At 39.2% G+C, this 243,056-nt stretch overlaps 11 protein-coding genes across 19 annotated transcripts; 7 read left to right on the forward strand and 4 right to left on the reverse strand.

The window, feature by feature from the left end:
* The first annotated feature begins 635 nt into the window (after positions 1–635).
* smpx (small muscle protein X-linked) lies at positions 636–12,286 on the forward strand. Of its 5 annotated transcripts, none has more exons than XM_044035831.1 (5): positions 636–697; positions 5,541–5,600; positions 8,831–8,917; positions 10,095–10,271; positions 11,832–12,286. In XM_044035831.1, the coding sequence occupies exons 2-4, from the start codon at positions 5,565–5,567 to the stop codon at positions 10,248–10,250; spliced, it is 279 nt and encodes a 92-aa protein (XP_043891766.1). In that variant the 5' UTR covers positions 636–697; positions 5,541–5,564; the 3' UTR covers positions 10,251–10,271; positions 11,832–12,286. The 5 variants fall into 5 exon arrangements, with proteins under 5 accessions (XP_043891766.1, XP_043891758.1, XP_043891731.1 ...); XM_044035823.1 differs by lacking the exon at positions 636–697 and adding an exon at positions 925–948; XM_044035796.1 differs by lacking the exon at positions 636–697 and adding an exon at positions 2,003–2,196.
* On the reverse strand, positions 8,687–77,713 carry cnksr2a (connector enhancer of kinase suppressor of Ras 2a). Of its 2 annotated transcripts, none has more exons than XM_044035769.1 (24): positions 77,579–77,713; positions 63,786–63,949; positions 61,758–61,960; positions 54,746–54,833; positions 52,757–52,798; positions 49,610–49,729; positions 48,488–48,547; positions 48,117–48,185; positions 46,868–47,014; positions 44,978–45,090; positions 44,672–44,826; positions 42,172–42,261; positions 41,115–41,329; positions 37,705–37,756; positions 34,459–34,634; positions 32,883–32,956; positions 32,727–32,798; positions 31,948–32,015; positions 31,675–31,772; positions 30,409–30,627; positions 29,451–29,592; positions 28,947–29,171; positions 27,994–28,181; positions 8,687–8,879 (listed from the first exon to the last, which is right to left on the reverse strand). In XM_044035769.1, exons 1-24 carry the CDS (start codon positions 77,640–77,642, stop codon positions 8,832–8,834), a joined length of 2,892 nt encoding a protein of 963 aa, XP_043891704.1. In that variant the 5' UTR covers positions 77,643–77,713; the 3' UTR covers positions 8,687–8,831. The 2 variants fall into 2 exon arrangements, with proteins under 2 accessions (XP_043891704.1, XP_043891696.1); XM_044035761.1 differs by lacking the exon at positions 8,687–8,879 and adding an exon at positions 19,716–23,757.
* Positions 16,317–19,431, forward strand: LOC122775691 (kelch-like protein 34). The gene has a single exon (XM_044035781.1). It carries the CDS (start codon positions 16,653–16,655, stop codon positions 18,453–18,455), a length of 1,803 nt encoding a protein of 600 aa, XP_043891716.1. The 5' UTR covers positions 16,317–16,652; the 3' UTR covers positions 18,456–19,431.
* Positions 77,714–83,358: 5,645 nt separating the features above from the next.
* On the forward strand, positions 83,359–89,373 carry LOC122786423 (toll-like receptor 13). The gene is made up of 3 exons (XM_044052754.1): positions 83,359–86,012; positions 86,861–86,978; positions 88,320–89,373. The coding sequence occupies exons 1-3, from the start codon at positions 83,486–83,488 to the stop codon at positions 88,552–88,554; spliced, it is 2,880 nt and encodes a 959-aa protein (XP_043908689.1). The 5' UTR covers positions 83,359–83,485; the 3' UTR covers positions 88,555–89,373.
* Positions 89,374–90,112: 739 nt separating this feature from the next.
* On the forward strand, positions 90,113–94,257 carry tlr22 (toll-like receptor 22). Of its 2 annotated transcripts, none has more exons than XM_044019390.1 (4): positions 90,113–90,276; positions 90,382–92,948; positions 93,606–93,723; positions 93,822–93,908. In XM_044019390.1, exons 2-4 carry the CDS (start codon positions 90,431–90,433, stop codon positions 93,832–93,834), a joined length of 2,649 nt encoding a protein of 882 aa, XP_043875325.1. In that variant the 5' UTR covers positions 90,113–90,276; positions 90,382–90,430; the 3' UTR covers positions 93,835–93,908. The 2 variants fall into 2 exon arrangements, with proteins under 2 accessions (XP_043875325.1, XP_043875251.1); XM_044019316.1 differs by having other exon boundaries at positions 90,114–90,276; positions 93,800–94,257.
* Positions 94,258–94,749: 492 nt separating this feature from the next.
* ccl20b (chemokine (C-C motif) ligand 20b) lies at positions 94,750–97,435 on the reverse strand. The gene is made up of 4 exons (XM_044019501.1): positions 97,289–97,435; positions 96,433–96,532; positions 94,988–95,062; positions 94,750–94,867 (listed from the first exon to the last, which is right to left on the reverse strand). Exons 1-4 carry the CDS (start codon positions 97,383–97,385, stop codon positions 94,816–94,818), a joined length of 324 nt encoding a protein of 107 aa, XP_043875436.1. The 5' UTR covers positions 97,386–97,435; the 3' UTR covers positions 94,750–94,815.
* Positions 97,436–106,525: 9,090 nt separating this feature from the next.
* On the reverse strand, positions 106,526–128,379 carry map3k15 (mitogen-activated protein kinase kinase kinase 15). Of its 2 annotated transcripts, XM_044043242.1 has the most exons (30): positions 127,635–128,379; positions 126,086–126,225; positions 125,382–125,405; positions 124,468–124,545; positions 122,827–123,020; positions 122,317–122,485; positions 122,126–122,232; positions 121,718–121,888; positions 121,469–121,581; positions 121,231–121,390; positions 120,524–120,674; positions 120,320–120,427; positions 119,705–119,754; positions 119,334–119,429; positions 119,099–119,186; positions 118,718–118,851; positions 118,488–118,615; positions 118,164–118,294; positions 117,693–117,798; positions 116,020–116,177; positions 114,838–115,021; positions 114,577–114,754; positions 112,905–113,079; positions 112,136–112,321; positions 111,668–111,773; positions 110,932–111,178; positions 109,723–109,835; positions 109,537–109,643; positions 108,624–108,700; positions 106,526–107,779 (listed from the first exon to the last, which is right to left on the reverse strand). In XM_044043242.1, exons 1-30 carry the CDS (start codon positions 127,945–127,947, stop codon positions 107,686–107,688), a joined length of 4,086 nt encoding a protein of 1,361 aa, XP_043899177.1. In that variant the 5' UTR covers positions 127,948–128,379; the 3' UTR covers positions 106,526–107,685. The 2 variants fall into 2 exon arrangements, with proteins under 2 accessions (XP_043899177.1, XP_043899168.1); XM_044043233.1 differs by lacking the exon at positions 124,468–124,545.
* Positions 128,380–129,457: 1,078 nt separating this feature from the next.
* On the reverse strand, positions 129,458–160,508 carry sh3kbp1 (SH3-domain kinase binding protein 1). Its single transcript, XM_044043267.1, has 19 exons — positions 160,309–160,508; positions 153,877–154,034; positions 146,769–146,886; positions 145,642–145,748; positions 144,538–144,682; positions 144,049–144,131; positions 143,785–143,874; positions 137,465–137,534; positions 136,251–136,345; positions 135,980–136,075; positions 135,811–135,862; positions 135,647–135,718; positions 133,773–133,911; positions 133,606–133,676; positions 133,376–133,482; positions 132,670–132,807; positions 132,124–132,335; positions 131,971–132,034; positions 129,458–131,600 (listed from the first exon to the last, which is right to left on the reverse strand). The coding sequence occupies exons 1-19, from the start codon at positions 160,310–160,312 to the stop codon at positions 131,562–131,564; spliced, it is 1,860 nt and encodes a 619-aa protein (XP_043899202.1). The 5' UTR covers positions 160,313–160,508; the 3' UTR covers positions 129,458–131,561.
* A 4,133-nt stretch (positions 160,509–164,641) lies between these two features.
* tfr1b (transferrin receptor 1b) lies at positions 164,642–175,608 on the forward strand. The gene is made up of 19 exons (XM_044043255.1): positions 164,642–164,736; positions 167,630–167,684; positions 167,766–167,988; positions 168,582–168,789; positions 169,770–169,907; positions 170,145–170,229; positions 171,389–171,511; positions 171,599–171,694; positions 172,015–172,154; positions 172,239–172,408; positions 172,503–172,622; positions 173,028–173,113; positions 173,384–173,447; positions 173,699–173,766; positions 173,872–173,939; positions 174,196–174,286; positions 174,483–174,710; positions 174,791–174,940; positions 175,018–175,608. Exons 2-19 carry the CDS (start codon positions 167,652–167,654, stop codon positions 175,228–175,230), a joined length of 2,304 nt encoding a protein of 767 aa, XP_043899190.1. The 5' UTR covers positions 164,642–164,736; positions 167,630–167,651; the 3' UTR covers positions 175,231–175,608.
* Positions 175,609–178,558: 2,950 nt separating this feature from the next.
* Positions 178,559–199,283, forward strand: tnk2a (tyrosine kinase, non-receptor, 2a). Of its 2 annotated transcripts, none has more exons than XM_044042583.1 (22): positions 178,559–178,802; positions 180,605–180,703; positions 183,571–184,170; positions 185,267–185,429; positions 185,532–185,602; positions 185,728–185,946; positions 186,746–186,895; positions 186,973–187,068; positions 187,379–187,560; positions 187,640–187,766; positions 189,126–189,272; positions 189,828–189,922; positions 191,160–191,354; positions 192,242–192,333; positions 193,204–193,248; positions 193,332–193,576; positions 194,200–194,403; positions 195,291–195,916; positions 197,304–197,451; positions 197,750–197,845; positions 198,307–198,434; positions 198,603–199,283. In XM_044042583.1, the coding sequence occupies exons 3-22, from the start codon at positions 184,048–184,050 to the stop codon at positions 198,607–198,609; spliced, it is 3,159 nt and encodes a 1,052-aa protein (XP_043898518.1). In that variant the 5' UTR covers positions 178,559–178,802; positions 180,605–180,703; positions 183,571–184,047; the 3' UTR covers positions 198,610–199,283. The 2 variants fall into 2 exon arrangements, with proteins under 2 accessions (XP_043898518.1, XP_043898526.1); XM_044042591.1 differs by having other exon boundaries at positions 183,845–184,170.
* A 17,996-nt stretch (positions 199,284–217,279) lies between these two features.
* tmtopsb (teleost multiple tissue opsin b) lies at positions 217,280–236,548 on the forward strand. The gene is made up of 4 exons (XM_044045606.1): positions 217,280–217,912; positions 225,546–225,874; positions 229,151–229,378; positions 235,529–236,548. Exons 1-4 carry the CDS (start codon positions 217,516–217,518, stop codon positions 235,820–235,822), a joined length of 1,248 nt encoding a protein of 415 aa, XP_043901541.1. The 5' UTR covers positions 217,280–217,515; the 3' UTR covers positions 235,823–236,548.
* The last annotated feature ends 6,508 nt before the right edge of the window (positions 236,549–243,056 follow it).

The raw sequence follows: 243,056 nt of genomic DNA on the forward strand, positions 1-243,056 counted from the left end.
AGTCCATTCGCAGTTGCCTGGCAGTATTTATGAATGTTGACTTTTCATGGCCCCAAAATGTGGAATTTGGACATTTCTGAGATTTGGACGTTTGGACATTTGGACAGCCCCACATGCTCCAGAATTCTACCAGATGTGGACTCAAGCATGTTTCAGCCCATTTGGAGTTGCCTGGCAGTAAATGTGGAATTTGGAAATTGGACATTGGACATTTGGACAGTCCCACATGCCCCAGCATTCTACCAGATGTGGACTCTAGCATGTTTCAGTCCATTTGGAGTTGCCTGGCAGTATTTAGACTATTCAGCATAATGTCTACTTTTGTAAACCCTAACCCCCCCCCTTCCCCATCAGATTTGGCATTACATGTTGGCAAATTGTAATAAAAATTAGGTTTTGGGTAAAAAGATTTGGTGTTTTTTTTTTTTGGTGTAACTTTTAACTTTGTAGCACAGCATTTTTAAATCAATTTCCTCCTGTAGTTCCAAAAAAGGTTAGGGACATGACCCTGTGTGTGTGAGTGTGTGTGTGTGTTTGCGTGTGTGCATGTTGTATTTGCATGACTCGAAACATAAAACAAGCTCTCATTTTACTACCTCGCATTTTCATCTCCACGGCTGAGACTGAAGAGCATCACTGTTCTCTGGTGCCGCCGTTAAACTTCATCTGAGGGAAAAGCTGAGTGACATATTCAAAGGTAGGTGGACACACACACACACACACACATACACAGTGAGACAGACAGAGAGACAGGGACTTAAAAACTCATTCTGTCTCTGAGACGCCGGGTCAGGTTCCAATCAGGGAGGAGTTTCCCTCGTCTTTCCGAGCCAATCAGGCCTGAGCGGAAACAGGTCAGGTAGCCGAAGAGGACCTCAGAGAGAGAGAGAGAGAGAGAGAGAGCTGAGGCAGGACAGAGTCACCACACACACACACACACACCAGGAGGTAAGACAACACACACACACAAACACACACACATACCTTTAACCCTGCGAGATCACAGCATGCTGTCACATGAGTGTATGAATGCAGACATGGCAGGTACTTGTGTGTGATGTGTGTGTGTATGAGTGAGTGAGTGTGTGTGAGTGAGTGAGTGTCACAGCAGAAATAGGACAGTGCCATTTTAGTCACTAACATTAGAAGCAGTGTTTTTAAGGACCGAGGTGTCGGAATGTGATGAAGACGAGAGTCAGAAAATGGACAAACTATGTCCTTTTTAAACGTGTATAATTATGATAAAAGCCGACAAATGTTATGTATGAGTCTATGGATGAAGTTTGGCTGTCGTCGTCACATTTTATGAATAAAATATAAGCAGGTGTGTCATCTTAGCTTAAAAGTTTGGTTTTAATTTTTCAATTTATTTCCCCTCAACAGTGCATTTTATTTTAATTTTAGAAATGAAAAATCAACAGATTACATGTAGTTCTTGTTACTAGACATTTGTGAATATTATATATGTATCCTTTTAGTTTGTGTGCTACATTTAAAATTATTTAATTGAACAAAACTTTACCATGATGTTTAAATTATGGGCCATAGTTGTCTTTTCTAAAATACTTTAATAAAGCGTTTGGTGTGTTGCTGTTTGAAGTTTGGTCCTGGTAGTTTAGTTTTGCTCTTGTCCCAACAATTATTAAGGTGTTTGAAATAGAAACTGAATATTTAATGCATGAACGCTTTAAAATAAACCAGGGCTCGTTACTTTAAACATACTAAATAAACAAGGTTTTATATTATTCTTATGTGTCATTCATACGTTTGTGTGTGTGTGCTTCATTGGAATTAATTAAAATTATTATTATTATTACTTATATCATATGAAAACATAGCAAAGAACCAAAAACAAATTTAAATTATGGAAATCCAAATATACTGTGCCATTGTTTGGCTATGTTTTGGTTTGTCCGTGTGTGTGTGTTTAAAAGTGTGTGTGTACATAGATAGAAAGCAGGTCCCTTCTGTGTATCACTCATCTATTTATAGTGAGAACAAATCCCAGATATGAGAGGAATCCTTCTACCACTTATGAGGCGACTAGAGAGAGAGGGAGGGAGGGAGAGAGAGAGAGAGAGAGCGAGAGAGAGGAAGGAAAAAGTGAAAGAATCCGATGGAGAGAAGGGAAAGAACGAGTGTGTGAGACACAGAAAGCTGAACCGAAGTGAGAAAAGTTTCTTCACAAGCCAAAGAGTAGGTAACAGGTACGTTACATCTGCTGTGAGTATGGTTGTGAGTGTGTGTGTGTGTGTTACTTTCACAAATTTTTGACCTAACTTTTTGTTTTGTGCCATAAGTCTGGCTGGCACACGCAAAATGGCCACCTCTGTAAAGTAAAAGGCATTACCTACAGTAAAGTACATATAAAAGGTTTGACCCTTAGAAAACGGAGCATTTAGGCTGCTTTTTTCCATTACTATGTTCAAACATATACATATATACACAGAGGCTATAAGAATGTGCAATATAGAGTCTTATATCCCTTTTTCAGCACAACCTATAGGCAATCCAATGAGAATATTATAATTTTTTTCCATTTTCACCAACTATAGAAACACAAAAAGTACTAAAAAATGTAATTTGTGTAATTTAGAAAAACGTCACAGTTCAAAAATTAAATAATCTGTGCCACGTGAGCACTAATGGTTAATCTAAAGGCTACAAACTCAAACGATTTTTTTTTACTTTGCAGTGATTACACATTGTTACGAATACACTTTTATTGGTCTAAATATTACACACTGGACCTTTAAAGAGGTTCCCAAGAAATGTGTAGTTAGCATTTATGGGGGCAAATCTCAATGGGGGTACTTGGACTTACTACAGGGGGTACATGAGAACTAGAACTATCAATTCTATCAAACCTATCATTCAACACAGAGTGTAGGAATCTTTGAGGGACAGTGAAAAGGGTTTCTCTAGTTATTTCTCAGTGTTTCTGGTGGAAAGGGCGCCCCCGCTTCTCCAGTCTGGGCCACTAAGAAGTCAGTTATGGGCCACATGTGGTCCACGGGCCGCCATTTGAACAGACTGGTGTTAGGCCGCAGATCCCATGGCGTTTAAATTAAGCATTTTTTCAAAATCTGGTCTGTCTGGCTTTAGACACGTGGCCACCCTAGGCTGAGGTGAACAAGCGATTCATTTAGCTTCTGCAGCCAAAGTTGAGTCAAAATCAGAAGAAGCTCTGGTCATTTCAATCACGATATGCAAATATTCCGTCCCCAGATACGACGCCAATCAAATCACATGTTTGCATCTAAGCCGTCACAGAAAAAACAACTAGCTCTCAGACGTCGTGGCCGCTCCTTCTGCTGTTTTCTTCTGTGCCACAGAGTTCACCACATCGCTAACACTTTAGCACTGTTAGCAACTCTTGCTAACTGCTTCACGTTTTAACACCTCTCCACCAACACAAGTTGCTAGGCCTGCTAAAGCTGACAGAGTTAAAACTACACGTTATTATCAAATCAAGTTACAGGACTTTGAGGTTTACTTAGCTTAGCGTTCGGACACTTTCTTCCCTGACTGTCACAAGTTGGGTTTCCGTTACACCCCTGGAAATGTCGCTTTTATTTCGCAAAAAAAAACAATGGGAAGACAACTGTTTTTCCCAGTTTTAATCCTGTTTTTCCCCATTTATCATCATCTAAATATGTCTCTTCTCCTCAAACATTAGTCTTTTTGCATCCAACAATAACGCAAAGTTAAATTTCTTTGCATTACAAATACAGTATAGAGTTATTTACTCTTGCTCATGTACATGCTTTTGCCATTTTGCTTTTTTAACTATGCAGTCTTGTTGATATTACACTCTTGTCCATGGTCACACACACACACACACACACACACACGCACTCGTCAGTGAGTTTTTCTGTGTGTGAGCGTGAACACATTGTACAATAGGAGAGAAAGTGAAAGGGCTTGACAGGCTTTGTAGAACCTCATCAGCATCAGAGAGAGCAGCTGCTACTCGCAGCAAACATAAATACCGTCTCAATGTGGGTCCAGGCTGTGTGTATGTTGTCGCACAAACAACACCGTGGCAACCGTGTGTTTCAGCCTCTGTAGCGCGGCCTCACTCACACCAAAGTGTCTCTGCTCTTCATTGCTCCTGAAAGATAAGTAGGACACGGAAACTTCTGCGCCAGAGAGCCACTTGGGTATACTGGAGGTGTTGATTCATGAAAAATGGGATAGAGAGGACGTAAAAAAGAATGAGTAGAAGAAAAGAGGCTGAAGTTTGAATGCACACATCGTTAGTGAAATATTAAACCTGCCGGCACGTACATTTACATGCACAGTTTAATCCAGCTAAGGCCGTAGTCCGACTAAGACGCGTCCGAGTTTTCATGTGGGGGAGAAAATCGATATATTGACATGTGCACTTGTGACTCCTCATGTCATGTCTTGTCATGGCTCTGTATGATTTCCAGCAGAGGACATTTTGGTGCATGCACATAACGCCAAGTCCAACTCCAGTCTGACTAAGCGTACACATGCTGGAGTAATCAGACTATGAATCGCATTATCCAGGTACCGATCAGCTCAACCTTGAGACGTCTAAAAGCTTAAAGTTGTCCAGATGATCACAACACACCCCTGTTGTGTTCACACAAAGCGTGTGAAGTTAACTGGAGGCTCTAAAATATTCGTAGGTAAGGTTGTTTCTCATCATCTTTTGGTCCTGCAATGGATCAAAGAACTGTCCCAATATTTGTCCAACAAAAAGTACGACCCTCAAAGAGGTAAGCTGTAATAATAATAATAAAGGACTGGTGTTTAGTATCTTCTATAACACTTAAATTAATAATGATGCTGCAACAGTGGAGTTAATGTGGTGAAGGTTTTTGGTTGACGCTGACCTTTGTCTGTACATCATTCATCTATGCAAAGAGTCTCTCTCTCTCTCTGAACACGAGCCCCTGTTGGACTTTTTATTTTGTCGTTCCCCCTCCGTCTCAGTCTGTCTCTCATGAATGATTCAGAGATCACGTCCTCTTACCTGATTCTGTCTGTAAGGGTCGCTAAGCAACGGAAATGCTATCCCAGGCCTTTAAAACCAGAGAACCAGAGTCCCGGTGACCCCCAAAGTCATGTCCTCAAAAGAACATGAGTTTGACTTCGATCCATTTGGATGGACTAACTTATTCCTGACATTAAGAACGTTGGAGAAAACCCACGCACACAAGGGGCAAACCTGGGTATTTTTGCTGCAAGGCACCACGGCTAACCACTACTCCATGGTGTGTCCCCCCTCAGAACAGCACGCAGTCATCACCTTATCGCCAAAATTGTCGAAAGGCAGGCAACATAAAACAGTGGTGTCCTGGGAATTCTTTTGAATATCTAATCCTAAACCTAGTTCTAACACTAAATCCTGGTCTTAATCCTGAAAGAGACCTTTGAAGGATCAGCCAACATGTCCTCACTGTCCAAAAACACCCAAGCGTCCTATGGTTTATATGTGTTTTTGTTTATTTGTCCTCACAAAGACAGAAAACACACAGCTGAATGTCTGTAATCTCTGTTTCCCTCAGGTCAGTGGATTTACTCTGGGGATTATGTCCAAACCTTCGTCCAACGTCAAGGCCCTTCAGGTAAAAGACTTTCACCTGCACAGACAATTATATATTAACGTATGACATAAATAATTGAGAGAGTGTGTGTGTGTTACTAACTCTAAGGGGTAAAGAAAATATATAAACTATTCACATGTCACATCTCATGGTGAGACAACAGGTTGTAACACATGTAGGACTCTCTAAGTCAGTCTCTACGGTGGCCTTCACATACCAGAAAGGATGCCATTCTTCTTCCATTACGTCGTTGGCTTCCAGTTTGAAATGCGAAACATTTGCTCCGTTTGGTTTGTCCGTTAAGGCGTCGCATGACAGATGCTTCTGTAAAGGATGGATCTGGAACACTCTTGGTTTCACTCTTCACTAGATGCCAGGAAATCCTACAAATTGGTGCTTTAAAGTTATTAAAATTTCAGTGGGATGGTTTGGGATTATGCACTCAAAATATATCGTAAACAGGAGCTCATCATATGTTGTCAGTGAAAGAATAAATATTCCAACTTGAAACAAAAATGAAATAATAATAAAAATGACAATAACTGGTACAAATTGACATGTTTTTATGTTGGTACGGTAAACACGCAAAGACGAGTTTGTTCATGTATGAAGCCAGTTACAGGGCACTTCCGGTTTTAAAAGACCTACTTCCTGTGTGCAGGTCTTGACACACACACATGCTCAGGGCGGGCCCCTGGTCTCTAATCACTCGATGTACGGCCAAGTGAGAGGGCACTTCCTGTTTCGTGGTGAAATAGAAGCTAAATTCAAAATGGCTGACTTCCTGTTGGGTCAAGTTTATGCCCATAGACGTGTTCGGGGTCATTTTCGCCAGATCTGACGTCTGTGCTACGTTTCAAGACGTCTGTGCTATGTTTTTATGCATGTTAACCCCCTCAAAAGGTTAAACAGGAAGACTACATGTGAAACAAATGTTTCCGACATTAAATAATTTATTGGCAAAGGCAAAAACACAGAGAGCTGTGACTGTGCAGATACAGTATCAAGGCATCGTTAGTGCAGAGCTGTAGCGAGGCGAAGGGATGCAGAGTCGTCTGTGTTTCTGTTGTCATGGCTTCCTGTGTGTTTCTTCTTCTTCGCTCTTCTTCGTCTTCTTATTGTGCTCATTTTCATGTCTAACCATGGGACAGGCATCAGGACATCAGGACATCAGGACAGGCTTTAAATACCAGCACAGTACAAACATAGGGCTCTTATCGTCCAAACAGGGAACAGCAGAATAGACATCATCATAAAAAGATCAATTCATTAATGAATTAATAAATGTCAACAAAATAACAAAACAAAAAGATGTTTAAAAAAGCAAACTGAAATCACCACAGTGATTCCCAAACATTGGTGCAGGTACCTACAGATGGGTCGCAGGAGATTTTTTTGGGGTCTTTATCAAATCAGAGTAAAACGGGTGAAACTTGGGTGACATTAAAAAGTAAAATATGGAGTTCCACTTAGGATCAAACTTAGGTCCTATTCTTTTTAAAAAATGTACATGCTGGGGTTGTCACCAATGGGCACAGCATTGATTTGGGTCAGTGGTTCCCAGACACTGGGGCTGGGATCCACAGATGGGTTGCAGGCGATTTTTTGGGGGTCCCAAAAAACCTTCAAAATTATGTATTTTAAGTTGCTGCAGACTCTTTTTGAACTTTAAACATACACTAACTAGAGTTAAATGGAAATAAAATGAAAATAAAGAGTCTGGAATAAGAATAACAAGTCTCACTAAGTGTAAAAACGTGCACAAGCAGCAGGAGAATGGTTCTCTAACAAACTGGAACAATTAAAATCTTACTTAAAAACTTAAAAACTGACTTTTTGTTTTTTTCAGCCTCTATGATCATTGGACTATTTGTTTCACTCAGTGGTGACAAAAAAAAAACCCCAAAAGGAGCAATAAAATAAACTTCAACATAGTTTTCCTTTAATGTTCCAGAGCCTGAGATGTTGTTATTGTCATTTGTTAAGAGTGAGTGTGATAATTGATGTTTGTCTAAAGATCAGAAGTCATTTGTCCTTTCTTTGTGATCATTTAGGATCAATTTGTGGCTGTTTTTATGTCTCTATGTAGCTCTTTTATCATCACTCTTTGGTCATTTAAGGTATCCACGGTTACTTTGCATCGTTTTTGTTAGTTTTTTGCATCTTTGTTTGCTTGCTCTGTGTCTCAGCGTGGTCATTTGACTGACTTTCACATAAGAAATGTTAACTATCACCATGCCGTGACCCACCCGTCGTCCTCGGGGCGCCGGGTCGGCGTGTTCATCGCTGCGCGCTAAAGCATGAAAGACAGTAAAAACCAATCCCAGCCAAAAGCGACGTCACAATAACACAAAGCAAACATGCTGTGAAATGAGGTCCACATGTCGTCCATAAAATGTCCCTTTAAATGTTATACTGTAGTTTTTTTGTAATTTCAGAGGGAAAAATAAATAAAACTCTTTCATAATAATAATAATATCCATCATCGTCAGTGTCACGCATCTATATGTACAGCTGTACAATATGAGCATATATACAATACATTACAGTACAATACAATACAAAAAAGACAGCATGTTAGAGGACGCAGCAGGAGAACATCAAGGTAGCAGGCATTTGTGTGTGTGTGTGTGCAGGTTTTACTCATGTTGTGGGGACCGGAATATGACAACACGCTCACGTTATGGGGACTTGTCTTCTTACATTTCTTACATAACATATATTATGACATTTTAAGGTGAAGACCTGTTGTTTGGTTAGGGTTTGGCCAAATCTACCTTTAAGTAAAGACATTTTGAGACTGGTCCTCATAACTTTAAGGTGCTTTTTGAGGATTAAGACTTTTAGTTTTAAGGTTAGAACTGGGGTGTAGTATTAGGGTCAAGTTAAGGGTAAGGGTTAGGACATCTATTAGCGATAATTAAAGGGCCACTTCACACAAAGAAATTACTTTTTTTTTTTTTTATTTACTAATTTCCAGAGATAAATGTGATATTTGATCATAAAAAACAGTGGATCTGAGACACATGTGTCATTCCCACAACAAAAGAGGATGTTGGAATTGTAAATAAATAAATTAAAATTGACAGAAAGTTGACGTCAAAGTCACTTCCTTCAAAGAAAATAAAAGCCCTACACTGCTCTTTACTGTAAAGTTTCATGAGTAAAAAATGGTCAAATTTGGTCATAAGGAGAGAGAGAGAACACTGTGTGTGTTTGAGTCATGAAAAATCCGTCTCCATGTCTCTCAGGCTAATTTGAATATCCCGATGGGAGCTCTGCGTCCAGGGGCGGGACATCCTGTCAAGAGGAGAGAGGAGACAGTGGACACAGAGGAGGTAAGACCAAACAAACACAAACACAAACATACAGGTAAGAGAAAGTATTTAGTATCTGTAAATCCTCCTTTATCTGTTGTTGGTAAAGGTCCATTGTGTAAGAATTAGTGCCATCTAATGGTGGGACTGCAGACTGTAACAAACCCTTCCTTTGCCTAAGTGAGTCAGGGAATTATGGGAAAGGATGTCATTACATGGTAAATTCCCGTGGGACACAACAATGCCTTATATGGACATCATTTTATACTGCTACCATTTTTTTGGCAATAATTGTGAAAATAAAATATAAAATAAAATAAACCATTTTTCTTCTATGTTCATAAAAACGAGGCAAGTGAACCTGGAACGGTGACGTATTTCGAAATTTCACAAATTTTTCACAGATTTTAAACATTTTGAGTACTTTCTGCTCAGGTATATGTTTATATAGTTCAAAAAATCATCAGACTGCATATAGGTTGTGCTGGAAAAAGGATATAAAAGACACTCTATATTGCACATTCTTATAGCCTTTGTATGTTACTGTACATTTAAACATAGCAATGGAAAAAAGTAGGCTAAATACTCTGAGTTCTAAGGGTTAAATTAGTGACACGCATTGTTTTATCATGGTTCGTATGTTCGGGCTTCCATAGCAACATGGTGACTTCCGTAAAACAAGATACTTCCCTGAAGTACGTAAACATTTTTACAACCACACAATTTTTACCAATAAACTCAATAATTAAATGGCACACACTCGACCATTAAGTGGCAGTAATTGAATTTCTTTAACGACATATTTAGAGAATATAAACCTTGACTCAGGTCAGTGAGTCGAGTCAAGAGTTCAGAGTAAACATAGTGAAGCAGTGTTTAGCTGTAACAACCACATTCTATTTTTCAAAAGTTTCAAAACTTTTTCTTTTTGCTCTATTTTAGTTTCGTTCTCTGTTATATTTTATGTCATAACTGGGTTTTGTGTGTGTTTTAATACTTTAAAGTAAAGCACATTGAGTTGATTCTTCAGTGAGTCAGAGATGGAAACGTTCCACACAAATACACACAAAAAGGTTTTCAATCCGACAGCAAATGCTGTGAGGACGGTGAGTTCAAGGACCATGAAGCGATTTCCTGAAATGCATTTTGTCGTCTTATTGTATATGTTTTTGTTTGTTTGTTGTTCCTCCTCCCAAAGGCTCAGTCACCACCAGAGCAGCAGCCGAGCGCTGAAGCTCAGACACCCGAAGAGAAGAAGCCGTTGCCGGGCGCTGTGAAGCTCCCCGGCCCCGTTGTCAACCTCTCAGAGCTGCAGAATGTCAAGAGTGAACTACGATGGGTCACCAAGGATTAACGTGTAAATATGTACATAAATGTGAGATAACAATAATATTTCTTGCCTGTTTTTCATATCCTGTTTTTACTTGTTTGTGTGCAGCAGTGTTGGTTTTGCAGTTGTGGTCATGGTTCACCACATGGGGGCAGTGTGGGCTGCTCAGCTTTTTTGTTTTGGGTCAAATAGAGTGTATGTTCATGTCTGTGTGTGGGCAGGAGGGGGTGAGTCAGGCCCTATATTTAAACTGGAGTGTGTGTGTCAGAGTGTATGAAAGTGTGTACTTGTATTTGTTACCTCTTTTGGACATTTTCTGGCATAAACAGAACCAGTAGTCAGTCCTCATGGAATGGAGACCAAAAACCTGGTCCTAATGAGTCAGAACCTCATCTTTTTGGAACTGGTTAAGTTCTAAGATTTGAATTGTGGTGAGGTTAAGGTTAGGGTTAGGCATTAACTCGTTGTGTCCTGTGCTGTGAGTTTGTCAGTGGGACACAGAAACCACAATATCCAAACCATGTGGCTGTGCTGTGTTGGAGATAAATGAGAGGAAAATTAGAATAAATATTACTTTCTTTTACAGACAGAGCCTCTCTAGAAGATATATATATATATATATATAGAGAGAGAGAGAGAGAGATGTCACTTGTTCTCCAAAATACAAATAGCAAAGGAAAAGTTATCTCTTAGGAAGCAGGAAAAAAAACAAGGTTATTTACAAAGATGATTTAGCACAAGCCCAAAAAGCATGATTGTGTTTCTGTTTGTGCAAAATCAAAACAACAGTATAGTTTGAAAATTGTGTATATTTACATCATTTTCTGAGTTAGCTAGAGTTTGGAAATGAGCTGATTAGCCTACATGTGTATAGCAAAGCTATATGTTTTAGCTAAAGCAGTGTTTTGGAAATTAATGCAACATGCGTGTAGAGTATGCTCATGTTTTAGCTAAAATACGTATTTTTTGAAAATTTTGCCAGAAAACTTAAATTTTGAAGACAAATCCAGTTAATCTGTCTTTGTCTTTTAAGCTGAAAGTGAGAATAGCAACACTGAGCTAAAGCTTTTTATTTAGCATGGTAATATTTTATGAGTGGCAAAGTGGTTAAAACTTGCGCCTCACAGAGGGAAGTTTCTGTGCAGAGTTTATACTTCTTCTGTTTTCAGATATTTGCTGAAGTAAAGGAGTGATGATTGAGCCGGATGTGAGAACGCAGCGTTTAAACTTAATGATGCAGACAATTACAATGACAGTGATGTAAATGGCACAGTCCAAATCCAAATCCCCGAACCCAATTGTACGGGCATTTCACTTTTGACGTCATATCTGGAAAGTAAAGTTTGGGCAAAACCAAAGCTGTTTAATCAAAGGACATTTCCATTTTTGAAGTCTTAGAGGTGCTTCCGTGACTAAAAAACAGACTCTTTGAAATGGAAATAAGCTGAATATTTAATATCAAAGCTCAGAAAGAAACTGAAATGGAAGTTTAAAAAAAAGGGGGGGGGGAATCAGATAATGAATCAGCTACATCTCCTGCTGCTTCTTTGGGGTCAACAGCTCTTAAAAACCACTCTTTATCCGTCTTTTTTTCCCCTCCCGCAGGATCCCATGACACAGAGGGAAGAAAGATAATCTTCACACTCACAGACTTGCCCACTGCTACAGACGGCTACAAACAGCTTTCTGCAAAGCCACTATCTGCAGAAAACATTTGCCTTCTACGACCACCAGAAGGAGGCATGGCATCCATGAACTGTTTGACACACACTAAGAAAGTGTTAGCTGATCCCGTTTATCCACATGTAGAATCGTAAATCATACAAAATAGCCGTGCTGTAAAGATGAATCACTCCTCTGTACCTGTGACGTTTGAGTTGTTTTGCGTTGAATGGATATTCTGTGCTTTTTTTTAATTATAATTATTATTTTATTTCAAGTCCAGATCACTTGACATTGTGATTTCCTCATGTATCTCTTTTTCATATGCTGTCAAAAGTGGATTGACTACTTTGATTGATATTATGCTCTCTATTAAAGCTGGAGTGCAGGAACGTTTACATATTACTGTCTGTTGCATTAAAGCTCTTGCCAAAACAAACAAACAAAAAAAAGCTCACACAATACAGATTGCTACTCTATATACAGAGTTTTAAATCTGTATATAATCTGCTGACCATGGCTACAGCTCTGCATTGTGCATTTATTGGCCAATAGTGGCTGGTTTGTTAGAGCTGTGGTGGTAAATTGGTAGGTTTTGTTAATTTAGAAATGGTCTTTATGTAATTACTCACACTGCCAGAGGGGGGAGACAAATGTTCTGCACTCCAGGTTTTAACTATTCCTTATCTTGCTCTGAGTTGTGCTACTTTTCAGGGTAAAATTATTTTGTTGGTTAAATGGAAACTACTAAAATAAATCAAAATGGTTCTAAAAAAAGAAAAGAAAAAAAGACCAAGTCCAAATTGAGGTTTCATTTTTAGAATAATAGTAAATCCCTTTTTGTCTTGTTTAGGATAATGCCCAGGGCATTTGGACATTATTATCTAGAGAATAGAGGAATTATAATCATGATCTTCTGAAGGTGCAAGGCCAACAGAATACATAGTCCAAAAAGCAGGTAGAGCCCAAACATTAACACTTACTCCATTTCCACAAAAACCTTTAAAAAATGTTTTATGATGATTGATTTCATTTGAACTTGGTATTCTCTTAGACCTCTCAGATAGTGCTGTCAAGCGATTACAAAATTAAGGGATTAATTAATTAGGATCTGTAATTAATCGATCTAATTAATCTCTTTTTTAATCTCACCTAAAAATTGCTGAGAAAAGCCTTTAACTTGATGTATTTTCATTTAAATTAATTAATTATTACAGCAGATCAAAAGATTGATATATAACAAAAAGTGGCTTTATAAAGTAATTTATTGTTTTAACAAACTTGAACAGATGCAGCAATTTAAGTTCCGATGTGTTCTTTTGTCAAACAAATAATTAGAAAATACAAATAAAAACACCAGGTCCATTATTGTATACAAACATTCCAAGCCTAGTAGCCTGTCCACTAGTTCCACCTCACTTGTAATAACTTGTACAAGTAGAAGTGGAACTAGTCGACAGTCTAGTTCAGATTAAAAAACATAACGCACTAAATATGACTGTAATTGATTAATCGCAATTAACACGATAATTCCTCTCAGAATTCCTCCATCATCTCACACATGCCCTAAAAGTCTTTTGAGGAAATTCAGTAAGTCTGCCGACTCTCTGTATTTCTTCTTGGACACTTTCCAGAGTTTGATATTAACAAACGAGCGTCGCAGCGGGAGACCGCCTGTGTGAGACACCTTCACGATGGCAGGAGGATCCACGTGAGGAGGTCGTGCCTGACCTGAGCATGCAGGAGACTAAGACACAGTATTCGGACATTAAACTATGGGCCTGGCAGGAGAGAATCTCTGGAGAGTGTTGTACACATTACAGCTCCTCCGGCCAATCTGTCAAATCTGTATTTCTGGACTTAAGTGCAAGATGTGTTGACCACTTGACCCCCAGACTAAAATATCTCAAGAACTATTGACAGGAATTTGACATTTCATTTGTACCAGCATTTGTGGTCTTGTGTGGATAGAATCTAATGACCGTGGTTAATCCCCAACCTCTGTTATATTTTTGCCCTTTTTTGTGGGTCATAACACCCTCTAGTACCACTGTAAGTGCACAATAATAGGTTTGGAGTGAAACTACTGGATGGAAGTTATTGTGTGAGGGAAATGATACGTATGGACTTCATAAACGCGCCTGGTTCTGGTCCTTGAGCATTTATTTAGACATCATAACGAATGAAAACGTGATAATCCTCCTGATATTTTAGTTTACGCCCAGTTTAGCAGTAATTAGGAAATGTCAACATGCTAAAATAAACTAAGCTAAGCATTGAGAGCATTGGCAGGCATTGAAGTTGCTCGTCACTGCTATGTTGGCATGCTAAAATTAGCTAACAGTGCAGCAGGGTCACAGGCAGCTGGTTGGCAACATGGTTTTAGTCCTTTCATCTTGCTCCCTTGTCATTTCTCAAAGAAGATAAATCATCTTGCCGGTGCAGTTGACAGCTCGGCTAACAAAGACGTCCAAAGAGAGGTGACAGTACGTGACGGTAACTCTTTTAAGACGACATGAGTCAATGTTTTGGGGGGTTTTTTTGCCCTCGAAGAGACTTTCTTCTTGACTGTGGTTGTCAGGAGATTGACAGTTAAAGAACAAAAGGGATTTCAAATAACCTTCATTTTAAATCAAGATATGTTTCCATATATGTTGATGTGTTTCCATTTACTTTTGTGAAGTGAATACCGGGAGCTAGTTCACCGAGGTAAGTAGTACTGTAGGTGGCAGAACATTACATTCCGTGTCACCACAATGTTGTGGTTTTCTCAACAGTCCACGATGTTTTTCGCCTCTTTCCTGCTTTTTTTCTAGTAAAGTTAATTGCGACATTTCAGTCACACTGTTTCCATTCACATTTACTTTTAATTGCCAAGTCAACATTTCCACCTACCTCAAGTGTTATAACTATTATATATATTAGTAGGGCCCGAGTCATGAATGGCTCGAATTTGTGCAATCCTTCAGTGTATGATTATTTTCATTATTATATCTGTGGTTTTGCGGTCATTCATGAGGGGGTTAACGTGCATAAAAACTCTGGCGAGAATGCGATGTTGGCAGGACTCTCGAAATTGAATCTGTGATATCTGCAAACATTCCACCGTGAGATATAATATTGAATTGTGATGGAACTTGTGATTTACATACTGTGCATAATGGGTATTACAGGGTTTAGGTCTCACTCTGGGGGCATTTATGTGCACGGAGTCGCTGTGATTCTAAAATAAACTTCCAAATCCATCTGTTTTAGGGAAGAATGCAACATTAAAAGCACACATAGAGCCCAGATTACCCCACCACTGCCACCATTACTGCTCATATCCATCATCACATCACATGCTCCTCTGTACACTACGCAGTACGCACACTAGACAAACGCACACCGAGCAGCTGTAGCTATGTTTAGCCCCCCGACCAGGTCACGGCAGAATATTCCGCCGAGAGAGAGATGGAGACACTGCTGGTGTTTTAACAACCACTTGAGAGGGATTTGACACTGTGTGGGGGAAAGATTAAAAACACTTTGCAGTCTCTCTTTCGCGAGTGGCCTCGGTGTTGTGTTTTGAACAAATGTGACCCTCCTTCAATTACACACACACACAAACACACAAGAATACACAGTCACATCATCTGTGAGTGTGAGCCAGCATCTATTCAGAGAAGGTGATCACACAACTCGCAGCAAAATGTACTTTGAAGAGGATAATAACATGTAAATCCAGGTTACATGAATATCAGTGCAAAAGCTTACATGTGCAATTCCGCACCCTGTTTGGGTTATTCGATTTTTATTACACATTTCGTATGTTTTATGTTTATAATGGATTTATTATTTTTTTACTACCTGTACTGCTGTGGCATTGTTACTAATACAGTAAGTGAATCTGTGTATATCTTCTGGAATGATACAAATCAAAAACAAGGTTAAATGCCTTTTGAAAGGGCATGGCACGCTGTGATACCGATCGCAATGTGTGACTTTTGACGCTTGTAAAATCTTTGACAACACTGGCAAAACCTCTTTGATATGTCCGTCTCGCCGAGTCCCTAAAGCTGTGTTTCTATTTTTGTCTCATATGGTGCAGATAGGGACCGTAGTGACCTGGAATCCTGGTCCCGGGCTGCAGCAGCTGTATTTACTGATGCGCTCATCCACCGAGATAGACACTAAAGCTCTTTTAAAAAGCTTGTGTGAGAGTGTGTATGCTTGATAGCTTGCTGGGATGTTGGGTGCATGTGTTTGGGCGATACTCCCTCCTGGAGTCAGTGGAAAGGGCAGCAGACAAACACGATTCCGACAGAGCTGGGGTATCACAGAAAGAGACAGGAGACTTTTAGGATGAACCACGCCGAGGGGCCAAAGCGGGGGGGAAGAAAAAAGGGGTCAGAGGATTGGCAGTTGTTAACCTTCCTATCACGGTGTCACATGATCACAGCTGCAGACAGAGCGGGACAAAAACACAGACGGACAGAGCTTGACTATGGACATGCACGTCTCTCTCCTCCACCAAGGTCTCCTTCCTTCTCTCTTTGTTTCCCGTTTCTTACTCTTGACATATTTTGATCATGCTAATCTCCAACGATTCTGTTTTCAGTCAAGCTGCTTCTTTGGCTTCTCTGGTGCCGTCTGCCTTTTTAATGTCACATCTTCTTACCTTCCAACATTTCCCGTTCGTTGCTACTTCCCTCCACATTCCTGACTAAGCTCTTTATTTGACTTGTTTTTTTGTTTTTTTCACCTCCTTACCTCGTCTCTTGGATGGATAGCTACTCCTTCCTCTACAGTTCCTCCCACAGAACCGTACTTCTCTCCGGCTTCCAGCGCCTGCGCTCTGAGAGGAAGATGTGTGATGTCGTCCTGGAGGCTAGGGGTGTTTCCTTCCCTTGTCATCGCGCCCTTTTGGCCAGCTCCAGCGAGTATTTTTGGGCTCTGTTTGGAGAGACTACTGCTGAGAGATTAGCGGGTTCCATTAGTCTCCCAGCGCTAACGCCCCTGGGTTTAGACGCCATTCTTGATTTCCTGTACTCGGGCTGGATCAACGTGTCATTCTCCAATATTCATGCTGTTCTGGAAGCAGCCAGGTACCTGCAAATTGAGACAGCCGTGTCGATATGTGAGCGCTTTATGATTGATGGTTTAAATGCTGACAACTGCTGTTGCTATGCTAACCTGGCTGAACACCATGCACTATCAAATGCACTTGAGGCTGCCAACCAAACCATTGCTATGGAGATGGGGACATTGCTTCAGGAGAGCAAGGATGACCTCCTTAATCTGAATGTCCAATCACTGATGGCGGTGCTTGACGCCGACGAGATACCTGGCGTCAAGGAGGTGGAGCTCCTGAAGCTGGCTTTGGATTGGCTGGATGAGAATGGACCCCTCCCTCTGTTACAATCAAATCTTCTTCTGAGTCGCCTGCGCTTTGGACTGGTCTGCACTTCTGATCTCACCAACCTCCACCACAAAGCCATGGCCACACCGTTAATCAGGAGTCAGGTGACCCGAGCTCTGGAGTACCACAGGGTTGGTTCAGCTCAGCCAATCAGGCAGAGCAAGCAGTCAACGCTACGGGCATCGGTGAACCGTGTGCTGCTCGTGGGTGGAGGTTCCAGCGTTGATTGTCCCGAAGAGCAGATGTTGGTGTTTGATCCAAGGTACAAGAAGTTTTCGTTACTGGACTCCTGTCTCCCGCTGCGACTGAGGAACCACTGTGTGTGCTCAGTGGGAGGTTTCCTCTTTGTGATTGGGGGGGAGGAAGTGAAAGAAGGAGATGAGGACGGCATTAAGTCTGTCACTTCATCTGCGTCCAATCAGGTGTGGCGGTACGATCCTCGCTTCAACTGCTGGGAGCATGTGGAGTCCATGCTGGAGATGCGGGCCCAGTTCAGCTGCTGTGTTGTAGACAATGTAATTTATGCAATCGGGGGGCGACACACACGACAGGACGCCGAGACGCAAACCTCGGTGGCATCTGTTGAGTTTTATGACATGACCATTGGAGCCTGGAGGAGAGGAGCGACAATGCCTCACCCTCTTTATGGCCATGCATCAACTGTGCTTGACAGCAGTATCTATGTGTCAGGTGGTCTCCCCGGCAACCAGGCTACTGCCCCTGGCGGTAACCACGGCGATACCCAGGAAGAAAACCGGGAGAGCAGCAGAGAGGTCCAATGCTGGGACCTCAAAGGTCGAGTCTGGGAAAAGAGGGCATCCATGTCGATTGCCAGGTTCAGCCACCGACTGGCAACTGCCCATGGCTACATCTACGCCCTTTTGGGTATGTACGAGCCTTTCTGCGATATAGAACGATACGATCCGCAGTCAGACCACTGGACGCGCCTCCGACCACTTCTCATTGGCACCTTCAACTATGGGATGGTTCCAATGCCCTCAGGGAACCTGCTGGTGTTTGGAGGAAGAAGGTGGAGCGACGGACAGGAGCTGGTCATGAGGACCGTGTTGGAGTACGACAAACAGAAAGATCACTGGAGAGAGATCTGTAAACTGCCCAGACCTCTCACAGGGACTGAGTGCACACTGCTCCCGCTGCCAGACTGAAGTGCACAGAGTGTTAAAGAAACACTTAATGAGTTATTTGATATAGTGTGAAATTCCTTTACTTAAGTGTGGTAATGAGAAGAGAGCACATGTTTGAATAATGATGTGACATTGTTGAAATTACTCAAAAGTTCAACACAAAGAACTAAAACGATTGGGTTTCAGGCAAGAAAGGAAAGAATAAAATCAAATATAATCAAAAGAAAAGTCTGTTTGGGAATAAAATTGGGTTGTCTGGGTTGAAATTTGTACCATGACCATAATATTTAATTTCCAACTGACTACATTTCAAGCTCTTTCTAATCCAGTCTCATATAGAAGAGAAAAAAAGAAATTTCAAAGGGTGAATTTAATGCAAAGCCAAGAAAACGTCTTCCACAGCCAAGACGACGAACGTGGAGGGGGAGGATGTCTTTGAAGTGAAGAACAACAGCAAAGCGAAACTGAATATTTCATACACGTTGTATCAAAACAGTCCTGTGCATGTGACATTCCTGTTCATTTATGAATAATTTAAGATTTCCTATGAGATAGTTATATAGAAATAGAAGGAAACCAAAGGTTTATCCAGGAAATCATACGCATGATCTGAGTTCAGTATCTGTGGATGTTTGCACTCGAGTACATTCTGTACGAAACTGCATCTGCTGTCATTTATTTTTGGGTCCTTTCTATATTTGAGGGTAAACTTTAAAAAGTATTGTAATGATTTTCTTTGAGAAATACATTTGTTTGTGTGCGATAAAAATGTACACAAAAATAAAATGCTTTCGAAATAAGGTTATAGGACTATTAGCGTCAAAAATGTCAATAACAGTTTTACAAAAATTTGACATAATTTGTAATAACCATGAAGTAATGAGTGGGTGAAATGAATTGTGATCGATTGAAAGACATGATGATAAAGCACTGTAAAGTTGTTGTTTTTTTTAATTATACATTGATTCACTAAGTAATAAAACTGGATAGTGTGTGATTCATTTTCTCGGTTTCTCTGGAGTCGATATGTCTGATTGTTAACAAAACCAATAAGTACAATAAAGACATTGGGTTTTGAGGTTACTCTCACATTTGAGAACATAAAAAATCTACATTTTGACAAAATTATCTTTGACTATTGATTTTTGGCGTCTTTTTCTGCTTTGCAATCATATCTAATTGTCCAAATATTGTTTTTACTGTAATCAAAGCTGTCATCCCGTCCAAATAACCCCGAAAAAAACACCTTAATTCAAATGACCAAACTTTATTGATCCACCCTCTTCTTCTTCAGACAGTAAACGCAGATAGATCACATAAAATAAATACTGGTTGTTTTTTAAGCATAATTTATAGCTTTAATAACATTAAACAATCTTTATTACTCATTGAGTCTCTTCAGAAAAAAACTGATTGAATTATCACCCAATACATTGAATTAATATTCTACAAAGAGAGAGAGAGAGATCTATACTGTATCTAGAGATTTCAAATACAAATAAACAGAAAAAAATATTGCCTTGATCTACAGCAAAGACAAGTAACTACAAATCAACCACAGGCAGCAGCAGAGAGAGAACATTCAAACTGTGTTAGTGTGCTTTTGTCTGTTCATGATTGCTTTTTAATAGTTATGTGCAGCGTCTTGTGCAGCAGCATACAAATAAACAAACTGATATATGTTTTCATTAGATCTGTATTGCAGTTCCTATGGAAACCTGTCGTTATATTATCTATGTTGCATGCAGGACAGGAAAAGTCCACCCATGAAAACCTGTACACTGTTATCGTCAATATATAATCCATGAAAACCCTCTTCATGAAAGCATCTATTTTTTCCAGGTGGCTTTTCCATGATGACCAGATCAGCTTGACCACCTCTCTTATAGTTTTGGTTGCCATGGTGACAGGAGGCTCAGGTGTTGTGGTTAGGATGATGTTGCCCATTAAAGCCACAGAAGATGAAAGTGGGAGAAAAACTAAACCGAAATGGAGCCTGAGGCAAAGTGCAGGGACCTAGCTTCTCCTTTCTAGGTGATGTCTTGTGTGAATCTCATCTTTTAAATTGAGATTGAGGTTTGGATTTTATCACAGCAGGAAGTCCTAATCAGCACATTTACATTAAATTATTCTTAGTCCAGTTAAAACTAGACTTTAAAAATACACGTAAACCTGTTAAGTCTGACTGAAATTGTACCAAAGTTGGACTAATACACCCAGATAATGCAATAGAAATCTGTGTGTGTGCTGCAGTTGCCAATCCAAATGACAGAAGACGCCAGTACACAGAAGAAAAAGACAACAGCAACAGAAACATGGCTATATTTAGGCGGGTACATGTTTTGGAGACCGGTTTTATGCTCTGTCAGCTAAGTACTCTGCTATTTTTAGATTATTAGATGGTAAGAATACCATAACTCTACCATAATGAGCTGAAAATAAGCAGCTTTTCCCCTGGATTTTTCCCCTGGATTTCTTGCTAGTGCTTGTAATTAAAAAATATGGTGCTTTGGAGAGATTTCCCGCAAAATTTACCCACAATCTTAATGTTCATGATCCTCAAGGTCACATAAATGATAGTTTAAAAGATAGCACTTTTGTTAAAATATATGTCAAATAGCACTCTATATTCCAACTAGCTATTACTGGAGTGAGCTGGGAAACTTTCCTAATATTGGCAAAACATTTTGTCCAATCAGGATCCAAAACTCCACAAAGAGGCTTTCCTTCGAAGGAAGTTAGCTAAAACTTGGCCGTTTCTCAATATGCATGTACTTCTCTGTACTTGCGTTCGCCTGCTTTATCAAGTATGCATCGGGTGGTGACTTCAGCGTACTTGGGGAGAGTCCTGTATCCAAGAATGCATTTCTTTTTTGAAATTCAAAAATGTGGTTTGTTATCAGCACTCGGTGGCGGTAATGAAGCTTAAGCGATTGGTGCCATCTGAAATTCAAACAGCAGAGCAAGTTAGAATGCTACTGTTCCAATTGCAATGATCGTACTTGTGTACTCCTGTACTTGGCGGGTACAGTCATATGCAAGTACATCCTTGCTTACTTGGGTACTGAGAAACAGTCCCTGTCACTGTTGCACTGGCTAAAAAATAGGAGTTGATGGCAGAATAATGGAGAATTGCTTCATCATGGTAGCAGTATCATGGGACATGATGTGAATCACCCGACAATTCTGACCCTGAATGGAGCGCTAGGTCTCACTTGGAGTTCTCATTAACCTGCTGACTGTGTTTGGATGACAAACAGAGCTGCTCTGGCTGGTTCTGTGATAAGCAGCAGGTGAACCAAGCATATTTTGCCACAAACTAACTTCACCTTATCCTTTGAGCTTGAGCCAACAGTGGTAGCAAACCCTTGCCGGCCACTCTCTCTTCACAGTTTGTCATTTAAAAAAACAAACAATTTAAGTGATTTAAATACAATGTAAATCACGCTTCGCTTGACCTGGCGTGTGCTTTTGTTTGCTGACAAGCTTCCCAACTGCCAATTTAACTCATTTGCATGGTGAGATCGGATCACAATGCAGGCACAATTGAGATAATGAACTGTGAACTGTGCTTTTTGACGGGATTTCCTGCCACACACACGGCACTTGCAAAGCAAAGCAATGGTTCCACAAAGCAGTTTGGCAACACATGAATCATTCAAAGCCATCATCGGGTATCATTCTGTACCACATCATGGGCTCCTAAATGCAATATTGGCAGTTGTTAAATGTTCTTAGGGTGGATTGTTCCTTTAACCTTACTCCAGTGTTCAGTTTTCCTTAAGCAAGGATATTTCAGATAGTTTTCCAACCTTATTACCTAAAAATCTTGCAATATTGTACACATGAGCGTCTTTACTCATGCGTCGGGATACACAACCCCCCGCATAATCCACAATCCCCCACATAATCCACACCTTTCAGAGTGTTTTTAAACTTAGCTGTGAGTAAGATGTCTCTATTTTGGTACTTTGAGTGGAAATGTCATGATGATTTGTGGTTTTTGTGCTCACATACAGTAGGAAGGCCTGCGTGAACCCAGCTGAGTGTGCCAAATATTGGATTTTGCTCTTGCGGATGCATCTGGCAAGGAACGCCGTTTTTGGCCAACTTCAGAATCTCCTAAAAAAAAAAGGGAACCACTTGCAAACTCCTGGCACACTAGAGGTGGGCCTAACACGACGATGACGACCAAGAAACGACGTCTAGCAGCTGTTGTATACATGGCTGCCATCAAAAAGAGCAGCTGTCTTTCGATTCGGCTGTTGTTGTCAACGTTGCTATGATTCAAAATAGGTCTTGCAAGTGTTTCAACAATAGTCCGTTTAAATGTTATTGATCGTGGACATTTGAATCTGTGAATATCTTTCTAACTTTACTTAACTCACAACTTTCAGGTCTAGTAACTTCAATGAATGAACAAATGATACACGGACTGACAACACCCTTTCCAGACTCATATGAGATTGAGATGCTTTAGCCAGGCTACCACATAGGACAAGATAAAACACATTGGTACATACATTAGTCGGCCAACACTGAAATAAGGGAAGGTTTAAGGGAACACTGGAGAAAGGTTAAATGGGTCCTTGTTGAGTGTGCATGCTCCAGGTCCAGCCCAGCAGTAATACATATTTCAACCAATACCATCATAAATAAAAGTCTCTAAAACAAAAACAAAACAATGCTAATTGTTAATCTGCAGTAACACTCACTGTACAGAAAATATCATCATATATACATCAAGTATAAGGCTCGAGAGGACGCGACAAGACACTGTGCAGTCTGTAGAAACATGGCATGACAAACGGGTGAAAATGGCAGCTCGCGGAGACACGTCAGGTTCAACTCTTCTGTCAATCCCTTTAATCCATGTAGAGTAAGGTAAAGAGTGTAAAAAGCAAACACTTAATGCTTTAAGAGTCGTTGTGAACCGCCCTCTTGTCAGAATGTGACCCGAGGCGTCCACACATAGAAAGCCGCCGTATTGCACTCGAACGTCTCGGCCCGCTGAAAGTCATAGGTATAAGAATCAACTCGTCCTCACATTCAGTCACTGACGCAAGAAAGACCTCGGCTTATCGTAAACCATGGCAATGGGTGTCTCTCTGTGATTTACGTGTCAGACATGGGTCTCGATGTAGGAGTGCGTGTGAGAGAGCGAGGGGGTCAGTGGCGGGCCCGGCTCGGACTCGGCGGCGGAGTTCTGAGGCTCCTGCGAGAACAGCTCCTGATAGGCTCGCTTCCACTCCTGGAACTCAGCCGACGACAGCTGGGGATTGGCCAACAGCCTGTCAATCAGCGCTAGCTCCCCCTCCCTGTCCTATGGGGATGCAGAAACACAGGAGGGGCAGGAGGAGGCGGGGAGGGTTGGCAGGGGGAGGGAGGAGGTTTGGCAGGGAGGGGATGGTGTCACTTTTTATGTTAATTAATTGATTAATTTGTTTTCTTAACTACTAACAGAGACACAAGAAAAGCACAAGACACACATGGTGAGGGCGATACACCGAGTTCAGTGAGATTTTACATCAGAGTCACAGACACAAAAATCTTGATTATTTGTTCAATTTTTCTCAAGTTAATGGCAAAAATAAGTGAATAATTAATCTGTAAGTGTTTTAATACAAAAGGTAAAGTACACCCTCACCAAAACTGACAAACTTACAATTTTCAACTTAAATGAAATTATTTCTTCCTAATCAAATCATAAGGTTTTGCATTAAATTGACCTGAATTCAACTGGCATATCTAAATGTTTATTATCATTTGTAGATGCCGAAATGCTGCAATAAAACACCGTATAATCTGGGATACTGTTTTATCTCTTGTAACTGCACTCCTAATGTCTCAATTTGTTCTGGTTTATGGCTTTAATACGTCTTTTTTTAAATCATTACCATGTGATTAGATTTTATCTTGACTACAAGAGAATGAAATGTTGATTTCACATCTGAAACAATGGTATATATTATTTTATATATAATAAAGTCAGCTAATTATTGTCACACGAAGCATTTCGGGTTAAAACGTGTTATAATATTGTCAATAATGTATTAATCTATTTCTTAAAGCAGATTAATATTTAATTCTTTCCTGTCAATGTCACATAGTTATTGGATCAATTGTCTGCGACAGAGAAACTGCAGATTTGGAGACACTTCTCCACTTGTTGTTTTCGACTGCAGCCCATTGTTTTAGTTCAGATTTGATGCATGAAGAAGAATACGCAGGTGGGTTTTTTGTTTCCACAGCAACCAGTGGAGATAAATCACCTGTTTGCCTAAAAAAAAAAAAATAAAGCAATGAACCTTTAAACACGTCACCCTGACATATTTTTATGTTTTGTGCTTTAAATTTCTAGAATATTTTATCCTTTTTCCATGCATATTATTAAAAATGTATGCTAAGTTTATGACATTTTTGAGTGTTCTCAATTTTTTTCATATATTTTCTATTTTTAGTCAATTGTAAACAACACTAACTAAAATACTCACACTAACACACCAACTGACAAAAATGTTGCAATTACAGGTAAACACAATGTGTCATTTGTTTAAGGCTCAATTCATCCTGACAGTCAAGGCACAGCCTGAGACGCTGAAGCCCTCGACCTCATCAACCATCAGTCACAATGTACTGATTATATATTAATTATATATCAAAACTAACCCTAATCCTATCATATTATAGTGATTACATGTAAAATAATTACATCAAATCAAGCATAAAGTAGATGTATTTTATGACCTGTGTAATCATCCGTTTCTGATGTATAAAATTCATTCATATATTAGTATTGTGGAGTACAAATGTCCTCATTGAAACCATACAAAATCACTATTTTAACACTAATGGCAAGGGTTAAAACTTTTTTTAAATGAATTAATGTTTGATATATGATGATAATGTATAATATCTGATAAAAAATCATTTATACAATTTGTATTGCTTCATTTTTTCTATGAGCACATTTTGGTGCTCTAGGTGTGTTAACACAAGTATTTTATGAAATGAATAATGCATATGAACAAATGTTTCTGCTAATCTTTCACATTTTAAACCAGGCTGCAATAATCAAAGCAAACATAATTTGTTTGCATGAAGTACATTGAAAATAAATAATTTACTGAGTTTTTATAGGCAACAAAATGAAGGCGCATCATGACGAAAACTTGACAATTTATGTATGGCAAGGACTGATGCTGGTTTAAAACAATAAAAATAATAATAATTAAAAAAATATATACAGTTTTTATACCTTAATTTTTATGAACACATTTTGATGCTCTAGGTGTGTTAATGTAACTTTCTTGAAGGCTTGACTTTGTTGTCTGCAGTGTGGCCTCACGATGTGATTTAATCAAAAATCTAATTGAAACTCAGTGTATTCCTCGGTGCAAGAAACGCCAGACAAGGAACAAACACTGAAGCTCCTCCACCAAACTTGTACCAACAGAGACGAGGAAACCAAAGCCACAGATCCTTCCAGAAAGAGAGACGACAAAGAACACACCGACTACCACCCCACGCCCTCGACAGAAACCTTCCCCGTCCACGTCCGCAGAGGAAGAGGAGATGGCGACAACAGAGATACAAACTCCAGAGAGCAACGAGAGAGAAACGACAGCCACAGCCTGAGAACATACTGTAACCACACAGCTCGTACAGCACAAAGCCACAGATGGCTGCGTGACAAAGCTCCATAGAAAAACGACTCACAACAACAAAAACCAAGGAGACAGACCAAAGACAGATGACACCACTACGACTAACAAAACAGAGACATTCTCCAGCATCTGCGTGTGTGTGTGTGTGAGTGTGTGTGCATACAGTACGTGATGTTCAGATTATGAACAGTGACTCACACCAAGCTCCATAAAGTGGGAATGCGTCATTCAAGGTGAGCCCTCGTACACAGTGAAATGAAGGCGTGAAGGTTCATGAACACGAGTATATATATGACACGACACACGCTGGAATATGTGAAAGGTTCAGTGTCAGACATCAGAATCGGCTGCATTTGTACTTGTGTGTTGCAAATGAGTGACTTTTCGGGGCCCATTTTAAATGAAATAAAAGGTACAGTAGGCAGGAGGTTTTTGGCATTATTGTTCAATTATTACAGAATATTCTGTAAAAGAGAGAGGGTGATAATTATGCACCAAAGGACAGAGTGGAGCAGACAGTCAGACAATCAATGGAAATTAAAGAGCTGTCAACGTTGGCAGAGAATTATAGAGATGTAAAAGTTTAAGCTAAGGCCTCAGTGACGTAACAACATGGACGCCAACGTCTGTAAAACTCAGAGAACATGGAGAGTCATCTAGAGAAAATGTTAGTAATTTAATAAACTCCACAATCGACTTTCTTTTCAGGCAATACTTGCGACTGCAGCTTTAAGGCGGATACACTGCTGCAGTGCGAGTACATGCTGTGCTGTACCATGAAGGTAAAGGTAAACCTGTGCTCTCTCAGCCTACAGTGTTTGAGTCATAAAAGAGATGCCCCGGGTCGTTTCGCTTTGCACAGACAAAATGTTACATTCAAAGTATTTGTGTCAAGACTCAACCTTGGGTTTGGACACAAAGACGGATAATTAAAAAGCCACAACTCGCAAATGGAGTTGCAAATGACTTGGAACTCGCTGCAAGTCAACCCTCCAACAAAAGCCCAATAGGCGAGGATTGGTGAATGAAATCGACTTTCACTTTCTCGTTCTCAGGGTTGAACAAGAAAAATGTATAAAACCTTGTAGGAAATGGATGATGTACTCTCGCGCCAGCCATTGAAGACGTTGGCCTAGAAACGTGTAAACGTGTACTGCAATTTGAAAACTGTAACACCCATGATGACCACATGTCTGTCGTTAAATGTTTAAACAATATTAATAACACAATCGCTTCTCATAGTTAGGGGAAATTCTGCAGATTTTGTTTTTGTTTAAAATCTCCTGCGACCCACGTGTGGGTCCTGACCCAGTCTTTGAGAGCCTTTTTTGTTACGTTTGAGTGTCTGTTGTATGTTTTTGTGTGCATATTTATATACCTGTGGCATGTCATGTCTATATTAGGTATAAAGTGTCTTAATGTGAGAATGACAGAGACCATGAGTCCATCTTCAGTGTCCTTTGTGCTCCTCTCTGCTCTATCATCACTGTCGGTTGAAGAAGTCGTGCAGGAACGCAAGTAACACGAAATTGTGAGACGAGTGCAACGCAATTACCGCCAGTTTCCAGCTCTTTACAGAGTATTTCAAAAACATTGCTTTTCACGGGCAATCAGGCCATCAAGACCCTACTTTTCTCTTTGGCCTTCACTTCAGGATAAAAATAACCAACCCGGGCACTTCCATCTAGTTTTCACCATTTTACTATTGTATAATGTCACTATTATACTTCTATTTTTATGGATTTTGTGTTTTACACCTTTTATGTTGCTGTGCTTTTCAATCGGTAAAGCACTCTGGTCAACCATGGGGTGGACGTTCCGATCTATTCAGAGCGATATTACGACCACAACGTCGCGGTAAATATCGCTTAAGAGTGTGTGAGTGAACCAACCTTTAGGGTGGAGGTCAGAATGCGGAGGCGGTGCAGGCGGTCGTTGAGTTGAGGGTCGGCGGCCCGTCGGAGGAACGACTGCCTGAACTCCGTCTGACCTTTGGCCTCCGACGCGCGGCCCAAGGGGCATACGCCGCCCTGCTCGCAGGCGCGGAACAAGTCGCCGAGGGACGCTCCTTCACTGCCACCTTCAACACAGTCATTCATACATTCATTCACATACAGTAAGTGTGAATTCTAAGGTTAATTCTTTGTTATATCGCAGAGTGACCACATGAGGACAGCAGCACACATGCCAACACTGAGGATAATGATTTTAGACACACAGAAATGTCTAATGATGGTAAAATCCTGTTCTGTTTTTCCTGCCCCAGGGATGTCCTCTCTCCTCTCCTCTCCTCTCTCCTCACTTTATTTATTTATTTAATAATGTTTCGCTTGACTGACTTGACACACTTTTTTCTATTTATAAACTTTTTTCTGCTTCGACTTAGACTTAATCACCCGATGACATGAATTCATCTTGTTTATAATTCCAGCCGGTCACTTCCGTGCACTGCCACGGCTCACCATGGCAACCAGCGTGCCCCCTTGTCTCATTAGCCTCATTAGCTCAGTGTATGACTGGAGTGTGTGAGTATGTGTGTGTCAGTCTACTAATTCCTACGATTGTGATGACGATTTAAATGTAAATGCGTGTGCTTGCCTGAGAGCGTTTTTCATTTCTGGAACATGTACTGACGTCAACGTCTTCACCTTAAAATATCCTTCTCCTTTTTTTTCTCCATCTCAAGAGGCTGTCACTCAGGGAGAGACACTCACTGCTTTCACCTGACATCCCACACACCCACACACATATGTAACACAACAAAGGAATTATCTGTGTGTGTGTGTGCTTTCTGCTCTTGTACGCGCTCAGGTTTTTTTTCCTCCGTGATTCTGAGTGAACTCACCGTTGCGTGTTTGGTGCTCCTCTTTCGCAGGGGGTGTGAGGAGTGTGTGGAGGTTGCTGTCTCTTGGCAGCGTGAAGCTGCGGGGTTTCCCTCCCTGGGTTGCCATAGGAATCAGCCTCTGCATCGCCATAGGCAACGGGACATTCCTTTGTGCGGGGAGAGTGTACACGGCTCCGGCCATCATACTCCCACCGCCGGGACCAGGTTCAACAAAGACTGCGTCCTCTGGAACAATGGAGACATTATATTATTCAATGTGTTGTTTATTTTCTATGACTACAGAAGAGAATTAACATTACATGAACAGATACATTATGCCAATAAGTAATGACAATTAAAACCAAGAAATCTACCAATATCTATCAGTAACAACCACTTGAAGCCCTCTATGTTAAAAATATATACTGTATACATTTTTTTAAAAATTCATTTTATTGGACGATTAAAAATCCTGATAAACACCAGGTTATATTCATGAAGCTTCTGGGTCAAACAGGACATTACCTAACGGTCCAGTTTGTAAATAGTGCAGCCCGGCCTCAGTCAGCGGCGTCTCAATCAGGTCCTGCCAAGAACGTCTCTGAGAGGACGAAGAGCGGCCTGGGGACCCTGTCTCACTGCTGCCCCCAGCAGGACTGGAACGATACTGCAGGAAACAATATGGTTTACTTACTACTTCTAGTACTACTGCTACTACAACTACAACCAATTATAATAATGTTTATTATAATAATAGCGATAACAAAATAGTAACTGAAATATTCATTACACACCACAACAGTGTTGGAATAACAATAGCAAGCAAGCAAGGCTAAAACAACCCTAGGACACACTACATGCTAGCAGCTAGCAATAGAGCTAAAATGATGCTGGGACTAACTACATGCTAACAGCTAGCAAGAGAGTTAATATGACTATAGGACTAACTGCATGCTAACAGCTGTTAATGGTGCTAGAATGAACCTAGGACAAACTATGTGCTACAGCTAGGGATCGATCTAAAATGACATTGGGAAAAAGTATATGCAAAACAGTTAGCAAAAGAGCTACTCTGAGATAAAACTAACACAGATAAAGGAGCAAAAATGACCATAGGAGTAGCTAGACACTGGGACAAACTGCATGCTAACTGTGACGTGGCATTTGTAAATTGCCTGAAGCGAAAAAATAACATCAACATTTTGCCACATTTAGCGTCAATGAATGTTAAAAAAAAGTGTAAAAAATTGTTCATCCAAATGTAAATGTTAAATATAAATGTACTGGGGGAAACTCAATATTTAACAAATATGTAAATTCACACAGTTGGTAACTGGAAGCACCAGAATAAAAGCCTGAGATTGTTTTGCTACATTTCTATGTCAGACAAAGCAATGCTTACATAATCTTCTTATCACCAGTGTAAACATTTTATTTACTGGATTAAAAACTACTTTTAATGAACGGAAACCTTGTGACGCACCTCTATAGCATCACATCTGTACTGCACGTCGCTGCTGCTGCTGCCCCCTGGTTTCCTCCCACTGTGTGTGGTGCCTCCCCCGAGAGGACCCGGGTGGTACTGCGGCTCAGCGGACACTGCGGGTGGCTCCCCGCACAGGAAGTCCTCCTGGGAAGAGCGTGAGCGAGACGTCTCCGTGGAAGACAGCCGAGTGGTCCGTCCTTCCAAGTAGGCACTCATCTGACAAAGAGGGGGGAAAACAGTGGGCACATGATCAACTGATGACCTGTAATTGGTCTTAAAGGAGTGGACGAGTGTGTGTTTGAGGAAAAGACAAAACACCAAAGTAGGTTCTACAATGACCTCGAGTCCTGCTGTAATGACTGTTATTGTTTCACTTCCTCCTAAATTGAGAAAATGCCCCCTAAGAAAAGACACTAAATGTAGAACAGCCAGTTCTGGGGCCAATTTTAGCATCAATTACAGCAAATGTCGCCCTTACCACTCCCCGTGGACTTAATTGGCAATAATTTTAGCTGATAAAATGGACCATGACGAAGAAATTGAGCTAGATTTCTTCTGTCTGAGCACAGTACGTGCTTTATGCGAGCATCAACGCTTGAAAGGGTCCAGTACTGTCCAGTACACACATCCAGAACTTCTTAATTGTACTATTTTGAGTACCATCTTTTATTTCTTTGTTAAACAAGAGGGGTATCTAATGTTTAATTCGATTGTACTGACTTCTCGCCACATTTTGTGTCCTGGAGGAGCAACAGGACACTACATAAATTGGGACTGTGAGCTTGGAATTTAAATCATTGTTGGTTGTGATCGACTTTTTTGTTCGTCTTGGGCTGTAACATCTTCTCAACGAGTTTGGGAAATATGGTGGAACTAAATTTTGGCTGGGTTTTCACCTTAGGGGGCGCCATAGAGCCCTTGAGCAACGCACTGGTATCAAGCATTCATGCTCGGGCCCTAATAAAAACTAGCAAAGCTGCTCTGAAAACAAATTAAAACTAAACTTAATGAAAATTAAATGCAAAATCCTAAACTGTTAATAACAACCTTGGTCGTCACTAACAGGGGAGCTCCACGCTAATAGGAGACATCCAATGATAACAATAATAAAAAGCACATTTAAGGTAATATATTTTTAAAATTCCTTAAATGAAACATTTCTATTCTATTTTTATTATGTAAAAATAACAAGAAACAGAAGTCCACTGTTAGTTGACGTCGAAAAACAGTGTATGTAAACGTGTGTGTGAGTGTGTGACTCACTGATGGAGGCCGTGGGTAGGTATCGTATGGAGGTGGGGGGCTGTCCTGTTTGGGGCTGGAGGTGGTGTCATCCTCATGTTCGCTCTCGCTCCAGTAATCTGGGAGAAAAAAAGACAACACATACATTCATACTGTCAGAAACACGACCACATCATTCACGTATCCTAAAATAAATAAGGAGGCACAAAGTAAATGCACTGCAGTAATGACAGCACGGATACAGTGAGAGTACATATGTACAGCAGTATATATAGCATAGTATATATGCCTCACCCTGCTCCTGGCGCATCCGCTCGCGCTCAGCATAGCCCACGGCGGCCATGTTGAGTCGACTCAGCCATCTAAGGGAGTTCAGACATTTACATTTGTGAAATGTAAATTTTCTAATGAAAACTAATAAATAAATAGATAAAATTGAGATATTGTGACTGAAACTGCATTATATTGACAGTGCATTGAGGCAAAATGCATTCATTTATTGAAATTATGATTATTTAATTCAATCAATTGACTCCTTTCTTTTAAATGACCATACATTGTATACTTCATATTAGAAAAGTACAATTAATTAATTAAGTCAACAGTATTTGAGTAGAATTCTGATGTATTATTCTACTAGGGCTTGAAAATAACTAAAAATGACCACACTAAAAGTGTTATAAACCAGATTTGTGAAGTTTTTCTTCTAGAGCTGAAACAATTACTCAATTACTAAATTAATCGTCAACTATGTTGATAATCGATCGATTAATAGGTTTGAAGCTTTTTTCATGATTGTTTCTGCTGCTTAAATGTGATTATATATATATATGTATATATATATGTATATATACATATATGTATATATGTGTATATATATATATATATATATATATATATATATATATATATATAGTATATTTACACAAACTGGCCTCCTGTTTTACTATCAAATCATATTTATTTTTGCGGCTGCTCTGGGAAAATGGTACACAAAAATGTGCTCTGGTTGCTACACACAGCTGGGAGTTTTTATCTCTCACTGTCCTTGTTTAGAAAAAAACAAGCTTCACCTGTTCATGTCGTCCACTCCATCTGCTGCAAAGTAGAAACTCTTGACCTTGGGGTGACACGCTTTGAAAGCACTAGAGAAAAACATGGGAGGGTTATTTTTTTTATTTTTGCTGCTGGGAAAACATTCATACATGAGGGTATTTTTTGGTGCTTACTACTTCTTGCGACATTCATTGGCCCGGTCGATCTTGAACTCTGGCAGACTGACAAATCCCTCCGCCTTCTCGTCCTGGACAGTAATGAGGGGAAATTAAGGGAAAAGACAAAAAATAAATAAAAAAGCTACAGGGAAATTAAGGGTGAAAGATGTTGATTCTGATTAGCATATAAATAAGGGGTAATCCTTGTGACATCTTTGTACTCACGACCTCCCTATTTTCTGTCAGGGTCCAAATTCAAACAAGGTCTCAGCTTTTCCACAAAAATATGATTTTCCAATCTTCAGAAAGCAACAACTTAAATTGGCCATCAGCAGAAGGATTGGCTTTTAAGGCAAAAATAAGAATACAATTTTGCCAATTAAAATCTAATAAAAGAGCATAAAACATCTTTTTGCAGTTTTCCTGGAACAAGAAACGAAGCCTTTTGTAATGTGTTCTTTAATTTCTGGCATAAATCAACAAGAAAAGGAATAATAACGCAGAAATGTGTATTATCTTAACTGGCCACTGGGGGGTCGACTCCACTCGTTTTAATGTAAGTTTCTTTGGGACGATTATCCGACTTTTGCCTCAATTTTAAATCTCAGTGATATCACTGTCATGAGGAGTTTCAGATCTTCAATAAAACTATGGTCCCATTTAGTGTCAAACACTGGCTTGGGACCCACAGATGGGCCATGGGAGAATTTTGTCCCCAAACTTGAAGTTAAGATTTAGGTTTATATGTTTTCAAATGCTCTTGTCAACCACCTTGCTTTTTGCCCACAGCCCCATCTATTCATCCAGATATGGTTTAAAAAATTCCCCAAGATACGACACTGGACAAAGGGCTAAATTCGGCAGTTCAGCAACCGATTCACTATATGCACGAGGTGTAAAATGTAGGCCAGCTGCTTAACTTTAACGTTCGCTTAGTTGTTGCCAAGGGGAAACTTGGGCCGTTTCTCAATACCCAAGTATGCAAGGGTGTACTTGGGTACTTATGTATGATACATGGCTTTCCCCAAGTACGCTCAAATCACCACCTGATGTATACTTGGTAAAAAAGGGGCGAAGTGAGGACACTCCCGGGTATGAGAACTGTACTCGCTGCTCGCATACATGTGAATTGGAACAGTACTTGGATTGAGGCTGATGCCGTTTTGCAAGTACATGAGTATATAAGCACAGAGAAGTATACTGAGAAAAGGCCTTGGACTTTTTTTAAAGGTAACATTAGCAATTAAAACTTCCGCAAATGATGGTAAGCATTGACATTAGCTTTTAGGAGTTGTTTCAGTAGTTCAGCCCTGAGGGATTCAATTTGAATTTCAGCATCTTAGGGGAATCGCTCTGAATTGCTCTGACCACAGCCTCCCCTAAACTTTATAATTCCTCAATAAATACTCTTGGTAACTTCAACTGTAAAGCCTTGAAGTGACATTGTCATCTTTTGACGCGTCACTTGATGTTGCGTGTGGCCATGACACTTGATTCTAAAGTGTAAATGACATACTTCAAGCCATCCACGGTTGATCTGACCACCAAAGGTGCACGTTAACGGCCCGCGAAACGAGGCCTTCAGACTCACCTCCTCGTTGATGTACCAGTACAGGCAGTTGTCCTTCAGGACAAACCAGTACTTCTTCCACTTCTGCGAAAAGTAACCCTTCGCGTCCCTCTTCCTCCACAGCCAGCCCTCGCAGTCTCCCCTGCCGAGCGCCTTGCAGGACACACGCCTCCGACTCAGCGAGGCCAGACCTCGCCCTGCAACGACACAGAGCGGAGGTTATAAATCAGAAAAACACAGAGAGGAGAGCAGAGCATTAGAGCCACTCGTAACAGCTCAATTTAAGCCCTTCTGTCGTGGTGGGTGTAAATAAAAACACCCCTAATGTTCCAGTAAATCTTGGGTGAGAGTTGTGTGACAGAACTCCGCTGCACTGCAGCAAGAGCAAGGTAAAAATGAGATTTTTCCTCTGGGCACAAAAGCCCTGCATCATATTTTTTGTCTTCCTCCTTGCTCATTAGAGATTACTGAGAATACTTGGCTCCCAGTTGAGGACCACAGAGAAACTTTATTTGTGCTGTATCAGAAAAAAGGAAAAAAAAAAACCTTGAACGATAGGGGGAGAGGAAATTCAATATTCCACTTACTTCTCTGGCTATGGAAAGTGCAGTGTAGAGTAAAGAAAAATAACCTCCTTCCACAGTGTAAGACACAACGTTACAGCTCAAACATGCAAAAGAGTCTCTGCAGATAGTGCACCACAAACGGTGATAACTCAAATGTTTGTGCAGCAGCTCCCTCCCAGACAATAAACTGATACTATCACCAATTTGAGCTTATGGCTTCGGGGTGGGGGAGCAAACAGGTAATATTTCATCACCTGTTTGAGAAAGTGTTTAAAGAGTCGATGAATCTTTGATGCCGCCGTTAAAAACTTTGGTTTGCCCGCGGTAAACAAACGAGCTGTGTGCAGATGGAGCTAAAGCTTTCAGCGTTTCTCACGACGAGCAGATGGCGAAACGAGCGAAAGAAACTAATCACATCCAACATGTTTTCGGTGAAGAGGCAAAGAAATTAGGTTGGAAAAGGGAAAAAAAAAAACAAGGCGAGGAGAAGGGGAATATGTTAAGAAGTAGGTCATTATTAGGGTTTTAAAAAATGGGACAACACAGAAATGTGTTTTGTCTCAGTAATAAGGCCCTGGAAATGCCGAGTCATGGCATTCACCAGACACTATCGGTGAAATGAGCATGATGTGTGATGATAATTTGGCTTCTCTGCACAACACGGGGGGGGGGGAGGAGAGATGTTTTGTCCAAGACAACAAGATGATTTTTTTCCTGAGACGAGTCGGATAAATAATAGCGGCGGCGGGATAAACTCGCAGCAGCTGCAGATTGGTACGGAGGGGGGAAGCTTTAAATTAGCATTTTTCACCAGGTGAAATTAATAAGAATAAAAGGCTGAGTGCTTCTATATACTGTGTAATTTATTTATGTTAACAAAAGTACAAAATATCTGCTGGTTCCAGCTTCTGAAATTGTGCTTATTTCTGTTGAACAGGTAAATGAACATGTTTGGGAGGTGGACAGAAAATTATGATGAGCACTTTGTGAGTCATTTAACACATTGACTAATAATGACTATATTCATTATTTTCCCCCTAATACTGATGATAAATTCTCAATACATATCCAGACTTTTTGAAAGATCAAGGGACTGAATAGGATTAATATCGATCTATAAATGCAAGGAACATCTGTCTGTGTGTTAAACATAGGATTCAAACTTGGCAGGTGCCGTACTCAGGACACCAGTGTGTGTGCAGAGGTGACTTTGACGCAGTTTGGATGAGAAATGCAAGAGATGTTGATTTAAAAATAAACAAAAACAAAAGAAAATAGGAACATATTGAATGGGTGCTGCACTAGTTGGTAAAAGTCTTTATAATGCATTGCTGTGCACTGATACTAGTCATTAACAGATCACAAAAATGCGATAAAAAATGCAAATCTGTACCGACAAACGAAAACACTGGCAATTTCAAAGCAATGGGGTTTGTTAAAAGATTTATTTAGTGAAGGAATAATAGATATTAGTGTATTTGGGTCAATTATTTAATGGAAATTCATCTGGAAATCATCAACTCTGTCACAAATATGGTTCAATTATTATAATTAGCGGGCCTGTTTAGCAATAGAAATCGAGTACTCCAGTAGTAAGGAGTACTTTGAGAAAATGTCCTACATCAAAATGTGCGGTTTAATCGGGAATGGTGTGCTAAGACGTTTCTAAGCATTTCGAGTAACCATGGTGATAAAAATCACAAAACACATTTCGACATACACACAAATGGAAAACGGACGAAAAAAGACTATTTTAACTCAGCCCATTTTGGAGCCTCACAGTGTTGTCATACTTTAACGTAGAGACGTGGTTGAAACTTTGAACGGGTCACAAGACTTAAGACTTTTCTCACCCAAATCAAAGTTTTGATACATATTATGGTTTTTAAACAAATGCAGTTTAAGTTCAGTTCAGATTTTATAATGAGTGTGTATTGCGCCCGTTAGAGTGGCACACTCTAGCTGAGGTTCATGAAAATAATCACAAAAATCTCCTGCCCACAATTTCCAACCTACACAGACAATGTTTACATAAAAACATTGCTATGGTTGTTGTCTAACCCTGTGTGTTGTTTTCACTTTCACATGACCTGAGGTTTTTCTTAAAATCACCTAAAAGCGCAGAGTTCTGGTCAAATCTCCCATTGACTCCCATGTTAAAACTCAGATTTGAAGTGTTTCTGGTTTTTTTAAAGTGAAGAAGAGGGTGATTTTAAAACTATAGTTTCTCTGTCAATTGACACCCATATTTCACAAATTTAAACGTGGGCGATCCGGAAAGCCTCCATTTTTTATCTTGATCATTAACCGTTCTTGAAACAGAACAACTTTAAAACACACTTGCTTTCTCTGTTTTTCACTGGTTTTGGACAGTTAGAAAAATGCTACTTTGACTAAAGGTTTATTTCACCCAAATGTTACTCCACTGATTACTCCCTAACCAACTGAAGTCCTGCAACACTGGCACCAAGAAGCAGGCACTATCAAAGTTTCTGCTGCAGAATTTTCTAGTTATAATTGCAGTTTTGTTTTTCAGGAGGCAGCAGCTGCTGTTCTGCTACTTTCACACAGTGTCCTGTAGTTGTTCGTCGCCAAGAGAGTGAAAATGTGAGTGACCACAGCTGGTGAGCAACAGGCCGTGGAGGCCAAAATTTCTAGCTACCGCTGAACCGAACATGTGGCTAGTTTGTTTCCAGCTTACCTTTATTCTTCTTTCTGGTCTTGGACTGCAGAGAGGACGACTGCTGGTATGTCTAAAAAAAGAGAGGATGGAGAGAAGAGAGAAGGAGGAAAATGGAGAGAGAGCAGGCTGTCAGGATGAATCAGTGGCATTTGCTTTTGCTGCAAAGAATCCTGGGATATAAAAGATGACAGATCTCGGGAGAGGGAGCGAAAGGCACAAACTCTGTCTCTCATTATCTCCTCCTCCCGCGTATCAGTGGACGGAAACATCGACCTCGTTGGACGACTGTAGCGTCTCTCCTCACACCTCTAAACATAGACCAGAGGGACAGGAGGACAGAGGGAGAGGGGGCGTTAGTGGCACACAGCCACATCCAGGTGATGGAGGAAAGGTGAGGGAAATAAAAGTCCTAAAGCCTTCGAGATTAAAGGGCAAATGACTTCTCTCTACAGTGCGGTGCCATCGAGTCAAAACCTGACGTGTTCTTTATTTATTTACACTTCAGCGACATTAAAAATATGTCAAATGTTTCATTAGCCGATCCCATCTCTGGTGCACACGTGGATGTCTCCTCACTCATCACTGCTTCACTTTGATATGAAAGAAAACTTAAAAACATAGGATTCAAAGGCAGGTTTGGAAGCATCATGCAGGAGAAGTTTACGGCCACAGTATGGTAAATGGTTTCCTGGAAACTTTCATCATAATTTGCTTAAATTGAGCTGTGTATGCAACTTAGTGTTAATTATAATGACAAAGACTTTAAGGGACATTAATAGATTGTTGTTTTCTACGTAGATCAGCTTATTGATCAGTTTCATTTACCATAAAGTCGCATATTTTGTCAAAGACGTGTGTTTTTCAGCGGCAGTGAGGGCGATAAACAAACACAAACAAACTCCAACTATTTTCTCATTTTCTCTCATCCAATTATGCATTATTTTTAGTTTTTAGCAGTAAAATTACACACATGGATAACATATGAAGGATCAAAAACAGAATGGTATTTTAGTAATTCATAGATTCAGAATTGTTAATTTATAAAACATAGATTATAGAAGTTTCCAGGAAATGTTGTACATTTTTAATAAATGTTAATAATAAAGGCATTTTAAATACAGTGAGGCCAAGACCTTATAACTGAATGTCAACTGAATGTCAACCAATACCTTTCTGAAGTTATTGATCAATAATTCCATAGTAGCCTTTCAGTGCGAATGTATATCTATTGTGTTCCATCGATGTGTTCACTCTGCACACGTGAAACATGCGTGAGACACTTCTACATTTGAGTTTTTGGCGTCATGCCTGTTTCTTCCACACATGACGCACGCACTTCTGAGCAAGAAATAGACCGAGAAAAAGATCCGCTGACGATGATGTTGACATTATACCAGCGTGACTACGTACAACTGACACTTCTCACTGTGCTTTTAGCGTCTAGGATGAATCTGAACAAGTGATAAAAAAGCAACGCAGTCCTGACAGTTGGACATAATGAACACAATAAAAATGTGTTAGTATCTGGCAGAGAGAGAGAGATCGCCTACTGCAGCTTTAATCCCCACAGACATCATGAACGTGATTATGGAAAGCGTTTCATGTCTGCGGCTTCAGATGTGACACTTCTGTCTTCACCTCACGTTTCTCCCTCTCCTCCCTCGTTTTGACAGCATCCCGTCTTTTTAAGACTTGACCTCCATCGACAGGTCACGCAGGGGGGGCAGAAGACATGCTTTGATGGCACTACATTTACACATGTCGGAGGCCTGGACCGGGGCCAATCACAGCCCCACGCTCAGCATGACCGATGATATGGGCCCGCCCACACCCGCTGACACGCCATCTGCCATCGCAGCAAGGCAAACACACATACACACACACACACACACAGGCAAGCAAACATGTTTCATTTGCAAAGAGATGCTGTCAAGATGTATAAGGTCACTGTCGGCCACAGTGACGGTGCGGAGCGCAGAGCGGCGAGCTCAGACGGACAGGCCGGGCGGACACGTGTCATGGAAGTGACAGGAGGGTAATAACAAGTCGACACTGGCTCACATCGCACGTCACAGCAGCGACATTTCATCGGGACTAAAAAAGCTCAAACATGACGTCTCGGTGGTCCCGACTGTAATATTCAGTCTGGAAACAAATTAGAAAAGGGTTTTGCTCCGAGGAGGAGACCGAGGAGACGTCAGGGGACTTTTTCCTTTTAATTTTGATCTACAGGAAGTTTTCAATGTCATTTCTACTCATACAGATTTCTGTTATCTCGAGAATAACAGAATAATCATCCTGTTATCCAACCCAATCCAAATGTATTTCTATAGCACATTTAAACCAAAGTGCTGTACATTGCACAAATATGTACATGAAACAAACAGGATATGAAATGATCTAAACTAAAAGTAAACATAAACAACAAAACAATTAAAAACGTAATATAAAACCAATAAAACACAGAAACAAAGTCAATAAACAATAAAAATAAAGGTTGATAATGTAGCTAATGACGTTGCTAACTTGATGATGTTTTTGCTATACTTATATATATATATATACACATATACTATACTGTATTATGTATATGTATATGTATATGTATATATATACATATACATATACATACACACACATATATATATATATATATATACATACATACATGTACATAAAATTGCCAGCTCTTAAACATGGTCAGGGAACACCAAGGAGAAGAAGTGGGTTTTTAGTCGAGATTTAAAAACAGGCAAGTTTATCTCGACCTAAGCATCGCAAAAAGAGATCTTTCAGCAGACCTCAGTGATCACAACGGTGAAATATCACGGAACAACAGCCTCTTGTCTCGTGATAAGATAAATGAATGTTGTTATACCGAGATAACAAGGCTTGTTTCCCCTGTGATGACGAGATCATTTATCTGGTTATCTCCCTGATAAGGTGTATCACTGAAGTGCGATTGTCTTGTAAAGCTTTGACCTGAATAGTCGTCCTCTTAACTGATTTGCATCAACTGGAGAATCTAGAACCTGAGCCCAGAGGGTTTAGAGAAAAACTCAGGAATAAGTATCAGACTCAGTCACATCAATTGTGAAATGATAATTGCAAGTTGTTTTAGTGAAACATAAGAGTAAAATAGTGTGAATTGCAATGCTCTAAACATTTAAAGCAGAACTATGTGGGACTTCTAATCTAATTTAGCAGCTTCAGAGTCATAGTGATTAGATTAGTGGAAAATCAACCTCGGAAGAGGACTTCTGCTTTAATAAATAAATGTAGAATGACTAAAAATAAGTAATAATAGATGTGTTTCTTTGTAGAACCACAAGAGTAAACAAAAAAGAGCTGATGATTGTGAGTCTGAAATGGTATTGTAATAAATGCTGCATAGTGACCTTTAAAGGACAAAGAAAAACTTGAATTACGTGATAGATGGAGGCCGGGTCTCTGGGCGGAGAATCCCTCTGGTTGTTCTGCAGGACGTAGTGGGAGGGGCTTTGGCTGTGGTGGCTCCGCCTCTTGGCACGCTTGGCCGTGTCGTTGGATCGTTTACCTGGACGAGCCGTGTGGGAGGAGTAGTCGTCCGATGGGTTCCTCTCGTCGCCAGCGGGCATTGGCACGTAATGCATGAGCGTCGCTTCTGTGACAAAAAGTTAAAGATATCGCAAATACATCAAATTCAACTTCAATAAACCTGTTCAAAAAATCTCTTTACCACTGGTGCTAACTTGTGTCGCAGTTGATGATGTAGCTAATGACATTGCTAGCTTATGAGGTAAATGAATGTGCATCACAGCCGATAACTTGTGTTGTCACCTAGAATTCAGTGCGTATCAGATATCGTAGCACCTGCATGCATACTTGCTAACTTTATTAGATCCATGTCGCACAGTTTGATTTATTATGATCTTAGAAAATCACTAAAATCCATCTTTTTTAAATGAACTTTTTTCCAGAGACAAGGAGAAAACCCAGGTTTCTCTAACTCTCTCTCTCTCTCTCTCTCCCTCAACCCTCCTGTCGTCCCCTGGTTGCTAGGCAGCGGCCAGAGGAGAGTGAGACACCGAGGAGCTGCTGTCAGCGTTGCCATGGCAACTGTGTGAGTGATTCAGGTGGAGGTCAGTGGGAATAGTTATTTCTTTATCTTATTTTTTTCTTGTTGTCGTTTGTTTCTCTCTCTCCTATCTCATTTCCTCCTCTACCTCCACTTGCCTCTCTTCCCATCACATCTGTTCATTTCTTGTCTTTCATTTCATTCATTAGTCCACCTTTCTTCACTCTCAAGTCCCCACTTATTTAATTTCTCTGTGATTGGCGTCACAGGGAGAGAGTAAAAGAAAATAGAGAGAGAGAGGGAGAGAGATGGAGGCGAAACTGATGTCCTCACACATTGATGTGGTCGTAATGCAGAGAGATGGGGACGTTTAACACACACACACACACACACACACGTGCACGCACACCCACACACAAAACACTCACCTCTGCGACTATCTCTGTTAAGCTTGGCTGGGTCTTCATAGTCGCCCACCCAGTTGCACTCCACAGGCATAGAGATGGGCCTCAGCCTGCCTACACACACACACACACACACACGACTCGAAATTTAATATGTAAATTAATGTAAATGTATGAAATCGTCAGAGACACAGAACCTGAAGCCGATGAATCTTGAACACGACGTAAAAAAGAAATCTGTTTCATATTCCACGCGCAACAGGTTCTCATTTTACACACGAGCAGTTCATTTGCTCATATCACATTTATGTTTCCATCCGTGTCTGTTCATTGGTTTGTTTGTTAACAGGATTTTTCTAAAAAAAACAGCAACAAAATAAGACAACAACACTCATTACAACAAAAAGCCGCCTTGGTAGAAGGTTGAGGAGCTGGAGTCTGGGGAAAACACTTAATCCTTTGCTTCCCTTGCAGAATAAATCCAAAAATATTTTCTTCCCCAGTGTCCCCACTTTCACACATTGCAATGTTTCATTATTTTTCTTTCATGGAAAAGAAGCACAAATCTTCTTGGTTTTAAAGTGAGCTGATATTCATGACTGTGTACTTTCATAAGAATAAAACTGTCTCAGACTGTTTGGCCTTGGCAGATTAATGTGCTTGACTGAGTCGCTTTTATTCCTGCATGTTTTCTGCCAGAGTTTTTAAATGTTTTCATTGTCTTATTGTTTTCTGTTGTTTAAGTATTTTCATTTTCAGGACGATACAGGTCTCATTTTGTATGATATTTAGGAGTTTTTACTCCACCAATGAGATTATGTTGTCTGTCTGTTTGTTTATTTGCAGGATTATGCAAAAACACTTGGTGGGAGTGTGGAGTTTATGGGCTTAAGTGGATCTAATTAAGAGATAAAAGAGGATACAGGATTTTTTCCCCATGAATTTCTCAAGACATAATGCAAAGCATCTAACTTTTAAAAGAAACAACTAACCATCATCTAAGTAGAAGGGTAAACTTTGGTGTAGATTCGTACAATAATCCAGATTTGGGTAGTGTTTTTACTGCCTGCTGTTTTCAAAGATCAGAGCAGTCACTCGTAAAATAATCACTGGGCATCTTCTATTTCCTATGGTGGCCCTGAAGTGCAAATCACCAACACAAATAGGAAAACACAACATTATCTAAAACACACCAGCTTTAACTAAAACAACTACGTTAATTGAAACAACAACATTAACTAAAACAAAACAGTATTAGCATTAAAAAAAAAACCTCAAAACCAAAAAACACAACTACATTAAATAAAGCACATCTACATTAACTCAAATACAACTACAGTAACTATAACATAACTACATGAACTAAAACACAACTACAGTAACTATAACATAACTACATTAACTCAAACACAACTGCATTAGCATAAAAAACACCCCAAAAGCAGAAAACACAACTACATGAACTAAAACATAACTACAGTAACTAAAACATAACTACATTAACTCAAACACAACTGCATTAGCATAAAAAACTACAAACTAAAACACAACTACATAAGCATTAGCATAAAAAACACCCCAAAAGCAGAAAACACAACTACATGAACTAAAACATAACTACAGTAACTAAAACATAACTACATTAACTCAAACACAACTGCATTAGCATAAAAAACACCCCCAAAAGCAGAAAACACAACTACATTAACTAAAGCACATCAACATTAACTAAAACACAACTACATTAACTCAAACACAACTATAGTAACTATAACATAACTACATTAACTAAAACACAACTACAGTAACTATAACATAACTACAGTAACTCAAACACAACTGCATTAGCATAAAAAAACACCCCCAAAACCAAAAAAACACAACTACATTAACTCAAACACAACAGAATAAACTGCAACACAATCGCTTGTTACCTGGCGTTTGCTGCACGATTGCGGGTGGTTATATACGCTTGTTGCCCTCACATCACTCTGCCTCACTCATCTCTCAGCCCACTTCTTGGCATTTTTCTTTATCAGGCATTGGGCAGATTTAGGTTCAGAAGAGACAGTTTAGGTCCCCTTTAATGTACTCAATCACTAGTTTCAGCTCTTCTTCCATAGAACGTGATGTCAGTTTTGTGTAATCTTGTTCCTTTTTGAAGGACAATAAAACACAGCATTACATGAGTGATTGACAGCTTCTGTTGTCCGACTTGAGACTTGAGGGAAAACTTGGCACCAGTTAAAAATGCAAACCTCAAGGTTCATCAGGAAGTTTACGTTTCGTTTATGAAACATAGTGGACATAATTTACCAGCGTGGTTGTTGATTTATTTCGATTTACCCGGTACAAGGTGAAGTTGGAGTGTCCAGTCACCCTTGGTGGTGTCCTTGAGTTTTTATTTATGATGTAAAAGTCCTTCATCACTTTCCGGCAGCGCTGACACTTTGATTCCCACACTCATCATCATCATCATCATCACGTCTTTACTGCGGCAGAACGAGTCAGAACCAGGACGTACCATATGTGGGCGTGGTGCAGTACACAGGCTCCTCCTCCTCTCGCCGGCGAGACTCCTGGTCCAGGAAGGAGTTTGGTGACTCAGAGCGCTTAGCGAGGCTGACGCCGCCATGGTTACGAGGTGCCTCGCTCACAGACAAGGCTCCCGTCTCATCTCTATGGCAACAGCAGAGGCGGATTTACCAGGGAAAAAAAACAAGATTTACATGAAAGTCAGAGCTTATCTCTGCTGTCACCTGTTCCACCTGCTGCTTGTTTGCTTGTTTGTTTGTCTGTTTCTCTTTACATTGACGCACAGATACGGTACCTGGGGGTGTATGGTTCGGCAGGAGGAGGGGGGATGTACAGGTCCTGGAGGGCGGAGCTTTTGGTGGGTGTGCCTGAGGGTGTTGCCGAACTGCTGCTTGGACTTCTGGTCGGCTGTAGAGAGCAAAGAGATGTCAAATATTGTCTTGATATCTAGTATTTGAACTTTCTCATAATTTCAATTCAAGTTTCCCTGGTTAGCATTTATTACCAATGTATTGACATTTAAAGGTCCAGTGCGTGATATTTAGTGGGGGTTTATTGGCAGAAATTCAATATACTATCCAATAGTGTCTTTGTATATGTGTATAATAACTTTAAAATGGATATTTGGCTTTCGTAGCCTTTTACAAAGAAAACAAAAGTGAAAATGTAAAAATGTTTTTCAATAAATACTAAAAAAAAACAAATTGATATTTAGCCAATTTTCAAAGTAAAAAAACATTTGCAGCAAAAACAAGGTTTAAAATTAGTTTACAAACCCACAAATGGATCTGTAAATGCAAAGAATGTGTGATTGTTTATGGTACAACTGTCCAACAGTTCACTTGACAGGCTTCAAATTTGGCAAACAGTCTGAGTCATGTTTTCCTCCGATGCTAAGCTCCTGCACATCAGTGGGTTTTGGTCCAGATAAAAATTTAAAGAAAAAAATAATTAAGTAAGACTATCAAACCTAATACATAACTAATCCCGTCAACCGACACTGAGAAATATAAACACACACTCTATCTATGAAAAAAGACTAAATGATGAATCAGGAACCATTTTCATAATTATCAGAGACATTTTTGACCTTGCTTCCTATGAAATAGCCTCATTAGTTTTATTAGCCTCATTAGACTCGACTCACAGAGACAGTGTTGCATTTTTTGCCTTTCACAAAACAAGAAACACAAGGGAAATACTGCAGTTTCCGTCTCCGTGCTCTCGGAGGTGGGGGAAAAGCAGTTTAACTTATATATATTTAAACCAAATGTGTTCATCATCCAGATGTCTATTTACATTTCCGATAGATCCAGTTGTGGCACTAAAGCTCTAGGACAAGTTCATTCAAAACCCATTGGTGCGAAATTGCCAAAATTGTACAAAAAGTGAACATTCAGTCCCGACCTACTGAACGCTTTCTTCCTCCACCACTTGAGCCCTCGCTCAGCTCTCAGCCCAGTTCGTAGGCATGTTTTTTTTATCAGGCATTGGTCGGATTTAGGTTCAGAAGAGACGGTTAAGTTAAATAAACTCAATCACTAGTTTCTGCTCTTGAAAGTGGGTAAAAGTAGCTTAACTTGTATATTTAAACCAAATAATCCTGATTTCTTTTTACATTTTTGATAAATCCAATTGTGTGTGGAGGGTTTTTCAAGCACTTTTCATTCCTGGAAATACTGACAATTAAGGGGTTTGTATAATCGGAGGATTAACAGTTAACAAGCTGTCTGAACCATCTGACTGCTCGTGTTTGTGGTGGCGGCGGCAGCAGCAGCAGCAGATCACATCGATTACTCTCGTCACAACAGCCCGGTCCTGCTGATGAATCTGCGATTTGTGTGTGTCGAAAAACTGTTTTCTTCTGCGTGTGCCCCCGATTGTGTAGATGATCAGTGTTAATGAGGGACGCACAATTCATAATTCGGCAGGAGCACGAGGGGAAACGTGGGAGGAGGTTGTCATCGCTGTTCCCTCTCCCATTCATTTCAGTGGGTTTCAGCTGGCAAACAAAACCACGCCGAGCCACAGCTCCCTGACCTAATTACACACTTTGGTTGCAGTGGAGACGGCGGAAGGAAGAAGAAGAGGAGAGAGAGAGAGAAGCGACGGCCGCGGGGGGATTTATGTGGGCCAGAGTGGCGCTTTAATAAAGTCTATAAAAGGTAAGAGAGTCGCTTCCCACCTGCAGAGCCAGGGGTTTCCAGCGCATGTTCTTCAGCAGCGCCGGGGCGGAGCTGAGCGTGCTCTGCGGACGCTTCTTCAGGGTCAGCGACACGACGCCTTTATCGGCCCTCAGCGAGCCGACCAGGTTGCGTAACTGCCAGCCCACCTGCAGGACGGCAGGAGACAAATATCGTGTGCATTATGGACAACAAAACGACGGAGATCAGTGTTGAAATTCCTCCACATCGTGATTGGATCTCGCTTGTTGAGCCTTTCTGTGCAAAAAAAAAAAGAAACAAGTGGGTGTGGAGGTGGTGAAGTCTATCTATAGAGCTTTCATGTGATGTAACCTCCCCTCGTTTTTTTTTGGGAAAACAAAACGCTCCTTATCATATACTCTTCATTTTTAGCCACTATTTGCACAGTGCTGTGCCAGCGCTCCGTGTTTGTAGGTGGTTTGCGAGCAAAAACAAACTGTAAACAAGAACAAAAACAGCTCCTGTGAGTTTTTCTCTCTGCATCATCGTGGGAAGATCACTTTTCCCCTCATTAGGAGCGAGAAACTCTCCACTGAGCCGAGATCTGATCACGATGCAAGAGGAGGTGCAGGGAGGGAGAGAGAGAGTGGGAGGATCTGATTACACGAAAACTGAATCACAAGCTGCAAAACATTTTCACCTCGTAAAGTCAGGGCAATAAACACAATCTGCAAGACATACTGTGTTTAAACAAGGATTCAACACACAAGGGCCAACTCCACAACCAAAAACATTCAAGTTTAAGCAAAGGCAGAACAATAAATCAAATATTTTGTAGTGTTTATGACTATAACTATGCTTAATTTTGACAATGGCAGCCTTAAATTTGAAGGAAAACTAGTGCTGTATTTCACACCAAGGGCTTACTTTATATGTATAAAAACACAAAAAACATATTTAAATCATTCAAATTTAAATCAAAAATGCCTTTAAAACACTAATATTCTGATGCTTTTATGACTTTTACTTAGTTATTATGATAAAAGTATTGAGAAAAACAAATACAAAGGTTCTCTAATGTCCTATTAATATAACTTGTTTCCTATTTCGACACAAAAACAACACCAAGTCTGTGAATAAACACTTGTATAGTGGTTAAAAACATTTGTTTTGACCACGTAAAAATTACTGCTAAATAAAATTTAGAACAAAAACAAAGGTGAAAAAAATCACAAAAATTTTGTAAAAATATACTTATATACTATATATACTACTACACTAAAAACTCACCACAGTCTGATGATTGACTTGAATGACTTCATCTCCCGCATGGATTTTCTTACATCGGTCAGCTGGAGACTACAGAGACAGAGAAAGAAGTCAACCGTGTATTGATCTGATCTTATTGATCCCTGCATACAAGAGTGTAGACGTCTCACAACAAACTGTACTCAAATAAGCTGTAATATGACAAAGGGAACGCCTCTCTACAGAACCTGATATGCCCTTATGGATCTACTAGACGTCAGTTTTGCAGATATTTCGGGCGACGTTTTTTGTCGGGTCAGTTTATTTATGTCCCACACTCAGCAGAGCTAAGTGCTTTGGCTGTATATTTTGCAGGTAAATGCATGAAAAAAATGAGAAAGTGAGACTCTCACCCCTTCAGTTGTCCCTGTAATCACATGGAGGCCGTCGTAGGTCGACTTGATGTACATTCCCTGACGGACAGAAAGAAAAGAACAGAGTAAAAGCAATTAATTAAAGAGTTTCTGCTCTTCACACATTATAAATACTATCGAAAATAGTGTCTGAGAACAAGCCACTGAGACTTTCAAGGTGTGTCTAAAAATATGTAATATATATAATATGTAATGTAGAGAAAGAGGGAGACAGAGCTCTGCGTTTGTGTACAGTTTGTCCTTAAACTGACACCAAAAACGATGAAAATGACGCCTCTGGTTTAAATGTTTGTGAGGGTGAGTGTGTGTTTGGCTCGTGTCCAGCGTCCCAGAGCACAAAAGTAATGAATTTTAAATGATATGAAACCGAATTTTTGGAAAACTAAAATTGTAAGCACAATGCAATATTATCATGATATTTAAGTCACAATATGATACGATATTATCAAGATATTTAAGTCACTATAGAGTATTTACAAAATCATATATTGTGATTGTGAATAAATTGCCACCCTGATCTGTTTCCAACTGTCAAAAAAAGGAGAAAAACAGAGAAAGCAGCCTGTTTTAAAGTTGTTGTATTTCAAGAACGGTTGAAGCTACAGATTAAAATTGGATCGTGCGCGTCAGGAGGCTTTCAGGAGCTCCCACATTTAAATTTGTGAAAGACAGGTGTGAATTGACCGAGAAACGATAGTTTTAAAATCATCCTCGTCTTCATTTTTTTTTTTTTTATAAAAAACTCCAGAGCTGAGTTTTAACATGGGATCAATGGGAGGTTTGACCAGAACGCTCTGTGCTTTTGGGAGATTTTAAGAAAAACTGCAAGTAATGAGAATGAAAACAACACACAGGGTTAGACAACAACCATAGCAACGTTTTTTATGTAAAAATAAAATGTGTAGTTTGGAAAATTGTGTGCAGGAAAGGTTTGTTTAGAGAAGCTCCAAAGTGGGCTGGGTTGTGATCTTTTTTTTTTGACCGTTACACATTCGTGTGTATGTGGAAATTCTATCGCAGCTTTGTGTGACTTTTGTCGCTAAGCAGGTACTCTAATTAAAAATGATTCACAATAGCAAAAAGTGCAGACAGAGTCATTACCAGGCCTTCAGAGGTTTTGATGTTGGTGAGGTGAACCAACTCGAGGTGGGCCGACTGGGAAACCAGTGGGTCCGACGACACGCACACAATGTGCTCGCACACCTCCGACAGAGTCTTACACTGCAGAGAGGACAACACAAAGATGCTTTTATTAAAACACAACCATGAAAACAGTAACAAAAAGACGGTAACAAAGTTAGCAGCCATTTTGACAGGTCAGCAGGAAAATCACAGGTGTAAAAAAGTCATATTAGTGACCGCTATGGTCCACTTATATACTATATATATATCTATTAATATATCAACATTAATAGCCTGTTTTCTTCCTGCTGAAACATACCAAAATGGCTGCCGTGCATTACTGCTGTCGACTGTAGCATTTTAAAAAGGTCAGTTCGTTCAAATTAACAAACGAGAACAAGGGTCGTCGCTGTACTTGTAACTCGTCATGCAGATCATTTTACTTATTATGAGGCGACTGTTATCAGTGATTGTGCCTCTAATTCAAGTTCTGTAAAAAAACTTAAATTAATATAGCTTTGTCAAAATAAAGGGGATGACAGCCCTATTTATTTATATTATTCTGTAATAGACGCAACTAACGCACTATAGAAAAACAGATTCAAACAGGACTTTCATTTTGACAGGGAATCCAGGAGTGTGATATTCATTAACGTGCTTTGTCACTCAGATTCAAAGGTCATTTTACCGTTGACACGTTCGCTTGTCGTTGCAGTGGAGGCACAGGTGGAACTAATAACTGATTCGATGGCTCCCTTCCAGCAATTACTGCCAGCCATTGCGGTAATTAGTGATGTTATTAGCAACACCTGTGTTTCTCGAGTCCAAAAATGTCTGTAGCTGTGAAAAAGGTCAATTAAGCGTCGGCACTCGCGGGGCTATTTCTCTGATAAAATGTCATTTCATTTCCATCGACTTTAACGACATTGGGATGGAAATTAAAATCTCAGGAGGTGAACATTAAAAAAAAAAAAAATGGACAAATTAGACCAAAACTATTTGCACTGCTATCAATCATTTATGTAAGTGGTTCTCAATCTTTTCATACTACCACCTGAGAAAATATTGAGCTCTCGACATGACACCATTATCGTAAAGTAGAACAGTATTATTGGAAGCTCGCATACCACAGTTTGAGAACCGTATGATATAATTTAAACTGTAATTACTGTAAAGCCTGGTCAACTGAAGTTTAATGAAGGGCAAATTAATCATCAACTTTATTAATCATCAATTATTAGCTTTTTGAGTTTTGTGGGGGAGGGGGCGTTCAGCTTCTTAAATGTAAGTATATACAGTATTCACATACAGCTTCTTGTATATAAATATTTCCTGGTTTCTTTGCTCCATTGGACAAATAAATAATTAAAACTGAATTATTTTTGGGTTTATGGACAAAACAAGACATCCCTCTCTAGTTACACGTAAATACACCTGGCTATCAATGCTAATAACATCAATTTAGCGGGGGCTAAATTGCTAGTTTGGGCAATTTAGGATATTATGGTTAATTCCAGTGGGAAGTAGAAAACCATGAGTGACATCACCTTTGATTTGATTGTTTTTCCAGTTGAGACACAATTTACGTATCTCAAGCTAGCTATACACGACTCAAACACAACATCCTATGCGGCATTTTGTAAAGATAAAGAGCGTAACAACATGTCCGCGGCTAACAGTAGGACTGACTCAGTGGGAGACAAATAAGATAGAAGTGCAATTTACAGTAAATTAATTACAATAGAAGAGGGTTTTTACTATTGACTTGAGTGGAAGCCATCTTGGAAAGTTAGCATAGGCTAGCATAAAAACTGGAAATGGAAGGAAACAACTAGCACTGCTCTGTCCATAAAAACAGCTCTAAATGCTCAGCAACTGTAATAAATGTTATGAAAATGGTTTAATCTATAAACAATCGCAAATGCAAACACAAAAGCTTGTGGATTTACGGTTGTGGAGTCACTGAACTTTAGCTTTGACGAAGAGAACAGCTAGCTTGACAGTGTGCTCTGCTAAATGTCCAGCATTCAAAAAATGTCACTTCATAAGTTTTCAATTATCCATATTTGCAGCCAGTTGTGAGGAAAAAGACTGTAAATACTTGATGTTCCCGATCCTAGCAGCTGATTGAATTAATAAACTATTTAAATCATTTTCAAAATGATTCATTTGAGACTCAAACTGCAACAAAGGAACAAGGCGAATCTTTGTTGTGATTGATGTGGTGTTTGTCGTTTTATGGCACTTTTATTGTAAATTGCCTTTTCTAATGTTTTATTTTATTGTTTGTTTGTTTTTTTTACAGTTTGCTGTATTTCATTGTTGAACTGTAGGCATTAATGCAGTTTAAAGGCTAATAAGTGGACAGGTACAGCAACATAGCATGGCACTGGTTAATGCTACAAAGATGTTCCTGTGCACATACAAATTATACATTAGACATTATATATTAGACATAATTACATTTAGAGGTGTGTGCATTTTGTATTGATGATTTGAATCGGCAAAGTAACTTGTATATATACAATCATATTGACTGCATGTACTCTATACATATATTTTGAAATGTAACTGTTCTTTTTGACTCAATCTGCCTTAATATTCGTTATATCACCATTTTGATTGTGACAAAATTTTTTACTATTTTAGTAAAATAACCCAAAAACCTAATTATATTCACATTATTTTTGAAATACTTTACATGATGACTAATAGCAGACAACTTTCATTCATATACTTATAAGGTCACGTGTTGTGTGCTTGTACACAGTAACTTCACAACATTATTTACTCATCCATCTAGCACTTCCAATGTTTGTAACACTGTTATTGTTTTACGACAGTTACCATCTGCAATGTTGCATTATTAACTCTTCTCTTCCCTTCATTTTCCTTTTTTCCGCTTCCAGTCTTTATACTAAGCTATGCTAATCGCCCTCCTGGCTGTAGACAATAAATGATCCTATTAAAATGCAACTTCAAGCACCAATGATATTTATAAAAAAAAAAAGGCAACAGCCAGAGCTGGAGTTTCTGTGTGTTTCTGTGAGATCTGGGAAGAAAGGATGATGCCCATCAACACAGAGCAAAAAATAAGCAACATCTGGTTGAGGAAGCAGGACTCACCACATGAAGGATTTTGTTCTCAGTCTCAAACACCGTACAGTCCTGAGGGACGAGAAGAATTTAATGTAGCGCGAGCAGAACATCCTGTCTCACACACACACACACACACACACACACACACACACACACACTACCTTCACACTCCACACAGATAGGAACACACCCACTCAAACAAACACTTTCTATCTTTTTATTTATACTCACATCAGCCTGTCAAGAGGATGTAAATAGCGAAATCTTATACAAGGATGCAGCGAGGAGTCTGAGGCTGCTTCATGTCTCACACACCACACACTCTCACACCTTCTTGTACAGCAGTCTAAGCAAGTGAGAACACTCTGAGACATAATGTATTCCCAAGTCCCTTAACCATCACAGCTAAACACCTAACCCTAAGACTGGGGCGATAAATCAATTTTATCGATTTATTCGCATCTGTAGAGGATTCGTTTTAAATGAAAATTGTTTTTTCTCTTTAAATTCTTCTGCGGTCGCTTCCCTTCGGCTCCTGGAAGACGGGACGATGTTTGAAGGCAGAGGAGAAGTTTGCTGAAAAGTTTGCCTGACTTTCAAAAATAGATTAAATCCTAACGTTAAGGCCATATCGGCCAGCCCTACCTAACCCTTATCTGAGTGGCTCTCCAACTTTTTACATCAAGTACCACCTGAGAGAATATTGCGCACTTGAAGTAACACCCTTATCATTAAAACGTTAAAATACAGTGGTGTGAAAAGGCAGAGGCAGATTTATTCCTAATAAGATAATTTTCTCTCTCATCATACTCCTCTGCCTCACATATACTTCACACACTGGTGTAGTGAAATTAAATTAAGATGGTGGGAGAGATAAGGTGACTCTAATTATTATTACAATTTTGCCATTTGTTTCATTTTCTACACACTAAAAAAGGTCAAAATTCCTCAGCTCCACTCTGTACCACCAGAGGAAGCTCGCGTACCAAAGTTTGAGAACCACGGCTGTATGAAATTGTAGTTTCCTCAGTTTCACTGTAAAACTTTAAAAGTGCATTTATCGAGGTGAAGTTTGACTCTCATGCACTTTTTTACACTGCATTTACTGAGGTACTCCAAGATAAAACATGAAGTATCTGTGTGTACTTTTATTCAAGTACCACCAGTAGAGGCTGGTGTACCACAGTTTGAGAACCACGGCCTTAACCTGAACCCAATTCCAAATCCCAAATCTATCCCTAGTGCTAACAAACCCATAAACACACACACAAACACATACACATAGGGTTGCAAACAGGGTCCCTGGGAACATTTCCAGTAATTTTCCAGAAACTTTCCATGGAAACTTTAGTTTTGGAAATATATCTGTGTGCCTGAGTTGTGGGATCAGAAAAGTAGCTTTAGTAGTATAAATCATCTGTGATGTCATGTGATGGAGGAGGAGTATATCATATCTATAACTGTATTTACATCAAATCTAAATCTTTAAGCCAAAGATTATGCTACAATATATATATGTATATATATATATATATATATATATATATATATATATATATATATATATATATATATATATATATATATATATATTTTTTTTTACAACCAACTATATTTATTCCCAACCTTTAAATTTGAAAATTTCCAGTTTTCCATAAATTCCCATGGAAAGTTTCCAAATTCCTAGCATTTTACAACCCTACTACACACTACACACAAACATGTTTTTATATCTTAGTGAGGACCTGACGTAGAAATATTGCATTCTCTATTCCCTTTACCTTATCCTTAACCATCACAACTAAGTGCCTAACCCTTACCCTTATCTTAACCCTAGCATAAACCCAATTCCAACCCTAGCGCTAAAACCAGGTCTTAACCTTGAAAAAGGCTAAAAAAATGTCCTCACAAAGACGTAAATACAGGTACACACACAAACCGACGCACTGCTTCCCACTTGAACTGGAGGAGAATAAGAGCCGTCAACCATCAGAACACACACACACACAAACACACCTGCTGTACAATGGTGGTGAGCTCCAGGCAGAGCTGAATGACATTATTCCGTGTTACGGAGTAGTCTGCCACTGCAGCAAACGGAGACCTGGGAGGAGAAGATAACACAGCAGTGAGTCTCACAGTTTTTCTGCTGCATTACATAATAAGCACAGAGGAGACGGACAGGAGCATTGTTAGACAGAGAGAGGAGAGGAGAGAGGCAGACGCACAACAGACACACAACCTGACATTATGTGAATATGTTTGTGAATCATTTTCTGGCAGTGGATGCCATTCAAACCCGTTTAATCTCAGTTTTACAGTATTATGTAATATTCACGCACTGTGATTGTATGACACTGCTTTTAAAATGAGTTAGTTGTACATTTTGTCTTGTTTTCCTCTGTTAAACTGAAATTTGTTCTCAAAATATCTTCTGACTTCAAATGTTCATGTGTGGTAAATCAGACCGCTGCGTATAATTGACCCGCTCATCAATTATTAAATTCAACCAAATATTAGCCGTTTTCTCAAGTATAACATTGATTTGCCTCACAATAATAAATGTTAAGCGTTACTTTATAAGCTTTTAATGAACTTTTTTGTCGCTACAATATTTAAAATATTGACAATGTATCTTGTTAATCACTTTTATTGTGATAATGGTCAGTAAATCAATGTAAAAACAGCCATGATTAGCTACTTAATCAATGGGGTAATTGTCAGAAATATAATTAGGACTGATAATTCACAAGCTTGTGGTTCATAACATTTCAAATTTTCAAACTTTGTAAACCAAGTATATTTGTTATTTGAAGCGTCGCCTTGAATTTGAGGACACAGAGTCACGTTTTTCCCTCCAACGTGTTATAAACTAATTAATCACAAAATCGTCTGCAGATTTATGAATAATTAAAATTACCATTAGTTGTGATCCTGGGTCCATTAATTGTCTGGTCTATACATGTTTCATTTATAATTAGAAACTACAATGAAAGGCCTGCTGCACATGAGCCTCAATGTGCATTCAACCTCATTAATTACGGTAATTAATCAAAGTGATTAATGAAACAAGCGTGGTTTACGTTGTTTTTGTTTACAGTGTGGTCAAACCACAGATCTATCATGTGGAAAAAACTGTTGTTTAATCATCAGTGGTCAGAGCTGTGGTGTTAGCAAGAATATAAAGACTTGTGTGTACTTTTTAGTAAGTAAGTAAATTTTCAAAATTTGCAATTCTGTGTCGGTTATCGTATCACTCAAGGAAGGACGGCGGTGTATCACCAAATTTTGACCCACCCCTACATACTGTACAAGCTATCGTGACCCACATCATAAAATAAATCAAATGTGTGCATCAGTTTACAAGAGATGTTTGGTAAATGAATTACAACTTATCTAAAAATTTAAATATTCCCAAACCAGTGATTGGGAATCACTACTGTAAATATCCAGAATGAACATTAATGCTGCAAAATAAGAGAAATAAAAATACTGCTGTGAAAATCTAAAAACCTTAGCAGGATATGTTCAGCAGGGACCCTGGAGAAAACCCTACCATCGTTATGTCCCTTATCTAAGTGGACACTCACGGACAGGAGAGGACACAGCTCCAGCAGACAGATGAATGAAGCCGCATTAGTGGAAGAGGTAAATAGGCCACCTTGTTGTGACTGCACCAATTTATACACTTTGCACTCACAACTTATCATCTAAATTCAGGTTTTACTGAACCAAAATAAACAAACGACACCCAGTTTAGACCTGGATGTTCTTTTTAAAACCAAAAATAAACTGCACGAGGAGGTTTATTGGACCATTTCTTTTTTGTATTTACTAGGCACAGTTTCCACTGCAGATGTGGTGTCCGTTTCCCTGCTTAAGGAGAAAATCATAATGTGTATAAATGGGACCCTGGGCGTATTCTAACATAATAGACTCTTCAGGTGTGAACTAGCGTGTTCACAATAAGGAATACACGGCAGCTAATATGTCGCTAATGACTGGACAAATACACACAAAGCTGCATTTGCAATGCAAATTAAAGCAGTACTGATAAATCCGTGCAGTAAAGTCATTATTGCTGCACAATTTCAAGCTTAACGACTTAACGTACATTAGGGTAAGAAAAACAATAGCAATGCATAAACATACACATATGCACCATTACTCCTCTGCTCCAGTGCAGGGAAGATCCAGTTTAGAATATGGCAACAGCCTCCAGTGTGTGATTTGTGTGTGTGTGTGTGTGTGTGTGATTTGGGTCATCAGTATTGAGGCTGAGTGCTATATATATGCAGGACCTGAGGCGACACAGACTGTTTTCTCACCATTTGGCCACAAAACCCTTAAACAATGCTCAGAAAAACACTTCGCTTATGAACGAAGAACCAGCTCAAAGACTGGGATGTGACTTTAACAACACAGAAAGCAACACAAAGTCTGACAGAGAAAAGATAATTATTTTGAAATATATGTATGTATATGTATATATATATATATATATATATATATATATATATATATATATATATGTATATGTATAAATATATATATATATATATATATATATATATATATATACACACACGCAAATCGTTTAATTATTCCGCAAGTCTGAAGGTTTGGTTTCCAATAGAGCAAAAGATTCTGTAATTCTCTAATAATGTTGTCCTGGGTTTAGTATAGTAAAGCACAGCACAGTACAGTCAATTATCGTACATTGGTTTGGTCTAGTACAATACAACATAGTTTAGTGTCATCTAGTACAGTAGCCTACAGTCTGGTCTAGTAATAGTAATAATAGGTCTGATAGAGTGCTAACACCCAGACTGAAATGGGGGGAGGGGAAAACCGAAGATTTGTCAACGGAGGATGGAGAAGTAGCTGATTTTTGAAAGTGGAAATTTGTGGTGCCAATAAGGAGAAGTTCAATTTTACCACTGTTAAGTTTAAGGAAGTTGATGGAGAACCAGTATCTGGTTTCCTGCAGACAGTCGGAGAGAGGGGGGTGGGTGGTAGAGCTGGGTGTCATCCACGTAGCAGTGGAACTGTATATAGAATTTTACGGGAAAATATTGGCCGAGAGGGAGGAGGTAGATAATAAAGAGAGGAAGTCCTCAAACAGAGCCTTGGGGGACGCCGGAAGACAGAGGAGATGGGTGGGATGTGAATGTTTTTAATTGAGTTTTCTACCGACTAAAATCCTGCTGTAAAAAGTAGACTGAGATTAGAATGTACCCGTCCAACTCCTCCACATCATGCGATATAAAAAGAAAATTTCAAAAAAATGAGTTCATGACTTAAACAAGACAAAAGAAGGACCTGACGAGCAGTGACGCACACAACTGACAATTTTAAATCCTCCATACCAAAATATCACCACTTACGTTTTGAGTGACTCCTCTCTGGGTTCTATCAATTCAGTACATGCCACGTAATCATATCCACCATATGCTATTAATTCATGGGCAGGTGCTGTCAAATGTGAGATGAATTGGACTTTTCATCATCACCACCACCACCACCACAGAGAAAAGGAGAAAAGTATATTCTCACGGGGGAAACAGAATCAGTGTGGTATGAGCAGGAGATGAAAGTTTAAATACGCTCTGTGCTCATTTTCCTTTGTTGTAAATCTGTTAAAGAGAGAATTATCTTTCATTTATCAGTACAATACAATGCATATTCTGGTCCGACGTGCATGGAAAGTGTGACCTTTTCACCCCATTGTTAGAGTCTATAATGGAATCAGCACGTCTCCCACTGTGCAGCTCTTATTTCGACGTATTCATGTTCAGCTTATTTAACTCAATCATTTGTTATTACCGAGCTGATTAAATCAACTGTTCGGTGACCTTCTTGTTTGAAATAAAGCCATGCTGGGATAACGTTTACAATCAGCTCCACACAAGGATTTTAAAAACATGGGAGACCACAGACGTGTTTTAATCCTGAGAAAGCACAGATGAGACGATCCAGTCCAGACCAGACCAGGAACACAGACTTTTAATCAAACTATTTCAAGGAGGAGACTCCAGGGATTTGGGATCTCACAGAAACTTGCGTGATTTAAGGTGACAGTTAATTCAGCTGTTGTGTGTGTGCAATGTTTTGTGTAGAGAAACATTCAAAAAAACTGTGGATGAAGTCATGGCTGAGAAGACTGAATCTACTCATCTTCTACAAGTAACAATTCTAACACATTGGCCTCAAATCGGAAGACACCCACGATTGTCGGAGGGACCAAATCAGGACTGAAATCTGGCCAATTGTCCTCTAGTGTGCAGTCTAGACGGGCATTAGGAACAGAGTCTCCCAATGGACAGTTTGTCTTCTGCCATTATTAACGACCTTTCCGTTGATTCTATTACTCAAGGAGACCTCAAAGAGATCTTCCCTAGCAACAGCGTTTTAATGAACGGAAATCATTTGAAGACTAATTGTATTTGTAAAGTTTCTAAAAGTGTGAAGTTCTTATTTGCATTTATAAAAACAAGCCCATGGGAGTTCATATTTCTATTATGTTACTGTTACCCACACGCTAACTGACTATTAAGCCTGTGGTATACTTTTACGGACCCTGGTATACTCTTGCATCATGGTCCTGTAGTATCCCACTTCACCATTGGGTGGCAGTACTAGTCTCCTGTGGCGGTAACAAAGAAGAAGAAGGAGAGAACGATGCTACAGCTCCCTTGGAGGCCTCAAAGGCCCGCCGGGCAGGGGGGTCCGGGGTGTCAGCCTCTTCGTGGGTCGCCAGGTTGAGGCTTGGATGACTATCCTTGGCAACTACTTCTTCTGTTGTCGAAATGGTTATTCTGGTTAGTGAGCGAGGCTTATACTGAGGCAGAAGTTCAGTTTGTGCATTTACTGTCCACAAGCACCCAACGCCAAAATCTGGGCAGCACACGCAGCCTACGCATTGCACGTTGGGTCCACATGCGCTGTGCACGTAAGTATACCAGGGCACGTGGTACACCTGTGCTTTTGAGTGGTAAGGAGGGGTTCGAACACCAAGCGTGTGATGTTCAAAACATTTTAAAGGTGACATGGAATGCTTGTATCACACATATATGTTAGTTATGGAGGTCTACTTACATATATTAACTTGTTTTCATGATTAAAAACCTCCTAGTCGCTGCAAACGAGCCGATCAAAATATCTCCTCACTGACACTCTCGTCAGCCGCGCTGTTTCAGACCAAAACCACACCCCCAGAACGTGGACTGTGTTGTGATTGGCCAGCCAACGAGAGCTTTCCCACTGTCCTGTGATTGGCCAGGTACCTGGAAGTGACGTAATTGGTAGGCCAGCTCTCAGATACGCAGCTCCCCCTCTGGCACGGTGGATGCTCTGCATCTCAGCAGCTACAACGAGAGTAGTTCTTCTTCTGCGGTTGAATGTACACAACCGGATGTGCCCGGACTAGTGCCCGCACCAGGAGGCGCTACGGTGGTGAGAGGAGTGGTGAGGTATACTGATGACGACATCAACCTACGGAAGTACTGATCCGCTTGGCAGAGCCCAGGAAAACAATACAACACTATTTTCTCAGCAGGGGCTGAACTGTTTGTTCTGAAACTTTAGGGTTTCATAAACGAGGTAATGACGCAGATACACACACAAACACAGCGTTAATTGGAGCTTCCGGTCTATGTCGCCTTTGATTGGCGTAAGCATGAGTTCACAAGTCCCATTCAAAGTCCGGGATACATCTCCCTGGTGGTTTGCTGCGACTGAGGCAGGGTCGCAATTGGGCCGTCAGACAACCATCGTGGTGGTGGTGTGTACAGCGCTTTAAGGTACATGACATTCAAGATTTAAAAAACAGAAAACCTGGAAAACAAGAATGCAGAGAGAACATGGAGTGGCAGATCTGTTCAGTCTCTCCCTCCTTCAATGTCGCTTTGCCATTTACAGTTGCATCACCGTGTTCATTTGCATAAATGTGTGCGTAGATGCAAGTGCGTGGGAGTTTTTCTGAGGTTGCTGACATGTCTCTATCCGCTTAAACGTGCGCAAGTGAGCATGTGTGTGTAAAAGGCTCGAGGACAGATGTGGGTGCCTGGCATTTGACGAACCGATGCCGGAGACCTTTAGTTTCTGTATCTGATCCGCCCGTCGAGAACAGGAGATTGTGTCGAGTCATGAATAAATGAAGTGACATAGAGAAAGACAGAAAGAGAGAGAGTGACAGGAATGAAACATGGTGTGAAAAAGCTCATGACATTATCCCCTTTGAAAAAAAACAAACAAACATATTTCTCTGAAATTGTCAACAACCAAGTGTCTGCAGGGGAGCGCAGGAGTGTTTATGTCCTGCAGCTTTCAGCTTCAATAGTAAACATTGGGGAAACAGAGTGGAGTAGCTCACGTCTTACAACTGCTGGATCAAAGACTCCATCTTCACAGGGAACATTTATGACTCCACTTAATCCAGATTATTACAGCAAATTACAGTTATTTGAATTTGTTTATTTCTTGTGATTATTTGGTAACCGGCACAAAATATACAACGTGCGTTATGAAAACTTATTATTTACTACTTTTATCAAATCAACAAATTCAATCAACCTTTTTCTTTTATTTGCAAAGTTTTCTTGTTTGTGCATTTCTCGGTCTCACTCTTAGTCTCGCAGGATCTTTTTGCAGGTTTAATTTCTTTTTAATTTTTGTGCTTTAGGGCAGTTTGGTGTCAGTAAACAACCAAAGAGCTTGTTTATACCCTACAGTACAGACTGTATTACTGTTGAAAGTGTTGTGGGTTTTTCACCGTTAAATGACAACAATCTGATGCAACACATTTACTCCATTGACAAAAAACCCCAGCAAAGTCAGAATTCTAATATTAAAGTCAGAATACTGAGATTAAAGAAAATCATAATTCTGAGATTAAAGTCAGAATTCTGGGGGAAAAAAAATCATAATTCTGATATTAAATAAAAAAAAAATTATTTACATGTGGCCCTTCAGTAGTTTTGTTTAATCTCTACGTGGATATAAATCTGACAGAGTTTGGACACATTACCTGTCCAGCCAGGCGAGCAGGCTCTTGGCCGCGGTGATGAGGTCGACCACAGAGGTCAGCAGGTCGTTGGGTAACCGCCGTGAGGACCTGCTCTCTGATTGGCTGCTTCGGCGGCGGCCGGAAATGAAGTTCTGCAGGTTTTTGGCCGAGGCGCCGAGTTTGTGAGCCAGAGTCCGGACGCTCTCCGTCTCCAGACCCGAGTTCTGAGCACACACAAAGAAACAGATACAAATGAGAAACTATTATTCAGGGTTTTTTGAAGACGTCTGGTGCATGTTATATATTTTATAATAAAAAGTCTGACACAACATCCTGAAGGTACTTTAGGACATTTCAGGAAAATAAATATTGTAACTTTTACACTCTGATATTCATGAGAAAGCTGTGGTTGGGATTCATTTGGCAGATTTTGGTTCTTTTGCCTGAAGTCTAATTCCATTTTCTTTGGTCCATTATTACTTATTTATATACTTTTTTTTCGCATTATTGTTCAATCCAAAAGCTGTTAAAGTTTATATTTTTGATGACCTGTTTCATGTATTTGATATTTGGATCATGAAGTATTTTTATTTAAAATCTTCAAGTGCACTTCTAAGAATGGATTTCAATAAATGATCATTTGAGTCAAGTAATTTTAAGATTCAAGATTTGTTTATTTGTCACACGGAAAATATTAAATTGGCCCACAAAACATATTTGTAGCCCAACTTTAAACGTCTTTTCTGACTGTAAATAAATGTATATAAATGTCTCACAGTGAGACTCCTTAAACTACTTTTTGCCTGATATAAACGAACTGATATTTTTCAACCAATTAATTGTGCTTTTTTGTGGGGAAGGAAAAATCATCTCGTGTCTCTGGAGGGTAGTTTTGTAAATGATGAACCTACTTTCTATAACACTGTTAAAATGACTTTGTCATTGTGCTCAATATCAAATATGTATTTGTATATGAAGACCTCATTTAGCCTAATTTGCATTTTTATAAAAAAAAAACAACTAGCGTACAGGGTGAGATTATTTACTTTATCAAAATGTTCAATAAAGCTCGTAATTTCCTTATCAAGCACAGAATGTTTTAACCATATGGAAAAGTATGAATAATCAACTCAATTAAATTTGACAAAACATCAACATCATTGTCCCCAGAGGAGCAGTTTGAGGACTCGTAGAGCTTCATAAACTGAATTAAAAAAGTTAAGATAAAAACAAAAACGCAATATGTTACGAGCATTTTATATTTAAATTTATTTTAGTTTGAACAAAACTGAATTAAATGAATGGTTGGAGCAGCACAGATTGCCTCAGGTCATTTGTGTGTTTTTTTTTCAGTTTTTCAACTTTACAAGTCAATGCACAATGACAGCTAGGCCGAGCGGTGCAAATATTTTCATTATCAATAAAAACTGTCAGTTATTTTCTCAATTAGTTTGGTCAATAATGTCAATTAGTGTTTCTCAAACCTAGAAATGATGATGTTCTCAAATGTCATGTTTGGTCTATAAACTGAAAATGTTTCAGTTTTAATGATTTCTTCGTTCTATGGGGCAAAGAAACCAGAAAATATTCACTCTTAAGAAGCTGAAAAGCCTGAAAATGATTAATTGTTGCAGCCCTAATATAAAGGACTTACTATTTGAAATACCTATGGTTATCATATGAATGTTATCCACTGGACCATAAACAACCTTTGGAATGAGACTCAACAATCTACTTTGTCGAAAAAATCCTGTCGACTACAGCTTTAAAATGAATAGGTGAATTATTTCCAGCACTTTTCCAGCACAAGTTTACTTTTGCAAATATCTATGATGTATGCTTCTTCCTCCTCTTCTTCTTATTTGGTGGTTTGAAAGGTATTTAATGTGACAAACTATAAAACTTTGGGAGTATTTTTCACATTATTTGGACACCACCACCACCTGCAATCTATTACACTCGCAGCACTCAAGCAGAATGGGACACATTAAAAAAAGAAAAAAGGTTAATGAGACTGCAGCTCTGCAGCAAAACAACACAAACACTCACCAGAGCACAGAGCAAGTCCACAGCCTCCAGAATGAGCTCCTGGTGTCCGATGCGAGAGACGCCCAGCTCCTCCAGCTCGGCGTGGCTGATCCTCAGCAGCCTCTCCCCACACACACCTCCACGCTCAAACACACACACATACTGCTGCAAGCAGTCGTCCAGACCTGCAGTAAACACACACATTATCAAGGTTACTCATGTCGCAATAACAGAAATGAGATTCAGGCGACAAACTGGCAAACAGAGGAGAGGAAAAACAAGTTGTATTGAACTAACGCTAGTGTAAATATTAGGGGTGTGAATGGCAGGGTTCCTCGCGATACAATACATGGTCCACGATACCAACAATATCACGATACAACGATTCTGTGATAATCAACGTATTGCAAGACAATCATATAACGACAGATCACAATATCTGTCTACCTGAAGAAAACAAAACGCTAACGTTAAAAGTGCAGGATTTCTCTATTATTCACAACATAGAGAAAAAAGTGAATAAAGTAGCTTTCTCCACCGTTATACCGCTGTAAACTGTGTAATTTCCACCAAAGTTTCCCCTCATTCACTTGAGCAGCGCCACCATGAGGAGACATGAAGTAGCGACACTGGGCGAGTGAAACTGGCAGGGACTATACCGGATTATACCGGCCTTTAAATCTTAGATTTTTATACCTGGAAAAAAAACAGGATTTTGCAAACGTTAGCAAACTAATGAGCTAATAACTACAACTCAGAAGAGTTGAAATTAGCATGCTAGTGTTCCACATACAGTGTGGAAGAACATAGAACATAGAAAGGGCGATAAATGGAGGGGAAAAAACAACTGACGCATGCTAATATTCCACGCACAACAGAGGAACATGTTGAACATGTTTCATTGAGCTAACTTAAGTGTAGGTAAATACAGTAAACTTCAAACATTCAGCTGCACCCCATACTATAATCCTCCTTTAAATCTTGTGTTTTTATAACGGAAACTAAGGGGGGACTTAGCAGACGTTAGCAAGATATTCTAGTAAAAGAGTTGAAATGATTATGCTAGCACTAGCATGCTGAAGAGGAATATTAGTGTTGCACACAGCATCACAACAAAAACTCTGAGGTAGTTTTCAAACATAAATTTCTTTCTCTCAAAATAAAGAGATACACTGAACGCGGCATGATATTCTAATTCAAACACTTTTTACTCACGTGCAGGAAACAAAACAGCAGCTATTTTGACTTGTGTTTGGTCAGGAAAAACAGGTGTTACTCATCAAATTAACAACGGCCAACTTTCATTTAAATATTTACACCTGTGATTTTTCCTGGGCCTGTCGAATTATTATCTGTGTTTTATTTTAGAGACTTTTATTTATATCTTACAATTTAAATTTTGTTCTTTCACATTCTATATTTACATTTTTGTCATATATAATAAATATCATTTTATAATAAAATTTGATTCAATTGTAAATGGATATGCCTCAATTATGTTTCTATTTCCTTTTACATTTGAAAATACCTTAGGTAAAAATCAATTGAATGTACGACTGCAGCACGTACAATGACGAATCTTTATGTTCTCTCACCTCGCTCTCCCAATTCCTCCTTGCCATAAGGGATTATTGTGGGATGCTGTTGTGCTGTGACCACACTGAAGTGTCGATGGTGCTTGTAATCAGATTATAATCACGTCTGTTTTCATGAGAGAACAAATGAGGATGATGGAAATTACCGTCCTGTGGACATGGAGGTGACTTTCGATCACCACAGAGTCACAGACCATTCGCCTGCAGGTCAATAACAAAAAATTACAGGTTTCCAGAAGATTCATTTTCAGCCACACTCTCACTTCTCCACAATCTGCCTGTATTGCACTGTACGACACATTTCTAAAGATTGTAAGACAACCGCTTTGTGCCGCTGGTTCCACTTCGTCTGAGATAATACGACAGCTGCCGCGTCACGTTCCACAGCCATTTCGGCTCATTTCACACACTTCCGAACCCAACAGGAGCATACATTCTGAGACACCCAAAGGTATTTTAGGGCATTTATAGTTCTCGCTTCTAAATGAACAGGAACAAAACAGAGAAGACCAAATGATGAGAGTTTAGAGAAGAGAAAGAAAAAGAATCTACAGAAACTTGCCTCTGTCACGGTGATAAATGATGATATCATTCGCAATCACCCAAAAATCTACTAAACGAGCAGTTAACTTGGTTAGTTACTACTGTGAAGTGTGAAGCACAGACTATTGATTTTTCATTTTCTGGCCACTTCCAAATAGGTATAATCTAAAGAACATAATTCAGACATCCATTGTTTTTTGTACATTATGAAAAGTCTGAATTAGAGTGTTATGGTGCTTTTTTTTGGTCATTATACACTTCTAGCATGACTCGACTCTACTCGGCTTGCTCCATCCACTAAAATATGACTATATTTAGTCTCAGATGACAAAAATGTGACTATATTTAGTCTCAGACGACTAAAATATGACTATATTTAGTCTCAGATGACTAGAATGTGACTAGAATTGGTCTCAAATGACTAAAATGTGACTATATTTATCCTCAGAGGACTTAAACATGACTATATTTAGTCTCAGAGGACTAAAATGTGACTATATTTATCCTCAGAGGACTAAAATATGACTATATTTAGTCTCAGATGACTAAAATGACTAGATTTAGTCTCAGATGACTAAAATGTGACTATATTTAATCTCAGAGAACTAAAATATGACTATATTTAGTCAGGTTTGACTAAATGTTTTTTTGTGGTAAGACTAGAACTGTCAAAATTAATACTGCTTGTTCAGCAGTTTGACAGGATACTCGTCTCACATAGTGCGGCTTTAATTAGCCGTAGAAACTCGCTTTTCATCAACCCTTTGCAGTTCCTGCTTCTTTTCCTGGAAAAACAAGCACTCGTACGTTCTCCTGACCCACGGCGGCGGCTTCTGTGCACCCGGGACCTAAACCTCCCCCATATAAAAGTGGGGGTTTTATTATAGTTGTAGAAACAAAGTGGTCTCAGGCGAGCACTGTTGTCAAGCCAAAACGACCCAAAACAAAACTCTGGAACAAAGGAGGTAATGGATGCAGAACCAGGTACGACTTTACACTCTGTTTGATTGTGTAACGTGTGTGTTTTTGCGAGCATGTGTGGGACGACTGTTGTGTGTGTTTGTCTGGCATCAGCGGGGTTTGCTGAGTCAAAGGAAAAGTAGATCAAGACAGAGCAGCTGAGCTGCAGCCCCTGGCTCCCAAAACAATGAATGTATCCAGCTTCTAACCTCTTAACAAACAGCCAAGTGGCAAACACACACCTCACAACACACACACACACACACACACACACACACACACAGCACTGAGGAATGAGCATTGATTTCCCCTGCTCACAGTCCCTGCTTTATAATACACTCATCTATCATAACCCCTCTATCAGGATACCAGGATATGAAACAAGCACAGAAAGAGAAGGAGGAGAAAATCAAAAAACTTCATAAGCCAGCTGCGAAATTGCATGCAAACGATTTCACTCGCACACATTCCGTCTCCCGCCAGCGACGTGCAAACTGCATTTGTCAGATTCTCGGGGGAGCCGCCCTCCCACCGTCTGAGGTTTCTCACTGAGGCACATTTCCAAAGAAAAATGCCACATGTTGAGTTCAGGGCTTATTTTCATCATAGATTCATCTTGTTTCGTCCATAAGATGATGAAGAAAATGTTGATCAGTGTTGATGTCAAAACCTGGAAACCTGGATGATGTTTGTCAAATGTCTTGTTTTGTCCACAAACACAAAACTATTCAGTTTTCATGATTTCTTTGTTCTATGAAGCAAAGAAACCAGAAAAATAATGACATTTAACCCTATTTTTGGGGGTCCCTGCTCGAAAATAACACGCCCAAACCAAATAGAGTGTGAATTATCTTGGTATCAAAATTAAGATTACACGTGTGAGAGTAAATGCAGGATTTTTCCCCCTCGCCTACAAAAAACATTGCATTTTAAAGTAAATATAACCTTTAAAAATATGCAGTAGGAGCTTAAAAACTCAAGGAAGTCACGTAACAACTTGTGGAAATTACGTGGCGTTCTCCAATTTGGCACAGTTTGGCACTTTCCATGTGATGTTCGGAAGATTTTTTTTTTTTTTTCCCAAATATACATACACAGCTCAACTAAAAGGTCAGGAAATTTCTGCAAATTTGTTAGTATGTATGACTCAATACAATATTGGTCAAAATCAGTGAATCGGATATGGGACAGATAAAGATGTAAAATCCAATAAGAATCCCATTTATATATCATGTTTCACTGTATACTAGGGATGTCCCTATCCGATATTGATATTGGATATCGGTCCGATATCAGCCAACTGCTACTGCTATTTCAGAGGATAAACATTTTTCTTTCATCTCTGAAATCAGAGGCTACGAAGCCGCACAGCGAGCGCGAGTTAGCCATTAGCACCATGCTAGCTCATCCTGAGGCGAGCTGCTAAAACAACATTATTTCATAAACCAGCGCCACCTGTCGACTTTCAACAGCCTCCGTTTGTCAATTACACCCCAAAAACCAGCCATGCCAAGAGCTTTGTGTGTTTTAAATGTGTCCTGAAGCTCCACACACGGAGCTAAGTACGTCCACGGGGCTGGTCCCCGGGTTCTGGGTTTACCTGCGGGACGAGTCACTCACCCTGGGTGGGTTGGGCTAATCCAAAATAGTGAAAACAAGGGGGGTGTTCACTGAAGACACACTGTTACCTGTGAAACACGGGTGCTCTGAAAATACCTCCATAAGCACTTGGTACTTTGAAATTATCCAGAGACTGTATGAAATTAACATGGCAAAAAATCCAATATTCTTATGTTGAAGGTTAAAATTGATGTAACCCATTGGTTAATAATAAATGGGTCAGTTTTTCCTCATACCTACTGTTGCTGACTATTGTTCTCTGTTTAAGTAATATCACTTGATCAAGCCTATGCTAACACTCCACACTACAAAATAAGTTATTAAAGTATGTATGATTCGTGCTGATATCGTATCGGATCAATATGGGTATCGACCAATACTAAAGGCTGCAATAACGGTATCGTAGCGGAAGTGAAAAAGTTGTATCGGGACATCCCTACCCGCCACTTCATATCAGGTTATTATGGTTACTGACCCATGACAGATAGATCTTAGACATTTGGACATAAGATTAAATATTTAATATTAAGTGTAACATTTAATATTAATCTATTTAATACATACAATACATACAAACAATGTTAACAACTATTGGTGTAAATGTGGAAAAAGTTAGACTTTTTCAAACATTGTTTGAAGCTAAACGTGGCCAAAAATGTGCTCATGTTATTTTCAACTCCAGACACTTTTACAAGCGGCTTCTCATCATAATAATAATAGTGGCAGATTTTTTTCTAATAGACGGATGAAGCTGATTAAAACAATGTTGGCTCTCACACGGTGAAGTGTTACTACTGCAGAGGGAAGCAGAGGAGGAGGACGAGGGAGGGAGAGAGAGAGAGGGAGAGAGAGAGAGACGTGCACTGAGCTGCTAAAGTTCACTGATTATCAGCATCGCTTATCACTGAGACAGAGAGAGACAGAGAGAGAGGGAGAGCGTTAATGCTCTGAAAGGCCTGAAGACTGAGGAGTCAAATCACAAGTGACATGAGCGACACACACACAAACACAGTAGAATGATGGCGGACACAAAAGATTTAGTCAATGGCTGCAGTCAGTGGTTTCCAGCCTTCTTCACCTTAAAAGCCCTGATAAAAAAAATAATAAAATCAGACATGACAATGACATCATCCTCTATTACCATGGTTCTCAAACTGTGGTGCATGTACCACCAGTGGTGGTAAAATCCAGAAATACTGTACTGTGAATATCTACTGTATATACCAATGTATGTCAATCAGACTGCACCTAACTCAGGGTACTATTACAGGCTTTGGTCGTCTCCCGCCTTGACTACTGCAACACCCTGCTAACAGACCTCGCGACCTGTACTCTGAAACCACTACAGATGGTCCAGAACGCGGTGGCGCACCTGGTCTTCAATCAGCCTTAAATGGCAAATGTCACCCCTCTGTTCACTGAGCTTGACTGACTACCCTACACATGGCTACCCGCATCAAATTCAAATCACTGATGCTAGCCTACAAAGTGCTTCATGGTTCTTCTCCCACCTACTTAAACGCTCTCCTAAAGGCCTATGTTACCCCTTGACTACTCCGTTCATCAAAGGATTGGCTGGTGGCGCCAACACCCAGCACCAAACAATGGTGGATTCCTGGGTGGTGGCCAAATGGCGGCTAAATTCAAAATGTCGAACCTCCTGTTGGGTCATGTATGACGTTTAATGGCGATTGGTCACTGTATGGCATAAGTCATAGGGAACTTCCTGTTTTGTGGCGAATGGTCGATTTGCGATTCGCCTAATGCTCAAAAAATCGCCAAAATGGAACGCACAAATTGAAAATGGCCGACTTCCTGTTCAGTTGAGGCCATGGTTCTGATGGACGTCTTTGTTCGTCTTGGGGTATAACATCGTCCCACCAAGTTTCAGAAAATTAAATGGGTTCAGGCAAGACTTTTTATGCACGTTAACCCCCTGATTTACTTCTTTTATGTTGTTTCAGGCATTCATTGGACACCAATTTATTAGTTTTGACCATTTTTTGGGGGGGATTTACCAATTACTTTTATGTAAGTTTCAACCATTTTACAATTAGGCCAACTACATTTATCTACAGTGACATTTTCAAATAATTAAAAAGTTAAAAGTTTAAACTGTTAACGATCCCTACTTACCATAGGGTTAACGTTAGTTAGGGTTACAATTCCTTCTTGGTAGGCTCATTAATTAATGATATAAATCAAATAGTTTATTGATTACTTTTGATTTTTTTCAACCATTTATCAATCCTTACCTTAATCTAATAGTTTGAACAATATATTAATTTATTTTATGTAGTTTGGTCACAAATGTATTAGTTTTGACGATTTTTTTGGGGTGAAATTCTTAGGATTGGTTTCAACCATTTATTGATACGACTTTACAGTAATATTTTCATTATTGTATGAATTAGTTTTGTGCCATTTCATCCACTGGGTAAAGCAAAGACTTGTATTCAAACATTCCCAACACTTGCTGAGGTGTTACAGTAACTCAATTTGTGTTTTGGTTTTTTGGCTGTTAATGTTTTAGTTATTATTTCTAGTTGTTGTAACCCACATGTCCAATTCATTTGTTCATTCAGCCGATAAATACGTGAAAATGCACATTTTTGCCATTAAAACAGAATATGACTGTATAGCTTTACAGTAGATGTGAGTATGTGAGAGGGTTCATGTGTTTGACTGGTTCAGAAAAAAGCTGTGATTCATTGCTGACTCATGCATTTAACTCCCACAGAGGCACACTTTTCATAACAGCGGGCAATCCAAACTCCCACAAACACTCACTCACTCTCACTCACTCACTCACAAACACACAGATCTAATAAATTCTGTGGCGACTTCTGAGATGTTTAGAGCGTCCTATAAAAGATCTGGCCCTCTCCGTCGCGTTATGTGTCATCTGTTCCAAACAATCTGAAGCCGTGGTGACAATAAAAAGTCAGGCGATCTTTCGCCGTGTCCCTGGGATTTGTTAATGCCGGATGTTGGAGGCCTGACAGCAATTAGACGTGTGTTTTATGAGGAGAAGGCAGAGGGTTGCCAGTTTGAGCCCTGACTTTTGTGGTCTGGGACAAAAACACTACCCTCTCTATTGTTTTTTTATTTTCCCCTCTCTTCCAGTTCAATCATCTCCTGAAAATGATGTTCCCACACAACTAATTTGCTAAATTCTAAATTACAAATCAGGAGGGACATATTTTTTCTGAAATGACGTGAAAATAAGGAAACCATTTCCTGTTTATGAATGTGGTTATGTTTCATCAAATGTCCTCTTGTGAACTAGTGCTAATGTTTGCTAAGCGTCTGCTAAATGACATGTAATGTAATGTTATGTAATGTTTGCATCAAAATGAAATAAGAAAAACATAATCTGGGAGAAAACGTGGGCCAATTTCTATGATAATATGCACTAGATTGAGTGAGATGTGAGAAAGAAATTAAGTGAGAAAAATATAAAATGCGGGAGTATCACGCATGAAAAGTAGGAGGTAGTTTGTGGTTGGTTAAATAAACTGTTTTTAATCTGTAAAATGGGTTTTAAGCAATAATTGGTAAAATTAAGGATGGTTTATTGGCAGTAATATCTATAATCTTAAACTCGTCAAAATATTAACATTATAGATGTTGAAAAAAAACAGAAAACGACGTGTTTTAATTCTTTTAAAAAAACTCAAAATATCAAAATAGTTTTTAAATTCAGTAATCGATAATTACTTTTGAACTATTGACTACCTTTTAGCTAAATGCTAATACTTTTTTAATTACTTTTACATAAGTTTCCATTCCATAAATAAATGGTTTCAACCATTAATTGATACACATTTACAGTAATGTTTCATGAATTTATTAACAGTGAGCCAACAGTTTATGCCATTTATCCATTGGGTTTAGAAAAAAAAAAGGACTACAAAGTGTGTACATCCTTTCTGGTACGCAAAGGCCACCGTCGTTGTTTGTAAATGGAGGGGTGAAAGGAGGACTGTATCTACTTCTTTTACACAAGGCTTTAAAATATGCAGCAGATGGCTTCATCATGCTTAAAAAGCAAAAACGTTGGGTGTCAGACAATGATGGATAGTCGACACAAAGACACAGTATTGTTACGCTACAGCTCCAAATGTTGGCATTGTCTGTTTCGGGGTGACGTGCGTGTTCCACGCTGCTGAAATAAATGTCACCAGGAAAATTGCATAGATCTGTCTCCATTAGGGAAGACTCTACCAAACTCCTTGAGTGTGCAGGTAGTTCATAGCTCAATATGACATGAATAGATGGCTTTAGACAAAAAAAGAAGTAAAATAAAAATGACAGCTACAACATATAAATGTCCTGATCAGAACGTACAGATGAGCCGACACACACAGAGAGGCACGACTCTCCTGTAAGTAAGGCCGCTGCAATTAGTCAACATAATTGATGACATTATATTTTTTAAAAACAAATGTGACACATTGTTATTATTTCTATTGAACTAATGAATGAATAAAAGCGTGTTTACTGCATGTTCATGTGAAACTGAAGTGGACTACAGGAAGTGCCTCCATTGTCTGTCCTGATTACATTCACCGATGAAAGAAAGTACTGAATGACATCTATGGAAGCCCGTTTTTGCCACTGGAAAAGTAAGAAATAAGTCATAATTATGAGATCTTAAGTCAAAATTATGAAATAGTAAGTCATAATTTTGAGATAGTTGTTCATAAGAAAGTCATAGTTGTGAGATAGTAAGGGAAGAATTAGAATTGAGAGCTAGGCATGAGTAAGTCATAATTATGAGATAGTCATAAGTCATTATTTATGAGATAGACTGTCATAATTTTATATTTCTACTTTTCAAGTGTCAAAAACAGCTAAGCTGATGTAGCACCAAACCAAACTATGCTACTCCAGCAGCTAAGCTAATAAGTGCTAACAATAACCAGGCATTTCACTTTGATTTAAATGTACAACTAACCTGAGGCACACAGCTAACACTTAAGCGACAGCTTTCGCATACTCAATGTCCCATAATTCATCACTCAACTACCCCGTCTCCTTAAAGGGACAGGCAATAAAAACTTACTTATGCAGGAAAAAGATGTGTCTGTAAATCAAAAAACACACAGAAAGAACTCAGAAAGATTGGGGGGCCACAAGTTTAAAATCCCTGTTTGGGGGTTGGAGTATATTAATAATGTCAATACACTATCTGTGACTGTTTGATTTTCAATTATAGTAGTGGTGAAATACCAAACATTATCATTATATTTACCGTAATATCTATATCTATATATAAAAAATATACATATACACTGTATACATAAATACATACATCTATATGATGTACAATATATGATAACATTTTGCCTGTGTTACCAGTGTCAACAGAAGAATTCCCACCACTCCCACGTACAGTAACGTCTCATGTTACTATTGAAGTGAAGCCACTCCCTTATTGTTGGAGTCTCAGTCGTGCCAGTCTGACACGGTCGCCATGTCAACAATGGTCAGACCTTGTGGCCCCTGGACGTCTGCGGTGTATGTCATCTGTATATGTTATGATACACACACACACACACACACACACACACAGTATCAAAATACAGTATATCATGTTTCCCTCTCTGTCGCCACTGACACACCCCTGAGACCCAGAGTGAACCCAATACCACACTCAGGCACGCCACGAGTCTGTGTCTGTGTCTGCCTGTGTGCGTGTGTGTGCGTAATTGTCCGAGGGCCCGGGCGATGCCTTCTGTTCAGAGCGGGCATGTGTGTGTGTCTGTCAGCTGTTCGGCACAGACGGTCTGAGATGCACAACTCACCATCCACCCACACACTACACACACACACACACACACACACAAGAGCACATATAAACACATGGCATATGCACATGACCAACAAATAACCAATCCAGCATTTGGGGTCTGAGTAAATGACCCACAAATTCATGTAAACAACTATTTGTCATCGTTTATCAAAGCACACGAGTCAGTATAGAATTCTTGACGTGGTGAATATAAATTAATGCTCACATTATTTTACATTATCTTAATTTAACATGTGGCTGTTTGATGGACGAAAGGACGAATCACACAGTAGAGCAATGATGCATCTTGGCACTCGTTTATCACCGACTCTGAGGGGCGCTGTCAAAAGGTCAAACAGTCAAATTTCACTCATTCATTCATTCATTCATTTTCTACAGCTTTGTCATTCACATGAAGGTCACAGAGAGCAGCAATCTCAGCACCACACAAAAGGGCAAAAGGCAGCTGAAAAACCCACGAACATCGAAACTCCACACAAAAAGGTCCTCAGTCGAACCGGATTTCGAACTGTGACCTTCTTGCTGTGAGGCAACAATGCTAACCACTTAACCACCCTTAAAAAAGTCAACATTTAAAAAACAACTTTGTATAACAGGTGGACGTGCTGGCTGAGTAAGAATATACTGAACAGCCACCAGGGGGCGACAACACTGGTCTCTTTTAATGGAAGTCTATGTGAAAATGGAGTTCATGAGGACTTACTGGACTCAATCACTAGTTTCAGCTCTTCTTGAGTAGATTTAGAGGCAGATTCTTCAGGTTTTTCTCTATGAATAGAAACTTGTGCAGCCAGGTAAATATCACCCCCATGTGAAATTTCACAAAACTTGGTGGGAACTTAAAACAGCCCAAGACGAACAAAACCACGGTCTCACCGCAACAGGAAGTTGGCCATTTTGAATTTTGTTGTCCACCATTTGCACGCTTCTTAAGCTCATACCTCAGGGAATTTGGGTCTTTTTCCATATGATTCACAAAAATAACCCCAAAACAATATGCTATATCTTTAATATGACATAAAAATATGGCAAATAAAATGTATCATTATACTGTAGACACTTATGTCAAGCAGGAATAAAACTGGGGACAGTCTCTGTGGACAAGTCTTTGTGGACAAGTCGGGTCCAAAAAAAGGGAAAGACTTTAAAGGTCACATCAACAGCCAAGTGTGAAAGCGACGACAGATGACTGTAAAGAAGAGGAAAAAACCAGAATTACAGACCCTGACGTGTGTGAGGAGCGAGTGACAGCTGATGTGAGAACTCAGCGTGCCAAAGTGTTTCCATCAAAATTCGAATGAGCCTCAAAAGTCGCTGATTCTTTGACACATAAACTAACATAAAAGTACAAACATTTACAGCAGGAAAAATAGGTTAAATCAACGTTATGGCCTCCATTTCCCAAGAAATAAAGACCTTTTTTCCTTTTTTTTTTACAAACACCGTTTAGCTTTGGAGAGAATGAAAGTTTTTTAAGACAACGCCCAAAGTTTTAGGTGTTTTAGCACCTTTATTATGCACCGCTAACAAAAGCAAGAATTACAGCCTCTGTGTGTGTGTGTGTAGACAGTCACTCCTCGGTGACCTTCACAAAGCTGCCATTTCTGCCAACTGGACATAGAGTATATTAATTGTTAAATGGAAGTCGCAGTATCGACGTGGCAGCAGAAACTAGGGCTGTTAATTCAAACTAAATGAGTCCAGATGATAAATCTCCTGAATGGGCTGCTCTTTCCTGTGCGACAGGTCTATTTGGCATGTGTTTTCACGGGGGAAAGTCTGGAGATATTAGTGTACGATCATGTTAGGGACACAAAGCAAAACAAAAAGAAACTGTAACAAGCTAATTATAAAAAATAATAAACAATAAATACCAAACTAAAGCTGCCAAAGATATGCTTATTTATACTATTCTTCTATCCCATGTATTTTTCTTTTCTTTAACTATCACAATCGTTTTTTATTCTTCTTTTTGCTGTTGTTGTTTTTTGGTTTGAAAATCTGTCTCAGCTCACCAATGCCAAACTTTAAATCACTTATAAAAGACCTGACATTCCAGAACGTGCGTGTTAAACTCAGACATTTATCAAGGACTTCTCTAAAAATCTCTTATTTAAAGAGGGGGGGGGGGAATCACTCAGTTCAGTGACTCAGTGAGTCCAAAGGAGTCTGCGCTCTGGTTAAGCTGGAAGAACTGAACAATTTGGTGAACAAATCTTAGTGAAAAGAATTGTTGTTCCCATCACTACTGTGTTTGATTGGACGTCAATGGAGGAAATTATATTTCTACTACTTCGCAGCGGATCTATAACGTCAATAAAGATTTTCCTTGCTAGTTTTTAGGGTCTTCTCCTGTGATAAATCATGGTCCCATTTAAAGGGAAATAGAGTAAAGTATGGCACATATAAATATATACAGTATATATACACAGTACATATAGTTCAAAATACACAGCATTAGCAGTAACTGTGTTGTCCAGCAGAGGACACTGAGGGTATAGCTTGGTCTTAGATCCACTATGAATGCCTTCATGGCACATCGCAAAAAACATTTAATATCTATACATAAATATATATGTTATCTTGTTTTGCTGTGACATTTTAAGTACATTAAATGTACGTTACAATGCATACAATTACAGAAAGCGAGACAGAATAGGAAAGAAAAGTTATCATAAAGCAAACAACAGCAAATGCAAACACAAGAGAAAAGGTACGACCGTGACATCATCTTTTCCCAATAAGATTATGAAACCCCAACACGATTATAGGCCTGCAACAATTATTAATCGATTACTAAATTAATCAACAACCATTCCTATGTTCTCTGATTTTTTTTTTCAGCTTCTTAAATGTGAATATTTTCTTGTTTCTTTGCTCTAGAGAACAAAAAAAAGCAAACTGAATCATGTTTGGTTTGTGGACAAAAACATCATCATTGACACTTTTTGAACATTTTCTGGTATTTGTTTAAAAAAGAAATGTCTACCAAACCACGCCCCCACCACCACCACAAACCCCACTTCTCTGTACGGCCCTGCACTGAACAGCAGTGAAGTTTGGCTGCTGTTTCTTCTGTCACTCACACATTACATCATCACCCACTGATCATCAGGTGCTTGGACAATGATGATGACGCGAGCCCACACACACACACGCGCGCGCGCGCGCCTACGCAGCATCTCCACCATCTCAACCTCTGTCTCCTCATTAATGTCACGTTCACTCAGGTGTGTGTGTGTGAATGTGTGTGTGCGCGCGTGCGCGTGCGTCCATACCTTTCATCCAGTCCACCACCTGGCTCGTGCTCCATTTGCTCACCGGCTCCATCACCAGCGCCATCGAGGAAACTTTGCGCCGACTCTCCGTTGCGCGCAAGCGGCGAACACACACAAACACACTCACACCTCCTCCCTCCCTCCCTCCCTCCTCCTCCCCTCTGCAGCCAGGTGATTTTTTTTTTTTTTTTTTTTTATCTTATGACACTATCCCGGTCCGGTTCTGGTGCCGCGCCAGGCTCAGTCCGGTGACGCGTGGCGTTAACGCAGCGCAGCGTAGCGCTCAGTGCGGGACAGCAACGGAATCCGGTACATTCCCCAGCTCGATGCGCTCTGACATGTGTCGCCTCTCTCTCTCTCCCTCCTTCCTGTAGAGGAGTGTGTGTGTGTGTGTGTATGAGAGAGAGAGAGAGTGTGAGTGTGTGTGTGAGGAGTGTGTGTAGGTGTGTGCGCAGCCGTGTCCGTTACCGACAGCAGCAGTGAGTGTAGGACACTGTAGATAAGTCACACCGGACTGCATCTCTCTCTCTCTCTCTCTCTCTCTCTCTATCTGGATTTGATTAAACCGTGCACGCGCTCTGTGGGTGGCTCCACGCACAGTGGACAGTGTGTGTGCGTGTGTGGAGGAGATAGAAATCAGGCAAATATGAAAGGATGATGTGAAACAGATACATGTGTGACTGTCACTGTGATGAATGGATGCTACTGTTGTTGTTGTCGTTCTCGAAACTTCAAATGGTTTTTTAGACATTTTGAATTATGAATCGAATTCAACTTCTGGGGACATGAAAACATGTCGCACCAACACTTTCTGATATGTGTGAGGGAACACACGCTCACACACCTGCTCCACAATACAGCAGTGGTTAGCAATAGGTGGCCCGTGGGCCAAAAATTGGCCTGCCAGCATCAGTATCTGGCCCAGTATCGTAACCTTAACTAATTTAAACCATAAAAGGACCAAAAATGTCCTGTGACTAAGAAAAAATTTCAATATCATTTAACAATTTTAAATGAAGGAAAAACAAAAAGAACACCAGATTTTGCATGTTCAATTTGAACAATATAAAACATATTTTGTGGAGTTTTTGCCTCAATGCTGCTGTTGTCATGGAGACAAACAGGTTTGGGGAGTAAATGTCAAACATAAAATAACTACTTGCATATGTTAGGCTCAAAGAAGAAGCAGGAATTTATAACCAATTTTTCAAAGCACAGACTAGGCCAGGGGCCTGAAACCTGTGGCTCTTCAGCGCAGTGGCTCCCTGTAGCTTCGAAAAAAAAAAAATCCATTATGTTTATTTTTTTTTCCTGAACAGTTTAGATTAATTTTTGAGTAAATTTAAGTAAAAAAAGTAAATTTAATCTGGAGCCGCAAAACTATAAATATAACTTGAACTTAAATATAAGCGAATTATAGTTTGTTGCATTTATGAAATTTAAGAACTTCATAAAAGAAAACTGTTTGACATGAAAAATTACTGCTTTAACTGCTTTGACTGCTTTTATCTGTTAAAAGGGTTTAGTGGCAGAATTTGAATCTGCTACCGTTATCTTAAATTTATAATTATTTGGTTTTGACAGACGTAGATTAAGCTTTTATCAAATGTACTGTATAAAGGGCAAGGGCTTTGTTTCTATGGCAACACAAACTAAGAGCATGCGTTTTGTGTTTTGAAACATCCTTTTTGGTCTATAAAGGCCACCATATTTGTTGTAATCTGCAGTCTCACCATTAGATGTCACTAATTTTTACACACTGGACGTGCAAAATGAACACAAATTAATGGCCCTCGTCCAAAATGTCAAAAAACACCTTTCTTGGGCAGATGTTTATACATGGTGAGGTCTCGCCAATATGAATAAACAGGAGGCCAGAAACTAACGACCAGGCTCTGAAAAGACAGACAACATCAGCAGGTGTGCGCAGGGAAGAAAAAGTGGCAAATGTCGACGGACTGAAGAGCTGCAGTCGTGCGGATCATGACAGAAAATCTTTATCGCGGCAAAGCAAAACACTCTCTTTGATGCAGAGCAAGTCAAGCATTCTCTCCAAGATGTAACACGTTTCCTCATCAATTATCAAGAGACAACGTCGTGATCAGAACCTGCACAAATTACAGCTGGGACTTAAGGTGCTTCAGAGTAATCTGCATTATTTCATGTTATATTTAAAATGAGCTGAAGCACAGTGGACTACATATGGAATGTATTTCAAATGAATGCGTTTGATGTGAGAGAGAATGTTGTACATTTTACTCCATCTCAATTATCCGAGTGGTCACAGCCACTTATTTGCACATATTTAATTCAAATCTTTATACACAATTAATTAAAGCTAAAAGCTATTTGTTCACTTATCAATTACTCAAAAAGATGAATGATTATAGTCGCTTTTCATGCACAGTTCACAGTAACAGCTTCTCTTTTGCTCTTGATTATATAAATTAGTTTTACATAATTCACTTAAATTACATTTTTTATATATTTAATGTTGATTGTGACTGTAATACTTTGAGCTCCCTATAAGTGAACAAAACAATAATGAATATGAAACTAACTATAAAGTCTAACTATAAAGTCAAATTTGATTGAGTATAAATGTTTCTGTTTATTTTTTGTATATTTTTAAGTCCTGTTACCATCTGGAAGAATTTCCCATTTTTGGGAACAACGGGATCTGGCTAACTTTTTAGCTTACTAGCTAGCTAGCTAACAATTTAACTATCAAGCTAACTAGGTAGCGAGCTAACCTGTTCTCTTTGGTTTTACTTAACTTAAGCCATATATCAAGCTAACATTTAGTTGACTATCGAGCTTACTATATAGCTAGCTAGCTGTCTATCTGGCTATCTATGTAGCTAGCTTCTAGCTAACTAGGTAGTGAGCTAACCGGTTCTCTTTGTTACACCGTCCCGCGCTTGTAATGGAGTATATGGTTTCACTTAACTGAAGCCATCTATCAAGCTATCTATTGTCTGATGATCTGGCTAACTATCCAGCTAGCCATCTATCTGGCTAACTATGAAGTAATCTATAGCTCTTTGTTTAACCGTCGAACACTTTTAATGGAGTGTGTGGTGTACTTTGAAGTGTTTTGGCTTTTTTTAACATTCCTTTTTGCTTAAGTATCCTAATAAGAGACTAGGACATGCTAACGTGCCTTTGAGTAACACACTAAATGTTGAGTTTCCTCACTTAATCATTAAACAAACACCACAAAAACAATCTTCACATCAATCAAAGACAACATGTTTTGATATGAAGTGTACACTTACAACATGTGTATTTAACTAAAGTGTATTTGAACAGGATCTCAGACTCGAGTGCACTACTGCGATGCGTTCACTAATTGCTGATGTGTTCACTGGAGTGCTTTTTACCACGACATGTGAGTACATTAGAGTGGCGGAATTAAAGTGACATACGGTGAGTGAATAATTGATATTTGGTGAAATAAAGTATTTAAATATAATTTCGTTGAAATATCAATGACATATTTTCTCATATACAATTCAACTTTGTGTTTTTCAGATATACTTAGGAAGAAGAATTTAAAAAATGGACAATTAAAAAAGCAGTTTTTTTTGTAATTTAGCCTCAGAAAACACATTAATCCTCCACTTTTTCACATCCCCATCACTGCATTATAATTAACTTCATTACTAGGACTCATTATTACACTAACATGGCGTAATATATGCTTTATTATCATTATCACCTTTATTACCGGCTGTAATTCTTAGATCAGTGAATGAGGCTCACGAATACATTTTTTTACATAATGAAAAGTATGATTAGAACATTGTTCATTTTAATCAAATCATCAAGTATTTATTGTGTTTTGCTAGTGCGGGAGTATGAGAGAGGAGAATATACTAAATCAGCTGTGAGGAAATAAGAGACTAAAATGTACTGGAGATCAAATCAGATCTGTTTTTCTCTTGATTTGATTCACTGCTGCATCATCTCCTCTGTAGGTGGATGTACACACATATATATATACACACACATACATACATACACACATTTATATACACATATATACACACACATATGTATATATATATATATATATATATATATATATATATATATATATATACACACACACACACACACACACACACACATATACTGTATACATATATATACACAGTATAGAGGCTGTAACATAAGAGATTCCTTTCCCAACTGAGACCTCTGCTGGTGAAAGTGAAGTTTCTGATTCTGTTTTGCTGTAAACTACTTCTAACCAGAGACTGGGACTCACAGACATTTAAATACATGTATTTCTCTTCCTTGTCAACACAGCTGAGGTGATAGGATATGGACTGAATATTAAATATGAATGTAAGCAATATTTTTTTCTAATAATAATACATTTGGTTCTATTGATCACATCATTATATACATTAGAATATATACATATGTATATAAGCTTGTTTAGTGTTTTAATTACAGTTGTCCATATGTAACTATTTACTTCAATCTACTTTATTCTATTTCTGTCTGGGTTTTTTTATCTATATTATATTATTTAAATGAAATCCTTAATTTGCTTGTGGATTCACATGGGATTCTACTAAGCAAGCGCACCCTTGAAAGGATTTTAAGCAAGAAGCAACTTGTGGTGTTTAAAAGTACAGCGAGAAGAAAGTACTTTTGTATTGTGTTGTCACTGATGTTCACAGGGTGCTGTAACCTGTTCATGCCTATAGGGGGCGCTTACAGACCACACGGGGCTCTTGAGGGAAATGTAGAAGAAGCTGAGTCTGTTGTTGGCAGTGTTTTTTTTACCTGCAGCCTGTTAATAAAGAAGCTAATGTTGCTAGCCTGGTTTTTCAGTCGTTTTTCACCCGAGTAACTTTTCCACACAGTCTGTGGACACACCACAATTTTGACTTTTTATCTCATATTTATGACTTAGCTATCTCATAATTCTGACTTTTTATCTCATAATTTCGACTTTTTATCTCATAATTATGATTTAGCTATCTCATAATTTTGATTTAGTATCTCATAATTTTTTTCATCAGGTGGCGGAAATGGGCTTCCATAGATTAGAGAGATTAGACAGATACAAAAAAATAGATTAGAGGGTTTAGAGAGATGAGATAGATTAGAGGCTTTAGCTAAATTCATTCATTCATATCATAGATAAAGTATATATATATTAGATAGATATATGAGATTAGATGGATAAGGTAGATTAGATAGATAAAATATAGTACAATTCACATGAAAAAGACACAGACATGTAGGCGAGCAGAGCTGTGAATTGAAACTACAAACTTCCAGTTCAAAGACAACTTGCTTGTAGCTCACAAGCCGCAGGTTTGAGAACTCTTTTTCTGGCTATTTCTGTTTTGTTTTTATTTATTTTTTCTGTGAACGCAGCAGAGGAGGGAAGTGTTGGTTTTCCTGTGGACAGATGGTGTTTCATAACACTTTATTGGACTTTGAAAAGGAAGTGGACAAATCAACAACTTCCCGTTTTAAGACGAGACAAAGTGAGACCACAAGCAAATGAACTAAAAGAACATGATGATGATGACGATGATGATGATGATGATGATGATGTGAAATCATGACACAGAAAAACCAAAAGATAGTAATTATTATTATTGTATACTAAATCATACAGTTACTGCATGGTTTATCTCACTGGACGGTCAGAGACTTGAGTAAAATGCTGTCTTTTAACAAACCACACCCTGTTATTAAATTTCACTTCCTATCTATGAAATTTAAAAAAACAAAAAGAGAAGACAGAGACAGAGCCACAGCATGAAGACTCTCATGAGCGCTTCATCGTAGAGATAGTTTCACTCTTTTTTAACAAGGACCGTGGAACTATAATCAGCTCTTTCTGTGGTATTTCCTGACTGCTTGGACATTAACAAAATGAGTCCTGGACTGGAAAAGGATGGAACAACAAACACAGGAGGAGAAAAATGTTGGAGACTCATCAGTGTTTTCTGCTGCCTGCTGAGTATCAACTCTTTGCCTCATCCCGTTACAGGATACGCGATGAAGACCTGCAAAATCAGTTACAACTTCGCCATATGTGTCAAGATGAAACTCGAGACGATTCCTCAAGATATTCCACCAACAGTGGAAGGTTTGGACTTGAGTGCAAATCGACTTTCAATCGTCCAGTTCTTAGATTTCAGAAACCTTACACTCCTCACATGGTTGGATCTCAAACACAACAAGATTGCGCTGATCCAAAAGGGTGCCTTTGCCAATCTGACTTTCCTAAAGAAGTTAAACCTCAACCAAAATAATCTTGTTGAGCTCACAGAGGATCTCTTCAATGGTCTGAACAATCTCACTGAGCTCAGAATTGCCAGTAATCTCATCAAAACCGTGGCTTCCTCGGCATTTACGTCGATGAAAAGCTTGACTTTTTTGGACATTTCTTACAACAAACTGCGGGACGTCGTAGGAGTTCATTTAGTATTACAGAACCTGCCACATCTACGCGTGCTGTACGTTAAAAATAACAATTTAACCAGTTTTCACTCGTGGGAGCTGAGCAACAGAACGCTGGAGCTCGAATCACTCGACTTGTCGCAGAATTCGATTGCTGATTTTCGGATCACCGCGGACATTTTTCCAAATCTCACCTGGTTTAATATCGGCGGCGCTCAGAGAAAGCAGCAGATGATATGGGACGTGCACGCCGAGACTGTCTTTAGTCAAGTCTCTACTCTCGATATCAGTGGGCTTCAAATGGCTTTTGCTGACATGAAATTATTATTCGGCATAGTGAACGCTTCTCTCACCTCTCTGAGGATGAATGCTATGAAAAACGATCTCAGAGCGCTGATCAATGTGTCCTGCACCGTCCCGACAATGTCCACACTGCAGCTGCGCCACAACAAACTCAGATCTGTCACCGCGGACTTGATCAAGTTGTGCATTAATTTAGCCGAGTTAGATTTAGCAGAGAATGAGATCCAAATCATTGGTGACAACGCTTTCGGATCGACGCACAACTTGAGAACCTTGAGCCTCAGCCAAAACAGGCTTTTATCCGTTCCCACTGCCATCAGGGATCTAAGTCTCGTAGAGTTGGATCTCAGCTCGAATGACATTTCCAAACTTGGATGTGAAGATTTTGTCAATCAGACGAGGATGCAACGGCTCAAACTGTACGCTAATTCAATATCAGCTCTAAAAGAATGCGTTTTTAAGGATTTAGTACGACTTCAAATTTTAAAGTTGCAGAGCAACCACATGACCCGTTTAAACGGTGCTTTCGGAAATCACTTGCCAGATCTCAGACAGCTGCTTTTACATGGAAATGAACTCACGTCATTCAAACGCGGTGAATTCAGCGGCCTGCGGTCGCTCCAGAACTTGTCTCTGCACCATAACAAACTAGAGACATTCGAAAATGGATGTTTTCTGGGTCTGACCAATCTCATCGAGTTGCTTTTACAGAACAATAATATCAAAGAAGGGGAGATAAACAAAGGTTGTTTCAACGACATGACAAATTTAAAACGACTGGATTTGAGAGAAAATCACATTAAATATGACTCTAGCGCCGCTTTGCCTCATGCGCCATTTTCTCAACTGTCCCGTCTGGAAATGTTAGCCATTCCTGCACAACACAGCAGGGGAAAGTCGCAACTGCCTTGCAACTTCCTGCAGGGTCTGACAAAGCTGTTGAGCTTCAGCGTGAGGAATAGTCAACTCCTATCTCTAGATAAAGACACGTTCATTTACACGCCACAGCTGCAAGAGCTCGACATCAGCTCCAACGATCTCAGCGATCTCTCTCCAGATTTGTTTGTCCCGATTCAGAAGCTGAAAACACTCTATATTTCCAGAACGAGCCTGGGTTCACTGTTTTTTCTCACAGAGGCCAAACTCACCCAGCTGGAGTTCCTGCAGGCGAGGAAGAATCAATATTCAGTTATCAGCGAGGAAATAATTAAGTCCCTTCCGGCTCTTGTTTATGTGGATTTCCAGGGGAACAGCTTCACCTGCAACTGTGATAACGCCTGGTTCATCAAGTGGGCGAAAGACACCAACAAAACACAAGTTTTTGACGGTTATAACTTTAAGTGCAACTACCCCGTGCAACTCAGAGGCATGAAACTTTTTGACCTGGACATCCAGCAATGCTCAGTGGACACCGAATTCATCCTCTTTGTTTCCACCACGTGTACAATCCTCCTGTTTATGGCGGTGTCCTTCGTCTACCACTTCCTGAGGGACCACCTCGTCTACATGTACTACCTCTTCCTGTCTAAGATCTTTGACCAAAGGCACAAAAATAAGCAAGTGCGCAGTCAGTATGACGCCTTCATCTCCTACAACAACCACGACGAACCCTGGGTCGTCAGAGAGCTGCTGCCCAAATTGGAGGGAGAACAGGGCTGGAGATTCTGTCTGCACCATCGAGACTTTGAACCGGGTAAGGAAGGGCTTTACACCTGCAACTCCTGGCTAAATGTAATCTATCAAGTACACCTATTTAACTGCTTCTTGGACCAAATATCTAATTATGAAATCACATGGCTGTGACTCACTGTAATTTAGAGATGTAGAAGTGGTAAAGACGACCTGCTGGAGATCAAACTGAGCGTGGCATGGTTGTTACATTACATGTCATTTAGCAGACGCTTTTATCCAAAGCGACTTACAATGGAATCAAGTACAATTAGCCAGGGGTGGAATCGAACTTGCGACCATGATGTCTTTGGTACACAAGGTAGGGTCTTAACCACTGAGCCACTCCACCCTTGTTGGCAGAAGAGCTGTGTGTCTGACACACAACCGTCTCTAGAGTTTACAAAAAATGACCCCGGACAGACTGGTTTGAAATTACAGCGAGGCAACAGCAACTCCACTGATGAATTAAAAAGCACTTGTTTGTGTTTGTGACAAAATGTCAGAAAATGTTGAGAAATGTCCATCAGCGTTTCCCCAAACCTGAAAATAATGATGTTCTCAAATGTCTTATTTGGTCAAAGGATTTTGTTTGTCATATATGGAGCAAACGAAAGAGAAAACGTTAACATTTGAGAGGCTGAAAACTCAGAGAACCCTCAATTGGCATTTTTGTCCAATATACATGAAAAAAAACACTCTTCCGAATCTGTCTGTTTGCAATCTCATCTATGCTTTGATGCGCTACGATTCTCATTTTTATACTTTAATTTCTATCCCAGGAGGTGTCATGTTCTCTGGCAGACAATTAAAAAGGGACCTCATGAGGCGACTGCTTTGCTTTTTATAACATTTCACTGTTGTTATCCTCAGGTAAACCCATCATAGAAAACATCGCGGACGCCATTTATGGAAGCAGGAAAACCATCTGTGTGATCAGTCGCAGGTACCTGAAGAGTGAGTGGTGCTCCAAGGAGATCCAGCTGGCCAGGTAACACATCAGACCAAAACCTGTATGTGTGATACAATAAGCCGTATCGTCATTATTGATACAGATATGTGTGCTCACCAAAACCTAAAGCATAAACAGCTTGGTAAACACTCACCAGTAATATCAAATAAACGATGGTCTATTGGAGCAGCAACATGAATTTTGGATTCAAGCAAAAAAACAAAATAGTCCACAAGGAACATGAACCTGGACTTCCTGGTTAGCTCACGTCAGCCTGGTTTAAGCAGGTGGGAGGGGCCGATTTAAAAAGGGAAGGAGGGAAAGTCTGGGGACATCTGGTGGATGTGTGGGGAAATGCAATAAAGGGGAAACTTCCACAGAAACCGTAGGAGTCTGAGGAAAAGATTTTTATATTTAAATTCTTGGAAGGCAGGGTGAGTTAAGGTATTCAAAATAATAATAATAATGCTACAAACAAATTTAGATCGAATGATCTAGTACAGTCAGAAAGATTTGTGTCAATATTTTCAAACAACACTTTATGAATTGAGCAAACAAAAATGAACCACAAAATCAAAATGCACAGATTGCAAATAAAATATTGATTTAATCATTCAAAAAATATTTTATTTGCAAAGATTGAAATCATTGCTCTTTTGCGTTTGCGCTCCCTCACTTTACTCCGTAGCCAATCAGCGGGCAGCTTCCTAAGGCCCCGCCCATGATCAGAATCGCAATCGCAAAAGAGTAGTAGCAAACAAAATTCCGATCATTGCAAACAAAAAAAATGCATTTCCAATCAAATAATATACAATATTTTTGAATGATTAAATCAATATTTTATTTGCAATTCATTAAGTGTTGTTTGTGTATAGAAAATATTGACACAAATATTATAATTCCAAGTACCAGAGGAAGATTGTACCAGTTTGAGAACCACGGCTTTGGGGGGGCGAAAAAAAAATTAACTACACAAAGAAAAATTCCACTGTGAAGTCCGTTTTAGCGACTAAATCAGACAAGAACATTATGAATTCATGTTTAAATGTCAACATAATGTTGCTTGTTACTAAAATTGTTGCGTTAGTAAAAGTTGAGAAAACACACTTTTGCGGCAGTTGCTAGTTGGCAATGCAAGCTTGTGAATATTGCTAAGGAATGAAGATAAGATAAACTTTTTCAATATGTCTACTATTACAAATAATTAACGTAGCACCCTAGCTAGCTAAAAAGCTTTCATGACTTTAGTCTTGTAAAAGACTTAAATCATGAAGGATATTGTAGAATGAATATTGTTAGATTATAGTCCTGAACACCAAGGCAAATACACTTGAAAGTCCCATCCTAAAGTTCTCCTCCATCTTTGTGTCTCGCTGCTAGCTTCCGCCTGTTCCACGAGCAGAAGGACGTGCTGATCCTGGTCTTCCTGGAGGAGATCCCCGCCTCGGAACTGTCTCCATACTACAATATAAGGAAGCTGCTGAAGAAGCAGACCTATCTGAGCTGGCCTCGAGCCGCAGAGCACCCCAAGCTCTTCTGGGAGAAACTGGGGAAAGCTCTGAAGCCCAAAGACGAGGACAAATTCGACCTCAACGTAATGGAGAGACGGTATTAAAAAAAAACCAACAGAAATATTTTCACTGTGGACTTTAATTTTGTTCTAAAAATTTTTACATTTAACATACTATGGTGTTGCTCAATGTCATGAACATTATCAAACAATAGTGGAGGGAAGTGAGAACTAACAATCCACTGTCCAGTGTCTACCCAACGTCCTTTCACTCTGCTCAAGGTTGGACAGAGCAAAGGTCATGGTTATCGAGTTAGAGTTAGTGGAAGAGGAAGTGGGATTAGCCTGTAAATTGTGAAAACAGATGAGTCACTTGATTCAAGCTGTTGCACTGATGTTAGCTCGTGGTTGGTTGTTAGGTTAGCACTAGCATTAGTCCCAGGCGAGTGATGAAAGCAAACGCAACTGTGAACATAAACCTATTACTGTTATTAGCAACTCTGTACAGTGAGAAAAAAGCTAACGCTACACAGACAAGTGTAGCAATTCTATATCATACGGTGGATGCTATCACAATATTGCCAAAATAAAGCAGTGGTGAAAAAGCTAAAAACAACAAATACATTTGAGCAACAAGTAAACATAAATCATCTCATTTGTCTCAGATTGTCAATACATGATATATATGTTGTAAATATAAAAACATTTAATTTAGTATATTCACCAAAGGGTTTGACAAATTGCTGGTTAAAGATATTGGCAGTTTTTTTTTGTCTGTATGTTTCAAACATTCAATCAATAATGTACTCAAATAATTATTGCTTCACATAAATCATACACAAATATATGATTAGAAAATGTACAATTAAGAACAGCGAGAAAGTGTCACTGTGCTACTGAATATTAAAAGTTGTTTATGCGATAGATTTTGACTTGGTTTTATCTGTTTTATTATTTTTATGGTTTTATTTGTGTTTTTATACTTTCTACAGTATTTTATTGTTTTATTGTTTGTCTTTAGGTCTATTAGGTCTTATTTTTAGGTTCCGAGCACACAAGGTGTAAAGGTGCCCATTACTCATGGATTTTTGAGACCACATCAGACCTGGTGAATATTTACATGTGGTTTGGTGAATTTGCATCAAAAATTGTAGGTGGGAGGGGCTATAAACTTACCCCAAAACTACTATCAGGTCATCTGGTGTCGAGTTTAACGTACATAAACTTGGTAAACACGTTCATTTTATATTATATTTGTTTTATTTATCTCTAAAGTACAGCACTTTGCTTTTGCTGTTGTTGCTGTTAAAGTGCGTTATAAATAAAGGTGGATTGGATTGGCAATTGGATGCTAATCAGTGTCTACAAGAAAGGCAGTAAAAGGTTAAAGTCCCTTTCCATACATTTGCACTCTAGTTGCTCAGGTTTCTGAAGGAAGTGAGCAAAAAACTCAACTCCTTGTGAAACAGAAGGGATTTTAATGACCTACTTTGTTTCTCCTCCACAAAGTGTATTGATGTATGTAAATAAGTAGAAATAACAGAAAAAGATGCATAGTCAATTCAGATGTATGAAAACAGAAGAAGAATAGAAGACGAATCTTGTAACAAAAACAACAAAGCGTAAACAGTGAAAACCAACACCACCCACCCTACAACTTCCCCCTAAAAGAGAAAGGACACGACAGGCAGCAGAAACAGCAAGACACTCATCGTGTCCTCTGGACTGCAGATGGACAGACGTCGTTTCCCGTCTTTATGAACAACAATAAAACAAGATTGAAAGTTTAAATTCATCAGAGCTTGATTTTCTCTTCCTTGCGCCACAGTAAGTACCTTTTTGTATATGTGAAATTTAAAAATAAATAGTGACTTTAACCAGATCATTGATGTACATTGTCCTTATGGCCTTTCCGTTTTGTTGAATTTTCAGCACTTTTTTCTTCCTCTATTCAACAACTGGGTGAAGGAAGAACAACAAAATGGGTCCTGCAGTGAAAGAGAGTGAAACAAAAGGAAGAGGAAAATCTTGTCTTATCTTGATTTACTGCCTGCTCAGTATCTGTCGTTTGTTTTCTCCCGTGACAGGATTTGCATTAAAAACTTGCCTGATGAGTTGTGACGTTGCCATTTGTGTCAAAATGAAACTCAGGGCTGTTCCTCGAGACATTCCCCCAGCCGTGAGAGGCTTCAACTTGTCTTCAAACAGGATTCCAAAAATTCAAGTCTCAGATTTTGTTAATCTACCCGTTCTGACACAGTTGGACCTCAATTTCAATGAGATTTCAGTGATAGAAAAGGGTGCATTTGTCAAACTGACTTCCCTCAAAACGCTAATACTGAGTAATAATAAACTTGTTGAGCTCGGGGAGGATGTTTTTGACGGTCTGAGCAACCTTGTAGAGCTCAGGATAGTCAGTAATCACATCAAAGCTGTGGCATGGACCTCCTTCAGGTCGACAAAAAGCTTAAAATTCCTGGACATTTCCGACAACAAACTGCATCCCATCGGAAAAGTCCGCTGCGTGTTACATCACCTGCCACATCTACACAAACTATTCCTTAAAGACAATGGATTAACCTCTTTTCACTCGTGGAAACTGACAAACAAATCACTGGAACTCAAATCCCTCGACTTGTCCCGGAATCCGATGGCAGATTTACAAATCACTGCTGATATTTTTCCAAATCTCACCTGGTTTAATATCAGTGGCTTTACCTCAAAGAATCCACTGATATGGAACGTGCAAAACGGAAGTTACCTCCGCGGAGTTTCCACTCTTGATATCAGCGGGATTCAAATGTCCTTTGTCGACGTGAAAACATTGCTCGAGACTGTAAACGCCTCACTCACGTCTCTGTCGATGAATTCTATGAAAGATAAGCTCACAGCGCGGATCCACCTCTCATGCGCCGTCCCGACGATGTCCTCGCTGCAGCTCCGCCGGAACAAACTCAAGTCTGTCACTTCAACATTGTTCAAGCTGTGCTACAACGTCACCGAGTTAGACTTGACAGAGAATAAGATACACAGTGTTTGTGACGATGCCTTCAAATCTCTGTGGAGTCTAAAGATCTTGGGTTTAGGTCACAACAAGCTTTCATCTGTACCAGGCGCCACAAGGAATCTGCCAAGCCTGGTCAAGTTGGATCTCAGCTCGAATCGTATTAGCAAACTAGTATGTGATGACTTTGCCAATCAGACAACGCTTGAATGGCTCAACCTTGATGGCAACTCAGTATCGGTGCTAACAAAATGCATTTTCAGGGACTTAGTACGACTGCAAGTTTTGAAGTTAGGGAACAACCACATGTCCAAGTTACACGGTGCCTTCACAGAGCACTTGCCAAACCTCAGACAGCTGTTTTTGAATGGAAACAAACTCACGTCATTTAAACGTGGCGAATTTAGCGGCTTACGGTCCCTCCGGAACTTGTTACTACACGGAAACAAAATAGACACACTTGAAAACGGATCTTTCATCGGTTTGACCAACCTTACCGATTTGCTCTTGCAGAACAATCACATTACAGGAAGTGAAATAAACAAAGGTTGCTTCAACGATCTTGTCAATTTGAAGAGATTGAATTTGAGGCACAATCACATCAACTATGAAAATAGCTCGGCTTTGACTCAAGCACCGTTTTCTCAGCTGTCCCGCTTGGAGACGCTCGCTCTTCCATCTCAGCGCTGCAGGCTGAAAACTCACCTGCCGTGTAACTTTCTCCAAGGTTTGAGAAACCTGTTAGTTTTCAACATCAAGAACATCAGACTTTTGTCCTTGCACAAAGACATGTTCACGTACACGCCTCGGCTGCAGCAGCTCAACATTGACACAAACAACCTCAAGCATCTCCACCCAGATTTGTTTTCACCGATTCAGGACCTTAAAAGTCTTTACATCTCGAGAACGAGTCTTCCGTCTCTGGATTTTCTCATTCACGCCAACCTTACCAAGCTTGAGTTTTTGAAGGCAAGACAGAACAACTACTCAGTCATCAGTGAGGAGATAATAAAGTCCGTACCTGCTTTAGTTTATGCTGATTTTCAGTGGAACAGCTTCACCTGTGACTGTAACAACGCCTGGTTCCTCCACTGGGCCAAAGACAACAACCAAACACAAGTTTTTGACGCCTACAACTTTGAGTGCAGCTATCCTGCACATCTTAAGGGTATGAAACTGTTGGACCTCAATGTCTCGTCCTGCTCGGTGGACATTGAATTCATCCTCTTTATCTTCACCGCGTGTGCGATCCTCTTGATTATGGTGGTGTCCTTCACCTACCATTTCCTGAGGTGGCACCTGGTCTACGCCTACTACCTCTTCTTGGCTTTGCTCTTTGACTCACAGCGTAAGAACAAACAAGGTCCGAGTCAGTATGACGCCTTCATCTCCTACAACACCCATGATGAACCCTGGGTCATCAAAGAGCTGCTGCCCAAACTGGAGGGAGAACAGGGCTGGAGATTGTGTCTGCACCATCGAGACTTTGAACCAGGTAAGAAAGTGCTTTGCACCTGCACCTGCAACTGCACTACGGTCGTTTTCACACCTGAAACACGATGACGACAGGTGAATGAATGATGAGGACAGGTGAGGACAGGTGAATGATGATGAGGACAAGTGAATGAATGGTCAGGTGAGGACAGGTGAATCATGTGGACAGATTAATGAGGAGGACAGGTGAACGTTAAGGACAGGTGAATGAATGATGAGGACAGGGGAATTGGTGTTAATTAAGGTCCCTGAGTGAGTGACATTTGAAACCGTTGATCCATTTGACTGATAAAGTGTATTTACTGTACATTACTTTGTAAAAGTTTTGCCGTTATGCAAAACAATTCATGTGAGATTTGTGTTCCCTTGTCCTTTTTGCACAACACAAGAAAGAACCTTGTTAAAAAAGTAACTTAGTAAGATTTGAAACAAGCTACTTTTTTTACTTTAACTTGAGAATACTTTTTAGACCAATACTTTTACTTGTACTTATCCAAGTAGTGGTAAAATCTTATCAAAGTAGTGGTACTTAGAGTAGAATAGTGATTTTTAAGGAACAGTTCTATACCGTATATTGGTCACTTTTGAAACACAACAGTAGAGGGCGCTGTTTGTCCTTGCACCAAACCACAGCCTGGCTAATCTTTTTTTCCCTCAGGTAAACCTATCATTGAAAACATCACAGACGCTATTTATAGAAGCAGGAAAACCATCTGTGTGATCAGCCGCAGATACCTGGAGAGTGAGTGGTGCTCCAGGGAGATCCAGGTGGCCAGGTAAAGAGAGCGTCATCTCAGAGCTTTTCAAATCATGTCCACGTGTATTCTTTAGTGACCTCTCATCCGTCCATAGCTTCCGTCTGTATGACGAGCAGAAGGACGTGCTGATCCTGGTCTTCCTGGAGGATGTCCCCACCTCTCAGCTGTCTCCTTACTACCGCATGAGGAAGCTGCTGAAGAAGCAGACCTATCTGAGCTGGCCTCGAGCAGAGGAGCACACCGAGCTCTTCTGGGAGAAACTGAGACAGGCTCTGAGGACCAAGGAGGGCGACGATGGAGAAGACAATCTCCTCAACAATATGGGGGACAGACATTCATTAATATGAAATACTGTCCTCTAGGTTTTTACAAGCTCAAACCTTCACTGGACACCGGTTTGAATTGTTTGGACTGTTTTTTTTTGGATAAGATGGTGTTGTTTTACATTCTTGATGCACTTTGTTTTTTGACTTTTCTGATGTTACGTCAATGAATCCATGTCATTTTAACCAGTAACAGGTGGAGATGTATTCGTTAAAATTAAATTTAGATTTTTACCAATAATTTTGTATAAATTAATTAATTATTAATAATTTGTGAAAAGAAAATCACAAAAAATTGTAAAAAAAAAAAGAAAAAGAAAAATTAGGAAAATAGAAAAGTTCCATTTTCTGTCTTTAAGTCTTTTATTGCTGCATATTTAGTTTTTCCATTTCCATGGATTTTAACATTTACATTTTTCCCATTTTCCAATAAAAGTTTATTCACTTACTTCTATATCAATCTCATGTTGTGTCATTTCTGTTAAATGGCACGTGTTAAAGGGTTGCATTCGTGGTAAGAAACAAACATGCACATACAATCGTGTTAGTGAACATCTGTTGTTGTTTTTTAATAAATTCATATGTAAGTTACAATAAAATGTAAAAAAAAAAACACAATGAAAACAATGCATCGCAGCTATAGCCACTACACTTCCCTGTTTATAAAACAGAACACTAAAATGCGTAAGTAACACAAAAATCATACACATACAGTATTATATAATATCTAGGCTTTTATTTTTTTGGTGCTGGAATGAGTAGAATAAAGTTATATATTCAGCTGAGTTTATTGTAGTATTTTCTCCTTGGTGATCTGAGCTATTCTCCTCTTCATGTCACTGAACAGAAAAAAAACAAAATAAATTAAACATTTCAGGAGGTTGTTGAGGACAAAATGAAAAGTAACAGAATAGTTACTATTACAATAATACAATGAAATGGAAAATGTTTGTACTCACTCCACACACTTCATTGCTCTCTGAGTCCAGCTCTTTGAAGGGTCAGCACACACAAACCTCCCTGGACGGTGGAAGCTGTGGGGAATAAAAGCGGGAAAGTTTCACATGAGGTAATGTTTCACTGCGGCACATATTTACACACACACACACACACTCTTTAACCACAGGGAAAACACAGATAAGGACATGTGCTGCATAGTTCACATACACACACATACTTTCACCTGGATAATAACTTCATTCATTCACAGTCAATTATGTAATGTTTGTGGTCGGAGGGAAAAGAAAAAATCTGCTCTGAATGATTTAACCCTTTAACACCTGGAGTTTTTTGCTTGGATAATAACTGCCAGAGAATGTCCTGTGAGTAAGTGCTTTTGCCCATTTTTCCAGAATAACTTTCAATATCTGGCAGTTATTTACAATTTACCGCATGTTAAAATAGTGTTTTGACAATTTAAAATGAAGAAAAACAAAACATTTTGTGTTCAATTTAAAATTTGAACAGTACAAACAGATATTAACACTAACATTTAAGTCTCTAAAATTGGAAACTATTCTTCCAACTGTCTCCTCTCTGGTGAAAAAGACACTGATCTCAGTCTTTACATATAATTTGTTTTTATCTCCTTTTCTTTTCTATTTTCTTTCATAAACCAAACCTAATCATATACTGTAAAAAAAAAGAAAAAAGAAGCTCCATACGTTAATTTAGCTGGTGTTGCATGTTACACGGTCACAGTTGATGAGTCATGCAATCGCCTGTTTTTAATTAACTTCCCTCGGGATACACTTTGCAATTATTAACTGATAAGTCAACAACTACAGTAGGTTTAATAAGTCATTAACCAGTTAGAGTCTTACATGAGAACATTTTTTAATGGTTGTCATATTTCTATTAATTTAGATTCTGACACTCATTGACAATCATTGTTCCTATCATTTCCAAGCTCAGCGCTAAATTGATCTTTTTGCTGACTAAATATCAATGAATGACCTTGATAATGTTTATCAGGTCAGAGCCATTCAGAGGGCAAGGGCCATTCTGGCAAACCCTCTTCACCCTCTTCATGCAGAGTTACGACTCCTCCCATCTAAGAGGAGGTACACATTCCCTTGTCAGGCCAAATCAAACAGATATTTAAAATCCTTTGTCCCGTCTGCCGTTAGATTCCTTAATACGCTGTAGGCGAACCTGTTGGGAAGGATGTACAGTACTGTTATCTGTGATGACTATGTGTATTTATATGTATTTATTGTGTCATGTGTGTGCTATGTGAGCTCTACTGTGTTGAACTTTTGCTGTAAACCAAATTGCCCTTCGGGGACATTAAAGATTTTCAAATCAAATCAAATCAAAACACCTGCTCGGTTTAATTCACCATTCAACCCATTTCCCCTCTTGTTCCCTGTGGCTCTGTGTGAATTTCCGACTCTTTACTTACATGATGGCGTTGATGTCGCACGAAGTGTTTATGGTCTGGACGGTGTAATCCAGCAACCGTCTGCACGACAAGTGGCGCTTGGTGTACATCAAGCAGCAAGCTGAGGAAAGATAAGTAAAAAGACAAATGAATTTTTTGATGATAAAATTCAAATTTTCTGGCATGAAAACTACAAATCACAAGTCTTAAAACCTGCGGATAGAAACCTTATCTGCAAATTAACGCAGTGTTTTGCCAGATTTTCTATCTGAGCACCCACATTTTAAAGATATAAATCATGACAAAAGTTAGATAGATATCCTGATGTACAAAAATTTTTATCTGATACTATCCAAACATCCTATATATGTTATATTCACTATGTAAACATAGTTAACAGCTCAATATCAGACTGATATTGGTATTAGTTAATACTCAAGTTTGTGATATCACACAGGAAAATGTGATTATCAGAAATAATCGCAAAATATGGGGAAAATTCTCCCAAATTTGTTTGGGAGAATCACTGGATCAGATATTGGACATAAAACAAAATCCATTAGTAGTCTGTATCGGACTGATATTGGTATCTGATATGTGATATTGGACACGAAAAAGTGGCATCGTATAGGGCTGAACAATTAGGTTTTGTCAAAAAGTCAAGAATAAGCGCAATTAGATATTGATTCAAAATCGCTCAGGCGTGGTATCGTACCGTCGCTAGACAAGAACAAAATTTGGGGAAAAAGTAAAAATAATCTCAGCTCTTGTATGGTACCGTCCCCGAGACAAGAGCAAAAAAATTTCCAAATTTGTGTGGGGAACCCAAAAAAAAAATCTGGGGGTGTCCCCAACCCAGTCTTTGGGAACCACTCACCTGTGGACTGTGTGCTGCGGATGAAGGTGCTGAGGATGACGATGGTGCACAGGGCTGCCATGACACGCATGTTGCTGTTGCTGCTGCTGCTTGTCATGTTGACTCGTTGTGGAGTGAAGAGTTGAGAGTGTGACAGACACAGCGGTGAGTGGCGCTCTTAAGTAGGACTCGCCTGGGATTTCCCCCGTCATTCTGCAGGGTTGTATACACCTGTGTGTGTGTGTGTGTGTGTGTGTGTGTGTGTGTGAGACTGGCACCAAGCCAGATTTACCTGTATCAGGCAAATCTGAGTTTTGCATATTGAGAATTGGAGACGTGACGTCAAGCCACACCTTGATTCTACCATTTGTTTCTTTTATATACTTAATTAATCCCCTAAGGGAAAGTATTTCTCTGCATTATATTTATATAATGGGAAAAATCCTCTCAGAAATAACCATTTATTATTGAAATGAATGACTTTATTCCTCCCCCAGGGGGAAAACACAGATTCACAACAGCTCAGTTAAGAAAATGAGAATAAAAATAAAAATAAAAATAAAAATAGTAAGAAAATTACCAAAAAAAATAAAAAGTAAAAAATAATAAAATTACACTCTAATATAGAGTAGTATCAGGGGTAAGTAGGAAAGTGAGTGGACATTTACGAGGAGTTAAATATCCGAACAGCAGTGGAGATGAAGGACTTTCGGTAGCGCTCTGTCCTACACTACCTACATTACATGTTTATTCTCTAATATCAAGGCTTTTACTCCGGGCCATAACATTAAAAGTGTGTAATTAAAAAAATAAAACTCTCATTTAAAGGTCCACTATGTAAGATTTAGTGACACTCAATGATGAGATTGTTGAATTTTTGAACACATTTTTAACATTTCTGTCCAGTGCCTAAGAATTAGTGACATCTAGTGGTGAGACATGCCAGAAAAAAAATAGTTCTTTGTGGAAACATGGTGAGCAAAGGTAAGGGTTATTTTTTTTAACTGCATTGGATTGGAGATGATTGCTTAAGTTAGTGATTTCAATTCAAACAATTTGTGTAAAACATGTGTACGTGAAACATTTTTAAAAACTTAATAAAAGCTTCTTCTTTTCCATTTTTGTTAGCCCCTCCCACTTCCAATTTTTTACGATTAATCTGAGTGAAAATTACTATTTGAGTCAGAGGACGACACCCCCACTTACTCTCGACAAGTTATTCAATAACGGCCAGTATTTCATTAAAAAAGTGACTGACTGTGATTTAGTGCGTTTGTGGTGAAAAGTGTGCTGGATTGCCACTTAAAACCCTCCTACACAATCGAAAGTGAGATATGAGAAGAGATTAGTGGCACATACTCCAGATAAAGACACCTCAGCAATAAAGAGGAAATATAAATTAGTGCCTTTGTTTAGTGGAAAAGTCTCTCGGTTTCCTCACCGGCGGCGATTTTTATTTTGAGATCAAATATGAGGACACACACATTCAAACGCCTCATTCATGTCCACACATGTCTGACATTAGGTTTGCTGCAATAGCTTTGTCATACTTTCTATTGTGGACGTAAATGCCTTTGGGGTTTGCCGACTGGCCGACTGACCTTGACCAAGAGGCAGTCGGTCAGATTACGTCATAAAAGAAGCCGCACCTCGTTTTTTCATGCTGTCATTCATCAGTTACAACCGTTTTTTTTAGTAATTTGTCAACAACTGGATGGCTCAAACTCTGAAAATGGTAATAAAGTAAGAAATTCAGTACCGAGACATGAAATCTTGAACACTGGTCAATAAATATTGTATGAAACCATGAAAAATGTGTCAAAACTCTGATCCAAATTTCAGAAAACATGTGAAATACAGAAGGTGAAATAAGAGCAGCTCACAAACGCCCAGGTGAGTGAACATAATGAGGTATGCAGCATAATCGTTTCCTTGTTGGTGATGCAACTGCAGATTGTAATGGAGTTTGAATTTACCTACAGTAATCTGTAATCCAGTTTTAAAAACACACGCATGCGTGTCATGTGTGAGTTCATATATACATGTTATAATAAGATTAAATGTAATAAAGTATTGGCATGATTTAATCATGACTTCTTTATATATATCATGTATACAGTAGGTAATGTGACCGCACATGTGTAGACTGGTATGACAAGTATGTGACACATACTTGTGTCACATACTTGTGCAATACCTGATGAACCTGATAGTGACGAGATGATGTCCTTTTAACTCAGGTGTGCATTTACCTTTAAGTGTCCTGCTCAGGGACAAGTAGATTTATTGGTGGCTCAGTGGTAAAACATTAAAAATATATATTTTTAAAACGATTTTATATATATAAAAAAATAAAAAAAATAAAGAAGAATTCTTCAATTCTTGCCAAATTTAAATAATTTGGGCCTTTAATGTCAACAGTCCAAATGTGTGGTTTCAGTTTTAAGATTCACATACAGTAGTATATTTTTACAGTATTTTTTTATGTGTACATTGGCTTCCTGGATTAGATTTGAACCATTTGAAAATAACTATAACAAGGGTAAATGGAGCCTGTGAGTTGTGTAATGTGACCCCACATGTGTAACTACAACTCATATCATACTTAATTGTAGAAACCAACCTGACATAAGTCAGGATTTGTTTAAATGTTGCATCAGAAACTACAAACTAAAAAATGAAAATATTTACTAGTGTAATTGACTTGAATTTCATAGTGTATTTATCTAATCGCACCATTTTTTGGACTTACAGTATTTACTTATTAAGGCTGAAGATACTTAAGATAATTTGACTTGTTTCAAGGTATTTCAAGGTTTTTTTCTAGTGCCATTTTCTTACTGCACTGGCAGATCATTTTGCTGGATTTTTCCACCTAAAATTGGTTATATTTTCTTGTTTTTTAAAAAACATATTTTTAAAAGGCATTTTTTGCAGTATTATCTTCAATTCCTGACAAAATGTCAATTATTTGGTGCGAATGAATCACTTTTTAGTTGTTTTACAGGGTGAATTACAGTATATATCATTAATGTCATAGCCTTTGACCAAATGTTACAATGAGAACATTAAGTGATATTTTAAGGGTAAATGGAGCCTGTTTTTTCTTTAATAAGAAAGAATAAGGTACCCCTGAGCAAGGTACCCAACCCCCAATGCTCCCCGGGCGCCACTCAGTGTGGCAGCCCACTGCTCCTAATTCTAGGATGGGTCAAAATGCAGAGGAATACTTTCCCTAAGGGGATTAATAAAAAAAAAAACTAACTAAAACTAAAACTATAATGTACATGTGTGATGTGACCTCACATCTGTAACTCAAGCTACTTCTCATCATAATTTATTGTGACATGAGTCAGGGTTAGTTTAAATGTTGCATCATCAGAAACTGTGACTGTATTATCTTCAATTTCTGCCAAAATGTCAAATATTTGGTCGGCTAGTTTAAGGTAACTTAAATTAAACGCACCTTTGTAATGTGACACATGAGTAACATCACACCCACTGTGTAAACTTCCTCGCCTGTTATGACGTCACTGTAACTGAAGTAAAGCTTTAAAACAAGATTAGTTTAAAAACTGACTCGTTAATGGACAAAGCTGCTTTTCACACGCGTGTTTATCATGTTTCACACCCACACACACACAATGACGCTATCTCCTCCCTGACCATTGCGTCTTGACTGTTGCCTCTTCGACGAGGAAACAGCTTGACATTGTAAAAAAAAAAGGAAAAACCTTTACACACATTGGACAGTCCCACTTTTTTCTGGGGCTATTTTTAGCTCCTCAAGGCTGTGAGATAAAAATAGATTTCAACCTTGTTTTTAACCTCATTCACGCCTGTGATGTAAGGCTGATGGTTTAGATAATTGTTTTTTTTTTGGGTCCAATTCTGCAAAATCACTTTAGCTTCAACCCCTGATGTTTTTAAATGAACTGTAAAAAAAATAAACTTCACTTTTTTCTATGGATTTACTTAGATTTATTGTTTTTACTTAAAATCAAATGTGTAAAACATTTTTTGTGTAAAATCACCTGAACATTTCTAATAGCATTATATTATGATTTATTGTCATAATATTAACAACTTTCTCGAAAAATTATGACTTTTTAATATTACGACTTTATCCTCGTAAAAATGTTTTACTTTTTTTTCGTAAATTATGACTTTTAATATTATGACTTTATACTCCTAAAATTTAGACTTTTTTCACATTATGACTTTATTCTTGAATTTAAAAAAAAAAAAAGATCTTCAGTTTGGCACTAATACTCCACCGTACATTAGCAAATAGACCAGCACTAAATATGTGTGTAAATTCCATCATATCCTGTTTATGAGAAAGTTTACAAGAAAATAAATAAATAAATAATTACTGAGTAAATCCCACCAGGTGCTGAGGCTGTTATCAAATCTGAAACAGAATCAAGGTCAGGCCCAATTTATGTCCAGCAGGAAGTGTAGAAAATGATTAATCTGCAAATAAGATTACATAACAACCAAACTTCAGACAACGTTAGTTTAAATCGCTCACTGGGAATTCAAAAATTGAAATTTAACCACCCCCACAGAATAATAATAATAGCTGCAGGAAGCGTCTGGGTTTTTATTTGTTGTTTTTTTTAAAAAAGGTAACCAAATACTTTACACGTGTATCCGTAAAAGTACCGCGGGCCGTCCCTCTGAGATTTATATTCCTGGAAGAGAATCTTAGGAGTATCCACAACACAATGCTCAGCCCCGACATCTAACTTCACACACACACACACACACACAGATTTGTCCTTGTTCAGCGAGAGGACGATCGTCTCTGGAGAAATGAGGCTCCTCTCAGTCGTCTCCTGTTCTATTCAAACACTTATAAGACACAAATAAAATAAGCAACATCTCGTACCATACTGAAGGAAATGATTTAAAAACAGGCAGAAAGTATGTTTACGTTTGTGTGAGCTTTAAAATCACTTTAAAACTTTAAAATGGTTTGTTATTGTAACCTTAGGATTGAGCCTGATAAGCTAAATTTACCTACATTAAGGGTAAATTAAGCTAAGCTAAGGTAAGCTAAAGCCTGTGATATACTTCCGTGTGTGTCGCATATCCTGGACGGCCTGGTATATTCGCGCGTCAGGGTCCTGTAGTATCCCACTTCACCAGTGGGTGGCGGTACAAGTCTAGACGCAGGGAATAGGATGCATTCCTACCGAAGAAGAATAGAACGATGCTACAGCTCCCTCGGACACGACTGGTTCGTGCAGCTCACATCTGAAAGGTCGGTCGGGCAGGGGAGTCGGGGTGTCAGCCCATTCGTGGATCGCCAGGTCGAGGTTTGGATGCCTGTCCTTGGCGACTACTTCTTCTGTTGTTGAAATGTTTTTCTGCATGGTTAGTGGGGCTTAATACTCCACCTACTGGTGGGGCAGAAAATCAGTTTGCACATGCGCTGTCCACACGTGTTAGGTCTGCACAGAAGTACAGCAGGGCCTTAAGGTAAGCAAAGATAAGAAAATGCGTTATGCGCTAGGCAAAGGCCTTGCTTTATGGAGGCCACCATCTTGCACTAGCATGTTTCTATGGCAGCCCAAATGGACAAACCAGCCAGTGTGTGTGTTTTGCATTTCGAAGCATTAACACACAAAGGAAGAACCATAGCCTTTCTGGTATGCAAAGGCCACCGTAGTTTCTCTAATGTACTTGGGAAAGGGAAGGGAGAGCAGCGTAGTCCTTACAATCTCACCATTAGACGTCATTAATTCTTACAAACTGGACTTGTAAAGTTTTGTGCTGACTTATCTCAGATGTCAGTGCTATATCTATGAGACTCATGCAATCTGTTATTAAAAAGGTCCACTTTATGGTCATTTTGTGTCCTGTTCCCATGGAAGAGTTTACATGGCGTGGTGAATGACTGAGGTTGTGTGACAACCTGATATGCACACATGACGAGCCAGCAACCTTGAGGATGTTATCTCAGGCATGTGAGGCTGAATATCGGGTGACTCTCCTGCCTGTGTGTGCACGTGTTTTTGTGTTCTTTGCAGGGTGGCGCGGTCACTGCACGGCCTACACCAGATTCCGTGCAGTGAAATTCATCTTCAGGAAAGAAGGGACGGTGAAGTGCCTGAAGCAGGACATGAAAGAAGGTTGCAACATCACTGCAGTGTAAGATGACCAATCATCACCTCCAGTTTTTACTGCTTTCTTTCATATGAAGATCCCAAATAGTTTTCTCCAAACAGCTGATGTGCTGATCTGACTTGTTTCTTTTCTGCTTTTCCTTCAAGTTTACTAAAGTGTGCGTGGACCCAACCCTCCCCAAGATGTGGTAAACATGGACACTCACATGCACACAGCTATATTTGATTTAAGGGTTCATCCTAAATTAGTCCCAGAGGTTTCAAAGAATTCAATACTCAAGAGACTTTTAGAACTTAAAAATAACATTTCTTTAGAACATTGGGGCAAAATGCTCTTGTAACGTTGACTCAAAACATTTTAAGAAGGTTTTTGATACAACGTTACCCAAGAACCTTCTGGGAACTTCATGCTAAGAACGTTCAAGAGAACATTAAGGCAAAAATGTTTTAGCAGTCAAAAAACAATTTAGGTTAGCATCAAATATTTTTAGATTGTTAAACAAGAACAATCTGGGAATTAAAAAAAAAAAAACTTCACTTCATTTTAAGGAGGATTTCACCCAAAAATGTATTTTTAGAGAATATTCTCCAAGAAAAACCTTGGGCTGAGAACTTTCTTGAGAATATTAGCTCAACATGTTCTGGCAGTACAACAACTTGAGAAGGTTATAACCAAACATTTCCATATCATTTTAAGAGAACATTATCTCTGAACATTTGGGAAAGTAAAGCAAACATTCAAGGAAACATCCTGGGAACAGCGATTGCTTGACTAAAAGAGGTGAAGGCAAGACTCACAGGTGGTGGCACTGGTCCTGGTCCTTATATACTGCTGAGTCTTTGATTTGAAGATGGAGTCCAGGTGTGTGGAAGGTAATTGTTGGGAACGAGGGAGCCACACCCCATCCAGCAGCACATGCAGTTTCTAGGTTCAGGCAAAAAATGAGGACAAGAAAAAGCAGGAAGTAACACAAAATGGCAAGTAGTACACAACCACATACGTGAACAACTTCCTAAATCCTGAATATTATGCTTTTATTTGGATCACCAATTCCAATGAACACCTCCTGGATGTCCTGGATGTCCTGAATATCCGTCCAGCGTCCTGGGGGGCGGGATGGTGGAGAACCTCTGTGTTCTTTAAGCTGACTTTGAGACCGAAGAGTTCGGCTGCCTCTGCAAAGCAGGATGTTACTCGCTGCATGACGGACTCTGTGCAGGCTACAAGGGCGGCATCGTCAGCAAAGAGTAGCTCTCGGATGAGTTGCTCTAGGATCTTGGTATGGGCCTGTAGTCGTAAGTTGAACAGTGCGATATTGTATGTAGATGCCGTCTTCGTTGCCGAGATCTTCTGTGGCCCGTTGAAGCATCACTGTAGCTATAGTTTTAGCTAACAGTCAGTCTAAAGTTTTGAAGAATGTAAGGGTTCACAGGGACAGCACATTAAAATAATCCCTTACGATTTGGTTTTAGATGTAAACACAGCACTGGCATATGTGTTTTTACCTTAAAAGAAAATCTTTAGTTTTCATCTACTTTCTGGAGTCAATGACACTTGTTTGTACTCAGATGAAGGTGGCTGACTTTTCCTTGTTTTTGTATGTTCATGTGTGTCTTTAAGTCTGTTGGCTACATTTTTTAACTTCATCCAACCTCAACTTTTGAATTTGTAGTCCTGTACTTTGGTACTTTGAGACGGTTTGCTATCATTGGCATTGTTAGCATGGCAGCATGTATTAGCAAATTACCACTAAAATGTGTCTCCTAGCTGAACGTTAGCATGACAGCGTTAGCTTTATTTACCACACTGACATGGCAAAAATGAAGCATTATTATTCCTTCCAGACCTTAAACACATACTTTACAATGGCTCGGGTTATCACATTAGCATGTTAGCTATGACTTTAGCTAACAGTCAGTCTGAAGTTTTGAAGAATTTAAGAGTTTTCCTTTACACATTCGGACAGCACATTAAAAATAGCCAGTGATAATTTGGTTTTAAATGTAAACAATAATGTACATTATGACCTTTTGAATTTTGCACCAGGCAAATATACATATTACAAAAAAAATGAACACTAAAACTTTATTATAACCTTGCAACTGACAATTTAGGTAATGAATGGAATGTGACAGGAGGTAGTTGATGACGTAAACAGGCGGGGCAAAAACAGGTTTCAGGCAGGCAAACGCCTTTTTAGGTCTTGAGTTGTTAATGTAGAACAAGCTCAGACACTCAGTGGATTATAGATAATCTGACAAACAAAACAACAGGAGAGAGACATTTATACGAGATAAACTGACAGTTTCAAGAGTCTCCGTCTCTTGATTTTCAGGCCACATTCCAGACTTAAACGGCACAAAACGATCCCCGTAAAGACGGCATCGTTTCAGGAAATATCTCCGTCCACACGGAACCCCCTGAAACGACTCAAAAACGCTGTAGTACATATGCCGGGACTGTAAGTGGCGCTGTAACGTTACACCAAAAAAAGACATTTTTACACGTTAGATATAATAACAGAAATAGAGACAGAATCAACCGAGCCAGAGGAAAGAAAGAGAAATAATGTCTGTTAGTTTACGTATAAGTTTTGTGCGACTAGCGATAACTCTACCGACTTTGTTATAAACCTAAATTCTTTACGAGAAGGAAATGTACAATTATGCCGCATGAGTGCGATCCATCTGACTGTATTTACTGCGGGCAGAGTCGGACACTCAGCGACTGTGTGTTCTCCTCTCTTTATTTTACGATTTGTGTGTGAGATCTCTAGAGACAAGACGTGTTCTAGTGATATCTAGCGTTTTTTCAGACTGATTTTATGTTTTCATTGACAGTAGTTGGTAAAACTGTAAAAAAAGCAATCTCCAAACACAAGACAACAAAGACAGAGAGAGAGCTGGGAATATGACGTCCTAAAGGTCCTAAAAGTTCAACAAATTTCCAAGTGGATAAACAAAGAAAAGGTCAAAAAAATTTGCAAGTCACACAAAGCGGCAAAAAGCCCACATTTAGGTGAGCATATGGAAATATTCTTTAGGAAAATGACCCAAGTGGAAAGAAAATGGAAATGAGCGTCACGGTAAAAGTGGTGAAATGCTGCCAACATAAACACTTCAGTGACGGGTGACAACTTTCCTTTATTTCCAGGTTCATTGCAGTTTGAAAACAACCAGGAAACACACAGACAAACAGTACCTACAGACATACATACAGACAGTAGTTGTAATGTAAAAAAAACCACAAGAACACACAGAGAAGACGATAAGAGCGAAAAACATGTATAATAAATAACGTGCAGACAAAGTATAAAGGCAGTGGTTGTGTGTGTTTTTTCTGAGTGAGGAGACAGACATGAGTGAGCACAGTTTTGGAATATGTTGTGACTCAATGAGGCTGTGAAATGTTTCTTTAGTCCCCCAAAAAACAAGATTGGCACGTGAATAGAGTTGAATGTCATGAAGACTTTGGCTTTAAGTAAATATTATCTGCAATATCTGTCAATTTCCATTGACAGAAACTTTTTAAAACTACTTCTGCATTGATGTACTGTACTAATATGAACACAAATAGTAGTCAAATGTACTAGTCAAAAGAAAAGAGAGTTTAAATACTGTATATATTGGCAAAAAATATGATTCTTAATGTTCTGGAAGCCAGATGAGACAGAAAAACATTGAATTTTTTGTGGAAACATTTTCACTTTTTCTTCTAAAACACAAATATTGGTTACACCAAGCCCAATTATTATATATTTTTTGTGTATTTGTGTGTAATATAGCAACTCATTTATCATTTTGAGTGGATAAATTAATCAAAACTTCATTTTGTGCATGTTATTTAAACCTCTCACACTTAGAAAGTTGGGATAATTTGTTTGGGGACACAAAGAAACTATCCTGCAACCCATGTGTGGGTCCCGACCCAGTGTTTGTGGATCACTGCTGTACTAAATAAGGCCATAATGTAGTAGTAATGTAGTTTTTCACATTAACGGTATTTTCTGACATTTCAATGACAAATAAGAGAATTTAGTGAACTCCTGTGTTTGTTTAGTTGCAATTGTCTCACGATAAATACACACAGATATGTGAAGTAGTGCCGGCACTAAAGGGCTTTGGTCTGGTCGAGTTGGACTCTTGTGTGTGAGACGCACAGACGTGCAAAGGACTCCAGCGAGTCCCGTGTAAACAACGCAACAGAGGTACGAAGATGAGAAGGCAGCGAGTGTGAGAGAGACTGGCAGTGTGTGTGTGTGTGTCTGTGTCCATGTGTCCCTGTCACGCGTCGTCTCCTGAGCGTCCATCATTCGTCAGCCTCTCCCGCTCTCGGTGCCGCTGGACGGCTCGCCAGATGCGACACAGGACTCCGCCCCTGAGGTCAGAAGGTGCTTTATCGTCTCTAAGAATCAATTTTCTATTTCAGCCTATTTTCTCTTTGACAACATCTTGATTAGTAGTATTACAATTGTGAATTTTAAAAAAGGAAACCGATACAAAAAAAATTTAATGATGAGATAAATAAAGATGATATTATTTCAGCGTGGAAAATCCAGGGGGAATACTGCACCGGAAGAATTTGCCTGATGTTTCCTCTCCAACATCTGTCATCAAATTTGCCGATTTAACATTTTAAGTTTCCCTGACAACCACGAAGCTTTAAAAACTTTTCACTTTCTTTCTTTTTCTTTGCAAGCTTTGCATAAAAATCTGCCAGCGTTAAAATAAAAAAAGGGACAGGTACATGCTGAGTTTGCAGTGAGAACAGCCCTGAAACCAATTAGAGCTGCGACTTCAAAATCCATGAGACCATTTAACGCTGTAGTAGGCAGAATTGCTAGACAAAACAGTGACCTTAGCTCCGCCCACCACATAAACATTAACTGACAACTCAATAATCTGTCAGTAAAATGTCAGCAAATGTTGAGTTCAGTTTTAATGATCTCAGAACTTGTTATTGTTCTATTTTTGATATATTATTTAAAAAACACATTAATGGAACTCTTCAACAAGAAGAGAAGGTGATTGGCCGTCACCTCTGACCCCATAAACTGACGTTTAGGCCTCCTAATCTCTGTTTTGACTGATTTCTGCTTTCCTAAACGTCTTCTTTCTGACACTTTTCACAAACAGAAAAATCTACAGATTTTAAGCAGAAATACAACCTGTAAATGTGGCCTGTACAGGTTTGAGAATAAAAAACGTGTAGGCGTACAAACCGTATACGGAGGCAGCGGAGGTCGTCTTTGGTGATGTCACTGAGGAGGTCGGTCAGTGAGTATTCTTCCAGCACAAACTAGGAGAGAAAAAGGATCAAGGGTTAAGGATTGCTAGTTAACAATCACACAGAGATTAAAGTCCAAGAAAAGTGATAAAACTTTCTCTTCTAACTTCCTGTCCTCCCACAGGATAATGAGGACCACCTTCACGAATGATTAGAATGATTAAAATGCACAATATTATCTGCATGGTGCTTTTTTCTTTATAATTCTGACTTTAATCTCCGACTTTTTCCCTTTTTCCTTGGAATTCTGACTTAAATCTCAGAATTCATACTTTTTTCCCTCAAAAATGTAACTTTAATCTCAGAACTCCAATTTTTCCCATCATAATTCTGACTTTAATCTCAGACTCCTACAATTGCACTCTCACCCACACAGTCAGGAACACTCACTTAACCGGCGACCACCAACGCCAGTATTTGTACAGAATATAAACGTAAAATCACACGTAGAGAAGCGACATTTTCTCAATGTTAATCGCAGTTTAACAACACATTGCAGCTGCAGTCCTGCTCTCTGTCTCTGTCTCTGTCTCTCATCAGTGGTACTGCAGCTCCATTCTTCTTTACTTCATTTCCTCATCTTTAGGGATTTGAAGTAAAGTGTGTTTCAACATCGAGGTAAAACTATTTTCAGGACTAAGAAGCTGACAAGTTTCTGACAAATGAAGGGGGGGAAACTGTTCATAAGATGCACTGACAGTTTTTAAATCATTACAGTGTTTGCCACGTGTGCCATTGAGCCATATTTTTAGACGAGCCTTAAAAAAAAAATCCTGTTTTCATTTCAATCCTGGTTTTTTTTCAGATTTTCAGAATCTTTAAGCTTAGCATCAAAACTGATACTGAACCTTGTCTACGGTATCTGCGTCGGCTCCCTGCTCCTTCAGCCAGTCCACGAGCTGCTTGTCTGGCTCGTGGTCCGCTGGGATGTGGAAAATGGATGGAGGTGCAATGTCTGAGAGACCAAAACAAGATTTAGACACGTAGAAAAGACTTTGATCGATCAGTGGGTCGATGACTGAGTTTCTTATTACCTGGAGGCCTGTGTCTGACTCTGATAAGCTCCAGGTCGTGCGTCCTCTGCTGCAGCGTGGTCTTCAGGACCTGCTGGTACTCCTTCTCCTTCTGCAGCAGCTCCTCCAGCAGTCTACGGACAACAGCGGCTGTTATAATAGTTTAAATACTGTGCATATTGGCAAAAATTATGATTATTTTTGTCCTAAAAGTCAGATGAGACAGAAAAAAAAAATATTTTATTGAATAAATTTACGATGAAAGAAACTTTTTCTTATAAAACAAAAATATATTTGGTACATCAAGACCAATTATTTGACTAACTCTCTGTTATAGTTAATTTTCTGAAATATGATGAATTTAAATCATAATTTTTTTGGTAAATTAATACAATTAATACTTCAGACTTCTGAATAAACTAACTCCAGCTGTTCTCTGCTTTTCCATAGCCCATTTTACTCTAAATGCTGATTATATCAGCTAGTAATATTGCAGTGTGTAAAAAAAAAACACACATTTTCACAGATTAATAACATTCCATTTTGATTAAATGAGTGGCTAAAATGGGTAAAATGAGAAAGGTTTTTGCTTCATGGTGGATTTTAGAGACAACCATCGATACTGTGCAGCCCTGGAGCAAATACAGTTGTGACATGCATGTTTTTTCCACTTTGTGTGTGTGTGTGTGTGTGTGTGGGTGTGTGTGTGTGTGTGTGCGCGTGTATGTGTGCGTATCCTGTAGCTCCAGTCAGAATTTCATCATCATTGTTGTCGTGTTTTCTCTTCATACGTTGTCAGACAGCCTCAGGCTGTTTCCTCTGTGTGTAACTGTCTGTGGGAGAGTGTGTGTGTATGTGTGATGAAATTTTACCCCAGCTTAAACCACTGAAAAGGAAAGGAAAGAAAAGGAAAAAAAAGTCCTACAATTGTTTTTCCATCCGTGGTCCATGTCTGTTTGGCTTCATATTCATTATGTAAGAAAGGTATTGTACTGAAGTCAATCCTTAATCTCTGATGACACATCATGGTCATTAATTTATGAATGTCTTAATTTAATACACTTCATACATATAGCACCTGAAAACCTAAAGATACTAATAAACTTGGAGGTTGTGGCCCTAGAGAAACACTGATGTAGATGTCTTTTGGCTGAGAATATTTATTTTGTAAACATCACACCTCTGACACAAAGGTATATATACATTTTATTCCAAATGTGTTTTCTGTACCTGTTCGTCTCGTGTTTGAGTCGTCCCAGCTGAGCCCCCAGTTGCTGATTCGAGCGCTGGTGCTCAAGGGAGTGGGCGGGGTTTGGCGTGCAGAGGGTGGCTGCAGAATGGGCCGGTTCAGTGGTCAAGCCCAGTTCCTCCGCCTGAGAAGCTAAAACCGGAACAAACTCCGCCTCCTCTTCGTCCACCTCGTCTTCTTTCTCCGCGCCCTCACACTCTGATGCCGGGCCGAAGTGAGTCTTTAGCTCTGTGAAGTTTGAAGATCGGCTTAACAGTGGTTACAATTTTAAACGATTTATTATACAATATATTTATGTATTGTTCTATATGCAACGCCATTTAAATAATATACAAAAATACGTTTTTATAACTTTAAAAAATAAAAAAAACCTGTTTCTATAACTATAAAACTATAAAAAATATTCCTTTAAAAAATAAAAACTATAAAAAATAAAAAACTATTTCTATAACTATAAAAACTGTGAAAAAAACTATTTCTATAACTATAAAAACTATGAAAAAACTATTTCTATAACTAAAATAAAAAACTATAAAAAATAAAATATTTCTATAACTATAAAACTAAAAAACAATTTCTATAACTAAAAAAAATAAATAACTATTTCTATGACTAGAAAACAAAAAAAAAATAAAAAACTGATGTTAATTAAATTTAAATTATATGCTGTAAGATGCTTGTGTGTCCACTAGATGGCGACAGGAGTTCAGCACACACCTGGTATGAGGATGGTGATGGCTGCCTGCACAGCTCTGCGGATGATGTTGTCCATTGCAAACATCCAGTGAGGTTTAATGTGATGATTCCTTAGGACTTTATTCACCTGAGGGTCACACACACAAACACACACACACACACAGAGTTGAATATATAATTTTGGTCAATATGGTGAAATAATAATAGTACAATAATAGTAACATACAACCTCACCACTTGGTGTCACAAAATGCCACACAGCAATCCTTTATCACACCAATATATATTATTTGGTGTTTTAAAAGTGTCTCTCATTCTAAAATTAATTAACATTGCTAAAAAATTCTATTTTTATATCAACATATTGCTTTATAAGTTAATGTGATTCTTTTCAAAAAGGTTTCTTTATCACCTGTTTTGTAATTTAACATTATTAATCAAGTCAAAGTTGTTGTATAACAGAACATAAGCCTGAATATGTGCACTGACCGAGTCCTGGAAGCCAAACAGCACCAGCTGGATCTGGTTGATGGAGGTGGAGTCGAAGTCCAGGTCCAGCTTGAGCTTGGAGATGGTGGCGGCCATGACGCGTCTCTCTGGAGAATGAATGAAGTCTCGGAGGATGCAGATGATCTGCTTGATGTGGTCGAGGGACAGCAGGAGCTCCTCACTGCCCTGTGTGTACAAATACACACAAAATACACACTCATTTATAATTCACAGTATTATTATTTGACCAGTAAACTTATTTGTAATAACGGTTTGCAATTCCAGGCCACCGTACATATTTGTACTCATGACCAACAAAAAGTGTGATAAAGGTTTCTTCAGGCTTCACTTATTAAGACTTAATACATGAAAGTCACCTCAGGGGTCATGTGGGGTCAATGGAAACCAAAATGACAAAATACATTTTTTTCCTACTCCTACTACTACTGCTTTTGTATCTACTGTCTTGTACACTGTGTAAAAGTTTTGGCTTAATTGATCTGTTAAAACATGAGGAATGGCCAAAATGTCCAGAAGGTCCTCACTCTGTGGGGTCCTGTCACCGAACCCCAAAAAGGTGGTAGTGCAGGTACGTGTACTGTGTACCTACCTCTTTTTTTTTGGTATGTATACCAAAGGAAGTGGGGACATTTTGTGAAAGTGAGGACAGTTTGGCTGGTCCTTGAGTTCTGCCACACCTCAAAGGGGTCCTCACTTTTTGTTGTTTTGTTTGGTCCTCACAAAACCACAAATACAAGAACACACACACCTGAATGTGGTTCTCCTTGAGGTTGGAGATGACCTTCTCCTGGTCATCGTTGAGGACCTTGTACAGAATGGCACGTCTCTCGCTGTCCTTCTTCAGCATAAACAGTCCACTGTCCCTGTCCTCGGAAGAGGGCGGGGCACTGCGGTCCTCGGACACTGAGCCCTCATCTGGCACACTGTCGCACGCACACACACACACACACACACACAGAGGGTGAGCTCCAGTCATATAAAACAGGAGAAAGGATTTACAACAGTGTGATGCGCCCTTCAGTTTATTTGCAGATTCAAGGCTCGCCTGGCGACACTGTGTGCCCAGGAAAGTGCAGAGGCAGCATGAGTCAGCGCTAAATCGTGCACGTAAGTACACACACACACACCACAAGGGTGTGTGCTTGTGTGTGTGTGTGCTCAGCCGCCAGCTGAATGTCATAAAATGATCAGACCTCATTAAGTCGGTGTCTTAAAAGGCAGTGGAGCAAACTGTGAGCACAATGAGGCCACCTGCTAACCAAACTAACACACAAGTACACACACATTCACATTCATTCACATCTTTCTACACAAGTCATGGGTATTTTCTCAGCAATGAGACATAATTTTAACACTGCGAGAGGAACATAATAATAAAAAACTAGGTACTACTAATGGAGAATCAGTGGAGTAACATTTGGGTGGATTGAACCTTCAAACACTGGTTACATAAACTCCTCCCCCTCCCTGATCCCCCCACCCCCTTCCAAACACCTGTTTCTAACTGTCCAAAACCGGTGACTAACAGAGAAAGCAATGTGTTTTAGTTGTCGTATTTGAAGAGCAGTTGATGCTTCAGATTACATTTTTGGTTTGTGAGCATTAGGAGGCTTTATGGGTGTGAATTGACTGAGAAATTACAGTTTTAAAATCACGTTTGTCTTATTTTTATTTTATTTTTTAAACTCAAAAGCTGAGTTTTATGATGGGAGTCAATGGAAGGTTTGACCAGAATGATCTGTGCTTTTAGGTGATTTGAACCTAAATTGAAATTGAAATTGAAATTGTTTATAAACCGTAATAGGTATCAAAACTTTGAGTCCTAGCACACCATTCCTGATCAAACTGCACATTTTGATATAGGATGTGTGGGTTTTTTCTCAAAGCTGTGGGACGAGTACCACTGGAGTACTCTATTGCTTTGTATTGCTGAGCAGGCACTCTAATTACCAGGTCGAAAGCAGTATGTGCTGTATGTGCTTGTGAGAACGGCCCACAATTTTTGTTCAGAGCATTTGGAGCAACCTGTCATTGCAAGGACTGTATGTGCTCGCGAATTAGTATAATTAAATACCAGGCTATGTGATAGTTTAAACACATCCAGGAATTTCCATTTGTCTGGAAATTTTTTCTTTCTGCTTCTCCCTCTCTAGGGGTCGCCACAGCAATATTTGATTTGGCAGAGCTAGGGGTGCAGGGAATAATTTTAATTGTGTAAAAGACAATGTGTAGCTCATCTTTGTCCGATAAGAAATTTAAAAACATTGTTTTGCACATTAATTCCTGTGCCACTCCCCGTGTTGACCAAATGTAGGACAACACAGAAGTCGGGCATTTCTTTCTGTAAAGGTTCCCTTTTCTGCAAATACTCCCGATAAGTGACCATACTTAAATACACATATAATATACATATAACACACCTCAGGTAGTTGGAGTTGGGGGGTTTGAGCAGGTTCTCGGAGCCGGAGCTTTTCTTCTTGTTGAAGAAAACATCGTGTTTGGAGTCACAGTCTGGGCTCACAGAGCCGTGATCGCTGCTGCTGCTCCCGGTGGCCTCGCACTGCAACTGCACCGGCAGGGAAACGTTTTGGATGTAGTCTGCACACAAACAACACAAATACACTTTTGTATCGTAGAGTAAAACAGGCGTGTAGAATGTAAGTGTGTGTTTCTTTTATTACCTAAGGGTTTGAATGCGATCTTGCTCTTCTTGCCCTTTGTGTTGTGCCTGACAAACGTGTCTCTGAGAAGATCTGACGCAGTGGCTCTCTTGTGAGGGTCAGGCTCAAAGCAGCGCAGGATGAACGACTTGGCCTCCAGCGACAAAGACTCTGGGATCTCTGGGTGGATCTTAAACATACCCACCTGAAACACAGAGATGCAGAAAACGTGGAATCGTATGAAATACTTCAATTTAATGCCTTTAAATAAGATTAAAGCAGGGGTTTGTAGGTTTGGAAAGCCTAGATGTAATAATTCCTGTGATCAAATAGTTGAACTGAAACACTTTTAACTGTTTTCTTAATTGAGTTCTATTTCATCGTTTTGTCTATACATACATTACATTCACACTTTCATTTCATTTCTTTTATTAAGCATGTATATTAATTTGATTTAAATCGGCTTTTTTCCACAAATTTTATCTGTTTTTCATAATCTTATACCTTATTTTTCTATTCCTGTTGAGTGTTATTTTACCTCCAAAGGAATAAGATTTTGTATAAAGTATATTGATAATTATGATTTTGTATAATCTATATCATGTAAATAAAAAAATGAATGTGGACTTCCTGTTTCAAAATAAACTCCCGGAAAGTCACAAACATCACCTGCAAAGCAGAATGATAACAGCTGTCAATCACACTCACATTTGTGCTGCGATTTATTGTCTCTTTTTCCTCTAAGTTGGAGCATAATTTACAAAATGAACATGTTCTGTTGTAGAGGACCTGGAACTAATGATAGAGTCCATCAACTTTCCAGGAAAATAATTGCTGATGTTATAAATCAAGTGAGAAATCTCATTTTCTTAGAGTCTTCAATTCAAATGGGACTTCTTTGTACAGGCAGTGGTATCGCCCCCTGGTGACTATTCAGTAAAATATAACTTGGACTGCTTGGACTCACCCTGTACAGCGGAAAACTACATCAACTACATTTTTATTCATGGTTAATGGACAAAATCAAACCCATACATTTGGGGGCAGTCCCTCCGTGAAAAAGCCCCACCCCCAAAACTGGATGGAATTGGGAATTTTGGCTGCACGTCCTCCTTCATTTTTCTTTTATTATGTATCATTTATATAATTGTTGATGAGTTGAGTTAGTTGAGACAAAACCCTTTTAACCCAGTGAATACTGACCTTAAACATGGCTGCCTGCGGTTCCCCCAGCTCGTGAAAGGGTGGTTTCCCAGTGGCCATTTCTATGATGGTGCATCCCAGAGACCAGATGTCAGCGGGGGCCCCGTACCCTCGAGGGCCCTTGTCGATGATCTCTGGTGCCATGTACTGAAGTGTACCTACAGAACAGCCAGAGACACAGATAAACAAGCCATGAAAAACAGATTTTTACGTGCCCGTATCAACCAGTTTCTGTTTTCTGTCACGGACTGAGACAAAGAATTACAGAAAACTGACCTTTTTCTCAACACATACTGTCAGAATATGATTTGAACCCTTTTTCCGAAAAAAAAACAAACAGACACTGTAAGTAGTCTATAACCAATGTTCTTTTGAAAACAGACCCTAAATTTGCAGTTTAAATTTCTAAAACATTAAATTATGCAAACGTATACAAATAAAAGAACAGATGATATCTGGGTAATACGGCTCCATACACGCATTGTAAATTGTATTTCTGCGGCAAAAATTCAACATTAAACTCAAAACAACTGAACATTTAGTTTTAGTCAGAATCATATATCATGAAAATAATAATAATGATAAGAAGAATATATTGTATTTTGTCTGTCGCCTGTTTGTCTAAGCAGATTTGGCATTTTTCCTCAGCTCTAACTACGGATGTAAAAAGAGAGACAGACACAGAGAGAGAGAGAGAGCTATAAAAAGACTGCAGAGTGAACACACACACACACAAACACACCTACTAATGAAAGGTAAACACCCTTCTGCCTTTGCTTGATTAGCTAATCTAATTACACAGCTCACTGGCAGCTGGAGATGCCAGATGGCCAATGAATGTTCGTGTCATACACACACACACATATTCATACACACTTGTGTATGTGTGTGTGTATATGAGTGTTTCCATAGAGGCTGATAGTGGCTCTTGACATTTTGAGGGTCATCATTTCTTAACCTGAGATTCTGCAGCGTTTCTATGACTCCGTTTAAGACAGATTATAAACAAATGACGGCACTTTGTTCGACTTTGTTCTCACTGAGTCATTATTGGAGCATTTAACTGAGGTGTTGAGGCTTAATGTGGTGCCTGACAATCTGGCAGTTTCGTTTGTTAGTTGTAGAAGGTGAAAAATGTTATGAATTTAGTATTATTTCCATTTTATAATGTTTTCCTATTCTATTTTAATTACTTTTCTGTACTGTAATATTTGGAGGGATGTCTAAAATTTCCTTTTACCCTATTTCTCTTATCGTATCATTTTGTATTGTGTTGTTCCACCATCTTCTTACACCCTTTAAATTAAATCTACTTACTAACTGGAAATATAACAATTGATCTCTTTACCAACCAAGATTGAGGTCTTAACCAATGGTCAATCTTTAGCAGTATTAAATATTATGTGTCATAAACATAGAGTCATTGACAGTTTAAAATTCCAGTTGTTAGGAGAACATTTTATTGTACAGTGTGAGCTACGTTCAAGGTTGGCTCCAGAAGAAAACTATTGTGTTCCTGTGTGTAAACTCAAAGACTAGTAGATTTCTTCAAATTCTGTCCATTTGTTATGCAATTTTTGGGGTTTTTTTGGTCACATTTTACTCACAAATATAAATGCTTGTGTGTACAAAAACATATTAGCAATTTAATGCACAGAGAGAATTAGAGTTACCAGTGAATGTTTCCGTACAGGGGTTGACCCCTGCCAAACGCTTGGAGGTACCAAAGTCCGAGATCTTCAGGACACCACTGTAGGTGTTAACCAAGACGTTGTCACCCTGATGGACACAGAGAAGGACAGTGCTGTATATACAGTCATGTAGGCAACGATACATTTACATTAGCATCAAATTGTAAATATAATTTTTATGATGTCTTGTTTTATATATAACAACTTTATATGCTGGCCAGGGATGCATGTTATTGGACTTTTTTCCCATTTGTTTTAGTTGCTTTTGGACCCTCCATTCTTTTACTTGGTGACAAAATCAGGAGATCTTGGCCTGTTTGCCAATATTCGACAATAAATTTTAAATCCAATTTCACCCAGTACCAATATCGTTTGCCATTTTTGGTTGCCTGTGTGTACCGAACCTTATTAAACTGATTTGAGACACCTGTCTTTAGTCTGGTGTTAAGGTACCTTGATGTCTCTGTGGACGATCTGGTTCTCGTGCAGGTACCGCAGCCCCTCCAGGATCTGTCGGGTGTAGAAGATGATCGTGGCCTCCTTCAGCGGACCCCACTTAGACCGCAGCAGCGCTGACAGGCTTCCTGGAGAAAGGAGAGAAGGAGTGTCCAAAACCTATCATGAAATGGGAAAACGACCAAGCCGTTAGAGACACCGCCCAGTAACCGAGAGGTCACAAGCATCCATCTCTAACATGGACAATACAAACTGACTGTTTTTCACAGCCTCACTGTGGTGTTTTGAGTAGTAATCTGAGTCTGTGTTGCACAAACACACCTCCAGGCACTTGCTCCATGAAGATCTTGATGTATCCGTTCTCGGAAACGGAGCCCAGGTACTGAACGATGTTCCTGTGCTTCAGGTACTTGTGAAGAGCGATCTCTTCATGAAGAGGCTGCGAGTATCTGTTCCACAAAAAGACACGGCAGTGAAAGAGATTCTCCTTCCTTATACATCTAACAACCCATCTAAAGAACGAATTAAAGAATAGTTATGGGTTTGTGTACCTGCTGTCTCTCTCAGGAATCTCTTTGATGGCGATTCGGACCTGATTGCTGAGGTCTCTCCCTGCGTACACCACTCCATAGGTTCCTCGTCCCAACACCACCCTGTCTTCTGTCTCATTGGTGTCATACTCATACTGTCATCACCCAAAGATCAACACACACACATACACATAGAATTCATCAGTAACAATCAACCGGAGTTATGAACACATTTTGTCACAATCATCAACCTAAACCTTTGATTTATTTGGACTTTTTGTCAGAATTTGGACATTTATTATCCTGATTTGGTATTTTCGCCACTGCTTTGCATTGTTTTTTTATCTCTTTGCTGTCGTGACATATTTAGTGTCAAATCTACTCAAATATACACCAACACACCTCCAGTGTATCTCCATCTCCTTCCCCTTCCAGCTCCACAGAGTTTCCTGTACCATCAGATATCATCTCTTTCACCATGGAGCAAAATCTGCACACAGTCAGAACATAGTCAAAATAATAATCATAATCACCTCCTATTCATCACCTACAAACACAAACACAGACACGGACAAACACACACACACACACACACACACACACCTACACAGACACATTTACAGGTGTTTGTCCTCACCGACCACACTGCTCCTCAGTGGAGAAGTAAATCTGGAAGTCGTCAGAGTTGTCGTGGACGTAGAGGAAACAGCAGCGCTCGTCAAACTTGCTGATACTGCAGGAAAAGTGTAAATACATCATCGTAGGCATACGTTTCCATTTTATTAGATTATATTGGCTATGGCCACATTTGAATCATTATAAAATACCTAACCAAAATGTGTTTAAAATGTCAAACATTACTTCTCAGTCCAAAATTCAGAATAAACAAATAGATATTAACTTGTTAAAATTAAATTAAAAGACAATCTAATTTTGTTTTATTTGACCAATAGTCGAGAAGGCTCTGGAAACAACTTGGGAACTTTCCTCTTCACGTTTTATCCATACCTAATGCCTTTTATGGACATTGCAGTGAAGTTCCACTCATGGATTCCTTTCTGTAAAATAAATAATAATACAAATTAACCTTATTGATTTAAACAGCAAACACATTTGCTTAGAAAAGGTCACATAGTCAAGTAGACTCATTGAAACTCTGTCTTTTATAATTATTATCATTTCATCATTCACCTGTCCTCACTTGTCCTCATCATTCATCTGTCCTCACCTGTCCTCATCATTCACCTGTCCTCACCTGTTCTCATCATTCCTCTGTCCCTGTCATTCACTTGTCCTCATCATTCATCTGTCCTTACCTGTCCTCACCTGTTCTCATCATTCCTCTGTCCCTGTCATCACCTGTCGTCATCATTCACCTGTCCTCACAGGTTAAAATAATTATTATAATTTCAACATTTACCTGCCATCACCTGTCCTCACAGGTTATTTTTATCAATATGCAAACTTAACAGATCAGTCAATTTCACTTTGCAATTGTTACATTTCTTCACAAATTCACTGTTTTTATAACATTTGCTTTATTAGAAAATTATATAAAAAGGTGGTGAATGGAAAACTCACTTCGTGGCAGCTAATTTCACTTTCAAGACATGACATACTCACTGTTTCGGGAGGAGAAACATGCCAAATGGAAACATTCTTCTCTTCTGCCTCGTTGTTGATGGACACATATGAAGGCTGGTAAAGTTTGGTCGGTTCCAGAATCAACACCTAATAATAAAAAGACAAAATTCAAAACTAATTACAGAATACTGCATCTTACGGTGATGGTGTGTGTTAAATTTAGCATCGCTGTGTTTTCTGTACTGGAAAGCGCAGTCGATTGGTGGTTCCCTGCGTGGCCTCCACGATAATGTCCATCCAGAAGTCAAGTCTCTCCCGATGAGGAGAATGTTCCACCGTCTGCTTCTTGAACCTCTGGATCAGCTGCAGGTTCTGCACCACCGACTTCAAATACCTGGAAATCAAAAACAATACAACAAAAATATCAACAACAAATAAATGATACTCCTAAGTTAGATGCTAGCCACATGCTAGCCACATTCCCAACCAAATCATTTAATAGTGTAAAACAAATAAATAAGACTGAAAAAGAAAAAAAGAGATTCCATCAACAACCCAACAATTTATCAGAAAATTTTGAAAGGTAACTAAGCATTAAAACTAATAAAATCTAACTAACCTTTTCTAAAAACTTCTAAAACTGACTAATTTTAAAAACAAAAAGTCAAAATGATATAAAAACTAAAACTAATGAAAAACTATTATCACCTTGACCCCGAGTGAGCGAGAAAAGCAGAAAAAGAAGTAATTTAGTCGGTAGTTAATGCAAATGAGCAATAAATAATGACAGCACGAGTCAAGAGGTTAGCGTATTAGCGTGTGTAACACAGCTAGCACCTGAGCATGTGTAACGTGAGGCGACAACTATTTTGTGTCGTGAGAAACCTTATTCTCTGGTAATACTGATAATACTGTCAGTTAAAAATGGTAAATAATGTTCATGTGTTCACCAGAGAGGCGGCTTCAGTTTGAAGAGCTTCTCGGCAGCCTGCGTCGCTTTGGGGATGTCGCTCGCGAGCATGCTAACGGTGAAGAACTGCCCCACGTCCCAGTAGTTGTTCATTTTTTCCAGGGAACCTTTGCGGCCCAGCAGACTGTTTAACCTGACACCTGAGATCATTAAAAGTAATAAAGTTGTTAAGTTGTTAAGATTTGAAGTTTTGATATTCATGTTCAGGATCCTCTCACCTATTTTCCTCAGTTCAATTGAGCTCTCAAACTGTTGACCAGCAACTATGAGCAAGACAGCCAGGTTAATACCAGAGTAGAGAGTGGGCTGCAGCTCAAAACCCTTCCTGTACCTGAAGACGGGGGAAGAACAGCACATAATACATAAATACACAGAGAAATAATGAGGGCCTGAAACGTCTGTTGTTTATTTATTATGCATAAAAACTCTTGAAACGTTGCAGTTTGCATTTTTTCATTTGTGTGTACCATTGTATAGCGTTGTCTCTGTTTTTAGTGTCCTTGCAATCCGAGTCTAGAAAGATGTCCTTGTAAATCCGTCCACAGAGGCAGAACATGTCCGGTGCCGGATGCTCACACGACTGTAGCACCTGTAGCATCACTCTCAGTGCCTGCTCCCTGTCACCGGGACTGTTTCTCCTGCACTCATGTACAGGTATACAGGTGGTGAATTATTGACCAGGGTCATCCTGCAAATATGCTTCAGCTATAAGCTTAAAGTAATGCCGTAATGCATCTAATATTGTAATTGCACTGAAGCTTACAGCCTGCAATTCTCACAGAAACTATGATGTTATATATGTCAAAACTTAATTTAGATCATTAATGGGTGTTTTTGTGTGTCGAGCATCTCTTAATTCCTTTTTTCCTGTTTACCTATTGAGAGCAAAGGCGTAGTGGAACTGGATCATGGGTTGCGTTGCCAGGTCACAGGTCGGCAACATTTCCAGGGTTTGCACCAGCTTCACCATCGCGTCATAATCCTGGTGGTCACATATGTTTCATTATATTTATTGTTTTAAAAAAAACATGTGCACACACAATGACCTCTTACACTGTGTTTGTACCTGTATGTCTCTGTAGGAAAACAGCAGGTTCATGACGATGTCCTGAGTGAGGACCTCTGTGTTGTCGATGCGGAGTTTGATGCGGGAAAGCTCTTTCGCCAGTTCCTCCCCTTGATATTTCTCCCGGGCCTTTCTGATGTCGTTCAGCAGGGTGTCCTTAAAGGAAGCGCTACAAAAACCAGAGATTGGAAACAGTTTCTATCCATCTGCCGGTTTACGTACATTGTTTACATCTCTTGTTTTCATAGTTCAGGACATGTGCAGTCAGTCTGTGTGTGATTGTTTTTCTCAGTTAGTTTAGGATTTTGTAGTCATTTTTAAACATATTTTTATTTATCTTTTATTTTGTTGCTTTCTATACTTTTCTATATTTTGCAAATGTTTGCTACACTAACACAAAACATGATCTATAATAGCCACATGACTGTTCAGTATATTAGGACACACTACATTTGTTGGGGTAATATCTCTAAGTGAAAATCATTTTTTGTTGTCTTGTTGATCTCCTACCAGGACGTGACGTGGATGTCCTTGAGCAGGCTGGTGAAGCGGTCGTTCAGGGGAACGCACAGTGGCCCCAGCAGGTTGTCCCAGCTGGGCTGCATGTACTCACTGGCTCTGCGCTGGGCGTCACTCTCACAGCACATGTACTCATGATTGGGAGTCACTATGTAGGGGATGAAGTAGTAGTTACCACTGGATGCCTGGAGGGAGAGAGGGTTTGAAAGTTTAGTTTGTTCAGTTTGAAAAGGAAAAGTCCTTTATTAGTCACAGCAGCAAAGACAGTAAATACAAAGATAACAAAGAATAAACATGCATTCCCACATATGTGAATTACAATATAGCAAAATATTAACCTTTATGAGTTCCTTTAATAGCCTGACTAATTTGTTCCTAGAGGCATAAAATGTCACCTTCCTGCTATAACTGCTATAAAAACACAACAACTATTTCAGCCTGAAATATACATATCAAATGATAATTAAATTTTTAGATTTTAACCCATTACAGGTCAATATGTTAACACAACTCCACTGCTTTTAAAAAAAAAAAAAAACTGCAGTAAAAATATTAAATATTAGTTCTAAAATTGTCGCATAATTCTGACTTTATTTTCAGAAGTGATGCTGTTTTATTTATTTTTCTTTCTTTCAAAAGATGTTCTCACATTTGGCCCTAACACTCATACACAAGGTACATAAAGTTCTCAAAAGCATCCACACGAAAACACAAAGTGAAGTGGCTAAGCTGAAATGCTAAGTTGTTGGCTGGCAATATAACAATAACTCTTAGGCAGTAGGCAAAAAAGAACTACAACAACAGCAACAACAATAACTGTTAATGTGTATGTATGTGTAAGTATGTTAAAAGTCCAGTTAGCATAAACCAACATTAGCAGCAGTTTAGCTAGGCCCAATTCCATCATATATACTCGCCTCATCATGATCAACAAAAGAAGAATACGAGTTCTTCAAAGTTTTCTGTTTCTTGTTGTACTGGAAAATGTATCAGAACATTCTTTTTTGCACCCCTGATATTTGTAAACTTTAAGGTTGTTGAAGTGTTGGCTAGTTTGACAGTTTGACATTGTTGTGCTCAAACTACATTTTATTTTAGTAATATCAAATATCAAATTAAAACAACATAATTATACTATAATAACATGGATAATAATCCAAAAAATCTTTCTAAATATTACACATAAATACATACAAAACAAACATAAAGTCCACATTAAGCTAACGTGCTAGTGTAAAGTGACACAGATTGGTAGTTTGGTTTATGCACTGATAAAGACGATCAGGGAGCAAATGTGGTTTAATGTTTCTGTTAATAAAACATTACAGTATCAGCTAACGTGAACATGACCAATGCTTATTATAAATGAAGGATATGTGGCCTGGCCACTATTTATTTCATGGGCTTATCTAAATGTATACATTTTAACATATCATTATCGAAGCATTAGCAGAAGAGTGTCATGACTCAGAGTCTTTGCACTCCTTTGGGTTTCTGAGTGGAACATAATTAGGGGTCTTATTATGTTATTCACACAACAATCCCACTAGGGCATCAGCTGGCTGCTGTTGTTATGATTATTAGTCTTTCACAGAAAACTCCCAGCATGCTTTGGTGCAGCACGGTACCTACTTTATTGCGCAATCCAGAGCCTCTGTATTCTGGAGGCAACTGAACCCAAGGAAAACCTAACATAGGTGGACGAGTGGTCTACTCCACACACACAATTGAGAAACAGTAAAAACAAAATTGTTGGCAAAATACATATGGACAATTTCATATAATTTGCTAATTTTCTTTTGGATGAGCTAAATTCATTTGAGTCTCACCAATTCAACCTAGGCTATAGTTACATGAAGGGATGTTCATGTAGCACTAACTTTTCAACTTAATAGGAACTTGCTGACTTTAGTTTGAAATAACTAAATTAATTTGACTTACCAAATCTATACTTAAATTACCAAGTGTAATCTAAGACAATGGAACTTGAAAAATGTGTTTCAATAAAGGAATTTTGAGTGTGATACAAGCTAAAGTTAGCAGGTTATACAAAGATAACTTCTTGCTGTCTTCAGCCTGAATGAAAACATTTTTTGTAATCAATTTGAACTTAAGTTAGCAAGTTACATGAAGATTGCTAAATTCAATTTTAATGTGAATATAATTTCATATAACTTGAAAACTTAAGTTTGAATAAAAAAGTAAAAAATAAAGTAATTCGACTTACCAATTCTAACTAAAATTAGCAAGTTATACAAAGATAGTGTCACTTATCTTGATAACTTAAGCTCAAATTAACAAACATTATTTGCGTATTAACAATTCAAACCAACGTTTTATGTTTATTTGGGTGTAATTTTTCATGATTTTCAACTATGTTCTTTGTTCACTGTATACAGTATATGCTGTCCTTTGTGTGCAGCCCTCATGTTTTGGTGTGAGTTAGAGGACAAAAACCAGCACGTGACACAAATATTGTTCCACTTATAGCTCAAGTCAATGTGTTCACATAAATCACATCACAACACACACACGTAGAAACTTGCCGTGTTCTTCTGCGCCACCATATCCTGTAAAGAGAGACGAGAAAAACAAGCATGTTAGTGTGGATTTGGTCAGCAGACCGTGTATGTGTGTGTGTGTGTGTGTCTGTGTACTCTTAAATTATACTGTCACAACTACATGAAACAGCTGTTTCCTCACTTGCAGCTCAGTGCTAGACTAAATGTGCTGCCCAGTCTCTCAGACTTCAGTCTGTAAATAACTCCGGGGACGACTTTGCTTTAGAGAGGTGCGAAGATATGATTCACGTGTATACTGAGGACACAAAATATGGGGACAACTGTCTTTGTGAGGACATTTTGACATTATGAGGACTTTTTGTCCGGCTCAATGAGCTTTTTGAACGACTGAGACTTTTAACCTTCAAATAATGTCTCTGAGATTATTTCAACAGGGTGAGCGACTCCCCGGTCACTGACAAACAGTACCGTTTACAAACTGCTGGGGGAGCCCAAGAGCAAATCCTACTTGTATGTTAGGTTACAGTTGGTCCAAGGGTCCTTAGTTGGGACATTTTGACCTAATGAGGATATTTTGTCTGCCCCGAACAGCTCTTTTGACGATTAAGACTTATAAAATAAAAGTCTAAGCTACAGGGAGCTACTTGCAGAGGTGCTGAAGAGCCACATGCGGCTGTGGAGCCACAGGTTGAAGACCCCTGGACTAGGGAATGTGTGTGTGTGTGTACCTTCAAGGACTGTGCAGTGTCAGGGTCGGTGTCGTGGTACAGGATGACATTGTTAGCCATGTCAAAACTCTCCCTCACACCCAGGTGGTAAAACAAGGACGGCTGCCGGAACACGTCACTCATATCCACGACTGCGATGTCTGCGAGGAAGAACAATAATAACAGTTCTAAAAGAGCAAAAATTTTACATTACGTGTTAATATGTGTACACATAAAAGGGAATGTGATAAAAAAAAGTAGGAAGTATGGAGCCATCTGCAAAAAAAGGAACTTAGAAGATGAATAAAATAAAAGGAATATATTAATTGTAAAAAAAATCTAATTTCATTGGGAAATATTTTCTTTTTTGTTTTCCTTTCTTTTAAGAAAATGTATCAAAAACTTTACATTTATTTTGTTTGTATTTCACTCTTTTCTGCTTTGTATTTTGTTCCCTTGAACAAACATGAATACTATCTGAACTCCAGGGTATTTAGAAATGAAATATTACTTACTTTGTCCTGTATATAGTATAAAAAGTATAAAATATGTGAAAAAGAAAAAAAAATCTATAATATTATAATATACTGTTTTTAAGTCTAATAATTCCTGGTTAAATGTTGCAAGTGTTGCGAACACGTTTTCACTTCCCTTTGACGCACGTTTATGAGTAAGTGATTCAGTATGTTTACTTATCTTTATCTCTGCTAACGGGCAAAACTGTAAACTGTAAACATATATATGTATATATATACATGTATATATACATACATACATACACACAGGGTAACACTCTCTGACTCTCTATGAGTAATCAACAAATATTCGATATCATGTCAACAGATATTTAGCTGACACTTCAAATTAACTATAACTGCCAGTTGTGCTTCAAGTGTTGGTCTACAACAATTGGTGGCATCAGTATATGGGCCCCAACTTTAATGATTTAACAAAGAGTTCAGAGCTTTTATTCTGATTAAAATAAGATTCTAGTTGCTAGAATTGACAGTTAAGACAAAATTCACTTTCAATCTGTACCTTCACTTTTATTCATATTTCTAGCAACTTTTACTTTTACTCTTCTTTATTACGTCTGCTCCACTATATATACTCTTTGTTACTCGTTACTACCAAATACAATCAGAAGAAGAAGAGTTGGCATTATTGTCTGTATTTATTTAGAGCTTTTCTAGTCTTCATTTAGCTGCTTTACACTACAGTTTGCAACGCGGGGTTTGGTGTCTTTGCTCGAGGGCACATATAGACGAGCAGAGCAAGGAATTGAACCCACAACCTACCAGTGAAAAGACAACTTTAAATACTTTTACTTCTCCTTAAGTACATTTTATACCATAAAATGACTTTAAATACCTAAGTACAGTAAATGTCATACACTTTTAAGACTTTTACTTAACTAAGTGACTTCAACTTCTACCAAAGTTACTTTCTGGTAACATACTTGTAATTGTACATACTTTTAAGGTACGTGGTGTCTCTGAAGGATCAGTCAGAGGGGAACTGGACTTAGTTAAAGTTAAGTGAACTTTAAAGAAGGATCACCTCACCGCACCTGCGTCGTAGAAACTGTCCAGCACTGACGTCTCCCCAAAGTCCAGTCTTCCGAAGGTGACGGTGGTGAGCAGCGCGCTCTCGGAGTCGCAGGCTCTCTGCAGACACTGCAGCGCTCCGGACTCGGGACTGCTCGCCATCACCGACTTCAGTCCGTCGTTCAGTACGTACACGACCCGCAGAGAGCGCTGCTTGAACGGGGGACTCGGGCTGGACACGTCGCCCCTGTCCCGCTCCCGCTCCAGAACCGCGCTCACGCCGCCGGAGTGCTCCGCTCCCATGTCCGTGACCTGCGCACTTTGGCCGGTCTCCATGGCGTCAAAACCTGCGGAAGACTGTGCACTTCCTTCTTCAGTGAGCTTCCACCTCCCGTGCACTCTTTTATTCTGCCTTCTCACTCTTTGCGCACCTGAGGAGCGCGTCTGAGTTTGTGCCTCCACATCCTCGCCTCATTAACCAACATTATGTGCCGATTATCTCGCACCAGGAAGCCCGCTTTCACCCAGACTGGATCCGACTAGATCCCCGACAGAGGGAGAGGTGGAGAGAGAGGGAAGAGAGGAGAGAATAAAAGGCATCCACTGGTGTTTTTAATCTCTTTGATTGCGGATCTTCAGCCTGCTTTGAGGTTAGAATCTGAAGATACAGCCAGGTTCTTCTGACCACAGTCCTGAAATGTTGCCCCTGTGATTCTGGAGGTCTAAATATAAAACTGTGTCCTTTACGCACGGGGACAGGACGCAGCAGCCAAGTTATTCTCAGTTACTCTGAACAGCAAATAGACCTTCAGCACAGCGGAGACACGATGAGTGACCTATATATTCATATTCCATCCATATTACTGTTAATTATCCTGATTTAATCATTTATGTTGTTTTCCTCATACAAACTCTACATTTCAGACAGGACAGTATATATGTAAGGCTGGGTGAAGTGGGCAGAAAAGTCAAAATTATTTAATTTTTTAAGTCAAAAAATAATTAATTATAAATAACCATTTTAAACTGGATGACACTGATTATTGTTGTGGTAAATGTCAAAGAATTGTCAGAAAGTAAGTGGATTTAAACGTCCTTATGGGCAGGGATACTATACTGCTATACTGATGTTGTCCACCTTCAAGAGTTCAAAGATGATATCTTTCATACCTAAGTTATCAAAAGTTGTTGCTGTTTATTTGTCTTTCTATTATGTCAAACCAGGAACGACCACTCACTTGATATTTTCCCCCTTTTTTTGCATACATTTGGCCTAAAGGTTCAATTTCTTCCTAAACAATTGAAAACTGTGCTAAAACGCTTGTTTCTTCTATTCATTCTTGTACAAAATGTTATATTTAAGTATTTTTTCACAGAATTCTGAATTCTACTGGGCCAGATATTGATTCTGGTGGGCCAGTTTTGGCCACCAGCTGCTGACCTCTGCTCCAGAAACTCTAGAGATGGTTATAAGAGAAAATCCCAATAGATTTAGACACTCAGACCACCAAACATGCCAATGTTTAAAATCACTTAAATCACCATAACTCCTTGTTCATCCCGGATAACAGTTTTAAATATGGGTTTGGGCTTTTTTAGCCTTATAAGGCTTTTATATTGGTTTACAGACACTGCCATCTTTTGTTTAGGTGACCATTGAGCCTTAATCAGCACTTTCACATCTCTCTTTGTTAAGTCTGATCTCAAGTGACCTGAGAATATCTCGAGTTTCTGTCACATGCAGCGCTTTATGTGTATGTGTAAGTGTTAACACTCATATCTGAATGTACTTTAAAAAATGTTAAACCAGGAGACAATGTAAACATCAGAATAAAATGTGAACACATACAGTACATAATTGCATCTTTATTACACTGAATTATAAAAGTATATATATATTTTATCACTATCTTGGCGAGACAGGACCAAGTCAAGAAAACAACTTGTAGCCTCAGTTGTCGCAGTTTTCTCGTTGTCATACGACAGACAGAAAGAAAGAGATAAAGAAAGAAAGAGAGAGAAATTAAAGAAAGAAAGATTTGGAGTCAAGCAGGAAGGCCACAGTGACGGGTTGCCATGGACTCTGTGCACATACGTGTACAAAAGGGAGGCGAACGGATGCACATACATGTCAGCACACATGCACACACACAGTTTCATCTTCCTCTACCTGTGAGGACCTCTCACTTCAACCCTTTTTAATTTAATTCATTTAAAATTTTAACCCACTGCTGAGAGTGCCAGAAAAATATCAGGTGTACGGCGCACGGATGTTTCTATGAGGCGCAATACAAAAAGTGCAAAAGCAAAAATAATGTTTTTGGTCCAATGTTTTTGTTGACTTGAAGACATATTGTAGATAGGCATGTTTATGTAGTGATGCAAGTATAAAAGCTGCTATTGTTGTTTTATACTGGACTTACAATTCACAAGGGAATATGAAAATGAATGTATGGAACCTATCTTCACTGCAAAACTTCATTTGTGAGGAAAATATAGATCATTTGTTTACCCTTGTCCCCCGAGTTGTGCTTGTTAGCATACAGACATTAGAGTGGTATAATCTTCTTCTTTGACTTCCAAATACTGTGTGATATTCCCTAAAATGTCAAAAATGTTCATTCAAGTAGAACCCACAGTATCACTACTCGTCACCGGTTTAGTTTTAATAATTACTGATGTGCTTGTAACACGCACTGTGTCGCGAGTTGTCGAAATGCATTGTGGGTCGACTTAGCTTGCACTTCATGCGAGCGTCAGTCAAACAAAATGTTTCCGCACAGGCACTATTAACCAATGAAATTATGCTTACTGTATGTGTATCACTCAAACACTACGCAGCCCAAATGCTTACGTTTTTATGTTGGACAAAATGCACCCAATAATGGTGGACATTGCATTAGCAAGATTAGCAACACATGCTACTCAGTAGGCCATGCCAGACACTGCTCTGCAAACTTCTGAAGTGTCAGGCCTGCCCACCCTCAAGTGTTAAAGCGACACATACATAATAGTCCACTGTAAAGCCCGTGGTATACCTCATATACCACATGGGCACTACAGTGCGCGTTGCATATCACGGACCCTGGTATACTCCCTCGTCAGGGTCCTGTAGTATCCCACTTCACCATTGGGTGGCGGTACAAGTCATGAGGCAAGGAATAGGACACATTCTCACCAAAGAAGAACAGAATAATGCACGGAAGTATACCAGGGCCTTAAGAAAATAAGTGAATCAGTTGCTAATGCTTCAAAATCACCTGCCTGCAGTGTACAAGAGAAGCATCATAGTAGCAGTGAGTCTATGAAATCTTATCCCAATGCAAATGATGTGCCTCAGAGTTTGAGCTTTGATCTTAACGCCTGAATCCAAAACTTAAATCCAGCTTTTGTAGTAAAATGACCTCGTAATAAAGAACCGACCTCACAAAGCAGGCCTTCCACCACGGTCCCCACATGGATGGAAAACAAACACACACACACACACACACACACACTTGAGAGGCAAAGGCCACAGAGTGGACACACAGCACAGAGGTTTTCTGAACCAACCGGGCTACAGAGTTGGAGTTCCCCAAATTGCTTTTTTAGTACCAGTGAGGTCGCCATGGCAACTGCAGCTCCACCTCATCGTCCCACAACTGTTGCGCGCAAACACACAGTAACAAGCCACGCGTGGTCAGTCAGTACCGGAGACACAGCAAGCTCCGACAAGTTAGCAGTGAACTGAACAGAGAAGCCTCGTTTTAAAAGGAAAATAAAAGTTGTAAACACAGGATAAGGCGGCGTCAGAGGAGGGAAGGTGGCTGATTCCGTGGTGCTGATGGTGAGCGTGACGATCATTTGGCACAAACTTAAGTCTTTGACAAAAGAGTCTCAATCGGCCAAAGAGTGAAACTCTTTGTGTCATCACAACGACGTGGTAAACAAATGTGAAGGTGGTTGAGTCTTTATTTCATCAGGTTCTTCTTTATGTGCTCCACTTCCATCTGTTATAGAAAAAAACACACTCAAAACAATTGTACTATTTCTCTGGAATCTGCTGCTTTTTCTATGGAAGAGTATTATGTAAAAAGAATTCCGTGCTTAAAGTCAGAATTCTGAGACTAAAGTCAGAATTCTGAGACTTAAGTCAGAATTCTGAGATTAAAGTCAGAAAGTCGGAATTCTAAGAAAGAAGTCGGAATTCTGAGATTAAAGTCAGAAAGTCAGAATACTGAGATTAAAATCAGAAAGTCAGAATACTGAGATTAAAATCAGAAAGTAAGAATTCTGAGATTAAAGTCAGAAAGTAAGAATTCTGAGAAAGGAGTCAGAATTTGGAGATTGAAGCCAGAATTGTGTTTGTCCAAGTCTGACCTGTAAACTAAGACGAATCCTCTTCTCTTCGTCCAGTGCACTGGACAGCTGCTTCATCTCCTGCCTGAAACACAAACACACACAAAAATACACATTAAAATCATGAGTATATTATACATTGAAACATCGACAATTCACGCCGTCCCAGTTCACCTGTGCTGGCTCTTGAGAAGTTCTACGGAGGTACACAGGTCTCTCAGCTGGTTCCTGAGTTCCTCCACTGTGGGCGGGGTCAGAGGCGAGTGCCTGAGCTCGGGGGAGGGGCTCAGACCCGAGAAGGAAGACGGGGAGGCGGGACGATGGGTGGAGTTTGGCGGGGTCAGGACAGAGGGTTTTGCAGGCAGTGGTGCTTTACTGTCATGTGCCTATAAAACAAAACCAAGAAAAATGATTGAAATCATAACTAAAAAGTGAGACAAACTCCTAAGAACTAACTTCTTAGTGTCAAAAATGTGAGTCACAGTGAACGGAATATCCTTAAATAATCATACGAATGCAAAACATGTACACCTCTATAACAGCATTCAATAAAACTGAAATTTAAATAACAGTCATATGTATCAAGAAAAAGGAACTCTTACAATACTGATTATGTCTGACTGTGACTGTTAGTAATATTTGCCCAACAAGTACTCTGGTGCCCTCTGTTGGGTAAAAATAGATAATGCAGTAGGACAAAAGTGAAGGTGGTGGACGTACAGAGACGGTGGGAACTCCCTTCCTCAGGGAAACGTCCACAGATCTGGTGGAAACAACCTCTGGCTCGTCCTTCACTCTCTCCTTCTCCTTCCTCTCCTCCACCACAGGTGGTTCCTGGTCAATGCTGGACAGAGAGGACTATAGGAGGAAGACAGACAGAGAGACACATTAAAAAATACATATATATATATATTTACCCCTAATTTGTTTCAATTTACCTCTGCTGGTTCCTATAATATTTACCAGTGTCCATTATCACAACCTTGATAATGGTTTTGTGCTGATGCATTTACCACCTTATGAACGTCTCTCTTGTGAACCTTGTAAACGCCTGCTTTTGGTTCACAAATTGTGTCAGATTTTACATTTTTTTTCTTTACATATCCAATCCAGTGATTTTGGCCAGTTTTCGAGTCATCCACATTATTCATCAACATTTATTATGTGATCACTTCATGTCACAGACGACAATAAAACAGCATGAGAACCAACTGCTTTAAATTTAAAGCTGTAGTGCGTAACTTTTGGTTGCACAAGCTCCTCTCCCTCCCCTGTTTCCCTGTTTTGATATGGGATTTGTGGGTTTTTTCTCAAAACTCCCTCGAACTCATTCATTGATATCTCAGGCACTCTAACGACAACCAAAAATCACCAAAAGTTACACACTGCAGCTTTAAGTTGCTGGTTTTTTTTATTTTTGACTCACAGGTGTGATGATCTGTGAACGAGGCCGTCGGTCTGTGACTCGTGGACGTGACGCCGTCGGATGACTCAGTTTCTCCGTCGACAACACCACGGCGTCCAGGTCCATATCTACAGAAACACACACATCACCATGACAACATCTCAGCGGGTTCACAATTCAAACACAAACACCAAGGAGGCACCACGCCCTTATCTCATTGGTCAATGCTCCTGTCCGTCAATCACACTCACCAGTGTCATGTGACCTGTCAGGGGCAGAGTCTGGTGTCGAACCTTTGCCCTCAGACTTGGGGCTTTCACACCTGAGCAGGTAAACCATACGACAACGTTAAACTCTACACGCTCTGGTGTGTAACGATGGTTGTTTTCTGTGTGTGTCTGTGTGTGTGTGTACTGACGATAGAGAGGGGGGTCTCTCAGGACGTCGCGGGGGTTGGGAGGAGGAAGAGGAGGAGCTTGTCTTTGGGGGAAGGGGTTTCTTGGGAAGGTGAGCTGGGAGGGAGGGCTTGGGGATGTCGCCAACCTTCACTTCTTCACCTAAACAGTCCACACATTCACGTGAAATAACAATAAATACACAATAAACAACATAAAAAAAAAACACAGTGCAACACAAACAGTTCAGTGATGACGAAATTAGCATGATGATGTTAGGATGTTAAAAGACAAACACAAGGCGAAGAAGACAGTTGCCAAAGGTTGTGAGAACAGGAAGAGGAGAAAATCTTTGATTTTTCAGGCTAAATATTGTAGTTTCTCTGGACACACTAAAACCATTAACCTCAAGTGCCATTGTGTATCTTTAAAAAAAATCCATTAATAACCATTGACATTTTGAGAACAGGTGTTGATTTTTGTGACTTTAAATATGATTTTAACACTTTTTACACACACACTTTTTCCTTAAGGCTCTATTTTTATTGAATCAGTCTCTCCATGAAAGGTTTCTTATTCTTATTCTTCCTCTTTATTCCCCTTCCATCTTAAATGCTGCATATCCACTGGAAAATAACACAAAAATATAAAATGCTAAAAATATGAAGCAACTGCTTTTGTATTTTTCACAATTAATAAGTAGAGAATCAAAGGTTTGTGGTTTTGCATGAGCAGTTGAAACGGTGCCAGCGTCTGACAGATGCCTGCAGTGCCCACTGTTTCCTGTTTTAATCAGACTTCTTCAATCAAAGTTACAAAAGAGAGGAAATATATTCTGCACAGTGAACTTGTTTCAACATGGCCTCTGGCCTCAAAGCGACTGTAAAAAATCAGCCTCACCCAGGTTCATCAGATTTAAAGACTTAAAATCTGGTTTAACACAGTTCAAGTTTACTCTGACTTACGCATCCTACGTTCAGTAAGACTGAAGTTAGACTCGGCTAGGAAATAATAGAAGAAGCACGCAGACAAAAGAAGAAGAAAAACATTCTGTCTGTTAATTAGACCTAAGGCTTAATATTACATTAGGGGTTTTGAGAGTCAATCTGAGCTTAAAGCTTAGCATGTTAACATTCGCCAATTTCGCTCAAGAGTATATTACTGAAAACTTTAAGCATTAAACAAACTGACATTTTGACCTGATGGTGGCACGAGAGGAGAAATCAGTCTTTTAAACTCAATTGTATTTCAGTCAGGACTACAATGGTGGACTGGCCTAAACTGTTGGGGTTAGCCCAGAGGCCTCAAATCAATTTCATGAATGTCAAGTTATTTCTTTTCATCATAACATTTCAATTGTGAACTATACATGGTTTCATGTAAACACAGACACTTTTATTTTGAAATTCTGTGAAATAGCTATCATGACTAAAAAAGTTGGACTTTTCTTCACTTGTAGACTCAATGGTTTGTGGCCCCAAGATCATTTGAGTTTGAGGTTGAGGCTATTTGTCGGTGAAGTAAGTCCCCTACAGAGGGGGAAATGTTATGGTGCGTTCCATTTGTGGTCGGAACACGGAATTTCCGAGATTATGGGGCGTTCCTTAAAATCGGAACTCCCCCCTGAACTCAAATTTGAGCGACCTCATGCAGAGAAGTTAGAATTCTAAGATGGCGAGATACGTTCATCGCGTTTCCAACATGTCAACTGGAACTGAACTGAACTTTCTAATGGAGCTTCCGATGAAAATGGAACGCAGCATAAACAGGCGGTGACAGACAGAAGGTTAGCCAAAAATCTAACCAAAACGAAGACATCTCAGTTAGTGACTTGTCCATTTGCCAGTTTAACGGATCAGTAAAAAGATGTAAGAGACCCAAGTGGTTTTGGCTGTACCTCGATCCTGGTCTCTCAGCGGCAGATGTTCAGGACGCTCAGGAGGAACCTTCTTGAGCTCCGACTTTTTCTCTAAAGGTCAGAGTTTTTCTCATTTTCTCTCTCGGGACATTTAAATACAAAAAGAGCAAAAGAAGGACGAAGAAGAAAAAATCAGGAGTTACCTGTGACGTGTTTGGCTGAAGGCGCGCTGGGAGGAGGCGGTTTCTTTGGTCTCTGGAATCACACAAAAAAATAAAAACTCACACGTCTCACACATCCCACACTCCGTTCCTTCAAAAATCACGGTGAGCAGACAGTTCTCGCATGCGTCACTAATGATGACGGGATTACCTCCTTCTCCACTTCTAGCAGCTTCACAAAATTGTCTGGGAAGACGCCTTGTCGTCCTCCAATCTCCCCCATCCACCAGCCTGCATCCGCGCACTCCTGGAACCAGATTAAAACGCTGACTAAGCGCATTAAGTACTAAGTGTCTGAATACAAATTCAAATTTTTTCTATCCTGCCAAGCAAATCCAAATAACCACATGATGCAAACCAGTAGGGAAGGTTAGGACACGCCCACTTAAAAAAAAAGTGGCCAAGTTAAATAAACAAAGCACCTTTGTGATGATGTTGATGATTTCACCCTCTTTGATCGACAGCTCGTCCTCATTTTGTGCTTCGTATGGAAAGAGGACTTTGCACTGCTCGCGTCCTGAGACAATCAAATTTAAAGAAAGCAGTTTTTAATGAAGAAAAAAGGTACAGGAAAAGGTAATATGTGAATTTCAAGCTCAGGATTTTAGGTGAACAATGGTTTGTGAGTTAAAATGCTGCGTTTCTGAAAACAAAAGTGTGAAAACACTAGAGTTTACAGTGAATACAGCTGTCTTAGAAATGATGACAGTAAAAGGAAGTGGCGAACGCTTGAATAGCTATAGAACAGAGGGTCTGCAACCATTTTGATCTCCTTTCCACCCAAATAAATTGAATTTGGAGACATAAAATTGTGATAAAATCATGTATAATGTTTTACATATTGGTATACTACACACAAAATATAGTTTGTTGCATTTATGAAATGTAAGAACTACAAAAGGAAAACTGTTGACATTTCATTACTGTTTTTTACCTGTTAAAGGAAGTGATGAAAAAACACTGGCAACTTTGAAATAAAACACAGAACTATGTAGATAAAGTAAAATGTAACTCACTTTGCAGTAAATAAAATTAAGTTTTGGGGGATTTTATGTAGTTTGAGAAAACCTGCTGCCACAATGTAGATCCAAAGGATGTGACGCATATTTTAGTGGATGTGAAAATGAACTAAAAATAAACATAGTGGGCTCTAGAACCACAGGTTGCAGACCCCTGTTATAGAAGAACAACTGCTTAAATTAGTAACTATCTTGTTGCAGATTGCAGATGTTTTTCTCACACAAATGTACATCTAATAAATTGATTATATTTACCATTATATTAAACTACAAATAAAATTCACATTATTCTTCAAAACAATATTGACGTTTTCTTGGTTTTCTGTTTAATTTCACATCCAACCCCCAAAATCTTGGATGTCGGATGTTTCCAGAAGCACCTGAATGCACCATGAGGGAACATTTTCAAAGCAGTTCCTTTGTAATAACTCTATTACAACATAATACAAAAAAAGAATGTTAGAATGAGAGGAAGTGTTCAACCAGAATGGCAGGAAATAATCTTAATAGTATGGTATGCTGTGATAAAACACAGTAAATGTCCAATACATTGTTGTTATTTGCTATTTAGGTGTGTAATAAAGTTTAAAAAGTGTGCTGTAATGTTAAATTCTGACCTTTAGTTTTGCTGTCAGGTTCAGTCTTCATGGTCTCAGGAGCAACACTTGCTGTTTTGCCCTCGTTGTTCTGAACAACAAACAGGAAAGGAGACAGTCTTTGAGACACTTATTCAAACAAAACCACAGCCTCAGAGATACAGCGACTGTAAGCTACTGATTCTGTTACAGACATATCCTCATCTTGATGTTCTGCAGTGTCTCTGCACAGTGACGCAACCTGGTTTGATGTTGCAGTCGTCGTATAAGTGTGAGGGACTGTCAGTGACACATTCACTCAGTAAAGTTGCTAGTATTGCAAATATAAACCAAACTAGCTGACATATTTTGGGCGGAAGCTGATCAAATCTAACAAAAAACTCTTTTCAAATCAGAATTTAGTCACAACTAAAATGGTTAACTGTCCCTGGAGTTGGCTAACGCTGATAGCATTGCAAATAAATAGTCTTTTGAATAGTAAAATTATAATACCAAAACAAAAAAATGGTAATTTAACAAACAACAACTGAATGATGTTTTCACTTTAATCTCTCCGGCAGAGTCCCTTAGCACCAAAGTAACCAGCTAATTAGAAGCGCAATTACAACACAAGGTGATGTATAGTGGTGAAGTGTGTGTGTGTGCTGATGCAGCATATATGTGTACAAATATATATATGTGCACACACACACATATATATATATAGGATGTTAAAGGAGCCGTTGTTTTGTGGCTGGAGTGGATCCCTCAACAGTGTTTGTGGAACCGGGGTGGCTCATTTACAGGAAAACACACACACTCACGCACACACTTATTCACAGGGCCCGGTCTGTCCTGAACACACACACAGCTCTGTTCTGCAACATCACCTCCCGCCACCAGCTTCTCTCCTCGCTCTACACCCTCCCCTCCTCTCCTCTCCCGCCCTAATGAGACCCATGTGGTGCCACAAGCACTGAGACATCGTTGCAACATCACAGAGAGGATCACATGCTGCTCAGCGTCGTTCAGGCTGGCAAATAAAGACTTCACAGTGTCCAGTAGTGACACAGCTACTTTTAGGAGATTTCACAGATTCCATAATGTATCTCTGCAAGGACGGAGGAACCTCACCTAACCCCAAAGCTCCTACTAGCGTCCTAGCGTCTACTGCCACATCACCGCACTGAAACAGGACACTCAAGGATAAGGGACAGTTATCTTCTTATTAGCAAACTCCACACCACACAAATATAGATTTCTTTGATGTTAGATAAAAAAATAGGGACTTCCCTGAAGTCACAGATGTCATTTCACAACCATCTCAGGCTGAATGATTTCCTTTGTGATGTGCAGAATATACAGCACTTTCTTTGAAGAATCTGCTATTTTTGTGCACCATTAGACCATAAAGTCACAGCTTTGAATCCAACCAGCTGCTATCACTTCCCTTATCTGTGCTAATCTCTGCATTTGCATCATTAAACGGCTACTAACGATGAGTTAAACCGAGTGATCATCAGCATATAAAAGCATATTTTGTAAACCAATGCCAATGACAAAAATATAACCCTAAAATTTCCATCATATTAGCTGAAGTCTATGTAGATTTTTTTTTTACCGCTTAGAATAATGATTAATACTGTAGAAGAGAATTCACATTGCGCTAATGAATATACTGACTGAAAACATGTTTGATAGTACTGTTACACAATAAATGTAATTACGTAGATACTTTGGTAATCAGCCAGTCGGATGGTCCAAGATCCCAAGTCACATCCTGCATGATCAACAGGTTTTTTATTGTAAACTCAGTTGGTATCACATCCGAGTGACTCTGACTCACTGTAGTGACCGGGAGGATTTAGTGCACACAGGATGTACGCCTTTGCAGACCAGTGCAGTTTCAGTCTTCACAATTTTCCAGAATCATGTAATACATGAGTGTTTCTGAAGTGAGTTATCTTCAGTTCCCATTTGGGTTAATTCAATACCCCAAACCTTGAGTTTCTACAGATACCAATATAATTTCCAGGAATTCAAAGAAAATACTACAACAGTGTTATGCAGAGCTTCCAAACATCAGAGGTTTTAAGTCCAGAAAAATTCAGCAAAACACATGAGGTGTGTCGCACAATTGTGACGCACAACTTTGAAGAGATAAATCTAAATACTATCCACCTTTTACCAATCAATAATCATCACAAACTATAGAGTTTCTTTAGAAAGTACTTGCTTCTTGGTGCATAATGTTGTAAGTTACAATACTGGTAGTTGTAACTTACAACATTATGCACCAAGTAGTGTTTGAAGAAAGTTGATGAAGTCCTTGTGTTAAGTTTATGAACACTTGTTTTGACTTGTTGTTGTAGGGAGATCAGCATGGCGTAATCTTATTTGAGGGGATTCCCTGATAAAGTTCTTTAGATACTGCATCTACAAGAACACTGAACATTTCTCTTTTTGTTCGAACAAAAAGTAAAGTTAAATATCAGCACAAACCCAAAGTATCATCAGACTCATCCTTAAGTCCAATTGAGTGTTTGAAGGTATTCTCATAAAAAGTTCTTGAGATATCCCATTTACAAGAATTGGGCAATGCCTTTGTTTGTGCCAAATTTGAAGGGGTTCCCTCAAAGATGTTCTTGAGGTAAGTTCATGAGAATCCGACCATGGCTGCCACCAGCACAGAGGTTTTTGTGGGCATCCTTTTTAAAATTGTATTCAAATGTTTTGAAAATTCATCATCTGCATTCAGCCATCCTCGACTAGGAAGCTTCTTAGAACAAGGAGCAGTGGGGGTTGGGTACCTTGCACCTCAGCCCTTGACCTGTCAGGATTTGAACTGGTGAAACCTCGAGTTACAAGCCAAATTCCCTGCCATGGTCCAAGTAAAGGTTTGTGCCAAATTTGAGAGGAATCCCTCAAGACGTTCTTGAGATACTGTGTTCACAATTATGGGGCGTGTCTCTACCTCTGGCCTCGACTCTCACTGGCACAGAAACTTAAAATCCTGGATTTATCTTATCCTTCTTTTGGAAAATGTTGAATATCAGCACAATAACCCAAAGCATCATTGTCAGACTCATCCTCAAGTCCAAGTGAATGTTTGTGCCAAATTTGAAGGTATGCCCATAAGGAGCTCTTGAGATATCGCATCTACAAGAATTCGGCAATGCCTTCGGCCAAACCTGTCATCAGTACAGAATCTTAAAACTTGAGAATAGAAGAAGTTGGATATAATTGCAATCATTTCCAGCATCATCTTCAAATCCAAGTGAATATTTGTGCCAAATTTGAGAGGACTCCCTCAAGGCGTTCTTGAGATACTAAATTCAAAACTATGGGGTGCGTCTCTGGCCTCGGCTCTCACTGGCACAGAAACTTAAAATTAGGGAGGAAAACGTTGAATATCAGCACAATAACCCAATGTATCATTGTCAGCCTGCAGAAACAGCTTTCAGAATAATAAGTAACCCTACAACAGCATTCAATCACTGCATCTGTGAAGCAGCAAGACACTGGGACTCCACCCACGTGCCGGTAGCCGACCTTTCAGTTTACTTAAAAAGTGGACGTGGCTTCCTATGACTCAGCACCACCGTGCCACCCCACCACCAACAACCCCCGTCCCGTCCCGGACGGAGACTGTCACCTCCTCCAGCGCCTCATTAGGGAGCAGAGAGACTCGTCTCGCCATAAAACAACATCACAGTCTTGCACTCAGCAGGACAGGCTCAAAAACATCCTTCAGAACAAATGCTCTGGTACATCTGCAGGAACTGCAGCCGAGTTTGACGACCAGGGAAGATGTTTAAAGCCTGAATCACACATTTTATTTAATTAGTCTTTAGTAGTTTTGTTTTTTTTAAAAAAAAACCTTGTGGTATTTACCTTTTTGACAATGCTTTGAAAGAGACTCCAAAGAGATCCAACTCTTTATATTTCCCCAAAAAACATGCGTCAAATTTCCAGAGAACTTACATTTTCTTGGTTTTTATCATTGCAAAAAACATCCCTATCTAACGGAAATATTTCACGTCACTGATGAAAAAACTAACCTTTTAAATCAGTATTGTATTGTTTCTCCATAGATACTTGTCTCTATTTTCTATGTAATTTAAGAAAACTAATAATACATAAATCTGACCCCTTATGCCACCTTCTAGCCAAACACTCATAACAAGACTTTGTGTCATGTGAGGCAGCTTTCACTAAGCGGTAAAAGAAATGCCACAGATAAGCAAACACGGCAGGACGAGAGAAAGAAATAAAGAAAGGACGAATTTATCAGATGAAGAAAACAACAAAAATCTGAATGAATGAATGAAAACAGGAACAGCTAGGAGATCAGGAGGGAAGAGAAAAGTTGACCCTACCTTTCTCTGCTCTGGTTTCAGTTAAAGTCAGACAGACACGCGGAGTGCGGCGGCTACATCAGTGTCGGCAGCTGGAGACAGTGTGCGCATGTGTGTGTGTGTGTGACTATGAAAATGTCAGTGAAAAACTGCATAACCTCCCCTCCTCTCTCTCTCTTTTTCCTCCTCTCTCTCTGTCTGTCTGCCCTGCAGAGCTCTCACTTCTGCTTTGCTCTCCCAGTCCCTGCAGGGTGTGTGTGTGTGTGTGTGTGTGCGCATGTGTGCGTGTCCACTTTAAAACCACTTCCTGTGCTGTGAAACTGAAACAGAGGAAGAGGAGGAGCCAAGGGTGGAACTTCCTTCCCTCATTACGAAATGATCACAATAGCGAATAATAATGGAAATGAGCCGTGTGTGTGTACTTGTGTATATGTATCTCTGTGAGGTCCAAAAAAAACTTACAAACCTATCTTTGAGGGAAAATTTTGACAATGTAGGGACGTTTACTCTGGGCCCCAAAACCTGATTTTAGGGTTAGGTTTGTAAAAACTCAAACTCAAATGACCCTGGGGGCCACCGAGTGTCTTGTTTGGTCAGTGAAATAAATCATACCTTTTGAGGAATAAATATCAACATAATAATATTCACAATATTTCATGTAATATCAAAATAAAACTGTTTGCTTTGATTTGGAACAAAAAATAGTGCACAATGTAATTGATGATGCAAAATTGACTTGGGCCACATGAAATTAATTTGGGGGGCCACAAGTTTGAGACCTATACTGTTAGGGTTTGGTTCAGGGTTAGGGTTAGGCATTTAGTTATGATGGTTAAGATTAGGGTTAGGGGCATTAATGTCTACAGGTGTATGTGAAAAAACTTGTTATGAGGACATTTCAAGTAAATTCACGGGATAATTAGCCTTCGGTTTTTGGGCTAAGGTTAAAGTTAGCATTAGGTTTCAGCCGAGACATAAAAACACAAAAATAAAATAAAATAATATATTTGAAGACAACCAGGTGGTCCTCGGTTGCGTACCATGTGCCTATCAGGCCATGTTCAAGGCTAACCATGCTAACGGGTATCACGGCGTCCTTGAACAAAAGTGGACTCAGTTTCTGGAACATTCTGCTTAACGTGCGAACAACATGACCCAACCTTGGATAAGAACATTTTTTTTTTTGTTGACAGCTACAGCGTAAGCCTGAGTTTGCAAGGACACAATCAAAATGATGAAGAAGCTAACATTAGTGTCTCTCACACACACACACACAATACACACACACACTAAGATGGATTTACGAGGACTCTTAGATAAAGTTATCACTGTTTTGGTGGAGTTAGCATGTCCAACAAAAACACATTATCACAGAGGGAAACATGTTGGGGTTTTTTAATTACAAAGCTAAAAGATGCTAAAGCTTTAAGAATGCCGATTTCTCAAGAAAAATTGTTGATGTGTGGTTTGCTCTCTGGCCTGGAATTAAACAGACATTTTTGTTTGTGGGACACCTGTTACCAAGACATTTCTATATTTTCTTCATTTAAATGAAACAGCTCAACTGTTAGAAACCTTGGGTGTTTTCCTTGACAGTCATTTGAATTTTAACAAACAAATAGACAATTGTCAAGAATAACATAGGAAGACATTTCTATATTCATACGTCTGTCGTCTTTAAAAGGTGAGGAGTTGCATGAGCTAGTTATTGAGGCTAAAACCAGTTAGCACTAGCAATGTCGTCACTAATATGTCTAATAATTAACCATTTGTGTATTGAGAAAGTCAATACATATCCTACAAAATGACCAAAATGTGTGTGTACTTGTATTCACATTTTTGTGGGGACATGTTGACCTTGTGGGCATGATTTAAAGGGCTTTAAAGGGCTTTTCCAGAGTTAAGACCTGGTTTTAGGGTTAGGGTTAGGCACTAGGGAAGCATTATGTCTACGATGTGTCCTCACTAAGCTATAAAATGTGCGTTTGTGTGTGCATGACTCACCTTGTCCACCTCTGAGTCTATTTCAATTGAGCGCGGTCTCAGCTTGATGGGCTGGTCTTTGAAAATGTCTCCAAAGCCAAACCCTCGAACCTGGAGGAGAGAAAGTTTCACATATGAACTCACTCAGTATAATAATAGTCACTGTAAGAAAACAAACAAAATGAATGTGTTATATTAATGCTCTCTGTTTGTAATGTCATTGGCTGTCTGAACGTGATGGGACATACATATGAGGATAATGAGCCGGAAGACTAATTACTGTACCTTCTTGGGCTGGATTTCTGCTGACCCAGTTTCTGAGCGTTGACTGTCTCCTCCATCACTTTCACTGCCTGGACTGTCTTTACCTACACACAGAGACACACACATCCTAACAATTTAACACATTCCCATTGGTCAAAACAGGTTTTATAACCGATGAGAATTGGCAATTTTATTTATGTGTTTTGCTTTGTTTTAACAAAATCTACAGAAGTCAACTTTCAACTATTTCACATACTGTATGTACAAAAAATATTGTGAAACCAGGCGTTCTTGTGTTACTCCCTAAAACAGGGTTTCTCACTGCCCTGCATGTTTTAGAGGTTTCCACACACCTGATTCAAATAAATGGGTAATTTCCAGGCTTTTTGGAGAGCTGACTATTTGAATCAGGTGTATATGTATAATTATGGTGAGAAGTACGCATGCAAAAGGGTTTTAAAAGGGCATAAAATCTACATATATATGTATAATTATAGATGGGTGACTTACTCATGCGACCGCTGCGAAGATCCTCCTGTGAGGTTGGCATGTCTGCAGAGGTCGCGTCCGACTCTGTCTGGATCTCTTTGGTGAAATTGGAGGGAAACATTCCAGTCTTGCCATGAAGGACGCCCTCCCACCAGCCCTCCTCTACCTGGACACACACACGTGGACATTACGACACAGCAACAATACACAGCGACTCTTGTGTTTACCTTGACACTGGTGCAGAAAAATGGAGATATCTGAAATAACTGGTTTCTACAAAACAGAACTTGAGCAAAAAAGTCCATGATCATTTGACGGTATAGAGCTGTGTGGTGCAAAAATAAGACCCAACAACATAGAGACATTTCAAAAACCCTTTGACACTTTTTAGGAAAACATTTGTTTTCAAAATCCCTGGATCGATTATCGGACAGAGATATTTACACAATACAAATCCTATATATGGCATGCTTCTCAATGCCCTGAGTGTAAATAACAATAAAAAAAATGGTATAAATAACAGTCAGTGTGAATAAAAGTCTGCATAAATAAAGTGTAAAAACAGTGTAAATAGAAATCAGTGTAAAAAAATCAGTGTAAATAAAAAATACAAATTCTAATAATTATAAATGTTTTATCTATGAAAATTAAAAAAATGTATGTATATGTACATATATATACATATATGTGTGTATATGTATGTATACATGTGTTTCATCTATGAAAATAATAAAATGTATGTATATGTATATGTACATATATACGTATATATACACATATGTGTGTGTATATATATATATATGTATGTATGTAAATATAAATATATAAATGTAACAGATTCAAACACAGTCACAAAGATATAAATTGACCAGTGCCCTCTACTGGATAAAGCATATAGCAAGATCCAATAAAAAAAGCAGTTAAAAAAATTTGATTTTTGTATTTTGCAATGATTATTGCAAAATGATGATTGTTAAATGAATCTTCAACTATTTTGATAATTGTTTAGCATTATATAATATAATTTCTTAATAATGAAAACAAGATTTGTCTGGACCAAAGAAAATGAAGATAATTGTTAGTTTTGTCCCAAATGAAAACACAACATTCACAACACAGTCTTACCTCTGCTATGATGTCAATAATGTCTCCAATTTTCAGCTCCAGTTCATCCTCGTGCTGCGGCACGTAGCTGAATGCAGCTTTACACCGTCGTTTACGGATCTGCTCTCCTGTGACACAACACGCACACACACACAAAACCATATTCATTCACATGTTGTTCACATGACAACATTAGCTCTCACACTGACCCCTAATCCATGACTTCTTAACACTGAGCGAGCAGGTGTCTCCCTGACTTATTAAAAGCCCTCATGGCTGAATGCGCTGACCTTTGACCTTTCCATTAGACGACAGTGAGACCAGCACTGACACAGACTGTCTCACACTGGCCTCGCTGCTGTTTGTCTTACACCCATTAGCCTTCTCATTACACCTGACTCACAGCAGCTAAGGCCTCCACAGTTGACCCTGCAGTTTCTTCCTTTTTCCACAAGGGGTCGCACTGTCTCGTCTTATATTTAAGGAGTGAGTGGACTGAGTGAAAACAGAGTGCAGCTACAGTAATACAGACATCATTTAACGGGGAGGATCTATTTGATTTAAACATGTTTTTGTGCATCTATATTTCTTCTGTGTTTCCTTGAAGACCTTATTGACTTTTCACAGGTATTTGGTGTCTTTGCAGTCATTTGCATTTTACTTACTAATAATTCCGCTCCTCTTTGTAATTATTTGTTGGTAATATTTAATCTCTGTAGTCTCTTTGTTATTGTTTTGTGTCTCTTTGTAGTTGTTTTGCATCTATTTGTAGTGTCTTTGAAGTTTTGCGTCACTTTGTAGTTGTGTTGCGTTTCTTTGTAGTTGTTTTGTGTCTCCTTGTAGTTGTTTTGTGTATCTTTGTCGTTGTTTTGCGTCTCTTTGCAGTTGTTTTGCATCTCCTTGTGCTCGTTCTGCATGTCTCTGATGTCACTCGTAAATCACATTGTGCCTCTTTGACCTCATCTCACCTCCGCGTGTGTGTGTGTAGTGTACGTTCACATGTTCGCAGTCGCATGTTGACACGAACGTTTGACCCAAATCCTTCCTGACGTTAATAGGATCATTGTTGGAGCCTTGACGATTTAAAGCTGTCTAACAACAACAGAGCATGAACGGACAGTGTGTGTTTGTGTGTGTGTGATCAGTACCTTTCCTTCCCGGCCGAACACTGGGGTCAGACGACACAGGACTGGCCCTGCCATTGGAGAGGTCAGATTTGATCATGCCTGCTTGTCCTCCGTCCCTCTTCACTTCTTTCTTTATCTCCTATAACACAGAGAGAGGAAGATGAAAAAACATTCAGAGACAAGGAAAGAAAAGAAAAGTAGAGAGAGAAACACAACAATTTAATGAATGCATGTTCATTCACATCTATGGTCAGTTTAGAGGAAGCTGGAGAAACCCTTTGTACAGGGTTTACAGTCCTCTCTATGAGAGGTCTCAAAAATATATTGTACATTACGTCTTGGTGTAAATAACTTCAGAAAATAAGTATGAAAAGTCCCAATTTTTTTTATAATACAATGGTGTTTTTAGAATAAAAATGGTGTAACTGTTTATATATGATTCTGATCCAAAATGTGGCAGAACTAATTGAATATTTTACTAATTTGTATTTATCGAAGACGTCTGCTCCTTGTTACTGAAAATATAATTACTTTCATGTCCCGTGCCACCACAATTAAGAATGCCACAATTAAAAAACAATCACTAAAAAAACTATTTTGGTACTTGACTAATTAGCTTTGAGGTTGTTTTTCTTTCTTTTAATGACTGAAAAAGCAAATATTGTCACTACTCTTTGCTCCATAAACACTGATTAACATCTTCTTACATTTTGACAAGTAATCAATTCATGGAGCAAATTATCAAGAGATAAATTGATTAAATTAGTGACGTTTAACCCGTAAACCTTAAGGTTTATTGTTATGATATGATGACCTTGGTTATGTAAAAACATGTAAAGTGTGTTTGTTTCTGCAGTGCTGCAGATGCTGCTGTGTAAGAATTAGTGACACCTAATGGTGAGAATGTGAAGTGCTACTACTAAATTATTAATAATTAATTTTAATTAAGTTACTATTAATACTTCCTAAACAGTTTAAGGAACATAATGTTATTTATGTATCCACTTAAAAAACACATCTTTTCAGGCTACAGCGACAAAGACTAATCAAATTTCTTATTTTAAAGTGATAATACACGTGTACAAACACAAGTATGTGTAGGTTATTCAGTGTCTGTCTCCTAAATGTTACACACTGCATCTTTAAACGCCAGTGTTTATCTGCAGACGTCCAGCAGTGGCTCGTAAACAACAGCATTTTTTTAAGAATCACAAGACGAGCACGAGACACTGATCAGGAGAAGCTGGGACAGAGACACAGCGACAAAGACAGATGGACAAACACTGCGACAGCGCGCAGGCAGATGGACGGAGGACAAACACAGAAATCCTCCTTTACACACACACACACACACACACACATACACAAGACATTCACATCTCTTCTCCACATTCATCATGACTTTGTTTCACGAGCTCACGGCCTGTGGCGAGAGCAGCTCAGTGAGGCAGACGGGCCTGTGGGTCCACTGACTCACCAAGTCCAAACCATTCACACACACACACACACACACACACACACACACTGTGGTTGTGTTTAGTGTAAAAAGCCTTAATGAGACTCAAGAAATCCAAAAATATCAACAACTGAAGCTCATTTAAGGCCAGAGAGGCATTTTAGAGCTGGACATAATGATGGAGGAAGTGCTCTTAATAAAACAGCCTGCTGCCACTAAACACAGCAGAGATTCACAATCCCCACTCCTTCAGAGCCAATTAAAATCTAACATGGATCATGGATCTGGTGCCAATCCCAGCTGACATAAAGGCAGAGGCAGGATACACACTCTGGACAGGACGCCAGTCCACAACAGGGACACATAGAGACAACCATCCTAATCCCCAAATCTACATGTTTTTGGAGTGTGGGAGGAAACTGGAGAACCTGGAGAAAACCCACGCACACACAGATGGGGGACAATATGCAAACTCCATTGAGAAGGCCCTTGTTCCATCTGGGTCACGAACCCGTGTTCTTTGCTGCAAAGGCAAAAATACTAACCACTTCACCAACCGCGTGGCTCCTGCCACCTTATCCAAACATCAGGTCTAAATGCTTTGCCTTAACTTATGTAAAACCTTAAAACCACAATTTTTTCTTTTAAAAACCTTTTTGAAGTTGTGAAGACTTGTCAAAATCTCCTCAAAATGTTTAAAAATGGGGGAGAACACGCAACCTCCATGCAGAAAAGGCCCTTGTTCCAGCTGGGTCACAAACCCAGGTTTTCTTGCTTGCAAAGGCAAGAGTGCTAACCATCCTCTGTGGGTTTTTTCTATGTCCGATGGTTGATTTGGTTGGTGTAGTGGTTAGCACCAAGACCTGGGTTTGTGACCCAGATGGAACAAGGGCCTTTCAGCATGGAGTTTGCATGTTTTCCTCCATGTGTGTGTCCGGGTTCTCCGGTTCCCTCTCACAGTCCAAAAACATGTAGAATACTGCTGCAGTCAATGCTCATCTTATGGGACCTGACGATCCGTCCTCCTCCCGCTTTAACAAGGACAGATAGAGAGTTATAGACCGGGCTCTTCTGTGTGAGTTCACCAATGCACCTTCCCCGTCGCCAGCTCACGTCACGCCTGACATCTGGCGCTCACAGTTGGCTAAAGTGGGCTAATGCAGCATCAATGTAAATGTAAAACCCAGGGAAAAAAGGCATTGATTCTGCAGCAGTCACACACACAGAGCCTTCAAAAACTGCCCCATGAAAATCAACGCAACATAAACTTCCAATGAAATGTAATCCACTGTGTAAATGATTATTAAGATATTTGCTTTTGGAACCAGAAACTAATGATGTACAGTGCGGTGTAGCAGATGAAGGAAGAAAAAAAAAACTGCAGTATTCTTGGAGGCCTTTGTTACAACTTGGACTGGATTCTTCGCGCTCTACTGCAATTCCTCCTGTGGGGATATGGGGGTAACATCGAGTTAAAGGAAACCCAGCTGAGACGAGGGGGAGGAAGACAAACGTGATTCATCATATCAGAACAGGAAGCACCTGCATTATGTACACAACATTGTGTGTGTGTGTGTGTGTTTGTCCGCCTGACTTGTCCACAATCCTGACAGCAAGAATGCAGTTTACACTGCAAACGCTGCTTTAATGTTAAACACTGCGTTATGCGGCTCCCGTCTAACCGCGAACCTTTGACCTTTTCTCCTTCTCGCAGTTGCAGATAATGTGGAACAATGCGCTCGGAGCAGCGAACGTCCACTGTGTGAGGACACATTAGTCTCAGTAACAGGCTAAAAAAAAAACTGCAACTCAGACACATACAGAGAGAGAGAGAGAGAAAACAGAAGGAAACTGACAAAGCTGATATATAAAAAAAGAGAGACATGAAATGTGATGCAACTATATATTTTCCCCCCTTGTTTCTTAAACAACGTCGTTATTGTGCAACTTTTATTCACTCGTCAAACTGACTTTTACACCAGATGTCAGATGTCCAACGTACACCCAGGGGCCCACATTGTTTAAGACGTCCAACAAATCACTAAAACTACCCAGAGATCCCTAGTTCTGTCATTTTAAAGACTTAACAATACATTTAAAGGTAAGTGCGGTTATATTTAACGGTCAAAATGGAATATTCTACCTCAGAATATGTCTAAAACTAACATTAGGCAACAGCCATCTTGCGCCACCAATGTTTTCACTGTCTAATGTCACTAATTCTTACATCCTGTGCCTTTAAAGGAGCTCAGCTGCAAGCTTTTGCTGTCATAACATAACATTAGGCACCTTATACAGTAATTCCTTTCTCCAAACCAACAGCTGTCTGGCCGTTTAAAGCAATGCCAATGCAATGTTGATAGAAACTTAGCATGCTACCAGCTAGCCACAGCCCAGCCAGCCAATCTCTGACAACAATTAAGTCCCAAGCTGAGTCTCCCTTTGACTTACATATTTAAAGTTTATTTTTTTAAGTACTTGATTGAAGAAAACATAAAAAGTATTATGTTTTTAGCATACTATACAGGTAGCCATGTCACGTTACATGGAATTGAGCACAATCAGCCAAGGGCGGAGTCGAACTTGCGACCATTGCGACCATGATGTTTTTCGCACACAGGGTATCGGTCTTAACCACTGAGCCACTCCACCCGCATGTTCTGGCATACCCACCAACAGTTCGTTTTATTCTATGTATTTTAAGTCTTTAAACGGTGATAAAAAACTTAGCATGCTAACCAGCCCAGCCAGAAAGTGTCTAGTGTTTCAATTTGACTTTCTTACACATTTAAAGTGTAATTTTTATTATTGTATTTGTTTCAAGAAAATTAAAAAAACATATGTCCCAAACAATTGTGGATATTTTATAGAGTTTTGGCACGATACAGCTAGCCATGACCCAGCTAGCACATCTCCTCCCTTTCAAAAAGTGATTCTCTAGCTAGGTCCATCATTGTCAAGCTTTCAGAGTAATTCTGATAATGTTGTTTTTAAACAAAATAATGTTCCGTTACCACTAACACATTATGTATATGATTTGTGTTGAAGTGTAAGTATTGTTCTGCAAAACCAAAATAGTTTCGCTTCTCTCTGTGGTGATAGAAAGTTAGCATGCAAACCAGCTAGCCATGGCCCAGTCAGTGCATCACTTTGCTGTCACTGGGTTTAACAATTTTAAGTTTTTTAATTTATTTGACAAAACAAAACATCGGTTAAGAGAAGTACTACAACAATTAATCAGTTAATAATCTAAAAACTGGTTTCTTTGCTCCTCTATGACAATACAATGAATATCATTGGTTTGTGGACAAGACATTTGAGACTTCAAGTCCACCTCCATAATCACCTATTTTGTTATGAGATTAATGTGATTATTATGACAATGTTTAAATCCTATTTTAGTTATTGTACAGTCTTAGTCTGTCTTGAAGTAGATGACGCCGTACAACCTCTTTTCTTGTAAAGCAGAAACAATGGCTAAGAAATCTTCACTCATATTCATTTTTAAAAATAAAAATGTCAACTTCAACATGGGTTTTTGGCTAAAACTGACTATCAGCGAAATCAGCTGCTCGACGACACCACAGAGAATAATGTGGGCCTTGACTCCCGGAGCAGATCAGAGCATGTGGAGCTGATTTGCAATTCCTGCTTGTCTAATTCACAGAGGTCAGATGACTACAGTGGCGGTTCTCATAAACAGGATATCCTCCACCTCTGAATGGACACTGGGCCTGAAGGGACTTTCAGGATTTAACTGAAGCGAGCTGTAAAATGACAACATTATTGTATGGCATTGTTGTGTTTGAACGTTTCACTGTTTGAGCTGCAGAAATGTGGGGATTTGCTAGTTTGTAGTCATCTTTCATAGGGTTTTCCAAAATAAAATAAAGTGTTTGATTTTGAAGTGACTTTGAGGTTGTGATGGAATTTTCCAACAATCAGTTAATCTAGAATGGCTCAGCTGATATGCTGCTGCTGATTTGGTTTGGACCATATCAGATTGAGGATTTTTCTCTTTTCCGATATCTAGTGATTTTGACCAGTACCGGACCGAAGTATTGTTAACGACTCAATCCTTAATTTATTTCACATGTTAAAGGGATAGTTCGGATTTTGGGACATTACATTGTATAACACAGACACCACCAGTAGTAGAGTGGACGCAACGAGTGGACGTCTAATCGTGTAACGCTTTTCCGGTTTGGTGATCTCTTTCCCTGGTTCCAAAAGGAGAAAAGTAGTTCCAGAGAGAGAGAACCAAGGTCACAAAGCTGCCCCAAAGAGCACACTCTGATGGTTAATGAGTTATAAATAAGGAGCAGAATCAAGGCATTTTTCTTTGACTGACGTTAACTTGTTGACCTCAAACAACAGTGAAGAGGAGAGGGTAGCTCACATACCATCACTTCCTGTGGCAGATTTAACTTGTTCTCACCTCCCACACACACACACACACACACACACACACACACACACACATTCAGTGAGCTCAGGGTCAGTGATTCCCATAACTAGATTCTTGTGACCAGACCAGTCTGGTATTACTGCAGACACACACACACACTCACTGTCTGTGTCAGTAAATAGGAGCTGTGAACAACCAACCACCTGACAACAGATGGACGTGTGTGAAACTGAACTCTGGTCTTTAACACTCCTCTACTTCCTCCTTGTGATGCTTCCCTCTTCTCACCACGATCAAAACATACACACATCTACCAAAAAAGAATCCGCTTAGCGTTGCACCATTTCAGGTTGCTTTATTCTGAAACGTTTTCCCAACTCCAAAGTGTAGAGGCCTTTAAACCCACGGGTGAAGATCAATCCGTGAATCATTTGTATGAATTATAATAATTTGTGTAAAATAACTGCTAGATATTGGGCAAAAGCACTTAGTTACAGGAGTTCTGCTCCTTTTATGGTTTAAAATAAGCTGTGGCTTCATCTCACTTACCATGACCTAAATTAAAATGCCAACCACAAACCAACAACAGCACAACTTCAAAAACTCATACAGTAAATTAGCCTCTGAGAGCTCAGGGATATTCTGGTTGCCATATAATCCTTAAAGTTAAGGACTCCAGGTCTATTCTCACATTGTCTGTCCATCTACGTCATCATTAGACGGCCTTTTCCACCCGGCAACTGACATCTGTTACCGCTTCTTTCTCCCTGCACCAAAGTCCATTGAGAAAATCAGCGTTTTTAGCTCACAGCGCCCCTATATTTGGTAAAGTTGTGACACTTAAGTAAATAAAAAGAAAAGGATAGATCACATAACACATTTAAAGTTACCGATGGAGGCAGCAGTGGATGAACAAATCCTGTTTTTGCCCAAATGTAAAATCGTAGATTTTCTCTATGGGATTTGGTGCAGGGAGTGACCCGTTTAAAAAGCCTGTCTAATGTCAAGAAAAAGAGGCAAAGCAGGCAAAGTCGGGGGTTGAAAATATATTAATACCTCATATAACTACACTTAAAAAAAAAAAAGAAACAACCTTTGAAACTGACAATAAAAATTGCAGAAACACCAAAAGAAACTAAGGCACAGGGCCCCACTGGGAGCTGCATGATTAGTGTGCAGCTTGTGGTTTTATGAAGTGTGCAAGAGAGGGAAAATGTGTGTGTGGAGGGAACCGGGGGGGTGGGGGGGTGACTGTGATTACTCACCCTGACAAAGTTATCCGGGAACAGCCCCCTGCGTCCTCCCAGCTCCCCCTCCCACCATCCTCCATCGTCCCGCCGTATGTTCACGATGACGTCACCCACCGTCAGGCTCAACTCATCGTCCTGCTGAGCCTCATAGTCGAACTCCACCACGGCCTCCACTGTGCAAACGTGACACAGAAGACACAGAAGACACAGAGGACACAGAGGACACAGAGGGTTAGTGTGTTTCACAAACTGGGTCAAAAGAAACATGCACACCGTTTACTCCTGACCTGCAAACACCGCGACAGGCAGATTCTGCTGAGTGTTTCATTTCCTTGAAATAAAAGCCTGGATTCACACACACACAGACAAAAAAATGGCCTGCTCTCAAAAATGCAAAAATAAAGGCTGGAAAAAATCCTTGAGGGGGAGGTGGAAAAAACCTGCACTGACGACAAAAAAGCTCACACAGTGAATCTGGGCGAAATGCACACTTCCACTGCCCTAATTCCATCAATGCAACAATAAAATTGGATGATATTCACCAGTCTGTGACTGTGAGACTAGGATTTGTTTAATTTCTGACAGTTTGAGGTTGACAATGTTTGCTCTCACTGACTCAGGCTAAGCCAGGGGGGTCTGTGACCAAATGCAGGGACAAAAATATGCTTATTTTCATGTTTTCTATCAAAAAAATGATAGATAACAGAGTTAAATCTTCTTCTTCTTTCACCTTCACCGCTCCAACAACCTCAAACACACAGCTATTCTGTCTCGTCCAAACATATTTCTAAGACATCATGGACATAAGCCAGCCCACGGAGACTCCTGCCTGACCTCAAGGCGATAAATTAAAGTGATTTAATATTTAATAATAATTTAAAAGGAGTGTAACTTGTGCGTACCATTACCAACATTTGTAGTGAAGTCATGTGTACATGAAAACATACACATGTGGAGACCTGTAATTTTTCAGTGTAAATGCAGCTCTTTTATCCTTAAATAAAACTTTATACGTGACATTATCTTCATTTTGTGGGTCAAATAAGTTTTGCAGCTCCAGATTCATTTTATTTGGGCCAAAAAATGTCTCTTTTGACGCTAAATTTAGGCCGTTAGTCAGGGAATAAATGTCCCCCTTGACTCTAATATACATTACCACACACATAAATGTGTATTAGTGGCCACTCCTGGAGCTGAAGGTACTTAAGTAAAACACGCTGAGTAATGGTATAGTTTTGTTAACCCTAACCCTATGCACACGCACGCACATCACGGCTAGTTTAATCTTTGTGGGCAGCTAATAAGGGGGTTGTGGGGGTTGGTAACCATGGCAACATGAGCACAAAGGGGGTAGATGACTCGGATACGCAAGCATCCTAACGCAAAACCACCACACGCACGCATAGTGTGTGTGTGTGTGTGTGTGTATATACTGCAGCATAAAATGTATTTAATTAATTAAGACCACAACTCATACGAAGGTCAGGGAGCTGCTGCGAGTTCACAAGTGCATTGTGGGAGAAAGGGAGAGGGGGGATGTATGCAGGAGGAGACAACGCAACGTTTGGCTCAGATGGGGAGGAGGAGGATGTGATTCTGGGCTTGAGATAACGCGAGCGAGAGAGCGATCGGCCGCAGACGAGGCACTGACGTGGCACACGCGACGCGTTCAGTCTCCTTTTATTGCTCCCAGCTGTGATGCTTGTGAGGAAAGTGGCAGGAAACCGTGAGAGTGGAAGCAGTGGCTTCTGTGGGAAGCTGGGGGAGAAGTGAGTCCTGTGAAGTGATAGCTCGGGGCCAAAACCGCGGCACGGGACGATACTGTACTGTAAATGTGAGTGGCATCACGGCGCGGCACGCACACACTTTCACACGCCCACCCGTGTCGGTCACCAACACATGCACCGGTGGAGAAGATGACAACGATGGCTCTGCGTTTTTGTTAACCCTTCGAACACAGAGCATTTAGGGCAGCTTTCTTTCCATTACTTGAGTGTCTTACATCCTGTTTTTCCAACGCATCCTACAGGCAATCTGATGAATCTGATGAGCTATCGCTACTCATTTTCTAAAGCCTGAAGATGTCATCTATAAACACACACCTGCAATTTACCAAGAGTGCACCTGCTGCACTGATCCGTGCCGCGCGAACACGAAGGGTTAAGTGCAAAAGAAGACGAGTTGAAAGTTAAAAGCTGCGTGACGACGGTCTGGTGCGCAGACAGCGAGGAAACGGGTCCTGGGACACATGAAACAGTGGATATAAATTCATAATGACAACAGCTGGTGTATCTGTACTTGGAAATGTACTTTTACTGCTCTAAAGTGGGTAGTTCAGGGGGGTTTTGAGGTCCATGATATGTTAAAAATACATTAACCTCATGTTCTCGCTGTTAAACAACCTTTTTTCCCGCCTGAAACTGATCTTTGGGTCTTTTCGTAAACAGCACACCAAACTCCATAGAGAAAATCAGCGATTTTTACATCACTGCACACAGAAATAACAAAAAGTTTTTTGATCCACTGCTGCCGCTAACCTTAGATTCAGATGTGTCATTTTGTGACTTCGGCATTTAAAATATTTCATTTGGATTTGTTAAAGTCACACAAACCTACCAAACAAGCCCGCAGTAAACTAGCAGCTCGTGTTTCAAAGTGAGTTTAAAACACCGATTTTCTCTATGGACTCTGGTGTGGTACAATACCTGGATATCAAGGCCATAACATGACACCTACTCCACTTTTAATGCGTGAAAGACTGATATTGTAAGGCGTCACTTTCAGTTTTGTGCGTCCACATCATGTCCCCCATTGCCTGAGGGCCCCCCCAGTGAAAACTCAGCTTGAATGAGACAAAAAAAATGTTAGAAAGCCTACAGACAAAACAAAACGTCCCATCAAGTGGTCAAGCAGAACGCCCGCGCACCCATACAGGAAGTGAGACGAGGACAGTGCCGAACACAACAGCTGCACTCAGTTTAGATAAGGGGAAACAACCACCACGCCGGTTTCCAGCTAACCTGTCATTAAGCTGCGCGTATGTTTCAGATCTGCTGACGATGATGTCAGGAGCAGCTGCGCGTCTCTGTCTGTGAAACACTGGCGTTGGACCGGAGCCCACGGAGTGTCGAGAGTCGCCCACACTCACAACTGTGGACCAGATTCGCAGACTTCAGCAAATTCTCCCACATTAAAAGGAAAAAATCCCATCCATTCTCTCTCTCCGTGTGTACACAGACACTCTGTGACTGAAAGGTTTTTAATTCACTCCGCCACCACCGCCGCCGCCTCGAATTGGATTGATTTGGCTTCTTAACTCGTGGCACTGCTGTTTTACAGAGCGCCTTTTGACAAACCTCCAGATGAGATATTTTTTTTTGTGCATTCATCTTTGGATTTTCCACGTAGGTGGAGAGAGAAGGGACAGCCTTTGTGGCCTCGTTTGTCTCCCTCACTGTCAAGACTAATAACGACAAAGAAGCGGACTCTTTTCACATGTGGCTGCTGTTTCTGCAAAGTCGTACGTCTTTGTTTTTCTGTTCTAAAAGAGACCGAAAGTCACAGTTGCGTCTCCTTTTTCGAGTCAGAGGAAGATAAGCAGTGGTGTTTTGTCTTCATGTCCTCATTTTCTTTCACAGGAAAATGCTAATAAATAGACATAACAGGAATTCCAGGTGACTCACAAGGTTCGTCAGCATAAGACCTTCGAAGCCCCGCCTTCCAGAGTCAGTTTAACCTGTGTGGTGCTTATTTAAAGTTCAAACGTCTTACATTTCGGAGGGTTTATGAGCAGAATTGAACTACACATATGTGTGTTTTGAACAAAGAAGAATGGTATGTGAAGGCCTCGTGAAAGTACTTGGATATACAGGCAGACTTTCCACATTTGCATACAGTGCACAGAGGTCCACTAGATTTCATCATCCATGCATTTCCATTGCCACGTTTGCATGTATGGACAACAACAAGCGCGCATGAAGTTTGAGTCTACGTACGGATTGTACGTACCGCGATCTACAAACAACACTTTCCTGTACAGGTGGTGGTGCGCTCTGGTCTTCTGGTCAAAAGAGACTGTCCTCCAACGAAACGTACATATAGGTCGTATGCAGGAATTACGACCTATGTTTACGTTTTCAAAACCAGCGCCCCTAGCGGTTGTATACATAACAGCAACCACTTCCGCCTTAGACGCGGTATCTAGTGGCTTCGCCGTTGTCGGCACCGGCAGTCGGCTCAGTGGCGAGAGCGCTGCCCCCGGAGCGCGGTCTAAAATGGTTCGGTCCCTAACTATACCACCTTTTTAATATTTTTTTTTTATTTTTACAACCTAACCCTGTCTTTTTTGCCCTAACTCTACCCTCAGTAACATCTGTGCATATTTGAGTTGGAAAATACTACCTTTACATCGCATTCAGGGGTTTGAAAAAAACGACCCACAGTCACGTTTTCAGCGACCTATATGTACGTTTTCAGGGGTTGAAAAAACGACCTATATGTTTCAGTTGGAGGACAGGTTGGGTCAAAATATACGATAAAGAAAACCGTTGAGCAAGTTTCAACCGTGGAATATTGCTCAAAAAGTTAAAAGAGGAGTTGAGTTCAGGTTACTCAAGGTTTCGAGAAACTTGTCATCAACATACAAAGTGAGGCGCGTTAGACACGACTGACAAAATCGAGCTCATCACATCTGACGCTCTAGCTAAACGTTTGCAAAGAATCAGGCTGACGCAACAACGCAATGGCCAATCAGTGTTGAGATTCTCCGAATGATGTCGCGTACTCGCCAGCAGCCACACTACGAAAAACCAGAGAAGAAACCGTTAACTTCGGGAGCTCCGTGAGCTCATCAGGTGAAAGTATTGCCCCCAAAGTTAACGGTTGTGTCCAGCTACGTATGGTTGTTGTGAAACCACCACAAGACGACAGTTTAAGAAAAGCCTTATGGCTCGAGCTAGATCCTGCGGCGAGAATGGCAAATTATGCTGTGTTCCTCGGACGCAACTTTACATCCAAAGTCAATGTACAGACGCGTTATTCGCGGTGCGATGGACGTGATCAGCGCACAGCGGCGATGGCCAATCAGCGCTGAGATTCCCTCCAAATTACGTCACGTCGCAGTTCTCACGCCGACCTGTGCTTAAGTACGCGGAGCAGCCTCCACGTTTAGTGCAACGCAGTAAGAGTAACCCCCTACCCTTTCACACTGGACCTTTAATTTAATGATCTTACTTTTCTCCTTGGGCCACACGGCAGTGTAGTGGTTAGCACTTTCGCTTTGCAGCGAGAAGACCCGGGTTCGAGCCCCGGTTGGAACAAGGGCCTTTCTGCATGGAGTTTGCATGTTCTCCCCGTGTGTGCGTGGGTTCTCTCCGGGTTCTCCGGCTTCCTCCCACAGTCCAAAAACATGCAATGTGGGGATTAGGTCAATTGGACACTCTAAATTGACCATAGGAGTGAGTGTGAGCGTGAATGGTTGTTTGTCTCTAGCTGTGTGTGGCCCTGCGATGGATTGGTGAACTGTCCAGGGTGTACCCCGCCTATCGCCCGATGTAGCTGAGATTGGCACAGCACCCCCCGCGACCCTCTGGTGGAGGATAAAGCGGTTAGATGATGATGACTGACTGACTGACTTTTCTCCTTGTTCTGTGTGTGCATCACATGGTGCAAGAATGCAGTCCAAATTCCTTGTACGTGTCACATGTACTCACTTACTTGGCCTATAAATCCAATCCAGCCGATTTATAAAAACAATTTATATATAAAGTGTATTTTTGCACAGCAGTGTGACGTTGATGGGTGAGGATAAAAAGAAAAAGGAAGTAACTCCCTCCCCCTTCACACAGCTGTCCTTTTAAGGACCCTGCATTCACTTCCATTCATTACGACGGCCTGTACAAAGCGTTATTCATAACAATAACCATAACCGGTTCATGTCTAACCATAACCCTAAGTCAAATGTTAGCGCAAAACTTAACCACTTCCTCAGAAATGAGGTTCTGCTAAAAATCCAGGTTTTTGGTCTCCATGAGGACTACAGGACTGAATGTGAACGTGTCAACATCTGCAACTCATCAATGAGAACCGATACTATTCCTGAAATCGACACGGCGCACGCCCACGCGCTGCTTGACGGAAAAAACATGCGAAAACGGCGTACGCACGCGACGTACAGTACGAGCCTGTCGCGGCTAGACTTCCAAAAACGCTAATGAAGGTGTGAAGAGAGGAAGAGGCGTCAGGGGAGGTAAAGAAGAAGAAGAGGAGAGGAGACGAGGAGGGAAGGGGAGCAGGAGAGACAGAAGCCGCAGCTGAAGCAGAGACAGCGCGCATCTGGAGCCCGCGTCCATTCCTGCTCATCCCAGATGCGCGCAAGTAAGGCGCCGGGCGGGCGGCTATTTTTGGAAAATAGCGTAGAACATGAGAAGGGAAGGAAAGGCGTCTCACCCATTTATGTGTCCCGGTGTGCTGTGGGCTCGTGTCCTGCAGTGGGTGGGTGGGTGTTCACGGGGAACGGTGGTGGTTCCAGTTGTACTCACAGATCCGCTACAGCAGCGGCAGCAGCGCTGAAACGGGAGGAGCGTCAGATGAAACCATATTCCTTCCTCTTTTTGTCTCCAGTGACACAAACAGAGGAGGCAGAGCGAGAGAGAGAGTGACCAGCAGCGATGGAGCGCAGACTCTCTCTCTCTCTCTCTCTCTCTCTCCCTGTGCTGCCTTCAGGTGCACTGCGTGAATCCCGTACCAAATAAATTTTGCGCACGCTCTTTATCGCGCACACACACGTTTAAGATAGGCTTAAAGTAACGTGACGCAATCCATGCATCACATATGGCGCACGCACAGTTACTGACGAAGCAAAGCTAAAAATAACATGTTCTATTATAATAATGACAACAACAACAATAATAATAATAATACTTAATCCCAAATATTAGCAAATATTTACACATTTATAGTGTGTTATACAAAGTTCTTAATGTTCCCAGTACAACACAAGAACACATGCCTCACTGTACTGGATTAAACTGCTGTTCTTCATCCTTATATTTATTTAAAAACATGTATTTTGCATATCCTTTTAGAAAATGATGTATGTTTTCACTCTGTTTTCACACACGTATGTCTTATATCCTTTTTTTTCAGTGCAACCTATAGGCAATCTGATGATAAAGTTATGTATATATTTAAACCACAGACTTCCTCTTCCTCAAACACTCAAATGGGTTTTATTATCAAGTAGGTGTTAACACACTTAAAATGATTGCAACAGGAAAACATAAATGAAGACAGCATTGATCAAGATGACACAACAACGTTACAAAAACACTACAATATTAAGAAGAAAACACTAAGAAGAACATTAAGAAGAAAAAACACAAAAATTCCTTGTCTTGTTTCATCCATAAACCAAATGTATTAATTTTTAATGATTTCTTAGTTACATGGAGTAAAGCTAAAAGAAAATATTGACATTTTAAGAAGCTGGAAAATCAGGGCACTTGTTAGAGAATAACAGTAATTCATTAATCTGATCTAGATTTAGACCACATTATAAGACGCACTCAGGTTTCCTTCTCGTGTCTCTCTCACCATCATCATCTGTGCTGCCTCTTGTGTGCAGTGTTTGCTTTCAGGGGAACTCAATAATGATTTCCTCGTCCAGAGATGGAGCTCGTTCCTCTCCTGAGCAGAGCGGAGTAAATTTAACACAAAGTGCTGAGGTGACACCATCTGGGACAGTGTTGCTATGACATGATGACGATGATGATGTGCTGCAGTCCCAATTAAATTCCGCCACCTACTGTACATGTGGGATTTTATACACACACACACACATACAGTACATACACACAGTGGGACGTCTCATTTCTGCATACACTATTTCCCGGCACCTCCATTCACCCTCTCACTTACGTTTGTAGCTTCTGCAGAGCTGCAGGGAATTCACTCACAGTCCAGATACGGAATTTGAGTTATATGACCAAGTTAACTTGACTTCAGAGGGAAGACATGGTGCAGTTACAGCTGCTTATGATCGCTGAAACAACACTATATTTCTATTTCAGACAGACAACTTTATTAATCCCTTTGGGAGGTTCCCTTGAGGAAATTAAAAGCTTCCACACACAGCACTGTTAGAATTAGAGTCACACTTTACAGGAGACCGGAAAGAGAAACACCCCAGGGACCAAACACCATGAAATATAGAATAACATATAGAATAAAAAAGTTAAATAAAATATAAGATAAAAATGTCTGTCATCATCTACAGCTTTATCCTCCACCAGAGGGTCGCGGGGGGGTGCTGTGCCAATCTCAGCTACATCAGGCGATAGGCGGGGTACACCCTGGACAGTTCGCCAGTCCATCACACGGTCAATTTAGAGTGTCCAATTTACCTAATCCCCACATTGAACACGGAGAGAACCCGTGCACACACGGGGAGAACATGCAAACTCCATGCAGAAAGGCCCTTGTTCCAACCGGGGCTCGAACCAGGGTCTTCTAGCTGCAAAGCGAGAGTGCTAACCACTACACCACCACCAATGAATTATGTATACATATATATACACATACATATATATATACACACATATACATATACATGTATACATACACACCTACAGTTACCCCATATTGCCCAAGGTTTTATTGCACATGTTTTTATGAATATTTGTTGTGGTTATTGCACATTTCTGTGAGTTGTGATTATGGACAGTTGTTTGTTTAGTTTGTACTGTTTGTTTTGTTTGCCCTACCTTCTCCCCGATGAGGAGTTGCACAGTTTGATGGCCCGGGGGACAAACGAGTCCCCCAGCCTGTTGGTCCTGTGCTTTGGGAGGAGCAACCTCTGGCTAAGGCTTCTGTGGCTCATCTGGCTGCTGATGACAGTGTGCAGAGTTTCTGTACTGCCATGAATTTGTTCGGGTTGTTTTCATGCACATTTCTGCTTCTCAGGGTGCGAGCACCAAAGGCATCAGAGGCCAACTGTCCTGGCACAAAGTGAAGGGATCCTTTGTAACCTCTGCCAAAGAAAGCCATGTCTCTGTGTGTCTGTCTGGTCACAGGATAATGCAAAAAACATTGACAAATGTTTCTTTAAACTTCACCTTCTGTGTCTAAATTAGAATCTCCCCTAAAGGAGATCAATAATAATACATCTAATCCCATCTCATGTTACATTTCTTATAGGGTTATTGAAATACACATCTTTTAATCCATTCTTTATAGAACTTTACCTGCATATAGCTTTTAATATCTTACATAAGCGTGACAAAAAATCCATCCTGTTGTGTTAAGATGTTGCTGAGATAATATACACATTTCCATTTAATCAATGGGATTTTCCATTTTAAATTTAAATTGCCGCCAAATCTGTAATCTGGATTAGATCTAGATTATATTTATCTTGACGGTAAAGTATATCCTGCATGCATATGCTAAATTCCATTTCAATTCGTTTTGACAGAGATAAGATTTCTTTTTATTACAGTGGCAGCCATTCGAAAGTTCCCATTCCAGCCAACTCCCAGCTGACTTCCAGTTGACCCATTCATTGAATTACAACGTATGACCAACAGATGGCGGTTCTCTCACACAGTAGCCCACAGTCATTCTGAGGATTTAAAGGGAAATAATAACAGGCCAAACTATTAGAGATACGCTGGTCACTGTTTTATCTAGACTCTGTGGGTAGTTTAAAAAAAGCCTCCCAGAGTGGGAAAAATATCAAAAAGCATGTAGACAGTGAATAGACTACGTTAGGAAAACGACATTAAGAGAACACAACAACATTAAGAAGAAAATGCTACAACATTAAGAAGAAAAAGCTACAACATTAAGAAAACACAAAAACGTTAAGAAAACACAAAAACGTTAAGAAAAAATACTGCAACAATAAGAAGAAAACACTACAACATTAAGGAAAACACTAAAACATTAAGAAGAAAACACTACAACATTAAGAAAACACTACATTAAGAAAACACTAAAACATTAAGAAGAAAACACCACAACATTAAGAAGAAAACACAACAACATTAAGAAGAAAACACAACAACATTAAGAAGAAAACACAACAACATTAAGAGAAAACGATACAAAATTAAGGAAAACATTAATAAGAAACCACTAAAACATTAAGAAGAAAACACTACAACATTAAGAAGAAAACAATACAGCATTAAGAAGAAAATGCTACAACACTAAGAGGAAAACACCACAAAATTAAAAAGAAAACACTACAATATTGAGAAGAAAAAGCTACAACATTAAGGAAAACACTAAAACATTAAGAAGAAAACACTACAACATTAAGAAAACACTACATTAAGAAAACACTAAAACATTAAGAAGAAAACACCACAACATTAAGAAGAAAACACCACAACATTAAGAAGAAAACGTTCCAACATTAAGAGGAAAACGCTACAAAATTAAGGAAAACATTAAGAAGAAACCACTAAAACATTAAGAAGAAAACACTACAACATTAAGAAGAAAACAATACAGCATTAGGAAGAAAATTAAGAGGAAAACACCACAAAGTTAAAAAGAAAACACTACAATATTGAGAAGAAAACGCTGCAACATTAAGAAGAAAACACAACATTAAGAAGAAAACGCTACAACACTGTAGTATTTAGACATTTAAATGCAGAAATGTTGGATGGCCCCCTTTGGTTGGTGGATAACGCCCACCCCCCCCACTACCTAAGTTCACCCCTGCAGGTGGGTGTGGCATATGACCACGTGACCATGACGAGTGACGGAAGGCGGAAGAGACCATATAAGGAAACAGAGCATCATAAGCAGCAGCAGCAGCAGTAGCAACAGCAGCCGAGCGGAGCTGAAACCTGCACAGAGGAAAAGGTACAAACTACAACACACTTATTCGTTCACTAATTTACAAGTTTTTAATCCCAACTCGGGTTATTTCTGCTTTAAATTAGCTCAATTTTCCCCTCACACATTTACATATACGTTGCAAACTGTAGTGACGCAGCACGCGAGCCTTTTAAACCACAAACACCGCGTTTTAACGCTCGTCTAAAAAGTCCCCAATTTTAGTTTTTTATTCACTAATTTACTCACATTTACTCATTTTTGTGGACTTTTCTCTTTCTTTCCTGCCTCTTATGTGTGTGAGAGTTTGTAGGAATTATATTATCGAAAAACACATGAAATTAGCTCCTCAAAAAATCAAGAAATAGTGGAATATGTGGCTCAAAGATGTGAATATTGTGAGAAAATATTGTTATGTTGTGGGTTTTTATATTAAAAAGGGTTAATGTTGAGTCATGGCGTGATTGCTGTGTCACGTAGGCTCTTCCACCACTCCCCTGTGTTTATGCAGTTATGTAGTTTAAACAACACACACGTAAATGAATGAATGCACTTAAAATCACTATCAACCTTTTAATAAGAGTGTAATTTCAATGTATATGTCAGATATGTTGTATTTAGAGTCCATAGATGTGCATTTTAAGAATTGGTTATATATGCATGTTAAATAAAATGAAAATAATACCATCTATATGTATATTTATTTGTTTTTAAGTGAAGATTGAGAAGGTTATTGTAATAGCACATTTAAGGTGGACTTAAGGATTTAAGGTGTACAAACAACATAAAATAGGGCTACAGCTAATTATCATTACTAAGTCGTTTTTTTCCAGATTTTTCAGCTTCTTTTTGCAGTAAATGTGAATATTTTCAGGGTTTATTTTGCTCCATATTACAAAATAAATCATTTAAACTGAATAATTCATATTTTCTGAGGTTTTTCCCCACGTTTTCTGACACGTTAATACGACCAAAAATAATCAATAAAACATCGTCAAATGGGTTAATTCAATCTTATTTTAGATTTTGTACATCAAAATTTAAATTGTTAAAATATCCGTTTGTTAGACAGTAGATGAAGCATTTCAATCACATTAATCAACATTTCTTAGTGTTAATCATTATTGAGTTGGACACTGACACCAAGTGATTTACACACACTATAAACTATACATTCTATTATTTCTGTACTGGAATCTCGTGTTATCGGAAACATTCCACAAAAAAGTGGCCACAATTACTTCTTGATGTGGATTACAATCAGATATATTATCTTTTTTTAAAAGAAAGGAGGAGTGAGGAGTCAATGGGCATTTCCTGCTCTGTCTTTCAATGGCAAAGATGCAGCTGAGGACACGGTTTTACAATAAACGTCAGTTTAGAACAGTTGGCGCAGACAGACACCCCCCACCGCCTTAAGCTCTGTGACGGCGTCAGAGTCGTCTGCATCTGACATGTTTGTGGATGAAACCCAAAGTTAAGTCTTATTGACGGGAGGTGAGAAGGAGGCTGTGTTTATTTTGTGTTGATAAGGTGGTCAAACCAGTTAAAAATGCGATAAAAAGGGGTTTAAATGTCACTGAATGCAGATTTAAATGTCTTTTTTAATGTTTTTCAGACAATTTCCATCCACAGTGTCCAAAAAGTTAAAAAGTCAAATAACGGAACCGATTTGTTGAGAAAATCTGTTTTCTTTTGAATCTTTAGTGTTAAACTGCTCTCTGAATTGTGTATGTGTGTACATGCATCGTTAGTAGTTTGGTTCATGAAATGTAAGAAAATGATGAATGAACAAACATCTTGTTTTGTCTAATTATTAAGTTTTGATGATTTCTTTGTTCATATGGAGCAAAAGAAAACAGAAAATGTTCACATTTATGAAAATGAAAATCCGAAAACTTGGTTTTAATCATTAAGATTAGACCCTTAAATGGATTAATTCATTATTGTTATAGCCCTCATGTATGTTTTACTGCTGTGTCTTAAAATAAAATGCATTATTAATATCTTAAGTCTTCATTATGTTTTTCTCTGGTAAAAGGATGAGTGTGTCAATGTGATGAATCAGTATTTATTGATTATTAATCCCTTCAAGATAAGATGCACACTATAGGTGATGCTACATAGTTTTAAATAAATATATTTAATCCTGCATAAACAATTCAAATTTAATGAGTTTTGACAGATATGAGAGATTTCTTGATATTTTTTGGCCCATTATAAGATGGGGATTTCCTAAATGGGTTCTTTAAATGGCTGAATTGGATGCTCTAAATTGACTGTAGGTGTGAGAGTGAATGGCTGATTGCCTCTATACTGTATGTGGCCCTGCAATGGTCTGGCAAACTGTCCAGGTTGTACCCCGCCTATTGCCCTATGTCAGCTGAGATCAGCACAGCACCCCCCCGCGACCCTCTGGTGGAGGATAAAGCGGTAGAAGATGGATGGATGGATGGATGGATCCTCTCTGTGTTGATTCTTGGGTGATCATCACAAAACAATCTGATTGTTTTGTCAAAAACTATGGACAGGAAGAAAGTACTTTTTTTTTTCTATAGCCCTTTACAACAGCCCACAGCTGCTTTACTAAAATAAATGCATAAGAGACACAGCATTAAGAACAAAAGAAGGAAAAAACACACAATTATTACCAAAAATAACCTAAAAAATGTTTTTGATGCAAAAATAATCTCCTCAGGTTTCTCACTGAGATAAAGGCTTTGATGTTGTCACTCCAGTTTGAGGAAATAAGTCTGTTTATACAGAAAACAGCCTCCACCCTGTAGAGAGTTTACAGAAAGCAGATCTGTTCCTCCCTCCCCTCACCACCTCACCCTCTTCTTTCATTACACTTATTGTTCTCTTCATCTCTCCATCTGTCTCTCACAACGCCCGTCTGCTTCACTGTCTTTTCAAACAGTCACAGAAGCTGCAGCAGAAATATGGACCGAGTGAGGACCGCGTTTAACAACTTGGTGAGCGTTTTGTGTGTCATTGTGTCATGTAACTGTAACAGCTGCTTAATCTGTTGTTGTTTTCCCTCTCTCTGTCTCTAGATAAACAGCGAGCGCTACAGCAGGTTCTCGCTGCAGCCGGCGGCGGACAGAGTGAGACACGTGGAGGTGAAACTGTCCGATGAAGACGACGCCACGGGCGACGTCCCGGAGGTGGAGGCCCAGCCGGGCAGCTCACTGGCGAGTCTCGGGCCAGAACCTCTGCGCCATAGCCGTCGTAATCTGTGCTACCTGGTGCTGGGGACACTGCTGGTGTTTGTCATTGGTACTAGTCACATTTTTGTTATGTGTTTCACTTTTCACTGCCCAGTCAAACACAATTTTTAAAGTGCGAAAGTACAAGGTAAAAACTGTAAATTTACCATCTTTAGATCTGAATCTAGCATTTTACATTATTTTTTAATGTTAAAACTGTAAATTTACCATCTTCAGATCTGAATCTAGCATTTTACATACATTTCTTTTGAAGTTTATAACTGTAAATTTAAATCTTAACATCTTAATCTAACATTTTACGTTATTTTCAAAGGTAAAAACTGTACATTTAGATCTTAATCTAACATTTTACATCATTTTGTTAAATTTCCATCTTAACATCTTAATCAAACATATTATGTCTTTTTTTTAAGTTTTAAACTGTAGATTTAAATCTTGAGATCTTAATCTAACATTTTATATCATGTAACTTAATTATTTCAGTACCCGCTTGTGCTTGAATGTCATAATCAAGCTTCAATGGCAGCTAAAAACATATACTATATAAAAACAAACAAATATTACCCCTCGCTGATGTTATCATCAGATTCTGTTTTAATCCAGTTGTGTTGCCTCCTCTGCTCTTTGTTGTTTTTTTTAAAGGATACCTCGTTGGTTACGTCAGCCACCGTAAACTGGAGCCGGTGAAACCAGAATTGAATGAGGCTGTCGAAGCTCAGACAGAAAATCAACCGCCCGAAACAGCGGTGCCTAAATTTGCTCCACCTACAGATTTACCACTGCAGTGGTCGGAAATCATCAAGAAACTCGCACAGAGACTCACCAGCCAGGCTTTTGACAAGACACTCCGGTAAAGATCAGATTTTTTTAAAGAGAAAACACAGAGGAGTCAGAGGAAGGGAACAATAATGTGATTATTTAAGGCATAATTTCTTAATGTATGAAGCTGAGGCAAAGAGCCACTCTTCAGTTAATCTGGTTAGTCTCCTCCTCTTGCTCTGCGTCTGCCCTAATATTATGTTATGCCCACTGTCATCAGGAAGGTCACTGCTCCATATCCTTAGAAACAGTCAACTATTGTTATATAGTAAAAATATTCACACAAAACATAAGAAGCACTACAATCTAAGTAAAACAATAGTAATATTTTGTTAAATGGAGCAAAGAAAATATTCACATCTAAGGGTAAAAAACCCTAAACCATACCGTATATGTGTTTTAAATAATTTTATTTGTTAATCGAGGTGCAAATCTTCACAGAAAGGGGGGGAAAAGTAAAGTGAAAATGACATACTGAATGTTGTTATTTAAAGAAAATGGGTGTATCTACTGCCTCTCTCTGGTCAAACATAGCCACTGCAGTCATATTTTTTGCCATTGGTTTTCTCAGTCTTCACTACTATGCTCTTCTCTCTCTCTTCTTGGCTTCTTGGGTTAAATTACCCTTTTTAAGTAGCTCTTTATTCAGATTTAAATCTCAGAATTCTCACTTTTTCTTTAATCTCAGAATTCTCACTTTAATCTCAGAATTCTGTCAAATTTGAGGAAATGCCTTGAATATACCCATATTTTCCATCTGCTGTAGACTGAATGAGACATTATTATTAACTTGTTCAAGCTTAACAGTTTTGTCATTTTAAAGGACTTTCAATTATAAAATCTCTGCACTCTGAGTCAGTTTGACCCATTTATCTCAATTTATGACCAAACACAAATTTAAAGAGAACTTATTTTGCTCCTCGTCCATCATGAAAAGTGCTTCTTTTTTTTTGTCTCAAAACTGATTAAACTGTACAGTACAATAATGAGATTTTGCTTTTTTTTCTACAGGGACTTTGATTTGCCCAGACGTTCAACAGGAAGCGTGGAGGATGAGAGTCTGGCGATCCGCGTCCACGATGAATTCATGAACCTGGACATGGATCCATGGACTGACTTTCACTATGTTCAGCTCCAGAAGCCAGACAGGTAATACTCTGATTATTTATTATTAGGCTCATGTTATAATTCAGGGAAAACATTTTTAAACTTAATGTCTTGGTCCTTGTTGGCCTGTTGGGGGCGCTAAACATCCTCACAAATATCATTATTTGTGACATCATGATGGAATATTGTGGTATAATTTTGACTTTTTAGACACAACAGTTGGATAAAAAGTGTGGATAAATACAAATATTGTCACAAACTTGTGTCATTTTGTGGCAGCAATCGCCCGAACCATGTCATTTTTGGGTCCAATGACTTCAAGCCCACGGGGTATTTGGCCTACAGTGCCACTGGAAGAGTTCAGGTGCGTCACTTTCTTTAACCCTTAGCACAGAGCATTTAGGTTGTTTTTTTTCTCCATGACCATGTTTAACCCTTTACCAAATAACTATATTTGGTAACTTCCACAGACATCCAAAACAGTTCAGAAAGGCAAATATATATCTCGGTTACATCTCAGAAATTAATTATGGTGAGGTGATGAAATCTGTCAGGTGTGTTGGCAGCTAGGGAAACATCTAAAACATGCAGGACAGGATTGGGGGTCACTGTTCTACATGAAAATAAAAGTCTTCTATATCCTCCCAATAATCCAATCCTCCAAATTTCCAACTCTTTCAGTGAGTGAGGGGTTAAACGTAGAGGATATAAGGATGTGCAATATAGAGTATATATCTTATATCTATTTTTTCAGCACAACCCATAGATACAGTAATCTCATAAAAAAAAAGGTACTTAAAATGTTTAAAATTGGATTGAATTTGTGAGCTTTGGAAATAGGTCAGTTTTTCTGAACAAAAATAAAAGTCTATTTTATTATTATCACTACTTTATATCAACTACTAAAATGTTGTTATAAAATGAGTCCTAACTTATAAGAGAGAGGAAAAAGGATGTCCATGTAAGGAGTTGTGTATTATTCCCACTGCACCTGTGGTACAGATCTGTGCCGCATGAGCACTAAGGGTTACATTTAAATGTACATTTTAATCATAACTAGAGCACGGTTATAGTACTTTAGTAGTTGGATTTTTCATTAATTTTAGTTTTTATTTTGTTCGTTTTTAATGTTTTTACAGTGGGTTTGCTTGGTTTTTTTTTATCAGTAGTTTTTTGTAAATGTTCAGTTTTATTGTAGTTTTTATTACTTTTATTGTTTTTTTAGTAGTTTTTCTCTGAAGATTCAAAAAGGTCATAATAAGTATAATGTGTCATTAAAAAACCCAACAAAACATGCCATTTTAACCGTTAGTGTTCACAGATCAAAGATCTGTGCCACAACTCTTTTTATATTGTTAATAAATAAAATACAATTTATATGAACCCAAAGGTATTATGTATGAAAAAAATGTACAAAGAGTTAGTTAGTTTAGTTTCAGTTAGTTTTATAAACACACAATTCAGTTTCAGTTGGTTTTATTTTTATTTCAGTTAACAAAACTCTTTCCACCTGTGCACCGCAGGGGAAGTTGGTGTACGGCAACTACGGCCGCGGTCAGGATCTGGACGCAGTGCAGAAGAAGGACGTCGAGCTGAAGGACAGCGTCCTGCTGCTCCGTAAGGGAAAGATCACATTCGCAGAGCAGGTACAGTAACAGTACGTGATCACTTCCATTTCTCGAGGAATTTAAACCCGGCTGTTTTTATGATGTTTATGATTCTTGCTCTGTCAGGTGGCGAACGCTGCAGCAAAAGGTGCCTCCGCTGTTCTGATCTATCCAGACAGTCAGGATTACAAGTATGAAGGAAACACCGCTCTGTTTGGACATGTACGTTTAACAAAATCACACGTCCTTATAGCAGGACGTGTGTTTTTCTATGTGCTATGATACAATAAAACATGACATGATAAGACACTATGTAGTACCTGCACTGGCACCGCTGCCAGCCGACATGCCGTCTTCTTTTCAGTCTTCAGTGTAACATTACAGCCCCACTTACAGTCCTGGCATATGTACTCCAGCATTGTGCGTCGTGTGGACGGAGATATTTCCTGAAACGTTTTTAAAAAGCGGCAAAGAAAAAGATCCGTTTACGTTTCGTGCCGTTAACTTCTGGGCGTGGCCTCAATTTTTCATGTCTCCATCAGGTCCATCTGGGTTCAGGTGACCCGTACACCCCCGGATTCCCCTCCTTCAACCACACTCAGTTTCCTCCTACACAGTCTTCTGGCCTTCCTACAATCCCAGCCCAGACAATCACATCCAACATGGCCAACACTCTTCTACAGTAAGGCCAACTTCACTCAAACACACACACTCAATGAAACCAGTGAATGTGGTATCCACTCTGGCTGTTCTCGTACCTCTCCAGACAAATCGGCGGCCCTGAACCCGACGCCAGCAGCGGATTCAGCGGCGGCTTCCGCTCGCTCTCCTACAGACTGGGAGGCAGTGAGAATGTCACTGTCGAGGTGAACAACGCACTGGTGAACACAAAACTGCGCAACGTGTTCGGCGTCGTCAAAGGATTCACTGATCCTGGTAGAGCTAAGCATTTTTTTCAGTAATCATTCACAGCGTGATTATGTTTCTTTATTCTTAAAGTTGTTGATGTCGTTGTTTGTTGCGACGACAGATCGCTACATTGTCCTCGGAGCTCAGAGAGACGCCTGGGGTAAAGGTTACACCAGAGCCAACGTTGGAACATCTGTACTGCTGGAGCTAGCGAAGGCCTTCAGTGAGATGGTGAGCAAAGGTAAGAAAATGCAACACTTTGTTTTGTTTATGTAAGGCAGTACTGAAGTATTCTACTCAAGTAAAAGTACCACTATTTTGCAAAACTTGGCAAAAAATTTGGCAAAACTTTACAAATGAAAGTGCTGATAAAATAAACATATACTGTATCAGTCAAAATGGGTCAAAGGTCACAAAAGTCACGCACTCAGGGATCTTAATTAATACCCATTCCCCTGTCTTCCACATTGACCTGTCCTTGTCATTCACCTGTCCTCATCACACCCTTCACGCATACTTTTCTATTTTGTTTCCTGTCGGCTTTAATAAAAACAAATCGGATATTGATAGTTTTTGTTTTCACCCTTAAAAATGTATACTATATTTTAACCGATCCTAGCGTCGTTTTTACTTGTTGCCTTCTTAGATCAATTCAGGCCAAAGAGAAGCATCGTGTTCGCCAGTTGGAGCGGGGGAGAGTATGGAAATGTTGGCGCCACTGAGTGGTTGGAGGTAAGAACTACAGGACTGTGGTGAAAACGCACTGTAATGCCTCGTGCTGTCCACATGTGGAATGATGTTAATGCCAGGTGTCACTACATGATATGTACCGGAAAACCCAATTTGTTTGCGACTACTTCCTGTCTAAACAATTTACGTCAGTTTGAGGTTTAAAAAAATGTTTTTAGTAGTCGCTATCGGTAATTTTAGTACTTATCGTGAAATACTGTTTCTACTGCAGTAGAAATAGTCTTTAAATAATTTGTGTTTGTGTTTTTTCAGGGTTATATGTCCTCTATTGGCAAAAGTGTTTTCACCTACATAAGCCTGGATGGACTGGTTATGGGTTTGTACAGCACTGTTTTGAATATCTGCACTGAATATCCTTGTATTAACTTTGGTTGTTTAATCAAGTGTGTGTGTGTGTGTGTGTGTGTATATGTGTGTATATATATATATATATATATATATATATATATATATATATATGTGTTTATATGTATATGTGTTTATATGTATATATATGTATATGTGTTTATATGTGTATATATATATGTATATATGTATATATATATATATATATTTGGTTTTTACCAGGTCGAGGCAGCTTCATGGCCTCAGCGAGTCCTCTGCTCCACAGCCTCATTGAGTCCACTATGAAAGAGGTAACGCCACACACACACACACACGCGACCACTGCATCCTGATCTGGTTCAATCCAAGTCACAACAAACCATTTCTGATGGTTATCTGCTTTTCTCTCCACACAGGTGAAGAGTCCACTCGGTTCTGGAACCGTGTACGACATGGTGGGACAAAGCAACTGGGAGGCCAACGTGTACGTTTGACACCAAGTTTGTTAAAGTCAATTTGTTTTGTTAGGATTTAAATGTTTCAAGAAATACTTAAACTACTCAAATCTGTAGCTGGATATTATCTGCTGTGTGTGTGTATATATGCTTTTAAGGCTCCAAAACCTGTGAAAAAAAGTGCTATTTATAAACAAAAAAACTACCTGAACTAACAGTATTTCATGGATCTAAAGTCATTTTTAGGTTTTGGACAATAATTATTTTCCGTTATTGTTTGAACAGAATGAAGCCCATGTCGATGAATGACCCTGCTTATCCCTTCATAGCCTTCTCTGGAATTCCCTCTCTGTCTTTCCACTTCATATCCCCTAATGTGAGTCAAACAGTGTACCCATAATAATAATATATTCACATTTGAATTTATACACAACTGATCAAAATTAGCTCGTAAAAAGATTGTACTCTGACTGACTCTGGATCAGGTGAAATTTTAAAAAATTAAAATAAATTTTTTGTCCAGACTCGTCCCGTTAATTTTTATTTATTAATTCATTCCTTTGTGTCCAAAGACCGAGTCCTACACATACTACGACACCAACCTGGACAACATGGATCACCTCGACTACCAGACCAACCACCGCACGAGCGAGATGACGGCGGCAGCGGCACAGTTCGCCGGTGTGATGGCGGCGCAGCTCGTCCACGACCACCTGCTCAGTCTGGACGTGAGCCGGTACGGGGACGAGATCGACAAGGCAGTGAAGCTGATCTACAACCACATCAAACAGCTGCAACGGGTCAGTCTTTAAAGGATTATTTATGATCTAGAAACAGATTTTTGTCCTAAATATTTTGAATTACTGTTGTTCTCTTGCAGTCTGGTCAGCTGAAGGACCTGAATCTCTCCTGGTTGATCCAAGCACGAGGCTCTTTCTACCGCGCTGCAGAAAGCATCGGCAGAAGCGTCGCCAACAGTGACTTGGAAAACCCCAAATCCTGTCGACTCATCAACGACAAGCTCATGACGGTCAGACGATGTCCGCTGTGCTGTCACGTGCATATTTAACATAATAAACACAATTTTCTTCTTCCTTTTTTTTCCAGGTGGAGCACTTCCTCCTCTCACCCTACGTGTCTCCCACTCAGACTCCCTTCCGTCACATCCTGCTTGGCCGCGGCTCCCACACACTGGCGTCCATCGCCAAGATCACTGACATGGACCAGCTCCGCGTCCAGCTGGCTCTGGCCACGTGGATCCTGCAGGGCTGCTCGTACGCCATGGTGGGTGACATCTGGGACATCCATGACAAGATCTGAGATGGAGGGCGGAGACGATGCATGAGCGTGGCAAAAAAAACAAAACAATTCAGGTCTACCATCGAGCACAGGGAAGAGTGTGGTAAAATCAAGACTAAAATTTGAATTTCTTTTTCCCGCTGAATTCAACTCTTCAAATTTACAACATCTGATTTTCACTTTTGTTTTTCAGTGTTCAAAATTTGACTTGTACGTATACGTACTTAGACGTATTCAAAACACTCAAATTCAATAACTAACAGTTCAGTTCTGCCTCTGCCAACGTAACTCATTTTCAAGCCAGAATTGAATTTAAACACATAATGTACCTAAGAGTATGAGTGCCACATCTAAAATAAAAATGTGAGAGATAAAAATAAATACAACAGCATGAATTCTGAGATTAAAGTCAGACTTTTTTCTTTCATTTCAGAATTCTGACTTAAATCTCTGAGTTTTGACTTTTTTCCAAGAAATCTGAGTTCAATCTAAGAATTCATGCTGTTTAATTTCTTTTTCTTTCAATTTTTATATGTGACCCTAATACTCTGTCATATATCAAACTGTATATCTTATAAAAAAAAAATTGGATTTTGAAAATTTCCATTAATGAATTGAGAGGGGAAAATAATGTATAATTTCAATGCAAACAAGTACAAATCTGGTACCAGGCATCTTTAAGTCTGGTTACGAGGAAAAGATATTATTGACTGCTGAGACCATGGAATCACTGAGAAACCATTATTTATATGAATACTATTTATTTATTTATCAGTGGCAGTGCCCACTATAAATGTCAGCGCTTGTCTTTTTTATACGACATTATCGGGAGCAGTGCCTTCCATAATTATGACGGTTATACTGTCGCATTCTACGGCAGCATCTGCTATAACAACAATGAACACGAACGACGCCTCAAGTTTGTGTGTTTGTTTTTTCTTCGAGTGCAGGAAGAGTTTGCACGAGGGCGGCATGATATTCAGAAAACATGCGACATTAAGGCTACTACTAATAAGTCGATCATTTTCTCGATTAATGGATCGATTTACAGTAAACGATAAGAAAATAACTACTTTAATATGAACTTAAAATGATAACAAAAAACCAACAATAAAACATTTAATTCAATTCAGACAAATTACACTACTGTTACAATTATGATTGGTATTTAATCTGGTCATTTGAAAGCTTTAAAAGAGAAAAAAAAATTTATTTTTCCCAGAATTCTGAGAAAAGTCTGTGTTCTGGTAAAAGTCAGAATGGTGAGATTAATGTTGGAATTGTGAGGTTAAAGTCGGAATTGTGAGGTTAAAGTCGGAATTGTGAGATTTAAATCCGAATTGTGAGATTAAAGTCCGAATTCTGGGATTGAGATTAAAGTCAGAAATAATTATTTTCCATGAATATCACTACTAATTACGATACATTTTCCGCACATTGTGCAGTCCTAGTCTACACTACTGATACAGTTCTGATTGTTATTTAAAAGCTTTAAAAGTAAGTTTTTCAATTAAATTTTTTTTTTTTAGCTGAAGCTGTTTTTTTTTGGAAACATTGGCTAAATTAAAGGAAACTTTGCAAAAAAAAAAAGACTTTACTGTAAAAGCTGATTAGTTGGTTAAACGTTTGGAGCTCTTAGTAACGTGATCGGGAGCAGTGCCTTCCATAATTTAAAAACCCATTATCGGAAGCAGGGTCTTCCATAATGACGAGCAGTGATGGTAGTTTTTGTCTACCAGTGTGTATGTGTGTTTTACAGTGTACTTGTGTGTATTTATCGGGAGCAGTGACTCTCATATTTCACTCCAAAGGTGGAACAATTTGTTCGGGAACAGTGTTTCCTTGAGTTTTGTACTGTTTATTAGTTTGTTTTTTTGTCTTTTTATTTTGTGTGTAAGATCATAGTTACAGAAGAAAGAAAGTAACAAAAAAAAAATGGCATGAATTCTGAGATTACAGATTTAAATCACCACTCTGCATTTTTATATTAAATCTCTCCTGTCATAGTTTTACCACAAACGGAGCTTTAGATTTGTTTCACAAACACACTGAAGAATAATATACCCATGACATATTACTGGTGTGGCCCTGCGATGGACTGGCGAACTGTCCAGGGTGTACCTCGCCTATCGCCCGATGTAGCGGCAAACCTCTGGTGGAGGATAAAGAGGTAGATGATGACAGACTGACATATTACTGATTATATTATATATTGTAGAGACAAAGCTGTTTAGTCGATTTCTCAAACCTTGTTTGTGTTTCCTCGTGTTCATGGCTCAAGAATTACCACAAATATTCCACCTTACAGACGAGTATTAGTAAATGTTTTTTGAAAGGAAAAACTCTTCCGTACAACTGACATTGTATTTCTTTACTGACTTGTTACGCTAGTTTCAAACCTGTTGATTTAGAGTTTCACCAATGTTAAAAATGTTTTTATATCCAGCTGCTGTATTTCACTCTTTTTCTTCTCATAAACGTTTGCTCACAGATTTATTGTCAGACTCAAATATACTAACAAACGGATGTTAAAAAGGTCAAATATGACATTTATTGCAAAATGAAATAGGATTTGCTTCAAAAACTACATTTAAAATCTGCTTTATATTATATGTCACTTATGACCAGCCATCTTTATTCTAATGTTTCAAACTGATTATTTTTTTAGTTTGTTCCTGTTTTACTTACGTTCATGCATTTAAATAAGAAAGAGCAAATATGAATTCTGAGGTGAAAATTAAGAATATGAGGGAGTGGATTTCACTGTGTTTAAAAAAAAACCAGAACATGACACTGTAGTATTTGTGTTTTTGAATAAAGCATCTGATTTAGCATCCAGCATGTATGTGTCTCAGTCCTTTTATTAATTTTTTTGTTTTAGTGAACAAACTAATTTAAAACAAGCGTTTGAGTCTTCTAAAATGTTCACAAATCTCTTTTTCTCAGCCAGTTTTCTTGAGAATATTTTCCATGTTTTCAAATTATGTTTAACTGTTATTTATGTATTGTCTGATCTAATATCTGTTTTAAGTACCATTTTCTTTATCTTAGTTTGCTTTTCAGATCCTCTTCTGATTTTATCTTTATTATGCTACACAGTGGCACAAATATATACAGTTTACTTTTTAAATATTTGTTCTCATTTCCAGTTACAGATTAAACTCTAATGATATTTACACGTACTGTGTGTGTGTGTGTGTGTGTGTGTTTATATATCTACAAGCAATTGCTTTTTACAATGTTAGTCGAGCATGAGTGTAAATGTATGGTTTGATTTTGAAGTGCTACTCCACGAAGAGGAAGTGCTTTTATTTTGTTAACTTTCGGGGTTTCCTGCCTACGTACGGTTTTTACGTCGGACAGTGACTCTGCTGCTACATCCTTCGGCGGTCTCACTGACTGAACTGAGGAAGGAGCTTTTCTTGAGTCAACGGAAGAAAGATTTTTTTAAGAAGAAAACGAGACGAGGACAACGTTTACGGTGAATTTTGGCAATTACAGCGGAAGGATAGCTGCTCCGTTGCCGCTGACACCGAGGACTGAGCATAGGAGGAGGAGACCCGTTCACCGCTACACTCAGCCTGTCTTCACAGGTCTGTAGACCGGGCTTTTTTTGTCTGTCTATAGCCTCCGTGTTTACATGTTCTTTACTAAAATAACCCAAATTAAATGAATTAATATGTAAAAATAAATGAAATAAAGTCTCTCATTTATAAAAATGAAAGCCGTTTACAGACGGAAGCACAGGTGACTGAAGCTAATCAGATTAACAGTGTGAAGCAGCTGCTTCATCAATCTCTTCAATTCATTAAGACTTTTAGTTGATGTTATGTCTTTTCCCTGCGTACATTTGTGTCCCTCTGTTTGTCCTCATTTTGAATGTAATTGCCCATTAATATACCACATATTAACAGTAAAAAGTAAATATGTATTCATGTACAAGCTTTTGCTTGTTCCACATGTTTCACAAGTAATGTATTCATGTTATTGAGCAGTTAATTACAAATACTGGTGCACCTTGTTATATTTTCATAATCAATTAATCTGTTGATTATTTTCTTTGCTGATCGATTAGTTGTCATAAATTGTTGAAAAATTATCAATCCCAAACCTTGAAATGATGACGTTGTTTCGTGCCAAGATTATTCTTACTATTCTATTGTTTAGAAAATTTGTTAGAAACCACCATTTTTCGTAGAAATCAATCTACTAATTATTTTGTCAATTAGTCAATGAGTAGTTTAGTCCATAACATGTTAAATAAATGTCAATCAGTGTCTTCAAATGTCTTAATGTTAAGTGGAGCATACAAAAATATCACCATTTAAGAAGCTGAAAAATCAGAGAGCTCAAACAAATTCATTCAGTTGTCAATTCAATCGTTAATCAATGAATTATTGGTTAATCTAATAACCAGTGCAGCCCTTAAATAGAACATTCTGCTTCCGATTTGGGTGGATTTTTGGGGAATCAACCTTTAAAACTTAGCACAATCTCCTCCCTCTTCCAAACACCTGTTTTTAAACCGGTAAAAAACATAGAAAGCAGCACGTTTTTAAAGTTGTCGTATTTCAAGAATGGTTGTTGACACACATTAAATGTTTGGTTTTTGAGCGTCAGGAGGCTTTCAAGAGCTTCCACTTTTAAATTTGTGGAAACGGGTGTAAATTGACGGAAAAATTACAGCTTTAAAATCACCTTCGTCTTAATTTCTTAAAAAAAAAAACTCCAGAGCTGAGTTTTAACATGGGAGTCAATGGGAGGTTTGACCCGAACTCTCAGTGCTTTTAGGTGATTAGGCGAAGAAAACCACAAGTCATATGAAAATTAAAACAACAACTCAGGGTTACACGACAACCATAGCAACATTTTTATGTAACAGTTTCTGTGTAGGTTGGAAACTGTGGGCAGGAGAAGAGTTTGTTTAGAGATTTATAATACGCACCCATTATGCAATCTGAAAACGTCCACAAAAGTACAAAACTTAAACTGCAATTGTTTAAAAACCGAAAGATATAAAAATTGATTTAGGTGAGAAAAGTGTAAAGTCTTGTGACCCATTTAAAGTTCCAACCATGTCTCTACTTTAAAGTATGACGACACTGTGTGGCTCCAAAGTGGGCTGGATTGAAATCATTTTTTCCCATTCATGTGTATAAGGAAAGTCTTACTCGAAACGTTTGGGAAAAGTCTAAGCACACCATTCCCTATCAAACCGCTTTGGTATAGGATGTGTGCTTTTTTAAAAATCTGATTAATGGGTTGAGGTTTCTCTGGGTTGCCATGTTTGCATGTGTTGGTCACTTTTCTTTGGCTCAGCTGAGTCTGTGTTTTTGCTTCTTGAATTTTGTTTTATGTTTGTCATTGACATCTCTCTGTGTGTGTTTGTGTTTAGACAAGGTGTCGGTCCATCCATGGCCTTCTCTAGGTGACCTCCAGGTGACCTCAGTCACTCCTGACTGCAGCTTTAATCGCTGCCCAACCTGAAAACACGGTGAGAGCGCTCAAACACATAAAAGCCGTCATATAAACTAAATACTGTCCTGTCAGTAGTACAAGAGTCTTACACTAATCTGTTCAGTAGTTGAGTGCAAACTATGTATATTTACACCCACTTTTTAAAGAAAGCAAACTATCATCACTCAGTTAAGGCTGTGACAAAAGATGATTTTCCTGATTTTAATTATCTGCCGAGTCTTTTCTTGATTAACTGATTAGTCATTTGGTGGTTTAGTGCCCACAAACCGAAGATATTCACTTTACTGTCAAACAGGAGCAAATGAACCAGACAATTTAACATAAGAGGCTGAGAACTTTAAACAAAACCGTTAAAAAAATAAACACTTTCCAACAGAATGTTTAAACAAAATACTTTTAAAATAACTTATCGATTTCTAATGAGTTAATTGGACCAAACACATAACATTCAAATGGGTTTTTGGCGCATCATTTCTGTGATAATATTGTAATTTAGGGGCTGTAATGTTCAACGATTAGACTTTAAGTGACCTAAAAAAGCTTAATAATTAGCTCATCTTTGAATAAATTAATAAACTTTGTCCGGTTCCTGCTTCTGAAAAGGGTCAATCAACATTCGTGGATAGCAAAGTATGTGTACTTATAAATATGTACAAATATGAAAGAATACAAACAAATTTTGAAGAAAAAAATTATAAAAAACCCACAACAATAAAACAATTCAATGCAAACAAAACACAAGTGGTTTAGCACGCGTTAACTCAGTCTGGAACCCTCTAATCCAAAGCAGGATGACCCCCCCCCTTAGATCTTTAGGCAAATAATCCCACCTTTTTATAAATCACCGACAATTGTTCTCTTTCAGTTTGTTCAGTCAACTTTATTATCGCTCTCCACAGCTTCAGATGACAACAAGCCACACACGATTCTTCACGAGTTCGGCACATAAAACATTACGTCATAACTGTGCGCTACCTAGTAACAGGTAGATGACTGACTACCATAAATTTCAGAATAACGGCGGCAACTAATGTAACTTAACACTTTCCACAGGAAAAAACTGAAAAAACGTTTCTCATTGATCCAGTTAAATAAAGTATTTCATGTTTCATTCCAGCCTCTTGCATGTAAAAGCTCCATTTTCTGTTCTGCGTTGGCTCAAAATGACACAATTACAGACGTTCACTGAAGAACGTCTGTAATTATCCAGTGGTTAAAGCAGCTGATTAGATACTGGATCGCATCACACACGAGAACATCAGTGAGTGACTGAGTGAGTGAGTCTCACTGGTATTTGATGCTGAGATGAGAGAAGAATGAAGCAGCTCTCTCTCTCTGTCTCTCTCTCTCTCACCCTCTCACCACTTCACGTCTCATGCCAGTAAATGAGTGCGAGCTAAATTTACTTTTACTCTATTTTTAGAACATCAGCCTCGATGCAGCTGAATGCAGAGATGAAAGCTCTGATTTGTTTTGGATTTTATTTTATCTCATGTGTGCCACACATGTACACACATACACACGTGTACAAAATCTCTACATGTATGTAATAGTTCACATGTAGGTGTTGAAATTCATGCACCAGTTAGTCTTTAGTCTTTGCTGAGGACAGAGGACAGGCTGAATGTTCACATGACTTGCGACTGAAATTGCACTAAATGGAACATTTTCACAATTGGACAAATTACAGATTCAAAACTAGCCAAGGTGTTTTTCTGTGCATGTTGTACAACTTCAGTTGCCACCAAATCAGTAATCTTGATGAGATCTGGATGAAACGTAGTCTTGTGGTGTCTGATCGCACAAACACATACTAAATACCTTTCAGAAGCAATAAATAGAGATATGATATTTTTGATTTTACATGTATACAAGTAGCCCCAAAACTGAGAGATCTGAGAGAAGCAGCACATCATATTTGAGATGCAGGAACCAAAAAAATGGATATGTTTCCGTGGCCATGGAAGAAGTATTTTATGCCTAGTTTAGTCAAGGGTCTTGATTTAGAGAGGCCACCATCTTGTGCCATCTGTTTTCTTGATCTGAGAGAAGCAGGAACCAGTCAATGTTAAATTATAATTGCTTTATAAACAGTTTACATGCACACTATGTCAAATATTTGAAAATAAACACAAAATAAATTGTATATTTTGGCTGTAAAGTAGCCCCAAAACATAAGAATATTGAATTTTCTTGATCTGAGAGAAGCAGAAAATCATATTTGAGACATAGGAGCCTGTCAATGTTTCATTTTACTTGCTTTATAAACAGATTAAAGGCCTACTATGTCACATATATTGGAGGAAATTAATTATAACGCCTATAATTTTGTTGTAAAATTAAAAGTTGTTAAGTTTCTGTAGCCTTAAAAGAAGTATTTTACACATATGTTATGTCACTGGGTCTTGATTTACTGTAGAGAACCAACCAGAGCAGTTGTTTTGTATTTTTAAACAGGCAATTACTACACTGACGAAGAAGAACGATGTCCTTTTTGGCCTGCAAAGGCCACCGTAGTTGCCCAAAACACTTGGGGAAAGGGAGGAATGAGAGGAAGGTGGTCCTTCTTTTTTGGTGCATTCTGCAGTCTCACCACTGAATGTCACTAATTCTTAGACTCTGGACTTTAAAGTGATGGAATGATTACTATATACCATCCATCATCCATCCATCCCAAATGTTTGGGTTGATACCAAGCTCCACTACCATCTGCATGAATCAACTGCATGCTGGGAAATCACTCCCCTTTTTATTCATTATTTCAAACAGACCATCCATCCATCATTTCATCCATCTGTCCATGTATTTCTCTCTCTCCCCCCTCTCTCCTCCTCCTCCTCCTCTCTGCTCTTATGCCTCGTCCTCTGCTGCTGAATTATTTAGCGTCAGTCAGAAAGACGACGACGGCAGCGGTGCGCTTGGGCCACTGAGGCAGGAGGGAGCCGCAGAACGAAGAGAACAAGAGAGAGGAGAGGCGATAAAGGATGGAGGAGGAGAGGGGGAGGTGTGGAGATATCCGATGAGTCAGCAGGGAAGAGGAGAAGAGGCAGTGGGAGGGAGGACGGAGAGAGTTCATAGATGCTTTTAATAGAGAGAGGAGAAGAAGAGGGAGAGAGATTCTTCTGGTGTGTGACTGTGTTTGTGTGCACTGATTCAGCTGGAGACGTAGAGGAGATGAGATCTGGACCTGGACCTGGACCTGGACCTGGACCTGGACTTGGACCTGGACCTGGATGTGGACCTGGAGGTGTTAAACACAGCGTTCACAGCTAACGGAGGAGGAAAAAAGAGGGGAAGCCGGAAAGAAAAAGGGGAGACAGAGACAGAGAGGGAGAGAGAGAGAGAGAGAGAGAGAAGAGAATGGGTGAGAGCTACATGTACCAGCGACTCCCCTTTGGCAGAGGAGAGGAGGAGGCGGAGGAGGAGGAGCACGACGAAGACGAGAGAGACAGGAGGATCAGGGACAGTGTCGGGAGGCAAATGGTAACGTGTGAGTGTGTGATGCAGTGTTGTACGAGTGATTCAATTTAAATTATTATTATTATTTCTTTTAGTCCAGTGGTTCACGCCTCATTTTTTTAAATCATGTTATTCTTTAAACAAACCTAACATTTCTACCTTTTTTTTTTAGAAAAAATATAATCATTTCTGAAAAATCCAATAGTTTTCAACAGTAAAAATCATTACTTACAATAATACTGATGTGGTTTATTTAAAGGCTGCAGACTGCTGCAATATTGATATGCCTCCAATTTAATTTATTATTTCTTTAGTTTGCACTATATAAAACTGTTTTTTAGAAAAACAATTGCATACATAGTCGACATTAAATTGTGAAATTTTGGGCTGATTATATAAGATTTGGGTAAAATATCTAATTGCTATTTTAGTGACAAATTTGCGATTTGATTCAATTTTGATTGAACTTTCACTTCAGTTTAATATTTACTGTGTGATTAAACAATACATGGACCGTTACCACATGACATGCAAATCAAAACTATTCATTTCTATACTAAAATTCTTGAATTGTCTCGAATATTTGTGTCATGTTGTCAGGCAGAGAAGAACATAGAACTGTTTGTGTTTATTTTATTTTATTCACTGTTAAAAAATGAATTCTATTTAATCACATTGGAATAATAAAAAATTCTATCATGCAAACATCAGATTATAGACGTGAGATTGACCAATTTATCTATGAAACGACTTGGGCTGAAACAGTTGCTGGGTCAAGTGATTAATACGTGATTTTTCAGCTACTTAAAAGTGAATATTTTCTGTTTTCTTTGCTCTGTAAAACAAAGAAATCATTAAAACTCAAAAAAATGTCAACATTTACTGACATTTTTGAGTTATGATAGTCGTTAATTAATAAAAAATATGACTTATTCATCATTTAAAAACTGTTTATTTAATGAGTGAAGTTGCTTTTTATAGAGATTTTACTATTGTCCTGATGTTTATCTCTCTTTGGTTGTAGCAGACAGTCGCTCTTCCATTTCGCCTGCACATACAGTGAGAGCATGTCCATTAACAGTGTCCATTAACGTCCCGTACTGGACACTTGTGTGTGTAGATGCAGTGTGAGGAGGGGACAGAGTGGCTGCTGGAGCTGCTGACGGACGTTCAGCTGCAGCAGTACTTCCTGAGAATCCGCGACGAGCTCAACGTCACGAGACTCTCGCACTTCGACTACGTCAAGAACGAGGACTTGGAGAAAATCGGCATGGGGCGACCAGGTCTGTGTCTGTCCCCCCCCCAGAGAGATGCAAATGTATACAGAAAAATAAATCAGAGGCTGAGAATGTGAGCGACAAACAAGAGTTTTGTGTTTGTTTCAGGCCAGAGGAGACTGTGGGAGGCGGTCAAGAGGAGGAGAGCACTTTATAAACGCAAGTCCTGGATGAGCAAGGTGAAAAACACTAATTGAAAATACACAGATTGAAAATATGCTCATTAAAATCCTGGAAGTAGCCTGTTTTTTCGACAGGAAGTAGAACAATTTGGGATTCCCATACGTTTCCATACATCCCGCAGGTGTTTCCGGTGAAACGGTCCGACGCTGACCCACAGCAGTCCCTCCCACAGACGGCGGCGGTGGCGGCATCATCCGGCCAGGGGGCGGCCAGCAGCGAATCGGCAGCGTCCCTCACTTGCCTGATCAGAGAGGCGGAGCTGCAGCTCTTTGAGCGGCTCGGGGACGGAACGTTCGGAGTGGTGCGGAGAGGAGAGTGGACCGGTCCTAACGGCAGAGTGGTAAGACCATAATTAGGGCCCGAGCCATGAATGGCAGGGGGCCCGCAATGGTTCCTGGCACAAATTTGTGCGAGGAGCCTATTGTTGTCCTTCAGATTATTATGATATCTGTGGCTTTGCAGTCATTTCTGAGCAGATTAATGCAATATTGGCATAAGGTGAAAATAGAGGCAACATTGAGATCCACCGAATTTCCCGAAACGTGGTGGGAAGATGTTATAGACCAAGACGAACAAAAAAGTTGAGCCTAACCATGGCCTCAACTCAACAGGAAGTCGGCCATTTTGAGTTTTGATGTCCATTTGGCAATTTGCATCCTAAGTAAACGAGTGAACTCGTCCAAGCGACATAAAAAAACGTGCCAGTTTGTACTAGTTAAGAGCTTTCGTAATATTTTAGTGTATCAATGCTTTCTTACATCCGTTCATGCAAAAAAACACTAAAGTCACAAATGGTATATTTACAAGTATATTGATTATATAGGTTCCACCATTTCACTTACTCAGTTGAATTTACTACTTTTTATTGTTGGGCTGTTAGTGGGCATGGCCTGTCTATTAGCTACCTTTACGATTGTGCATAAATATTTGTGATTATTTTTGACTGAAATTGTGATATCGGTATGATTCGCGTTTGTGCGACTCTGTGAGAAACAAAGATGTTTTTTCTCCTCTATTACACTCTGCAGTCTCACCACTAGGTGTCACCGATTCTTACACACAGGACCTAAAACACAAGTGAATTAACAACACTTTATTCTGTTGGTTTTTAATCTAACTCTGCCTCTTCGTGTCTCTAGTTGTCGGTGGCAGTGAAGTGTCTAAAAGCGGGCGTGTTGGACTCGGAGGGTCTGGACGATTTCATCCGAGAGGTGAACGCCATGCACTCGCTGAATCACCAGAACCTCATCCGGCTGCACGGCGTCGTCCTCACGCAGCCGATGAAGATGGTAAAAATAACATTCTTAGACGTTCTTCTCTATAAACGTGTACAGATGAACACACACTGACATCTGTGTGTGTTTAGGTGGCAGAGTTGGCTCCTCTGGGCTCGCTGTTGGATCGTCTCAGAAAGCGCCAGGGCCACATCCTCATCTCGTCTCTCTGTAACTACGCCGTACAGGTCAGTGAACGCCACATGAGAAGAAAAAAAAGTTCTGTTAATTCATTGTCACAAAATGATAGATTTTCTCCAATTACAAGTGAATCAAAATAAGTGCGTTGAATAGTTAAGAATGATGAAAAGAAAACCAAACGGAACAATGATAAAGGACAAAAAATATTTTTTAATAATTTTACCTGTATTTTTACATTTAAGTATTTTTATACTTCTGTTTTAGCGTGTTTTTCCTCAGCTGTATTTGTAGAACTTTGTCTTACAGTTTGTGTCTGAAAAGTGATCAAAGTAAAGCGTAACACCGTTTGTGTTGTAGGTGGCATGTGGCATGGCTTACCTGGAGCAGAAGCGTTTCCTCCACAGAGACTTGGCCGCTCGCAACGTCCTGCTCTCCACCAACGACACGGTCAAGATCGGAGACTTTGGCCTGATGAGGGCGCTGCCGGTGCACACTGACCTGTACATCATGGAGGAGGGTCACAAAATCCCCTTCCCTTGGTGAGTGTGATAGAGCATAACTGTCTCCACAGATTGTATTGTTATAATTTGAACACCCTGCCTCCCTCCTCTGTCTCAGGTGCGCTCCAGAGTCTCTGAAGTCCCGCACATTCTCCCATGCGTCCGATACCTGGATGTTCGGGGTCACACTGTGGGAGATGTTCACACATGGACAGGAGCCGTGGCTGGGCCTCAACGGCAGCCAGGTAATCTGCTGATGAATTCTTCTTTTCTTACAGCAAATTTTGTTTTTGTCCCACAGTTTTTGAGAACCCCCACCCCCCACACACACATCCCACTTTGGAGCCTTACCGTGTCGTCATACTTTAACGTTCACAGTTCACAAGACGTGAGACTTTTCTCACCTTAATTTAAGTTTTGATACCTTGTTACGGCCTCCTTTTAAGGAAGAAGCATGGCTTGCAGGAGACCGAACATAAGGGACGCCACAACAGTATCTCACCAAATAATGCTGGCTTTATTTGAACAAATGTTGTCATTTGAGACAAAAATAGGAACAAAGGAGGTCCCGGCAAAAATAATAAAAAGCAGGTAGCGTCTGGGCCAACCCAGCAATGGGCTGTAGGACCCAGCGCGTCCCTAAAAGAAAACAGATACTTTGAAATCGAAAGCCCGAAAATAAGACTGCCGGTAACCTCCAACGAAATAAAACTTAAGTTACAGTTGATGTCAATCATCTATAGGGGGAGGATGGAAAAGGGAAGGTTCCCCAGCTGTTGGCTGCACATTCTCTCCTTCCTCTTTCCTCCTTTCCAGCGCAGGGATCGTGATCACTGAAATGAAACACAGGTGAGTGGAGAGGAAAGAGAGGGGAGGGAGAGGTAGAGAGAGAAAGAGAGAGGAAAGAGAGCAGCTGCACGTAGCCGCACGTAACATACCTATTACTGTTTTTACACAATTGCAAAAAAAAAAGTGTTGTACTTTTTGTATCGCGCCGCTAGAGTGGTCTCTTTTCCCGCCAACAATTTCCAACCTACACAGACAATTTTTACATAAAAACATTGCTGTGGTTGTTCTCTAGCCCTGTGTGTTGTTTTCATTTTCACATGACTTGCAGTTTTTCTTAAAATCACCTAAAATTGCAGCGTTCTGGTCAAACCTCCCATTCACTCCCATGTTAAAACGCTTTTTAAAAATGAAGACGAGGGCGATTTTAAAACTGTAATTTCTCGGTCAATTCCACAAATTTAAATGTGGGAGCTCCTGAAAGCCTCCTGACGCTCACAAACATTTCATCAGTATCATCAACCATTCTTGAAATACAACAACTTTAAGGGGTTTCTCTGTTTTCCAGCAGTTTTGGAAACATCAGAAAGAAACACGACTTTTGGAGAGAAAAGACTGGAATAAATCCTTGATATAATCAAATAACTAAAGCCAAGTTCAAAGTGCTTTTTCTCAGTCTCATTTTTGTAAATTATGTTATGTATTATACATTATAAAAACAAATGAGTAAAGTGACAGATGCACACTTTGTTGTTTTTGCGACCACTGGCTACTACATTATGTTTTCTGTGGGTAAATAATGAGTTTCCTCCTTCCAGATCCTCCACAAGGTTGACGTGGAGGCTGAGAGGTTGTGCAAACCAGAGGACTGTCCTCAGGACGTCTACAACGTCATGCTGCAGTGCTGGAGCCCCAAACCCGATGACAGGCCGACCTTCATCGCCCTCAGAGACTTCCTCCTCGAGGTACAACAACAACACGAGTTATAGACTAAACTAAAGCTAGATAAAGACGTGCGAGTCGTGAAACGTCCATGGGAACACTGCAGTGAACCAAGGACAAATGTCAATATTAGAATTTCAGATATCCAACCCCTTGAAGAGCCTTTAAACAACAAATTGAACACTATCATTTATTAATTATTACATAAAAAGGAAAATAAATAAAGTAAATGAAGTGATGCACCCGAAATATTAGAAACATTGAATAAATTAAAAGAAATTTAACACCCGGCCACCCTGAAACACATTATACCATGCTTCAAATTGTAAGAAATAGCCCATAATACCTGCTGTTGGCATTGATTTGACAGCCAACCACATTTTTCTGCTGTTACAAACTGAAATTATTTACTCAACATTACAACAATCTCACTCATGGTCGAAAAAACAGCAGCCCCTAAATACCTACACCAAAACCTACAATCACAGCTTTAACGAATCACATGCACACATAGTAGCGTAACCCGTGGCAAACACGTGGCTCCGCTGCTCACTCTGTGCTCATTTTTTTCTCTGCAGACGATGCCTACGGACATGAGAGCGCTGCAGGACTTTGAGGAGGACGACAAGCTGCCCATTAAGATGAATGACGTCATCACCATCGTCGAGGGAAGGTCGGTGTAAGACAACAACGACTAAAGCATACACGCTGTACAGTAGGATTAAGAAATGACAAAGAATTTCATCATTGTCAAAGCCAGAGCAGCTCTGCCATCGCCAGCCTTGGCGCAATGAAAGTTTACAAAATTTACAAAATTCCGCTTTTACAACACAGATGAAAAACAATGTTCATCATATTTTGTTTGAATTTTGTTGTTTGAAATGCTGCGACGTGAGCACATAGACAAATGCACGCATCACCGCGACATACTGCATATCATAAACAATACAAGTTACCAACTGTAAGAGGACCCCAAGAGCAAATCCTAACTAAACTGATTCATTTATGTGATGTGTTAACACATTTTTGGTTTTCTTACAATCTTAAAAACATCTAAAACTTTTTGACAAAGGTTTACCAGTTAAACTCATTTAACTGGTTAACTTGTTGTTTTTCATTTCAATGATGTTCACTATCACCACATTTTAAAAGATGAAAGTACAAATTATTACTAGGCCACTTTTTAACCTCTAAGGTTAAAAAAAAGAGTGACTAACAACTATAATTGATGGAATTTAAAGTGTTAGGGCCCCATAAAGGCTTGGCCTGCCACAGTTTATACATCATTTTTGAATGAATGAATGAATGAATGAATGAATGAATGAATAAGAGCTTAACAGAAACAAAACCAAACAAAAAAGGTTTATCAATCAGTCAGTCAATCTTAATGTGTATATATAGCACTTCATACAGGTAAATTGTACAAAATACATAAAAACCAACCTCAACTGTCACAGATTCCATTTACACGCAACAACTAAAAGCATTTAAACAAATGTAAGCAATTTTGTGCATTTCTAAAGAAAAACACAGAAAACACCACACACACATTGGTTGACTTTTTACATTCTACAGAAATTAGTTAAATCGTTAGTCACTCTTACTGGACAACAAAAGCATCCGTTGTGGACACTGGATTATTCACATTGTGGAAAAATTCTTGTAATTACCGCCTCGTGGAAGAAATATAGTGGGTAAATGATCTGTCACATGATTTCCTCGTAGTGGGTTACTCATGTGACTAACGGTCACATGAGTAACCGGAACAATTCTGGGTTTTAAATCCTTCATTCTGATTTATTTCAGTGACACAAACTGACCACACGAGGAGGTTCCACTCAGGAGAAATACATTTATTGTTAGAAAAGTATGAGAGAATATGAAGTTTGTGTGTGTTTGTGTTTTTTCAGGGCCGAGCATTACTGGTGGCGAGGTCAGAACAGGCGGACGCTGCGTGTCGGTCAGTTTCCCCGTCACGTGGTGACGGCCGTCGCCGGCCTGTCCGCCCAGGACATCAGCCGACCGCTCAAACACTCCTTCATCCACACGGGACACGGGGACACGGATCCTCACCGGAGCTGGGGGTTTGCAGACCGCATAGACAGGTTAATACAGAGTCCACAACACGTACGAACTTTTTATTCAAGGTTTAATTAGTGCCCGATCCACGAATGCCAGGGGCCAAAACGACTTTTTGCCCCTAAGAAAACTCAGATTTATGATGTGTTAGTATTTTTAATTCTCTTGTGTTAGAGAAAATACAATAAGTGATAATTTGCTACAGGGCAGGTCAGCATTATCTGATATTCTGATCTTTTTAATCATAACAATGCAACAAAACAACTGTTTGTTTATCACTAAATCCTGTTGCCCTTTTTTGTGTGCAGCTTAACTCAAAAAGTGAAAGACGAAATGATCCCATTTTGGTTTCGATGCGGGGATACAGATCTAGTGTTTCTTTATTTTTCTTTCTTTTTCTCAAAAAGTGTGTCGCTAAAGACGGTTGTATTGTTACTCTCCACTTGGTGGCAGTAGTGCTCCTTTTCCCCCTGAACCTGAGCTCAGTGACAATGAGCCTGAGTCTGTTACAGTAGTTAAATTTAAGTTAATAATGTAACTGAATATAAGGCTGCAACTAATGATTATTTTCATAATTGGATAATCTGTTGATTATTTTCTTGATTATTGAGCTAGTTTATGTCAGAAGATGTTCATCAGTGTTTCCCAAACTCACAACTTCCTCTGTCAGATCTAATGTCTGATGATCAAATAACACATTTATCTGGAAATTAGAAAACACATTTTTTTTTTTCTATCTTTTATGGAGCAAAGAAACTAGAAAATATTCACACTTTAGGAAGAACTTGAATGTAAATGTACTCAAAACGATTAACCAATTGTCAAAATAGTTGGCAGTTGATTTAGTAATTGACTAATAGTTGATTGCAGCCCTATCTTCACTGAGATTAACTGTTGTTCCTCTACTCTTTAGTCTGTATTTGGGGAACCCCATGGATCCACCCGACGTCCTCGGGATGGAGGCCGGCAACGCGAGACCGACCAAACTCCCCAACCGTGCCAAGAGTAAATTCATCTACACATTTAATGCAAATTTTATTTAACCTTTTAATACCTAACTTTTTTATTTTGCTTATTTTAACCATAAAAGGGCAAGTAAGTATTTTTTCCAGAATAACTTTCAATACATGTTAAAATAAAATGGCATATTAACAATTTAAAATGAAGAAAAACCAAACTTTTTATTGAGAAAAAACTAGGGATGGGGATTGGTATCAGTCCGATCGGACAGATAAAAATGTAAAATCCGATACACCCCAAAACTCATACTATATATTGCATGCTTCACTCTGCACAGACTGTGAAAATGTAAATAATAATAATAATCAGCAAAAGCATTTTAGCTGAGTCTTGTTTGGGCTGTTTCTTTCTTCTTTTTGGGAGAACACAATTGGAGAATTATGTCTTTGAAACAACTCATGAGCGCAAATGTGTTAACAGCTTCAGACGGTCATAAACGGTTCATAAACGGTCTAAAACGACTAGAAACAACGGTAGATACTTTGTTTGTGAGTTTGTCCCAACCCCCAGAAAAAACACTGTAGTTGTACACCAACGCTATGTTTTTGTGTATTAAATTTGAAAAATAGACAGTGTAAAACATATTTAAAAGAACTTTTGTCTTTTAAATGTCCAAAAACAGCCCAAAAAATGGAAACCACTGTATGTACAGGCAGTTTTTCTCACTCTCTCCTCTCTGGTGACAAAGACGCGAGTGAAATTACCGCAATACCCACCCGTTGTTTTTGACGTGCAACTTCTCAGCTTTTCAGAAACCGTTGCAAAGTGCGCTTGCCTGGGGTTATAAAAATGTCAAAAAAATAACAGTGGATTTGAATTGAAAATGTGAGTAACATGAACAACTTTCTCCATCAGAGCAACCTCCACCTCGTCCACCTCAGCCTGCCGTGCTGCTGAAGAGTGAGTTCTTTACACCATTTGTCACAGAACACAGAGAATCTGTCGCGTAAACACACACTGATGTGATTTTTCCAACTCCACAGAACCGTTCTACGACTCTGTGATGGACGATTACGACGACGTCGAGGACACCACCGCCGCCTCCTCCTCCTCGGGCCTGAAGAGGCTGGGAGTGTCCCTGGGTCTCAAGCTCCGCCCGTGGGAGGGGCCCGGCGTGCGCTCAGCCAGGAGTGAGGTGTCCCTCATCGACTTCACCGACGACAGCTTCAGCTCGACCACGCCGTCGCCACTCACCGAGACGCAGCAGCCGGACGAGGACACGCTGAAGGTGCATATGTTTACTCACTTTTAAAGGTTCTGTGCGTAATAGTTGTTTTAGAACGACAAAATAACACAAAAACTGACCAACATCCTTTTCTGGGATGTGAAGGCCACCTTAGTTACCCCTCCATTTGTAACGCTCTGCTCTCACCACTAGATGTCACTCATTCTCACACTAAGTTTGTTTACATTAAAACGTAATTTTTTTCATACAAACATATCACAATTGGCATCTTTTTCTTGGATTTTGTGAACAAACCTGAATGAGAACACTGATTTTTTTAATCTTGATTTTTTATTTTGAATATTCGATGAGTCATTTCCAAAAAATGTAAGAAAATGGCGATCAGTGTTTCCCAAAAACCTCGAAATGTTCTGTTTTGTCCACAAACCAAAATTATTCTCTTATATTCTTTGTTATCCGGAGCAAAGAAACTAGTTAAGAAAATATATTCATATTTAAGAAGCTAAACAAAAATCAAAAAAGCTTGTTTTAGTCATAAAAACAGCCCTAAACTCAAGTGAATGACAGCTCCCTCACAGCTGTACTTAGTTACTCCCAGTTATAGACACTTGAAACGTGGTAAATCTCTCTCTCCTCTTTTGTCATACCTACTGTCTCCTCCTCAGGACACGCCCTCCATCTTGGACTGGCCCCTCCCTCAGCCGGCTTACGACGAGGTCGCCGTGGACCTCGACGACCAGTCAGAGGACCAGGAGGTGAAGTCCATCAACAGGGGGCTGAGCGAGGAGACCGCAGCCACACCGGGGGTTCCTCTCACGGGCAGGAATGAGTCGCAGTCGGCCGACCTCTTCCAAGAACTGCAGAGAGAGGTAGAGAGAGAGACACGTACACTAAACAGCCACTTTATTAGGTACACCAGACACACACCTGATGTCATCGTCCACTGCTGTAGCCCATATTTTTCACCGTTTGACGTTCATTCAGAGAAGTTACCATTGTCTTTCCATCACTTCGAACCAGTCTGTCTCCTTTTTTCTGGCATCAACAAGGCATTTTTACACTCCGATATTTGCTGCTTACTAGATATTTTACCATATATCAGGGCAAAAAATAACCTTTTGAACTTCAACGGGTCTTCTCAACTACGTCTTTTTGCCTATTTGTGTTGGAGTTGCCGTCATGTGATTGGCTGATGAGATACTTGCATTAATGTCCAGTTGAAGAGGTGTGCCTTATAAAATGGCTGATGTTTTACAAACAGTAATCCTGTTATTGCAGTGCATATACTTCTCCTAAAATAAAAATGTCAGGCTTTTGTAACGACACACTTTTTTCTCTCTCCTATTCTTTCTATTTTATTCCAAATAATGTGCGAAAAAGGCCACAAATCACCTTGAAACATCATGTTCCTCTGCAACAGTCACAGCTTAAAAGTGGAAGGTTTTTGTATTTGCATACTGGTTTAATATAATCCTTTATATCTCGTACTTTAAAAAAAAATGAAAGATATGTGTTTATTTTTTATTATAAAATACACTATGGAATAATCACTAGGTCGTCTTGATCATGTCTAGTTGCCTAAATGTCGCTCTGTGGCTGATTTGAACATTTGAAATCAGTTGAACAGGTGTACCTAATGAAGTGGTGTTATCTATGTAGACATTTAAAATTAAAAGTTGTTTTGGATTGATTTTAGTGTCAGTTTTCACTCCGAGTTAAAGTCCCCGTCTCTATCTCTCTCTGTGTGATGTCGTAGGTGATGGTGAAACTGCAGGTTCCCATGGCGACTGGCCGCTCGCTGCCCTCCTCCCCGCTCCCGATAGCTCTGGCCCCCGTGAGCCCCCACAGACAGATCTACCTACCTCCCCCCTCCCCCTCCCCGTCATCCACCTCCACATCTAACTCCTTCTTCCAGGAGCGGCCGGTGCTGCCCCCTCGTAGCCCCGCCCCCCCGCTGCGCCCCTCCAAACACAACCTCTCCGCCCGCGCCACCCAGCCACACGCTCGCTCCAGCTCCATCTCCCTGGGCGACGAGGAGAACACGCCCCCTCAGATTCCACCGAGGGACCACGCCTTCTCTCAGCCGGGCTCCCGCTCATCCTCTCCCCTCCCACTGGTGGTACCACCCCCCTCCTCCTCACCTGTGGTTCTCCCACCTCCTCCCCTCTCTGTCTCACCACGCCGGGCATCAGGACTGCTGGGCCCCCTCCTGACCTCTTCTTCTCCGCCTTCACGCCTTGCACCTCCAGGCTCCTCCTACTGCTCCGGCTCCTTACTCGAGCCGCTTTCCCTTCGCGAGGGGCGTGGCGTGACGTCGTTGATTGACAGCTCCCAGAGCTCTGCCCCCGCCCCTCTGCCGGAGAGACCAGCGTTTCTGGAGCGGTATGTTACTATTCCTCACTTTTTCCACACTATTTCACAGACAATCCCAATTTTTTTATGATTTCTGTCTTTAATAATGAAATATTAATATTGTTTATTATATATATAAATAAATAATAAATAATTGGCAACATTGTTTTTATATATAGTCCTAAATTTAACTCTAACCCATTTAAGATGTTTAGATTTGTATATAATATATTAGTTATATAGTTAAATGTGACTCTTTTTTTTATCTTTTGCGAACAAACTTAGCACGTCAAAACAAAATATTACAACATACAATGCTGATGTGTTGATAATATGTGAAATATTTATTTAGTATTATCATCCTGCCATGTCACTATAAACAGTAGTTCATAGATTAATTATGTTTTTAAACTGTATATTTCACAAAATTAATATGGTGTAACTCAAGGTTCAACTCCAGGACCATTTTTGTTTTGACACCTTAGTTATCATTATCTCTTTGTCTTGATTTCTTGTTCGTTCATTCATTCATTCATTCATTCATTCATTCATTCATTCATGTAATTAAGCAGCAAAAGTGACTTTTTAAATTCGTTGGCCAGTTTTTAAAATGCTGTTTTATCATGAAGATTGGCCACTAACCACTAACCAATCACAGTTGTTTGTGAAACCATTTGAAACTTTTAAGATTTATAACTTTTTACCAACAAAATAACCTGAAACTTTCGGTTTCACACAATTATTATCTCTTGTGTAGTAGCTTTTTATCTTTCACTTACGACTTTACTAAAGAATAATAAAGAAATCTGATGAGTTGTTAAAATCTGAAAAATGAGTAATTCACTGATTAGTGTTGTTTTTAAATACTTGAAAAAGTAAAAAAAACTGAAAGTCAAATATGGTGTGCCTCAGGGACCACTTTTGTTTTTGTTTTTTTCCAAACACTATCTTTTTTTCTGGTTCATTTATTATTATTATTATCATTATTAATAATAATGATAATAATAATTATAACAATAAACATTTTATTTGTATTGCACTTTACATTCAAACAACACATCTCAAAGTGCTACCGAGTAAAAACAAGATAATTAAAAAAAATAGCTATATGCTTTTCTAAAAAGGTAGGTTTTAAGTCCTTTTTTACATTTTTTACATTTATTCATGTATTTAAGCAGCAACTGACTTTTTTTAATATCTTGTATAATTGATTGGCCATCTGGGATGGGAGCTACACAAAAATATTCTCATGCTAGCTTAGCTTTATCATAATGATTGAGTTGATTTTAACCATGATGCCACTGGCCAATAACAGTTGTAAAATTAATGTTTTTAAACATTTACTCACATTTAAATATACTATAATTTTACAGTAAGTTTTATATTAATTTTGTATCTGTGACTTTTCTCTGATCAGATACGGAGCGGCCAACATGGCAGCGGTCAAACCCATAATGCAGCAGCAGCAGCAGCCAGGGGGCGCCAAACCAAATTCCTCTTACAACAACAATAACGGACGAACTGCAACAGTTCCGAGCATGCAACAGGAGCACAGCATCACACAGGTAACACTGACCGACTTACATTTAGATAAATAAAATAATTAACTAATGTTATCACAGTGTATACATGAGAGTCCGAGCTAAACTTTTACGTTATTTTGGGTCTTTTTTATATTCAATTAAGTGAAAAGTGTGATTAAAGAAAGAGAAAACTTGGATATATTTTCAGCTGTTTGATGATCACTGTTTACCAAAAAGGGCTTTTGTTGAGCTTATCTGGAGCTGTTTTTCCTTTTATAAATGTGCTTTTAGTTAGTTTATTTTCTATTTGTTTGAATTGTTGTCAATGTTCTAAATACAGGTACAAGGAGCAGTACATGGCGTCACACTGGAGGAGTGTAAACATGCTCTGCAGACTCACAACTGGAAGATTCCTCAGGCCATAAACCATTTGAAGGTACATTAATCTAATATTCTGTCCACATATTCATTATCAAGATGTTTATCCTCTTATTTATCATCAGTATTATTTTTGTTCATTTAGTAATTTCATTCATTTTTATCCATTCAATGGAAATTCCAAATTAAAATGAGCTTTCACTGAAATTATTTGACACACAAGCTGACAAGAATTGAATCTTGTGGTAATTCCAATATTTATTTTTGTAAATGCATAGGCAAAGAAGCACTTAAAAAAACAGTCTTAACGGACAGATTTGTTTGTAGTTTATGGTACCAAATAGGCCAGATTTTAAATAAAATGATAAATTAAAAAAGCACGTTGAAAGTAGAATAATATACAGTATACAATATGAACAGGGCCATCAAAAAATGTAAACACTGTGTGTGTGTTTACAGTGTTTTATAGAAGAGTAAAAACACAGACCTGACACCTGACTTTCTGCATGTGAACTGTAGGTAGAGCAGTTGTTCCGTTTGGGGCTGAGGTCCAGAATAGAGTGTGAGGAGCTGCTGCAGCGCTGCCACTGGAACCTGGAACAGTCCAGCACCGTCATGCTGGACACATACGGACCCCATCAGAACAGGTGCTGAAAAGATTAATAAAGATTATTCACTGCATGAATTTTTTTTTCTTCTTTATTTGTTTGTGTAATTAAGACTCCAAATCTCCCTTTTTCACTATTAGCTATTATATAGCGGTTTTATCACAGATTTGCTAATAACCATACATTGCATTTGTCTCTGTATCTCAGGAAATGATGTCTCCCTCATGGACACACACCGAAGAGCAAATTGACGAACAAATCAACGAACTTAAAGCTAAACTACTGGAATGACTCATCACTTTAAAGACAAATCGCATAATAGTGACGCTTCTTTTCCCCCTGAAGGGAGAAATTGTGCCTCACAAAAAAAAACAAAATATCGTACTGTGAATTACCTGCTACTACCTGCGCCACACACACATACACATGCATGCTAACAGTGCAACTCCAAATATTTACTTGAAATGTCGCTATTTATGTTTTTCGTAACAATTATCTGACATATGTTGTGAGGATTTTTTTTTTTTTGTCTGCCAATGGCTAACTGCTTACTGCTAACTCTTAGCAGATAATGCTAATTTATGTTTACGTAAAAACAACAACACTGTAAATGTCCATGCCTTTTGCGCTAGCAATGACGAAACATAAAATCAGGGACAGCTACAATGAAAATGTACAGATAAGACACTGTATTGTATATCGCACTTTACTGAGTGAATCGACACACGTGGATACATTTGCAAACTGCTGGTCAGAAGAGGATTTAGCTAATTGTCAAGCTAGTGCAATGAATAGGGCTGGGTATTGATTAAGACATTTTAACGATACGTTATCGATATCTTGACTTTCAATACAGATTCCTTAACGATACTTTTCCCTGATACCAAATTTACTAAAGGGGTCTGGTTCCTGGAGTCCGGTTTGCATGGCCAGCAGTTCCAAACCCAGACCTGTTCCTGGTAAGGGTTGGACTCCACCAGGGCTGCCCTTTGTCTCCGATTCTGTTCACATCTTATATGAATATATTTTATGGAATTGGTCCTGGAAAGTCCTTGAATTTGAGGAAATCGGTCCGAGATAGACCATAACTACATTTAAGTTCCCAAAGTTAAATTTTAATTTCTCCTAAATATCTGTTAACTTCGTTGGAATGTTTCCAAATTTGAAAATTCCTGGAACCAAAGAAAATTACAAATACTGACTTTAACCAAGATCCCAAGGACGAGCAGTTGTCCAGATGCAGAGCGTAATCAATAAACGTGGACACCATGGATGAAGACAAGCTCTTACAACTAGCCCTCCTCATCTTAATCTGTGTAAGCACATTCAGTCCTTGAATTTGAGGGAACTGGTCCTGGATAGTCCTTGAAAGGTCCTTGAATAGTGTCAACCAAGGTGTGGGAACCCTGACGGTCACAAAAGCATTGAAGTCCAATACTCAGCCCCAGCGATGAATCCAAATAGTATTTTTAAGGTTATCATTTGTGTCTTTTAATGGACGTGACGTTGTGATCCTCGTCACAAAAAAAGATCTTGTCATAAATAATAAGACATCGAGCGTCTCCTCATAAATACAGGGTATTTCTTAGATATTACAGTATGTGACTGCTGTTAAATCATCTCCCGCCATGTAAATTGCTGCCGTTAATCATATAGTCATGCGTGACGCGTCGTTAGCTCAGATAAGTGGACTCCTGCTATGTTTGTCAGCTTCTCGCTGCCGTTTTCAAAAATCAGCAACTTCATCTAAAGACTCTGGAAAATAATCAGCAGCTAAAAGAAAGAAGAAAAGAAAAGCTATTTTGGCTTTTATGAAGCCGCAGATGTCTTTTTCTTCTCTTTTACGCGACATTCATTTAATTATATTGTATAGTTAGAGCAGCTTTTTTGGAAGATTATTAGTGCCCCATGTAAAGAAGATTCTTTAATCTCAGAATTCTGACTTTTTCTTTAATCTTAGAATTCTTTAACCTGTTTTCTTTTAGAGAATCTTTTCACATGTGGCATTAATAATCTTCTGGATAGCTTCTAAACGTGTCCTGTTTTAAAATCAGTTTTTTTTTTATATATAAAGATATTTGAGTCTCTGTTTATTTATGTCATAAATGTTTTTTGAACAAACGTTAAAATCATCTTATGCAAAATTGATCATTTGCACAGAATAACAGATTAAGTGTTTGTTTGTTTTCAACATTCCAAGAGAAATGCAACTTGATGGAAGCGGAGTGTTTGAAGATAAAACAGTCAAATAAAGTCAACATTTAAAAAAGAATAATTACAAAACAGAGGCATTGTTGTTCTTCTTCATACTCAACATTTTGTTGTTGTCATATAAGAGAATAAATATTAGTTTAGGCCCAACTGAGTTTGTAATTTTCTAATCCTGCCCTAAACCCCTTACTCTTACCTTAACCATCACTAACATTAAACCTAAACTTAACTCTGAAACCAAGTCTTAACCCATAAATAGAAATTTTAAGGATGTGTAGATGAGGAAAAATGTCCTCTCTTCCTGTGGTCAATAAGATTTTTTAGATATTTTTTTATGTCCTCACAAAGATGTAAGTACACACACACACACACACACACACACACACACGGTGTTAAGTGATTCAGCAGACATGTTTCCTCCTGGATGCTCACGCTGCACTTCACTGTTACAGCACTAAGCACTCTGACACCTTCACTGACACACACACACAAACAGGTTTGTGTGGCTATTTTTCTGAGAACATTGCATTGACTTCAGTTCATTTGGACAGCCTAAAAAAACTGATTCGTAACCCTAAACACAATTTAAACTATAGCCCTAAAGTTTAGGGCCTAAACTTAACCAGTTCCTCAGAAAAATTAATGTTCTGCCTCATTAGGACCAGTTTTTATGTCAGAAAAGTGGTACAAAATTCACGTATCTGTTTCTTGGTTTGCACTAGTTGTCGGTTAACTGGTTAACTAAAGATTTCATAGCTCGCTCGTCAACTAGGAAGATGTTAAGCCTTTACTAGTTTGGACTAGAAGACCACTAGTCTGTCAAAATGCTTACTAGTTAGGATTTTGGTGCCACTAGTGAGTCACTTGTGACTCTTCGGGTTGCTAGTAGTGCCACTATTTGATGAAAATAAGTGACTAGTGAGAAAATGTGTTCAGCTAAACAGAGACAAATGTAGAGATAGAGAGTGAAAGTGACGTCTGAGGTCAAGGATGTGGAATAACAACTCTAATGGCTTTCCGTACAAGGTCATTTAACCAGGTGGGTTTAACCAGTGGGTTTTTACCTCCGTCACTATTTCTTGAGTCAAATGAAGCTTCTCATCTCCACAGAGGGGGGATTAGTAGTGTCAAATGTCTCTTTTGTGTCTGTCCCCACATGAAGACGTCTGAGTGGTCGTCCATGTCCGTCTGTTGAGGGTTACCTGCTTTTTGGTGCAGTCCAGTGAGTCAGCGAGAGAAACTGAAATGACGAGCTTCACTGACGCTTAACCTGGAACCATGTAATTATGTTTGTTTTGTGTGTTTATTGTTGTTGTTGTTGCTGCCAAACAGCCTGGCAACCATGTCTGACTAATTAGTGTAAAAACTGACAAGTGAGTTAGATGCAAAACACACACAACCACACGTGTGTAATCTCATTAGTCCATTAAGAAAATGAATGATGTCACTTTTATTTGGACAAAGAGACGAACACGGTGTCAAATGATCCAGAAAAGGCCATCATTAGATTTGAGTTTCTCTCTGTCAGCCACTTTCTATGAAATTATTTACAACAGGTGTCTTCAAACAAATCCTTACTAAATTAGCTGATTTAAAGTGGATTTAAACCAGCTTTTCTCAGGTTATATGTGTAGCTTAAGTTATTTAAAGAGCATGTTTATCCCTTTATCTCTCATAGAGAAAATTTGTGTTTTTAAGTCATGGTGTCACAGGAGCTGCTGGTTCACTGCTGCCTCGTGTGGTCAGGTTTGCGTCACTGAGGTAAATGCGTATTTCACACATAATCACACATTTGAACTCTTCACAAACGGCAAACAGTGGATCAACAGCTCCTGTGACGGTAAAATCAATGATTTTCTCGATGGGGTTTGGTGTGGGGGGGCGACATCGAGTGGCACAATCATCAGTTTCTAGGCAGAACAGCAGGAGAAAGGAGACAAATGTATTCTTAAGATTTTCGACTTCAGCAGGTGCAGATGTTTGACTTTTGTTAAGAAGTAGAAATCAGTTTGTGCAAACGTGTTCACACATCGTATGAGATGCTCAGAAGCAGCTACAACCTTCTTACTTTAATTTGGATTATTGACGTTTTCTCCTTCACGCCGATGGAGATTTAAAACAACTTGACCTGTCTGGATTCATCTGAGAATGGACGGATGATCATGATGCCAATGTTTTAAGCCAAAGGAGAGACGGAGAAAAGTAGAGTGTGAGAGTTTTGAGTGACTCATCCTTGGCCTGGGTCATAATCGATTGGGTCAAAGTGAGAGGAAAATGTGTTTCCCCCTGTGGAGAGTTAAATGGAGGTAAAAAAAAAGAAAAGGTGTGAGAAGGCAAAAGGCTCCTCACGAATGCACTCGTTCACACAAACACAAACCCATCACCATCAAAGAAAAAAAAAACACCTCATCCAAAAGTCACTCACCTGGTGTTTCTGTCACCTTTCACACTCGCAGTCCCACGAGAACCTGGAGGACTCGGAGTCACGTCACTGTGAGACAAACACACGCTTCACTGACTCGCTGCTGCTTTAAAGCTGGAGTACGTATAATCCATCCATCCATCTTCTGCCAGGGGGGTCTTCGCTGACATACGGCAATAGAGTAGTATAGTATAGTATAGTCTATAGTGCAGTATAGTATAGTATAGTATAGTATAGTATAGAATAGTATAGAGTAGTATAGTCTATAGTATAGTGTAGTATAGTCTAGAGTAGTGTAGAATAGTATAGTACAGTATAACATAGAGTAGTATAGTCTATAGTATAGAGCAGGGGTCAGCAACCTTTGTGACATGGAGTGCCTCTTTTTCAATTTTCTTCTCATCTAGTGTGCCATTATCAACAATAACACAAAGTTAAATTATGACACAAAATACAAAAACATTTTCAATATACCTGGAATTTTATTCCAGAAAAAACATCTTAAAAAAAACATTTAATTAACATATTGCTCTGTCTGGGAAGTTAGGCCAAACCAAAACTGAGACTACAGTACCTGTATCTGCCTTGGCTACAGCGCTGCGGCGGGAGCTGTCACTCAGCCCATGAAGTCAGGACACAGATAAAGTGAGGAACACTGAGGTGCCAGCATGCCAGTGTTTGTGCCGCGGAGTGCCACCCGTGGCACGAGTGCCAAAGGTTGCCTACTCCTGGTCTATAGTGTAATATAGTATAGAGTAGTATAGTCTATAATATAGTATAAAGTAGTATAGTTTATAGTATAGTATAGAGTAGTATGGTCTATAGTATAGTATAGTGTAGTATGGTCTATAGTGTAGTATAGTCTATAGTATAGAGTAGTATAGTCTATAGTATATAGCAGTATAGTCTATAGTATAGTATAGAGTAGAATAGTCTGTAGTATAATGTAGTATAGTATAGAGTAGTATAGTCTATAGTATAGTATAGTGTAGTATAGTCTATAGTATAGAGTAGTATAGTCTATAGTATATAGCAGTATAGTTTATAGTATAGTATAGAGTAGAATAGTCTATAGTATAATGTAGTATAGTATAGTCTATAGTATAGTATAGTCTATAGTATAGTATAGAGTAGTATAGTCTATAGTATAGTATAGAGTAGTATAGTCTATAGTATAGTCTTTAGTATAGAGTAGTGTAGTCTATAGTATAGTATAGAGTAGTATAGTCTATAGTATAGTATAATGTAGTATAGTATAGAGTGGTATAGTCTATAGCAGTGGTCACCAACGTGGTGCCCGCGGGCACCTGATAGCCCGCGAGCAGCCAACGAGGTGCCCGCGGGCTCATTTCACTTCACCTCACTTGTATGTATCCATATGATCACTGAGTAAAATGTCCTTGATATTGTTTATAAAAACTGTGATAATCATTAGGAGTAAGCACTGGAATTAATGTGTATGCAATTGAATGCATAATATTTATCATTTAAATGGTAAACTGCATAAAATGTTAATATGGTAGCCCTCCATATTATTCTCTAACCTTCAGGTAGCTCTCGGTCTCAAAAAGGTTGGTGACCCCTGGTCTATAGTATAGAGTAGTATAGTCTATATTATAGTATAGTATAGTATAGAGTAGTATAGTCTATAGTATAGTATAGAGTAGTAAGTCTATGGTATAGTATAGTATAGTATAGTGTAGTGTCTATCACACTTAAACTCCATCAGAGAAATGGAGTTTATGTGTGATAGTCCAGTATTTCTTTGGTGTTGTTTCAGTGTCAGTTACTTCCGTCACACCGACTTTAAAAAAAACGCAGATTTAAGTTTGTGAGCCTGGTGTTTATTCGATGGGGGACTCCTACTTTTTCCTTAATCCCCCCTCCTGTTAAGGATTTATCTGACACTCCTGTCTCGTTACTTATTCACACAAAGATCCTCACGAGTGGCTATGACTGACAGAATAATTCACCCTCAGCTCACTCACTGCACTGACAGGCCAACAGGGACGAGACGCTGACCTCCATGAACCTGCTGTAGTAAAATGAAGTCAGGTCAATTGGGAAATCTCACTTAAGTCTCTGCTCGTCATGATTTTAAGCCCCAGTTCTTCCCATGAGCCTTCACTGTGTGTGTGTTAAAGCTGCAGTACATAACTCTTTGGTACCTGAAAACCCCACACATACGATATCAAAACGTGCGGTTTGATCGAGAATGGTGTGCTTTGACTTTTATAAGCGTTCCCAGTAACCATGGCGACAAAAATTGCAAAAAACTGTAAAGAATTTCCACATACACATGAATGGGATACGGTCAGAAAGAAAGATCACAACCCAGCCCACTTTGGAGCCTCACAGTGTTGTCATACTTTAACATAGAGACGTGGTTGGAACTTTAAACGGATCACAAGACTTGATACTTTTCTCAAACTAGGTATGAAAACTCAAAGTTTTCATACCTAGTTTTTAACACTCGCAGTTTTGTACTTTCAAGTTTTGTACTTTTTTTTTGGACAATTTCAGATTTTATAATGAGTGTATTGCGCCGCTAGAGTGGCATGAAAATAATAACAAATCTCTACACGAACTCTTCTCCTGCCCACAATTTCCAACCTACACAGACAATTTTTTACATAAAAAATGTTGCTATGGTTGTTGTCTAACCCTGTGTGTTGTTTTCACATTCATATGACTAGCAGTTTTTCTTAAAATCACCTGAAAGCACAGAGTTCTGGTCAACAACTTTAAAACACGCTGCTTTCTATGTTTTTCACCATTTTTGGACAGTTAGAAGGGGGCGGGGCTTTGCATCCAGTTGTAAGAGTCAATCTCTCTCTCTCTCTAAGTTTTAAAGGTTGATTCCACAAAAATAAATGTCACCGGGCGACACAAGATCTAAACACGGCTACACTGAGAAACGCAGACACTGTGTGAAGTCATTTGACTGTAGTTTAAATAAATATTTAAATACCAAGAAAATCCAGGACGACGTGTATCTCAGTCTCAGATTCAAGTAAGATTATTTTTCATTTATTTATACATATATATTTTATTTCTACAACTTTGGCCAGAAGAAACTTTAAATCAGATTTTAAAAAATCCTTATTTTCCATGAATATTGACATTATTTTCAATCATTGATGATCCATAGGGTCATGCTGATGAAAGGAGAAGGGTTTGCGTTAGTAACTAAAAGTCCACATATCTTGGATTCATTAAAGACGTTTGAAGGTTACACCCTAAATACCTGGCTTTATTATTAATAAGCGCTCGTCTTTATTGAAAGTGACAGCACTTTTCCCCTTGAGCAACAGAGTCACACTCTGCTCTTCTGTGATCACATGCCAACACTGCATCATGCCTTCTGCCAAAGGTCATGAGGTCATGCTGGACACTGAAGAGTGGAGACAGAACAGTGTGTGTGTGTGTTTTTTTTTTCTTCTGGTGTAAACACTGACCAGTTTGTCGTCCTCATGAAGAAACAAAACCTGGTCCTAATGAGGCAGAACCTCACCTCTGGGGAAGTGGGACTGATTGTTGTCGAAATGAATGAAAGTTTTTTTATGCATATTGTTTAAAAAATTAATGCTAGGTTGTGCAATGCATTTTTTAAGCGCTGTCAAGTTTTTTCATGTATTTTCTTTAATTATTTAGGCAATTGTAAACAACGTTAACTAAAACACTCACACTTACACACCTTACACCCAAAAATGTCCTCATTGAAACCTGTTCAAACCACTATTTTTGATTTTCCGTGACAAAGTCTTGGCAATTGAAGTGTTAAAAATTTGCTAATATTTCATATGTATGATGAGGACTAATGTTGGTTTAAAAATAAAACATTGTATAGCTTCGTTTTGTGTTAACATGAGTATTTTATGAAATCTGAAAGAAATACATAAAATGTTTCTGCTAATCTTTCATATACCAGGCTGCAGTGTGTGTGTGTGTGTGTGTGTGTGTGTTTGTGTGTGATGGCAGATGTGTGTAATGATGTGGATAAATGGATACTTGATGCTTTTCAAACTCAGCAAGTCGCCCGTGGCCCTGCAGTGAGTCTCCCGACAGAACGGAAGGAAGGACAGACGGACCAACGGACAGAGAGAGAGAGAATAAACACGACTTTCTCTTTTATGTCCTTCCATCTCGTTCATTCATGTGTCGCCTGTTTCATCTGAGAATTCATCAAAAATAAAAAATAAACTTTCATGGAAGGATATTAATGTGCCGTCCTTTCTTTGCTCTCCTGTTCAATCATGACTTCATTGGTCTGACGACAAGAAAATCATCCAGATGGAACCTGAAGCTTTTCTTTTTTTGATCTCTGTAATGAAAAATGTCTTTGGTCTTTTTTTCTTTTCTTTGATTTGTACCTTAATGAAAAGTCATGTGTTGGGTTCATGCTGCAAGGATTTTAATGTTTCCATTAGTGAAGGAAATACGTATGTCCTAGATGAACGGAGTATTTGGGCCATATGTAGTGTAATTTGAAAGAAAGAAAAAATAAATAAAACCGCATGAAGTAGCAGTAAGCAGCCAATTTTTGCCATTAAATTGAAATATCCCGACTTTTTTCTCGACTTAATTCTCGAAAGCTGTAAAAAACCATGCACTTTTGTGGTTTAATGTCAGTCAAGAGGTGTGGTGTATGTGTTTACTGAGATCTTCAAGTGCAATTATCCAATTTAAGGCATTGGTCAGTAAATATTTATGATTACATGTTAAAATGTTGAGTCTCTGTGATGACAGTAGATTTTTCCTGGAATTCCAACAACCTTATGAATGACTTATTGCCATAACTGTGAGGCGGGCGATTCTTAAAGTCTACAGAAATGGAAATTATATGTGCATTCTCCATCCTTGTCCTTTGATGGATCAAAGCAACCTTGTCTCCTGGAGGCAGGAGGTTTGTTAATCCCGTCTTTTGGCCGCAGCTGACATTTTGCCTTGAGGTGATTTCGCAGACGTGAAGATTCCGGTGGAGCAGATGGTTGAAATGACAGCATCTGCAGCACAGCACTGAACACTGATTTTAATAGCGTGTTGTCTTGTTGCGTGTTATCTATATTTGTTGAATTAATCCACATGCACCTTCTGACATATCATCATTCTTACTTGTGTATTATTTATGAGGGAAAAAGATGCATATTGTCCATTTGTCTCATTTTAATGAAGGTTTTCTTTATGTGTAAACATAAATAACTCTCGTAATTTGCAGGGGACAAAAATAAAATAAAAGAAGCAGCGTTCACCTCATGAATGGACTCCACAGCTGTAGATACTGATGCGTCACAAAGTGCTTTAAATAGACAAAGTTACTGCTGTCACTGTTCAGCCCGATTAGCAGACAAGCATAAAACAGACAGACAAGATCGGGATTCAAACTTTTATGGAGCAAACACACACACACACACAAAACTCCATGAATATCTTGCTTTTGAATTCAGAATGACAAGGTAGACTGCAACTTCCTGTAGACACTTTTTGACGGATCAATTTTTTTAGTTTTTTTGTGATGCATTTGTCCCCATTAAACTGCATATCGATCGATCTATCTATCTATGCTATACTAGCTATTTAAGCTACTCAGTAGACTAGACTATCTGAGATAGTCAGCTGTCTATGCTGTGTAAACTAACAAGCTAACTCGACATCTATCTAGCTATCTGTTCTAGCTAGCTAACTAGATCTATCAAAGCTAGTCAGCTATCTAAGTTAGTTAGCAAAGAAAATGTCTATCCAAGCTTTTTAAATGTATCTACCAATCCATATTTGTCTATGGTATGTGTATGCAGGATCAGATATTCTACCATCAGACAAAGTTTCATCTAGATGTGATCCAGATTGCGAATTTGGCAGCAGTTTAAATTGAACATGGTCCAGATGTGTATATCTAAGCGACTTCCCTATGATTGGTCAAAGCATCCTATGCAGTACTGTGGGACAGAGGGCCCAGAGGAGGTGCAAAAATGTCTTGTGCTCCCTGATCACTTGATTTCCATTGTGCTGGAAAGGTATTTTGAATTTATGAATAGTGAAGGTGAAAACAATCCTGCCTATTGTACTTTTTAAGACTTGTTTCATCCCCAAAAGGACTTTAAAGACACTAAGACTGTGTTTTTGATAACTCCAGAGGTCAAAGAAACCATACACTGTAAGCAACTGAATATAAAACCCCCCACAGATGTTAACAAAGTAGCTGCTGTTCTCTGGATTCTCCACTTGCTCCAACAATTCTGGCTGGTGGCATGTCCCTTATATGGAATGTGCCCTTGATGATGTCACAAAAGACACTCTGATCATGTGACACTCTCATGGTCATCAGTGGTTAAAACTAACACATTAATGTTTAAACTGTATGTATGTCAACACATTAAATATCAGTATGGAAAACTTTCATATAACACTAGTTTTATTAGCAATGTTTTTGTTTCACTGTATGGCTCCTTTAAGAAGCAGCTGCAGGTGTGCGGCTGCTAGACAACGAAGTTAATTGAACATGGACATAATGGGGGAATTTAAGGAGTTTATGCGTTTTTATTTTCGGAGGTTTTGGACTATTTTGGATGGCTCATTTGTTCCTTTCTGGATTTTATCCCTGTTTACTCCAAACAAGGATCGGGTGAGTGTCGGGGGAGAACCTGAAGTCACTTCTGGCATGTTGTGGTAGCTGTTGCTAACGGACGTTAGCCGGTCCGCCATCTTGTTCAGTTACGTACAAGACACCGATTTGTCAAACTACACTAGATGTTTTGTTTTGAACGCCGTGAATTGACCAGCGATTGGCTGTTAATTATTTGTGTGGTATGACGCTGAGGGTATTTATGAAACCGGCGGCGTGTTAAAAGGTCGCACTTAACAGATTTGTGGTGCTAGCCGGTGTTACCCTGTGTCCTATCTTGATTAGCCGCACAGACAAACCACAGTAGAGTTTTGTTTACTTTGCATAGTTCATTTATTACGTAAATTATGCCGAAATATAACCGCAAGGAACCACCAGCAGGGCAAAAGTTAATGGAGCACGTAAGCCAGAATCAATAATATTGACTGGTTTTCAAGTGTTTATCTCTACAAACTATGGCTCATATAGAGGCAAAGGTGTGTACACACTGATAAAGAGGTTTCACCTTTCTCATATTCTGTTATTGTTCTCAATAGTATTCTGTTATTGTACTCAGTATTAAGTCAGTATAATAAATAGAGGTCAACCAATATAAAAAAATCAGTGCAGCCAACAGACATGTAATGCTGAGGGGATTTATTTTTGGCCAATACTTTATTCCTCTCCATCTGATCAAATATATCAGTACAGTAATAAAAGTGCTTAACTTAAACATTTATTTAACAAAAAGTATGGTTTGCATCTCTTATCCACATTATGTGTATTCACAGCAATACACATTTTTAATTGTGAAGAAAAATTATAAATGCGCTAATTATCAACTCCATAAAATGGGTACAGCAAAAAAAAAATGTGTCTGGATATAGGTTTTCGTGACTTGGGAGATTCATAAAGTATCTTAAAACAAAATGCTTGATATTTACGATGTAATCCTTGTTTCATCTACTGTTTATATATTTGACCTTTTAAAACACTGGTTTGTGTTTTACAACAGGTAAGGTTTCAGTGAGTCAATAGTTGATCATCAACAAAGATGGCGAGCCACTCAGAAGCTACACATCTAAGGACCAGAGATTGATGCATCTTGACTGTGGTAGGACTACATTTTCTTTATTTTTACTGCAAAAAGCAGTAAAAAATCCCAATTGGACTGATTACTCACAGCAAGTGAGACACATTGATCTGTGTATTTCCGGTTTGTATTGAGGTACACTGTATGCCAAATTGGTGAAATAAAGGGAGGGTTGTGTTGCTGTATGTTCAGTGGGATTGCTGGTTAATGTAAATGAATGAAAGACAACCAAACACTGAACCTCAAAAAGGCCCAACTATACACCGTAACATCTCAGAATATAATCCAGGCACTCCAGGAAGATCTTACAAAAATTTAAAAAAATAGTTTTATTGTGTTATTGTTATTTGTTATCCGTGTATGACAACCGTCAAAGTTCAGTTAAACTCATGGTTTGTGGTCTGTTGTTGCTGTATTTTAGTTATTATTACGACTGTTCCTCGGAACCTACAGTCGTTGGTCCTAGCTATCTGTAAATATCCGTTATGAGCTACATCTAACCATGTCTTGCACAGTTTACCAAACACAGACAACTCTGCCATTGTTAGACTACACAGTATGTGACCGTAAGTGTTATGCCACGATTGCTACAATTTCAACATTAACATTAACTTTCAGTCACAAGGGAATATTAAAACTAAAAGTAAGACGAGTCACAGAAAATGACTGACATCTAGTGGCTATTGTGTGTAACTGCAGTCAGTGTGCAGCGCCTAATACCAGATGCTGGATTTCTGATAAAAAGCAGAAATTACAGCTTAATTTATACCATACACAGTTAACTATTTAGTTTTTTTGTCCTCTAAGATTTGTTGTGCCGGTTAATTTTCTACACAGAGAGCTGCACCTTTGTGGCACTTTGTAACATCATTTTAGGTCTTCAAATAATAATAGTACTAATTTTTACCAGGATGTACACAGAAAGGTATAACGCTTCCCTCCATATGAAAAGAAAACTTTCCGTTGCTCAATATTTTTGCACATAGACCAGTTTCATTAAACCTTAAAGAATGGCCAAACTGATTTAATCGTGAGGCGAAAAACAAAAACACTATCTGGGTGTTTTCCCCCGACAATGATCTACAAAAGCCACCACCCCCACCCCCACTCCCCCATCTCAGTCTAGTTACTACGTCCTCGTCCCATCTCTTTAACTTCATTTAAAGCCACTTCTTCCTGTCAGCAGGCTGCAGGCTGTGATAATGCATTAATTAGAATACTTAAATCCTTAATACCGCCTCCCAGTAACGTTGTGGTTTCTGACGCTTTGACGTTAAACCGTTTTTTAAGGTAAATAACACGGCTTATAAATAGCTTTCTTGTTTCTTGCCAGGAATGCAACATGCACATAGGTACTTTCGGAGTTGTGTTGGGTTATTTTTTTTTATCTGCGGATGTCGGTGTCTTAATTAGCTGCAACGTGATTCTGGCTTAAATCATCGATGCCCCCTTTGTTTTGGTGGCTGAGATCATGACTTAATTTTAATTGATTTCCAATTCACAATCAACATTTTGACCGCTCTAGTACCCGATACGGTCAGTCCAGTCAGATAACCCCCTTTTTGTTTTGTCCCACTTGTTGACCTCTCGCGTGTCTCACTCCAGTCAATACTTAATCTTAATTAAACAACTCTGACATTTATTGAATGCACAGTGAACCAATACCGTTCATTGAGTTCAAAAATACATGTGCTGTAATCTGAGCAAAAAAATAGCCCATTTTTATCGGGATGTTTTTGAATTCACATCATGACCTTCAGGCAGCTGAAGTCCTTTTGATGTGTTATCTCCTCCGTGTTCAGGTAATGTTCGATGCAGGAGATTGGGTCTAATGAATCCTTCCTCACCGTTTTATACCCGCTCTTGACCTAGAAATGCCAGGAGTGAGTCTCCTGAGATCTGGCTGTCGGCACGTCTTATTTCCATCTGCCTGAATTTATTTATCTCGCGTGCGCAAATCATGTACAATCATCTGTAAGCAATAAAAAAGTGAGTAGATTTTTATTTGATTGTTTTTGCTTCGGCCCACTGAAATTTCCAGGAGAGAAAATTATGTGATATGTATACATACAGTATGTGTGTGTGTGTGTGTGTGTGTGTGTGTGTGTGTGTGTATGTATGTATATATATATCTCTCTCTCTCTCCATATATATATATATATGTATATATATATATATATATGTATATGTGTGTGTGTGTATATATATATGTGTATATATATGTATGTATGTATGTATATATATATATATGTGTGTGTATGTATATATATATATATATATATGTATATATATATATATACATAGAGCGATATAGATATATATATATATATATATATATATATATATATATATATATACAAACATATATATATATGTTTGTGTAGAGTGGTATGCAAAAGTTTGGGCACCCCTTAGAAAAATCACTGCATCAGTTTATCACTTGCTGAGCTTTTGAAGCAGCAACTTCATATCATATTCAACATATGTTATACCTTATGGAAACAGAAACATCTCAGTCGTGAAATAATTTTTATTGGTCCAACAGAAACATTTTTATGTGCATTTAAACAAAAATAGGCATGTGCATAAATGTGGGCACCCCAAAGAAATAATTCCATTAATATTTAATAGAGCCTCCTTTTGCTGCAAGAACAGCCTGTAGATGCCTCCTATAGCCACAGACAAGTCCCTGAAGTCTGGCAGGTGGTATTTTTGGCCCATTCTTCCATACAAAAGGCCTCCAGTTCAGTCAGGTTTCTTGGCTTCTGTGCGTAGACAGCCTGCTTCAAATCAATCCATACATTTTCAATGATGTTTAGGTCTGGGGACTGGGATGGCCATTCCAGAAGATTGTACTGCTTCTGCATGAATTCCTTGGTGGATTTTGAACAGTGCTTAGGATCATTGTCCTGCTGAAAAATCCAACCCCAGCGTAGCTTCAACTTTGTGACCGATTCTTGAACATTCTTGTCAAGAATCTGCTGATACTGAGAGGAATTCATGTGCTAGACCCTCCACCAAATTTCACATGGAATTCAGTGTTTTTTTTCGCTATGCATAGCTCCTCTTGCTCTGAACAAATAACTCTAGTCTCATCTGACAGCAGTATTTTTTTCCAAAATGCTTCTGGCTTGTCCATATTTGCTTTTGCATACCTCATGCGACTCTTCTTGTGACAAACGCACGGTAAAGGCTTCTTGCACATCACCCTTCCAATGAGCTTTTCCTGGTTTTCCTTGTGGCCTTCCATTTCTGCACTACATTTCTAACTGTGGAGACAGACAGTCCAAACCTTCTTGATAATTTCTTGAATGAATTATCTTAGTTTTTAGGTTAGTGGAGAGTTGTTTAGATGCCCCCATGTTGCCACACTCAAAAAAAAAACAACCTAGGACAAGCACAGCCAGCAATTAACTCTGTTAAACAGCCTTTTCCATGATTGATGATGAATGATACATTTATTTTGTGTGTGTGTACATGTATATGTATATGTGTGTGTGTGTATATATATATATATATATATATATACATATATATATATATATATATATATATATATGTATATATACATACATATATGTGTGTGTGTGTGTGGTGAGGAGAATAAAAATGTAATTTAACGGTCATACACTGTTTTATAGTATGACAAATTATTAATTCAGTCACCCGTCCAAATCCATGGGTGAGTTAAAAGTGGCCTCTTCACCCATTTTTTTTTTTCTCAGGATCTGAGATACATGGCTCATTCCCACCACAGCAGAGGAAGTTGGGATTGAAAGAGAGAAATACAACGCACAAAAAGTCGATGTCAAAGTCACACTGTGTTTCGGTCAATTATAACAAGTTTTATGAGTAAAAATCTGGAAGCTCTAAATCCTTTTATTTTTTGGATCAAACTCCATCTTTCTGTCGTATTTAAGTGACGCCGCAACAAACGAAAAGCTTTGATTACTGGCGTGTTTTAAATACATAACCCCCTTGTGTGCACGACGACAGTATTAATTCCCTGGGCAACAAAAGTGCAGGGGAGACGTTTTCATGAACAAGTCTACATTTTTTATGAAGCGAAATTTCATTAAAACAACTCATTTTGGTCGATTAATAATTCATCTCTCACTGGAGGTGTGCGAGCACATGTGTTGGCGTGGTTAAGTTTGGAATCAAAGGAAGAGAGAATTAAATGCAGACATGAGAGCAATGAGTGCATGTGCGTCGCATGCATAGCAAGTATGTAATGTCTATAGTTTGAATACGATTGCTCCCACCAGAAATTAGTCCTTTGCTTTAAACACACATCTTAAGGATTTCTTAATTGGTGATTCACATGCTGAATTCACACTAGTCTGTTTTAAAAATCGGGATTGACTGACAGATTAGTGTCAAAACAACCCTGAGTCACATTAATGGAAAAAAAAATTAGATAAAAGTCATTTCAGCCTGGTAATGGAACCATAGCCTATTTGACTCTGAATGAGACCATAATTTAGAAAAATGGATGTCATGCTGTATTGAAGAAGACATGAAACTAACAGCTGAGATCTTAAAAAATATTTATTGATGTTTTAAATCAAGCGACAACCAGGGGACATTTTCTCTTAGACTTATAGATGCCATCAAAAATAGTGGAGTCGAGAGAATCCATATTTAGGGACTGCATCCACTATTTATTTAGGCAGCAGATGAATAGGAATAGAAATAACAGTAATTTTCTTTTTTTGGTGTGTGGTCCCCTCGAGGTCTGACTTAACATGTCAAACGTGTTTCCTTCGTCATAGTCTTCGTCAATTCTACAGCCAAAAAATCTAACTAAATCCAGGCGGCCTGAATAACATGATGGTCATAAGAGGGTTTAAATGCATCGTTATGGAACTGTGATTATAGGAGAGTATTGACTTTCCCGTTCTCTTCTAAATGGTGGTATTTGTGTGAGAAATCTTGTAAGTGGTGGAGAGGTAAATGTGTGCCACAGGTAAAAAGAACAAGCAGCTGCAGAGAGCGACACAGGGAATCGCAGGGGGGACAAACTGGAACCTGGCAAACAATTTTGATACCTGTCCTTTTGGCAGTTAATTGGACTTCTTCACCCCTGACATCAACCTATGACTCAATATCCCAATGACTCACTCTGGAACTGGGGGAATGCTGCGGGCCTACATATCTATATGTATTTGTTTTGAAATGACAATTGACAAAGAGAGTGAGCTCAGGAGAAATAAGTCTTTGTCCTTCAAGCTGTCAACTCCTGATCTGGCATTGGGGCAGGTTATGGATTCTCTCTCCTCCACTGCCGACACGAGCAGTAGTCAGTCAGGTATGTCTTTTAATTAAATGTGTGGTCAGTCGTTGTAGTCGTAGCTGCTGCATCCATCGTGAAGATTTTTGCTCTGGACGAGCACCTGTCAGATATCTCCTAACAACATGATTACCCAGTGCGCCTGTCAGTTGTTTTCTTCATCAAACGATTGTTATACAGTTGTTCATAAAATGTCACAGTGTTGGAATTTTTTTTTCTCCAAAATTATGAAGTAATTATGCCATGTTTTTTCCACAAACCAAAACATTGATTTCTTCTTTTACTCACATTTAAGAAGTGGAAAAATCACTCAAACCAATTGATAGGTTAATCCATTAATCATTACAGCCCTATTATACCCTCTAGTGTGCTTGTGCGCTGGTAGGTTTGCTATTCTATTAAGGACACTGCATTGACTTCCATTCATTTGGACAGCCGTACGCTGTAATCCTCATTACCTATAACCAGTATAAGGGATATTATCAGCACTGATTTCGCTGGACATGCCCCCAACCATGCCAGTTTTTCCTGTGAACTAGCCTGGACACTCACTCCCAGTCTGAAAAAGGGGACGTCAAATGGTGAAATAAAGTGACAAACATTATCCTTAAGATATCTCAGACTTGAGCATGTGTAGATTTGCTCATGACCACAGTTCACATCCATCCATTTTCCACGGCTTTATCCTCCACATGAGGCTGACATAGGCAGGGTTCACATCTCACCTCAAAACCAGGAGGATTATAGTGTTCATGAAATATTGTGAAAAGTCCTAAAAATATGAGAAATTAATGTGAATACACACACATTTTTTGCTATTCTTAGGACACTATATTGACTAAAATAAATAAATAAAACGACATGAATTCTGAAATTAATCTCGAAATTCAAATTTTTGAACTTCTTTTGATTTCTGAATTTATTCTCAGTTTTCATGCTGTCATTTTTTTTTTTACTTTCTTTTTTTAAAAAGCAAATGCTTAACCTAACCTCACTTCAAGTCTTAGTCATCAACCATTTAAAAATTAGCTTCTCTACCTCATTAGGACCAGGTTTTGGTCTCCACGAGGACTGCTGGTGCTGACAAGGCCAGTGTTTATTCCAGAAAAGGTCCTAAAGAGTTAGTACACACACACCACACAGAGTGGATAATAGAAGCTCGGTTGCTCTGGTGCGTTTTTGTTGCACAATCAACAAAATAAATCGCACCTTCTCGTACAAGGAGAGTGCGGCGGAAAGGGGCGGACCCACATGTGATCTCACTCCCTCTCCCAACTATCTATCTCTTGGTTGCGTCTACAAAGTCCTTCTGTCCTGCTCAGTCAAAGTTGGCACTGTCACACAGAGAGACGCACACACGGAGCTGCACAGGAGTTCCCCCCACACCACCGTGCGCTCTCGTTTCTCCACGAGAGCGCGTAAAAGAGGGAAAAACCTCTGGATGGTTCCGTCCCGCGGTGAAAGGTTCGGGCTGGTCCAAACCTCGCGGCACAGCCCGGAATGATCGTTTCCAACGCGAGCCTTATTAGCTGTGAAGAATGTCCCGGGGACGGAGCGGTGGTGGCGGCGGCGACGGACGCGTACGACAAGGTGTCCGGTCACGGTGGCACTTTCCCTCCTCCATCGTCCTTGAGCCCGACGGGGCACCTGGTCGTCGCGGTGTGCCTCGGCTTCATCGGCACCGTCGGGTGCCTCAGTAACTTCTTGGTTCTCGCGCTGTTCTGCCGGTACCGGGCGCTGCGCACGCCCATAAACCTGCTGCTGGTCAGTATCTCCGCGAGTGACCTGCTGGTCAGCGTGCTCGGAACCCCGTTCAGCTTCGCAGCCAGTACGCAGGGTCGGTGGCTGATTGGACGCGCAGGGTGTGTTTGGTACGGATTTGTTAACGCATTTCTGGGTAAGCACGTGTTTCCTTCTTGTTTTTCTCATTTAATCTAAATTTAAATCTTTCAGTTCCTATCTTTGTTTTGTTGTGACTTTTCCACCTTTTGACAAGAGGAAAAAGATGAAATATCGACCCTACACTCAGATACGATAGTGGTTGTGCCTTCTATGTGTTGTTTCCATCATATTGACGGTTCCCCTCTCAGGTGTCCTGTGGTTGATATGGAACGTTTAGTTTTTGGTTGCACATTTGGTTCCCAGAACAGAACGTTCCCGAACGTTAGTTTGTCACAACCTTTATTTCACCATATATTCCTCTGTGGTTGTAACCTTAAATTTCAACGTAAAGATGAATCTAGCAACCATAAACCTTTTTTATAATGGTATCTAAAATGATTTAATGAAGCTGGTTGAAATACAAACATACAATCCTCTAGACAACGTTCTGAGTACGTTCTCTTTTAGTTGTAAAAAAATAAAGTATAGAACTAAAATACAACTAAACGGGATCGTTGTGTGGAAACCATGGTGCAACCACAGGAGAACGTTTCAGTTTTTGGTTCCCTCAATGTTCTCTGGTTGTAACTAACCTAAGGGGAACGTTCTTTGACCGTTGTGTGTTAGTAGGGTCAGTGTGAAAACGTACAATTATTATTATTTATTATCCTTCCGCAGCGGTTTTTCCCGGGAGGCAATATTTTGCATTCACCACTCGCCTGCAGCAAAACACACTCGAGCCCTAACAGGATTAAAAACGTATTAACTCAATTAATTCTTGTGGTTAATTTCAACTAAAATCCCATTAAGTTGCAAATTGGTGAAGTGCTGATCAATCAAACTGAGTTTCCTTCAAGGATGGAACGTGACGTGTCAGAAAGATGTGTCAAAAGATTGTGACTGTTGATTCAGAGAGGTTTTTAAAACTTAAATTCAGTACAGGGTTCAGACCTCTGATCTTTCCGTGTCAGGTCAGTCACTCCGTTCACTGTGGGCTTAATTTAGTTTCATCTCTCTGCTCAGAAACCATAAAATTACATTCCCTCTGATATTGCATATCATATTTATTCGAAATCGTTCAGCCCTATTTCGAACTCGAGGGATTATTTACCGAACCCAACCCAAGTAAAGTTTATTCTGACTGTTAGCCTTTGTTTATGGTTATGACAAACCACAAAAGTTAACGTTGTATTCCAGGGGAAAGCAAACACTAGCCATGAACACACAAGAGTTATCACCAGCACTCATGAGTATAATAAAACATAAAGACAGACATATCTTCTTAATTACATCTCGTTGAGCTTTAACCACTGATAACGGTGTATTTGACCCTCTGTGTTGACACAGTATTTATGACTGTGCTGTCATAACTTATATTTACTTACTATACATCTCTTTATTATATGTTCCCCATCTTATCTTTGTTAAAGCAACAAAAAATAGACATTTTGCCTGTTTTCACACCCAATATTCCGCTACAATCGGTACGATTGGGGACTCTCATTCCCCTCCCCATCTGAAGCGGCGCTGCATCAAATATTACTGAAGGGAGAAGACGAAACAAACGGTGAACAAGAAAACTCGCGCATCTGTTGGTTAATGCAGGACAACTTCTGTTTTGGCCACAAAAGAGCAAAACATGGAGCTACCTTTTTTAAATGTTGTTTTATGTGAACATACTCCACATATACGCTGGTGTTCCTTCAATATCTGCTCCACAGAGACAGAAATCTGGATTTTCAGTGCAGTAAAGTCAGACATTGATGTTCCTAAAATCTCCCTTTCCATCTGGACCCTGAGGGATTCACACCCAAATCCTCCATAACCCCACCTCACACTTCTCTGTGTAATGAAACGTGCACATTATATTTGTAATCTGAACTTTGTCCCTCACCATAGAACTTTTTTGTGTAGCTCAGAATCACCTTTTAGAAGGAACAAAGTGATAACACATAATCGCACAATTGTATGTGACACAATCGAAAAACTTGAGTGCAGAAAACTGGGCACCGTCATTGGCTCTGTGAAACCCAACAGAGCGGAGAGGTGAACACTTAAGCATCAGAGATTGATGTGGGTCACGAGTGACTGATGGCACTTTGGCCAGAATTGATCACATAGTGGGAGAGAAAGAACATGGACACATTTGACAATGGCTATAAATAACCTTTAGGTTCAAGTTATTTCACACTGCATTCTGACTGTGATGTGATGGAAAGCTTATATATGTGGCAGCAGAAACGTTGCTTCACAAGTTGCAAATTAAGGAAAGGAATGGAAGAAAGTGTCTGTTCAAGTGCTTGAATTGAACTCTTCTCTGCAGCTCCAAAACAGCAGCTGTGGTTTTCAGCCACTGGCATGTTTACTGTTTGTAGAGTAATATTCAGTACAAATTGAACTAGAATTTGCTAAAATATCACAATTTGGCATAATTCGTTTGGAACGGCTCTTAAAATAGTGATCTATGCAACACAAAATAATTGTAGTCATGTAAACTGTGGCTTATTTTAGAGGAATCATAATTCTTTACTCCTGCACTGCTGTTTTACACTGTTTTATACTGTTGGTGTACTTTGCTTCTTATAATAATTTCCAGCAGGCTACACACTGAGGTGGAACGCTGCCCTGCACAGTTTCAAAGTTCTTTATCACAGTTCAAACTATCACTCTTCCTCATCTCCTCAGTCTTGTCGTCGACTATTTTGATAATCAATTAGTCGGTAATAATGTTTTCAGCTTCTTAAATGTGAATATTCTCTGTTGTCTTTTGCTCCATATAACAAAAGAAATGATTCAACTGACGTTTAAGAACATAAGCGTTTTGAGGTTTGGGAAACGCCAATCGACATTTCCTGACCAAACAAGTACTCGATTAATCCAGAAAATAATTGACAGGTTTATCGACTATGAGAACAATTGTTAGTTGCAGCCCTAGATGATGCAGCCCATCTTCATCGCAGTCTCCCAAAGCTCCCAGAAGCATTTCAAAGTTCTCCACACAGGCGCCCTCTACTCTCTTTATCACAGTTCGAAGCTCTCCTCCAGCTTCATCCTTGTTCCTTAATCCCTCTGGATTCTTCCTCTCTCTCAAAGCTCCTCTCATCTCCTTAGTCCCAGATGGGGGGGACTCAGTCCCGCAGTCCCTTCCGTCTACCATACACCTGGCATAAGTTATTTTTGGTATTGGCTCAGTAGCCGAATTGAAGTGCAGAATTCAAGTATCAGAATGATTGTCAGACAGTCTGAGATTCTAATGTCCTTGAACCACTTCGATCCACATTATCTGTGTAAAACAGTCTAAAATATGCCGATTAAAAGTATCAGAAGCAGAAATACACACACATATAACAAGTCCCTGAAACAGACCTGAGACTGAGCGCAGGTGAAACCAGCTCTGTGTGATAATGCACTAACGAGACATCATCCGCCCCGCTGCGATTACCAAGACAACATCAGAGCGGAGGCACAGCGTGATCAGCGGCACTCAGGAAGCTTGTAATTAAACCACAAGTTCACTCTGGCTGGAATAACACTTACACCTGTTTGTCCCCTTCCTTTGGTCTTTCCTTTTTTTGTGTTTCACTTTCTGTATTTGTCTCTCTGCTCTTGTCCTCCTCCTTTTTTTTTCAGTAAAGCAAAACTGCCTTTTTTTGATGATCATTCAATTGAGTAATCATGGAGTAACAAGTTAACTTTAAAGAGTATCTAAACCCCTAAACCACTTTTTTCAGGTTAAAACTAGTGTATATGGTTATATAGTATTTTTATTCACTGATCCAGGTCCAACTCTTGGTAGTTTTGTGTAAAGTATTTGAATTATGTATTTTGTGTTAAAAATTAATACATTTTTGTATTAGCTGGCTCTTCCCATGTTGTCGTCAATTTCCCATGTTGTCGTCACTAACTGTCCTCCTCTAGCCACACCCCAGAGACACAGCAGTGGGGGGTCCTCCCACTACGCAGCACTCGTATTTCTGGCGGATATTGCAGCAGAGCTGCATAAATTCAGCGGAATTCAGCACGAGGGGGAGAGGAAGTAGGAAAATAAAACATTCGGTTTACTTTTCGGAATAAAAGATTCTGTGTTGACACCACAACAAAAACTGGATTGGGACCCAGAGACCACACATTTTTTGGGTCCCCCAAACAAATTAGCAGGCGTTTTACCAAACCTTCTTGTTAAGATTTATGTGTATATGATTTAAACAACATACATAAAAAAACACATTTTGGAAATGAGTTGTTTACCAATTCAAAATTCTGTTTGTTTTTACAGATGACGCTGTAAATTAGTTCCTAGATTATGCACAAATAATGCTCTTTGGGTTATGACAGTTTCCTGTCCTAAAAAGTGGGTCACAAGAAATGGAATCCAAAGGCTTATTCTTTACTTTAAGAGTTATGCTGCTCATTTAGAGGCAGACATTTGTGGTCAAAAATAACAACCTTCTTAACGGAGGTAATTAGCAGATAATGAATATAATAAATACCTGCAGGGACATTTTGTTTTACCAGATCACTTCCAATTATAATTGATTAAAATAAACAAAACTGAAACAGTTTCAAACCGGTTTTATGCATAGACGCACAGATCAAGATATGATCTTTTACCAGCTGAAATCCCGCTGCAGAAAATCTGGTTTGGCTAATCCCCTTATCTCATTACACAAATCAAATTTTTTTTCTTTTTTATTGATGTGTCTTGGAAGAAATCAGGTTACTCTGGAGAGCTGTTTGTAACAGGATTACACGCATGTAAACTCATCTGCTTGTGTGACGGAAGTGGTCTGATTTAGAGCAGGTGCTTTTTACAAGTTTTTGCAAACAGACATTTTGACACGAGAAGGAGACGAAGAAGTGTCAGCAGTAACAAGGGGTAATGAAGAGTGAGCGTGACGGAGACAAGGAAAATAAATGAGGAAAAGTGGATGGATGATTAACCCCTGTGCTGAATCAGGCCTGAGAGACTGGGTCATTTATTTCACCTTAAAGCTTTTCCACATCCCTACGGAGAGAAGAATCAATCTTCTGGTGAGGAAAAAAACTGCTTCGCTTCCTGATTCTTCACCAGGTTCAGAGCACACTGTCACAGGTTTTCGCGAGTGTCTCGCAGCTAATTTGACGACTTGGTACGTCGTATTGCAACCAGAACAGGATTTCCCAGAGTGCTACCAACTATAGGCGCTTCTTCCCAGATGCAGGAGCGTCTGCTCGTCATGCGAAAGTATCACTGGAAGTGTCTCCTCTTCTCTACGTATCTTTTATCACAAGGTGGCAGTGGCATCAAGCATTTGGTTGCACGGAGGAATTAAAATGATCTACATCACTATTTGAACTCAAAAAAACATTTAAAATCCTGACTATTGATACATACATATAAAGATGGAGTAATGGGTATAGGTTTTTGTTTTATAAATCCCACACTGACAGGTAACATTACTTCAAAGGGTTGGCAAAATAAGCTTTGAAATCTGTCAAGTACACAGATGTACCTGCATTTATTTGTGAATACGAAATGTGACCGAAATAAACAAACTAGTTAGTGTACTACATGTCTGTTTGCAGAAGTGATGACATTTACGAGGTTTCTTGAATGCATCGTGACGCTGCTCCAAGCTCACGTTCCAAGTACCTCACTTATTTCAGTACAAAGTGCTAATCATATATTTTGACCGATAAAGGAATATCTTGTGCTTATTTAACATGAGCAAGTATTTACATTATTCTCAAAACTCTTGGCTGAGCTCACATTTCATGACCCCTGCGAGCTGTCCACAGTAAACACAGCACAGGTGCCTGTAATTGTTGATCCAAGTGCCGTAATTATCAAAGCCTGATTCTCTCATTTGACTCATGTGACGGCAAAGTGGCTCTAGACCAACATTCAAGCACACATGTGCTGATTAGCTCTGATGTTTGACAAAAGACTATGAAAAAAGTACTCGAGTAGCACGTGTTCATCAATTAGCATTTAACCAGCCAAGGAGATTGTGCAGCTGCAGCAGTGTGTGTGTGTTTGGTTTTTTGACGACGAGCTGCGTGACCACTTTAGACACCATGATTATCTCAGTGCTCAGGTTGCATCACAGTTTGGTTATGTCATCAGCTATAATAACTAGCACGCAGTAAGTCATCACGTGCAAGACTGCATTGATTTGTCACTTAAATCATGTTATTAATCAATAGAAAGCGATTGTATTGATCGTTTAATTTTCTTTTTTTGGCGTCACCATCAGCTCCAGGGAACCGTGCTCACTCTGTGTAACCTAACAAAAAATAATGAAAACAACCAGAGGATTAATTAAGGCACTTGAGATGTTTACAAAAATGAAGAAAGTGTAATAATAAACAAGGACACCATTAATTTAAGGTTTAAATGAGGTTGATACATAAACAAAACAAGGTCCATCAACAAAACTTAATTAAAAAAGAAAACTTGTGCTTAGTAAAATGTCTTCAGAAACCTCTGCAAACTCATTAGCTGAAAACAAACTGCAGCTTTTCTGGCAAAATGTGATGAATAATGTTTTGGTTTTTTAAACCAAAGGCATATTCAGAGGCACTGTTAATATAAATAGCATGCAAATTGAACTCTTCAAATGATTAGAAATGTAGACTTGTGGTTACTTTGAGTTTAATGCATGACAATTGCACAGGTAGATGGAGGTAAAAAAAAAAAAAGTACAGTGTCTGGGGGGGAAATTAAATTTCTGTTTAGTTTGAATATCAGGCTGTTGACCTGTTGTTAGCAGTCAGTCGCTGAACTCTTCTGCTCTTCAGTTTGTGTCCAAATGATTAAAAAAATTAATTTTAACTCACATTTACCAGTTCTTGAGTCACAAATATTATAAGTTAAAACTTATTCTAATTTCATCTAGGGTTGATGATTCTAGAGAAATTGTCTCTGTGTTTTTAAATTTTTTCTAATAGCAACTGGAGTCTCAAATCCGGGTTTAATGAGCACAAAATGTAGAAATTTGAAAGTTTGAGGAGTTTCTACTGCTGGTGGTAGAGGAAAGAGGAAAAGTAGAATGTATGCCGTGTGAGTATATAAACCAATTAAATTCAAAATCCACATGTTTCCTACACTTGTTTGTGCTCTACATATAATCTTGTCGTCCATTGTTACAGAAAGTGAAAAATAGAAGTTGAAGATACAAAAATTATACTTATTTGTTTGTGTACACTGAATTACCCCATAATTGGACCACTGTGTTTTTACGGTCGCCCTCAGTGTACGAACTAAAACATCTTTTGAGTTTTGATGCTAAATGAAGGCTGCTAATTTTCAAATTGGGGATGAAAAGGTCAGGTGAACTACACCAAAAAACATTTTACGCAGTGTACCTTTTATTAGTTTGTCATCATACCATAGCCCATCCCTCCACAAGGGTTTGTAAAAATCCTGTAACTAGTTTTTTTGTAATCATTCTAATAAGCAAACAATCAACGACAATTATGCACTTTGTCCTAATCTAGTTTTGTGAAATCAGAATTTTAATTACGATTAATCTTGGATGTTTATTTATACCCTGTACAACAGTAAGTGCTAAAATGTGGTTTTCACGGTGTTGAAGCCCCTTCACGTCTACTTTTATTTTACCTTGTTAAACCACCTGACTACCTGTTTTGTTCTCGGTCTTCCTCAGGCATCGTCTCACTGATATCCCTGGCTGTTCTCTCCTACGAGCGTTACAGCACTATGATGTCCCCTGTCATGGCCGACGGCAGGGACTACCGCCCCGTGCTGAGAGGCATCTGCTTCTCCTGGCTTTACTCTGTGGCCTGGACTATGCCCCCTCTGCTGGGCTGGAGCAAATACGGACCCGAGGGCCCCGGCACCACCTGCTCGGTCGACTGGAGGACCCAGACCCCCAACAACATCTCCTACATCATCTGCCTGTTCGTCTTCTGCCTGGTCCTGCCATTCTGCGTCATCCTCTACTCCTATGGCAAATTGCTGCTTGCCATCAGACAGGTACGTTTCTGTAAATGTGTATGTGTATGTATATATATATATATATATATATAAAATCTGTGGAGGGAGTTGAAAGTCCGTATTGCCCGGCGACAGCCCCAAAACATCACTGCTCTAGACGAGATCTGCATGGAGGAATGGGCCAAAATACCAGCTTACAGTGTGTGCAAACCTGGTGAAGACCTACATTAAACGTTTGACCTCTGGCATTGCCAACAAAGGTTATATAAGTATTGAGTTGAACTTATTGTTATTGACCAAATACTTATTTTTACCATCATTTACAAATAAATTCTTTAAAAATCCTACAATGTGATTTCCAGGATTTTTACAGTTCAAGTGTACCTATGATGAAAATTACAGACCTCTGTCATCATTTTAAGTGGGAGAACTTGCACAAATACTAAATACTTTTTTGCCCCACTGTATGTATATATACGTGTCTGTTTGTATATATATGTACATATGTGTGTGTGTATATGTGTGTATGTGTGTATGTATAAGCCAGTTTTAGTCCGTCAAGGTGGATTTGAGATGTGACACCAGAAGGAAAACGTGTTCCTGAGTGACTAATTGTGATTGACTCCAGCAACAAAGCCCCCTAATCTGTGATCAGAATTGTCGGGAATGCCTTTGGCCATTGTGAATGTTCAATCTAAAGGGAGGAATATCAGTTGGTGTCGTTTCACACGGTTGAGTTTGGAAGCTGTGAAATGCGTCAGCTGATCTCAGCAGTCTGCAATCAGGTTTGAAATCTCAACGCCGCATCCTGTTACAGCTGCCAACTTCAATTTTTGTCACCTGTCTTGCGTCTTCTTTATATGGCCGCTGACTGCTCACAGTGGGATTATTCCTTTTAAGTGTCTGAAGCCACATCTGGCATGTGATGAGTTTAAAGGTCCTATGTGTGACATTTAGGAGGCAGAATTTGAATCTAATCCCCGTACAGTAAGTATGATAGTACTGAATTAAAAAATATTTTGATAGCCTCGATGTTAGATCTTTGTGTGAGGACACATGGAGTTGTATGACACTTAACTTCTTGGAAAACAGGAGGAAAAACAGGAAAACAGTGGAAACAGAAGGGCAAACACAGAACAGATTTAAAAAAGGTTTTTAATGTTTTAAACAGTTTTTATTTCTATAATTGATTTTTTTTTAATTGATTTGGTTTTAATTTCCTATTTATTTACTTCCTTCTGTAAAGCACTATGAATTGCCTTGTGTAAGAATGGCGCTATACAAATAAACTCGCCTTGCCTTATTTTGCATGTATTTGTTTTGCGTTGGCAAGTGCTTCATGTTTTTACTGGAGGCTGTTTACACTGCAGTCTAGCAACTCACACAATCCATGACTGGTGGTGATTCAGTTCAGGCTGTTATCATCCTAATTATCAAAACTAATAAATGTAAAATTCAGCTCATTAGAGCAAGCGTCTTTTGCAAGAATTGTAGATAATCAACTCGGTAAGTGAACTGGCAACTCCTCCTGTAGTTTTGCTGAGATAATCTAACAGTGAGTGAATATGTTTATCAGGATTAAATTGTACTTAATTGCAAATTCCACCAAAGACAAGGAAATGTGATGAACCTTTATGAGTTCCTCGGGCCATTTCTTGCCATTCCGTTTTTTATTGTTCAGCCATTTTGCCTGTGCTGAATGACTATAACTCAAATTTGCCAGAGGATTTTAATTTTCACCTCACTTCCTTAAATTAGCCTAAAATGGCAAAGCTACACACTAATTTACTCATTTGTTCCTAGTAATCTTTTAAAACTACTTCAGCCTGAAATATACATATCAAATAGTAATTATATTTTATATATATTTTCTAGCCCATTAAGGCCAGTATGTTTACACTGACCAGCAATATTTTTACAGCAGTTTTTGGGAAGGGGACATTTTCTGCCATAAGGAACAAATTATTCAGTTTTTTTTTAAAAGGACCTCTTAAGGGTTAACATTTAAATCGGGTAGAGAGTAAAATTCTCTTTTTCTCTTCTCTCTGCAGGCTTTGTGTGTACTGTTGTCTCTCAGCAGCACAGGTGTAAAGTTACCTGAGGGGAGGATAATCCCTTGCTTATCCGGCAGGCATTCTTCCTCATACACACACACATACACACATATGAATCCCACAGTTTTTGTGATTAAATCTTTGCACACGCTGTGCTGTGATCTATACAGACACACAGCGGGACAAAGGCAGTGTTATTTGTTTTTTATTTTGGTTGTAATTAATCTACAGTTTAATGTGCATTAGTTACTGTATCCACTTGCATGGTTCTCCAGTTTCTCACAGATATCTAGGCTTATATCTCCCTTTTGTTTTACACTGCAAATAAATCACGTTGTTGACTGTATGTAAACAACATACAAACCCATAAACAGCAGCTCTAACCCTGGAAATATCCACCAGTGGTTCTCGGGTGTACGTTATTTCTCTTATGTGTCGGTTAAAGCTACAGTGTGTAACTTTTTCGTGATTTATTTTGTTGTTATTCTGCTGTTGTCTTCCCTGCGCTGGCTCCCTGTATGTTATCAAATTGATTTTTTTCAAAATTCTTTTATTTACCTTTTAAATGCCTTCATAATCTCACCCTTCCCTGTCTTTGTGATCTGGTCCAGCCTCGGTCACAGTCACTAAGATCTGCAGATTAGCTTCTTTTACTTGTCCCAAAATCAATGCTGGAGCTTAGAGGAGACCGAGCTTTCTCTGTTTTCGTTGGCTTTTAACCCAGAGTGGGTTGTTTCTTATATGTGTTTTAGCTTGTTTTTCTTATGTATTATTGTTTTTAAATGCTTCTTTTATTGGCTTTTACGTGTTTCTTTTAGGCCTCTTATTGTTGCACTTCTGTCCACAGTGCGGTTCACACATGTGCTTTATAAATAAAATTGGATTGGATTCTGCACCTGCAAAACTATCAGACCTGACTGAGGGAGCGTTTGTATGTATACAGGGGCAGGTGGGGACAAGAAGAGGGCTGTCTTTACTTGGACACTTATTTGTGTTTTCAGTCATAATCTGAATCTGTTTTCAGCCGGCTCACTTACTAGCCCAACTTTTGCCGTCTTGTCATTAAGCAAATCATTTCCTGTGTGCAGCAGGGGGGGTACCACCAGGTCACTCAACATCTAAATGCTGCTACAATGAGATATACAGAGAGGGGAGTGGAGCTGATGCACTTAAACAGATGTGTGTGAAGTCATTTGAATGTTATAGATGAATAAATCATGGCCTTGTGTCCACTCATGTTTCTCTGTCTCTGCCGGCCCAGGTGCGGAGTTCTATGGTGGCACGTCACCGGGAGCAACGGGTGCTGGTGATGGTCGTCACCATGGTGGTGTGCTACCTGCTCTGCTGGCTGCCTTACGGCATCGCCGCGCTGCTCTCCACCTTCGGCTCCCATCACCTCTTGACCCCCGAGGCGAGCATCACGCCGTCGCTGCTGGCCAAGTTCTCCACCGTCATCAACCCGTTTATTTACATATTCATGAACAAACAGGTGAGATGATCGTCTCTTCGCACGTCCTCTGTCACAGATTCTCTGCCTTTCTGAGCGAGCATTCATGTGTCGCCTGCCGCTTTTCTTTTTCTCACTCTTAACACGTTCTGGCAAAGCAGCAGCTGTGTGTTTTAAAAATAAATTTAACCAAGTGTCTTCCATATTCCTCATGTCAAGTGCTCCTTATTATGAAACAGGTGGCCACAGCCCTTTTTCTTTTTTTTTTAAATCTTATTGCAATATAATTTCTTTAATATAATATTTGTCTTCTACCACTTTATCCTTCACATGAGGGTCATGGGGGACACTCAGGATATAATATAATATAATGTAATATAATATACTATAATGGTGTGTGATCTATTGATTCTTTGAAACACTTGGGGAAATATTCTTGAGTGTACTTTTTGACTCTTTCCTAGTTCCCTCTCACTAATAATATTTTTTATTGTTCATTCCTCTATTATTGCTGTTTTTTACTTTACATTATATTCTTGTCAATACACAGTCCTAATATACACTCTATATTATATTTACAAGTAGGGCTGCAACTAGCAATTTTTTTTTTTTATTATCGAGTAATATTGTTGTTTTGTCATAAAATCTCAGAGAAGGTTACTTGTAATCTTGAAATTAACTTATTTTATCCACAAACCAAAAATGATTCCGTTTTAAAGATTTCTTTGTTTTATGGAGCAACGAAACCAGAAAATATTCACATGTAAGAAGCTTTTTTTATACTCAAACTGATTTATTGCTAATCAAAATAGTTGATGATTAATTAATTTAATATAGATTCATTGTTGCAGCCCTATTTATTCATAAGTAAGCATGGGATCTTAAAATATGCTTTTATGGTTTTCTACCACATGCTGCATTCACTTTTTTTTGATAAGAAACAAATAGATTAATTTCATCTATATGACATTAATCTAACTTTCCCCGCCCTTTTTTCTCCATTTTCAACAACTTTCGTCATCAATCACTCTATTTTTCTCTTGAAACTGTAAATGTCGTCACACGTCTTCACTTTGTCGTCCAGATTGTTCCATAGTTTGACTGTTTTTACAGACACACAACACAACAACCTTTTAAACTCATATTTGCCATCTCCTTTGTACTGAATCAAATCAATAAATGGGCAATAATAGATCAACATAAAATATAGAATGCTTGTTTAACCGGTCTTTAGTCCTGTAAAGTTTTGCGATGGATTTTTGATTTTACGTGTGTTTTCCTGCATAATTTATGATCATATCGGACAGCAACAAATCCTATGTGCTGCCTTATTAAAATTCATAATCACACACCCAGGCCCTTTTTGACTATAGTTATGTAAACTTCACTCGGTGGGAGATTTCTTGTCTTCATCTGCTGCCTCCTCATTAACACCTTCAGACATCAAACACACACACACACGTACACGCAACATTATTATTATCACAGTGCCGTAACTGTGTGACAGCCTCCACCTCCCGTGAACGTCTAATGAACGTCACTGTCATTCAGGGACACCAACTTCCACGCACTTTTAAAGACGACATAGACCGGAAGCTCCAATTAACGCTGCGTTTGTGTGTGTATCTGCGTCATTACCTCGTTTATGAAACCCAAAAGTTTCAGAACAAACAGTTTAGCCACTACTGAGAAAATAGTGTTGTATTGTTTTCCTGGGCTCTGCGAAGATATTGGCACTTCCGTAATTTGATGTCGTCATCAGAAATCCTCACCACTCCTCTCACCACCGTAGCGCCTCCTGGTGCGGGCATTAGTCCGGGCACATCCGGTTGCGTACATTCAACCGCAGAAGAAGAACTGCTCTCGTTGTAGCTGCTGAGATGCAGAGCATCCACTGTGCCAGAGGGGGAGCTGTGTATCTGAGAGCTGGCCTACCAATTACGTCACTTCCAGGTACCTGGCCAATCACAGCACAGTGGGAAAGCTCTTGTTGGCTGGCTAATCACAACACAGTCTATGTTCTGGGGGTGTGGTTTTGGTCTGAAACAGCGCGGCTGACGAGGGCGTCAGTGAGGAGATATTTTGATCGGCTCGTTTGCAGCGACTAGGAGGTTTTTAACCATGAAAACAAGTTAATATATGTAAGTAGACCTCCATAACTAACATATATGTGTGATACAAGCATTCGATGTCACCTTTAAACATAAATAAGTCGCTCAGTAGATTAGTCTTATAATGCTGAACTTCAGTCGATTTCAATCTTAAAAGAATGTGTACACACTCATGTTGTGGCAGCTGCACAATTGGACAAGGACGAACGCGCGAGCGTTGTCTCGTTATTTTTGAAATACTGAGGCGTTAATTAGATTTATCTTATGTGCAACTGTTAAATGAGATAAACATAAACGAGAGCTTTGAGTCGAACATCTTCAGTTTGACAAGGATGTCGTCGCTGTGTGTGAACACTGCTCTTTTTGACTTAATTGGCTCTAAACTTTCCAAACGGAGGCACCTGGTGTTAAAACAACTGCAGTCACTGGACCGTTAAAGCCAAATGGAGAGGTTGGAGTTAAAGGTACAGTGTGTAAAATGTATTGCAGTTGAAAATTTCCTTCTTTTTTCACCCCCTCTGTGGAATTTAGTGCACTTTTTCTTTACTTCATAGGAGAACATCATGCTATATAATAAGGTCTTTTTTTGAGCTGCTATATATTATTCAGTCCCTATCAAATTTTTTTTACCCCATTCATTTCTTTCTCTGCGTTGTTTCTTACCTCGCTCTAGATTGACGTTACTGCGCGGCACACCTCCCCCCTGCTGCACTTGGTCCACCGTCATCTTCACCTCTTCTCTTCTCTCGTATCCTCTGCGCTTTGGAAGTGTGCGGACCGGACATTTTGACAGTTCACTCAAGCACACTAAAAGAACTCAAACGCCGTCAAACGTTGTGTCAGTGGCCAAACCATTCTCGTGTTGGTGTGGGGGTGTAGATGTAAACAAAAAGTCATTGATGGCATGAATTCTGATAAAAAAAAAAGTCTAGGGTATACTTGACAACTATTTCAAGGACAATTTTGAAGAAAGTTTAATGCAACTCAAAAATTAGATAATTCTTTCCTAGATATGGGTCTATTTTGAACAATTATTACTGCCGATAATTTAATGGTTGTCATGGGGCCAGGGCAATTGACCCATAAAGTAAAAAATAGCAATAATACATAAATGAACAATAAAAAATATTATTAGTAAGAGGAGAGGAACGAGGAAAGAGTCAAAAATTACACCCAAGGATATTTCCCATAGGTTGTCCACAAGAGTTTCAAAGAATCAATACAAAAATCACACTATTCTATTTTATTATGACTTTTTTAGCTTCTTTAATGTGTCCATACCATAGCACAAATAAAAACAGCCTGTTAGTTTTTACAAGGAGAAGTGAAGCAGGGGAGGAATTAACAGAAGAGTCAGGAAAGTAAACACTAAAGGACACAAAGATGAAAGCGAGAAGGGCACCAGGACGAAGAAGGAGGGAGCAGGAGTTCCCTTTTTAATCTTTTTAAAAGGTTAACATAGCTTTGATTATGATTAGCATATGACGTCGAACACACAGTGGCTCTGACCTTTCTTTTTTCTCACACGTTTACTCTTTTATCTCTCTCTTCCTGTATTTTTATTGGTGTGTTTGTGTCTCTGTTCCTGTAGAGCAACTGTGCGACTGATGATAAAACTGCCGAATTAGTTTTTTTTTTTTCCAGGGCCGTGGACAGAAACTCTGCAGAGCCCCACCCACACTGTGTGGCGCTTTCAGTCTTCAGTTCCTCCCAGCCCATAACTATGGCAGCAGCGTGTTGAGGCGAGTTGAAGACTTCAAGCGCTGCACAGATTCAACAACAGGTGTCGGTGCTTTTTCTTTTTTTGCCTCCTCCTACCTCAAAGTACCCCCAGTTCTGCTAATGGGAAACGACAGAAGATGTTGTGGTGTGAGTGTTAATGTGGACATCAAGCATTTCAGGCAAAATCAAATAAGAAAAAGTGACTTTAGCTTTGATGGTGACGTGTAATCACAGTGGCAGCATATTGATATCGCTATTGGTGCGTTCCAAGAAGTTTCTGACACTCATCGGTTATGTTCATATTCGCTTCATCCGTCCATTAATTTTAGCAGCAGAGGATTTTTGACTTTTTCTCCTTTTCCACCATGTGTTTCTGTCGAAAACATGTTGGAAAAGTGGTAACTATTATTGTTTATGTGCATTATTTTATCACATCTTTGAACTTTTTTTTTTTACATCATAGCCAATATTAAAACCCCTTGGCCTTTGGCTCTGTACTTTATAGTTCTAATAATTTATCTACATTTTTTTGGCAAAAATCTTAAAAATACAAAAACACGAAGCCACCACACATTCAAACAGTTGTGAAAGACCTAACCCTTCTTTTAAAAGTGCCTTCATATCTCAGACTTTTTCCCACTGTAATGAAATAAAGCTTTTTCTATGACACTTCCTGCCTCTTCTACCTTTTAAATAGTTGCAGTCAGCTCAGATGTACAGTGAGTAAACTTTATTTTTTTTTTTAGCAGGATGAAGAGGGGATTCATTTGTAGAGAAATTGCAAAAAACAGGAGGACATTTAGTGTAGTTTAATTAACCTGTAACTCCTGTAAATAATTGAATGACTATGAGTATTAGTGCCACATGTACAGAGAAGTAAAAAAAACAAAAAAAACCAGCATGAATTCTGAGATTAGATAAAAAAATCAGAAATCTGAGATTAAAAAGTCAGAATTCTGAGATTAAAAAGTCAGAATTCCGAGATAAAAAAGTCAGACGTCTGAGAAAAGAAGTTACAATTCTGACTAATTCTCTAAGAGAACTGTAAATCTTTTATTTATCTGTTTGAAGTGAGTATTTTTCTTTTATATTTGTCTGTATTTTATTCACCAGCTGCTGTAATTATATCAAGTTATTCATTCTGGTCTCGAACGTGGGCCTGTACCACGTCACCCCTGATACCTCTGCTCCTTTTTTATTATTTATTGTTTGAGCTTCTCGTCGGACGTGAGACATGAAACATTGAGTGGCTGCGTGAAATGAAATCTTCATCCACACTGTACCTTATGCCCACTTTTTCCCCCCCCTCTCTTCAACTTAACCTGAAAGCATTTATTTCACCCTCCCAACATTTGTTTCAGAATGGAAAATGCATTATGTATGCTCGTATTAATGCACACAAACACAGCAACACAGCACTGTCATATTCATGTTTGCTGTACAGACACACAGAGCGATGAAGTGGCAGGTGAGGATTGTGTCTCTCCTCAGTCTTAAAATGCTTAAGATCTGTGTCTCATTTTAATCTAATCCCTCATGACTTGTGTTTATTTTCCACCCTCCGTCCCCTCAGATGTCTCCCGTTTGTCCTTCACACTTTCCACCTTTTCTCGTTCCCTCTGTGGGTTTTCAGCTGCTTGCTGCAAAAACAGTCCTACAGTAGATTATTACACTGGGATTAACATGTGAAAAGGGGGTGGGCTAATTTTAAAAACAGGCTGCTGAAATTTCCTCGGGGGTAACAAATTAATTGGCTCATCTATGATAAATTGCGAGGCAGCTGAGCAAACGTGTCTCGCACTCATTTGTCAAATCACGTCACTTTTTCCTTCTCCGTTTAACCGATAGAGACAAAGCTTTGAGGAGAGAGCTACTCTGCGCTGTGATGATGTAATAAGTCCTTCCCGTGGGGTCGCCGGGCGCCGTGAAGGGTGTCCGTGTGTTTTATCTGCAGCGCCCTGGGGAAATGTAGTAGACTTAAAGTATACGTGTGGAAGTGGAGAGTATACTAAGTACACTACGTTTATCCAGGGCTGCTCACTGCTCGCCGCACTCCGAACTGAACAATATCTGATGTTTGTCCATGTCTCTGTGTGTGCGTGAGGAGATTTATGAGCTGAAATATGATGGAGCTTTTTCACTGTACAGGTCTAAAACGGCGCAGCTCTTCTCTTTTTTTTAGTATCTGCTCTGGCGAGGTTCCAAGTGAACTGAGCTGATACTAAAATGTGGCAATGCTGAACTTTAGATCAGTTAAAAAGACTTAAAAATCCCAATTATGGTTCCAAAATCTACTTATAGTTCCAAATTCTCTATGACAACCATCACTGTGTGTGTGTGTGTGTGTGTGTGTGTGTAGTTCTACAGGTGTTTCCGAGCGTTCCTCAGCTGCTCCGTCCCTGAACGAGGCTCCAGTGTTAAAACGTTCTCCCGGGCGACCAGGACGCTCCGCACTGTCCGCCGGGAAAAGGGAAACCACGCGTCGGCCCAGGCTCAGTCCTCTGCCCTGTCTCTGCCAAACTCTGCCCAAAGCGCAGATCGCACGGCTCCAGCGTACCGAGACTGCGCCACCGCTGCTGCCGCCACCTCCCACTCCCCCGCCGCTCACTGCTCCAGACCTAAACTGATCCTGGTGGCTCACTACAGGGAATAAGAGCAGGAGAGTCGACAACAACGGGAGCTGAACGTTTAGAGGAGGAGACAACGAGCCAAGACAGTGAGAGTCTTGGAATACAAGACGTGGGGGGTTTTTGTCCCGGGAACATGGCCGGCAAAGAGGGACGCACAGAAGACGCTGGTTTAATGCTTTTTAAGTGACGTCCTGGAGACACAGCTGAGGGAGAACATGAAGATGAAACATGCTAAACACATGCTGTACTGTTCACATTACAGGCTTCTGCCATTAGAATGTGCTTGTATTATTCAGACTGAAGAACAGCAGGGTTGAAAGCTACATTCTCAATTAGATAGTCTCGCGTAACTCATCTGACATCAGGGTCCTCAGATTTGTTTATTACTTTAACATCTATAGCCCTATTTGGACGGGATTAGCTATACATGGAAAGGTGGGTAAAGTAATTATCGCCACAGCTTCTCTGTGATTTTAGTTCTGTCCGAATGTGTCATGTCAGGACTCATCACCGGACGCTGTCAGCAAAGATTACAGCGACTTTAACCTCGCGTAAAAAGGTCCAGAACAATGACCCCAGATAATCCTAATCTCATGCATACTATGGCGTATTAGAGCCAAATTGAAGACATTTTTTACTTTCTTTGAGAGTGAAGTCGTAATATTACGAAAATAAAGCCGTAATCTTTCTAAAATAACTTAATATTATGAGAATAAAGTCATGATCTTTCTAGAATAAAGTCGTAATCTTGCCAGAATAAAGTCGTAATCTTGCCAGAATAAAGTTGTAATCTTATATGAACAAAGTTGTAATATTCTTACATTGTTTTTCTCTTCAGTTTGGCTCTAATACTCCGTCATACATACATGTTTAAATATTCCATCGTATCCTGTTTTACAAGTAGTTTTCCGCAGATTTTCAAGCACGGAGGCGTGTAAAGAAGAAGCACAGTTTCTTCAGTCTTTGGCAAACCTTGGGTGTTTTCAGTCGCACAGTGTGACGAACGTGATTCTGAAACCAAAAGCTGGTCGGAAGCAGCTTTTCAGAGGCGTGTGACTTGTGATTGATTTAGGTAAGTGCCTGTAGTTACATACTGTAAGCACCTCACTATGTCGTAGCCCTCAGCTGTATGGCTCGTCAGTTAATATTTATACGATTGTTCATGTTGTACACACACGACGACAGGAGGTGACAGCGATGACACAAAAATTACATTACTCCACCTACCCATGTGAAACTAATCCTGTCCGAAACAGTGCTCATGGTGTAGAACAGTGGTCAGCAAAGTCACCAGAAATACTAAATTGTGTACACACCACTTCAGATGCTTCGGTGTTGCAATTGTTCACTTTGTTTTTGGTGTGTCCTCCATTAATGACTCAAAAACGAGGCTGAAAACCCGTTCAACAAATGTAATAGGAAGTGCTTGAGAGTTTTATAACAAAAATCCTGTCCAATTCAGCAAAATACAGAGACACATGCTATACATGCTAGACATTTCCTCCATTTTGCATTTGTCAGTGTTCGGGGACAACTGCGAGCGTTAGCATTAGCACGTTTAGCTACAGAATGCAGATAATAAGCACGATTGCACTTTATTAGACAAAAAGCTGCATGGAGAAAGAGATGTGAAATTAGAATTAGCTCTGCCCCAGGAATTCAATTACAAAAATGTGATGAAGGTTTTTTTTTTGTTGTTTTTTTAAATTGGATTGAAGAGAAAGTGTTTTCGGGGCTCTTGTGTGTTTATTTTTCCGTGGAAACAGGTCAGTGAGTGTGTTTTGTGTGTACTGTCGGCAGGATTACTTTGGTTTTTTAGTGTCAACTCCGTTGAAAAAGTGGGTCAACACTTTTGTCTGTTTTCATGCCTGATATTGGAGGCTTTCACATGTCGCGTATCAAAGTTCTGTTTATGGTAATGTGATTTAGAGTTCTTATTTAATCTCTGCAACAACTACACCCTCTGTTAGGAGAGCCATTAAAGGGATATTTCATCGTGTCATGAGGGAGAAGTGTAGACTGTTTTTGAGTTGTCTCAGTGTTTCTTCTGCCTTTTAGTCGTCGTGTTTTGTCGTCTCCTGGTGTCATTTTGTTTATTGCTTATGTAACGTCAATTAAATCATGTCACAAGTAAATCTTGATGTCTCAGAATCTTTCCAATGACTTCACCCAAACTGTGGGAACAGATCTTTTTCTTATTTGATATTTTTTTCTTTTCATTCTTAAAATGCTGTAGTAAACATGCCAGGCCTGTATGTGGCGCTGTAACGCGACTTGAAGCGTGCACATAAAAGTAACGCACGGGAATGGTGTGCTATAACTTTTATAAGCGCTTTGAGTAACCATGGAGACAGAAATCGCAAGCCCAATTTTGATCCTCACAGTGTCGTCATACTTTAACGTAGAGACGTGGTTGAAACTTTAAACGGGTCACACGACTTGTGACCTTTCTCACCTAAGTCGAAGTTTTTAAACAGTCCCATGTTAAAACTCAGCTTTGGATTTTTTTAAAAAAATCAAGACGTGGGTGATTTTAAATTTGTAATTTCTCTGTCAATTCCCACGCGTTTTTCACAAATTTTAAATGTTGGAGCTCCTGAAAGCCTCCTGACGCTCACAAACCAAAATTGAATCTGTGTCATGAAATATTGAAATATGACAACTTTAAAACATGTTTTCTCTGTTTCTCACCGGTTTTGGACAGTTGGAAGCAGGTGTTGGGAGGGGGAGGGGCTTGTGAGTCACCCTCTCCATGGTTGATGCCACAAAAATACCACTTTGTCTAAATACTTTTAAAGGTTCAATCCACCCAAAATTGGCCGCAGAATTTTCTAGTTTACAATGAACACACTGTAGGTTGTGTAGTTTGTAGTGATCCCACACTTTTGACCACCTTTTGTCTCCTCGCTGCCTAAAACTCGTTCTCGTGTGTCTTTGTTCAGAAACTGGAGTTCACTCACTCTTTCTCTTTCCCCCCCTTTAGTTAAATTCACACGTGTGGATGAACCCATGAATAATTCACAGTGGGTTTTTGTTAACGTTTTAGCCACGAATGAATAACAAGCTGATGCTGCAAACGCACATGTTTGGCTCATTTGGAAACTCTTAAGGGTTTTCAAGTGTGATGTATTTGAAGCATTATCTTCGAGGCTTCAGCTGTGAGTCATTCTAAAGGCCTTTTGTGCATAATTCACCTGTTTCTTTAGTCCATTTTAACTCTTCAAACATTTAAATTATGCAGCATTTTTTCTCTTCTCAAACACCGTTCACAAATGCTCAAGTGTTTTTCGAAACTTTGTGCACAGACAAACTTCACCTTGAATAATATCCATTGATATTGAGTGGCATAGGGTGGATTCTCCGAATATTTGAGTGAATTTTAAATGTTGCTCTGCATCTGAGGAGAATATCCTTATACCATGTCATCGGTGATGATCTTCCTTATAAGTTAAAAAAACAAGAACAAAACAAAAGAAAATATCCATTTGTTTCCACACAGATCACTGATGTCCGAATTTCCAAGGCCAAACTTTTGTTTTATTAACAAGTTGATGAGGTTTGCTTTTGGGGTTTTTGATGTTTTAAAAATACAAATAAATAAATGATAAATAAAAGATTTGGGGATCAGAGGAGATTAAAGCAGATTTAATTATGTGAAGAAAAGCTGAAAAAATATCATATAAAAGTTTAAAAAAAAGAGTAGTTTTCATTCCTGTGTTCCTTTTAGAATCCCCCCATCCATCTTAAGATTTTAAATTTAAATTTAAAATACTTCAGAGTCATTTCTTCATTAAAAACATTTTATGTATAAGAAATACAATAATACTCCTAATAATAGAAATAAAGAGAATTTATTTTGTTTATTTAGATTATTATACATAAACTGCATCTGAGACGTGCTTAAAGAAGTCTAAAAAGCTATTTTGATTAGGTTTGTCACTTACAATCATCAGACATATGAAACCTGCGTCTAAATAAAAGTAAAATGGCGATACACAGTACCTTTAAAATAGCTACACTATATACAGAATAATGCACAATAAATAAGTACACTTGTGTTGAAAAGACAAGTACATCTACACTTTAAATTAAAACTAAAAACGCTGCTCCAAATTGTTTTTTATGGCTTTTCAAAACTAGATAATCTGTTTATAAGTCAGTTAAAGAAAGTACATAGCAAAAACCGGCGATTTTCAGTCATTTCAAATAATTTTGACTTTTGCATACAAAATCCTTCGTTTGGATGAACCTAAGTGGTACAAATGTTCCAAACAAAGCGGCAGTCGACCAGCAGCTCCTGTGCTCGCTGTGAGCTAAAAATTATGATTTTTTTTCCTATGGGATTTGGTGCAGAAAAAGAAAGTGTCATTTTTAACACTGGGTGTTTGTAATAGCAAAACTAATACAGTGAAACGAAATTAAAACAATAAAAAACCTTAACTCTAATTTTTACAAGCATTGTTTCCTTTTCAAATGGCAGAGCCAATAACATGTCCAGCACACGACGCAAGGACAGACACCGAGCACAATGACTGGGATGAAACACGTGTGTGTTCGAGTGTTTCCCTCTCAACGATGAGGACCTGGAAGTGTTTGTGGATGATGGAACAAAACCTTTAAAGCACAAAGGAACAAAGAAACTGAGGGGGTGATGTTAAACAATCTATGATGTTTGTCTGCGTGTGCTTTATTTAACTTTACGCCCATCGCCACATTAAGAATTCTGAGAAAAAGACCAAGGATTCTAATGCAGCTAGTAACTTGTAAAGCAGTTGTGTTGCCTGTAACTGAATCCTTAGAATCAGTCGATTTAAAAAGATTTGAATTCTAAATTGAAATCAGACTCTGTCTGACACAGACACTGAACTGAAATACCACTGAAAATGGTCGTGATTTGGGCAGTGCTGTCGCTAAATACACCAGACTCTTCTATGAAATATTGACATTTTAGACATTTCCTTTGCTGAATTTTGGAGATTAACGCATGTTTTCCTTTTTTTTTAAAGTCTTTTTAACTGATCTACAGCATTATTCACTTTGATACTTGTGTCCGACGAATTCTAAGAAAGACTCGGGATTCTGACTTAAATCTCAGAAATCAGGGCAAAATAATTGTAAAATCTAATTTAAATCTCTGAAATCAGGACAAAATAATTGTAAATTCTAATTTAAATCTCAGATTACAGGGGGAAATAATTGTGAATTCTGACTTAAATCTCAGAATTCGGAGAAAAAGACCCTTAAATCTTAGAGTTTTATTCAGAAAACTAGGCTACTATACATCCACACTATTACTTTTTTAAACATCACTGAATTATCGTCACTTCTATTTTGTTTGTTAAATTCACCTCAGAATTGTTTGCCTGACTTTTTTTCATTTGCTCTCCATTTCTCTCAGGACAAAGCCTGCGGTTGCCAGATTTCTGCGGTTTTATTTATTCACCGTCAGTGTGAAGGACTTTTCCTCATTTAAAAACTGTCATATCTATCATATTGTTTTCTTGCATGTGTGGAGGAGATCTCATCTCTACTGGTTAAACTCCTACTTTCACAAACGTGAGAGCAACTCATCGTCGTTTTTCAATAAAAGTTCACGAGGTGCCACACCTCCTGTCTGACAGCCGCGCTGTAATCCCAGGGATTATTCTGATGAACAGCAGAGGGGACTTTTCAACGCAAGGAAAGGCCTGAAGCACGAGAACAAAACGAAGAAGACGTCCGCCAGAATATGTGAGAAGTGTTTGTCATGTACTCAGTGAGACACTCAGCTTCAAGTATTTTGTTGTGGTCTGCACATGAGTCGACATCAAACTCTTTCTTTTGTTTCTTTCTTGAAACTGGGAATCTTAAAAATGCAGCCTCAAGGTTCTTATCTTTTGTAAAGGTGTCAAAGGGTTTGCACATGTTTTAATACTGGTTTGCACTTCCAGGCCACCGTAGTGGGACAGTGGTGACGCCGGTGCGACACCCTCTGACCAATCAGTGGAATTTGGAACTATAAGTAAATGTCAGTCAGTCAGTCAGTATCTAACCGCTTTATCCTCCACCAGAGGGTCGCGGGGGGTGCTGTGCCAATCTCAGCTACATCGGGCGATAGGCGGGGTACACCCTGGACAGTTCGCCAGTCCATCGCAGGGCCACACACAGATAGAGACAAACAACCATTCACTCTCACACTCACTCCTACGGTCAATTTAGAGTGTCCAATTTACCTATTCCCCACATTGCATGTTTTTGGACTGTGGGAGGAAGCCGGAGTACCCGGAGAGAACCCACGCACACACGGGGAGAACATGCAAACTCCATGCAGAGGAGCCTTGCAGCGAGAGTGCTAACCACTATACTACCGTGTGAACCCTATAAGTAAATGTTTGAATTATAAATAGATTTTAGAAATATAAGATTTTGGAATTATAAGTAAATCTTTGAATTATAAATAGATTTTGGAAATATAAGATTTTGGAATTATAAGTAAATGTTTGAATTATAAATAGATTTTGGAAATATAAGTAGATTTTTGTACTATAAGTAGATTTTGAAATTAGAAGTAAATGTTTGAATTATAAGTAGATTTTGGAATTATAAATAGATTTAGGAATTATAAATAGATTTAGGAATTATAAATAGATTTTGGAAATATAAGTAGATTTTGTGTAGAATTTAGTGTAGTATGTCGTCCAAAATGAGACAAAAAAGTCATACTATAGTATGTCGTCCAAAATCTGTCAAAAAAGTCATAGTATAGTATGTCATCCAAAATCACTCCGAAAAGTCATAGTATAGTATGTCGTCCGAAATGAGAGACTAAAAAGTCATACTATAGTATGTCGTTCAAAATCAATCAAAAAAGTCATAGTATGGCATGTCATCCTAAATCGGTCAAAAAAGTCATAGTATAGTATGTCGTCCAAAATCGTTCAAAAAAGTCATAGTATAGTATGTCGTCCAAAATCAGTCAAAAAAGTCATATTTTAGTATGTTGTCCAAAATGAGACAAAAAAGTCATAGTATAGTATGTCGTCCAAAATGAGACTAAAAAAGTCATAGTATAGTATGTCGTCCAAAATGAGACAGAAAAGTATAGTATGTTGTCCAAAATCACTCAAAAAAGTCATAGTGTAGTATTTCGTCCAAAATGAGACAAAAAAGTCATACTATAGTATGTCGTCCAAAATCTGTCAAAAAAGTCATAGTATAGTATGTCATCCAAAATCACTCCGAAAAGTCATAGTATAGTATGTCGTCCGAAATGAGACT

Source organism: Solea senegalensis, linkage group LG1 (assembly GCF_019176455.1).
Source record: "Solea senegalensis isolate Sse05_10M linkage group LG1, IFAPA_SoseM_1, whole genome shotgun sequence".
Lineage (NCBI taxonomy): Eukaryota > Metazoa > Chordata > Actinopteri > Pleuronectiformes > Soleidae > Solea > Solea senegalensis.

What these genes read in the sequence shown, in the direction of transcription:
- smpx (XM_044035796.1), top strand. Translation starts at nt 2,011, where the DNA reads ATGAGAGGAATCCTTCTACCACTTATGAGGCGACTAGAGAGAGAGGGA. An exon ending in CCAACGTCAAGGCCCTTCAG is followed by an intron (nt 5,601 to 8,830) that starts GTAAAAGACTTT and finishes CATGTCTCTCAG; the next exon opens with GCTAATTTGAATATCCCGAT. An exon ending in AGACAGTGGACACAGAGGAG is followed by an intron (nt 8,918 to 10,094) that starts GTAAGACCAAAC and finishes CTCCTCCCAAAG; the next exon opens with GCTCAGTCACCACCAGAGCA.
- LOC122775691 (XM_044035781.1), top strand. Translation starts at nt 16,653, where the DNA reads ATGGATAGCTACTCCTTCCTCTACAGTTCCTCCCACAGAACCGTACTT.
- cnksr2a (XM_044035761.1), bottom strand. Translation starts at nt 77,642, where the DNA reads ATGGCGCTGGTGATGGAGCCGGTGAGCAAATGGAGCACGAGCCAGGTG. An exon ending in TAACAGAGATAGTCGCAGAG is followed by an intron (nt 41,330 to 42,171) that starts GTGAGTGTTTTG and finishes TTTTTGTCACAG; the next exon opens with AAGCGACGCTCATGCATTAC. An exon ending in CCTACCCACGGCCTCCATCA is followed by an intron (nt 30,628 to 31,674) that starts GTGAGTCACACA and finishes CCTCTTTGTCAG; the next exon opens with ATGAGTGCCTACTTGGAAGG.
- LOC122786423 (XM_044052754.1), top strand. Translation starts at nt 83,486, where the DNA reads ATGAGTCCTGGACTGGAAAAGGATGGAACAACAAACACAGGAGGAGAA. An exon ending in CCATCGAGACTTTGAACCGG is followed by an intron (nt 86,013 to 86,860) that starts GTAAGGAAGGGC and finishes TGTTATCCTCAG; the next exon opens with GTAAACCCATCATAGAAAAC. An exon ending in AAGGAGATCCAGCTGGCCAG is followed by an intron (nt 86,979 to 88,319) that starts GTAACACATCAG and finishes TCTCGCTGCTAG; the next exon opens with CTTCCGCCTGTTCCACGAGC.
- tlr22 (XM_044019316.1), top strand. Translation starts at nt 90,431, where the DNA reads ATGGGTCCTGCAGTGAAAGAGAGTGAAACAAAAGGAAGAGGAAAATCT. An exon ending in CCATCGAGACTTTGAACCAG is followed by an intron (nt 92,949 to 93,605) that starts GTAAGAAAGTGC and finishes TTTTTCCCTCAG; the next exon opens with GTAAACCTATCATTGAAAAC. An exon ending in AGGGAGATCCAGGTGGCCAG is followed by an intron (nt 93,724 to 93,799) that starts GTAAAGAGAGCG and finishes ATCCGTCCATAG; the next exon opens with CTTCCGTCTGTATGACGAGC.
- ccl20b (XM_044019501.1), bottom strand. Translation starts at nt 97,385, where the DNA reads ATGACAAGCAGCAGCAGCAACAGCAACATGCGTGTCATGGCAGCCCTG. An exon ending in TGCGACATCAACGCCATCAT is followed by an intron (nt 95,063 to 96,432) that starts GTAAGTAAAGAG and finishes TATTCCCCACAG; the next exon opens with CTTCCACCGTCCAGGGAGGT. An exon ending in AGAGCAATGAAGTGTGTGGA is followed by an intron (nt 94,868 to 94,987) that starts GTGAGTACAAAC and finishes TTTTCTGTTCAG; the next exon opens with TGACATGAAGAGGAGAATAG.
- map3k15 (XM_044043242.1), bottom strand. Translation starts at nt 127,947, where the DNA reads ATGGAGACCGGCCAAAGTGCGCAGGTCACGGACATGGGAGCGGAGCAC. An exon ending in GACATCCACGTCACGTCCTG is followed by an intron (nt 122,486 to 122,826) that starts GTAGGAGATCAA and finishes TGGTTTTTGTAG; the next exon opens with CGCTTCCTTTAAGGACACCC. An exon ending in CCAATCGACTGCGCTTTCCA is followed by an intron (nt 120,428 to 120,523) that starts GTACAGAAAACA and finishes TTTTATTATTAG; the next exon opens with GTGTTGATTCTGGAACCGAC.
- sh3kbp1 (XM_044043267.1), bottom strand. An exon ending in TAGACTCAGAGGTGGACAAG is followed by an intron (nt 137,535 to 143,784) that starts GTGAGTCATGCA and finishes TTTGTTGTTCAG; the next exon opens with AACAACGAGGGCAAAACAGC. An exon ending in TGACAGGTCACATGACACTG is followed by an intron (nt 133,483 to 133,605) that starts GTGAGTGTGATT and finishes GTGTTTCTGTAG; the next exon opens with ATATGGACCTGGACGCCGTG.
- tfr1b (XM_044043255.1), top strand. Translation starts at nt 167,652, where the DNA reads ATGGACCGAGTGAGGACCGCGTTTAACAACTTG. An exon ending in CAGCTCCAGAAGCCAGACAG is followed by an intron (nt 169,908 to 170,144) that starts GTAATACTCTGA and finishes ATTTTGTGGCAG; the next exon opens with CAATCGCCCGAACCATGTCA. An exon ending in ACATCAAACAGCTGCAACGG is followed by an intron (nt 174,711 to 174,790) that starts GTCAGTCTTTAA and finishes GTTCTCTTGCAG; the next exon opens with TCTGGTCAGCTGAAGGACCT.
- tnk2a (XM_044042583.1), top strand. Translation starts at nt 184,048, where the DNA reads ATGGGTGAGAGCTACATGTACCAGCGACTCCCCTTTGGCAGAGGAGAG. An exon ending in CACAAAATCCCCTTCCCTTG is followed by an intron (nt 187,561 to 187,639) that starts GTGAGTGTGATA and finishes CCTCTGTCTCAG; the next exon opens with GTGCGCTCCAGAGTCTCTGA. An exon ending in TGGGCCTCAACGGCAGCCAG is followed by an intron (nt 187,767 to 189,125) that starts GTAATCTGCTGA and finishes TCCTCCTTCCAG; the next exon opens with ATCCTCCACAAGGTTGACGT.
- tmtopsb (XM_044045606.1), top strand. Translation starts at nt 217,516, where the DNA reads ATGATCGTTTCCAACGCGAGCCTTATTAGCTGTGAAGAATGTCCCGGG. An exon ending in ATTTGTTAACGCATTTCTGG is followed by an intron (nt 217,913 to 225,545) that starts GTAAGCACGTGT and finishes GGTCTTCCTCAG; the next exon opens with GCATCGTCTCACTGATATCC. An exon ending in ACATATTCATGAACAAACAG is followed by an intron (nt 229,379 to 235,528) that starts GTGAGATGATCG and finishes GTGTGTGTGTAG; the next exon opens with TTCTACAGGTGTTTCCGAGC.